General features: G+C 44.6%; 1 protein-coding gene across 1 annotated transcript; it reads left to right on the top strand.

Annotated features, from left to right (window-relative positions):
- Positions 1-61,627: 61,627 nt before the first annotated feature.
- LOC148542488 (heparan sulfate glucosamine 3-O-sulfotransferase 3A1-like) lies at positions 61,628-249,909 on the top strand. The gene is made up of 2 exons (XM_088468647.1): positions 61,628-62,227; positions 248,878-249,909. The coding sequence occupies exons 1-2, from the start codon at positions 61,680-61,682 to the stop codon at positions 249,497-249,499; spliced, it is 1,170 nt and encodes a 389-aa protein (XP_088324773.1). The 5' UTR covers positions 61,628-61,679; the 3' UTR covers positions 249,500-249,909.
- Positions 249,910-288,358: the final 38,449 nt, after the last annotated feature.

Raw genomic sequence — 288,358 nt, 5'->3', positions numbered from 1 at the left:
TTTGCACAGGACCGGCGCTAGTCTTCCAGCGCCGGTCCTGTGCTGCACGCCTGAGCCCGTTCCCTCCCCCTGAGCGCTTGCCCAATAGCGCCAGGAGGCGGGCTCAGGCTGTGCATAAAACACGCATCGCCGCCAGCGCTGGCGGCGATGCGTGTGTTAAACAGCAGCCAATGAGAGTCAGATAGACTCTCATTGACTGCTGCAGCACCCACTGCAAGAGCTGGACTTCCGTCCGGCTCCTGCAGTGGGTAATGGGACTGACGTCATGGCGTCATGACGTCAGTCCCATAATGCTGAGCGCGCCAGCCTGGGCGGACTGGTGGTCGGGAGCGGTGTCGCGGACAGGAGCAGCGTGGAATCAGATAAGTATATTTTTATATTTATTTATTTTTAAACCTATCTGCTCAACGGGGGAGGGGTTGGCTACTACTGGGGGGGACCTCTACTGGGGGTGCCTTTGGGAGGACCTATACTGGGGGGGGGCTACTCTACTGGGGACTACTACTTGGGGGGGGGACTACCACTGGGTGCATTCTAAAAGGGGCCTAGTATTACTAGAGGCACTGCACTCCGGGGACCACTACTGGGGGCAATAATAGGAAGGGCCACGACAGGGACCACTGGATAGGGGGGGGGGGGGTCACTACTGGGAGCCTGCATCAGGGGGACCACTACTGGGGGCACTGCATGGGAGGGGGGGACACTACTGCTGGGGGCACTATATAAGGGGCTTACTGCTAGGGGCACTGCGGGGACCACTACAGGGGGCACTAGATAGGGGGGATCACTACAGGGTGCCTGCATAAGGGGACCACTACTGGGAAAACTGCATGGGGGGGACTACTGCTGGGGGCACTATATAAAAGGGCACTGCATAAGGGGATACCGCTACTGGGCGCACTGCATTGTGGGGACTGCTACTGGGGGCACTGCATAAGGGGGAACACTACGTGGGGCACTGCATTTGGGGGGGGCACTACTGGGGGTACTGAGTAAGGGGAACTAATTGGGGGCTGTATAAGAGGGACCACTACTGGGGATACTGTATAAGGGGCACTACTATGGGCCTGCATGAGAGGGACCACAACTGCATACTGGGGGTACTGTATAGGGGGTACTACTGGGGTTAAGGTGCATATGGATAGGAATGTTCAGTTTGAAAATAAAGGGGTGTGTCATGTTGACACGCCCCATTTTTAAGTGACCACGCCCACTTTTTTGCCCATGGGGGGGGGGGGGGTTCCGTTTTCAAATTTGCCCTGGGCTCCAAATACCCTAGTTACGCCACTGGTAGTAATATCAAGTTGCTCCACAGCAGCAGCAGTTGTGAGACTGTTTTCTGACAAAACGCATGGGTTCTGGATTAGGACTCTGGAAAGATTTTCTGATTCTTGAACTGTCCACAGTAATGCTGGGCATACCCTGTGCAATTATCTGACCGATCCGCCTGATATTGGTGGATCGGTCAGATAATTGCACAGTATATGCGGGTGATCAATCCGAAAATATCAATCGGCCGGACATGCTGGATTGTCCAGTATGCCTGTTTGATCCAATATTTTCAAAGTGAAAGTCGGCCGTATTGGGCAGTATATGCCCAGCTGTGGCTGACCGACAGACATTTACCCTGTTCCTTCACAGAGAAGGAACGAGGAAATGTCTCCTCCCTTGGGGAGGAGTGCAGATATCATGGCCAATACATTGTGAGTTATCTCACAGTATATGGCCACAATATCAAGTGGTCATTTAAAATGCCTGTCGGTCTGACAGGCATTTTATCACAGTGTTTCTAAACCAGCAATAGGTATAGAAACACTGTTCTGCATTACATCATTCTTAAAGAGAACTTCCAGGACAATGTTCTTGCACCTTCCTACTGAATTATAGCACTGGTTTGAGCTTCATAATTGTCATTAATAATTGATTAATTCTTGCTACCACATTTCTGTGATTGAGAAATGAATCTCTGTAAACTGGGACAGCTGACATCAGGCAAAGAGTGGCAGGAGAAATAACACATTAATTACAGACCTAAAGTCACTGGAATTCATGAAGGTTTGAAAACAATGGCTCTATTGTGCTGACATTATAATTATGAGTAATTGTGTATGAATCTTTTCAATAAAATATGCTCAAACAGCAATTACGATATAACAACTGTTTACAATTAACATACTGCCTCAATTAGTCTAATGTCAGCCCCCCAGCTTCTTACTTTTACAGTAAATTAGTAGCAGTAGCATGTGTCTTAGGACCAATGATAATTAAATATCATAATATCATACAACATTATTTTCCTTTATAATACTCGTGTGTATGTGTATGTATATATATATACTGTATATATATATATATATATATATAGCAGGAGAAGCGGTTCGGCACGCAATGACAACGGGTTATGCTCAGCAACTTGCCCTGGTGCCCTCCATAAATACGGTACAGTACACTCCACAACAGCGGCACTCAAGGGACTGGTACAAAAAATAAGCAAGTACTGCTACCACAGCAGTCCCGTGGTAGCAGTACTTGCTTATTTTTTTTTATCAAAGCTACAAATTAAACATTATGTAGCTTTGATACTACAGATGAAATCTCTCAGGAGCAAAGTACATGTTGGGGGAACTGTCACAGGACTTTGTCATAGTATTATTCTTTAATATTTAAAAATGTTAACATTTATAGTTTACATGAAGGCATGCCCTTTCTGGGATGTAGTTAATATGCCGGCGGACGGGATGCTAGCCGCCGATATACCGCCGCCGGAATCCCAATGCCCGGCAAACTGCAGACGATGCCATCCCAAAGGAGATCAGGAAACCGGCGTGGGCATCCCGAATGCCGGAATCCAGTATTAAAATTTCCCCAGGGATGGGGGGGTTAGGTTTAGGCATCCCCGGGTGGAGAGGGGAAGAGTTAGGGTGCTTACCACCCCTGTCGGGATCTTCACTGATCGGGCTATTCAGCCGCCGGTATGTCGTACCCATCCCCCCTTTCTTATACCTTATAAGAATAAGGAGACTATTTATCAATTATTATTTGCAGGATATCCCCTGAATGTATGTATGAGGGACTGTAGCTTATATCAGAGATATTTGCTGCAGTCTCCCATATTCAATTGCACAAGCATCCCACATAGAAACCAATAGAGGCTGCCTTCTAGTCAAATTTACCAAGCTCTGAAATGCAATGCATTCCGGAGCTTGGTCCCGGTAGCTAACATGATCTGAAGATGACATTAGCCATTGTAGCCTACAGGCTATTTTCCGCAAGATATATTAGGATCGGCACTCTCAACTTGCGCGTGCGTGAACAGCACGGCTTCCAAAGGGACAGTCTCCTTTCGGATCCCAACTTTCAGCCCATGCCACTGATAATGCTGTCAGCCTAGCTAATGGAATGGCCATTAGGGGTTCATCAGCAGGTGAACGGGCTGCAATCATGGCGTACACACTGGTCGGCAAGGTTGCAGCCGGCTGCCATTTTGTGGCAGGCACCATCTTGTGGCAGAGCTTCAGCTTCACAAGGGTGTTAGCAGCTGTCAGACAGCCTCACTGATTATGGTAGTTTAGTAAGGGTTTCTCCCCTTCCTGCTGCCCAGTGTACCTCTGCTTTCTCAGCTTACTTAGCAGGTATCTAGTTAGCCGTTCCGTGAATGCTGCTGTTGGGCATCACAGAAGTGGCTCTTATTGGAGTGATGGCATGACTTCCACAGTTTCCACGCTAGTCACTGCTTTGACTGCCTGGTTTACCCATTGTACCCAGTGGAGAGGGTTTGAGTGCAGAGTCCAGTGTCAAATAGGTCGCTCCTATAGATTTTCAGATAGTTCAGAATCGCTTGCTCCCTATAACTATACAATTTGCACAGGATTTGGGGCAGGCTTTGCGCAAACAGGTTGATGAGCTGGATGATTTGAATACTGTTATACGTGGTGCTAGCTATATCCATTTGCCACAATGAATAAGGCTAGAAAAGCTTTAGCCGATGCAAGGAAGCAAGGGGGGATGGGTGAGGATAACTATAGGTCCTACCATAACTGGCTGAGTGGGATGTGCTGTCACGCTTGTGTTTGTTTGTGGAACCGGGGTCAGGTAGATGTCTGTTTGAGAAGTGGGAGGTGTCTATGCAAAGCTGTCAGGCCTGAGGAGACCTCTTGACATATGAATAGATGCTTCCCTGACCGGAAATCGAACCCGGGTATGGACAGAGAGATGCCGGATTGTACCCACTAGACCACCAGGGACGTCGGTGTTATTGATGGTATGCTGTATGTAGCAGAGAAAAGTGTAGCAGTAGATTTACCAGGCTGAACTGGGTTGTTACTTGATATTAATAAAAGCACTCTTGTACTTGGCTCTGTAGTCCAGGACACTTGAGTGGCAGATCTTGGCAGGAGTATTCACCTGGCTTGGACTAGGTTTCCTCTATAGTATGGGAGCACTCTGAGATGACAGGACCGGATACAGACCAAGCACCAGAATGGATGGTAGCTGTAGAGTAATATGGCACGGAACCAGGGAAGCAGGAATGGCTGATATACCTGAGCTGACAGGTGGATGCTTTGCACAGGTGTAGCACAGATTCAGCACACTGGAACAAGCTGGAATTACCTGTGCAACTTGAGATGCTGATTACACAGGAATAGAATGGCATAGAAAGTTACTGCAGCATGAACAAACAGAACTGCACCAGCAGGATAACAATGACTGTAAACAGAGCACAGTTCTTCACTCAATAGGGACTGAGCTAGACGGGTGTATACTTGCGCAGGTGCAGACCGAAATCAGCAACAGGAACAGGTTGGATATTATCTATGCAACTAGAGATGCGGGCTGCACAGGAGTAGAATGATATAGGAGTTAGTGCAGTAGACACAATCAGAACTGCACCAGCAGGATACAAATGAAAGCATCAGGAGCTCAGTAAGCTTCTCTCAGTAGGGACTGAGCTAGACATTGTACTGGCAATGACTGAGAGCCAGAGACTGGAATATATGCCCGGGGTTAGCCAGGATTGGATGAGCAATGTCAGATGATACCGACTGACTTAGGCTGATAGTGATTGGCCGTATCGCGATCAGGTGATCAGAACAGCAGTACTCCAGGGCTGGCTTGATGTGTGCTGTGGCCTAGCAGGCCGGAAACAATGGAGCCTGCGTCTCACAGGGATGATAGTGGATGCACAAACTTCGTTCAGGGAGCAAGCTGGCTGGTCACATGAGTGGTAAGTGACCCAGTGGCAAGGGTAACAAGCCCGGGATGTGACATGTACATCTTTTCGGCCTATTATATGGAGAAAAATTCAGAGGAGCACATGAACATGATTAGGTATTTCTATCTGATACATAGCTTGTTCCGTTTTGCAAAAGGTACTGTCTGGTGGGCATACAATGGAGAAAACAATATAGGCTCACCATTATGGACCTTAGTTGTAAGGACATAGCAAAGTGTGGCTGGTTGTAACTCAACCCCAAGCTGCAATGAGTGATCAGGCATTTCCACAGCGCCCGGTGGTGGGTAGGACCTCTGTGTAGGTGTTAGCGAAGGGTGCTTTGCTTTCTACAGTATAATGGATAATGTACTAATGGGTTTTGGTGTTGTTTCAACATATTTGCATCGATTGTAATGGTTCACACTTTATTAAGGATTGTGGATGTTTGTTGGGAGGGGATAGTGCCAACTCTGGAGCAAGGCTAATGCCCCCGGTGGCTCTAAGTAGAGCTCCAACCCCAGTTCAGGTGAATGACATGGATGCTTGTTTGTCCTGGTATCCTGATCAGAGGGCTGAAGAATTTGTGAGGAGCAATTTTATTAATGGTTTTCGTTGGTTCGATGGGTAGTGAATGTCTACAGGCACAAGAATTTGCTTTCCATGGTAAATCTAACAGACATTGTACAGGACAAGGAGTGGAAGTAGATTATTTTGGGGTGCATGATTGGACCTTTCAGGGTGATTCCTTTGCTTCACAATAGGAGTAGTTTACAAAAAGGTCCCGGGTACATATCGACTTATACAGCATTTATCTTATGCAGAGGGCTCTTTTATTAATGCTGCTATCCCGTCTGACTGTTGTTGTGATGGATACCAGTCGTTTGATGATGCTTTGGATATGGTATGGTTGTTTGGACCCAGGGCCCTCTTGGCTAAATTGGGTGTTGAATTGGCCTTCCATTTGTTGTCTTTGCACTCAGAATTGTTTTGTTATATGGGTTTCCAGTTAGATGATGATTTTATATGTATATGTGTTTGCTTATGGGCTGTCCTGTATTGTGCACATATTTCAGTTCCTTTTTACATTGGTGTATACACGTACACAGGTGAATTTGGGGTAGCCCACTACCTTGATGATTTCCTTTTGGTGGGACCTGCCAATATCCTCTAAGCTGTTCAAACATTGCTTGCACAGTACGGTGTTCCCAACGCTCTTGATAAGATGGAAGGGCAGGCTTAGGTTATCTTATCTGGGTATTGAAATTGATACTGTAGATGGCTGTTGTGGGCTTCCTTATGATAAGGTGGCAAAGTGTCTTTGCTTTGTCATCTGGTAAGGTCACTTTGTGCATGTCTTGTTTGTCCTAAGATGGAAGGAGCTACAGCTAGTGTTTGCAAGCCTCACCATTTTACACACTTTTCTGTGGAGATCTGGAGGGATCTCAGTGACAAACGCAGAATTTCTAGAGGGGGGTTTCCAAATGCTTGATTTTAGAGTGAGTGTGGCCAGTCCATGAAGAGGGTAAAATTAGCACTTATCCTTCTTTAATAAGCGTCATACAAAGTGTATTGTGTATAATAATCCCAGCATATACAGGACCAGAGATCACAGTGAGCCAGTAGATGCAGCAGTAGGGCCATCCTTCCTGAGCTGAATGGTTTTATTTTGGATGTGGGCACCATTCCAGAGTATTAGAGCAACTCCATGAGTCTGGGGGAGCAGCAGAGGGACGTAGCCCTGCCCTGGACATAAATGTACATATTGGGTTCTATAGCAGCACATCCCTAACAATGCATGTTTTAGAGACCTCCTAATTGGTGCACAGGTGTATTTATTACTGGCTGACACATGTTAAAAGATCCACAGGTGGTGCTGATTATTTCATTTGTGATACTGAGAAGAACATACAGCACTAGTAACATTCTATTATAGTACTATTTCTATTGTGGTCATTGTGTGGGCTGAGGAGGGCGGGTTTCCAGGCAGACGGAAACCCCCCCTGCGTTTGCCTATGGATCTTTTGGTTTGGGAGGAATTTTTTGTCACACTTTACCTGCGTTCACACTTGGTCTGTCCCCTCTGCAATTGTTCACAGATGCTGCTGAGTCTTTGTTTCGCCACTTATCTTGATAGGGTGTGGTGTGCCACTCCATGGTCCTATGACTGGATGCTAGATGGTTTAACGAGGAATCTTCTCCTCGGATTGTTTCCTATCATGGTCGCTTTGGTGTTGCGGGGTGATAGACTGAGAAAAGGGCGGATTATCTTCCCTTCCTGCAATTCAGTTTTTAGCACAAATTGTCTTTTGATACTTGCATTGCAATATTTATTTAGGGTGATGCACATTCCTGGCTTAGAGAATAGTATGCCTATGCATTGTCTAGGTTTGACTGGCATCCATTTGGTGCCTTGTGCTCTTCTTATGTCTGGCAGGATATCAAGCTGGCAGGGAGGGCTTAGGTCATCATGCAATTGCACCTGGCATTTTTTGGACTTATTGTCAATCCTGGAATTAATGGCAGTGGTTTCAGGACTGTGCAGACAAAAGAAGAAGAGTAGTTGTCAGGTGATTCTTTCACTTATAAGGGCGTTTGTGATGAAGTCTCTGACAAGCATTTCTTATTTCCTTCGATTATACAGTGCCCGTGACATTACTAAATCCTTTATCGTGTCCAAAACTTTGAATGGCTCCTACGGTTCCTGATTTTCGTCAGCCCATAGATGTAACTGTGCTTCCCAATTTCTGTAAGTAGTTTAGTCGATTTACTGTTCTGCATATGAAATATAGCTTTTTCGTTTATAGTTTGCCATGACTTTTCATGGGGCGTTTTGTGTGGGTGAGTTAGTGGACCAGACGAAGATGGCTCCGCCTTCTTTCCCTTTTTCAAATATTATGCTTATTGATCATTTATTATTGTGCATTATTCCACATTCCAAGACTGACCAAATTGGGTAGAGGTTGTTGGGTGTATTTACCAGCTTGCAATACTATTACCATCGGTACTGTGGTGCTTAATTATGTGGAATGCCGATCACGAAGATGGATCCCTGGACACGAAATACCAATTTGGTTGGGTCTTGAAGCATTGCATCTAGCTTATTGGCCTAGCTCCTGGGGGATTTTGCCACTCATCCAGAATTGGTGCTGTTACGTCAGCGGCCTTTGGTTTGTCGGTTTCCAAAATCATGGCAATAGGCCGTTGGAAATGTAATGTTTAGAATTTATACATTAGATTTTGTTAGCTCTTGAGTCCTAATTTGAGGATTAGACACTCGTCGCCTTTGGTGTGGGTCCATGAAGTATCTTGTTTTTCTCTGCCAGTGTTTGTTAACTTACTGCTTCATGCAACACTGGCAGGTTATGCCACTCCCCTCCTTCACATACACACACTGACTGTACATTTGACCCATTGTTGTTTTTCAGTTCATACTGTAGGTTTATGGTTGTTAGATTGCAGTTTGGTAGTAATGTTCTTCAAATCGTCGATTTTAGTGCTTTAATATGGTGACAACTTTGGTTTTAGGAAATCTTGTCTCGTAATAGTTATTCTTTGTGTCATTGGGAGGGTAGTTCAATTACTTTTTTTCTCCACCAATAGTTGCCTCTGTGTCATTATTTTAGATAAGTTTATGTTATCGTCAACTGTCGGGTTAGTGTAGGCTGACATCAGCCGCTATACAGTTCTAAAATCTGATGTTTGGAAATGTGAGTGTATTAATCACATTGGTAGAAAAGAAAAGCACTTTATTGAGTAAAGTGTGTCTATAATGTGATGGTCGTATGAAAGTACACCAAGGCATCTTGTGAAACTCAAGTCCTGTTACAGTGAGAAAAAGGTTCTGTGACACCCCAATGTAAGGAAATGTAAGGAAGCACCACCGTAGATGCGGTCTCTCCACATCTTGTCTGAGTTGAATATCTCTTCCTGCAAAATAAAATGTTTTTGGATGTTGACCCAATTTAGGGAACATGATTGCGCATAAGCTGCATTTAACAAGGAATGTCCTGATCTGCTCAGTTTAACCCTTCAGAAGATTCAACATTTTCTACACAGATGCCACCATCCTGACCCACAGATCTACAATATGCATTTTACGAATAAATGTATGATATGATAAGATAAAAAGCCTCTAATGACAATTACATCCATTGGTACAAGTGTTTTTTTTTACAAAAATAAATAAATAAAAACTGTCATGTTATTAAAGTGTATGTCAATTTGTTTGTCAAAGTGATACTGGAACTTACAATGACAACTTCCAACAGTATCCATAAGGAAGAGTACAGTGGCGGTGAATGAAACTGAGAAAAGATCAGACACCAAATAATACATTGGGTTTGATCACAATGTAAATTAAAAAAATGCAAAACAAAAGATAGGACTGGTGTTTTAAACTGTAAATTCACCCTCTATGACATCTCCTCTTACTTCTTACTTACTTATTCATGTGCCCACTATCTCCCAGATGTCCCTAAGTCTGTGCCAAGTCCCTGGAACCCAGAATTCTTGGCTGCCTTCCTGTGCCCAATGGGTCAGGGTCCTGGATTATTGAGCATGCATAACAGGTGTTATAGTGCTCTGATGCTGGAACCTGAGCGTGTGACCCTCACAGAGTGAAAAAGTTACTAATACACCTCTGCCAACTCTCTGTGCCCCCTCAGATCTCTCAGTACAGCTTCTTAATTGTCTCTTTGTACCTGATTATCAGAGTGTGACACAGGATCCAATTCAACACCAAGAGCTTATGTATCAGACAGGGTCTCCTATCACCAGCTGGCATTAAGTTTTGGGCAAAAATATATCAATGGCCAATACACTCAATTCTAAAGGACACTATATCAATTTGTTATTAGTTCCAATGCAAAGCAAAGAATGACAGAAAAATCAACAAAAACAAGTAATTATATGAAGTTATACACTTTTACATTACTGGACAGATGAATAAAAAAGTTGTAAGCTGATTGTTACATCAATGTAATGTTATTCATGTACATAGACTTACTACTGTCATATCCATATGTTATATGTCAATTATCATTCAGAAAAGAAATCTTTTTAGCAAGACCTCAACCACATAAATACATCTTGGACAATAAAGGTAACATAACAGTAGAAAATTAATTTAGAGTATGTATATACCCCATTTTTCCATCAAAGCCAAATAATTTATTATTTATTCTATTCTTGCCTACAGTACTTTTGAAAAAGCATTTCAGGGAGATTGTGAAAGCAGCACCTATTCGCATTGTGCAGGAGAGGATGTGTACTGCTTGAGGGGAGTATCATACAACTGACTTACAGGGAATATACGGTACAGACTTGAAACCTCACCTTATGCTGTTCCAGACACCCTACTAACCAGGAGCAAGGCCGAGGAACAGCGACGGTGCCACCCACAAAGCCTCTGCACTCAGGTCTGATTCAGAGATGTATGTTAATCTGATGATTAACATACATCTCCAATGCATGTGCAGAACGCTCACAGAACCCCCTCCCATGCTGCAGCGTCTGGGGGGTGGAGCGGGTCAGGGACGGGGCCAGGGTCTGCGTCAGTGGATGCGGATTCCTGGCCTCTTAAGTGATCAGCACCCAGTTAGGCTGCAGGAAGCTTCAGTGTATAATTATCAGTGTGTATCAGGTGTGTGATATTGGTGTGACCTGTGTATAGTTATAAGTGTGTATCAGTTGTGTGATATCAGTGTGACCTGTGTATAGTGATAAGTGTGTATCAGGTGTGTGATATTGGTGTGACCTGTGTATAGTTATAAGTAGGGATGTGCAGGCTCGGATTTACTCGGTTCTTATCGCCACTTTACCGCAAATTCGGATTTATTATATTGGCTATCCAAAACACATGATAGGCGATAGCCAATAAAATGCCGTTTAAGGATCCGAGTAAATCCGAGTAAAACCGAACCCGCTCACCCCTAGTTATAAGTGTGTATCAGTTGTGTGATATCAGTGTGACCTGTGTATAGTGATAAGTGTGTATCAGTTGTGTGATATCAGTGTGACCTGTGTATAGTGATAAGTGTGTATCAGTTGTGTGATATCAGTGTGACCTGTGTATAGTGATAAGTGTGTATCAGGTGTGTGATATCGGTGTGACCTGTGTATAGTGATCAATGTGTATCAGGTGTGCAATATCAGTGTGACCTGTATATAGTGATCAGTATGTATCAAGCAGTGCCGTAACTAGGGTTGTGCGACCGTTGCCACCGCACAAAGCGCAGGGTCTCTGTGGGCGGCACTGTCGCTACCCCATGGACCTGAACCCGCTTTTCTCACCTGCTTGCACAATCAATATTGTCGAACGCCAGCTGCGATGTATATTAAAAAAAAAGCAAACAGAGTACACCTGGCGCCAATCTTATTTTAAAACTCGATTTACGTTAAAAAACAGTAATTTATTTAATGCCGAATCTGCAGCTCTCTAATTAGGAGATCTACTCACAACCTCCTGATCTTACACATGAGAAAATATAGAGAAAAAGAAAGAAAGCGCTGAAAACAGCTAAATTAAATATAGATTTATTAACAAATTAATAACCTCTAAAATTACATGAATATTAATTAAATCAACATGTATTAAATGTCGGCCAGCAATTTTATAATCCAATGATTAATCATTTACCTCAATCAATTAGTGTATACCACATGTAATAAGTAGAACTAGCTGACTATTTGTTGAATGTAACATTTTATGGCAAAACCTTTCTTCTGCGATTTATATTATGTTAGCGGTGCGCCCGACTAATCACAACTCCACCTTCCGGCTCCCATTTGTAGCCACATTCGATCACAGCAGTTATCTGACTGCTGGTATAACTAGTGAGCACGGTGTATTTGCTGGCTATAGGGCTCTGCTCTGTATATGGCTGGGAAACTTCTGCCGTCAGCACTGCTAGATTCACTGAATTTCAGATAGCTTCTCCATACAAGCATTGGGAAGCTTATGTAACAAGTATTGCCATGGTACATGTATCTTCGCAATGCTTCTTCTGCTATTGCCATCTCTGGATGGCGATAGATAAAAAAATTAATCATTTTTTTTTTCAATAGTGAGTACTTTTAATATTATTTCAGATTTTGTCTATGTTCAGCTGTTTCACTCGAAAACACATGTGGCTATCCCCTCAGATTGACTCAGTAAAGGGGTTACTTATCACTTACTCCTCCTGACCTGCAAAGTTTTATTGATAAAGTTTTTTTGTATCGCTGTGATAAAGTCGAACAAAATAAAATCACCATTATAAATACTTGTTCTTTAATAGGCCACTCAGAGGTGTAGCGTGGATCCATGGTGCCCAGAGCAAGCACTTGTTACGGGCCCCCTCCCCCACACTGAACACACTTAACCACCCTTTACTGAGCACGCTTAACCCCCCATACTGGGCACACTTACTTCCCACTTCTACTGGGCACACTTACTTCCAACTCCTACTGGGAACACTCGCCCTTCACTGTGCATGTGTGCCAGGCACACTTACGCCCCATCCCCCATGTATGTGCTGCAGCCTACCCTTCCCCCCACTGTGGTATGCACATTGGAGAGGTACACCTTCTTTACTGGGCACACTCTGCCCAGTCCACCTCCACTGAGCATGCAGTAGACCCCAAACACCCATGTACCCACTGCCAGGGTATCACTACAAACACTTACCATGCATTCATCTCTCCCGGGGTCCTGCCAGCCTCACAGAACTGCTGCACAGTATGGACATCTGTTCTGTCCATTCTATTCTACTCTCCAGTCATCAGTCCAGCTGCTGCCTGCTACTCACACCGCAGTGATCCCGGAGGGTGACGTCAGGTCAGAAACCTAGCTGGCAGGGCGAGGCAGAACAGGGCAGAAGGGAGGAGGGACAAAGCCAGGGGGAAGGCGGAAAGGAGCAAAAAATGAAGGAATGGAGCAGAAGGGGGAGTGATGGAGCCCGGGAAATGGTGGAAAAGAGCAGGAAGGACGGAGTCAGGGGAAAGGCAGAACGGAGCAGGAGGAGGAGGGATGGAGCCAGGTGGAAATAGCCCACGGTGGTCAGTAGTGGCTGTGAGGGGCAGAGGCGTAACTAGGGAAGATGGCGTCCAGGGAAAATTAAAAAATGGAGCCCCATGAAAGCTGTTCTTTGAAACTATATATTTTTATTCAAATAAATAGTCCAAGGTAAAACACCTATATGACAGCAATGCACACCACATTCACACTGATGTTGAATGGAAATTTTAAGTGAACGGACGGGGACCTGGGGGCCACCTATGCGTCTAGTGGAAGACGAGGGAAGAGAAGTTGTGTGGCAAGTGGAGAGTGGGTAGAAAAAAAAGAGGTGTGGGATTGGGAGACAATGGGAGACATACACACAAATGGGGGACATAGAGATGCTCACATGGGGGACAGAGAGACAGATTCACATGACATACAGGTTGGTGACAGAAAGACTAACAAGGATGGCGACAGATACACAGGGAGAGCAGAGAAACAGACAGAGGATGGGACAAACATGGGGAGTGGGGTGATGTAATGATGTATATTAATCTGTTACAGATCACAGAGTGAGGGTGTAGAGCTTATAAGAGGCACCAACTATCTAATAGAATTTCAGAGTACAAGAATGTACCATATGAGAGGTGGTGCCATATTCTTGTTCAGATAACTTTGGATAACCTGTGAGTTCAGTGATATTATTAAAGTGTCAGAGCATGTCACTACAGTCTGCTGTCATTACATAAATGATATACCTGTGTAGCCGCCTTGTTCAAAACCATACCCTAGATCTGGCACTGCTAGTTAAAAAATAAGACCTCAGATCTGTGGAAGAGACCAAACACTCACCCCTCCTGTGGTCCCTTGTTGAGTCTCATCTCCCTTACAGACAATTCCTGCACTCTGATCAGTGGAAAGCTCGAGCCATCCAGCAATCAGTGTTTGGAAACTTCCCACCACTCTGATTGGTGAATGGCCAAAACCATCCACCAATCAAGATTCTAGCAGCCATTATCAGGGCCAGGGCTGTCATATCCTGTGACAGTGGTCACTGTCTGCACGATGTATAGAGGTGGCAATTTGACTGGCAACTTACCGCTCTCATCGTGGTTATAACACAATCGGGAGTGTCCAAAAACATCTTCTGTCTCCCAGCATGTATACACGCAGCCCCAAAAAACTAAAATTATACTGACCCGAGGGGCAGATGTCCCTTGCCCCCTGCCTAGTGCGCCTCACATGTTCTGGCCCCAACTGTCATCTTCGACCTGCACAGAACACTCACAAGAGGCGGTCCCGCCCCCAACACACATGACCACGGCACATTTCATACTGACTGGTCCATCCAATTAGGAAATAGTACACTATGCTTGGAGAACCAACTGCTCGTCTCAACCCTGTCCCCACCCTCCTCCTCCTGGCTACTACTAACCTGATCATCCGGCTATCAGTCTCCAACATGTTCTGCTGGAGATCTACCTGCTGCTCTGCTGGTGGGCACGTCATTGCTCCTGCTGCAATGCTGGTACCAAGATCATCATATCCATATGCCTGCCAAACGATGCCCTCGCACCAGAGCCCCCAATTCGCTGGTGCAAAGAGCATGTGCCCCGCCCTCATTACGCCACTGGTGAGGGGAAAAAAAATTTGACCCGAACGGCACCCCTGGCCGGAGCAGGTGCCTGGAGCACAAGTTCCACTGGCTCTGCCCTTGCTATGCCCCTGAGGCCACTATGTCTTTGTGTGTGGTCCAGTTATTGAAGAATGACTGTCAGCTTAAAGTGTTTATAGAGCACCTATTGCATATGAAATATTTCCAGATCTTCATTCCAACCAGTCTCACCCATATTTACTTGACACCATGCCCTCAACCTGCAAAACCACACCCAATTGTGGTAAAAACATAAAAAAGAAACTGGGGCACTCATAAACCCACACCAGCCAGCGGAGACTGTACCCGGAGTTAACTGGTATAGACTTCTGCACCAAGTCAGTGCTTTTACCGTGTTAATTTGCAGCATACATGCCTACTTTTGAAAAAGCATTTCAGGGAGACTGTGAAAGCAGCACCTATGAGTGGCGGTAAAGTAGATGTGTACTGCTTCATCTGATAGGAGAGCCATAGTACTGAGGGCCTGATTCAGAGCCGCTCGTAAGCGGCCGCTCGTTCGCTCCGAGCAATGTTCGCACATCTGCGCATGCGTATGGGTCGTAATGCGCATGCGCCAACCAGTCATTGCGTTCGGAAATCGAGCGCTCGCAGAATAGCGAGTGCCTGCTAATTTGAGTGACAGAATGAGGCGTTTGTGGGTGGTAACAGGGGAAGGTGCTTGAAAACGGGGAGTGGTGATCCGAACGCAGGCATGCCAAAAGGTCAAAACGGGCGTTTTAAAGGTGTGCATAATTAACAAAGCAGCGTCATCGACCACGTCACTCACTTGGTTGTTTCTTAGCCTGAACTGTTCGCATGATTGTGGTAGGAAAATCCTACCACAAGCACTGCGAGCAGTTCAGACGCCTTTCGATGTACTCTATTAATCAAATAAATAGCGGAGATGACGTAGGATGCAAGCGGCCAGGGGCGTCTTTACAAAATAGCGAGCGCATGTTTCGTTAGCTCGCTCAGACATAGAGGCGTCAACAGACCGCAAAGAGCGAGCGCTCAATTTAAATAGCCGGCCCCTTTTTCTGAAAGAGCGAGCGCAAATAGCGTCCGGCTCTGAATCAGGCCCTGACTTACCTCCTAATGTAAATGAGCCCCAAAACTGTTAGTAAGATCTACATGTTGATGAAAACACACTGATACTTTTCAGAAAATGCATGTAGCCATAGGGATCATTGGCCCTCATTCAGACCCACTCGCAAGCGGGCGCACGTACGTTAGGCGTACGTACAAAAATATTTAAATTCAATGGCTCGCTCGTATTTTCGTTCGCATCTAAAATTCCTCCCAAAACTCTGACGACCCCTCCTCTAACTAACGAGCGTACGAAATAGCGAGCGTACATCCCCGAAATGGCTTGAAAGGAACGCACGCACAAGTATAAACAGGAAGTGGCCTTGTCAGATGTCGATTACCTGCTCCTTTATTCTGCCTACCTCCATCAATCGTATCATGCCAATCAATGTATCAATTAGCTTAATTGTTTGTTTTTTTCAACACAATGCAAGAAACTTTACTCTTGTCCGTGTTTGTGTTTACCCGCAGAATACGTACGGATGAAACATTCGCTTTTATTGTTCAAAAAACATGTGAACCACAATTAAACAATTGTACTATTGCTGTGGATCCCCGCATATTTCCCTGGGTTCATTTCTTTATTTAAATTTGCTTACGCATGTCACTGCATCAAGCCTATCATAACTCTCCAGAGATTTCTGGCCCTGTCGAACACATGACTCATACACTAACCAATAAAATTGCTCCTGTTAATTTCCAAAATACATTAGCCAATCAGAAAATTTTTACACACTTTATCAAAAATGATTTTTAAGAAAAACACCATTGCCATCATGAGAGCCTCCGCATTCACCAGGCGCGAGCTGCTGGTGCTTACGGAGGTCATGGATCGCCGGATCACCAGCCAACCTCAACCCATCACCAACCGGCAGAAGCGCTCCGCGTATGCGGAGGCACGGTCCCGCCTGCGGTCCTTCGGCTCACGCCGCAACATCGGGCAGCTGGAGCGCAGGTGGTCCGACCTGCAACGGCGAACGCCCCGCTTGCTGGCATGCTTTCGCATGCAGATCCTGGCAAGTAAGTGTTATGTATTGTGGTTTTAATGTTTGTGTTTGTGGGGCAAACTGCGTGTGCATGTTTTCCTGTCTGTTCTATTTATTATTTGTACTCATATCTGCGTGTGCATGTTTTCCTGTCTGTTCTATTTATTATTTGTACTCATATCTGCGTGTGCATGTTTTCCTGTCTGTTCTATTTATTATTTGTACTCATATCTGCGTGTGCATGTTTTCCTTCTATTTCTGATTTATTCATTCTACTGCTATTTGGCTTATTTGTTGTTTTTTTTTTTTTTTAGTTTTGTTGCCCGGATTTGTCCATAAACTAACCGCAATTTCTTTGTCATATTTTAGGGGGACAGCCAAGACTCCGCCGTCACCGTCCGTCCAGACGGCGTTCCCGGCCACTATCCCCAACCCCCAGCCAACACTCCACCCCAAATCTTTCCCCTATTCCCCACTCCTCCCCATCCTTCCCAGACCCTCTCCCGGAAATGTCGGGCCTCCTTCCCCTCCGTCCCACTTCCCCCTCTCCTCCACCCACCCCTCTTCCAATTACCCCCTCCCCGGAGTCCATCATAACTCCTCCACATTCTTTGGGTAATGACGGATCCTCCGAGGAGGATCATGGAGGTATTTCCGGAGCTCCTGTTTTGTCTCCCGGTATGTTTTTTTTTTTTTTAAAGCACAAACTGTTTGTATGTAATCATGTGTCGTGCCTTTCTTCGTGTTTTTGTGGCTTGACTTTTGGTGATTTTGAAGGTTTGCCTTTACCTCTTCCTGGTGATTTCAACATACACATATCATACCTGTGGGAATTTGTACCTAGGCCTTGTATTTTTGCCAGCCCCCCCTTTTTTTTTTTTGGTTTGGGTTTAGGAGTGATTTGGTTGTGTTTTTTTTTTTTAATGTGGATTCCCTATTGTTGTATTAACCCACACACTTTTCTCACCCACAGAGGAACAGAGGCGTCGGCAAGAGGTGGCGGATTGTGTGGGGCAGATGCGCCAACATGTCATCGGCATTCTGGTGGCCCTCGACCGGCTGTCTGGCCTCCTTCGGCAGTAGTTTTTTTATTTTTGTTATATTTTCAAAATAAATTTATTAAGACAAATATACGTTGTGGCTCATTTTTAAAAACCAAAACCAAGATAGTTTAGCATGACATAAGTAGACTGTTCCTGCAAGGATTTCCCTTTTTTAAAAGTTAGATTGTGTTTTGTCTTTGTATGTCAAACAGACACAAGAAACACATAACAGTAACAATGTCATTTCCCTTTTTGGGTGTAGTGTCAATTACATATTTCTACATTTTCCAGGTTCCTAGTTGGTGCGCAAGCTGCTTAGGCCAATCTTACAAATCCCAAGGTTGGGCCAGGCTTCCTTTTGGTGTGGATTGGGAAGCTGAAAACATATTTCAGTTTAGCTCAACTGGCGTCAGTACTGGTTTACCCCTTAGTCAAATGTAACTTGTGTTAACCTGGTTACACTTGCTGTTAACGTCCCAAAAAAGGAAGACCATTTCACTCTCCAAACATTTATTCACAACATAACAGAGAAAACAAAGTGGTCACTCCCAAAAAAAGAACACAGTGATAAATTCAAATACAACACATACCAAGAAATAATTAAATAAAAACAAAAAATCAAGAACTGGTTGACGAAGGACCATGCCAACATGATTCCACAAACATGGCGTTGCGATATGGGTTCCAGAACATATGCCCAAAAGGACCAGATCCAGGTTTGGTAAGGGTAGCAGGAAGTAGTGAGCGTTGGAGTGCCAAAGATTATGTGAACAAACAGAAGATGGTGAGAAAAAAAAAAAAAAATTAGATGTTCGCAAACAAACACAAACACATTAGGTATAAACACTGGAGTTTTGTTCAAACTTACCTAAAAAATCTGGCCACCACATCATCGCGTATGGCCCCCCCACATACTGACCTTCGACCAACCTCGGGGGGGCCATCCCCAGGTAAGGCATCCTCTGGCTGCATTGGGACACCACTCCTTATGGCAATGTTGTGAAATATCCCACACAGGACCACAATTTTAGACACCATATCCGGCACATACATGAGCTCGCCACCAGAGCGGTGGAGGCATCTGAATCGGCCTTTTAAAAGGCCGATACAGCGCTCCACCACTTGCCTGGTGGCTGTAAGTGCGGAATTATATGCACTTTGTGGCCCTGGTGTGGGAGCCAAATAAGGAGTGAGCAGCCAGGACATGCAAGGGTATCCACTGTCTCCTGTGAACAAAAATAGACCACATCAGGAACACTGTGTATCAAGCTTAACATTGTTATGTACTAAAGGTCTCCACTTACCCAGAAGCCACGCATCACCAGCTTGTAGGTTGGTTAATTTCTGCCATATCCCTGATTGCCGGATGACGAAGGAGTCATGAGCACTTCTGGGTAATTTAGCATTCAGGGACAGGATCTGGAGGGAGGCATCACATACCACCATTACATTCAGGGAGTGATAGTGTTTACGGTTTCTAAATATTGCCTCCAGCCGTGCTGGAGGCTGAAGTGGTATGTGAGTACCATCCACAACCCCTATGATGTGTGGGAAGCCAGCTATTTGGTAAAAATTGGCCTTGGCCACACTAAGGGCACCCATATCCAAAGGCATTTTAATAAAATGATGGAGGTGCTTGAAAAGTGCCTCCATCACTGCCCTCAGGATCCGGGAAAAGGAGGATTGGGAGATGCCCGCCACTATTCCCACCGTTGTTTGAAATGATCCTGAGGCACAGAAATGTAACACCGCCATAAATTGCGTCAGTGGTGGTATTGCTGTTGGACTGTCAATTTGCCGCTCAAGATCACTTTCTATTAATGAGAGAGTGTCTATGATGATTTTGGGAGGTAGACGGTAGCGTCTTAAAACCTCATCATCGGGCATTCCAAAAAGGGTGACACGTGTTTGAAATATCTGGGGCCTTGCATGCCTACGATGCCTACGCCTGGGACGAGTTTGAGGTTGGTCGTCTTCCGGGAGCAGGGCCAGAACAATTCGCCCCAGATCTACCTGAAATTCAAAGTTTACAATGTAAGGCTTTTGAGCCACCCCAAAAGTAACAAAAAACAACTTAGCTTTCTGATACCATCCATAGCTGCTTACATGCCGGGGTATTGTCATGATACGTATAAACTGTAAAAAAGCCAAAAATGAGACATCAAAAATTTAGAGGGTGAATTTTTTTTTTTCAAATTGTTGCAAGCCAACACATAAAATAGGCGAAACACACATTTGGCCATCGATGAAAACGACATTGCACACCGTACGTCAAATAGGGTTCAAATGGACCCCAAAAATGGAAAAGGGAAAAGCAAAACTGGTTTACATGATGAATAAGCCGCCAAAAATGCGTTAATTAGTTCGCAAATGCAAGTCACTACACCAACAGTCTAAAATGCGTTAATTAGTTCGCAAATGCAAGTCACTACACCAACAGTCAAAAATGCGTTAATTAGTTCGCAAATGCAAGTCACTACACCAACAGTCAAAAATGCGGTAATTAATTCGCAAATGCAAGTCACTACACCAACAGTCAAAAATGCGGTAATTAGTTCGCAAATGCAAGTCACTACACCAACAGTCAAAAATGCGTTAATTAGTTCGCAAATGCAAGTCACTACACCAACAGTCAAAAATGCGGTAATTAGTTCGCAAATGCAAGTCACTACACCAACAGTCAAAAATGCGGTAATTAGTTCGCAAATGCAAGAAAAAAAATGGACTTACCCAACTCGAATATATAAGATTTCCAAAAAAAAGGTCTTTGGGTCCGAAAGCCAAAACAAACTAAAAAAGATGAAATTAGTGTTAAAAAAAAATAGCTAACCAAAAAACAGAAGTAGACACCAATTGGCCACAAATTAGACTGCACAAAACTTACCAAATCAGGAAAGGATGTGGAAAAAAGCAAAAAAATGCGAACGGAAAACCAAAACAACTGTAGCAAAACCAAACAAAAAACCAACTCTGCCAAATCCTCCAACCGCAAACAACCAAATCCAAACAACTTAACCGCCAACAATCCAACAACCCAACCTCGACTCCACACACACCAAGCCATAAATAGTGTTTATTTTCCCGCACAAATTAAGGATGAATCATAGGGACGCACAATCAATGATGCGGCCGCAAACAAAGGACGCATGTATAAATACGTCACGAAATCACATTGAATTTCTGGTTGATTTCATTCTGGAAGCAGAGACATGGCTTCAGACCAGGGAAACAATGGCCAAAAATCCGGCGGTAAGGCCTTCATGCATTTTGTCTCAATGATTATTTTAAAACAAATATATTGGGCAAGTTGTGAAGTGGCTAAATCTGCATATTTACCCAAATAGGTGAGGAGGATGACATGGAAGAGACTGCTGGCCCCAGTCAACCCGCCAAAGCTGCCAAAAAAAAAAGGCAGCCACATTTCACAAGCAAGGAGATGGAGGTTTTGATCCAGAAGTGCGTTGACATGCTGCCCCAGGCAGCCAGGAATATGAGCCAAAGCCAGAAGTGGAGAATGTGGGAGGAGGTCGACGTTGCTGTCAATAGGGTGGGTGATTATGTCCGTCAAGCCCGGGATGTCAAACGGCGGTAAGCAAACACTTTCCCATCCTATAAACAAACCCCATTGTAAAAAAAAGGATAATGGGTCCAATTTCATTCCACAGATGGGCAGACTTCAAATATCGTCTCAAGCAAAAACTTGCCGACAGGGCTAGGCATGCAAGGGGGACAGGTGGGGGTCCCACCCCTGTGTCATTGGAGTTGACAGACTTAGAAGAGCTGGCACAGGGGTGTGTGCAGGCTGTGGAGGTGTTTGGCGTGTCCAACATGGATACGGACATGCCAGACTTTGCGGCTCCTCATGTTGGCCAAGGTAAGTCTTGTGATGTCACCAACTCTGAAATGCTATTGTGCCAATATGTAGATTCTAATGTGAGTCTTTTCGCAATTTTCCTAACAGAGACAGAGGCGGATGAGTCTGCTCCAGAGGGGAGCCTTGGCCGCAGAATTTCTGCTGGCTCTGCAGGGGAGGAACCAGTACATCCGGCTGAGGACCCTGCAGAAGCCAGTCCAGGGCGTGCCCCCTCGCAGGCAGTGGGCCTCCTCACAGAACTCAATTTTAAATCGGATTGCCATACGGAGATTCTGCAGAGGATGGACGCCAGTCTGATACGGGTGGCTGAGGCCCTGGAGCAAAATGCTGCGGCCAACGTGACCATTGGTCAGGCCCTGGCGGAAAATACCAGGGCCAACATCCGCATCGCCGATGCCCTGGAGCAGCTCGTTCGCCAGCACATGGTGGAGCCGACCTCCCTTCCTGCCGGAACATCCGGATCCTACACCTCTGGCACAACATCAGCCAATCCTCCAAATGTGCCTAGCCCTGTGCCTAGTCCAGAGGCCACAACATCTGCCTCTGGACAGGCCAGCCCGATGGCATCCCGGACCCGGTCTGGCGCCCACCCTCACCCAGCCAAACGGGCGAGAAAACGGTGACAGCAATGGCGACTTTTCCCACACTCCTTCTGTGCTTGGCTCATATTCCTTTCTGGTCAAAACTTCCCTCTCCTTTCTTGTGAAATGTTTTTAAATTTTGTATTTACGCTTATGTTAGCAGTTATGGTTTTTTTTTTTTTTTTAACAAATATCTTTGCCACAAAAAAAGGCAACAAAATATTAGGCCAATTTGTTTGTGTTTAAACAATAAATTTAAAACAAAAAACTGAGATTGTATTGTGACATTATTGTACAAATGGGTTACATTTAATCCTGGCCCTAAAGGCAAAAACTGACCCTCTTAAAAAAAAAAAAAGGCCTCTTTAAGGAACGTTTAAAAAATCACATAGCGATGCAAATTCCACAGTAAACCAAAAAAAAGGGGAGCTAATTAAAACATGATGACATTATTGTTACAATAGGCCATAACCAACAAATTGTGGCCAAAATAAAACACCAAAAATGTACGCTAATTGATTGTGTAATCATGACATTAGCAGCTCTGATTTCCACCTGCGTATGCTTTTGTGCTATCCCAATAAACTGCTTTCCAAACACATACCAAGCCGGTTTTCAATCCAACACTAATTACTTTACTGACCAGCCGCGATTAATCGCAGCACCATCGTTGAGTCCCGGGACGGAGGAGAAGGCCATCGCCAATGTGGTCGAGTAATCCTGACCCTAAGCTGTGCGAGCATTTTGAAGGGAAAGCGGATGTTCCAGTAACGTATGAGACGGTCCGAACACATTTGACGTTCGCATCTGCTAATGTATGTACGCCCCAAAAACGCCTCGCCACGCCTGCGTTTTTTCATCTCCACCCCCGTCAACACCCAAAAACGCCCTGTTCTGTCAATCACATTTGACATGTCACTTCCTGTACGCTATTTTAGGAACGAGAGAAAAAAAACTCGCAATCTGCCGTACGCACATGCGCAGTGTAACACCGACGCATGCGCGGTTAGTCAACATCGGAACGCAACAAGCGTACTGTTGTTAACGTGCGGCTCTGAATGAGGGCCATTGTGCCTTATAACCAATGCAGGGAAATTATACTAATGATCCCATTTGAATGTATATATCTCAGCTGCATAATGGGGGCAAGGTGCAATCAGGGAGATTTCTAGACTCTTCATGGAGACAGGGAGATTGCTACTATTTCAGGGAGTCTCCCTGACAATCAGGGAGAGTTGGCAAGTATGGTTTGCAGGGGATGTAATCAGGACAGCCGACAGCCGGCTTCCCGAATGCTTTATCCCGGCGTGGGTTAAATGACAGGCGTCTATATCTAGACGCCTGTCATTTTCCCGACACCGGGAGACAGGCGGCCGGCATGCCAGGCGCCGTGAGCGGACAGCCGCGGGGAGGGGAGGGTTAGGTTTAGGGCACCCGGGGGGGACTTAGGGTTAGGCACCCCCCGGGAGGGTTAGGGGCAGGCTAGGGGGAGAGAAGGTTAGGGTTAGGCACCACTGGGGGGGGGGGACTTAGGGTTACCTTCCCTGGTACTCAGTACATGAGAATATACTTTCACACCCAGCAAACATCTGAATAAATCAAGCTTAAATTCAGTGGCGTTTTAAGAGAGGAGGAGGTCCGTGTGCAGACTCAGTACGGGCCCCAGCCTCTCTCTGGCGTTGCCGCGATGCAGACCGTGCAGTAGATTCTGGCTTAGAATGTTATATTATAATAAATTCTGTTATTTTAGTTTATATGACAGTGGTTAATGCATATGTATTGCTATAAGAACTATCCTCTGCCAAACAAGACAGCTAAATTATTGACTGAGTGTTGGCATTCCCCTGCCCAGCAACTGTATCTTTTGTAATTAATTTATGACTGCTATTTTTTATAAATATCTGCTAGATAGAAGCATTACGTGTTGTCCCTGTTCTGGTTTCTTGCAGAAGAGAACAACTTCCCTGGGGGTAGCTATCAGAGACACACCATGACCAGCCAAGCTGCTTAGTCGTTAGAGCATAGGGTAGATGGGGGCTGCCTTTCAGGTAGAGAAAGATCGCTTGATACTTTGTAGTTAGGCTCTTTCCCATCGCTGCAAGCATGGCAGATGTCTTGCATCAGAATCAACCTACTTTCAGTAAGCATACTGATCCACAAGAATTGTAGGGAGTGAGGACGAAGGAAGAAGTCCTTGGCTGTAGCCTATTAATCTGTCCAACAGATCAAGATACTACAGCCAGCCCTGATTTGTAGCTTCCACAATCTTTCTCTACCTGAAAGGCAGCCCTCATCTACGCTGTCCTTTAACGACTAAGCAGCTTGGCAGGGCGTGGGGTGTCTCTGATAGCTGATAGGGGGCGGAAACACTGGCACCTGAAGCTGCAACAGTGCCCGGAGTGTCTTCAAGCTGTAATTATGGCAGGGTGCCGCAGCGATGCTGGCTGCAGGGTGCCATTCCAGGCACCCTGCAGGTAAAAGCAGGGACCGTGGGGTGGTGATGGTGCCGCCCTCATAGCCCTGTGCACAACCTTAGTTACGGTCCTGCCTTGACACCTAGTTGGTATGGCAAAGAGTAAGACACTGACTGCAGGAAAAAGAAAATGCAGGTGCACACTCTCTGAGAACTAAGAACACTGATAGTGAAAATTATTTAGATAAACTTTACAATTAACATGGAGTATAAGGGCCCTATTTATCAATATTATTTTTACAAAGAAAATATGAAAAAGTGTGTTTTCTCACTTCTTTCACATTATTGTAGTATCACATAAAGGACTTTTAGAGTAGTTTTCATGAAAAACTACTCCAAGCCCTTCAATTTGCATATTTTTAGTAAGCAAATCACATTTCCCATACTTTAATGGGAAATGTGATTTGCTCAGATCTACTAAAAATAAATTGTGAAAAAATATCAGGGAAAGCCCTGTGATCACAGCGCCATCTTCAGATGTAGTTTTCCAGGCTTTACCATCTCCCCTCGGCCCCTGTGATTAGCTTTGTGGTCTAAATAGACTACAAGCTGACCATTTAAAAAAAATATATAGTTAAAAAATCCCTCAACATTTGCTCCAAGGACCAGTGACCAGTGCTCCTGAGTCCCTGAGGGCCTCACCGGAGCACCGATCACTGGGCAGGTAAGTGTAAGTTGAAAGAACAGGGGGTGGGAGCGGCTGCTGTCACGGGGGGGGGGGGTGGGGGTGATGTTGAGCCGGCGGCACATGCACAGTTACTTTCTCACTATTTTTTACCACTGTATTTTTTGTGAAAAATATAGTGAGGTGCGTGAAGTGTATTCACAGGGTCAGAGTTTTATTGCAACAGTCTTCATACATTCCTCTGATATTTCCTATAGTCGCAATGAAAATTTAGGCAAAAATGTAGGCGAAATTATCAATGCCGATTGTAGTAAATAGGGACCTAACTGAGGTTCTTAGAACATGTTTGCCCAAATATATTTGCTCATCCACCACGTCAAGGTGAACCCCATCAGATGGGTTCCTAACATCCCTAATACTAACACATTATATCAATTTATTAAGGACTTACCTAGAATAGTGCCCATGCTATGTACACAGCAATGCAGGAACCTGTTCTGAATAAAATCACCTAAGGGCAGGTGGGAGGTGTGCTCGTACAATGTAGAAGGAGTCCCAGACTTCAAGTATACATTATATACACACATATAGAGGGGGGGCTTGGACTGCACACCCTAATTTTAAACATAATAAGATGTGCTACCATGCTGAGACTTGTAGTGCCATGCAGGAAAAAAAATGCAGGTGCACGCACTAAGAATACTGATAGCACTTCCATAAAGAGTATAAGTGGTGACAAAAATCTATGTTATTGGGCTTGTTTAATAAAGAGGTCCCTTAAAGCTACTCTGCTGAGTAGGGGAGAAAACATCCAACTCACTACTCCCCTCACTGGACACGAGGTTGCTCCATGCAGTTGTTTTTCCTGTGGCTTCATCATTTCTCTGAAAGGGCTCTATTTACTACAATCCCCATTGGTAATGCAGATTGTAGTGTGATATTACCGAGTGAATTCGCATTGCGAATTCAGGCAATATGACAGGGATTTACTACAAATCCCTTGCAGGGACAGAGCTTGCGATAAAGCTCTGTCCCTGCTAATCCCCTTCGGAGCCATATCACGGTATTTTTGCAAAAAATACCGTGATTAAGTGCCCGCGCATGCGCCGACTGTTCGCCGCAGCTACCCCTCCTCCAGCGCTAAGCCCCGCCCCCGGTGCTAAGCCCCACCCCCGCAATCGCTGACCCCCCGCGACCCCCCCTTCCCCCCCGTGACCCTCCCTTAATAGCACTTACATGCATGCTCCAGGCCTCCGGTGATGATCTCCATTCCTCCGGTCAGGTGATCTCCCATACTGCACTGGGGCCCGATCACCTGATGACCGGTAATGTTGATAAATAGAGCCCTTGGAGAGATAAAGTGGACGGAGATAAAGTATGATATGGGGCTCTATTTATCAACATTATTTTTACTAAAATAATGTGAAAAAGGGTGTTTTCACACCCTTTTCACATTAATTTAGTATCACCTATCGTTATTACATGGCCATTGGAGTAGAATTCGTAAAATTCTACTCCAACCCCTAAGTATCACTTATTTTTAGTAAAGCAGATCGCATTTCCCATAATTGTAATGGGAAATGTGATCTGACCATAGTTACTAAAAATAAATGTGAAAAAAATACCGGGGAAAGCCCTGTGATAATAACGCCACCTGGAGGTGGCGTTATCCAGGGTCTCCCCCGGTTACCGGCCTCCTGCCCTGCTCCAATGGGGAGAGCAGAGCCGGGAGTCGGTCCCTTTAATCAGCTGTGTGGTCTAAACAGACCGCAAGCTGATTACTGTAAAAAAAAAGAAAAAAAAAATAGTAAAAAAAAAAATTACTTACCTGACTACAGGGACCGGTGATCGGGCCTCCGGTGATGACTCCCCTCCAGTCAGCTGGTCTCCCACAGTGCACTGCTGCCCGGTCATCAGGTGATCGGGCCCCAGTGCAGTATGGGAGATCACCTGACCGGAGGAATGGAGATCATCACCGGAGGCCTGGAGCATGCAGGTAAGTGCTATTAAGGGAGGGGGGGTCGCGGGGGGTCCGCGATCGCGGGCGCGGGGCTTAGCGCCGGGGGCGGGGCTTAGCGCGGGAGGGGGTAGCTGCGGCGAACGGTCGGTGCATGCGCGGGCACTTAATCACGGTATTTTTTGTGAAAATACCGTGATTAAGCTCCGAAGGGGATTAGCAGGGACAGAGCTTTATCGCAAGCTCTGTCCCTTCAAGGGATTTGTAGTAAATCCCTGTGATATTGCCTGGATTCGCAATGCAAATTCACTCGGTAATATCACACTACAATCTGCATTACCAATGCGGATTGTAGTAAATAGAGCCCATAGTGCTGTCTGAAAGCTGACATGCATGGAGGAACTACACCGCCTTTCATGCGCCATTTTAAAATGATGAGCCAGTAGATTTATACTTTATCAATATATATTAAGGTCAACGTCCCATTGCAGGGGTTAAGTAAACGGATCTGTGCAAATTCATAGACAGATTGTGAAGATTAGTAGATCCAACGCAGCCCAGAAACCTTTTTTTTTTTTTTTTTTTTGCTAATGCTCATAATAAGAAAAATGACTCCTGCCTCATAATCCCTCTCTGCGTTGGCTGCTGGAGAAGGATTGTAATTTAAGAAGCCCAGGCAATTAAAGCATTTTAATTAAATCTGCGGTAAGAGTTTCAGTTTAAATATATTTATGAAAGGATTGGGGGACAGTGAACTGTATAATTCCAATATCAGTGTGTTCTATCTAAAGTACAATTTTAAAGTTGAAAATTAAGTCCTACAGCATCCATGATAAGGGTTTAAATTCATGTACAAAAGTGTTTCATACAAATATTTTGTGGCTTTTCTTATGGTGGTTCATTGTGTAGAATGTACTTGAATGTGTAGACATTTTCAAAATTGTTTTGTGAAATATTTGCCTTTTTCTAGATTTGGGTGCCGAATTTCACATATTTCCCTTGGAAAATCTTTCAGTGGTTTGCACGGACTTTCACTATTTTTTTCCCCTACCGTTATTCCCCTTATCATACCCCAACCACACCACAAAGCAGACTGACTGACCATCGTCATCCCTGCTCTTTTTATAGACTATAAATTAGGCGTAATTCTGCAGAATGGTGAAGCAAGAGTACAACTCTTTGGAATGGAAATGAGGGGTCGTCGACTAATTAGGTGCAGACTGCAACTTGCCAATGTGAACTTCTTCCTAAAAGAAAAGGACTTTCCATGATGTACTAAAAAGATTGACCCTATGTGCTGTGCATAGCTTTGCAGGACCAAATGCTTGCAACAATGTTATTGTGCTGTAAAATTATTTAAATATTATTGTAAAAAAAGAATATATGCAGACTGCCACCACAGCAAAAGTAAATATTTTGCATGCATAGCAGAAACATATTAATTATCTCCCTGTATATCGGCCGCTGGTGACACATGCGCTGGCCAATGGCTACGCATGGGCAGTGTGTGCCAGGGACCTGAACCAGGAACCAGTGTGATATCTTTAAACTATCATATTGCTTCCAGCTCTTTGCCAGGATGGGCTCCTATTGGAGACTGCCCCCAGGCATGAGAAGCGTAGTAAAATTTGTATGAAAATATTAATTTTCACATTTCAAATTTACTCCTTAAAATATTTATCACATCCGCATTAAATATGTGGAGTGTAATAAATATGCCTTATAGGGTTTTATATAAGTCAGAAGCTGCCCCTCTTTCTCTGACAGGACAAATCACACAACGGTGCTGTATCACTACACCCCTCTCTTCACTAACCGATAACACACAGAGGCCCCCAACTAAGGCAAATACCAGCAGAATTTTTTGCTTAGTATCACTGATATACTAACGAAAAATTCACTGGTATTTACCAATACTTACCCCTCCGGCGAGGTCCCGCGAAATTCTCGTCCTTGGTTAGGTCTTCCGCTGGGCTGCTGTCAGCCTAACGCTGCCAGCGGCGGGGCTCCGGTGTTATGCGCATGCGCGACTGCCTGTCTGCACATGTGCATGACACGGAGACCCAGCAGTACCTGGAAGGCTTTTAGTGAGCGCTAAAGACTTTGGACCTCATTCAGAGTCGGTCGAAGCGGCCGCACGGTCGTACGCCACCGATGTTCGCTATACTGCGCATGCGTAAAGTTTGCAATGCGCGTGCGCAAACTAGCCGCTACGATCAGAAATTTCTCTCTCCTTGAACACAGCCAGGTCGGTAGTTTGAGTGACAGATTGAGGCGTTTGTGGGTGGTAACAGGGGAAGGTGCTTGAAAACGAGGGTTTGGAGATCCGAATGCAGGCGTGCCTAATTATGCGAACGGCGTTTATAGGAGTGCATACGGTTTTATGGGAGTGCATATTTAACAAAGTAGCATCATGGCACATGTGACATGGGAGGTTTTTACACTGACATGATCGTAGAGCTTAAGAGAGGGTATGGTCAACCTTAAGCTCTACGACCAGTTCCGATGGTTCCCGATGGTCTCGATTAATCCTTATATGCCCGGAGATGACGTGCAATGCGTACGAGAAGGGGGCGTATTTTTTGGAATTCCGGCCGCTTCCTCGCCTTGGTCGGCCAGCTACCGATCCGAACTTAGGGATGCAACTTGCGAGGGAATCATTTGCATATCCGGCCCCTTTTCCCGTACGACCGTGCGGCCGCTTCGACCGACTCTGAATGAGGTCCTTTATGCTTTGTTGGTGCAGCCTCTTCCTGTGCACATGTGACAGACATACACGTCCTTGACCCCAGCTCTACTGGGCGCTGGGTTTCTGAGCATTCCTGCTTTTATATTACCATAATAAGTATCCTTTAGAATCTGGACTATCCTGCCTAAGTTGGGACTGTTGGAAGGTATGGTTCATATTCAATAATATAAGCTTACATCATGTCAACCAGCAGTTAACCCCATGAGACGTTTAACACATAGCAAAACTGGGAGTATTATTATTATTATGGGCTCTATTTACTACAATCCGCATATTGAATGCGGATTGTAGTGTGATATTACCGAGTGAATTCGCATTGCGAATTCAGGCAATATCACAGGGATTTACTATAAATCCCTTGCAGGGACAGAGCTTGTGATAAAGCTCTGTCCCTGCGGATCCCATCCGCACTCTAGTCGCGGTATTTTCGGAAAAAATACAGCGACTAAGAGCCCGCGCATGCGCCGACCCATCGTCGCTGCTACCCCCCACCGATGCTAAGCCCCGCCCCTGCTATCGTGGACCCCCGTGACCTCCCCTCCCCCCCTGCGACCCCCCCTCCCTTCATTACACTTACGTGCATCCTCCTGGCCTCCGATGATTTTCTCCGGGCTTCCCGATCAGGTGATCTCCCATACTGCACTGGGACCCGATCACCTGATGACCGGGCCGCAGTGCACTATGGGAGACCAGCTGACCGGAGAGGGGCCATCACCGGAGGCCCGATCACCGGTCCCTGGATTCAGGTAAGTTAAAAAAAATGTTGCAATTTTTTTTTTCTTTTTTTTACAGCAATCAGCTTTTGGTCTGTTTAGACCACATAGCTGATTACTGGTACCGGCTCCCACCTCTGCTCTCCCCGTTAGAGCAGAGTGGGAGCCCGGTAACCGGGGGAGACCCTGGATAACGCCACCTCCTGTTGGCGTTATTATCACAGGGCTTCCCCGGTATTTTTTTACAATTTATTTTTAGTAACTCTGGTCGGATCACATTTCCCATTACAATTATGGGAAATGCGATCTGCTTTACTAAAAATAAGTGATACTAGGGGTTGGAGTAGAATTTTACTAATTCTACTCCAATTGCCCTGTAATAACTACAGGTGAAACTAAAATAATGTGAAAAGGGTGTGAAAACACCCTTTTTCACTTTATTTTAGTAAAAATAATGTTAATAAATAGAGCCCTATGTCCTTTATTGGTAGCACCTCCCTAAATGTGCAGGCTCTCCGATTGGTATTGCGGATTATACATGTATCTGTTTGGTAATGTATTATAAAATAATGTCTAATAGTGCCATCTCCTGATGAATCCACATTGCTCCTTCTTTCAAATATTTTTTATAGCGTCACAAAGAAATATTAATTGAGATATATAAAAGAAGGGCTTCTAGTAATTTTCAGTTTTAATTGCATTCCGTCATCTGTGTATTTAAATGTATATATTTTATGTCTCTGGACCAGCCATACATATTAATTGCATCTGTAGAAAAAGAATAAAGAGGGTGGCTTGTATTTGTGACCCGAGCCCTTCTATCTGTGTAAAATGCCAGTACAAGATGATGTGCTGTCTAGATGTAATGTTATCTATTCAGAGAAGGTTAATGGGAAGAGAATTAATCAGTGACCCATTATAAAAAATATCATTTTCTTCCCTGCAGTACAAAGTTACTGTGAAACAAGTGAGGGCCTGGTAAAAGTCACATTTAAAACTGCAATTAACCATTCTAAAGCTGAAATGTAATGTTTTCCTGCTGGCCTGGAAATAACATTTATTTAAACTAAAATAAATAAAAATGTCAGAATTTGAAAGATATTTTATTAGAACTTTACAATAAAATATTTAACAGAGCCGTCTGTTTACAACAATAAAAAAGCAACAAATATACATATACTCTGAGTGGCCAAATTATCATGACCACCAGGTTAGTACTTTGTTGGGCCAGCTTTTGACATTAATACAGTTTAATTACATTTAGGCTGGGATTCTACTCACTGTCCTAACGAATCAAAGGGCCTTGACACTCCCATGAAAACATGCCCGGCCAGCCTGAAGAGTCGTGATGATTCAAGAAGGGTCCATGCAATCATGCTGTCTCCATATCCTCACCCGGCCATCTGCATGGTGTAATTGAAAATGTGATTCGTCAGACCACACGACCCATTGCCAATCATTTACTGTCCAATTCCTGTGTTATTCAGCAAGCTGGAGTCATTTTACCCTATCTGCAGCAGATTATTATTATTATTATCCTTTAATTATATGGCGCCACAAGGGTTCCGCAGCGCCTTACAAAGTACATAGACAAATGAGCACACTAAAAAAATAGTTATTAACAGTACAAATAATGCAGGACAAATACATGATTTATAAACATTGCAGCATAACACTTAAATAAGCAGCATGCAGGGGCGTATCTTCGTATTGGCCGGGATGGCACTCACCAGGGGCGCCGGCCGTTGGGGGGGCGCCACCCGGCAGTGCCAGTCAGGGCCATAACTAGAGTGGTGCGCAGTGGCAGACTGGGCCGCTCTAGCGCCGAGCATTGCGGGCCACCTCCATAGATAGCAAAGGGCCCCAGTGTCCAGCTCACCTGCTGCGTTCCGAGTGACTGTCGGCGGCAGCCACGGTCACGTCACATGATCTTTGTCCTACAGGGCTACGGAAGCCCTGTAGGTACATAATTAATAGCAAGGCATTGGCAATCTGTGATACGGCCGCCCTGCCGCGCATAGGCGGCCGTATCACACTGGGGATGGCACGAGGAGGGATGCCTGGACTCACTAGCAAAGTGCTGGCTCCCCCCAGTGACAGGAGCCGGGTGCTGCATTACGTGCAGCACTCGGCTCCTAGCACAGTGAGGGAGCCGGCACTTCACACAGACTGGTGCCAGAGGCCAGCCTGCATCTCCCACGCCCCCTCTGTGAAAAAAATCCCCGGGTGTTCGGGACGTGCCGCTATACCACGCCCTCCCGCGAGGACACGCCCCCTGATTACCCGGCGCACGCAGTACAAGGCTACAATGGCCCACTGCACCGGGTGCACTGCAAAGACAGGTAGGGTCGCCACTTCCTGGATTCCAGCTTGCTTGAAGTGTCAGTGAGTTAAGTATATATATGAGGGTGCCACCCAGGAAGCCCCCCTCCTCTCAGATTCTTAGGTGCCCCTACTGCCCATTAATACCCCCTCGCCCCAAAAAAGTTAATCTTAGTGGTGGTATAACTGGTAGCCTCATTCTTCATATGAGGCTCCCATAATTAGTTATTTTAAAGTAAAGAAGTGGCCCTCCAGGGGGGGCGCCAGTCCCTTACTCTGCCAGGGGCTCTCGGACCCCTAGATACACCCCTGGCAGCATGGTGTCAGCAACCAAGGGTTAGGTGCTGTTGTAAATTAAAGTAGGAGTAAGTGAGGGAGAAGCACATGAGGGAAGAGGGCCCTGCTCGTGAGAGCTTACATTCTAAAGGGGAGGGGGCAGACAAATAGGGTGACACAGATGGGCTGGATTGTAAGGAAGGTACGTGGAGTAGTGGGTTAGGATGAGCTTTGAGGAAGATATCAATAGCATACGTACAGGCCCACACCATGTAATGTGTGCGTACTGTTTATTGAGTGTTCACCTAAATTTGGTCCTGGATTCAGATTATCCATAATTTGATGCACTGTTGCCTGTCTGTGGGACTGAACAAGTCTGCTTGCTCTCTGTTCCGCTCAAGCATCCAGTAGTCATTTACAACCACTGGCCTTGTGCTCAGACTCAGGGCCTAATTCAGAGCCGGACGCAATTAGCGCTCGCTCGTCCAGAAAATAAGGGTGGCTATTCAAATGAACCGTTCGCTGTTTGCGGTCTGTTCACGCCTCTAGGTCTGAACGAGCGAACAAAACTTGCGGTCGTTTTTTGGGAAACTACGCCCCCTGGCCGCTCGCATCCTACGTCATGTCCGCTATTTATTAGATTAATCGAGTACATCGAACAGGGTATGAACTGCTCGCTATTCTTGTGGTTGGTTTTTGCTACCACAATTTTGCGAGCAGTTCTGGCTATTAAATAACCCAGTGACGTGGTCAATGACGCTGCTGTTTTAATTATGCACACCCATAAAACGCCCGGTTTGACCTTTAAGCACGCCTGCGTTCTGATCTCCACTCCCCGTTTTCAAGCACCTTCCCCTGTTACCACCCACATACGCCTCTTTCTGTCTTGACTGGTTCGCGCATGTGTATTACGATCCGTACGCATGCGCAGTTGGGCAAACATCGCTCGGAGCGAACGAGCGGCCGCTTACGAGTGGCTCTGAATCAGGCCCTCAGTTTTTTGGCTGCCGATCCACTCTGTGTACACTTTAACAACTGCCGCCCTCAAACAATCCACCAGTGCAGCCGTTTTGCTAAAGCTCGCAACGCTGCTGCGAGCACTAACAATCATTCCCTATTCAAAGTATGTCAGCTCGCATCATTTATTATTTAATGTGTGATACGTGTCATTAGTCTCTGCATACCTGCATATGTTTCGTCTTTCTGTTCTTATACAGATTCAGATATCCTACATCAGCATTATCTGCGGAATAGCTATTTGCAAAATATTGCCTTGTGGTCATAATAATCTGGCTATTTAATGTAGATGCAAAATACCTCTATGTATAAAGTAGATAATGTGCAGCAGCACAGTTGGAGTTGTGGATGGGCTCACCGTCCAGAGGCCATAACTTCAATTCCCGATTAAGGAACTATCTCCGTGGAATCTGTGGGGCTGACTCTGAGTCTGATGCAATGCCGATATTCACAAAAAAATGTTTTTCAACCACGCATGCATCTAAGTCGCTAAAAAGTCACACAGCGCATGTGTACCATGGTGTCACAGGATCAATTGAGAATCACACCCTCAGAACTGCATTGGAAATTGGAAATGTATTGGGAGATCCTGAGTGGTCACTGGGAGGTGACTATTCAGACGCACGGAGGTGTACCATGTTACAAGTGTGTTATGGGAGTGTGGTGGGCGTGTCGCACAACTGGCTGTGAACTCAGATGATTAATGGCTTACATGGGTGGCCATACTGGCGAATATTCTGCACCTACACGGGTCTGGTGCAAGCTTCAATTGTGTGACCAAGCGAGATTGTACAGTAGCGTCTAAAGATGCTCAAAGTGAGTATTTCAGTCCTGTCACATTCAGGCACAAGGTAAAGGCTTATATATTTAGCATAAAGTCGCACACGTGACTGAGGCAAAAGAAGCACACACTGACGCCGCTGATCCTGACTCAGGGCCTGATTCAGCAAGGAACGCAGTTGCTTATATGCATGCAATCAGTCGATTAATTTGCACAGCGCATGCGTATGCATCGCAGTACATGAGCTAGGCGCTGCATTAGGAATTGCGTCTGCAGTGACTACGCAGACCCATGGCAGAGTGATTGAAAGGAAGTGCCGCTTGTGAGTGGTGATGGGGGGGGGGTTGGTAAGGCGAACACAGGCGTGCCAGTGCATTTCCAATTTCCAAGCCGTTGCAGGGGCATTCATGAATTATCCACTGCGATACCAGATGCTGCCTGAGGCATCACAGCGTGCGCAGAAGTAAGCAATTCCTGGGTAAGGTCTGGGCTTCTCTAACTGTCCGATGTTACTCGATGTTACCAATTGTTTCACTATGCTGGTCAAGTATACGGATGTGAGTAAGGGGAAGTGCGCGTCTTTATGTCAGGCTGTGTTCGCAAAGTGAATGCAAACAATTAAATATCACAGCTGATATTAGCAACGCAGTTGCGTGCATATAAGCAGAATAGTGATCCGCAGTAAATCAAGCCCCCAGAATCAACCCCTGTATGTTCTTCCTGCATTTGCATAGGTTTCTTCCAGGTGCTTCAGCCTCCTCCCACACCCCAAAAATATACTGGTAGCTTAATTAGCTGTGACAAAATAGGCATGGTCATCGAGGATTAACCTTCAAAGATCTCAATTGATGGTGCCGTCAGAGGATTAACCTTCAAAGATCGCAATTTATGGCCCCTCCAACAGGCTTGGGTCTGGGTAATGTGATAGGATTACCAGAGATGGCACTAATAAGCAGCAGATTCTGTGTGGGGCAGGAGAGATATGCCCACACAGAGTAGAAAGGGAGTGTGGGAGCTCACCTAATGGCTGCCCTTTGCACAGAGCCCTGGGAGGGCTGGAGCAGTCAGACAGTCCAGGCGAGATTGCAATTGGGGACCAGTGTGTGCTGGGAAGCCACTGGTGGCTGGGAAGCCTGGTTCAGACCTACAGGAGGTAGGGAGAACCCAAAAACTCCAAAGACTGTGTATGTTACTCTGCAGGGAGCAAAGTGGGAGACTGCAAGCAGGCCAGATTGTGAGGCTGTATCTATAAGCAGCTGTGGCAGACAAAGCCGGACATGAGCCTGAACGTGAGTTGGCTGGAACTTGTGAGAATACCTGTCAGAGACAGGACTGGGTCACGTTTGGGCTATGGAGTTCTTGTGCTGAGGGATTAGAATTCAAGGTCCCAGGTTGGGACTGGACCCGGAGGCGAGGGGCCTGGATGTATGTCCTCCTCATCCACAAGTACCGGATGTTGGTGAGACCTGACCAAAGGCGTGGAGTCTAACCTACTGGGAGGTGTTCACCAGTGACCCCTCCAAGTGGGATTTGGGTTTAAGCTGCACACAGTAAGCAGGTCATGCCCCTTTGGCCACGTATCTGACATAAGTGGGAAACAGAACACAATCCAGGCAAAGCACTGGAGAAAGGCACTAGGAGCCAGTACTTGGACAACGTACTGTGTATGCACACTGTTGATCCAGATGCAGAGCTGGTACAGAAGAATGGCACTTAGGAAATGTACTCGGATGACGTACTGAGTACACACACTGTGGTTCCAGACGCAGAACTGGCACAGGAAGATGACACTTAGGAGATTGTACTCGGATGACGTACTGAGTACACACACTGTGGCTCCAGACGCAGAACTGGCACAGGAAAATGACACTTAGGAGATTGTACTCAGATGAAGTACTGAGTACACACACTGAAGATAACACTAGGAATGAATCACTAGAAGAAAGGAGCGTGGAACCTGGAACGCTCCAACAGCAAGTATTCACTGGAACTTCCTGTTGTCCAGAGCCCAGCTAAATACCCTAAGGTAGCGGTCCATTGGAGGACAGTGTCAGCTGATGGCTACCATTGGGTGAAGGGCTAATCAGGTGATGTAGACTGTAATGGCTGCGTCCATGATGGTAACCGCAGAAACCAAGTCACAGAGCAACACGTGGATGTCCTAGCAAGTTCCAGGCATAATCCTCAGCATGTCACTTGCCACCGCACCTGGCGTCTGACAGCTCATGAGGTCAGGGGAAGCCAGCGGTGAGGTGAGTAACGGACGGTCCTACGCAGCGACCTGACACAGACTAGCTGCTGAAGGTTAGTCAGGGGTGAAGAAGTGAGTCAGTGCCATAAATGGGGGCAAGGCATTTATTATTTTCCTTTATATGCTGACAGTAAAGCACTTTTCTCTTATTTATAGCTTGAAAAGCTATGTGTGGACCCTGATTAAAGCACCTAACACTGCACCAATACTCCCCTCTACTGAGGCTAATTACCACAAGTCATTACAGTAAATAGTACCCGCTTCCTCTCCCCCACTCTCTTGGCACCCCTGGGACCAATCAGGGAAGGGGGGAGCGGGGTTAAGCTCTAAATAAATAATGTACCTTAATTAAAACATTTAGTAGATGCTCTTTTGTAACTATTAAAGTGTATGATGTTGTGAGAGGCTCTTCAGAATCAGAAATGGAAATTCTTGTAGAACTCAGATTTAAATTGATCCAAATCCTTAAAATGATGGAAACTAAAGGGACCCATATATCTAGCTAGTGTCAGCGCTATTCCTTGCCAATGCCAGGGTCAGAGGATCAGAGAAATATAACATGTTGGAAAATCTCAATTCCCTGATTCTGACCTGAAAATGGTCTGAATCTGCAAGTCAGGGATTTTTAACATACAGTCAGGTCCATAAATATTGGGACATTGACAGAATTTTCAGATTTTGGCCTCTATTCACCACCACAATGGTTTTGAAATGAAACAAACAAGATTTGCTTTAACTGCAGACTTTCAGATTTAATTTGAGGGTAATTACATCCAAATCGGGTGAACGGTGTAGGAATTACAACAGTTTCAATATGTGCCTCCCAGTTTTTAAGGGGTCAAAAGTAATGGGACTATCAACTCAAAAGCTATTTCATGGACAGGTGTGGGCTATTCCCTCGTTATTTCATTATCAATTAAGCAGGTAAAAGGTCTGGAGTTGATTCTAGGTGTGACATTTGCATTTGGAATCAGTTGCTGTCAACTCTCAATATGAGATCCAAAGAGCTGTCACTATCAGTGAAGCAAGCCATCATTAGGCTGAAAAATCAAAACAAACCCATCAGAGAGATAGCAAAAACATTAGGTGTGGCCAAATCAACTGTTTGGAACATTCTTAAAAAGAAAGAACGCATCGGAGAGCTCAGCAACACCAAAAGACCCGGAAGACCACGGAAAACAACTGTGGTGGATGACAAAAGAATTATTTCCTTGGTGAAGAAAAACCCCTTCACAACAGTTGGCCAAATCAAGAACACTCTCCAGGAGGTAGATGTATATGTGTCAAAGTCAACAATCAAGAGAAGACTTCACAAGAGTGAATATAGAGGGTTCACCACAAGATGCAAACCATTGGTGAGCCACAAAAACAGGAAGACCAGACTAGAGTTTGCCAAACAACATTTAAAAAAGCCATTACAGTTCTGGAACAACATCCTATTGACAGATGAGACAAAGATCAACTTGTACCAGAGTGATGGGAAGAGAAGAGAAGGAAAGGAACTGCTCATGCTCCAAAACATACCACCTCATCAGTGAAGCATGGTGGTGGTAGTGTCATGGCGTGGGCATGTATGGCTGCCAATGGAACTGGTTCCCTTGTATTTATTGATGATGTGACTGCTGACAAAAGCAGCAGAATGAATTCTGAAGTGTTTTCGGGCAATATTATATGCTCATATTCAGTCAAATGCTTCAGAACTCATTGGACAGTGCTTCACAGTGCAGATGGACAATGACCCGAAGCATACTGCAAAAGCAACCAAAGAGTTTTTTAAGGCTAAAAAGTGGAATGTTATGCAATGGCCAAGTCAATCCCCTGACCTGAATCCGATTGAGAATGCATTTCACTTGATGAAGACAAAACTGAAGGGAAAATGCCCCAAGAACAAGCAGGAACTGAAGACATTTGCAGTAGAGGCCTGGCAGAGCATCACCAGGGATGAAATCCAGCGTCTGGTGATGTCTATGCGTTCCAGACTTCAGGCTGTAATTGCCTGCAATGGATTTGCAACAAAGTATTAAAAAGTGAAAGTTAGATTTAGGATTGTTTAGTTTGTCCCATTACTTTTGGCCCCTTAAAAAGTGGGAGGCACATATAGAAACCATTGTAATTCCTACACCGTTCACCTGATTTGGATGTAATTACCCTCAAATTAAATCTGAAAGTCTGCAGTTAAATCACATCTTGTTTGTTTAATTTCAAAGCCATTGTGGTGGTGAATAGAGGACAAAATATGAAAATTCTGTCAATGTCCCAATATTTATGGACCTGACTGTACTAAGGACCTCATTCAGAGTCTCTCGCTAGATGCGATCGCTCGCCCCCAGCGTATGCAAATTTGTCAAAGTGACGCCGTGGGAAGCGATCGCTCGCCAAGGCATATGCACGCCCACACTGGGCCAAATGTAATAGGGTGAGAGTTTAGAAAATGTGAGAGTTTAGAAGTAAACTCTCACATTGGTTGAGTTTTATCTTCAAAATGGGAAAATATCTGAATGAGATTTTAAATCTTGAGAGTTTTTTAAGTCTAAAAAAACATGCAAGTTCACTCTGTTACTTTGTTTTTGGACTTTATTACATTGGCAAAGTTTAAAAAGTGTCAGAAACTCTCACTTTTCTAAACTCTCACCCTATTACATTTGGCCCCATGTCTTAGCGAGCGGCCAGTGTACACCCAATCACACAGGCAGAGCCGCCCACCAGCACATCATCTCCAGGAAGTGTATTAAAACATTGGTATATCGAGGACAATCGGAAGTGATCGCAGCGCTTGTGGTTGCCTTACCCTACCGCAAGCACTGCGAGGACTTCAGAGTAAAAACAGGCATGTGACGTGTACTATGACGCTGCGTGTTAATTATGCACGCCTCTAACACGGCGTTGAAACACTCAGGCACGCCTGCGTTCGCACCTCCACTCTCCCGTTATTAGTGTCCTGCCCCTGTTACCACCCACAAACGGCCTCTCCTGTCACTCATTTCACTGGGCTGTCTTTGCTGGGCGAGCGAGCGGCCTGCGATCGCACAGAGTAGTTTGCGTACGCGCAGAACGAAGCATGGGCATGCGCATATGCAAACCATCGGGCCACTTGCGAGCGCACAGCGCTAGCGAGAGACTCTGAATGAGGTCCTAAGTTTCCCCCATCCCCCGACGGATCGCCGATCAGCAATATTTTTGATTTCCGATCAGTGTGTTGGATCGGCAGAACGGGGAATTGGGCCGTAGATATATGACCCGCATTAGTGTAAGTATTTAAAAGTGTACTTTAGATGTAATAATGCACATTAGCAGTATAATTCCTTAAAATAGAGCATTATATGGTTTTCCTTCCATTCCCTTTCACTGCATACCCCAAACAAAGTGTTCCGTAAAATTATATATTATTATACAATTTTATTTTTATTATAATTGATTAAAAACAGTTATGTATATCATTGCTTTTAGTAAAGGTAGCGAACTTAAAGTTGATGAATAAAGCTGTTCATAGACAGCAAAACTAACAGAGACACTATAGAAACTATAAATATAAAAGTGTAGTTATTGTAATAAACATTTTCATGCTGTTTATAAAACAAATATTAAAACAGGCTTGAGACGAGACCCTTGTGGTAGGGTCTTGTTGCTGCAAACCCCAGAGAGTTTTCGGCTCTCACAGAGCTGAAATCTCTCCCACTGACATCACTCATGATGTCAGTGGGGCCGCCCCAAACGGAGGCGTTCACATGGGAACGCCACCGTTTGGGCAGCCACTCCCCCGGCCTGCCCACCAAAGGGGGCGTGCTGTCACTCAACATCGACAGCACGCCCCCTTTGGTACGAGACCCGGAGCGACGGTTTGCCTGACGCTATCCGGGTCTTGCGCATGCGCACAACGCAGCCGGCTCCGTCATGTGCATGCGCACTGGGCCACCATCGACCCGCTTGCGAGCGCATAGCGTTCACGAGCGGGTCTGAATCAGGCCCTCTGTCCACAGCCCTGCAGCTGCTGGGTACTAGGACCCAGTGGCTCTCTCCATGCAGGTCTAATCTCCAACACGTGCTACTGCACATGGCGGCTGCCCTTCGCTTCTTTCTCCTGTGGCGTCCTATGTGTTTGGAAGTGCCCCTGAGCTGCTCCTCTATACGGAGGACTAACAAGATCCCCAGAGAGACCTCTTTACTCTGTATCACCACAACTCTGGCTGGGGAGGCACACATGGAGATGAGAGCCTGTCTCACCCCCTACTCACTGTAACTCTCCCCTCACTACACTAAGCTTCAGTGCCCATTTATTCTCCTACCTGCATCACTGTGTATTCTCTTGCTGCTGCTAAAGAGCTCAGATCTCTAAACACATGACACATTCAAGGTGGCCATCAGTGTTCAAGGCACGCCCCCCATACTCAGTGGCATGCCTCTATTAGCTCTCTTTCTGTGCAGCTTACTACCCGTGGTGTGGCCCCGCCTCCAGCTCTTCAAGCAGTGTCTGACTATATAGAAGTGAGGCTGAGCTGTTGCTGCCTCATCTCTCGTCTCCTTGCAGTCCCAGGGAGCTCCACAAAGCTGGTGAGTGTTAACTATAAAAATGATTACAATAAACAAAGAATAAAGATGTTTTTAAGTTATATCTTTTTTGTTATAATCAATTTTATATCAAATCTCAGGAGTATGACAGGGGAGGCACTGCATCCCCTGCCTGCACATCCCTGTTCTCTACCTATTTCATTCTGGTTAATTAATCAACAACCTTGATTAAGATGTCTGTTGTGTGGACTCATCAATTCGCATACTGACTGCGCACTCATCATTCCAGCACCTCTGCATACTCTGCCAATAAAATGGAAGTGATTTACAAACCGCAAAATGACCAATGAACATGTAAAATCAGCTTTTTACATAGTGTACAGGCCAAACTATATAGATTTGCAGAACAAGATGATAGCAGTGGTGGAGAAGCAGTTTGCATCAACCAATGGGAGGAATTGAGTGAAGTAAGGTAAGTGCTCCTGAAAAATTGATCTCGTGGAGGTCATTGGGGAAGGGGGGGTTTTGGTGAGCCGGCGGCGCATGTGCGGACACCTCACTGTAATTTTTGCAGGACAGAGCTTTATCGCATCCTTGTTATGTATTCAAATATCGCATTGCAATATTGGGCGAATTTATCACAGCATCTGAGATGCGGATTGTGATAAATATGCCCCTTAAACATGTCTCTGGTAATAATTTGCTCTGTGCAGACACTAGTTTTTCACACATACAGTACTGTGCAAATGTTTTAGGCAGGTGTGGAAAAAATGCTGCAACGTTAATAGTTTATTTTTTAACCATTAACAAAATGCAAAGTGAATGAACAGAGAAATCTAAATCAAATCAATATTTGGTGTGACCTGCCTAAAACTTTTGCACAGTACTGTATGTCATACTTGTCTACTCTCCCTGATTGTCAGGGAGACTCCCTGAAATAGTAGCAATCTCCCTGACTCCCTGAAGAGTCTAGTAATCTCCCTGATTGCACCTTACCCCATTATGAAGCTGTTATATAGAAAAATACAGAAATATATACATTCAAATGGGATTATTAGTATAATTTCCCTGAATAGGTTATAAGGCACAATGGGCCTGATTCAGACTCGCTCGTGAGCACACAGTGCTCGCAAGCGAGTCGATGGTCCCCCCACTGTGCATGCACGAGACCCGGCCAGCGACGGGCGCTCTGTCGCTACGGGTCTCGCACCAAAGCGGGGCAGCTTTCGATTGTGATTGACAGCTTGCCCCGTTTTGGAGGTGGGCAGGGGGGGAGGCTGGCCAAATGGAGGCGTTCCCGAAGGAACGCCTGCCATTTTGGGGCGGCCCCACTGACATCACGAGTGATGTCAGTCGGTGAACTTTCGGCTCTATTAGCCGGAAGCTCACTGGGGCTTGCGGGAACAAGACCCTACCACAAGGGTCTCGTCGCAAGCCCCTATAGTCGCGATGGCAGTGACCATCGCGACCATCACCTGGCCACTCGCTAAAGCTGTGGGTGGTCATCGACAGCTTAGCGAGCGACCAGGAGGCTGTCTTTAAATAAAAACAGGGACGCCCTGATTCAGAGCGAGCGCTCTCAAAGAGTAGATTTTACTGACTGCTTTGGGGCTCATTTACATTTGGATGTCAGTATTATGACACACCTCTCAGATGTAGCAATACACGTCCACTTTACCACCGCTCATAGGGCCTGATTCAGAGCCGGAAGCTCTGACCAGAGCTCTCGCTCTGAATCAGGGCCCTCCTCCTTTAAAATGGAGCGTCCTCCTGGACGCTCGTATAGCTGTGGGTGACCACCCACAGCATATACAAGCGTCCAAAAAGATGGTCGCGATGGTCTTGACCATCGCGACCATCGGACTTGCGACAGAAACCCTGCGGTAGGGTTTCCCAGCCACAAGTCCTGGAGTGATTTTGGCTCTATCAGAGCCAAAATCACTCCCACTGACATCACTAGTGATGTCAGTGGGGCCGGCTTCAGACGGTAGGCGTTCCCATGGGAACGCCTCCGTCTGGCAGGCACGCCCCCGGCACGCCCACCAAAGGGGGCGTGCTGTCACTCACCATCGACAGCACGCCCCCTTTGGTGCGAGACCCGGAGCGGCAGCTTGGCTGTCGCAGTCCGGGTCTCGCGCATGCGCATGACGGAGCTCCCTCCGTCGTGCGCATGCGCAGTGGGGAACATCGACCCACTTGCGAGCGTACTGCCGCTTGCGAGTGGGTCTGAATGACCCCCATAGTTGCTGCTTTCACAGTTTCTCTGCAATGCTTTTTCAAAAGTAGGCATGTATGGTGTATGTCCAGTCCAGTTGCTTTAAACCAGAGTATTCAAAATGAGAATCTCAGCCAACATCTGATCAGGATCAGATATAACACATCTGATAGAAAATAACAGGCTAGCAGATGGCAGTCATCAGAACCAGTTATATGGGCAGCTTTATTCCAGTAACAGCATTAGGCACTTTTTATAGATAATGCCTAATAGTCAGTAATAAGATTTAAAAAAGACTATTAACAGATAACAAAATGCCACTTTATATCAAGGAACTCCACCTCCAGACATGATAGTAAAGACTCTATACACATAGGGCCAGATTCAGCACTGCTGATCGCAGATTTCTGATTATCGGGAATCTGCGCTTGCACAGGACCTGTTGTGCACATGTGCATAATGGGTCCTTTGTGATAGCACGCAGGCCCCCATATGCCTCTGCCTGACTGACAGGCAGAGGCATTTACAGGGCGGTGCGGGGACGGCCTGCGTTCCCGTAAACGGAGGTGTGTCGCACATGTTTTCCAGACGTGGCAGGGCCAGGATCTGCGTCCGTAGACGCAGATTCAGCCATGCATGCCGGCCACCATGCGTAAGCTGAGGTTTACTCTGGCCGGTGCCGTCCAACATCGCGACTGATGGTCGCGATGGTGATCCCTGGCTGCGATGCTGGGATTGCAGATGCAGCAGGAGGTGTCAGAAAACTGCTGCTGCATTTGCATTTTAGCAAGGACGGAATTGCAAAGCTGCTTGTGTGCGGCTTTCCAATTCTGTTCTCTGCTGAATCAGGTCCATAGTCAATAGTGCATAATAAATACATAACAAAAGGGTGGCAGTCAGAAAGTCGGCATATCAGAATGTCGATAAAATAATGTCGACATGATTTATATGTCACCATGTTCAGGATGTCAATATGCAATATTTTGACATTCAAAATGACGACACTGACATAAGGTCGACATTGCCCGAATATCAACATAGAAATTTAGGGTTAGTGTAAAGCTTGGGGTTATGTTTACATGTTAATTCCCATTGTCGACATTGTAACTATTGACATTCACAATGTTGCCTTTTTGGGAATGTCGATATTGTGAATGTTGACATTCTGAACATGTCGACATCCTGAATGTCGATATTTAGACCATGTTCAACATTATGATGTTGATATTCTGAATAATATACCACACCCAAAATAAGGCTATCTTACTAGAGAACCGGTTACCTTTTTCACCGCCACTCATGTTCTAAAGTGAAGGCTGTCCTACGCCAAGGGGACCACCAATAGTTTTAACAGTGGCTAGAAACGGCTTTTCTTAGCTGAGGCAGAGAAGGAACCAACTCACATATAGGGGGCGATTCAATTGTTTTTGGGCATTCATAAGTACTGGGCGCCTGTTGACCGGAATTCAATTGTTATGGGCACCCATTACTTATCACACTTGCACCGAGTATAGCTACGCAAAGCAGTTAAACCCATCTAAAGCCAATTCTGCTCATCACTTCAGAAGTGCACGGATATAAACAATGGGCACCAGCAGCACTTTCGCCCGATCGAAGCAACAATTGAATTGCTATGTTGGGCGCCCATTAGTTACAGCCACGCTAAAAACAACTGAATTCCTCCCCATAGGGAGCGACCAGGTATAAGGTATCAACATGGTGTAATCTTATAGAACACTATAGCCAGGGGCGTAACTAGGTATTTGAAGGTCCCATAGCAAAAGTTTATAAGGGCCCCTATGTACCACCCAATTGTGGAATATGTATACATGTAACTTTGGCATAAAAAATGGGCCCCCCTCAGCACTGGGCCTCATAGCATCTGCACCCCTTACACCTATGGTAGTTACGCCCATGACCATAACTCCATGCGCCATAGAGGTCTAGTTACAGAAAACCCTGATAATATGATAAATGTGGTTTTCTCCAAAAGATAATTGATATGGATATAGGTACCTGTATTATTAGAGCATGTGTTTACATATTTGTAACACTGAGGCGTCTGCACGGGTTGGGTATGAAATCCCGGCTGTCGGGATGCTGCTGTTCAGAATACAGACAGCCAGAATCTCGACACCCATAGGAACTAAAGGTAAGTATTTTCCCTACCCCTACCCTAACCCTCCCTCCCCGATGCCTAAATCTAGCCCCCCCTTCCTAGTACCTAAACCTAACCTCCCCCTGCCCGCACCCTAAACCTAAGACCCCCTTCTTGGTGCCTAAACCTAACCTAACCTCCCCGCACCTTAACACTAACTCTCCCTCCCCAGTGCCTAACCCTAACCCTCCCCCTAATGCCTAACCCTAACCCACGCTAGCTAACCCTAACCTCCCCCTAACACCCCGATACTCACCTTCAGGATGCCGACGGTTGGGATATTGGTTCCCGGGATCCCGACCTGTCGGGATTTCGGCGCTGGTATTTGGACCGTCGGCATCCCGCACACCGGGTTGCCGACTACATCCCGTCTGCACTGCATGTTAACACATACCATTCTCACCAATTTATTTTAAGTAAATGATTAAAACAGAAAAAAGCACAGACACACAAAAACATGTTCTGATAGACACTAATGCAGAGAGAAGGTGCCATAAAATGGACATGTCATCCCGACACCTGGGAATACTAGGGTTAAGAAGTGGTGAGAAAAAAAAAAGATTCACAGAGATGATAACTAAAAAGTGCATATTTTCCACCTTACAGATGATGCTGAAAAGTTTTTTTTTTTCTTCTGTATTCCATTCCTTGTTTCCGTAAGTGCAACCAACATTCATGTTGTTGGTTTTAAAACTTCGGGGAGATGTATTAACGGCGACATCGCCGATGCGGTACATCCCCCTTGACTTCGCGTACATACCGCAGTTCATTACCGCGGTATGTACCAAGGATTTCGCAAAGGACAGCTCTCTCGATGAGAGCTGTCCTTTGCGATGCTGCCGGGCAGAGGGACTTCCGGGTTGAACACCCAGAAGTCCTTCTACGAATGCGCAAAAGGACACGGGCCACGGGGGCTCATGGGAGGGATCCGATCGGATCCCTCGGAGCCCCGAGCGTCGCGTTAAGAAGCCCATAGGCTTCCATTTGGTAACGCCACCTGAAGGTGGCGTTACCTAGTGACGCGAAGCAGCAGAATGCAGCGCATTGTGGGGGATAAGGATTAACGGCAAAAATGCGATAAAACCCCCGAAAATTCAGTTTTCGGGGGTTTTACCGGATTCCCCATATGTATTAAGCAGCAGCTTCGCGTCGCTAGGTAACGCCACCTTCAGGTGGCGTTACCCAATAGAAGCCTATGGGCTTCTTAACGCGACGCTTGAGGCTGGGAGGGATCCCTCCCATGAGCCCCCGCGGCCCGCGTCCTTCTGCGCATGCGCAGAAGGACCTGTGTTTTCAACCCGGAAGTCCCTCTGCCCAGCAGCATTGCAAAGGACAGCTCTCATGGAGAGAGCTGTCCTTTGCGAAATCCTTGGTACATACCGCGGTAATGAACGGCGGTATGTACGCGAAGTCAAGGGGGATGTACTGCATCGGCGATGTCGCCGTTAATACATCTCCACCTCTGCTGCTTAATACATACGGGGAATGCAGTAAAACCCTCCAAAACTGCATTTTCGGGGGTTTTACTGCATTTTTGCTGTTAATACATCTCCCCCTTCCTTCCACATTCAGAAGATTTTTTGGGACCTTCAAAGTTATATTGTGTAGTGTAAAATAAATATAAACCTGACCATGAGATTAGAATAGGAAAGAGAGCAAACTTGTATTCAAATAGCATCACTGCTTCCCATGCAAACTAAAGTCAAATATTATTTGTATAGACAATCTGATCATGGCAGTGTTGTCAGAACTCAGATCATTTCACTAGAGCTTTGAATATTTAATACATATCCTGTGTATTCACACTGTAGTGTCCTGGGCTTACTCTATAATGAATTGTAGTACTTTATCTGAGAGTGCATGTGAGGGAGGCACATGGGAAAATGACAATAGTGACAAGCACAGAGAACAAAGTCAAAAGAAGGGAACATAAACACTAACACTATTACATCTAATGTTATGTGAACCTAATAATAGAATATCCTCAAATTGCTATTAAATCCAGTTTATATTGGATTTAAAAGTATTAGTGTCAGGAGAGATCCAAATCTGGGCTTTAACCTAAATGTTGCTTTGAGTTACTAGTAACATTCATTAATGCATGGTTCTCAAACTGTGGGTCGCCAGCCCAAAGCAGATCTCAGCATGGGGTCACGTTCCGAGTGCTGTGGGCAGACCAGTTCGAAGCATAGACAGTGACACAGCCCCCCCACTCCTCCCATCTCCTCACTGAATGTTGGGCATGATATCATCACATCCCGATGTTGATTTAGTGAAGAGACTCAGAGCACGCGGAGAGAGGAGACGCCAATGCTTATTTAGGGGCTAATTTATCAGTAACCACTTAGCTGACAATTTGTTTTTTCTAAAAAACCTCTCAGAAATTGTCATTTTTTTAATGAGTGAATTAGGTGAGGAACGTCTATTTCAACTTACCCAAAATGATTTAATTGAAAATAAATATATATTTTTTTATTGTGAAAAAAGTGAATTGACAATCAGGCGACTAGTTTGCTATATGTGTTAAACCACAAACGGTAAAAGATACAATGCAACACAAATGAGTTATTAATTTCAAGTGCAATGTTAGTCTGGTTATAACTCAAACCATATAGGAGGGTGTATTCCACGCTAAATAATAAATAAATTATATCAAGTCTATAGGTAACAAAGTGCTAGTGCAAAGTTAGGTATGATTAAAATTATGACAATTTATTAGTAAAAAACACACATAAAAAAATAAATGAATGTGACCATATAAAAATAATGACTGGCAGTAAAAAATAAATAAATAAAAACAAAGTAGAGGTAAGTTAATGTTTAAGCAGCTTATCTGGTTAGAAGAGAGGTAGTTCTCCACAGTGCATGAGGCAACCAACAGACCCAACGCGTTTCGTCTCTATGACTTCATCATATTTGTAAAAAAATAGTTTTTTTCAAACATCGGAACACCACCATCGGAACATGGGAAACATTGTGATCATTGCGACTTTTATTTTGACACAGGTTGCAGGCACCAGGTACACTAAGGGGGCGAGGGGGAGGTTAATTTATTTTTCCCTCCGGCTGCTAATGTCAGCAGCCGCTGGGTGGGGGGTCCTGCTTTGCTGACTGATCAGCAATGATCGTCAGGGGAGGGTGCAGGGAAGCAGAGGGAGCGGAAGGTCCCTCTGAGAGCAGCAGGTGCAGGAAGATTCTTTTCTCTTCCTGCCATCGCCCTCATGTTTATCTGACTGGTCGAAATTTTGCGACCAGATCAGATAAAAAACTGCCTGGTGTGGTCGGAATATTGCGACCATTATTATTATTACATTTTATTTATAGGGTGCCACAAGTGGCCGTACATACGTCAACAGTAGGACAGTACAGGGTACACAGAACATTATATTACAATACAGAAACCAAAATATAAACAGAGCACAAGTAACAATTAGCAACACAATTCTCCATACACAATACAGCTGGGAAGCTGAAGGCTGTCATTGAAGTGCTAGAGAAGAGGGCTGTGAGACAGTAGGGAAGAGGAACAATCTAGGGGAGACAGACAGATGACATGAGCATGAGTGTGGTGTAGATGGGGACCTAAGGGCAGGACGTAGGCAAGGTGGATATGGCTGGTGTGGAGAGCGACCTGGTGACACGGTTATGTGATGGAAGGGTTAACTTTCCCATGCAAGGCAAGTGGTTCAATATTTGCAGCTTATTACCAGAAAACACATTACCAGATATTGACCACCGAAGCCAACGCTATCTAAAGATGGCATTAGCCCATTGTACCCAATGAGCTACACATCACAAAACTTACTGGGAGAGGGTTCCATAGAAACCCTCCCCTGGCAATGGTGGCTGTACATGTACAGTCAGCGGGACTGCGCATGTGCATTAGCCCTGGCATCATTCCGGGAACATTGCAGGGACGGGCTCCTTGCAAGCGATCATGTGTGTTAATACCATGCCCAGATCGCATTGCAAATGTGATCATTATATGGGCCCCTTAGTGTGACTGTGGAGAGTCAGAGCGTGCGGAGAGGAACCGCTGGAGCTGATTGATCCATTGATCCTTGGTAATTATTAAATCTTGTTGATTGTCCAGTAGTAGTCTATTTGGAAGAGGGTCCTTTTTTGTGGGATGCAGTCAGGATACCGACGGGCGCTATCCCGCCCGTCGGTATACCAACACTAACATCCCGACATTGGACTAAAGATAGGCGTCGAAATCCTGATGCCTCTCCGTCTCCCTTTGTCTCTCGCTGTTACCCACTGTCTCCCTCTGTCACCCGCTGCCTTTTCCTGCCGCCCACTGCCTCTCCATGCCATCCTCTGCTTCTCCCTGTCACCTACTGCCTCCCCCTGACACCTTCTCCCTCCCACTACCTCCCCAGTCATCACTCTCTGCCTCCCAAGTAACCCACTGTCTCTCCTGTCACTCCTTGCCTCTCCCTGCCACCCACAAAGCCTACACAGGAGGTATAGACTTAATAGTCAAATAAATGTATAAAAAACACATGCAGGGACAGGGGCTCCGAAAACTCATCCCTGCGATGAGTAAAGTTAGAAGTGACTCACAAGTCACTTGACTCTCGAGTCACTTGACTCACTCTATGGTGCTGCAGAAAAGGGGGGATAGTGAGGGACTAGCTGGCAACTTTCAGATTGGGAGGTAACCACAGGCAAGTGGCCCTGGCTTTGCTACATGCCCAGGGAATAATGCTGGTGGTCTAGGGTGGTAATGAGGAAGGGTTGTCCCACTGTGATCTTACCTGCTCTGCCGACCTTGGCGGGGACAGGGTGGTACCCTCTGCGCCAGCCCTTCCCTGCAAGGGTCAGCACTGCTCTCAGCTTGCCAAGCGCTGGATCCTCACTTACCTCTAGGCAGTAGCTTGACTTTGCCGTCTACTTGACTCCCGGCGGACTTAACTTGAACAGCAAAGAGGCCGTTATAAAATATATGCCATCATAAAAATATATTGTATTGTCCTTTCATATATCTGTATGTATGTGCCTCCCCCTATATGTTCTGCATTCTGTTCCCTATATGTTCTGCCTCCCCTTCTCTGTATCCCACTCTGGTCCGCATTGTGCTTCATTTTCCCTATCCCGCACTGTGTTCCCCGTCCCTCATCTCACCCACACGTGCTCCCTCTTCCCTCATCTCACCGACAATGTGCCCCCCCCTTCCCTCATCTCACCCACACTGTGCCACCCCATGTCACCCACACTGTGCTCCCCCTTTCCTCATCTCACCCACACTATGCCCCCTCATGTCACCCACACTGTACTCTCCCGGCCCTCATCTCACCCACAACATGCTCCCCATCACTCATCCCACCCACACTGTGCTCCCCCCTTCCCTCATCTCACCCACACTGTACCCCCCTTCCCTCATCTCACCCACACTGTGCCCCCCTTCCCTGATCTCACCCACACTATACTCCCGCTTCCCTCATCTCACCAACACTGTGCCCCCCTTCCCTCATCTCACCCACACTGTGCCCCCCTTCCCTCATCTCACCCACACTGTACCCCTCTTCCCTCATCTCACCAACACTCTGCCCCCTCATCTCACTCACACTGTGCTCCCCCTTTCCTCATCTCACCCACACTGTGCCCCCCTTCCCTCATCTCCCCCACACTGCGCTCCCTCATCTCACCCACACTGTACCCCTCTTCCCTCATCTCACCCACTGTGCCCCCCTTCCCTCATCTCACCCACACCATACTCCCGCTTCCCTCATCTCACCAACACTGTGCCCCCTTCCCTCATCTCACCCACACTGTGCCCCCCTTCCCTCATCTCACCCACACCATACTCCCGCTTCCCTCATCTCACCCACACTGTGCCCCCTCATCTCACCCACACTGTGCTCCCCCTTTCCTCATCTCACCCACACTGTGCCCCCCGTCCCTCATCTCACCCACACTGTGCCCCCTCATCTCACCCACACTGTACCCCTCTTCCCTCATCTCACCCACTCTGTGCCCCCCTTCCCTCATCTCACCCACACCATACTCCCGCTTCCCTCATCTCACCAACACTGTGCCCCCCTTCCCTCATCTCACCCACACTGTGCCCCCCTTCCCTCATCTCACCAACACTCTGCCCCCTCATCTCACCCACACTGTGCTCCCCCTTTCCTCATCTCACCCACACTGTGCCCCCCTTCCCTCATCTCACCCACACTGTGCCCCCTCATCTCACCCACACTGTACCCCTCTTCCCTCATCTCACCCAGTCTGTGCCCCCCTTTCCTCATCTCACCCACACCATACTCCCGCTTCCCTCATCTCACCAACACTGTGCCCCCTTCCCTCATCTCACCCACACTGTGCCCCCCTTACCTCATCTCACCCACACTGTACCCCCCTTGCCTCATCTCACCCACACCATACTCCCGCTTCCCTCATCTCACCAACACTGTGCCCCCTCATGTCACCCACACTGTGCTCCCCCTTTCCCTCATCTCACCCACACTGTAGTCTTGCTTTCCCTTATCTCACCCACACTGTGCTCCCCCTTTCCTCATCTCACCCACACTGCTTCTTTCCAGTCCTGCTCCCTGGTAGTTGGCCTCTATGCATGCAGCTGCTGAGTGCTAGCTGTTACGCTGGCTGCCGGGGTCCCTGTACACCACACTGGCTGGGCTGGGGGCCGAGCTTCCTGATGACCCATCGGCTCTCTCAGCCAGTGATCAGAGGAGTCTGAGCAGACAGCTCAACTGGCCAGTGATCCTTGGATCACTGGCTTAAATATCCGAGGAGCCATTAGGCAGCCAGGCCCCACCCCCAACCCAGTACTGCATGCTTCTCGCCTTCTCCTCTAGGCCACGGCGGCAGATGCTAATGCCGGCCTGTTCATTATACACATTAGTGGGTTCTGCACTTAGGGGGGGGGGGGGGGCGGCCGCCCAAATGTGTCCAGCTGCGGCGTAGGTAGGCGGAGCGAGAGGGTGGCCTTGGGCTGACCGCTGTCACTAAGGGCTCTATTTATTAACATTATTTTTACTAAATTAAAGTGTAAAAGGGTGTTTTCACACCCTTTTCACATTATTTTAGTATCACCTGAAGTTACTAAAGGGCAATTGGAGTACAATTCGTAAATTTCTACTCCAAGCCCTAATTATCACTTATTTTTAGTAAGCAGATCGCATTTCCCATAATTGTAATGGGAAATGTGATCTGGCCAAAGTTACTAAAAATAAATCGTGAAAAAATACCGGGGAAAGCCCTGTGATAATAACGCCACTTGGAGGTGGCATTATCCAGGGTCTCCCCTGGTTACCGGACTCCTACTCTGCTCTAACGGGCAGAGCAGAGCTGGAGCCGGCTCCAGTGATCAGCTGTGTGGTCTAAACAGACCACACGCTGATCTCTGCTAAAAAAAAAATATAAAATAATAAAAATTAGTAAAAAAAAAACTTACCTGAGTCCAGGGACTGGTGATCGGGGCTCCGGGTGATGTCTCCCCTCCGGTCAGCTGGTCTCTCAGCCTGCACTGGTGCCCGGTCATCACCTGACCGGATCCCAGTGCAGGATGGGATGTCAGTTGACCGGAGCCATGGAGGACATCACCGGAGCACCGATCACTGCATGTGTGTAATTAAGGGAGGGGGTTTCGTTCACGGGGTGGTCCGCGATCACGGGGGCGGGGTTTAGCGACAGCCGGTCGGCTAATGCGTTGGCACTTGTCACGGTATTTTTTCCTAAAATACCGTGATGTGTGCGGAGGGGATTCGCAGGGACAGAGCTTTATCGCAAGCTCTGTTCCTGCAAGGGATTTTTAGTAAATCCCTGTGATATTGCCTGAATTCGCATTGTGAATTCAGGGCCTGATTCAGAGCCGTTCGTAAGCGGCCGCTCGTTCGCTCCGAGCGATGTTTGCCCAACTGCGCATGCGTACAGATCTTAATACGCATGCGCGAACCAGTCAGTGCGGCCGAAAATTGTTTGTTCGCTAAATAGCGATGCCTGCTATTTTGAGTGACAGGAGGAGGCGTATGTGGGTGGTAACAGGGGAAGGAGCTTGAAAACGGGGAGTGGAGATCCGAACGCAGGCGTGCTTAAAGATCAAAATGGGCGTTTTAAGGGTGTGCATAATTAATACAGCAGCATCATTGACCACGTCACTGGGTTATTTTATAGCCAGAACTGCTCGCAAAATTGTGGTAGCAAAAACCAACCACAAGAATAGCGAGCAGTTCATACCCTGGTCGATGTACTCGATTAATCTAATAAATAGCGAACATGACGTAGGATGCGAGCGGCCAGGGTGGCGTATTTTATCAAAAAACGACCGCAAGTTTTGCTCGCTCGTTCAGACCTAGAGGCGTGAACAGACCGCAAAGAGCGAACGGTTCATTTGAATAGCCACCCGTATTTTCTGAACGAGCGAGTGCAAATAGCGTCCGGCTCTGAATCAGGCCCTCAGTCGGTAATATCACACTACAATCTGCATTCAAAAATACACACACATACATTATTATTTATACATATATAAATACAGTCACAGATACTCATACACAGTCTCACACACACTTATACATACAAACATAAATACAGTCATAGTCATACACTTATACACACACATACATAAATACAGCCACAGCCACACACTTATACACACACATACATATATAAATACAGTCACAGACACTCATACACAGTCTCACACACACTTATACATACAAACATAAATACAGTCACAGCCATACACTTATACCCACACATACATAAATACAGTCACAGCCACACACTTATACACACACATACATATATAAATACAGTCACAGACACTCATACACAGTCTCACACACATTTATACATACAAACATAAATACAGTCACAGCCACATACTTATACACACACAGGCAGTCAGTTATACAAACACATACATACACACAATACAGTGCCCCCTCCCCCTCTCTCACCCTGCAGGGTACATTAGTACATTATTAGTCTGCAAGTAGCTCCTCCATCCCCTCCTCTCTTACATGCTGCTGGACTCAGTGGGCTGGCCTGACAGTGACAGTGCCATGTAGTCCTGCCCCGACTTCACCTCCCTTGGCTTCTACAGCTCGAGAAGTGCAGTGACAGCAGGGCTGGGCAGATAGGGGGGCCATGTCCCTTGACGTGTAAGGGGCGGGGCTGGACGCTGCTGTGCTGCACAGACAGCTGTGTCATACTGACACAGTCTGCCCAAGGGATCTTTGCTTGCACGCCACCTGCACCACGTAAAAGAATATTTTTTCGTTTAGGCGGCTCAGTGGCACCCTCCAGGGGCCGGCGCTCTAGGCAGCTGCTTAATGGTAGTGCTGGCCCTGTGGCCATGAGCCAATCACAACTCACAGACCAGCAGCCAATCAAAAGAAGTGGCGGTGGGCTTTTGAATTTGGCATCGGCCATGTTTGGTTTGCTGTCAGCGACAAATTCAAAAGGCTCTGGGGAATTTGGAGGTAAAGTAAACACCTTGAACTCTTTGTCATGTTCCTCAAACCATTTCTGAACAATTTTTGCGGTGAGGACAGGTGCATTATCCTCCTGAAAGAGGCCACTACCATCAGGGAATACTGTTGCCATGAAGGGGTGTACTTGGCCTCCAACAATGTTTGGTATCTGTCAAAGTAACATCCACATGAATGCCAGGACCCAAGGTTTCCTAGCAGAACATTGCCCAAAGCTTGCCTTCTTTCCATAGTGCATTCTCCTGCCATCTCAGCCTTAGTAAACAACAGACACGCATCCGGCCGTCCACATGATGTAAAAGAATATGTGACTCATCAGGTTAGGCCACCTTTTTCCATTGGTCCAATTCTGATGCTCATGTGCCCATTGTTGTTGCTTTCGGCGGTGGACAGGGGTCAGCATGGGCACATTGACCTGTCTGCGGCTAAGCAGCCCCATACACAGTGCCGGCAACAGAAATCTCGGGGCCCTGTACACTGATGTTTCTGGGGGCCCCACCTTCTCACCATCACCCGATCCCGCACGTCCCTCCCCTGCATGTGTGATATGTGAAGCATGAGAATGTTAACTGAAAGATATAACAGCCTTTACATAAGGTAAAAATACACTATGACTTACAGTACCACACTGTCTCTCTGTCACTAACTATGCATGCTGTAGTTCTTGTCTTCCGTCTCTTGCAAGGTCTTTCTTATGACAGTGCTGTGGATACCTCAGGGGTAGGAGGAATGGTGTCAGCAGCCAGCCATTCTCAGTCCTCAGCCCCTTATCACAATCCTCAGCCCAGAAGCACTCCATCACCTTCTTCCATCCACAGCCCCCATCACTTTCCTCTGCCCCCAGCCCGTGTGACCTTCTGCCCCCAGCTCCCAACACCTTCCTCTGCCCCCAGTCTGTCACCTTTTTCCCCCAGCACGTTCTACTGCCCCATCCTCACTGCAAAAATTGTTCAGAAATGGTTTGAGGAACATGACAAAGAGTTCAAGGTGTTTACTTTAACTCCAAATTCCCCAGAGCCTTTTGAATTTGTCGCTGACAGCAAACCAAACATGGCCGATGCCAAATTCAAAAGCCCACCGCCACTTCTTTTGATTTGCTGCTGGTCTGTGAGTTGTGATTGGCTCATGGCCACAGGGCTACTGGGTACACGCTATACAATACATCATATGATATATTGTTCTGACACGGACCCATTGTATACTGTGTATGCTCGATCAGTTGTTACTGGCGGTAGTTCATCGTATCGTACCATCTGCTCGTTCTGAACAACAGATGGGACAATGCAATAAACGATGCCATGCAGATATATGCAGCACGTAACGACAGTCATTGTACACCTGACCGTGAAGTGTGTATGGCACGTTCAGTGTACCGTTACTTCACAATGTTCTATCGTTGTGTCACACCATCGTATGGTGTGTACCCAGCTTAACTGCCATTGTAAGCAACTGCCACTCATCTGTCCTCTTTCCAACTGTCACTTTTTTGCACCCCTGGAGGATTTGGGGGGGCTGTAGTCTCTTGCTGCAGTTGAGCTCCCAGAGATACAGAGGTTCCACTTTTGGATTTTTTTCCCCACTTTTTCTAATTTGCAGCAGCCTGGCTCCTCTTTAGTAGGTACAGTATTATAAAAACCAGATAATAAAAATGAACAATAAGATATGTATCTTATATACAATATAAAAGGGCTAGCAGTGTGCAGTTGGTCAATAAAAGTCATGAAAGATAGGGACAACATAATACACAGGCAAATCCACATCAATAAAACCTGGAAATCAGATATAGCAACTACGATTTTGTGGGTGATTCTGAGTTGTACACTGATCACATCGCTGCTGCATCTATGGACGCAGCAGCAATGTGAAAATATACTAATGCCACAGGAGGCGTCTGATGAAAAAAGACGCCTTTTGCAGACATTGCACATCTGAGTGCTGTACCCAAAGATGCAGCATCAGATCACCACCGTGACCGTTGTAAGCCATCGCCAACCTGAGTAAGCCTAAGCATACACAGAATGACTGCTGGAACTCCTCTGCTGGGGCCAGAATATCTATGTTGGAAGACACAGACCCTGGCCTCGGCACGCCTAAAAAACTGGGTGACACGCCCCCATTTGGTAGAATGGACCCCGTGGCAACTCCCTCCATGCCCCCACACAATCAAACTGTGGCTTAGTGGGTACTGCATGCAATGACGCAGGATCCATTTTGCACATGCACAGTCACTGTTCAGGAATGCCTATTGGAACTGCATGGATCCCCATGCAATTCTGATCTGCAGCCCCTGGTGGTAAGCATTGGTACACATACATACCTCTGAATCACCCCCTATATAGCGAGAGGTAAATAGGAACACATGAATGTTATTCCCTTTCTTCTTCAGCTCTTTAAATAGCAACAGAAATTTTGTTGGAAAAAAAATTTAAACTATTAAATATGACTAAAATTACTTTCAGTTTGCCACTAAATGATTTTGGCTCACTAGACAACCTGGAGTCTGTTCTCTGTAGCAGAGACTCAGCTCACCGTTCTGTATCTTTGTGTCACACAGATATGTGGGATGGATTTGTAACTGCTGGGTGCTGTAACAAAACTAGGCCTGGCCATCAACTATCGATGGCTAACAACTATCGATAGTCTGATGCTATAGTGAGTATTTTCATCATCGATGGGGTCCCGGGAGCCCCGGATGGTTAGTGCCGCTTGCAGGCGCTGTCTGTGCATGAGCAGAACTAAACCATTGATGGTTGCTATACAACGGTTATAAACCAATCATTGAAGGCAGAGCCATCAATTGTCACCCCTAAACAAATAACTATCAGTATTAATATAAGGGTGCACTACTTGGTGAATTCCTGGGGGCACTGTATAAGAGGCACTACTGGGGGCACTGTATAAAGGGCACTACTGGGGGCACCATATAAGGGGGCACTGCATAAGGGGCACTACTGGGGACACTGTATAATGGTCACTACTGGGGGAACTCTATAAGGGGCACCACTGGGGGTACTGTATAAGGGGAACTACTGTGGGTACTGTATAAGGGGGCACTGCATAAGGGGCACTACTGGGGGCACTGTATAAGGGGCACTACTGGGGGCACTGCATAAAGGGGGGCGGCTTCATTTTTTAACTTGCCCTGGGCTTCAAATACCCCTGTTACGCCACTGACCAGTATATGTATCTGTGGTGCTACCCAATAGCTCATTAGCAATGTATCACAACAAAAAGGAAAGAAAGCTATTTATGGGTGCACACTCTATAATGCCCTAAATAAAGCATACTATTTACTAGGTATACATTAAAATATATACATTGACTAATTTATGCACGCCCATGAAACTGCGTTCAAATGGTCAGACATGCCTGCGTTTTTCTGACCACCCCCAAACACTCATTACCTGTCACTCACTTTGTGAGTGAATCCTCTGTGCGAATGTAATTGCAATGGAGCGTGCACATTGCAACTTATATGAATGGCAAATATTCGCTCGATCTGCATAAATATCGCCATTGTATCCGTCTCTGAATCAGGCCCTCAGTGCGGGACCCCTCCTTTCTGGCAACACAGTAGAGTGCAGAGCAACACCCTGGAGACTGCAGAGAGGTAAGTACAAATATATATCAGTGCAGGGTGTGCAGTGTGGCCCCCACCTGTACCCCAGGGGCCTGTGTGCAGACTCAGTGCATACCCCCTTGTCTCTCCGACGGTCCCACGGCGCTGCACTGGCAGTAGATTCTGGTTTAGTGCCAGAATCTACTGCGCATGCGCACATCTCTGGGAAAATGGTACCTGCGCTGTTTTCCCAGGGACAGTGGCACTGCACACTGCAAAGCAGCACTACATACATGTAAGTATAAGACTCTATGGGTGCAGGGTGTGTGGTGTGAGGCAGTGGAGTTTCTATAGAGGAGGGGGCCCGTGTGCAGTCTCCTACACAGGTCCCCTCCTCTCCACCTGGCGGCCGGCAGCGCATTGAGCTGTGCGAGGCCAGCGCCGGAGTTATAGACTCTGGGCACTAGAGTGTGCCCAGAGTCTATAGTGTCTGCACAGGTCCCCGGAAAAATGGCTGCGGCTGCCATTTTTCCTGCACTGCGCAAACTACGGGAAAATGGCCGCCATGGCCATTTTCCAGTCGTTTTACAGCGCCGGACCCCCGCACCGACGTGTGACTCCGGAGAGGTAAGTCATATTATGGGTGCAGAGTGTGCGGTGCGGGGGCCCCCTGGACACAGGGGCCCGTGTTCCCCGCACACCCTGCACCCATTATAGATATGCCCCTGGCGTGAGGCCCCCTGGATCCGTGTGCACCCTGCATCCATTATAGATACGCCCCTGCCTTGAGGGCAATTTTAGAACAGCATCATTCTGACAGCCTCATTTAGGTGAGATGTATCAAACATTCGAGGAAGTTAAGTGGAGACGTTACCCAGAGCCGTAACTAGACTTTTTGGTGCCCTGTGCCAGAAAGAGCATTGGCGCCCCCCTCATTTTTCAAAGGTACATAATGCACCCAAAAAAGGGGAATGGCCTCATGGGGAAGAGACAGGAGAGGCCAGGAGATGCTGGGAATGAAATAAGAGGAATCTATAAGTGAGAATGATAATAAATAGAAATGTGACAGGCCCAAACAGCGCCCCCTGACCTGTGGTGCCCTGTGCGATGGCACCGGCCGCACTACCCTAGCTACGGCCCTGAAGTTACCCATAGCAACCAATCAGCTCTAACTGTCATTTCATAGACAGTGCTAGATAAATGATAGCTATAATCTGATTGGTTACTATGGGTAACTTCACTTTACCTCTCTCTCTATGGTTTGATACATACCCCCTTAATTCGTAGGCACTGAAGTAATAGTAATAAAAAATACCTGTTAAATGGCTAAATAAAACAGTTTGCAAAGTTCAAATGAGAAAAGGAAATGGTAGAGAACAACATTACCAGTCTGATTATACAGTATTAAACACACACTAGCTAGAAGCTACGTCGTGGACATGAAGCTGTAGCCACGCCCACCGCTGTTTTGATTGGCCATGCCATGTTTCATTGATCTCAGTGCCAGCTTCCCATTGGTCGAGCTCTTTTCCATCGCAGTGTTGATGTCATTGAGAAGAGAAGTTTTGTATCTTGGTACCCACGTGTGAGGAGGAGCAGTCACTGTCAGTGACAGATAGAATGTGTATAGGGGAGGTGGAGAGGACCAGATCTGGGAGTTGGGGACAGTAAGTTACCCTGAGGATTTAGGGCAGCTTCAGCTAAAACCTTAAACCTCAAACCAAGAATTGCTGGCGCTGCAGCTACTTTTCATAATGTTCCTGTATAATGCTGTGTATCATACCAGATATACACAAGAGGGACATCGGCAGCATCAAACGGATACATTAATGACAATTAGGTGGAGATCTACAATCAACTGCTGGCTGTAAAGTACTGGATTGCAAATGAAGGTCTAATTTGCCTCAGTAATGCATTTTTGTTCCCCTCCAGCTTGCAGCCCTGAAAATATTTAAACATAACATCAATTGCCATTTGAATTAAATAGTGTAAGCAATCCTGTGCTGGGATTTCTGCTGTCCCACAGAACTTGCAATCAGTGTTTAGTGCCACAAAGGCTATGTGACTGCAAGAGACACAGCGGCTGAGCTACGTAGTAGCAGATGAAATCATGTGTATAGAGGTGGAAGAAACGGACTGTCCTGTCTGACAGCTGTGAATGCTATGGCATTGTGCTCGCTGATCACCTAACATGGCGAGCTCAGCATGCTTTGGGCGACCATGGCATACCTGATAGCCCTGCCTGAGCCCCTGTCCAGAAGCCTGTGCAAGAAATGTGCGCTGATGCTCTGCTCCCTGCTCATGTCCCTCTATGTGTTCTACTGCCTGGCTGACCGCTGCCAGAGCCTGCCAGGTCCCATTGCCGGGGCTACTGAGGACGAAGCTGGCTACCTGCTGGGCTCACACCTGGCTCTCTGGCGCTCCATGAATAGGAAGACACTACTACAGAGGATGAGAGAACACAAGATAGGCGTGCGGCAGGGGGCGCCGTGGAGTCGCCTGTTTCCCAGCACTGGGGGGGTGCCATACCCTGTGCGAACGGTGGGCAGAGAGTTGACGGAGGGGGGCAGCAGTACTCTCACCCCGCTTGGAGAAGGGAGTAAGAAGTTGCCCCAGGCTATACTTATCGGGGTGAAGAAAGGGGGCACCCGTGCTCTGCTGGAATTCCTGAGGGTGCATCCGGACATCAGGGCGGTGGGGGCTGAGCCCCACTTCTTTGATAGGAACTACGAGAAGGGCCTGGACTGGTACAGGTGAGTGGTGACAGCTGTGGGGATGTGCTATGCTGAGTCTCGGGTGCCCCTCTCTGGCCAACAATGAGAACTGGTCAGTGCAAGCAGTATACAGTACACACAGGTTTATCATCATCATATATCAATATTAGTGAGATTGGGTGTCCTCTATCGCAGCATGTGACTAACCAGCTGCTGTACAACAAGTCAGGTTGTTGGTGCAAGACGGGACTTGTAGTTCTACGACTACGAGAGCTGGAGAAGCTCAGGTTATCTAAAACCACTGGAGAAATGTCAGCATTATTATGAATTATACCTCATATTGAATACAGTGGCGTAAATTAATCCCAGATGCCTGGAGGCAAGTTTTAATTTGGTGCCCCCCTGTCACAGCTGCTGACACTGTAATGTAGCAATTTGCATGCAGATAGGCTATAGATAGACGAAGGCAGCAGCTGACATGGAGCTCTCCACTAGTGTATGGTGGTTTCTCGGGTGCCGGGAATGGGTGCCGTGTATTGGGCGGCCGTGATGGTACACTGGGTATATAATTACAGCCCTAAGTGGGGTGAATATGTTGTGGACAAGGGGCCCCTTCAGAGCTGGAGCCCGGCGGCAGGCTCCTCCATTGTCTCCCATAGTTCTGCCCCTGATTGAATATATGTGTTTCCTATATTGTACATTAAAAATAACTGTGTATTATTCACGTGTTTAAAATCTGTATACTATTGTATACTGTAAAATCTGTATACTCCCATGTGGTATTGTAGTATCCATTATATATTTGCTGTTAAATCATGACAGGTTAAGATACAGTACTATATGGTGGTGATAAAGAAATCAGGGTTTATGAGACACTGCATAAGTGTATGACGAGAGAGAGAGAGAGAGAGAGAGAGAGAGAGAGAGGTATGGGGGCTACGTTTGAGAGTAATAACTTTTTCAACTTTAATTACAAGGTGTGTGTATGTGGAAAGGTTAATATTATTAATTCGCCAGGATACCCAGCGTTGCCTGGGTTGAAGACTAGACCATGAAGTACACCTGCAGCCCTCATTTTCTTAAATTGTCCTCGCCTATAACCTGGATAGCTATTCAAATTAGGAGTAAATGACCGTGCAGGCAGGTGTATTTTCATACCGTTTGGAATGGCGTATAGCAGGAGAAGACTGACTTACAGAACAGAAATCAGTATAGCTTCCAAAATCACTTGAGTTTCTGATATTACTGCAGAAAAGAGGGGGTGATTCACATACAGATATGATATTGCAGCTGTTAACATGTTATGTGATAGCTGTAGTATGGTAATGCAGCAGTAGGCATCACTTCTCCTGCATGCATTACTGATCCAAGCAAGGACGCAGCATTGGATCGATCATCTGCGATCCCTTCGGCCGGCTGAGTGACCAAGGGGTCATGCAAGCCGGCCACCGCAGATGAGTAAAAGAGGCCAGGAAATCTCCGTCAGCCTCTCCCTCCGAACGGCAGCGACATGCCTCCTTTTTGGGAAACGGGGGCTGTTGCCGCCATCCCCCCCACGCCCGGAAACGACAGCAGACAGTTTGCTACCGGACTGCGTGCAGAATTGCAGATCCGTACTGCACACGCGCAGTACAAGTCAGGCACATGCGCAGTACAGGTCAGGCACATGCGCAGATTCCCAATAATTATAAATCTGTGTGATCCCTGTTACTGCATCCACAGCTATATCACCTTCTGAAATGATTCTGCAGACCAACATTGAAGACCATGTCTAGCAGGACTGCCATCGGGGGGGGGGATGCCGGGACTGGAGTCCCATTCTTGGACAGAAGGGGGCCTGCCGGAGTGGCACTGGGTGGCTGCGATCAATCTCCCCTGCTGCTTGTAATCTCCGTATGTTGAGCTTTGCCAGGATTAAAAATTGTGGATTGATTATGCTGTCTGCCACAGTCTGAATGTATTCAGTGCTGAGCTGCTCATGAGTCTGCCAGGCACTCTACTAAGAGCCCCAGGATGGCTGCTATAAGATGAGACAGTGAATGAAATGCTAATATTGCACAATGTTTAATGTCAAAGTTTATCAAGCAAACCCAGCGGGATGACTAACTCCGTATTTCATGTGATATAACACAGTACTTTGGAAGAGATGAGAGTGTGACATTGTGTGTATGGAGCAAACCCTCAGCCCAAGAACCTGTGTTTTTTAAGACTGTGTCGGTTTTATGGGATTGTGTAACAGTGTGTGGCCCTGACGAAGTTCAAACAATCCTGGTCAAACTACACCACCATGCCAAATTTGGTGGAACTAGGTACAAATACTCTGGCTGTGAATAAAGGACACACACACACACTTTCTTGCTTATATAGACACACACACACACTTTCTCGCTTATTATATAGATAATATTACTAATAATCATAATAATTACCTATTTAGTCATTATATGCAATTTTGTGAATTGATACTCTGTACCCCTTAACATACAAGTATGGCTATGTTGTTAATAATTGATGCACTACTTTAAACATTGTAATGCAAATAGATGCAGAATATAACTATTTAGCTGTTTTGATGTTGCTTTACAAGCTACAGTATACAGTTGCAATATAGTGAGATATTATCCCCACAGATTACCCACTTGTGTACTAAAGCAGAGAGTTAACAGGCAATTTTTAACCCATGAGATGGAAGTGCTATTTCCAATTTGCACAGTTGATCAATTCATATATGTCCTTGTGTTTTTGGAAAGGATTGCTGGTGATACATGTACTTTATCTTTAACCCTTAGTTATACCTGTAAGAGGTAATTGATTAGTATTAACTTTTAACATGCCTATACATGATGACAGGCCAGAGGCAGGTATATGCTTGAAGGGAAAATAATAAAGGAAACTGCAAACAACTATGGAGACATAATTTGAAAGTCAGGATAGACACACTAGAGTCCTGTTGTTTTTATCACCTCTGCGCTCGCTGAGATAAAAAAAATACAAAAATAAAGAGGAAGTGAGAAGTTCATATTTTTAGCAATCAACGTTAGTATATCACAGCCATAAAGTAGAAGAGCGGAATGCTTCAATCCTTTTGGATGAGTGATCAGAGTTTTTTTGTGTAAGCAGATCTCTATTATACAGCTTTCATAATGTCACAACTGCTTTGTATCAGCATTAAAAATCAGAGGCCTTACATTATTCAAAGTAACTCATCATCTGGGTGTTTAACAACCTTATTTTAGTAGCACTCCTCAAGTGTTATCACACAAAAATCAATCACGCAGGAATTTAATCTGTGTAGGCTCTTTTGACAACTTTGAAACAGAAATTGCCATAATTTCTTAGGAAGAGGGAGAAAATTGTGTGCAGGGAACTCGTTTTAAATCCGCTGTTTTAAAATGTAGCGGGTAATTATGGACAAACGTATTTTCTGATATATTACCCTAAGTTTCTCAGCTGAAATGACATTTCTTAAAAGCACTACTACCCCTCTGTATCAATTTTGTTTTTATGAACTTGAGAATATTTTTCCAGCCACCAACTGGAAACAAGAAATATAATTTGACATCGTTTAGAATGCTTCATGTTGTATTAAGCTACATTCGTTTAAAGAAATAAAAAAATAAGTGTTCTGAGTACCAGTCAGCATCAAGTATATAACAAACACACACATTATATATATATATATATATATATATATATATATATATATATATATATATATACAGGTTGAGTCTCCCATATCCGAATATTCAGAAATACGGAATATTCTGAAATACGGAATAATTTTGGCATGACTGAGATAATGAAACCTTTGATTATTGATGGTTCAATGCACACAAAGTTTGTTTAAGGCACAAATTGTTAAAAATATTGTATAAAATTACCTTCAGGCTGTGTGTATAAGGTGTATATGACACATAAATTAATTTCATTTCTGAACACAAACTTTGGTTGAGCCACAAAATTATTGAAAATATTGTATAAAATTACCTGCAGGCTGTGTGTATAAGGTGTATATAACACATAAATGCATTCTGTGTGCATATTGGGGTCCCATTCCCAAGATATTTCATTATGATATGCAAATATTCCAAATACGGAATATTCCGTTATCCAAAATACCCCTGGTCCCAAGCATTTTGGATATGGGAGACTCAACCTGTGTATATATATAAAAGTACAGTGTGCCGGTCGCTTAAACACAGGGTCGGCAGCTATTTTGTGGACACAATATTTTTGTGAATGCAGACTTTATTGGCCGGAAACCAGTGATATCATCAGCAATACATGAGGCACAATGTGGGAGCAGTCTTTTCAGTACTTATTTCATTTTCAACCTATTGTTTCACTGAAATTAATAACATTAAGCACATTAGTGAGGTATGAGGTACAAGCTTCACGTCTTATTGTTATCACTAGGTCTAAAATTGATAGTTTGATATATTGGTTCAGCCAACAAAATGATTGGTCCCTTGTAGACTCTACAACATAGGGGGGAATTCAATTAGCCCCGATAATTTGTTGCAGGTGAAAAACTTGACTTTTTCATGATTTTCTGCACTTCATCGTGATTTTTTTTACAGCCTGTTTTTTACATGCAAAAAATGTTCTCTAATCACATGAAAAAACATAGAATTACATAGATGTGTTTTCGTTGCTGGGTTCGCGAAAACGGGCTATTTATCATGGATTTGTTTTCGGAGCCTGCTGAGGTTCTGAAAAAAATTCCCTGATAATGGCTGGAGCCGGGCTAACTTTGAGGGTAATTGGATAGCCCCAGGTGACCAATTAACACACGGTAAATGACAGCGGCTAATTGAATTCCCTCATAGTCTGTGCAGTGGCTCTTCCTAAAAGGTGGTTATATTTATCAAATGGCAAAATGCAGTTTTGATGGAGAAATTTGATGCTTTCACTGGCGAAAACATTTCTCTTCCCTTTGCCCTGCACATTAATGGGATTTCTGCTCATGATATCCATGATGGGAAAACTTATTTCGCAAGCATTAAGGTGTTAAGGTGCATACACACACAACGTTTTTTTTGGACGATTATCGATATCGTTTATCGTTCAATCATTGAAAAATCGTTCCCTTTCTGAGTTAAAACGATGAACGATTATCGTTCATGCGCGTTCACGTTTGTAGTTTGTAGTTCAGTCAGACTGACCAACTCAACGATTTTCAGTAAGGGAATATGCAAAAAATCGTTTGCAGTTCAAAAAAATCGTTCATTACATTTAGTAAATGAACGATTTTAGTAAACGATTTTCGTTCATTTTTCCCTTGAAAAAATGAACGAAAATTGTTTACTAAAATCGTTCATTTACTAAATCGTTGTGTGTGTATGCAGCTTGACTTCCAGTTCTGGTAACACCATACTCAGATGGCATCAGTATCATCAGAATTATTTAAAAAAATATACCTTCATCTTGAAATAAAGGCCAAGATTTATCTACAAGTAATATTCTTGTTATCACTTGTTACTAATCTTAAATGGTGCTCCAACCAATCAGCTTCTAACTGTCTTTTATCAAACACATGACAGTTAGTAGCTGATTGGTTGGAGCACCATTTAAGATTAGTGATAACAAGAATATCACTCTTGATAAATTTGGGCCAAAGTATTTGTTCAATGCTATACTTGTTCAATTATTATTATTTACAAAAAACGTAATTAATTCTACGTCACTATAACTCAGCAGTGCTGCGCTGCTTCATCCTCTTGAACCACTGTTTTATAATCTCCCACTGATTGGCTCAAGTCAGTGAATGAGTCATCACATCAGCCAAATAAGAAAATACGGTGGTTCATCAGACAGCAGAGGTGCAGCGCTGGTGAGCTACAGTGACATCTGTGTAACTAAAATATACTAAGGAAATAAAGTGCTTTAGTTTCAATAAGTTTACAATAAGTTTAAAAACTACAATTAATTTAAGTTATCTATGATATCTTATGCTGTTGATATGTGGGTTGCTCTTTTACATTTCTCTAGTTTGCAACTGAAGGGCTGTTTAATTATACAAATATAATATATACAGAAAGTGAACATCCACTTACCTAATTTACAGTTAATATAATTTTTCCTTTCGGTTTCTTCTCTCTCTTCTGTTTCCTATCATGCTCTTTAATGGTCTGGCCAAGTCTGCTGATGCAGGATTAGACTTTGTCGTTTTGATCTCAGGCTGGGTTCTAACTGGCGTCTGCCTATGCTTTTTGATGGATATGATTAATGTAGCTCAGCACACAAACAATTGGTATAGGAGGGAGACAGGAACACACACCGTGAGACAGACTGGGAGACATTATTTGGCACACATACAAAATTGGAAAGAGTCACAGTAGCAAAATGGTAGAAATCATCATAGACACAAAAATGGGAAACATGGATACCTACAAATACAAAAGGGTTAACAGAGTCACTGATGTGGAAGAATGCAGAACAGCATATGAGGGGGTAGAGGGGCATATGGGTGAATATAAGGCACATGAGGGGGAGCTACACATACAAAATTGGAGTTAAATGGAAAAAACAATGGGGAGAGAAATTGTGGGGGATGGGGGCGCAGAGATACGCAGACCTAAAGTATTGGTTAGACAAATAAACATGGATGGAAAGGAAACAGGAGTGGACTGCTGGGGAAGAAGGTGTCAGGGCAGAAGGAACCATGTGTGACCAGGCTGGGTTTAGAGCAGAAGCCTGTGCTCACTAAAGGGAGATTTACCAAAACTTGGAGAGAGATAAGTCGAGATAGATAAAGTACCAGCCAATCAGCTCATAACTAATTTTTCAAACGCAGCCTATAAAATGACAGTTAGAAGCTGATTGGTTAATATGTTATCTCTCTCCACTTTATCTTTCTCAAAGCTTTGATAAATCTCCCCCTAACTCCTTTACTGGCTGGTCCTAGTCCAATATTGAGCACCATGTAGTCCCAGCTAGATCTGGGGATGTCAGTCAAATTGACTTATGTGCCGTGGGTAAATCAGGCCAACCAAATAAGAAAGCAGACAGAGTTATTCATATTACTGGCCTAATAAAAATGAGGTAGAGGTGGGGGTGTGCATGTAAACTAAAATGACCACACTCTGCCTCACTATGACAATAGGCAGTTCACAGTTCACAGCTGCAACCTTCCTTACATGCCCGGCTGTCATCGCCCAACTTGCCCCTGATCCTGCCCTCCAACTTGATCCCTTCCACCTGTTAAATGATTCAATTGCAGTTCAACTACTCATAAACCTCATTTGAGCCCGATATAGAGATGTACTAAGCCTTGGAGAGTGATAAAGTGTAGAGATAAACTACCAGCCAATCAGCTCCTAACTGTCACTTTCCAGGATGTGTTTGAAAAATTGCAGTTAGAAGCTGATTGGTTGGTACTCAATCTCTCTCCAATTTATCTCTCTCCAAGGCTTAGTAAATCTTCCCCTTAAAGTTTGACATATTTTGTGCCTGAACGTACTCTTGATAATGATGTTGCTAAATGTGGACTTATGTACAGTATGCATGTTGAATAACATATACCTCAAAATAAATCCTACTCAAAACACAGTGGCATTTTAACGTCAGGTGGACAAATGCGTATGCCTACAACCAGCAACAGTGTGAGGATACAGCTTGATAGCGTTAGCAAGTCACATTATTCTATTGTACTGTACATATTAGTATGTAATTAAGCATCATATACTTAAGATAATAATGTATTGACAGTGTAAATTTTTTTCATATTAAATGTAATGAAATATAAACATCCCTACATCCATTGTTTACTACTGTATAAATCCACTGGGAATCTTATTTATTTAGGTTAGTGCTTATTGAATATAATGATATAAATAAATGACTAAAAAGCACAGAAGAGACATAAGGATAAAGCAGTGTATTTAGTAAATGTCACCGGAGAGCATTTACAAGACAGCAAATTAAAATTTTCTGTAGTAGGGGACCCTCTTAATTCGCAAGCAGTCTGCCAGAGACAACATGGCTTTGGTGTCTTTGACAGTTGTTGGGACTGACTTGTTTCTTCTCTGTATGATGTTACGATCAGACACCCAGGTTCTTGTCTAAACATGGAAAAGTCTCCACATAAACGATTTCTCGGACATTCATGGCTGGAAGATGGCCAGTGAATTGTTTAAACAAAGATATGTGTGCTCTGTGCTGAGAAGAATTAATAGTTTGTGTCAAACAATCATAAAATCAGTTGACCAGAAGGCCAGGTTCAACACCCAGTTAACTATTATTAGTAACAATGGTAGATGTCATTCAATAGGAATGGTATAGCTGAAAAACTGTATTTGCATGAAGAAAAAAAACATGACTGACATTTATGAAATCTGATTCACATGTAGCTGTGCTAAAAATCTGCCGTAGTTTTCATAAATGTCCTATGTATCCTTAAACCTAAAAGCATATTTTACTTTTAATTTTTAGGGACCCCTTAGCAATCTCTTGCCATTAACCCTTTCTACTGCCCATGTAGACTCTACAGCCTAGCACCTGCATAGACGTTCAGTGAGCAGTGAAACGTTCATGTGACAAGTGTAGACAGTTATCCATTGTCCACCTATACACCTGACACATTGTATCTCACAACTGAGATACATGGGATAAGCAATCCTAATGATTGCTAGCCTCATGATCTATAATGGCATCCCAGTAAAAGTCAAGAAGCAGTGGTGATATGTACAAATATTTGGTCTAAAGTTTGAAATAAAATAGAGGGTATACACCAATCAGCCATAACATTAAAATCACCTGCCTAATATTATATAGGTCCCCCTTGTGCTACTAAAACAGCTCAGCTATGGATTCCACAATACCTCTGAAGGTGCCCTGTGGTGTCAGGCACCAAGACATTAGCAGCAGATCCTTTAAGTCATGAAAGTTGCGAGGTTGGGCCTCTATAGTTCAGACTTGTTTTTTCCAGGACATCCAACAGATACTTGATCGGATTGATACCTGGGGAATTTGGAGTACAAGTCAGCACCAAGAACTCTTTGTCATGTTCCTCAAACCATTCCTGAAAAGTTTTTGCAGTGTGGCAGGGCACATTATCCTGCTGAAGGAGGCCACTGCCATCAGGGAATTCTGTTGCCATGAAGGGGTGTACTTGGTCTGCACCAATGTTTACAGGTGGTATGTGTCAAAGTAACATCCGCATGAATGCCAGGAACCAAGTTTCCCCAACAGAGCATCACACTGCCTCCGCTGGCTTGCCTTCTTCCCATAGTGCATCCTGGTGTCATTTCTTCCCCAAGTAAATGACACACATGCACCCAGCCGTCCACATGATGTAAAATAATACATGATTCACCAGACCAGGTCATCTTCTTCCATTGCTCCATGGTTCAGTTCTGAAGCTCATGTTCCCATTGTTTGTGCTTTCAGCTGTGGACAGGGGTCAGTATGGGCACTCTGACCATGCCGTGGCTATGCAACCCCATACGCAGCAAGCTAGCTGCAATGCACTGTGTGTTCTGTCACCTTTCTATTATAGCCAGCACTAACTTTTTCAGCAACTTGTGTTACAGTAGCCCTTCTGTGGAGCAGGACCAGACGGGCTAGCTGTCATTCCCCACACGCATCAATGTGCCCTGTCGCCTGTTCACCAATTGTCCTTCCTTGGACCACTTTTGGTAGGGACTATACACTGCAAAGTGGGTATACCCAGTGGCGGTTCTAGGGGCGGGCAAGAAGGGCTAGTGCCCGGGCGCGGCGGTTTGAGGGCGCATCCGCAGTCACCCCGCAGGCGCCGTCTAGTTAGTCGATGCCCACCTGCTATTGCCCGCCGCAGCGCTGCCAAAAAATCTCAAGATCCCTCGTCCCCCAGTCCCTCCCAGTTCCCTACCACTGCATCAGAATGCTGGGTTTGACGACGTCACGACGTGTGACATAGTTGCGGCCGTGCCGTCGCGGTGACTTACCACCAATAGCATTCTGAGACTGGGAGTGAGCGGCCGCAGGGGTGAGAGCAGCGGCCGAGCAGCAGTTTGGAGCCCGATCAGCATGCAGAATCCTCAGCCTGGAGGTGAGCACTGAGTCACTAGAGTGGAGAGGGATAGGGGAAGAGGGGGGCATTACTGAGTGTGGCAGCCCTTTAGCAATCAGCAATAGAGCTGCGATGACACCACACTCCTTGCAGCTATCACCTATGCCTGCCTCCGGGAGTCCCTGCAGCACATATTAATGTGTAAAGGGCATTACTGGGTGGCATATTAATGTGTAATGGGCATTACTGAGTGGCATATTAATGTGTGATGGGCATTACTGAGTGGCATAATAATGTGTAAGGGGCATTACTGAGTGGCATATTCATGTGTAATGGGCATTACTGAGTGGCATATTCATGTGTAATGGGCATTACTGAGTGGCATATTCATGTGTGATGGGCATTACTGAGTGGCATATTAATGTGTAATGGGCATTACTGAGTGGCATATTAATGTGTGATGGGCATTACTGAGTGGCATAATAATGTGTAATGGGCATTACTGAGTGGCATATTCATGTGTAATGGGCATTACTGAGTGGCATATTAATGTGTACTGGGCATTACTGGGTGGCATATTAATGTGTGATGGGCATTACTGAGTGGCATATTAATGTGTAAGGGGCATTACTGAGTGGCATGTTAATGTGTAAGGGGCATTACTGAGTGGCATATTAATGTGTAATGGGCATTACTGAATGGCATATTAAAGTGTAAGGGGCATTACTGAGTGGCATATTAATGTGTAAAGGGCATTACTGTGTTGCATAAGCTGTAAGGGACATTACTGCATGGCATAATGTGTTAGGGGCCTTATGTGTCATAAGAGGCATTACTGCGTGGCATAATTTGTATAAGGAGTACTACTGTGTGGCATAACGTGAATGGACTGTACTGCTGTTCCCAATCCCTCCCGGTCTTCCAGATTGCCGGTGGTGGCGTCGCCGCGCATGGCATTTTGGGAGCAGCCACAGAAGACAATAGCACAGCAGCACACTGCGGCAGCACGTTCACTTTCTGCTGGGCATGTCCCCTACACTGATGAACAGGGGGCGTGACATGAAGCCACACCCCCTTTTCAAACAACACGGCTAGGTTTTTTTTTTTTTTTTGGGAAGGGGGGCACCAAAGGGAACTTTTGCCCTGAGCTCCACAAAGTCTAGAACCGGCCCTGGGTATACCCCAAAAGACTTGCCATTTTGGAGATACTCTGACCCAATCGTCTAGCCATCACAATTTCGCTGCTCAGATCTATTACGTTTGCCCATTTTTCTGGCTTACAGCACATCAATTTCAATAACTGAGTGTACACTTGCTTTCAAATATATCTCACCCCTTGACAGGTGCCATTGTAGCCATAAAATCAATGTTATTCACGTCACCTGTTAGTGGTTTTAATGTTATGGCTGATTGTTGTATTTGTCTGTAACATTATAGCTATTTAGATTGAATTACTTCCCGGTAATGTTGCTAAGGGAGGGATCCTAAAGAGATGTTTTATTTGATCAATAATAGATAATAATAGGAGACTGTGCTGATTAGTTTGATATGCGACAGTTGTATATCTGTATGGAACTGAATCTGAAGCTGTATGTGAAATGCTACGATGCAGTGGCTTTTTTCCATGGTAAGTTCCATTGTGCTTCGTATACAGACTCGGTTGCACACAGATATACACAGTGCCAGTACTAGGTTTCTCGTCACCCAGTGCCATCCTGGGCTGCACTGTCGCCTCTTCCCTTCCCCGCTCCCAGAGCTTATACCAATTACGCCAGTGGGTAAGTGGGGGACGGGGTTCTCCCGGACACGGCGAGGTTGATGTCCTGGGGCCCTTGTGGGGATGCAAGGACAGAACATGCCTCGAGCCAGCCTTGCATATACAAGTGTCACATATAAATGTAATCAGTACATTCTCCTGGTGTGTCCTAGCTGCATCACATTGTGACCAAGATGCATTTTCTGGCGAAAAAGTTGTGAAAAATATGCCTGGTGCTAGCAGAGATGTACGGGACCTGGCGCGCTAAGAGGGGCTGTTTGACGTGACTGCAAGAATTTATGAGGGCACATCTGTTATCATGCAACCACCACTACAGGTTGCCACTACTCAGTCGCTATGAGCTTCCCATAGAATTTCTGATTTCCAGCTTACTTGTGCTCTCATAACAATTATGGGATGTAGCTGACATCCCGGCAGTCGGGATGTCGGCGCTCAGAATACTGGCACGAGGATTCTTGACAGCAGTCGGAAACCTGGCGCCAGGATCCCGACTGCCTGTATCCCGATGGTTAGTATTAGGGTTAGGGGGAGGGTTAGGTTTAGGGGTCAGGGTTAGGCCTCGGGGTGGGGGGAAGGTTAGGGTTAGGCTGCGGGTGGGTTAGGGTTAGGCTGCAGGGAATGTGAGTTAGGGGGAGGGTTAGTGATATGGTCAGGCAACTTACCTTTGGGCGTCGGGATTCTGACTGTCAGGATTGCCGGCATCCCATATCCAACCCTGGAAGTATTACTGATCATGCAGAGCCAGGGCTGTTAAGATCAGTGACGGGCCTTGGTACTGGGAGGGGGCGTGGCCAAGTTGACATGTTGCCACGTGACCTCTAAAATTTTTGTTTTTATAATTATAATGCGTACTCTGGGAAGAGGGGCGTCTTTGTCCCCCTCAGCCACACTTGCAGGGTGAGAGAGGAAGCTGCTGCTCAGTGGAAGCAGCCTCCCTGGACCTTCCACAGCCCAGCACACAGCAGTGTGTGCTGGGCTGTGGAGGGAGACTGCTGCCACTGAGCAGCAGCAATCTCCTCTCCCTGCCCAATATGCCGGCCCGGGCCCAGGCAAGTAGTACCCGTTCACCTGCTCCTCTCGGCGCCCCTGTGCAGAGCCTGCAGTGCCAGAGCTGGAAAGTGGTTATAAGGTATAGCTGGTCGCTAATGTATGGGATAATACAATTTGTGCTGTCAGGTATAAGGATATTAGATGTCGCCAAGGAGTTCTGTGGCCATATATATATTTATGAGACTGTGGGTCAGGTGCTTTTGTATAGGCCATGTTTCTAAAATCTGCAAAAAAACAAAGAAGTATTTTTAACAGGAGCTTATACATATATTAATATTTGTGTATAATATTAAAAATTACTGTTCTACAAAGGAGAATGTGATAGGTTGAGATACCTAATTTGTTTACAATATTATTTAAAGGGATTACATAAGTATTACATTTATACCATTTGTTTACCTCTTAGAATATGAAAAGATAAAATGATCCAAGGGTTATATAAGGTACAAATTACCGTATGCATCTGTGAACGTGCTATTTGCATTGCTACGGTTTGGTAACATATTTTTTTTATGCCAGTATTCAAGCTGTCTGCACGAATACAAAATATCACAAGTGTGACATGGCCACTAGTGAAAGGTCAAAGAACTGCTGTTAGCTCACAACCTTCATCTACATTCCTTGCAGCAGCTGTGTCCGGCTGTGTGTCTGACTCTCACCAGCCTTTCCCAGCTTAAACGTGGCTGAAGCCCGCTCCACTTCACAGAGAGCATGAGAAGAAATCTGAGAGGTTGTGGGGATGCCAGATATTGTCACTGTTGTGTGCTCAGATACAAAAATCTGCTGTGGAACCAAAGCTCCGCCAACGTCATGGAAGCTTTGCAAATTCCGACTAGTCTATTGGTGATCTCTGTGCTATGAAATAGTCACCACCTCCTTTGTATTTTAGCGGGGCAGGAATTAAATATCTAACTAATATCAGGTTCTTCTGAAACGTGTGTTTTAGTCTTGGCTGACCGACACCAGATTTTAATCCATTTTTGATTGTTCACAGGTGGATTAACAGAGATCAGCGAGTCAGTCACCTGTATGCAATCATTATTGTAGTTAAAGTTGACATGGTTATAGAATTTAAATATGAAACAGATAATGTCTCCCCTCCCATGCAAAAAACAAAAGCCCAAGTTGCATAGAATATATCAAACAGTATTGATAAAAACAGCAAACTGCAACTTTATAACTATGTTCAACTTCTTATTTTTTTGGTTAACTTCTATTTTGCTGTATACAGGTTGAGTCTCTGATATCCAAAATCCTTGGGACCATGGGTATTTTGGATATCGGAATATACATACCATAACAAAATTTCTTGAGAATGGGACCCAAATCTAAACACAGAATGCATTTATGTTTTATATACACCTTATACACATAGCCTACAGGTCATTTTATACAATATTTCCAATAATTTTGTGGCTCAAACAAAGTTTGTGTACATACATGAAATTCATTTATGTTTCATATACACCTTATGCATAAAGCCTGAAGGTAATTTTATACAATAGTTTTAATAATTTTATACCTTAAACAGAGTTTGTGACCATTGAACCATCAAAAAGCAAAGGTTTCACTATCTCAGTGATGCTCAAAATATTCCGTATTTCACAATATTCCGTATTTCGGAATATTTGGATATGGGAGACTAAACCTGTACTTGCATTCGATTTTCCATAGTCTGTATATGTATTATAAACTGATGTTACCATCACTGTTAAATGAGTAAGACCGTTTTATGACACAAGTCGATTTTTGGTAATTACAAATATGCAATTAAATGACACCTTTTAGAGATGTGTGCAGCTTTGATTTACATGTATACGCCTTCCAGGAAGATTATATTTACACGTCCAATAATCATGGTGTCATTTTCTGTCTTGATGGTGATGACAGCTGCACTTTAAAATGGACGTAGCTATATGCTAGACAACTAGTTGTACGTATGGTAAGATTTATAAAAAAACATATCCATCTACAATTTTGCAGCCTTTTTTTTTTTTAACCTTATCTTCTATCTCATCCTGCAAGTCCCAAGAGCATCTTAAACTGAACTAATGCAGAACAGTATCATCATTGACTCGGAATGTAGTTAAAAGCCAGCAGATGGGAACCCGGCCGTAGACATACCGACACAGGAATGCCGACCGCCGGCAAAATGCTAACACCGCTATCCTGAATGAGATCAGGATAGTGGCGTCGGCATCCCAACTGCTGGAATCCCTAACATCCGGACGCCGGGTAAGTATCACTGTCCCCGGGGACAAGGGGGGTTAGGTTTAGGCACCCCCTGGGGGGAGATTAGGGCTAGACATCCCCCAGGGAGGGTTAGGGTTAGGCCACGGGGAGGGGAAGTGAGGGTTAGGCACCCCCAGAGGGGAGGTTAGGGTCATGCACCCCCCCCGGGAGGGTTAGCTTTAGGGTGCGGAAAGAGGGGGTTAGGGTTAGGCTCCACCGGGGTGAGGTTAGGGTTAGACGGGTTAGTGTTAGGGGGAGTAGAGGTTAGAGTACTTACTGCCCCTGTCGGGATCTTCAGTTATTGGGATGCCGCTGTCAGGATTGAGTCGCCGGTATTTCATACCAAACCCATAGACTCTGGCTCTACTTTCAACAGCACTCTCATCATTGAGCAGATCCTGATAATTTCCCTTATGCGTCATTTCTAAAATACATTTCTTTCTAATATACCATGCCACCAAGGTCCTAGTTTGTGCACTCTTCATCTCACTGGCATTCTCATCTACAGACTGTCCCCACTGAAGTCCATTATGAGTCACCACCTCCTCACATCCTCATCTCTAGAATGTCATCCCACGTTGTACTAGAGTGTCCCCCAGCTTTTTAAACTGTAATTGGTCACTGAAAACTCGAACTTTAAAAAAAGCTTATGTTGACTCTTAGTTTGCCATAATGCTCACACTTTCCATTAGCCACAACCTGCTTGTCCACACCTTGTGTCTGAGTTGAAAGTAAATCCATTTGTGGCCCGCAAAGTGTCACTTCTGTAAATTTGACTGCACTGCGAATGCGGTTGTGATACAAAAGGTCAACAAAAAAAAGGTAGGCACTAATTTGGCCGACACCAAAAGGTCGACATGGAAAAAGCTCGACATGAAAAAAGTTAGACAGTACAGAAGGTCAACAGGTTAAAAAGGTCAACAAGGAAATGGTAGACACAGAAATGGTTGACACATTTTTTAATTTTTCTAACCCTAATCTTCACCCTAACCCTCCCCATGGTGCCTAATCCTAACCATCCCTTCTAGTGCCTAACCCAAACGTCGGGGTAAGTGTCTAACCCTAACCGTCCCTCCTAGAACTTAACTCTAACCCTCTCATAAGGGACTAACCCCCAAAAATAACAAAAAAACATTTGATGACCATTTCTGTGTCGCCTATTTCCATGTTGACCTTTAGAACCTGCCGACCTTCTGTATTGTCGACCTTTTGTCATGTCGACATTCTGGTGTTGACCAAATCATTGTCAACCTTTTCATAGTCGACCATTTGTATGGAACCCACGTATACTCACCATTCTGTATTTAGAGTAGAGCGTCTCTTAGAATCGTGGAACCTTGTGCTTGAAGAGGCGTTCACTTGTACAGTACATTCAGTACACTAAGGACTAGATATGCAAATCAACCATGCCTCTTATAGATGGGTCTGAATTTGACTCAGATGTTTCCATAGGCATAGGTATAGTGCATATACACACAAGGGTTCATTTTTTGTTATAAACCAGTTAACATACCAGTATGTTTTTGGAGTGTGGGAGGAAATTGGAGCCCCTGGAAGGGATGTGTTCTGCATCCCGGCAGTCGGAATGCCGAATCTTAAAATGCTGGCGCTGGAATACAGACGGCGGTCATAGTCCCGGCGCCAGCATCCCGACCGTTGGGATGCCAAGGGTAAGTAGCGGGGTTGGGGGAAGGGTTAGGGTTATGCAGGGCCAGATTAACAATAGGGCGGTTGGAGCTACAGCTCCAGGCCTCCAAATAAAAATAGGCCCATCATCATGACAGCATGATGTTGACTGACCATCTACTGTCCACACGGTCAGCCATAAATCATTAGTAAAATTGTATTTCTATTTAACTCACAAAATAAAGCAATTTTTTTCTTTTACATATTTACGGATGACATTGGTGTTGAGATTATAGAGGGTGTATATGCCCATGTGGCTCTGGCCACACCACACAGCACTGGTCATACATCATCTACTTCCTATAATATGCCCTTTATCATTTTCAGCTCCAGGCCCATGTGGCCCTCAATCCGGCCCTGGGGTTAGGTTTAGGCACTAAGGGGGGAGGTTTAGGGTCGGGGCGGTGGAGGTTAGGTTCAGGCACTGGGGGGGGAGGTTAGGGTTAGGCACCAAAGAGGGTGGGTTAGGGTAGGGATAGGGGAAGGGTTAGCATACCGACCAACAAGTGAGGTTATGTTAACCCTGTTGGTATTTCATACAGTTCCACCTGGAAGAAACCATGCAAACATGGGTAGAACATAAAGCTCCACAGAAATAGTGCCTTGGTCTTGAATGACCCATGGTTTTTGCTAAATAATAATAATAATAATGTTATTACTAATTAATAATATTAATGTTATTAATAATAACACTATGGGAGTGTGGTAATCCGGAACTAATTCCTTGTATATTTATGTATTTATGTATACTTGGCCAATAAAGTTTATTGATTGATGTATATTTATCATTTATATTATTTTTGATGGTAAGGTGCACTGTATTCACAGTGCTGGACAGTGGAGAAAACAGCAAACATAAAATAGGCTTATACAAAGTAGACAAAATAGGTTCAGGCATGAAAAATAGTTGGGAGGGCCAGTGGCGGACCTAACAAGTGATGTGCCCAGGTGCAAAAATATGCAAAATCCATTTTATTATTTTATTTAATGCCATTGTCATTGATAGATACCTGACAGTGGCATTGTATAAAAATAATAAAATGGATTTTGGAATACACTATTTTATTATGTTATTATTACAGCAAGAGGGTGACTGGCGGTACTCACAGTGTTATTGAAATCAGTAACCACATGGACCTAATATGGAACATATGGGTTCATGTTGACCTTGATTTCATTAACACCATTAGTGCTGCCAGTCACCCTCTTGCTGGTTATTATAGTACCTAACGCTTTGGAGGGCATATGGGAAATTCATCTACAATACGGTAAAGAGTGCCAATCGTGTGTTTGCTATTATTTATATTTGTTATATATATTTATATATTATTCTATTTATTAGAGATGTGCGCAGACCCCCGTGTTTTGGTTTTGGTTCTATCTCATCGTTGTGTTTTGGTTTTGGCAAGAGCAGCCTCAAGTGTTTTTATTTTGGATCTGGATTTTTTAAAAACAATTGATAAAAACAGCTAAAATCAAGTTAGGACATGTTTTTGTTCCTATAGCATTATTAACTTTAACATTAATTCCCAGTCAAATTTGACCACCTCACAGCTCACAATATTGTTTTCATCCAGGGTGCCACCGTGCACACTTTGGCTTGGGACACTTGCAGGGGTGCCTCAGGTTTGTGGTCCAGCACCAAATCAAATTCTTTATGGTCAGTGTAATGTAAATATGTGGGCAAACAGAAGCCGTGTCCACCACCACATAACTGACCCTAAGGATGACAGGTCAGCACAATTTACTTCACTTTACTACTTCACTACATTTTTTTCTAAATTTTTTCAATAACAAACTTTTGGCTTAGGGGTGCCGTGAAAACAATTACTCTAGGGAGCCGTGATTCAAAGAAGTTTGGGAACCACAGGACTAAACTAAGCAACAGCAATGGGCGGCACAGACACGTGGCAGTTCAACTTTAAATATTGCACATCTAGTGTTTGTGGTTACTAAATCAGGATTATTATTTGCACTGTTCCATCTAAAATGAGTGACATAGCTAATGTAATTTTCTATGAAGTAACCTGCAAATTGTGAACACATTGATTATTTATTAGACCTTTCATTCTTTAGACCATCCAGTTCCTAACTCTGAGAGCCCTGTACAGTTGGTCATGTTTGACCCTTTGCATCTGCCTTTTGGAACAGTGTAGACAGCTGTACAATATTTCTGTAATCAGTCTGTGCATTTTTCAGACCAAATTGCCTTAGCACTGTCACAGTATATATTAAAAAGGAAAGAATATCAATGTTACGTTCACTACTTTGTTTTGTTTGTTTTATTTCTCTTTGATCAGGGGAGAAAAGCCTACGTTGTATTGGAATTGGTGGGAATTTTAATTATCTGCATTATTTCTATAATATATTATTTTTGTTTGTGCTTGGTCGCCTTTAACCGTTTCACCTACTTTTGTAGAAATTAAGGATCAGAGCTACTCATTATAAAGGTAATACCTTTCAGCCCTGATCTGTCCTGCTGTCCCTATACACTAGCATGGAGACCTAAAATCATCAAGCTCCGAAAATATAATTTTCGGGGCTTGACTGCGGGAACATTTCCCATCTTCAGATGGCGTTTGCTCCTGCATTCCTTCTCCTTCCCTATGGGAAGGAGTCCTGGTTTGCGAAGAGGGATCCCTCCGCACCTGTCCGGCTCCTTTCGCCGGACGCCGGGGCTCTGTGTTCTGTGGGAAGCCCAGTTCATGCTGGCGCATTAGCAATGCTGAGTCAGACCCGACAGTGCTAAGCTTCACTGCTACAAAACTGGGTGTGAAGGACATCACGGAGACACCTGATTTTCGGATCAGCTTCTCAGCAACGGAGCAATGTTGAATTGCCCCAGAGAATTTGTATCCACTACTGCTACTCGCAGCGAGTTGGAAACTTAATTATCGGTGGCCATCTGGTTGCCGATAATTAGCATGATGTATGGACCCCAGAATGTGCACCAAACCACAGTTACCAATCTGTGATTAGCTTTTATCTGTGTAGTGGAAATTAGGTAAGAAGATATTGGGACTGATTCTAATTAGTATGCAGTGATGTGCAGTCAGTACTTAAATATACTCCACAGTTTTTACTATAAAATGTAAAATGTAAAGAAAATGTAAAGAAAATATAAATATCTTCTTTGTATTATTCTAATCAGTTTATAGTCAAAACTCTGGAGTAAAAAGTGTATGGCAGGTGAGGCACTGCCTCCCCTGTCTACCGTTTCCGCACATCCTTGATCAAAACACACCAGATTTCCAGCACTATATACTGCTGCACCTTTGTATAATGCCTACATGAATCCTCGGGTTCATATATGTATCTGTAAATCTAGCTGTGATACTAGCCAGTGCCTCCCCAGTCATTTACCTCACCGCACGTCACTGGTGGTATGTATTCACAGTTGCTGTACCACCAGCCTCCTCACTATATTATGCTAACACGAGGATCTGGCTGTGTATACTAAAAACCTGTGGAACTGCATGTGGAAGCCTATCCCGCCCACTGTTCTTGCATGCCGTCGTCATTAGTGTCCGGTCTTACACCAGCCCCATGCTGGGTGCAATACATCCGTCTTAAACAGACGTCCCATCCCTGTCTGCACACTGTGAGTGAGAACCAAAGTTGTTCGACATGCCCATGAGATGGATCAGTTCCGTGCAATCGCATGGTCACCCAAAAACACCCATTTCACGTATAGCACGGTCTGCCGACAGATGGATCAATCCGTACACACTAGCGAACTCTTGACCTCATTCAGAGTCTCTCGCAAGCGGCCGCTCGCTCGCTCTGAGCCTCACTCTGAGCGATGGTCGTACAACTGCGCATGCGTATTATTCGCAGGGCGTGTACACAAACTAACGGCTGCGATGTAGAAGCGAGCACTCGTAGTACACAGACATGTCACTACTTTGAGTGACAGATTGCGCCGTTTGTGGGTGGTAACAGGGAAAGGTGCTTGTCAACGGGGGAGTGGATGTGCAAACGCAGGCGTGCCCGACCGTCAGAATGGAGTTTAATGGGAGTGCATAATTAGCAAAGTAGCGTCATTGAACATGTGACTTGTGTTGTTTTTATACCCTGACTGATCGCAGTGCATGCGGGAGGGTAAGGTCTACCTCGAGCGCTGCGAGCAGCTCCGATGGCTCCCGATGTTCTCGATTAATCCTTCTTTGCCCGGAAATGACGTGTGTTGCGAGTGGCAAGGAGGCGTTCTTAATCACTTGCGAGCGCAAAATTCCGTAGCTCGCTAAGACATAGAGGCGGCCTCACACCGCAAAGAGCGACCGCATGATTTGCATATCCGACCCCTTATTTCCAGTGAGCAACCGCATCTAGCGAGAGAACCTGAATGAGGTCCTCTGTCTGTGTGCTTTCATCTGATTTAGCATGTGCACAGTATGCTGTAATGTAGTAATTCTGTCTGTATTGCGATTTATGTCTGACTCAGAATCTGTCCTTTTATACATAACTTAATAATGTAGCTGTCTATCCAATACAGTAGTATAAAGGTGCGTATCCACTAGGAGATAGTGGAACGACAGTGCGATTACAACATTGTAATCACAGTAACGTTCCTCTTCCCCTGCAGTGCCTACACTGAACAATATGTCGTTCAGTGTAGGCACCCTCCCTCATCCCTGAACATGGCCAATCTGTCGTTATCATCAGATTGACCAGCATGTTCTGGCGATGATTGATGTCGAAAACGACCAGCGGGAGCGCGCATTGCTGGTCGTCTTCAACATTTTCATGCCCGATTTATGAACGATTAATGACCGATTGAACGATAACGATGTTGTTATCATCCAATTGCTCATTTTAATTGCCTAGTGGATACGCGGCTTAAGACATCTCCTATACTTGGCAGTTACTAAAGACAGCACGATTGGTATGTTTTGTCCACAGTTATGCTGATGACGGTCAGAATGTTGTGTCGAGTGCAGAATACTGACACGGGAGTAATATTATTTAAAGCATTTTACTGTGTCGGCATTAGAACTGTAAACATGATGATAAGGCGCTCAACTATATGCTGACAACATTTTGACTGTCGACTACATAACTGTTGACCATTTAACTACCTCCAATAACAACATTCTCCAAATGTCTTTACATTGGTAATGTAGGCTGGCAAAGTACAATATCATGCATCTTAGCAGAAGGCAGCAGTGATGTGAGCTGTGTAAATATAACCAGACCTGAATAAAACAAATGTGTGCCTGGTGTATTAAGATTGGGGCAGCTGATGACATCTGGAGGCAACCCAAGTGAAGACCAGATGGCTTGAGAAGCATGAGCAAGTAGAGCAAGAAATATAAACTGAAGCTCAAATGTACATAACAAAGGAGTCAGTCTCCCGCAGGAAATAGGAATAGGACAATACTTGGATCATCATTCAGACTGCACTGTCCAGATAAGATAGACTCGCTGAGCCCTCCTTACTTTGTGGGCGCTAAAATGAGCCAGGTATGTGTAACTTAGCTGATAATGGTTGTACTAATCCAGACGCAAAAATAGAGGCTAGACATTTTCTTTTGGGTAATTTAGATACATCATCGGATGGCTCATGATCATTTGCTAAAATTGTTGAAAAAGAAATTTCCGCCAAATACTGTAATCACTTTTTAAAAACCAATAAATGATAGTACCTTTAGCTGAGACAAATATTTTTACTGTTTAATGTCAAGATGTAACTAGAAATATCTGAGGTTGGTAACGCCGGTATGCATGACGATCCCTGAAAAGGAGCGCTGTGTCGGTAAGAGCGGCCCTTTTCGGTGGAGGGGCTTCCGGTTCTATGACCCAGAAGCCCCTCCGGCGTCCTTCTGTGCATGCGCAGAAGGAAGCGCGTGCCGCGGGGGGTGGTGGGAGGGATCTGATTGGATCCCTCTATCAGGACTCTGCGGAGAAAATCCTCGCACTCCGGGGCTTGGTGCATATGAGAAATTCTGCCAAACCCGCATTTTTGGGGTTTGACCGCATTTTTCTCATTGATGCCTCCCGCCCTATATATTTAGTTATTTTATCATAGTAATAACAGATTGATTAATGATAATGAACCAAGCAATAAGCGTAATGCTAGTTTTTAATTATAGAAATATGTAATACATTCCCAACTACACAACTAAAGTGGGGGAAGTAGTGACAGTGGTAGGAGTTGATGGTAGCTGACACCAGGCCAATTCAGCGACCAAACATACAGGTAAATTGGTTGCTTTAGGTATATTGGTATGGTTTGCCATCTGTAGCTGAATACATAAACAAATTTCTCCTTTAATCATAAAATATTGAGGCCTAAATTCAAATCTTGAGCTTACATATTTTTTACCTGGTAAATCTTCTGACCTACGGCGTGCCACATCAAACTGTTACATGTGCCAGGTCTGGTACACATGCTGGGGTTGAGGTCCCTTGCATTATATTGATGTGCAATAGACAAATGCTTATTTGCTTAAATTATTGCCTAAAATATTTTCTTTTCTGGAAACCAGCCATATCAACTAACTCATAAATATCTCATGGAATATTTCCCAAGTTCGTTAAGAGCTATTTCTGGAACTTACAGTTTCATATAGCCGTATAGCCATTACGTAAACTTAGATTAAGCAATTGAGCAATGACCTGTTCTTATCACTAACTAACCACAATTACCATTCAGTAATTTATCTACTGTTACATCCAGAATGAGTACTGTACACATTTTTCTATGTTAATAATGACACCCCCATGTTTGTATGTAATGGTGTTTTTACCCTCTCTATGGGCCATCTTTTACCTGCAGTATATCTATTCTGGATATATTAAATGAATCTAACAGAGAAATGTTCTTGTAAATTGCAATACCCAAAATGGGGCTAATGATGGAATTATTAGTACTATAATGAAATATTTTATAATCCCCAGCTGCTAAAAATCAACAATTTGTCATACAGGTAGTATAGCAACAAATAAAACATTTGTTTTAGCTACAACATTATCTTTCTCACCTTAGAACGTTTTTAGAACTTCACAATGATTTGAAAAACTAATATAGAAATAAAAAAGGTAAATATGAACCTTTCACATACAGTTTTCACACCCTTTTCACATTATTTTAGTATCACATACATTTATTAAAGGGCACTTAGAGTAGTTTTCATGAAAAACTACTTTATGCCATTTATTTCACATATTTTTAGTATGCAGATACTTGTAATGGGAAATGTGATCTGCCAAAGATTTACTAAAAATAAATAGTAAAAAAATAAGTGGGAAAGCCCTGTGATAATAACACCACCTTCAGATGGTGTTATCAGGGCTTTGCCCCCGGTTCCACGACTCCTGCTCCGCTCTAACAGGCAGAGCAGAGGTGGGAGCCAGCCCCTTTGATCAGCTGTGTGGTCTAAATAGACCACAAGCTACTGGAAAAGAAAATAGTTTAAAAGAATACTTACCTGATTCCTGGGACTGGAGATTGGTGCTCCGGCGATGTCCTCTGGGGCTCCGGTTAGTTGGTCTCCGGCCTTCTGCACTGTGACCCTGGTCAGCATAGAGCCGCTGACTGGGGTCATAGTGCAGGAGCTGGGAGACCAGCTGACCGGAACCCCAGAGGAGGACTTCACCAGAGCACCGATCACTGAGGTGAGTGCAAGTAAACGGGTTGGCTGTGGGGTGTAGCGCAGGGGGGGTTGGTGAGTCGACGGTACATCCCCCCTGATTCCGCGTACATGCCGCAGTTAATTACCGCGGTATGTACAAAGGATTTCGCGAAAGGACAGCTCTCTCGATAAGAGCTATCCTTTACTATGCTGCCAGTCAGCAGGACTTCCGGGTTGAACACCCAGAAGTCCTTCTGCGCATGTGCAGAATGCTGCGGGCCTCGGGGGCTCATGGGAGGGATCCGATCGGATCCCTCCCAGCCAGGAGCGTCGCGTTTCGAAGCCCATAGGCTTCTGTTGGGTAACGCCACCTGAAGGTGGCGTTACCTAGCGACCCGAAGTGCATTCTGCTGCTTAGTACATACGGGGAATGCGGTAAAACCCCCGAAGACTGCATTTTCGGGGGTTTTACCGCATTTTTGCCGTTAGTACATCTCCCCCCTACAGTGAGAAGACTGTGGAGGGGATATGCAGGGACAGCTTTATCGCAATCTCTGTCCTTGTAAGGGATTTTTGATAAAGTCCTGTGGTATTTCCTAAATTCACAATGTGAATTTAGGTGAAAATATGACACTACAACCGCATTTGAAATGCGGATTGTACTAAATAGCGCCCTAATCCTCACCAAGGCCCCTATGTACTACAATCCGCATGTGGTTGTAGTGTGATAATTGGGAATTTAGGAACAGTCACACGAATGTATTAACATTCTCAAGCAGGGACAGAGCTTGTGAGAAAGCTCTGTCCCTGCGAATCATCACTGCACACTTCTCACTGTATTTTTCGCAAAAAATACAGTGAGAATGCCTCCGGGCATGCGCCGACACCGACTAGCGATACCACCCACCCACTTCTTTATATGAAGGAAGTGTTACCACCTTTATATAAAAGCAGGACCTGTGTAAGTTTAGTCTGGAAGATTCAACATTTTGATAACTCTTTGCCAAGAGAAAAATACATCTACAGTGATCTCAGAGAAGCAGTTGTTGATATATATCAGTCTGGAAATGGTAATGAGGGCAATTTCAAGTTTATTCTACAGTGAGACAGGTCAGTTAGAAATAGTGGATGTAGTTTATAGACCGGCTAACTAAATGCCACCGGTCTATATCCCGACAGCAGAAGCCCGGCAAGGGCCTCAAGATAGGCGTCAAAATACCGCCTATCTTAATCCCGACGCCGGAATGTCGAAGGACGCCGGACCGATCACGGTAAGTCCGGCCATCCTTAGCACTTAGCTGTGGGGGCAGGGGGGGGGGGGTGGTGGTTAGGTTTAGGTAATCCCGAGAAGACTTAGGGTTAGGCACACCCCCGGGAAGGGCTAGCGTTAGGCTAGGAGAAGGGGGGGTTAGGGTTAGGCACCACTGGGGGGGAGGTTAGGGTTAGGCACCCCCCAGGAGCGTTAAATTTAGGGTGCAGGGGGGGTTAGGTTTAGGCAACCCCGGGGGGACTTAGGGTTAAGTACCACCCTGGGAGTTTTAGGGTTAGGCACTACTAAAGGAGGGTTAGGGTACATGCTCCGTTGGGATTCTCCTCTGTCGGGCTTCAGGTGTCTGCATTTCATCCCGGCGGCTCAATAGGGATTTCATACCCAACCTAGAAATAGAGAATATTGAAAACAATAGTAAATCTTCCCAGGGATGGGTGTACCAAAGAGCTTGCAGGTAAAAAGACTGAACAAGTATGACTTTAATGGAAGGGTAGCATGTAGAAAGCTCCTTCTCACCACAAAAGAACAGCATAGTACAACTTACAGTGTCAAAGTTTAATCTGAACAAAACTCAAGACTTCGGAATCGTATGTATGTACAGACAAGATAAAAGTGGAGTCTTTGGTCTTCATGCAAAAACACAACCAAACACACAAAGTATTACCATAAAATCCTCATGTCATCTGTCAAGCTGAATGGCATTGGACTGATGCTATGTGGTGTTTAGCAGTAATCAGTAAGATTTACTGCCGGCTGCATGGCCGGGTTTCGGGCTCCCGGCGTACAGGTCTAATGACAGGCATCAGGAATTCAACGCCTGTCATTTGTACCTTGCCAGGATTAGGCAGTCGGGAAGCCACCGGTCAGGATTTCGTCTGTCGGCTTCCCGACTGCTTCCCGTTTAGCAGTCACAGGACCTAGACACCTCATAAGCATTGTTTAAGGTAATCAACCCTGAGCGCTACATAGAATAGAGAATAACTTTTTACAATAGATTATGTACCATATACTTTCCTGATGTTTCTGATGTTTGAATTTTGCAGTATTGATGTAGTTTCAACATGAAAAGGAAATTGAAAGGGATAACAGTGTATTATTCTATGGACAACAATGTCAGTATAAATGTCTGTATGTACCTTAGCAAATGTTAAAGCTAGAGGGTATGACAATCAATATTTCTTAAAGTAAAAACAGGAACAAATAAAACAATATAATCTTATATAGAGCAAATATCAAGTAAAATACACAAAATGAAGCTCATGTAGAGGAGACCCATAACCAATAATTAGCTCTTATAGTGCAGATAATAAACAGCTCAGATTGGAGCCATATTAACAATGTGCAGTAAAAGGTTCAGATGGAGCAATATGTAAATGACCAGTAGGCCCTGTATCAGATGGATATAAAAGTCCAGCATTGGTGTGAACTCAGAGCGATCCCGGCAGCACTCTGCCTGTCTAACTACAAATTCTCCTCTGGGACAGCCTTAGGAAGAAGAGCTTATGCTGGAAACGTGTTGGCGCTGCTGCATGGTGTTACCTACCAGCCCATCCAATAGGAGCCTTTTCAGTAAAGGTGGGTACACACCTGACAGATACTGTATATCTGCAGATGGAGTGATCTGCAGTTATATCTGTAGATGATGGTCAATCATACACACCTACCATAGAAAATCCCTCCCTATCCCCATACCACCCTGCCATTGGTATGTGTCAGATTTATGCAAATATGCATATGTGTGCTGCTATTTTCTGGGCATGCGCACAGCCAATTTGTTTATAATATACGGAAACTGGTATAAGACAAACTCAGAATCAGGCCAATGGTGTGACCTCCCCCTTACATGACTTGCTATTGTTTCCTCTTTACTATGTCCATTAATTCAGTTCTGATTGGTTAGTAATCACTCTGGCACTATAAATAGGAAATCTTGTGAGAGGCAGGTCACACTCCTGATGTAATTACACAAAATGTGTTGGAAATCCTCCCTCCGCTGTTTTGTCTTCATCTGGTTCATTGTAGTCAGATCTGTCCAGCCATGTGCATGTCATCACTGGTCCAGATTTGGAAACGTCTGATTGCCGCTTGATTATTGTTTATACACTAGATAAGCTTGTCAATATTTTCTATCCTGTAGGAATCTTTATTGAAATAGACTAAATAGATCTTGCACATGTGTGGCCCATTTATCTTTACTTAGGATTGGTTACATTGAAGCCATATTATATGATTGTACAACTAGTTAACTCCTCTGAAACACTATGTTGAATACAGATATTGTACAACTAGATAACTCCTCTGAAACACTATGTTGAATACAGATATTGTACAACTAGATAACTCCTCTGAAACACTATGTTGAATACAGATATTGTACAACTAGATAACTCCTCTGAAACACTATGTTGAATACAGATATTGTACAACTAGATAACTCCTCTGAAACACTATGTTGAATACAGGGTATGCAGTCGGGACCTAATCCCGACAGCCGGATTCCCGACTGCTTAATCCCGGCAAGGGTTAAATGACAGGCATCTAAATTTAGACACCTGTCATTTTACAGATGCTGGGAGACCGGCGCCCAGCATCCCAAACAAAGGGATGCTGGGCGCCGAGCGCGGATAGCTGCGCGGGGGGGGAGGGTTAGGTTTAGGGTTCCCGGGGGGGACTTAGGGTTAGGCACCCCTCCAGGAGGTTAGGTTTAGGCTAGGGGAAGGGAGAGTTAAGGTTAGGCACCCACAGGGGGGACTTAGGGTTAGGCAACCCCCCGTGGACTTAGGGTCAGGTGGCGGGGAAGGGGGGGTTAGTTTTAGGCACTTAGAGGGGGGATTAGGGTTAGGCACTGGGGGAAGGTTAGGTTTAGGCACCCCTAAGGGAGGGTTAGGGGGGGAATTAGGTTAGTCAATACTTACCTCAGGGATGATCGGGATTTTCACCCATGTCGGGTAGCCGCTGCCAGGATTCCAACAGCCGGAAATGCATCCGGGGGTAAATCATACCGATTCCGAATACAGATATTTAGATAAGCCTATTACTACTAATTAAACATATGTAGAATGACTTATATGTCCCTTTATATGATTGTTCAAAATGCTACACCCTGGGTGCTCTTTATTTTAACAGGTGGTTTGAACAGAACAGAGGGGGCAGGGAGTGGAGGGTGGAATGGGGTGTGGGGGGATGGGAAGGAGCAGTGGAGACTAGTATATATAAAAATTATATTAAAATTTTGTTCTTTATTTTAATAAAAATGTGTATTAGACTTAGAGTAAATGTACTAAAGGTTGGTTTTGTGCTTTGGTCAATTTTGCAAACTAACCAAAATTGCAAATTTACTGAAGGCAAAACCAACCTAAAACCCGACTTTATAGAAGAATACTTTAGAACATTGGACTAACTTTTACATAGTCTACTATAGAGACTGGAGTTTTACTAATGGTCGGTTTTAATACCGACCAAAACCCGACAGCAAAATGACAGAAAACTTGCCCAAACAATAGACCTGTCTGTGACAGGTGAGTTTGGGAGAAGCACTGCACAAATTACTATGATCTGTACAGGCTTTTTAGGTAATGACCCGTTTGAAGCTAATTTACAGTATGGCAGGGGGACCCCAAGCTATGTGTCTCCCTGTTATAGCATAAGCCCCCAAGTGCTGGTTAATGGAAAATCATGGGAACCCCTTGTTTTGTTTTTTTTTACCCCATTTTTAAGTACCAGGCCAGGCTCAGAGGTGCAGGACTGGTTATGGTTTAGGGGGGCCCACACATTTTTGTTTTGAACTTTTAACTATTTCTGTCCTTTTACATCTAAGAAGTCTGCAAAGATCACATTGATGTGCAGTGCTTCTGTTTGGACAGGTTTGCCATTGTATTTCCACTTCTATTTACCGTCGGTTTTGGACTGAAAGATCAAAACCGACAGCATTTAAAGTTGCAAAAACTGGATCACATCAACGTGGGGGTTTCATTTGAAGCTTAAAGCCGACCGATGATAAATATCTGGTGTCTATGCTTCTAAATGAAGGCAATAAAGGTTTCGGAACTGACTTTTAGTAAATTTACTAATTAGTATGCTCATCTGTTTAGAGTGGCATCAAGACCATTATTCCCAGTGCAACCTTTTTGTGGTTTCTAAGTTTACATTGAAGAGGCAAGGACATATACTGTATCCCTCACTATTGCTCCAGGATTCAACATGTTAACTGTTACTATTATTGTTTTTAAGCATTCACCTCAGCGCCTATTTTTATATGGTCATTTTTAGGAGCTTATGGAGTCCTGTTTCTAATAGTGAGTCAGCCCCTTTTCGGTATTGGAATTTGAGACTTTTGCCCCAATTGGAACTATGGGGGTCATTCAGACCCGGTCGTTAGCGCCGATGCGCTCGGACCGGGTCGATGTCCCCCCATAGAGCAAGCGCACAACGGCACCAGCACCGTCGTGCGCATGCGTGAGACCCGCTACGACCGACAGCGCCGGTCGTAGTGGGTCTCGATCCAAAGGGGGCAAGCTGTCGATGTTGATTGACAGCTCGCCCCGTTTGGAAGGCGGGCCGGGGGGGTGGCAGCCCAAACGGAGGCGTTCCCATGGGAACGCCTACCGTTTGGGGGCGGCCCCACTGACATCACTTGTGATGTCAGTGGAGAGCTTCCGGCTCAGACAGAGCCAGAAGCTCTCCGGGGCTTACGACAAGGGAGACCCTACCCTAGGGTCTCATCGTAAGCCCCGATGGTCGCGATGGTCTCTGACCATCGCGACCATCACTGGAGCGGTCGTTAGAGCTGTGGGTGTTAACCCACAGCCTAACGACCGCAACAGAGGCGGCCGGTCAGAATGCAAGTGGCCGCCCAGTTTCTGAGCGACCGCTTGCATCCTCCGACCGCCTCTAAATGAGGCCCTATATGTGGGTGTAGATATTTTTTCTTTATTTCTAGTCATTGAGTAAATAAACACTATTCAAATAAAGCGAAATATTTGGGGTTGGGTAAAATTGTCTCTTAGCCACATGAACTCGTATAAAATAAAATAAAATGTAATACTGTAAAAAGGAAGATGGTTTCTCAATATATTAAGACAAATGTGGAGGAAATAGCAGTGTATTTCAATAAAACAAGGTTAAAGAGCACACACTGGCGCAAACAAGCTGCCAAAGTATAGAAACCGATGTTCCCACCAAGAACAATGAATGAGTAAGCAAAATATATAAAGTGGTTATACACAAAGGCCCTCATTCAGACCCACTCGCAAGCGGGCGCACGTACGTTAGGCGTACGTACAAAAATATTTAAATTCAATGGCTCGCTCGTATTTTCGTTCGCATCTAAAATCCTCCCTAAACTCCGGCGACCCCTCCTCTAACTAACGAGCGTGCGAAATAGCGAGCGCACATCCCCGAAATGGCTTGAAGGGAACGCACGCACAAGTGAAACCGGAAGTGGCCTTGTCAGATGTCGATTACCTGCTCCTTTATTCTGCCTACCTCCCTCAATCGTATCATGCCAATCAATGTATCAATTAGCTTAATTGTTTTTTTTTTTTCAACACAATGCAAGAAACTTTACTCTTGTCCGTGTTTGTGTTTACCCGCAGAATACGTACGGATGGAACATTCGCTTTTATTGTTCAAAAAACATGTGAACCACAATTAAACAATTGTTCTATTGCTGTGGATCCCCGCATATTTTCCGGGGTTCATTTCTTTATTTAAATTTGCAAACGCATGTCACTGCATCAAGCCTATCATAACTCTCCAGAGATTTGTGGCCCTGTTGAACACATGACTCATACACTAACCAATAAAATTGCTCCTGTTAATTTCCAAAATACATTAGCCAATCAGAAATTTTGGCCACACTTTATCAAAAATGTTTTGTATGAAAAACTCCATTGCCATCATGAGAGCCTCCACATTCACCAGGCGCGAGCTGCTGGTGCTTACGGAGGTGATGGATAGGCGGATCACCAGCCAGCCTCCACCCATCACCAACCGGCAGAAGCGCTCCGCGTATGCGGAGGCACGGTCCCGACTGCGGTCGATGGGTTCACGCCGCAACATCGGGCAGCTTGAGCGCAGGTGGTCAGACCTGCAACGGCGAACGCCCCGCTTGCTGGCATGCTTTCGCATGCAGATCGTTGAAAGTAAGTGTTATGTATTGTGGTTTCCATGTTTGTGTTTGTGGGGCAAACTGCGTGTGCATGTTTTCCTGTCTGTCCTATTAATTATTTGTCCTCATATCTGCGTGTGCATGTTTTCCTGTCTGTCCTATTAATTATTTGTCCTCATATCTGCGTGTGCATGTTTTCCTGTCTGTCCTATTTATTATTTGTCCTCATATCAGCGTGTGCTTGTTTTCCCTCTATTTCTGTTTTTTTCATTCTACTCCTTTTTGCATGTTTTTTGTTGCTGGTTTTTTTTTTTTAATTTGGGCCCCGGATTTGCCCAGAAACTAACCTCAATTTGTTTGACATATTTTAGGAGGACAGCCAAGACTACGCCGTCACCGTCCGGCCAGACGGCGTTCCCGGCCACTATCCCCAACCCCCAGCCAACACTCCACCCCAAATATTTCCCCTATACCCCACTCCTCCCCAGCCTTCCCAGACCCTCTCCCGGAACTGTCGGGCCTCCTTCCCCTCCGTCCCACTTCCCCCTCTCCTCCACCCACCCCTCTTCCAATTACCCCCTCCCCGGAGTCCATCATTACCCCTCCCCGTTCTTTGGGGAATGAAGGCTCCTCCGAGGAGGAACATGGAGGGACTTCCGGAGCTCCCGTTTTGGCTCCCGGTATGTTTTTATTTCTCATTTTTTTTAACCACAAACTGTTTGTATGTAATCATGTGTCATGCCTTTATTCGTGCTTGTTTGGTTTACTTTTGGTGATTTAGCAGTTTGCCTTTACCTCTTCCTGCTGATTTCAACATACACATATCACACCTGTGTGAATTTGTACATAGGCCTTGTATTTTTGCCAGCACCCCCTTTTTGTTTTGGTTTTTTTTTTTTCGGTTTAGGAGTGATTTCGTTGTGATTTTGTTTTTTTAATGTGGATTCCCTATTGTTTTATTAATCCACACACTTTTCTCACCCACAGAGAAACAGAGGCGTCATCAAGAGGTGGAGGATTGTGTTGGCCAGATGCGGCAACATGTAATTGGCCTTCTTGTGGCCCTTGACTGGCTGTCTGGCATCCTTCGCCAGTAGTTTTTTTTGTTTTTTTTCGTTTTGTAAATAAATTTTGTAGTTCTAATATACGTTCTGGCTCATTCTTTTTTTCTAAAACACAAATAGTTTTCCCTGACATAAGTAGACTGTTCCTGCACGGATTTCCATTTTTTAAAAGTTAGATTGTATTTTGTATTTGTATGTTAAACAGCCACAAGAAACACATAACAGTAACAATGTCATTTCCCTTTTTGGGTGTAGTGTCAATTAGATATTTCGCCATTTTACAGGTTCCTAGTTGGTGTGCAAGCTGCTTAGGCCAATCTTCAAAATCCAAAGGTTTGGACAGGCTTCCTTTTGGTGTGGGTTGGGAACCTGCAAACATATTTCAGTTTACATCAACTGGTGTCAGTACTGGATTACCCCTTAGTCAATTGTAAGGTGTGTTAACCTGGTTCCACTTGCTGTTAACGTCCAAAAAAAGGAAGACCATTTCACTCTCCAAACATTTATTCACAACATAAATGAGAAATCAAAGTGGTCAGTCCCAAAACAAAAAAACAGTGATAATCTCAAATACAACACATACAAATAAAATATTTAATTAAAAAAAACAATCAAGAACTGGTTGACGAAGGACCATGCCAACATGATTCCACAAACATGGCGTTGCGATATGGGTTCCAGAATATATGGACAAAATCACCAGATCCAGGTTTGGTAAGGGTAGCAGGAAGTAGTGAGCGTTGGAGTGGCAAAGATTATGTGAACAAACAGAAGATGGTGAAAAAATAAAAATAAATTAGATGTTCGCAAACAAACACAAACACATTAGGTATAAACACTGTAGTTTGGGTCAAACTTACCTAAAAAATCTGGCCACCACATCATCGCGTATGGCCCCCCCACATACTGACCTCCGACCAACCTCGGGGGGGCCATCCTCAGGTAAGGCATCCTCTGGCTGCATTGGGACACCACTCCTTATGGCGATGTTGTGAAATATCCCACACAGGACCACAATTTTAGACACCATATCCGGCAAATACATGAGCTCGCCACCAGAGCGGTGGAGGCATCTGAATCGGCCTTTTAAAAGGCCGATACAGCGCTCCACCACTTGCCTGGTGGCTGTAAGTGCGGAATTATACTCACTTTGTGGGCCTGGTGTGGGAGCCAAATAAGGAGTGAGCAGCCAGGACATGCAAGGGTATCCACTGTCTCCTGTGAAAAATAAGAGACAACATCAGGAACACTGTGTATCAAGCTTAACATTGTTATGTACTAAAGGTCTCCACTTACCCAGAAGCCACGCATCACCAGCTTGTAGGTTGGTTAATTTCTGCCATATCCCTGATTGCCGGATGACGAAGGAGTCATGTGCACTTCCTGGTAACTTAGCATTCAGGGACAGGATCTGGAGGGAGGCATCACATACCACCATTACATTCAGGGAGTGATAGTGTTTCCTGTTTTGAAATATTGCCTCCAGCCGTGCTGGAGGCTGAAGTGGTATGTGAGTACCATCCACAACCCCTATGATGTGTGGGAAGCCAGCTATTTGGTAAAAATTGGCCTTGGCCACACTAAGGGCACCCATATCCAAAGGCATTTGAATAAAATGATGGAGGTGCTTGAAAAGTGCCTCCATCACTGCCCTCAGGATCCGGGAAAAGGAGGATTGGGAGATGCCCGCCACTATTCCCACCGTTGTTTGAAACGATCCTGAGGCACAGAAATGTAACACCGCCATAAATTGCGTCAGTGGTGGTATTGCTGTTGGACTGTCAATTTGCCGCTCAAGATCACTTTCTATTAATGAGAGAGTGTCTATGATGATTTTGGGAGGTAGACGGTAGCGTCTTAAAACCTCATCATCGGGCATTCCAAAAAGGGTGACACGTGTTCGAAATATCTGGGGCCTTGCATGCCTACGATGCCTACGCCTGGGATGAGATTGAGGTTGGTCGGCTTCCGGGAGCATGGCCAGAACAATCCTCCCCAGATCAACCTGAAATTCCAAAATTTAAAAGTAAGGCTTTTGACCCACCCCCAAACTATATTAAAACAACTTAGCTTGATGATACCATCCATTGCTGCTTACATGCCGGGGTATTGTCATGATACGTCCAAACTGAAAATAAACAACAAAATTACTTGACACATTTCACTCTGTGCATTTTTGTGGATACATTTTGTGCTAGACCAAAGTTCAAATATGCCAAACACCCATTTAGCAAAACCGCAAAGCGACATTTAACACAGTACATCAAAACGGGTCGAAATGTTGGCTCAAAAAGCGAAAGCTAAACCATCAAAAAGTTAGAATGATTATTAAGCTGTTTAAAATGCGCTAATTAGTTCGCTAATACAAGTCACAAGAGTAACTACTAAAAATGCGCTAATTAGTTCGCTAATACAAGCCACAAGAGTAACTACTAAAAATGTGCTAATTAGTTCGCTAATACAAGTCACAAGAGTAACTACTAAAAATGCGCTAATTAGTTCGCTAATACAAGTCACAAGAGTAACTACTAAAAATGTGCTAATTAGTTCGCTAATACAAGTCACAAGAGTAACTACTAAAAATGCGCTAATTAGTTCGCTAATACAAGTCACAAGAGTAACTACTAAAAATGCGCTAATTAGTTCGCTAATACAAGATAAAAAATGGACTTACCAAGAGCAAATATCTAAGATGCAAAATCAAAAGGTCTTTGGGGTCGAAAATAAACAAAATCTAAAATAGAATAAATTAGGTATCCAAAAATTACAAAATATACGAAACACAATGAAACAACAATTGAACAAAAGTTAGACTTCACAAAACTTACCAAATCAACAAACGAGGTCCCAAAAATATAAACCAACAAAGATAACGGAAAAAAAAACGCAAATCTAACCAACAAACGATTCTCCAACCTCCAACTCCTTTCTACACAATCAATAAACTCCAGCCAAGTTAACCTCCAACAATCCAAAAACGCCACCTCGACTTGAGACACACCAAGCCATAAATAGTGTTTCGTTTCCCGCACAAATTAAGGAGGGATCATAGGGCCGCACAATCAATGATGCGGCCGCAAAATAAGGACGCATGTATAAATACGTCACGAAAACACATTCAAATTCTGGTGTATTTCTTGTTTGGACCGCAGACATGGCGACAGACCAGGGAAAAAATGCCCAAGAGTCAGGCGGTAAGTCTTTCATGCATTTTCTATCAACGATTAATTTGAAACATAAGATGAGGCAAGTTGTGATTTTGTGAATTCTGTAAATTTACACAAATAGGTGAGGAGGATGACATGGAAGAGGCTGCTGGGCCCAGTATTCCGGCCAAAGCGGCCAAAAAAAAAAGGCAGCCACATTTCACAAGAAAGGAGATGGAGGTTTTGATCCAGAAGTGTGTGGACATCCTGCCACAGGCAGACAGGAATATGAGTCTAAGCCAGAAGTGGAGAATGTGGGAAGAGGTAGCCGTTGCTGTCAATACGGTGGGTGATTATGTCCGTCTAGCCCGGGATGTCAAACGGCGGTAAGTAAACCCTTGCCCCCCCTAAAAACAAACCCCATTTTAAACCAAAGGATAATGGCTTCCATTTTTCCCCACAGATGGGGCGACTTCAAATATCGCCTAAAGCAAAAACTCGCGGACAGGGCTAGGCATGCAAGGGGGACAGGTGGGGGTCCCACCCCTGTGTCATTGGAGTTGACGGATTTAGAAGAGCTGGCACAGGGGTGTGTGCAGCCTGTGGAGGTGTTTGGCGTGTCCAACATGGATACGGACATGCCAGACTTTGCGGCTCCTCATGTTGGCCCAGGTAAGTATTGTGATGTCACCAACTCTGAAATGCTATTGTGCCAATATGTAGATTCTAATGTGAGTCTTTTCTCATTTTTCCAACAGAGACACAGGCGGATGAGTCTGCTCCAGAGGGAAGCCTTGGCCGCAGAATTTCTGCTGGCTCTGCAGGGGAGGAACCAGTACATCCGGCTGAGGACCCTGCAGAAGCCAGTCCAGGGCGTGCCCCCTCGCAGGCAGTGGGCCTCCTCACAGAACTCAATGTCAAATCGGATTTCCATACGGAGATTCTGCAGAGGATGGACGCCAGTCTGCTACGGGTGGCTGAGGCCCTGGAGCAAAATGCTGCGGCCAACGTGACCATTGGTCAGGCCCTGGCGGAAAATACCAGGGCCAACATCCGCATCGCCGATGCCCTGGAGCAGCTCGTTCGCCAGCACATGGTGGAGCCGACCTCCCTTCCTGCCGGAACATCTGGATCCTCCACCTCTGGCACAACATCAGCCAATCCTCCAAATGTGCCTAGCCCTGTGCCTAGTCCAGAGGCCACAACATCTGCCTCTGGACAGGCCAGCCCGATGGCATCCCGGACCCGGTCTGGCGCCCACCCTCCCCCATCCAAACGGGCGAAAGAACGGTGACAGCAATGGCGACTTTTCCCACACTCCTTCTGTGCTTGGCTCATATTCCTTTCTGGTCAAAACTTCCCTCTCCTTTCTTGTGAAATGTTTTTAAGTTATTTTTGTACGTTTATGTAATCAGTTATTGTTTTTTTTTTTTTGATAAAAAGTATCTTTGGCAGAAAAACAAAAAAAAAATATTAGGCCAATTGGTTTGTGTTTAAACAATAAATTTATAAAAAAAATCTGACATTCTATTGTGACATTATTGGACAAATGGGTTACATTTAATCCTGGCCCTAAAGGCAAAAAAGGACACCAAAAACCATTTCATTTGTATAAAATTGCACATTAAAAAAAAAAAAGGGGAGCTAATTAAAACATGATGACATTATTGTCACAATAGGCCATAAACAACAAATTGAGGCCAAAAAAAACCCCCAAAAATGTACGCCAATTGATTGTGTAATCCTGACATTAGCAGGTATGATTTCCACCTGCGTACGGTTTTGTGCTATCCCAATAAACTGCTTTCCAAACACATACCAAGCCGGTTTTCAATACAACACTAATTGCTTTTGTGACCACCCGCGATTAATCGCTGCAACATCGTGGAGTCCCGGGACGGAGGAGAAGGCCATCGCCAATGTGGTCGAGTAATCCAGACCCTAAACTGTGCGAGCATTTTGAAGGGAAAGAGGATGTTCCAGTGACGTATGTGACGGTCCGAACACATTTGACGTTCGCATCTGCTAATGTATGTACGCCCCAAAAACGCCTCGCCACGCCTGCGTTTTTCCATCTCCACCCCCGTCAACACCCAAAAACGCCCTGTTCTGTCAATCACATTTGACATGTCACTTCCTGTACGCTATTTTAGGAACGACAGATAAAAAGCTCGCAAACTGCCGTACGCACATGCGCAGTGTAACACCGACGCATGCGTGGTTAGTCAACATCGGAACGCAACGAGCGTACTGCTGTTTGCGAGTGGCTCTGAATGAGGGCCAAAGGCGCTAACACAATCAAAAATAAATAAAATGAAACAAAAAACAAAATATAATAAATCACAAAATGTTTTTTAAAGTCTTTCTCATATATTCCTCCGTTGATTCATTTTTCTTGGATTATTTCTAATATTGTAGTTCAAGTCCCATATTCCTCCAAAGTACAGTATATAAAAGGGAGACAAAAGAAAACCGCAATATGGTGTAGTAATTTTCGATTTAATAGATCGATAAAATTTCAGACAAAGTATTTCCTATAATGATTTCCACATAAAACAGAAATGGTAAACACTATAAGCACTATTTGGGATCACCCAGGGTGCAAATAATATCCAAACAAATAAGATTGGAACCGTACCGTGTATGGCACCAGATATGGTGCTTTCAAGAGGACATAAACGGGAGACCTCCGGACAATCGCCCTAGTCCCTTTCAGCTTCTGGTATGGCCAGCCAGACACAGTTCCAGTTTTCCAAATGTTATTTCAAGTCTTTTTTTTTCCATATTTTATCTCCTTCTTGAGCAGCTGTTCAGGAGGCATGCCTGAAAGAGGAGTTAAGTGCCTCTCTCCCCTCGTCCATGAACCAAAATCATCCTCCACCACTTATGAGTTGGTGGAGTTCAGCTCTGGCCTGTTTGTTAGAAGTTCTGCTTAGAGATGAGCGGTTCGGATTCTGTGGAATCCAAACCGCTCCGAACATAAGGGATCCGAGTCCACCCGAACCCTGTTCGGGTGTTCCCCGCCTGACTCGGATCCCCGTTCGGGGCCGAACAGTGGTCTCCTGATGTCGGATTCTCTCGAGAGAATCCGACGTCAGGGCTCCTCTAGTGTAGGGCAGATCGCTGTGATAGCGGTCTGCCATACACAGACACAAACACACAGCCGCCAGCGGCAGCTGTGTGTTTGTAATAGCAGCCAATGAGAGTCAGGCAGACTCTCATTGGCTGCTGCACGGAGGGAGCCGGTTGGAGCTCACTCATGAGCTCTGTCTTCCGGTTCCCTCCGCGCGTAATAGAGCAGCAGAGCAGGACGGACGGCGGCAGGAGCGGGGATTCAGGTAAGTTTTTTTTTCTTTTTTTATTTGTGTGTTTTTAAGGGGGCGCTAGTGGGGGGCATGCCAATGGGGGCACTGCTACTGGGGGGCATACTACTGGGGGGCATGCTAATGGGGGCACTACTACTGGGGGGCATACTCCTGGGGGGCATACTACTGGGTGCATGCTAATGGGGGCACTGCTACTGGGGGCATACTACTGGGGCGCATGCTAATGGGGGCACTGCTACTGGGGGGCATAATACTGGGGGGCATGCTAATGGGGGCCCTGCTACTGGCTGGCATGCTAATGGGGGCACTACTGTGGGACATACTACTGGGCGCATGCTACTGGGGGGCACTGCTACTGGGGGGCATACTACTGCAGGGCATAATACTGGGGACACTGCTACTGGGGGCACTACTACTGGGGGCACTGCTACTGGGGGGCACTACTAGGGGCACTGCTACTGGGGGGAATGCTAATGGGGGCACTACTGGGGGGCATACTACCTGGGGGCATACTAATGGGGGCACTGCTAATGGGGGGCATACTAATGGGGGCACTGCTACTGGGGGCATACTAATGGGGGCACTGTTACTGGGGAGAATGCTAATGGGGGCCATACTACAGGGGGGCATACTACTACTGGGGGCACTGCATAGCGGGCCCTACTACTAAGGGGACTGCATAGGGGGCACCACTACTGGGGGCATTGTGTAAGGGACACCACTGCTGGGGGCATTGTATAAGTGGCACTACTACTCTGAGCATTGTGTATAAGGGTCACTACTGTGGGCATTGTGTAAAAGGGTCACTACTGTGGGCATTGTGTAAAAGGGACACTACTGTGTGTCGTAACATAGATAAGAGACACTACTTTATGGTGTTATGTGAATCAGGAACACTATGGGCTGATTCAGAGCCGGACGCTCTTTCAGAGCGCTCGCTCTGAATCAGTGCCCTCCCTCTCTTTTTTTAGAGCGGCCTACTGGCCGCTCGCATAGCTGTGGGTTACCACCCACAGCTATAGCGAGCGGCCAAAAAGATGGTCGCGATGGTCAAGACCATCGCGACCATCGGGCTTGCGACGAGACCCTTGTGGTAAGGTCTCGTCTCCCGCAAGCCCTGGAGTGCTTTTGGCTCTACAAGAACGCCTCCGTCTGGCCAGCCACGCCCCAGGCTCGCCCACCAAAGGGGGCGTGCTGTCACTCACCATCGACAGCACGCCCCCTTTGTAGGGAGACCTATAGCGACGGCTTGCCCGTCGCTATCCGGGTCTCGCGCATGCGCACGACGGTGCCGGGTCCGTCATGCGCATGCGCACTGGCCCAACATCGACCCGCTTGCGAGCGCTCAGCGCTCGCGAGCGGGTCTGAATCAGGCCCAATGTGCGGTGTAATGTGAATAAGATTGTGCACTGTGACTCCTAGGGCGGTAGCCCACTTTATAAACAAGTACTGTGATTCTGCTGGCCGTACCCCACTGGGTAGGTGCACTACTTTTAATTTCTGCCACTGCTGTGTGGCAATGTGTTATTGATGTGCTTTAAACTGTGGTGTCTGTGACGCTGCTTTGTCGCTTGGTAACCAGTCAGCTCACTCCAACCTTTGGCCAATAATGGTGAAAACTATAATTTAAACTGTGAGGTGGTCTAAACTGACTGTAAATTACTGGAAATTAAGGTTATTGAGGTTAATAATACTCTAGGAAGAAAAAAAAGCCCAATTTATGTGATTTTAGCTTTTTTTGTTATTTTTGTAAAAAAATCCAAATCCAGATCCAAAGTCAGTCACGACAGTTTGGCAAATCCAAATCCGGATGACGAATTAGAACCAAATCCAAATCCTGCAAAAATGGTCCGGCGCACATCCCTAGTTCTGCTTTATATGTAAAAACAAAATTTACATATGGTGTTTCTCTGCTAAAAGAATAGTATGAACCCAAAAGTTTGCACGCAGAACCGGTTTAATTTGTCAAAAGAATCTACTAAATAAACACCCCCCACAGATTATGGTGATATAGAGATTAATTATGCAGAAAAAAATATATATCTATATTTATAAGGATTGGTGTGAGCCGCACTCAAGAGACTTTCAAACTCTTTTTTTCATTACCAACAGGTCATATTTATTCAGACGTTTCAGTCTCCCACCAAAGATTTTCCACAGGGACCACAAAGTCCCTGAGGAAAATCTCCAGTGGGAGATTGATTCTGCGGGTACGCTGTGGTCTACCTGTAGAAGGCACCGGGGAAAGTATCTTATGCTTACATCTTTTAGTAGTTGGAGTGCCGGTCAATAGCTGGAATTTATATATATATATATATATATATATATATATATATAAATATTTATATAGATAGTAATATACACGTTATATTATACACACACTTGGTCCACTTGTATATTTTGAAAATAGATGATTTGTCACCTTTTATTTTTTGGAAGTACTGTGCTTATTTTGAAATCAGTCCAGGGCTCCACAACTTTAATAGACACTACAAATCTGCATTTCTTGTAAAGAACTGAAGGGGAAAGTGGGCTAAGAAGAGACAGTTATGTATCAGGGGTTGCTGATTTTGCTGTGCTTTTGTACAGAGACCTTTCTATCTTTGTTTGAAGGTTTAGCTCCTCAGTTTGCATTGCTAAGGTATCTTCAGAGGTCACATTCTTAGAAACACAACTCATCTATTTTGTCCTGCATCGAAGTGCACCTAATCCATCCTGTCCTTCTCAGTGCTGTTTAACCTGTTGTAGAACTCGCAAATGTTCAGTATTAATTGGGAGCTAAAGCCAGAAGAATGTACAATACATATCATGTTATAGAATAAAGTGATAAATGTCGCCTAATCTCTGTTTGGTTATCAGAACAGATTGGAATAATTGGAAATTAATTTTAGACCATCCGGTTCCCAAAGGTGGCTGCCAAGTTAGCGAAAATAAATGATTATTTCACTTTACAACTTCAAGTTTTTTCAGGATATGGATGAATGAACAGGTTAAGCTTGATTTAGAGTTACCCTGTTTGCAGGTGAGCAAATATCTGTCTGCAGTCCCATTTTTGTATTTTCAGTTACACATGAGGGCTCCGCAGAATTAACTATTCCCTACCTCAAATATTGTTTAACCATCTATGACGCAAGCAGAATCCAATTTAAATTGTCTTCTATAATCTCTCCTTTTACCCCTATTGGGGACATTTGCGATTCATTCTTCCTCATTTCATGGATGCAAGCTGGGAGTTAGGGATTTTCTTATGTCCATTCCTCCAATAGACAATTTGAAACATGCAAACCCTTTTGAATAATTATGCCTACTGAATTTGATACATAGAGGTATGAGCTTTGTGATTTATCATTTTCTTTATTGAGACTGTCCAAGGCTCGGTATTGCCATGAAGGCCACCCCCTAATGAATCTGCTGGGAAGAGCTGAATGAGGTTATAGCCACCAGATCAACATCAACGCAGATAAAACTAACCGCTTATAAGCTATATGTAGGTGATTTCAATGCAACAATATATATGACAGGATGCTCTACCATAAGGTGCCAGCTAAGTACCAGTGAGAAGGACTAGGGAGTGAGTCCTACATAAGAATGGGGAAATAGTGAAAGATACAGCGACAGGCGTCTCTGATAATTAAAGTGCAAGTGCAATAAATATATAATAAAAACAATTTATTGCAAGTTTATACAGACATAGTGGCAAAGACAAACATTAAGAAGACAATATGAACGCACAGAATGAGTAAAAATATATAGATATGAAATTGATCCTTTAAAAGTGTCTAATTGTTTCAGAGTTTGGTAAAAAGGACCTTATTAAAATAAAAGAGCAACAAAAGAATACTTATTAGCCATGTGCTTATTTAGAAATACAATGCATAAAAAAATCTCAACACTGTGGTGTTGAATAAAGTGCAAACAGTCAGTAGTATATATTGCACAACCCCAATAATATATATTAAAAGCCGATTGATACGTGCGGAGAATCAAGTTTATAACCAGCAACTGATTTAAAAATGCTTATCTTAGCAGCTCATAGAGGCAAGAGTACAGCTGTAACTCATCTCCGTTACACAGTGCCGATATTTCCGGCATTGTGGAGCACGGGGTGAGGTCATGATGGCGTGATTCAGTGAGAATCACATCATCAGCCTTACCACTGCGGGTGTTTGAGGATGCATTGCGGGGGGACCAGGAGCGGTACCCGATTTTCGGGAGGCTCTCGGCCAAATCGGGAGAGTAGTCATGTATGAGGTAAATATAATAGTAGAATATATGGTACACTAGACAGTATTGCTTACAGTATTTAAGAAAAAATATTGCAGTATTTTGGGCAGACAATAAGACTTGAGTAAAGCCTTATTGTCTTTCTGTAGTGTTCAAGTAACAGTAAAAGCGTTTAAGCGACACTGGAGATTTATAATTGTTGGTTCTGTTTTATATATATATATATAAAACAGAATATATATATATATATATATATATATATATATATATATATTCCAAACAAAAAGGGCACTCACCAGTCCAATAGAAACAAATGTGGGAATTTAGACCAGATCAATTTTTCGTTTTTTCAGCGAACCCTTCTCAAGACGTACGCATCATATGCACCATAGGAGTAGAAATGAAGCAAAACACATTGCCAGTATTTGTAGACACCAATCACATAATATCAGATGCACATGAACATGCTGTGTTTGGGTGGTACCACTTGCCGTAGCATGATGTCAGTTATCTGTGCACTTGCCACTCCATCGGCCATACCAGACTCCAGCACATGGACAGGTTTTGCACCATCTATAAAATTATATACATATATATATATATATATATATATATATATATATATATATATATATAGCAATGAGAGATCAGCGGCACTCGAAGTCTGTCAAAAAGGTTTTAATTAGGGATGTGCAGGCTCGGTTTTACTCGGATTTACTCGGTTCTTATCGCCACTTTACCGCAAATTCGGATTTATTATATTGGCTATCCAAAACACATGATAGGCGATAGCCAATAAAATGCCGTTTAAAGATCCGAGTAAATCCGAGTAAAACCGAACCCGCTCACCCCTAGTTTTAATGTGATCCTTTCACAAAGCACCAACGTTTCGGGGGTCACACGCCCCTTTGTAAAGGTAGATAGACTCTATCTACCTTGACAAAGGGGCGTGTGAGCCCCGAAACGTTGGTGCTTTGTGAAAGGATCACATTAATACCTTTTTGACAGACTTCGAGTGCCGCTGATCTCCCATTGTTATATCTCATTATGACTGCTGGCACAGGAGCACTACAACAGTATTTTAGCAGAGTGCCAGTCTGCTGTCTCTCTCTCTTTCTCTCTCTCTCTCTCTCTCTCTCTATATATATATATATGTGTGTATTTATATGTGTATATACATATATATAGGCACACACACACACACACACACACACGTATGTATATATATATCTATCTTAGAGACACGTACTCACTCACATGCTCGCATATATACACTAGTGAGTCAAACATGACTGCCTGCCTAATATCCTGTTGATCCTTCGTGTGCCTCCAAAACAGCTCCGACCTGCCAATGTATGGACTCTACAAGACCTCCGAAGGTGTCCTGTGGCGTCTAATGGCAGGACATTTCTAGTAGATCCTTTAACTCCAACACATTGCACAGATGCCTGATTGCATTGAGCTCTGGAGATTTTGGAGGCCAGGGCAACAATTTCAACTCTTCATCATGTTCCTCAAATCATTCTCAAACAATCTGTGCAGTGTGACAGGGTGCAGTATCCTGCTGAAAAGGCCTTGTCCATCCCACAATACCGTTGCCATGAAATGATGTCCCTGGTTCTGTTTAGGTAGGTGGTACATGTCAAATGACATGTCGAATGTCCGGATCCAGGGTTTCCCAGCAGAACATTGCAGAAAGTATACCAATCCCTTCACCAGTTTATTTATTTCCCACAATGCATCCTGGTGCTGTCTCTTCTTTAGTTAAATGATGCACATGTACCCAACAATCCACATGATGAAGCAGAAAACTGGATTCAGCATCAGAGCAGGTGACTTTCTTCCATTGACCCAAGGTCCAGTTCCGCTATACAAATGCCCATTTTAGGCACTTTTGATGGTGGACAGGGGTCAGCATGTGCACTCAGCTACATCGCCCTAGCCCTAGGATTCAATGCACTGTGTGTCGAGACACATTATACCCATCATTGTCGTTAACATCTTCTGCAAGGTGTACCACAGTAGCCCTTCTGTACCATCTAATATATCCCTGACCTTAACATTTGCCATTGGTACAAGATAGTCAGCGTCATTTGCTTAATATGGGAGTGGTCATAATGTTTTTGCTCTTGGTTGTATATAATTATACGTACGTATAAATATAGATGTGTCCTCATAAATCTAGCCTCAATACTCCATGCGACTTGAGACGCCTGGCATTGATTGAGCCGCCAGGTCCTGGGTGACTCTGCTAGAGTAAAGTGTCTTTTTGCCCGAAAATGCGTGTTAGTCGCAATCTGATGTGATTAAGACGCACAAGGGGGTTGTACTGATTCATTTCATATGTGACAATTGTAAATCTGTGTGTAATTTAGGGGTAAATTCAAGTAGACGCAATAAAGCGAAAACTTAACATCGGAGATGTTTTCGCACAATTCGCGTGTTTTGGTGCAATGTTTTTCGCACTATCCTATTACAAAAGATGGGAAAACATATTTGCACGAAATCTGTTCATGGAGTAACCATCAAAAAGTACAGGTGAGTTTGGGGAAATCTGCCCTAATAAAAGTATTTTGGTTTCTTAAATTGTGTCAAATGGCTGTTATATGCATATTTGTATAAGTGTGGAAAAATTATAAAAAGCTATGTTTTTTGGACAAAATAAATAAAGCAGTTAAATGATGGGTAAAATGGGTGCAAGTATATTTTTGAGTCCAAAAAGTGCACTTAAATTTTTCTTAATATATCTGGTGCAGCCACCTGCAATGTTTAAAACACTTGTCCCATCCATACAGCCTCCCAAAATACCTCACCCAGTACTTTAAACCCATTTTCCACTACTTTTAATTTTTTCACCCCAAAATTGACATGTCATTATTGGCCAAATTAAGCTAATTAAAAACATTACCTAATTTATCATTAGGAGGGGTGTCCAATGGGTTCTGATGTAAGTCTCCACATTTCTAAGCAAAATAGGGATTTTGCACAACTTTTCACCTGAGATGGTGAAAACAGTTAGCCGGTTTTTGTCTATGGAGAATTCGCACATGCGAAAACTTAGACAATAGGATTGCACAATAAGCATTTTTGTGCGCAAGGTTTGCACGTGCGAAAACTTTTCGCCAAACCAAGGCTTTTCGCGGCTAATTGAATTCGGCCCTAAGTCTGTAAATGAAGCACATCGGAAGTTGGTGTGGATAAAAGCTGTGGCCGCTGCATCGTAGCACTACGTATATAGTTTCGGACTCAGTCGTACACAGATATACAAGTGTCACATATCAAATTAATCAGTGCAGTTTTCTGGTGTGTCTTAGCTGCATCATATTGCGACTAAGACAAATTTTCAGATGAAAAATACACCAACAAGATGCTCAGTGCTAAGAGGCACCTGGTGCGCCAAGAGGGGCCGTTTGGCATGACTGCAACAACAATGTATGAATACAGACCTGTACCGTGAATGAAGAGTTAGAAGGAAAGGTGGTAAAACATGGCTTTTTCCAGTCATAGTCAATATCAGTTTATAAGCTGCAGTGAATAATCAACATACAGTGATTCTCCAATGTTGGCAGGTGTGTACCAAAGGTGATAGACTACATGCTGTTTTACCTGACACCTGTGGGAATGTAGTGAGGGGATAATCTGCAGCTTTGACTGGAAAGTTAAAGGTGGGGCGAAGCTGGTCTGAGCCATGATGAATGGCAAGTGAGCAAACACTGGGCTGAGTACCTTTGTAGGCCAAGACATGGTCTCTGGTAATCGGTAGCCTATCATTAGCCTTTGTTCTTCATAATTTTAGCGTAATCGTAATGAGGACGCGTTATTAAACTCAAAGCTAAACCGTACCTGGGTATCACCCTCGGAGGGGGTGACACCAGTATGCCAGCTCCTCTGCAGTGACAGGAGCCCTGTGCTGCAGTGTGACTTTCTCCTGCATCACCCGGCTCCTGTCATAGAAGAGGAGACGACAGTGCAGACTGCCCAGTGTCGATACTGCCCCTGGAGTGATGTTATCGGGATCCACCATGAGGTCACGCCCTTTTTATTTAGGTGACACCTCTGTCACTGGGATCTCCCAGAGAGAGAGGTAAGTATGTACTAAAAAACATTAGCTAAAACTACTGTTGGCTTCTAGTTGTAGGTCCCTACTCTTTTCATTTGATTTTTTTTCATACTTAATCTCACATGAGAAAATGGAAGCCATGAAATGATGAATTTGAAAATGCTCTGCACTGATTGGTTACTTTTAACATACAAAATAAGATTAAAGAATAATAACTTGTAGCATTGCTATTAACATGACCGTTGATTTACCCAATCCAAGGCACTGGAACAAATGGAACATCTGAGCAATGAAGTACAAGCAGAACACTCTGCATTACACTACATATTATATTTTTAGAGTTTTTTTTTTTTTTTTTTGTATAAACTTTAATTACTGAAAATGGTAAAAAAAAAAAAGTACAACAAAATAGCCATCAGATGACCTAAAGCATGAGAAGGCAAAACACTGTAAACGATTAGTTTTTAGAGGTTGTATTTAATTGGAAGATGCAAAGTGATTTTTTACACGATGGCCTTGCACCATACAAATGCACTAAAACATATACGTGCCATTCCCTCTAATGGTGGGTACACACTGGGCGATATTACTGAGCGACTGCACGATTACGACATCGTAATCGTGCAATCGCTCAGTAATCGTGCACTGTTATGTCGGAAACGACCAGCGATGCGCACTCCCGCTGGTCGTTTCCGACATTGTCCATCGCCTGAACATGCAGCACAATCTGACGATGTCGTCAGGTTGCTGCATGTTCGGGAATGGGGGAAGAGAGCCCGGCGCTGAAAGATATAGTTAATGATATCGTTCAGCGGGTGTGCTCAATGTCATGAACGATATTGAGCACACCATGCCGGGGACACACTAGACGATATCGCTCACTAACTATAGCACACATACGGTATTCCAAATACAATGGCCCTAAGCACTGCACTAAAACTATATAACACTACATATACAGTATAATGGCCCTGCACACTACATTAAAATACAGCCCACATTTTCATATAAAATGGTCCTAAACACTGCACTGAAATACATATAAGTCTCCCTATATAGACTAGAGGTCCTAAACACTGCAATAAAGCACACACAGCAATTTTCCTACACACTGCGCTAATGAGTCTATTTATCAAGATGCACCGATAACAAAGATTTTCTATCTTTATTGATGCAATTTACTGATAAAATATAATTGTGGCAGATCATTGATACTTCCAGGGGATGCTGGCTGGCAGTGGTAAGAAGAGTCACCGTTTTGCCAGCAAGTTCTACATGCATCTGATCAGACATGCGCTTAACTTACGCCACACAAAAAAAATGTTTTAATAAACATATTATTAATCAATACGTAATGGGGTCAATTCAGTTAGCTGCCACAGCATGGAAACTATCCCCCATTATGCCCCAGTTTCACCCTGAAATTGTGGATTTTTAAAGTTAGCCCAATGCTGCTAGTACAGTAGGTGGCCTGAGATGGAGATAAGAGGATTCTGACAGCACTTGTACACTGGAGTTCCTAATGAAATAGGCTTCCTATGCTTCTCCGGCTCTATAACACAGAAAGTTCTTATATTTCTCAAATTATAGTCACCTTTAGCACACCACACACTATATCCGAAGGTCCTACACACGGCACTAAATCATACATGCCTACTCTACCGTAGAGTCTGACAGGCTCATGAATTTTGGGGGTTTCCTCCCAGACTCCGATAAGAACAGAGGGCCTAATTCAGAGTCGCTCGCTAAATGCGATCGTTCGCACGATGTGTATGCAAATTGCGTAGACAGTGCTACCGCACAGCAATGCACTAGCACGCCCATTATTTCTTAGAGAGCGATCACATAGTGTATGTAGACACCCACCAGCCTGTTTTAAGACGCCCACTTGTGCACGTCATGTCCAGGAAGTGTATTCAAACATCAGTAAATCGGATGCTATCGTAGCACTTGAGGTTGACTATACCCTACCGTAAGCACTGCGAGCACTTCAGTGTAAAAACAAGCCAGGTGAAATGTACTATGATGCTGTCTTTTAATTATGCACACCTCTAATACGCTGATGAGATGCTCAGGCACGCCTGCGTTTGCACCTCCACTCCCCCATTTTTAATGGCCAGATCCTGTTACCACCTACAAACGACTTCTCCTGTCACTCACTCTGCTGGGCTGTCTATGTGCAGCGAGCGAATGCATTGTGAACTTTCACTAAGGTATGCACATGTGCACTGCAATGCATATGCATACGCACAATGCATACACACAACATACCATCGGCAGCAGCGAGAGTATGCATCTTAGCGAGCGGGTCTGAATGAGCTCCAGAGTACATTTCTATAACCTGCTCCACACTCATTCTACTAAAGCTAACATCATACTACCTGAACCGTATATTGCTCCCAAAATACTACAGTCTACTAAAATACATACTACAATACATAAACAGTGTATTACTCCCAAAATACTATTATACACATTATACTAAAATACATACTACAATACATAAACAGTATTACTCCCAAAATACTATTATACACATTATACTAAAATACATACTACAATACCTAAACAGTGTATCATTCTCAAAACACTACACGACACTCTATTAAAAAACATACTAATCTCCCTAAATAGTATATTACTCTCACAATACTTCTCTGTACTCATTCTACTAAAACAGCCCTAAAACACACACTAAACACCATACAGTGTACTACTAAATACTAAATTCAGAAGCCAAATGTGGGTTTCTGTTTGCTCTTAATTTTACTTATTTTACACTAGCAAACACTTAAAAAAATAAAAAAAAACCCCCAAGATATTGATTCTTCTCATCCCATATATCTCAAAAGCCATTATGTTGAATCTAGATATCAAAACCGATCCCAGACATTACAGCACCCACAACTACTTGTGATCCCTGAGAACATCCTGGGATTTAGTGTCACTATAAAGCCACCAGCATGAAATAATAGAAACCCAATCCTGACATGGAGCTCATGCAGAGACTCCACAACATCCATGTGTTTCCTGAGGTCGGCACATGGATTTATAGTAATACTCAGTAGTGTTGTCTCCTGAGCAGCAGAGGGAAATATTACTGACTCCATGATTCAAGCTGAGTTCAGTATCAGATATCCATGAAAATCACCAAAACGTGCAAGTTTACGGTTGACTGTTATTATTTCCAAAGTGACCATGTATATAATCTATCATCCTATATAATACACACATTAAGAAAAATGTCTATTCATCTTGTAAATATCTAATGGTACTTACTGCTTCATAGTTAGGAGGAATTTTATATCATTTTTATTTAAACAAATGCAAATAATTATAAATTTGTGAGAATTTGTGTAGCAAGGTGCCTGATGTGCAGGTATATTAAAGAAGGAAAGAGAATCAAGGTAGTTTGGTGCATTTGTTAGAGGATGATGTACAATAAGTAAATAATGTACATCCAATATCTCTTTTACAAATGTGCTGCTTGTCTATGCTCTCTTAATAGTAATGTTTAAATGCTGGAAATCATGTGTGAGCAGTACATCCCTCCTTACTGTATGTACCAAAACATACAGTTCCCGACAGGTTTTGCCTGTCACACATTACAATCTGATGAGGTAGGTTCAGAGTTTAATTCTTTCAGATCTGTTGTTATATGAAAAACATGGATTTCAATCTACACATATAACAGTTATGTCTCGTATATACACTTCACGTCCATTGCTTCGTTAGGTAACGTCTGATTCTCTCACATCCCTTCCTGACTCCCTGTCAGTCAGTTACATAAACTTCCTTTAGAACTGTTTTCGCAAGTAATTACATTCCACTTCGTGAAGGAATTCTGGGGCTTCTCCACAGACAAATACAGGCAGAATGTCTGGCTATGTAATAGAAATTGATATCTCACTGTCCTGCTGGTTTAATACTCCCAACTCCACTCTCCAGAGGCAGCTTTTGCCTCTCCTGAGTCAAGTCAAAAAACATAAGGTCTTCAGTTGGGAGGGTGGGGGGATTTTCTGTGTAAACTAATCAGTATTATATTTCTAATCCTATGATTTAAACTAAGCTGGCATTTAATCTCTCGGGGATCGGTGAAGTTATTTTATCTAACTGGATCAGCCTCCCTGTTTAATGAATCTATTATTCCCTTGAGATGGAGTTTGGAAACTGGAAAGTTATAGTATTAGAATGATGCAGAGGTTATTAGTAAAATTAGAACCCGCTTTTACGACCAGGGTGAAGTCACATACACTGTTCTGAATTTATTAATGACAGCAAACAGACACAGTGTGATATCGGAATTGTATGGCCACAGCAGTTTTATATATTCAAATAAACACAAGCTTTATAAAACAAAAATACTCGTAACACAAATATAACAGAGCAAAAACAGTAAAGCTGAAGCTTCCTAAAAATATTACGGCTTTATACACAGATATAAACCAAACTATCTTTTTAAAGACACATATTTGAAGGCTACAATATTTATGGCACTCTGCAATGACCCTCACTAGAACAGTATTGGGTAGAGGTAACCATTCACCATCAGTAGGGAACGGGCCATAGAGGTAACCACCCACCACTAGTGAGGGCTGTGCCCTAGAAGTAACCACCCACTACTAGTGAGGACTAAGCCCTAGAGGTAGCTACCCACCACTGGTGAGGACTGAGCACTAGAGTAAACACTCACCACTGGTGAGGACTGAGCACTAGAGGAAATATTCACCACTGGTGATGTCTGAGCACTAGAGGAAACCACTCACTACTGGTAAGGACTGAGAACGAGAGGAACCACTCACCACTGGTGAGGAATGACCACTAGAGGAAACCTCTCACCACTGGTGAGGACTGAGTATTAAAGGAAACATTCACCACTGGTGAGGACTAAGAACTAGAGGAAACACCCACCACTGGTGTGAACTGAGCACTAGAGGTAACCACTCACAACTGGTGAGGACTGAGAACTGGAGAGAACACTCACCACTAGTAAGAACTGAACCTTAGAAGTAACCACCCACTACTAGTGAGGGCTGAGCCCTAAAAGAAACCATTTACTACTAGTGAGGACTAAACCCTAGAGGTAGCCATCCACCACTGTTGAAGACTGAGCACTAGAGGAAACACACCACTGGTGAGAACTGAGCACTAGAGGAAACACTCACCACTGGTGAGGTCTGAGCACCAGAGGAAGCTACTCACCACTGGTGAGGACTGAGTAGTAGAGGATACATTCACCACTCTTGACTACTGAGAACTATAGGTATCCACACACCACTTATGAGGACTGAGAAATTGAGGTAACCACCCACTACTAGTGAGGAATAAGCCCTAGAGGTAGCCACCCACCACTGGTGAGGACTGAGCACTAGAGGAAACACTCGCCACTAGTGAGGGCTGAGCCCTAGAAGAAACCACCCACTATTAGTGAGGACTAAGCCCTAGAGGTAGCCACCCTCCACTGTTGAGGACTGAGCACTATAGGTATCCACACACCAGTAATGAGGACTGAGTACTAGAGGAAACATTCACCACTGGTGAGGACTAAGAACAAGAACACCACTGGTGTGAACTGAGCACTAGAGGAAACCACTCACCACTGGTGAGTACTGAGAACTAGAGGAAATATTCACCCTTGGTGAGGACTGAGAACTATAGGTATCCACATACCACTAATGAGGACTGAACAACAGAGGTAACCACACACAACTCATGACTAATCCCTAGAGGTAGCCACCCACTACTGATAAGGACTGAGCACTAGGGAAAACACATCACTACTGTTGAAGACTGAGCACTAGAGGTACTTTTCAGCAGCAGAGAGCTCTGAGCCATAGAGTTAACTACCCACCACTACTGAGGACAGAACCCTAGAGGTACTTATCTACTATATGTAGGAACAGAGCTGTAGTAGAGGTAACCATCTAACATCAGTATGGACTGAGGGCCTGATTCATCACGGAACTGCAACAGCGTACGCAGATTGGTCGATGGTGCGTACTGCGCATGCATATGCATCGCAGTGTGCATGCGTGAGTTAGCATTGCGATCACTCAGAAAGAAAGCCATCGGAGATTGAGTGACGGGAGGTTAGCATTTGGGAGTGATGATGTGGGAGTGGTCGGAGAAACGCAGGCGTGCCAGTCCGTTTGAACACCGTTGCATGGGCATGCATAAATCAGCTACTACGATGGCATATGTTGCTTGAGTACTCACTGTGTGAGACTAAATTAGCAATTTAGAGTGCTGGTAAGGACTGAGAACTAGAGGATTTTTGCTTCAGAGCAGCAAAAATCACTGATAAAATGGCGGTGGCCATTGTCCCAGTAACTCTGCGCATGCGCAGTACTGCTGTCCTCGGGAAAACGGCGCAGGCGCCATTTTCTTGAAGACCCGTGCATGCGCAGTAGATTCTGGCACTTAACCGCAATCTAATGCACCCACGGCCGCTGCGGCACCACCGGAGAGAGAAGGGGGCTCGCACTGAGTCTGCACACAGTCCCCCTCATCTCTTAAAATGCCCCTGCTTGCTAGAATTGTCTGGACATCTGTTATTTCAATATGGTGGTACCCTTGGACTGGAGGAGCGGGAACTGCTGGGCAGCATGCCAGGCCTGAAGCATGGGACTGAAGCTGTACAGGTGAGTGAGGCAACAATCTGGATGGCAGCAGGGAGCAGCGCTGAATCTGATGTCAGGTTCCTTGGGGAGAATGCGTGACACACTCACTTCACATGCCTCGTTCTGGTCCTACCAACTAGGCTCCTGCAAAGGGATGTATGAGTGAACTCTCCTATAAGGTACAGTGGAGCATATATCATTGACGAGTGGTGTGGTCAATGGCTGGGGAAGCATACATGTATAAAAACTGTTTTTATATCAAGATTCTGGAGCATGACAGGGAGCATAATGGGGAGGGAGTATGACAAGGGAGATCTGCCTACCCTGACCGCACGTCCCTGATTATATATATACAAAGAATAATACATACATTATTTTATATATTAACATTGATTATCTCGTTACAATGACAACTATCAAGGAGTGGGATACATTATGCAGCAAGAGGATACTCAGTTCTTGACGTTGATGTGTTGGAAGCATGAAAAATGGGCAAGTGTAAGGATCTGAGTGACTTTGACAAGTGTTGCCAGTATGCATTGGTTAGTACCTACCAAAGTGGTCCAAGGAAGGACAACCAGTGTTCTGATGACACCCAAGGCTCAGTGATGCACGTGGGGAGCGAAGGCTAGCCCATTGGGTTCTGTCCCACAGAAGAGCTACTGTAGCGCAAATTGCTTAAAAAGTTAGTGCTGGCTATGAGAGGAAGATAACACACTACACAGTGCACCACAGCTTGTGTATGGGGCTGCAAAGCCGCAGACCGATCAGACTGCCCATGCTGACCCCTGTACATCGCCGAAAGCACTACAATGGGCACGTTAGCATCAGAGCTGGAACATGTAGCAATGGAAGAAGCTGGCCTGGTCTGATGAATCATGTTTTCTTTTACATCATGTGGACAGCCAGGTGCGTGTGCATTGTTTACCTGAGGAAGAGATGGCACCAGGATGTATTATGGGGAGAAGGCAAGCCGGCAGAGGTAGGGTGATGCTCTGGGCAATGTTCTGCTGGGAAACCTTGTGACCTGCCATTCATGTGGCTGTTACTTTGTTGCAGACCAAGTACAACACTTCATGGCAACAGTATTCCCTGATGACAGGCCATTTCAGCAGGATAATACACCCTGCCACACTGCAAAAAGTGTCCAGGTATGGTGTGAGGAAAATAACAGAGTTCAAGGTGTTGACTTGGACTAGAGAGAGAGAGAGATAACTTAGGTTAACTTAGGAGCTTGATATGATTTTACAGAGTGCAAGGGACTGTGAGTTACTGACTCTAGCTATGCCTTTTGCAGTGTCAGAATCCTATTTATCTGTTCACTTCCTTCTACACTTAAGCTGGGTACACAGTACACACTATATGATATAACGGACCGACTTGGATCGTATAGTTTGTACACATCCTATAGTGTGTACGTCTGATCCATCGTTAACGGCGGTCATTTATGGCATCGTCCCATCTGCTTTTCTGCACCGCAGATGGGACGATGCAATAAACGACCCGGTGTTACATGCAGCATGTAACCACACATCACACCGGGTCGTGCATCGGTACATCACATCACACCGTCACTGGGTACACACATCATACTGTGTGTACCCAGCTAAGTAGAAGAAATATCTCCCCACTCTCATGCGGAGGTGTCAGTAACTAAGTTAATGGACAGGTCTTTATTTGACTCAATAGTAAATTCAAATGCCTCTTTTGCACTGAAAAAAATTCTGTAATTATTAGAGCTGTAAGTTTGTTCACCTTTTTTGCTTTTAGTCTAAAATAATTGTAGCACCAGAAATGACAGGCTTGCTACCCAAGATCTGGTCATATTCTCCAGCAACTGACAACTTAACATTCATCAAAGTGTGCCACGAGAATGTAAGAGAACTATATTATAATTGGAGCAGGGTTTCATCATAAATAATGACTTATTCAACGTAACTTTTAGTGGTCTTTCGAGCAGTGCTGTAAAACTGTCCATCCGGTGTGACCCCCTGAAAATCATTAGTTTTGCGAGTGTAGGCCACATGTAAAGTGTTACTGATGTAGATAAATCTCTTTTGTAGCAATATGTCACTGGAATTGTATTGAAATTTAGCAAATGATGCATTTGGAATCTTATCTGTTATATTAACTGATAACAAACCAGCTGAATTTATATTTCCTTTGTTTATGACACTGGATAACATTTATCTCTGTCAATGCATGTTATACTGTAGGCTGTTGTACTGCATCCTCTACTACACACATCATAGTGTGACCCCCAGTAAATCGCTGCTGTTTTGTGAGTCTAGGCTACATGTAAAGTGTTACCGGTGTAGATGAATCTCCTTTGTAGTAACGCATCACTGGAATTGTATTTACATTTAGCAAATTATGCATTTGGAATATTATCTGATATATTAACTGATAACAAACCAGCTGAATTTCTATTTCCTACTGTTGTACTGCATCCTGTACTACAGACATCACATACCCTGAGCCCTGACTTATGACAAGCGTGTTAAGATATACAGTAACTGTAGAAGCTGTGAAACCCTGCAGGTGAGTTGATAAAAAAAAAAAAAAAAAAGAGTACAAAAAAAACAACAAAACACTTGCAAACATGAATTTAACAGCTACAAAAAAAGAGGTGTCTGGGAGCAGATACCTTGTGTCATTCTATGATGTGTGTGTTCATTAAATCCTTCCAACCAGGCTTCATTACTTGCCTCCTATCTGGCGCCATTAAGATATCATGTCCATTTTGCAACATCCACGCTGGCAGTTCAATTATGTCTGGATACCAGTCACTCTTTTATTCATGGGCCTATCTCTGGGAGGCCTGTCACACATCCCACCTTATAAAACCTCAATGATAACGTTCTGTGGCAGAGGAATACTAATGCCCCCGGCGCGTCCCCGCTTGACAAATACATATGCCTGTTATTAACCAAGTGATCATTCCAATCCATTAACACCACATACATCAAAGGCCTTCAAAACATATTATTACTCCCATTCATCTTTTCATAAACAATTATCTGACAGGGTCCGGGAGAATTAATGTTCAGCTGGGAATGTAACCGCCTTGTCTTAGAGTCACATATAGAGCGATAGATAGGACGGCAGGTTAGTTAACCCCTTCAGTGGTTTATTATTGGGAGAGGAGAAAGCAGTTTCTTTGATACTTCCACTTTATGAGCCTCTCCTTGTTGTGTTAAGACTTCATATTTAGCTGATAGCATCACTGACACTGTGGGGCTGGTTAAATCCTGAGTGATATGAGGTCATGATGCGTGGCTGCGCACATAGTAGGGAAACTACGGTAGGGCGACATCACTCATCAGTGAGGCAAAGTGAGCGATGTTGCAGTTGCGATGTGTCGCTGTTACAAGAGTTCCCATGGCACAATGCTCATAACACCATACTTGCCTACTCTCCCAATTTGGTCGGGAGCCTCCCTAAAATCCAGTGCCGCTCCTGGCCTGCTGCCGACCCCTCCTGCCCCCCCCCCAGCGATTACATGAGAATCTCCGGCAGCGGGGGGGGCCTGTGACGCGATTCACGCCAAATTGCATCATATTGGCTCCGCCCCTTGCTTCACAATGCCGGGATTATCGGCATTGTATAGTGGGGGCGGGACCAAAATTATGCAATCGTGTGGTCATGCCCCTCACTCCACCCACAACTGCCGGCCCCTCCCGGAAGGGGCAGCCAGAATGTCGGCATCTGCATAACACTGGGCATGGAATTTATCCCTCTGACTTCATGATCATGTTAGAATGATTTTGATAGTGTAAATACATGTGGGGACACATATCTGAAAGGGGTGTAAGACGTGATTGTTACTGGGCCCAACACTTTCAACATTCTTGCTTTTCAGACATTGAAAAGATGCATTTTTGGACAGGGGGTGATGGGGTTGGCATGCATGACACTGACAAATTAGTAGATGGTTTGGATGGATTGGATTGTCGCCCGTCCTGATTTTTCAGACAGTAAGATTGGGAGTCATACCTTTATGCATACCTCTGAACTGTCCTAGTTTTGGAGGAAATCTCCAGTATTTGGACCATACTTGCCTACTTTTGAAAAAACATTTCAGGGAAATTGTGAAAGCAACACCTATGGGCGCATGGTAAAGTGGACGTGTACTGCTACATCTGAGATGTGAGCTATAAAACTGACTTATATCCAAATGTTAGCAAGTGCCAAAGCAGTTAGCAAGATCTCTTTGTTACTGTAAACACACTGATACTTTTCAGGGCTTGCTCATGTATTGTGCTTTACAAGGGGTTCCATATAAGTGGCCACAAGAAACCTTATATGAAAATGCTTGTAGCCATAGGGATCATTGGGCCTGATTCAGAGCCGGTCGCTATTTGCAGTCGTTCGTTCAAAAAAAAGGGGTGGCTATTCAAATGAACCGTTCGCTCTTTGCGGTCTGTTTACGCCTCTAGGTCTGAACGAGCGAACAAAACTTGCTGTCGTTTTTTGGGAAACTACGCCCCCTGGCCGCTCGCATCCTACGTCATGTCTGCTATTTATTAGATTAATCGAGTACATCGACCAGGGTATGAACTGCTCGCTATTCTTGTGGTTGGTTTTTGCTACCACAATTTTGCAAGCAGTTCTGGCTATAAAATAACCCGGTGACGTGCTCAATGACGCTGTTGTTTTAATTATGCACACCCATAAAACGCCCGTTTTAACCTTTAAGCACGCCTGCGATCGGATCTCCACTCCCCGTTTTCAAGCACCTTCCCCTGTTACCACCCACATACGCCTCTTTCTGTCACTCAAATTATCCGGCATTCGCTATTTTGCGAGCACATGAATTTTGACTGCAATGACTGGTTCGCGCATGCGTATAACGATCCGTACGCATGCGCAGTTGGGCAAACATCGCTCGGAGCGAACGAGCGGCCGCTTACGAGCGGCTCTGAATCAGGCCCATTGTTCCTTATAACCAATGCAAGGAAATGGCAATGATTTTTTCCCCCAAGTATATAACAGCTACATAATGGGGGTAAGGTGCAATCAGGGAGATTACTAGACTCTTCAGGTAGTTAGGGAGATTGCTACTATTTCAGGGAGTCTCCCTGACAATGAAGGAGAGCTGGCAAGTATGATTGGACCCAAATCGCCCTGTCTCTGCTTACTCCTAAAAATGTGTCCTTTATGTGTAGGTCTGTGTGGATAAACTTCTCAATTAAGTCCAAAAAGTGTCTGCTTTCTCAGAAGCATTGCTCCTTCTGTCTATTCATCCCCCCTATTGTCTAGCATGGAGCCAGTATATGTATTGCTGTACCCTTGAGTGCGGGAGGAAGCCTAATGTGACACGTCAGTTTACTGTACATTGATGGAATTTATATTTCACACTAAGGGGTCTATTTACTAAGCTGTGTTAGGAGATAAAGTGAACAGTGATAAGGTACCAGCCAATCAGCTCCTAACTGCCAAGTCACAGGCTATGTTTGAAAAATGACAGCTAAGAGCTGTTTGCCTGGTACCTTATCTCCGTTCACTTTATCTCCTAACAAAGTTTAGTTAATAGACCCAGTAGTGCCAGATTCAGCATGGACGCAATTGCGATCGCAGCTGTGTAAATTCACGCAATGAAGCTGCAAAAATATGCTAATGTCTGCCACTGCTCAGTCTGCATAAAGACACCCACTGCTGCTTTCTCATATCCGTAATACCTCGCCGTCCTGTGTATACATCGGTATCATCGGAGAACATCGGTCCGTCACGCACAATTACAGCACGAGTCCCGCCAGTGACGCATTTCGGATTCCTCCTTTATCAAGCAGCGGATAGTGTGTCTGTGATCAAGGCGATAAAGGAGGAATCCGAAACGCGTTGCTGGCGAGACTCGTGGATGGAATAGATGTCGGTACCTGTGTGAGCGGTGTCCAGCCAAGGAGATAGGAGTTCCTGAGACTCCTGCCTTTTATGTGCTTGTCTGAAATCTCTCAGACCATCTTATCATCTGGTAGGCGTTCATTCCTAAACGAGCTGCAGTATCTGTTCTATTGAGGACTTTGTTTTTAATATTTTGGTCCTGTTATATTTTTTGTGTGATACTTTTAATAAATTATTTTGAAGCAGTATTACGCTATGTACCCGTATTTTTTCTGTTTTGGTACATGATATATCATCTGGAGATCGTATGCTGGACCTGTAATAAAGATTATTTGAAAGGACATAAAAGAGTGCTAACACATGGGAGTGATATGGTTTTTAGAACTTGTGATTTATAGGCAAATTCTCTACATGACCCCATATTATTTAATTTACCAGGGATGCAGTTTTTAAACCTAGTTACCAACTTTTTGTTCTTTAAGGAAATGTTTGTGTGAGTGGGATAGCTCTGTGAAGTCACAGGTGGGTGGAAATTAATGATGTTACTTATGTCATCAGGCCAAAATGGGCACAGCATATGACATGTATCATGCCAGGTTCCTATAACTGCTTCCCAGTCTGGCATGGCTTCAGATAGATTACCATTGTGGCTTTGCATAATGTTTGGCTTAATGAAAGGCATGCACAGAAGTAAGTTGATGCATTTTTGTGTACCTACAAACAATTCAATCTCTGCCAGATCTCACTTTGCGTGAAATGGGCTGAAACTGGGTAACAACTAGGCGTCAAACTAGGCGTCAAAACGCAAGAGATCTGTCTCGTGGAGATGCCACCGGAATGTCATAGGCATGGAGTCAAAGCTCAGTGCGAGTTGTGCGTATGGAGAATGGAAGCCTGTTTCTTACTGATCTCCGGCACCTAACATGTGACTGGGGCAAGTGCTCATAATGATGACGATTGCGACTGTTGGCGTAAAAACAGTGGATGGCCAAGCATCGGATTCGGCATTAGCTCTATGGCGTCTCGCATTAGCATAAGGTAGTAAATTAGGCTTTCGCAGCTTCACGCAAAAACAGCCACTTATGTTTGTTTTTTCTTTGGTTTTTTTTTACTATTTTTGTAATATTTTATTATTTTGTTTTTTACTTATGACACAGCAGGCACATTTGCCTATGCACTAACCTGGCACAGTTTTAAGCTCAGTCCTACCACTGCCAGGTGATTATTGGTGAAACTGAGTTTTAATGGCAAATAGCTGTGATAGAAAATCTACTTATTGTCACTATTTGATAAATAGAAGAATTTTTTTTTAAGGTAGAACAGCTCCTCTTTTAAAGAGCACTTAAATAGAGTAAAGGCAGCAATTTTGTGCGTTGAACCAATATTCATAAGTACGCAAGCCTATCAATTCACTAAATACCAGTGACTCATGAATACTGGCCTAAAATACCTCAGCTCTGTCAGTGGCTATGAATTTTTGGGCTGCTCTGTTATGAATATTGAGTCAACACACAAAGGGCCTGATTAAGAGGCGCACGCTATTTGCGATTATTACCGAATATTATCGTGACCATCTGCATTGCGAGGAGACCCTTGTGGTAGGGTCTCAGCACTCGCAATGCCAAGTGGACTTCCAGCTCTAATAGAGCCGGAAGTACACTACTGACATCACGTGTGATATCAGTAGGGCCGCCCAGAAACGGCAAACGTTCCTTCGGGATTTCCTCCGTTTGCTCAGCCACCCCCTTACTCGCCTACAAAACGGGGCGAGTTGTCGATCAACATCGACAGCCGCCCTGTTTTGCTGCGAGCTCCAGAGCGAGTGGGCCACCATCGACCTGCTTGAGAGCGCTATGCGCTCGCGATCGGGTCTGAATCAGGCCCAAAGACTGATGCAGAGTGAGCACTACACTTGTTTGCATAGAACAGTGGTTCTCAACTTTTTTAATCTGGGTACCCCCTTTGCGTAATTTGTATCCCCAACATTTGCAAAGTAAAACATTTGTAATTAATATGAAAATAATACTGTTAGATAAAATGTTTAGACGCTGCTATATACAAAAATAACAGGCAGAAAAAAAATGTAAAGTCGCTATTTTGGGGTGCAAATGTGGGGAAACCACTCTTCACTCTTTGGACAGCCCCCTGAAGGATAACTGCGTAAAAAAAACAAAAACAAAGTGAGGAACACCCCAAAAAAGCATTTTGATAATGGGGGCGCAAAAGTACAAAGTGGGCGTACAAACATAAAAAGTAGCGAAATACACTTTTGGGGGGTCTGCAAGTATGGGTGAGGTGTTTTTATGATTGCAGGTGCTTTTTTACATTTCTTGATACTTCACTTTAACAACTTTTAAATATGCTTGCACCCATTTTCAGGTACCCCAATTTTGTCAGGACTACTTATTTTCTCCAAAACAAACTGCATAATGCTATTCTTCACCACTTGTGCAAAGACGCGAATTAGTGGCAATTGTGCAAACGTAAGTACCCCAAACAGTAGTGTTAGGGCTAATCGGGCACTACTACAATGATTCCCAAAGTTTCAGCATCTTTTTGGGGGTTTAAGGAAGTTTTCCCCGATTCTGACACCACTTTTCGCCTGTTATGACTTTGCGTGTCTCCGTTTTCGCGTCTTTTGGAAATGAATAGGGCGAATCGCGGTTACGCACGCGATAACTTTCCGCGGCTAAAATATGCGATGTAGGCGAAAGGTCCGGCATGCGAAACTTTATTGCGTACGCAAAACTAATTGAATACGGGCCTTTATTGTACAAATAGACCAATGTTTCAAGACCTCTATGGGGGCGGGATGTACTAAATGGAAATACGGTAAAAACACAGTTTCCGGAGTTTTACCGCATTTTTCGTATGTATCAGCTGGCCGCCGGGTCTCCAGTGCGGAGGGTAACGCCAGCTTTTGCTGGCGTTATCCTATAGAAGCCTCTGGGCTTCTACCGCATTGTGCTGCTATGAGGGATCCGATTGGATCCCTCCCAGCATGCCCGCGGTCGCCACGTCACTCTGCCCATGTGCTGATGGACTTCCGGGGTATAAACCCAGAAGTCCACGGCACCAAGCACATCGCAAACGCTCTTAATCGGAAGAGCTGTCCTTTGCGCTACTGATAGCATATACTAGTAGAAATGAGATCAGTAGGAATGCGAGGCTTGGCGGGATGTACTTCGCTATGTTAGTACATCCCGTTGGATCTTTTCCTCAGCACCCTATTGAAATGACCCAGAGAGATCTTAAATTGTTAGTGTATTTGTATAATATAATTGAAAAGTGAAAAATCTTAGGCGTTCCGTCTGTTCTTTCTGTGGGGAGTTTTCACCCCATCATAGTACTTACAATCACAAACAATGGTCTTTCTATCTGGCAGGCCTGAACCTGCTCCCCAGACAGTGAGAAACTGACCCACTTTGTAATAGCCTCTCACAGGTGGTCTGGCAATCAAGGTTGCTAATTAGCTGTTTACCAGACAGAATCTAGGAACTTCCTCATGTTTTTGTCACAATATAAACATATAAAAAATATATATAGATGAAATATGCAATGCTTTCACTCAGAGGAACAATCACGTGTATCATACAGGGTTCCTTCCATGAACTGTAGCAAATGCTGGAGGATAGATACAAGGGGAATCAGTATGATTTACCACCGGACGCATGTCCGGCGGTTGGAATCCCGACACCAGCATCCCGGCAGCAGTGGAAATCCCGATCGTCCTCAGGTAAGTATTAGATACCCTAATTCCCTCCCCTAACCCTCCCTTAGGGGTGCCTAACCCTAACCCCCCCCCAGTAACTAACCCTAATCCCCCCTCTAAGTGCCTAACCCTAACCCCCACTTCCCCTAGCCTAAACTTAACCTCCCGGGGGGGTGCCTATCCCTAAGTCCCCACCGGGAACCCTAAACCTAACCCCCCCCCGCGCGTGGCTCTCCGCACCCGGCGTACCTTCGATCGGGATACCGGGCGTTGGGCTCCCGGCATATGACAGTCGGGAAGCTGGCTGTCGGAATTAGGTCCGCTGGCTTCCCGACTGCATACCGATACAAGGCTAGGCACCTGATTTAGACTTGGGAATAGAGTAAGAAAGAGCAAGTAACTGCATCTTGGTAAAACCATGTTGCACTGCAGGTGGGGCAGATGTAACGTGCAAAGATTTAGATGTGGGAGGGGTGTGTCCAAACTGACATCTGAACTGCAGTGTAAAAATAAAGCTGTCCAGGATTTGTGGGCTACATGTAAAAGCCGCCAGTATTTACCACACAAGCAAAAAAAAAATTGCATTTGCACCCCTTGTGTTGCTACATGGTTTGTCCAGGTGCACAGTTACTTGACCTGTCTTACTCTATTCCCAAATCTGAATCAGGTCCTAGGTCTGGATGAAAAACAGAGCTCAGTAGAACATCGTGTTATGTTCAATGTTTTCTGATGAAAGCGTGTAATAAATGGTAGCGAAGCGTTGAACATATTGTGATGTTGTAGTGAGCTCTGTTATTTCATTCATAGTGCCACTGGGATGGATCCAGTGCGATCGCCTCCCTTCAACTTTCCTCTAACACTTCTTACCTACCCACTACAGCTAGCCATACACACTCACATCATGCAGGGAGAGAGAGGAGGCATGCTGTTGCAACACACGCAGACCAGCAACCAGACACATATACGTCTGAGAAAGCAGTATCATTTGCACTGATGATAATGCCGGTTGCTAGCACTGATGAACCGTTTGTGTTTGGTTGCTTGTGAATGCACCACAGATGCTGACAGATGCTTTCTTCATTGCTCAAGCATATATTGTGCCTTTGTGTGCATGTTTTAGCAATTTTTTTATTTTTTTGTTCTGAGATGGAGAATTGTTACTGCTATATTTCTGGGGTTTGTTAAGTTTTTCAGATTTGATGACTAATAGTGAATGCATATACAGTACAGTATATCGTACGTAAAACAAATTATTAAAACACGGTCTTGAGTGTACGTGATGTATATGCTGCTCAAGATGTTTATGGCTCAGCAAATGAACGTAAATATAATACTTATGCGTGCGTTTATTTTTTAAAGTAGCAATTAAGTGCTTTATCTGACCAACTCTGTGTCAGCCACAAAATTTCAGCCGCCACTGTGTGTATGTGACAGATGCTCTTTAATCAGTTTTGGTTGTTTTATTTAATGATTTCTGCCATGTTGTTTGCGTAATTGTTCCAGATTTTTTTCATTACCCATGTGGTAATAAACATCCTTTACTGATTGTGTCCTCTTTATCCTATATTATTTGTGTCCTTTATATCCTATATTGATTCTGTTCCCTTCATCTTATATTGATTGTGTCCCCTTGATCATATATTGATTGTGTCCCCTTCATCCTATATTAATTGTGTTCCTTTTATCCTAATTTGATTGTGTCCCCTTTATCTAATCTTGATTTGTCCACTTTATCCTAAATTGTTTGTGTCCCCTTTATCCAATATTAATTATGTTTCCTTGATCTTATATTGATTGTCTCTCTTATCTAATATTGATTGTGTCCCCTCTATCCTATCTTGATTGTGTTCCCTTTATCCTATATTGATTGTGTCCCTTTTATCCTATATTTATTCTGTCCCCTTTATCCTATATTTATTCTGTCCCCTTTATCCTATATTGATTGTGTCCCTTTTATCCTATATTGATTGTGTCCCCTTTATCATATATTGATTGTGGCCCTTTTATCCTATATTGATTGTGTCCCTTATTCTGTCCCCTTTATCCTATATTGATTGTGTCCCTTTTATCCTATATTGATTGTGTCCCCTTTATCATATATTGATTGTGTCCCCTTTATCCTATATTGATTGTGTCCCCTTTATCATATATTGATTGTGTCCCTTTTATCCTATATTGATTGTGTTCCCTTTTATCCTACATTGATTGTGTTCCCATTATCCTATATTGATTGTGTCTCCTTTATCCTATATTGATTGTGTCCCCTTTATCCGATATTGATTGTGTTCCCTTTTTTTCATATGTTGCTTGTGTTCCCTATATCCTATATTGATTGTGTACCATTTATCCTATATTGATTGTGTTCCTTTTACAACCTTCAAATACTAAGTTTTATACCAGGTATCCATACTTCGTATTAGAACCTAAATTGTAAGTTATTATGTTCAGATATTTTTATATTAAATCCTCTATATGTATATAACACAATGAACAAAAAATTTATTTTTTTTTCTTCCTATTTCTGTCACTTCTTACTGTACTGAAGTGCAAACGAACAAAAACTGTAAAATGTCCCTGTAATTCTTTGCACATTTGGTTTGATAAATAGCTTGACATAACCGTACGGGAAGCCATATATTTTACTGCTCAGCCGAGGTGAAAAACTCCTATTCATCACGCAAGTGGAAAGGTGAAATATATTACCCAATAAAAAGGATCACTTCCCCAGTTTAATTTGAGACTCAACTTTCCTCTTGCTTTGAAAGCCCTCTATCAGTAAGATAACAGCGACTGGAGTAATGGCAGTGGCACAAGAGAGGGCTGAAGCCTTATCTCTTTGTGAGATGAGTTCTAGGTGGTGTGCTGTGAATTTCACATTATTTTAGTATCGAACGGGTCAAGACAGAATCCAGTATGCAGAGGTGCTGTGGGTTATCCCTGTTAGGGTATTGGGTCAGGTGATATTTCAAGCAAAGGTTAAGAGTGATGATGCTCTGATATCTCTCATAGGACATTCATTAACCCCAAATATAATTTGCCTTGTATAAAAACCTCCATATAATAAAAATTTCAAATATATATATAAAAGCTTCCATGCATTTACAGATGTTTGTCATTGTATTTAGAAATGCTACAGTATACAACTAAGATTAAACTATTGTTCTCTGTTGTTCTTTTTATCCACTTCAGTGCTAAGAATGAGTCTGCCTGGTCCTCAGTATGTGCCTGATTCAGATCCGCAAGCAATGTTTACGCAGATTGAGCGATTCTTAGCTATTGCGCATGTGTGTAAGCAGCACTGTGCATGTGCAGTGATTGAATTGCAATCACTTATGCACAGAGGATTCACTCGCAAAGTGAGTGACAGATAGTCAGGGTTTGGGGAGGTAACGAGGGGTGGTTAGAAAAAGACAGGCATGTCTGACTGTATAAACACTGTTTTCAAGGCGTGCATAAATTAGTCACTGCGTTCTTGCGCAGGAAAGTACTCTGTCTGGAGAACTGCTATGTCTGCGACAGCTTAGACTTACTCGGAAGACTGATGACCACCGGATCTGGGTTGGATGTTTCCGGTTTTGTGTGTGAGCAGCAGATGTGAGATGCGTCCGGTGGGCGTCTCTAAGTACTGGACAGTGAGTGGCTCATTAGCATATTTTTGCAATTGCAATCCGTGAGAGATCCCAGCTGTTATGGCATTTTAATCCAAATCTGAACCAGGCCCTATGTACTGTACATCAGAAAGGCTGAGGACAATTCCCACTTTTCCTAAGCACTGGAGCACTGCAGTTAAGTTGTAAACCTACTTAACAGTTCACCACCGGTAAATAGTACCTGTGGGAACCAGATGGGGCAGACTTGTCTACTCTCCCAGGACTGCCAGGAGCCTCCAGCACTCCGCAAGAGTAGGCAAGTCCCGTTGAATGGTCGAAGGGCCCTCCTGCACCCCCCGGCACCCACACGTTAAAGTGATGACGTGATTCACGCTGAATTGCATCAATGTAGCCCCTCCCCCTGCTTTATAATGTTGGTTATATTGGCATGCCCCCACTCCGCCCACTGAAGCCACCCCCACCCTCCCTTCTGCACCGACCTGGCAGCCCCCACCCGGAAGGGGCTGCCAGAAAGATAAGTATGTATGGGGGGGGTACATTACTGATGACATTGTGCCTGGAGCGGGGCTCTCTACATAACCAAAAAAACAGCTTGTTTTAATACGTAATAAAGCAGTTTTTCCTGTCTGGAGCCTCTGCTATCTATAGGCTTTGTGATAGGTGGACAGAAACTGGTATTTGTACTGACGCTATCCTTGTTAAATAGTTATTTACTGGGGAAGCTATCGGCGGAAGTGCCTAGCGAAGGGCATGTCATGTCCCTACGCCATATTTAGGGTTTTTCTCCTTATAATAATTAGACCCTGATGTTAATGATGACTGCACGGCATGTGGTAGTCATGTTTAGAGGAGCAGATGTAGGAAGACACAGACTGAGAGGTAGGACTGGCACAGAGACGTAATATCACTATGCAGGATTATTGTGGTGCTAAACGTATCTCTATAATAAAACATAGTTCATATACATCATAGTGGATGATAACTACTTTGTGATGTTTTGCAGGTGGTTTTTATGAAGAACAAAATCACCATCAAGAGAATTGCCATTAATGGCAGAATAACATTGTCAAGAATGTAGTTCCTACTACAGCTGTTGCTCCTTGACATGGGCGCCAGATGCTATTGAATGGGTTAAAGGCACGAGACCCTCCAGTCAGTGTCCAATTTGCACTTAAGAGATTAAACGCTGAGTTACAGAGAAAAAACATCCCTTAGAAAAGATAAATTCATATTTCTGTAAGCAGACAGGAGGAAGCAGAGGGGGACATACTAATAGGAATTTGATTTTGATTGATACACCTTAGTGGAAATTTCTAAGGAGAAATCTATGGCCGAGACAGAGCTGACGGAAGGGCATGGGATTCTGGGGCTGTAGCCAAGTGGTGTATGTTGTTTTTTAGATGATATAAGTCTGCATTGTGCCTTGGGATGTTTAAAAAGCGCAAAATGGATTCCATATGAAACTGGTAAAAGGAAGCTTTGTGTGGATCAGAATAATCATATGCTTTTCCTGCTGCTACACCGCATGGGCATGACAGTATAATCTTAGCTATATAATAACAGATTTTATTTATGATGTTAATGTATAGGACAGGGGGTTACATAACTCTATATATACATGTTATTGTCTCCTAGATCTGGACATTATCAATCTTGATAATGGTGTTGGAGATGTATGGTCAGATGGGAATTAAAGTGTATCTGTCATATAGCTATGCAAAAAAATCTAATAGTAATAGTACAGTCTGAGTAAAAAGATATATTCAATGTAGTTAGTAACATACCTACTGTATTCTTGAGAAGGTCAGCTGTAAAACTGTTCCTCTTCCTTATAAATCATTATACTGTACATCATATACATTCTTGGGCATTATTTAAAAGGTGTGTTAGTGTGGATTGACGATCCAATAAATATCTTAAGGCCCTAAACATTTAATAACTAATGTGCTGCAACCGGACAGAGGACCTTATTCAGAGGCGGCCGTACGGTCTACGACCGCACGGCCGCCTCGATGTTTGGCCAGTGCGCATGCGCACGACAGCGCCGGTCGTAGCGGGTCTCTTTCCAAAGGGGGCGAGCTGTTGATGTTGAGTGACAGCTCGCCCCGTTTGGAAGGCGGGCCGGGGGGTGGCAGCCCAAACGGAGGCGTTCCCATGGGAGCCTGTAGCTCTCCGGGGCTTACGACAAGTGAGACCCTACCCTAGGGTCTCGTCGTAAGCCCCGATGGTCGCGATGGTCTCTGACCATCGCGACCATCACCCGAGCGGTCGTTAGAGCTGTGGGTGTAAACCAACGGCCTAACGACCGAAACAGAGGCGGGCGGTCAGGATGCAAGCGGCCGCCAGGTTTCTGAGCGACCGCTTGCATCCTCCAACCGCCTCTGAATGAGGGCCAGAGTCTCCAGTGCAATTAGAATGATCCAGTCAATACCTGCTCAGTCAATGCCTAACTTTATGCAGATATTTAAAGAGGTGAAGAGGAACTTTACTGCTGTAACACATATTAAATGTCTATAATGGTCATTCTATACTTTATACCTCCCAACATTTGGCAGTCCAGAATATGGCATCATGGCCGAGATGGCCACGCTAGTGATCCATAGTGGCCTACACTCCCGGGTCTTGCGGAAGAGTCCTGTTTCAAGCTTTGATGTCTCTCTCCCCTGCATTCTGTATCAAATCCCCTATATTCTTTGGATTCTTCACTGCAGCCTGGGGACCACCAATGAATTTTGGGCAAAGATAGTGATTTGCTGTAGTGACTATAACTGCTGTCCAGGCTCATCAGCTTCTGCTGTTGATTCTCAACAAATCCCTGTTGGACCACCAGCAGAATGGAACACAATTTTCCTGACTGCTGTGATTACCAGTGTCTTCCTATAGCGTCTGCTGCTGTTCCTAGTGTGTGTGAGCTGTGGCTGACAGTGAGAATGTTTTATTAGTAATCTTTAGTTAAACAAACAAAAAGGACAATACAACAAAAAGTTTAAAATCTGGTTTTTTTTTACCAAGAGATGATGATTAAAGTAAGTCTGTAATTTATTATCATATGTGGTAAACCAACAGTATTTACAGTAGGCAAAATATAGGTTCAAAAGTAGTTGCATAGAGATCACTTTTATCATGCATATTGCGCTGAATGAGAAGATAATAAATATCACAGTGAATAGTTGAAAACAAGAAATCTAGTATTGCAGGCAGCAATGTTAATATCAATACTTGCAAGATTTTCCAAAATATATTAGTAATGTTATATAGAATTATCTTGCAACAAGCATTTACGGACATATACATTCATATGTAACACGCCCAGTGTTCCCCTCAGGTTGATTTCTGCAGGGGCATCGCCTGGCAGAAACAGGCTGCCGTCTGGCATTTCCCCCCGCTTCTATGCACGGCATCCCCTGTCACCCTCAACGTGTCCTTGTTGACCCGGGACTTGCTGTGTCTGTACAGTGAGCGGCTGTACAGCAGGGGAGTGGCTTTAACACTGTGTGTGACTCACACATACCTTGCAGCGCCGCTCACCTGTAAGTGATTCCCGCCGGAAGTTCTGTTGTTCTCAGGGCTGAAGGCTGGATGGCACTTAACTACTGCTGCTCCTTGTTGCTGCTGGATAGCTCTCCTGTCCCCCGGTCTGGACTCCGGTCTCAGTCCCTCTGTGCCTCTCCTTCCCTCCTCCTCAAATTACTGCTCCTGGCTCCCGCCGGAGTGTGGGCTGCCGCTGGGTGGAACACCGGTCCCTGCTCCCAACCACATCTCCCTCTGTACCTCTCCTTCCTTGCTCCTGAAACACGTCTATGCAGCTCTACTGACTGGTTACAGAAGCATATGGTGAGCAATACATCCAGGGTGCTCACGTGTGTGTGTTTTCCAGTGGAGACCTATGTTTGTATGTATTCCAATGGGGGCTTGTGTGTGTGTTTTTTATGTGAATCATATGGAGGGGAATTCAATGTGCATAATGTGTAAGGGGCATTACTGTGTGGAATAATGTATAAGAGACACTACTACAGCATGACAATGTGTTATAAGGGGCACTACTATTGTGTGGCGTAATGTGTATAAGGGGTACTACGGTGAGGTACACTACACTGATGAAAAAGGTCATACCCTTTTTCTCAGCGCTCGCATAATTGTGAAGGCCCCCACCCGGCTACTTCTTGATGCTGCCTGGCTGGAAAAATGTTCTGGGGAGAACACTGACGCCCTTTGGGTGGAGCATGACACACCCCCTCAATGGCGTGCAGTGCATTATACTACCAACTAGAATCTCCCTAAAACTAGTTTTTAAAAGTAGGCAAGTATGATGTGATCTGCAAATATTTTGTGACACCTTCAGGCTTGGTGGTTTTTGCTGTGCTTTGTGTTGTACATCAGCAGCTCCTCTGTTGTGACTTACGGCAGGTTGCAAACACTCTGGGGCTATAGTCTCTGCTCTTTTGGCCTCGCCCACCCAGCTGACAGCCCGGCAGCCAATGAGATTGTGTCAGGCCTGGCTGGAGCTTCCCAGCTTCTGGGCAATATGGAGGTAATTGATTTGTTTTTACACCCTTTTTGGCTATATATACTGGCTTCTGTATTTAGTGTTTGCATAGGCCTCTGAGGAAGACTGACGGATATTAGTTGAAACGTCCATTGGACATCTGTCCTTGCCTGTATCATGATGTTATACTGAACAAAGCCTTGCATTATCTACTGAAACTGTGAGCGCTTTGTCTGTGAGGGATAACGTAAGTGTTGCTGTACTTTTGCTTATGGATCATGCACCATTGTTATTACACTGCTGTGAGTGCTGTCTCGGACTGTATATATATGTGGGCATTACTACAAGGAGCAGTATTAATGTGGCCAATGTATAGGGGCACTACTACAAAGGGCACTACTACTGTGGGTAATGTATTAGGGGCACTACTATTGTGTGGCATAATGTACATAAGGGGTACTACGGTGTACACTACACTAAGTGGCCACACACCCTTTTATATAAGGGTGTATAAGGGGTACTACGGTGTACACTTTTAAGTGGCCACAAACCCTTTTCTGACACGTGCATAAGTACATCCTTAGATTTTCCATACCCCCACTTCAAAATGCCCACTTCAACCACTGTACCGGGGTTTAAATCTTCAAGTTATCAAGTTTTATAATGTGCTGTAGTCCAAATCTATCCAGTGGAAGTCCCAGAACAGGCTCCTTGGGTCAAAGTTCTGCCCGTTGCACTCCACCATGAGGTCCACCAGGGACCCCAACCACTACATTAGGTATCACAGACCAATTGCCATCCCTCTGTGAGGTTTTCATCCATATCTATCCAGTGGAAGGCCCAGAATAGTCTCCTCGGGTCAAAGTTCTGCCCAGCGAACACCAACGAGAGGTCCAACCAGACCTCAACCCCCTAGTATGTCTTCTGGGATCCAATATTACCCCTCTGTGAAGTTTTCATCCAAATTATGTGATGTCATCCAAATTCATCCAGTGGAACACCCAGGTTCTGCTCAGCACACTCAGCAGTGTGTTGTCTGACCGGGACCCCAGCCACTCCATTTGGCCCAGAACAGGCTCCTCGGGTCAAAGTTATGCCCAGCACCTTGACTCACATTGTATCAATTTCAACGATCTAGTACTACCTCTAATAGATGGTGGAATATGGTCTATTATACAATATTTTAGTGAAGATATGGAATGGGAGGTATTAGCAAAGTGCCTGGCAACAGGCTGCTAACTGTTGCCAGTATTATTTGCAGCTCTAATAGCTGATCTGTGAGCCACCATGTGTTCTTTAAAAGACCTCTTGGTTTTACCAATATATGATAAGCCAAAGGGTATACAAATTGGTAGACTACGAAGCTAGATACAGGAAAGTTTATGACGAATAGAATTCCCATGTCCGAATGGGGGTGATAGAAACTATCATCAGGGATAAAATAGCGGCAAGTAGTGCATGTGAATCTGAAACATCCTAATTTACATGTAATGGACATCTCCGCCTCGGGATCAAGGCTGGAAAATATCCATTTTAACTCCCCCCCTTGGACCCAACCCCACCCGATGCCCTTGTGGTACCCCCTTCCTTCACAACACCCCTTAACCCCCTCTCATGGCACCCCCCCTTTGTGGCATCCCATGACCTCCCACTTCCCATTTCCCACCATGTTCAGGTGAAAATACCTTCCATGCACAGCTTGGCCAGGGTGGGAGCTCTGAGTGGATCTTCTCTCTTCATCTTCATGAAGGTAAGTCACTCACATGTTACAGTTATGTTTTATGGGCATATTTATTATAAACATTTTGTGAGAAACTGTTTTTTGGGGGAAGCCTGCAAAATGTTAGTATCCCCTGAATGTATTTCCCTGTTTCCAATCGCAATAGCTATTTTATTGGGAAGCAGTCGGGAAGCCGATGGACGAAATCCCGACCGCCAGCTTCCCGACTGTCTAATCCCAGCAAGTGTCTAATGACAGGCGTCGAAATCCTGACACCTGTCATTAGACCTATGCCAGGAGCCCGACACCCGGCTTACCAATCAAAGGTAAGCCAGGCGCCAGGTGCGCACAGCTGCGGGGGGAGGAGAGGGTTAGGTTAGGGTCCCTGGGGGGGACTTAGGGTTAGGCACCCCTCCGGGAGGTTAGGGTTAGGCTAGGGGAAGGGGGGTTATGGTTAGACACCCTTGGGTGGGAGGTTGGGGGGTGTTAGGGTTAGGCACCCCTAAGGGAGGGTTAGGGTTAGGGGGGGAGGTTAGGTTAGTAAATAGAAAATATACTTACCTGTTGGGATCTTCACTGCTGGGTTCCGCTGTCTGGATTTGAACTGCCGGTCATGCGGCCGGTGGTAAATCATACTGATTCCATTTCGTTAGCCACTGTAACATATGGGCTACATGTGGCACAATTTACCGGGATAGAGATCCTCCGGATCCCTCCTGTCACAAGTCTCGGACGGATTATTGATGCGACCCGTATTTTGGGAGTTGGCTAGACCTATGCCTGAGGCGTGGAGTCTAATGTGCTGGCGGTATTCACCAGGGACTCTCGCAAGAAGGTATGGACTTGGCTGCGTCCGACACACAGGTCTCGGCCCTCAGGATAGGTTCCCTTATACGGGTGCTGCCAAACTCTGGATGGAGCGGAGAAGACGTATTGCTTAGTCGACAGGCCGGGTCAGAACCAAACGGACTAGACGGTACCAGGGAGCAGGTGAAAACAGGTCACAGGGATTAGCCGAAGTCAAAACCAGATATCAGATGCAGTACCAAGGGTTAGGCGAATTCAGGGTCACAAACAAAAGCCAAGGTCAGAAACAGGTAATGGAACAACACAGGAACGCTGGAGTATGGTAAATGAGCCTATACTCTGGCACTGGAGCATTCCCACAGACTTCCTTATATAGGCAGGGCTACCCCAGTCACTTCCTGTGACATCACTAAGGGCGTGTGTATGGCCCTTTAAATTTAACACAGGTAGGCACGCGCGCCCGTAGGCAGCCATGGCCGCCTGCATCAGACTGAGGAGGGAGAGACAGAGACTAGCGGGGGATGCCTGTGACGCACTCCTGGCTGCCCCTCCGCAGACGCAGACCAGCGCCGTCGGACCCGGTAAGCGGGTGCCGGAGTCCGGCACGCTGTGACACATCCCCAGTAATAGCCACTCATGCATGCGCTATCTAATTACAGCGCAAGCGCAGTAGGGCCCTGATTCAGAGCCGCTCGCTAGATGCAATCGCTTGTATCCAGCGTATGCAAATTTTTCAAAGTGACGGCATGGGAAGCGATCGCTCGCCAAGGCATAAGCACATCCACTTTGGCTGTGCGAGCGATCGCTTTGTGTATGCAGACACCCACCCGTTGAGACGCCCACTAGCGCATGTCATCTCCAGGAAGTGTATTAAAACATTGGTACATCGACACCATCGGTAGCGATCGCAGCGCTTGTGGTTGCCTTACCCTGCCTCAAGCACTGCGAGGACTTCAGTGTAAAGAACGGGCATGTGACGTGTACTATGACGGTGCCTGTTAAGTATGCTCGCCTTAAAAACGGTATTGAAACACCGAGGCATGCCTGCGTTCGCACCTCCACACCCCCGTTATTAGTGTCCTGCCCCTGTTACCACCCAAAACGACCTCTCCTGTCACTCATTTCACTGGGCTGTCTTTGCTGGGCGAACGAGCGGGCTGCAATCGCACAGAGTAGTTTGCGCACGCGCAGAACGAAGCGTGCACGTTCGCAAACCATCGGGCCGCTTGCGAGCGCACAGCGCTAGTGAGCGGGTCTGAATGAGGTCCTAGGTATGCAGCATAAAGCATGATGGCTGATTCTGGCCACTTTACACATCTCAGGGTCGAGTTCTCTCATAGCACCTGTCCCTGGATGTGATTTTTAATACATCTGGGTGGAAATTACTTTTTTATTGTTGTGAATAGCGGCAATAAAACATTTCTATTTATCGGGTCTTAAACCCAATAAATAAATAGGCACTTTATTGTTGTCATTTTATACTTATACTAATAAATTATTATCTGCATTTGATGTATAGGAGCGTTGTCCATCCCCATAGTGTCCTCCATGTTATTTTTTAAATATGCATGGGTATGTGTGTGTGTGTGTATGTATATATATATATATATATATATATATAGGTAGTTTATATCTGAACTCACATCATCACAGAGACCAGGTAGTAAACGGGGGTGCTCCTCCTCAGGTCCAAGGCCAGATCAATCATATATCCCACCAGTCCCCCAGCACTACACCTCCTCCTTTCCCGGGTCATCCCTCCCCTTCCATTTTACCTACACTAACATCCTTCGCTCCTGTATCTGGAGAGGAAGTCATGGCCCTTATCCAGTCCTCCCCCCCTTCCACCTCCCCCCTTGACCCTATCCCTTCACGTCTCCTCCGCTACCTCTCTCCCTGTGCCTGTTCCCATCTTGCCCACCTCCTCAATCTCTCCCTCTCATCTGGCACTGTCCCTTCTGCATTCAAACATGCCCTTGTCTCCCCCATTCTTAAAAAACCTACTCTTGATCCTAACACTCTCGCCAACTACCGACCCATCTCTCTCCTCCCTTTTGCATCCAAACTCCTTGAGCGTATTGTTTACAACTGCCTTACCAGCTTTCTTTCCTCCCGCTCCCTCCTTGACCCTTTTCAGTCTGGCTTTCATTCTCTCCACTCCACAGAAACTCAACGACCTCCTTGCTGCCAAATCCAAAGGCCACTACTCTCTACTCATTCTCCTTGACCTTTCTTCTGCTTTTGACACTGTGGACCACCCTCTCCTGCTGCAAATACTTCTCTGTTTCCTCTCATGGCCTATCTTCCCCCCCCACATCCTGTCACAGTAGGTGTTCCCCAAGGTTCTGTTCTTGGACCACTCCTTTTCTCCCTCTATACATCCTCTCTAGGTGAACTCATCAGCTCTTTTGACCTCCATTATCATCTCTATGCTGACGACACTCAGATCTACCTTTCCTCCCCTGACATCTCTCCCTCTCTCCTCACTCGTATCTCCAACTGTCTTTCTGCTATATCTTTCTGGATGTCCCAGCGATTTCTTAAACTTAATATGTCTAAGACTGAGATGATCATCTTCCCACCCTCCCACATAACCTCACCTCCCACTATTTCTTTATCAATTGATGGCACAACTATCTCCTCTAGCCCCAAAGTGCGCTGTCTTGGAGTTATCCTGGACTCCTCCCTCTCCTTTAAACCACATATCCAGAACCTCTCACAGTCCTGTCATTTCCATCTTAAAAATATTTCCAGGATCAGACCCTTTCTCACCCAGGATGCTACTAAGACCTTAATACACTCACTGGTCATCTCAAGATTGGATTACTGTAACCTTCTCCTATCTGGCCTCCCCAAATCCCATCTCGCTCCTCTCCAGTCTATCCTTAATGCTGCTGCACGGCTTATCTTCCTCTCCAAACGCTCTACATCTGCCTCCCCTCTCCTTCAAGCCCTCCACTGGCTTCCCCTTCAGAGCCCAATTCAAGGTTCTCACACTCACTTGCAAAGCCCTCACACACTCCTCTTCCATTTACATCTCTGACCTCATCTCCCTTCACTTTCCTGTCTGCCCTCTTCGTTCAACAAATGCACACCGCCTCGCATGCCAACTGATTACTTCCTCCCACTCCCGCCTCCAAGACTTTGCCGTGCCATTCCCCACCTCTGGAACTCTCTCCCTCTCCCCATCAGACTCTCCACCTCTCTACAATCCTTCAAACGGGCTCAAGACCCACTACTTCATCAATGCTTTCCAGCTCTCATCCTAACTTGCTACTACATGCTCCCTCCTCCCTGTATTCCCCATCTGTATCATGCCCATCTGTCTGCCCCTCCCCTTGAGAAGCTCTTGCGAGCAGGGCCCTCTACCCTCTTGTGCTTCTCCTTACTATATGTTCATCTAGTTCTTACTCACCACTAGGACACCTAACACTTAGTGCCTATGCTTTGCTGCTTATGTGGGTGTTATGGCCACCTATGTATCAATGTATATTATCCATGTCCTTGTCCTTCATTGTATTGTATTTTACTGTAAGTCACTTTTTGGTTATGTACCTTGTAAGGCGCTGCGGAACACTTGTGGCTCCATATAAATAAACAATAATAATAATAATAATATTAATAATAAAATATACTTCAATACCACACACAATAGGAAGTGGAATGAGGGCACTCACCATATATAGGAAAGTCAGCTTGTTTAATTGAACCAGCAAGTCAATGTTTCATGGTTGCTACATAGGCAAAATTACCGACGTTTCGGTCTACACAGAGATCATTTTCAAGGTACAGCAATCCAAAGATAATAGAGCAGCATAGGTCCAAACGGGCCACCAATAACAGGAACCAACTCAGCACATCATGTAATACACAGTGCAGTCTCCCAGGGCCCCGTTATATAGCACTCACACACGTGGACAATAAACAATTAAGACAAATAATTGGCCAGCCACTTACACAAATGCAGAGGATCATCCAGCAAAAAGCACCAGGTAATTATGGCGTGTGGTAGGCGTGATGGACCAATCAAGGTGCCAGCCGTCCAAACCGCATATCGCCAGTCATGCGGCGCAGCATGGTGACGCTCCATCACTGGCGCGCTCAGCATGACACGCACGTTGCATCATTCAGTAATGCGCGCCTCACCCTGCTGATCACACAAGGCTGTGCGCGCACCATAGACGCATAACCTTAGCAACGCGGCTGATAACCACATTGGCAGTGGGCTAATCAAAGCAAAAGGCCAGTATAATGTTAATAATCAAGCACTGCTACCACAGAAGCCAATGTTTCAGTTTAACTTTTATCAAGAACTGAATCGTTGGACTGCTGTGGTAGCAGTGCTTAATTATTCCTTTATACCAGTCCCACGAGTGCCGCCTGTTTTGGAGAGTATTACATTGGATTTCTGGATGGCACCAGGGCAAGCTGCTATTTGCTTATTGTTGAATGCCGAACTGCTTCCTTTGTGTATATATATATGTTATTAAATAAACCAATGCCATTAGGGAAAGATGTAACTGTTTCCCACCAACACCCACAAGTACATAACAGATAAATGTTTCACTGAGCGTTTCACAGGAGAGTAGTGTTCTTTGAACCAGTTGTAGCTTCTGGCTTCCTCCTAAGATATGTACACTGGATAGATGTTTTCTGACCAAAAATTGATTGTACACCCCCACGCAAGCGAAATGCATACCATGCATACCATTGCGCACAAGTTCCAATGGCCACTAATGTGGCGGTTTCGACAAGAACACTTCGTAGGGAGGCCCATGCACTTGCAGTTCTACCAAAACAACAAATGTTTTGATAGAATGCCACCTCTCATGTTTCCAGGGCGACGCTGGACTGGTATACAGAAAATTCAGTAACACGGATGGACTGGCCAGCTCAGAGTCCAAATCTTAACACCATTGAGAACCTCTGGGATGAATTGGAGCGACGGGTGCGTTCTAGACTGCCTCGACTTTCTTCAGTGTCACATTTGTTCACTGTACTTAAGGCGGAATGGCAAAACATAGCTGCTGTCCAGGAACTTATGGACAGTTTGCCAAGAAGGGTGTCTGCAATAATCACTGCACGTGGTGGACCTACAAAGTACTGACGTCAATAAAATCTTGCTGATCTATTTGCTGTCAGTGTCTAATTACTTTTGTCTACATAGTGTATGTAGGGGTGCCAAAATTAAATTATATCTTGCCCCCGCCAACCTTAAAACGCTGTGGCACCCTTGCCTGACTGCAGGGGCGCCAAGAGGGGGGGGAGCGGGTACAGATTACCCGGGCCCGGGCTTCCTGAGGGGCTCGGCGGGGGCCCGGGTCCGCCGCCGCCCACCCTCCCTCACAGCAGCCCAGCACACAGCGTGTGCTGAGCTGCAGTTGGAGACTGCTCGTGGCTGCTGAGCAGCAGCCACAGCAGTCTCCTATGCCTGCTCGCTCCCCCCCTGGCTTTGCGCGGGCGCCAGGAAGGGGGCGTGGCCATGCCTCCCCACAATTAGGCCACGCCCCCTATTACCGTGGCCCGCCTTGGCTCTTGGCGGCCCTGCCTGACTGCTAATATGTCCTAGATAATACAACCTAGCCTATAAAAAAATGGTGTGAAAATGTGGTAGTGTTTCTGGATGTTTGTGACATTATTGTATATTTATATAGTGCCACCACATTCCACAGCAAGGACCCAAATAGCCATGTTCCACTGGCTTCGGTTTTGAACTGGTGTCTTCTCCATAGAATGAAACTAGTAATATATTGACTTTCCTTTTCTTCTATTAAAAGTACATAGATAAAACAATATATTTATACAATATTGTATTTATATTTAAATTACATATTTTATGGTGAATAGCTGACGTAATTAACATACACTGGTGTAATTATAGCTATAATAGCTGGTACAACAGCTTTTTTGGGCTGGTCTTAAACTGCATATTTATTTAGGCAACAATGAGATCTGGGAGCAAATGGAGATAAACGGCAAAAAAATTAAATGTATCTACAGTATATACAGTTTAGACAATCAATATTGTAAAGATGTAATAAGTGAATGGTGGTGTTGGACTTCGTAGGTGGAAAATAATTCTGATATTGTCAGAATTAAACATGAGCGCAACAATACGTTTGTTTCCTTGCTTTCTCTTGCTTTATGTTGTTTTGTGGGATAGGTGTGTCATCACTCTACTGTATTAGTGCTGATAGATGGAGATTTACTTTAAAGTTGCAGTATTCTATTAAAAAACATGGAGTTGTTTAAAATGATGCTTACTAAGTTTTGAATTAAAATACAATTTTGAATAAGAGCTTGAAAAATTGAAAAGTGTATTGACATGCTAATTTTCAAATGACTGTATATGAAATAAGTTTGCTCACCTTTTTTTATAATCCTTATAAACTACATTATTACTGTATTAAGGTGCTAGTTTTTGGTTTCAAGATTAGCAACAGCATATAATTATTTCTAGCAATTACTTTTTTTATATATCTCAATCAATAGAGAAGCCGTTGTTTTGACCCAATGGAAGCAGCTATGTCAATGGCTGAAAAATAATTATTATTAATGTAAGCTATCGGTTATGTCATTGCTTATGGGGTATATGTTTATTTATTTGGTGCCTATGTAAGGTCACTGGTTCCAAGACAAATGGTAGATTAAATTCCTATTATCGTGGCAATGCCAGGGAGGCTGAAAGTTTTGGGGACAGCAAAATTAAGGTAATTAATAAAAAAAAAAATTAATTTTCTTGATTAAAACATAAATGTATGTTATCTATATTGTTGGCAGATTTGCAGTTTAAAGGGCACAACCCATATGCAAATGTTATTGCTGCCTCAGATAGCAGAATAGTTAAGCATACTCCTAATTGCAGTCTCATTCATTCCGGTTCAAGCCTCCCACTGTGAATAGTTGTCAGCTGAATTTGATATGATTGACATTTCCTACCTGTTCTAAATGGTGGGAGGATGTTCTCGTCTTCCTAACCTCAGTCACTGGGCTCATCTATGAACGTATTTATATAAGACAGTAGTTTTTGTGTATCCAACAGTTACTAAGAACTCACTGTGATGTCACTGCTTCTAGATTCATGTCATTCAGATGGAAACTGAACTATTCACATCATTATTTAAAGAGCACCTATCACCTACACCAGTGGTTCCCAAACTGTGCGCCGTGGCACCCTGTGGTGCCTTGGGACACTTGCAGAGGTACATCAGGTTGGTGGTCCAGCACTAAATCAAATTATTTATGGTTAATGTAGTGTAAATATGTGCACAAACAGAAGCGCAAACCTGTCCACCACCACATAACAGAACCTAAGGATGACAGGTCAGCACAATTTACTTCACTGTACTACATTTTTTCTGAACTTCTCAATAACAAACTTAACCTAAGGGGTACTGTGAAAACAATGCTGATACTCTAGGGTGCCGTGATTCAAAAAAGTTTGGGAACCACTGACCTACACACTATGGAAGACTGTTTAGGCTGAACCAATATTCATGTTAATACAATAGGACTTAATAAAAAATAAATGATGGCATTGAATAAATTAGTTTAAATTTCTATTTGTTACATTGGAACTATGCAGCAAATTCTACCTTGGCATTTGACAGAGTGATAAAATGTACAGTATTTGTTATTGCACTAGGAACTAGCAGTATCACTGGGGCACTCTTCTCATCATTTAAACATGAAAATGCTGGACAAACAAAGCCCCATCTATGGCTTTCCTGAGCCCTGCCCATTATCAGCCACACCGTATTCACCCAACCACACCACTCCTAATTTTTGGTAGTCTTTGTCCCTTTCAAGGGTGGAAAATTTGGGCATTCCATCAAAATCAGGATTATTGAGAGATGTCCTGGAGCATGAGGTGTAGTGTGAACATTGGTTTAACTCATAATAAGGATTCCAGCATTGTGTGTGTCATGAGTACACTGTATTAATATGGTTTAATGTTACTTATATTGTGGCCTATAGAAACAAACAATCAGAGTCAACCATTTTTCTGCTACATGAGAGGAGTCATAATTTAAGATAACTTCTAAATTGTTTGTTATATGTCACAGCACCTTTGTGGAAAATTACTTTCAATGGAATTTTTTGCATTTTTTTTAAATCATTGTCAGGTCATTAGCCTTTAGAAGCCAGATACATGAAAGTGGAGCTTACAGAGAAAGCAGGCCTTTTTTTTTTTTTTAAATAAAAAACACATTATACATCAAAAAGAGACACAAATAAAATAATCAATTATAATAATTTTGTTGATGAATAATTTACTAGTAAACACCATGAAAGAATAGATAGATATTGTGGGTATGTGTTTATTTCCAGCGGATTAAAGTGGTGGTGACTTAAACGTTGATGGGTATTTTTATGCCAACAGTCTAGTCCAGTTTGAGACATCTGTCACACTCCAGTCCTGAGCCTTGCACAGAGTTGTCAGTTTCACAGTATAGCTCTATTCACTGGCTGAAAGATTTATCCAGTTATGTATTTTCTCCTCTATTGTTTTCGTGTCTCCAGCACTGAGTTTCGAGGACATCGCCTCCCTGTCTCTCTTGTTAACGAGCTATGTTTACATGACAGATGGTTTAGGCTGGCTCCAAACTGAATCCTCTGAACTTTTTGCTTTTAAATCTTCTACGGATTTCAAACGTCTGGCATAGTGTCATCTAATTTTTCTAAAGTCAACTTTGGATGTCCTTTTGTGGTGAGAAATGAAATGGCAATGTTAAAAAAGTGAGATTTTAAAGAATAAATACTAAAAAACATTTTAAATGGCATTTTTTAATCCTTTTTTGGATCATGTGGCTGGGATGTGGGGCAGTGATGTTTGTACCAACCAACTGTCTTATTTCTCTCAGCATAGTTTAGTTTCTAGCTGTGAAAGGTGGTGGAGCCTACCAGCATCTGGGTGGAGCTGTGGACATTAGGAGATTCAGTTGGGTTGATCATGGAGTAGGTTGATTGGGGAGTGATTTGACTATTGGCTTATGCTGCATACACACGTAAAGATTTTCTAACCAACCATCCAACTAGTTGATTGGTTGGAATGAAAATCTGTACGTGTGTATCCACCTTTAGGTAGATTTGAAATGTGTGATTTTTTTTCCATGTAGAATGCTTTGGAATATGGTTGTATAATATTTGCATATGGTGATGTTAAAGATTATATAGAGAGCTGTCATTGTTTTTCTTTTAATGCCCTCACAGGATTAAACGTTGCATTACCACTTTGGGAGGAATTCAATTAGTTGCGATAAGCCACTTTTCAATGAAAAAGAGCTTACCATGCAAATTTGTACTTATCGCGCAATCCTATTAGCCTCAATTTTTTGCGGGTGCGAATTCTCAATTCTATTTGCTGTGAAAAGTTTTCACCACCAGCTTAGTAGGTGAAATGTGGTGCAAAACTCCTAATTTTGGCTTTAAATGTTGAGAATTTGTTCAGAACCACTAGACACCCCCATTAATGACTAATTAGGCAAAAATAAGTTTTGAATTAACTTAATTTAGCCAATAATGACATGTGATTTTGGGGATGAAAAAGTACAAATATCTGGAAATGGGTTGGGGGAGCTATATGAGTGGGACAGGTGTTTTTAAGATTGCAGGTGGGTTTTAGAGGTGTATTTTGATGGATTTCTAAAAGTGTCTTTAAATGACACAAATACTTATAGGAATTTTAATGCAACCCAATTTAAGTACAGGTAGTACATTTATTTTGCCAAAAAACACTTGCTTTCTATCATTATTTCACTGTTTTAAAACATGCATATAACAGCCATTTGACACACTTTAAGAACCCCAAATACTTATGGCCACTAATACACTTTTTTATTGTTATATTCGTAAGCTTGCGAGCAGGGCCTTCTTACCTCTGTCTGTCTTTTATTACCCAGTTTTGTTTTATTACTGTTTGTTCCCAATTGCAAAGAACAACAGAATATGCTGGCGCTATATAAGTGACTGTTAATAAATAAATAAAAAATATTATTGCCATATTCTGGGAGCTTTACAGGTGTTACTTAACTGTTTGCGAACTCAGACTAGATATGTGCATGGACCCTTGTGTTTTGGATTTGTCCAAACCAGCCTCAAGTGTTTTGGTTGGCATTCAGATTTAGTTTTGGATTTCTTGAAAATTGTTAAAAACAGCTAAAATCATGTAATTTTAACCCGTTTTTGTTACTACTAAAGGATGGAAGTTTAATAAACTATATGACGTCATAGAATGTTTTCATTCATCAAGAATTAGATCAGAGGCCCGAGGCCAGAACAGGTAAATGGAGGTACAGGTTGAGTCTCCCATATCCAAAATGCTCGGGACCAGGGGTATTTTGGATATCGGATTATTCCGTATTTTGGAATATTTGCATACTATAATGAAATATTTTGGGTATAGGACCCAAAACTAAACACAGAATGCATTTATGTTCTATATACACCTTATACACACAGCCTGCAGCTCATTTTATACAATATTTTTTATAATTTTGAGCATCAAAAATAGTTTGTGTACATACATGAAATTCATTTATGTTTCATATACACCTTATACACACAACCTGAAGGTTATTGTATACTGTATTTTAATGAAATTGTGCTTTAAAATAAGTTTGTGTACATTGAACCATCAGAAAGCAAAGGTTTCACACCTCAGGCATACTAAAAATATTCCGTAATTCGGAATATTCCGTATTTCGGAATATTTGGATATGGGAGACTCAACCTGTATAGTATTTTAATATTATGCAGTGAAAGCCAGGTAAAGCATGTCACTGATGGATTGATTTGATTGATTAATGATTAGTGGTGTGCATCATTAAGAACAGAAAAGCAGTTATCACTAAAGTATATACTGTTACTGTATAATAATAAAGAAAATACCTAGGCCTTGCAAACATGTAATATTGAAGAAACTAGGTAAAGCATATAATTTCTGGCTTGATTTGATTGATTATTGGTTTGATTAGTGGCATAGTGCACCATTAAGATTGTAGAAGCAGTTATAATTATGAATAATTATCATAGAGAAAGAGACCTGGACCTTGAAAACCTGAAGACCGTCAACAATGCCCTGATAAAGTACAGCCCAGAAGAGTACAATGAAACGAAAAGTGGTGCATGATGGAATTGTCCTTGGGCCCCCCCAACCACCCTTATGTTGTATAGTAACAATGACTAGCACAGTTTAACAACCTAAACAATTTAGCAACAAGGACTGCCACTTTGTGGCTGAAGTGCTTGGTTTATTTGGAACCCCACAAAAGACCACATCTTTGTGGTTTGGTTAAACCAATCTACCAATGGGCTTAAGGCGGCTAACAGTATTGTTTTTCATAGTCACATTTGGAACATGTCATACTCATCATCATCCTCATCTTCACCCTCTTCACTGTGGTTACTATCATCATCCTCATCACACAATATTAGCTCCTGGAATCCAACATTACAGAAGAAGTTTCTGTTTGTTGTAATTGGTGATACCAGAGTTCCTCGTAGAATTTGTAATTCATTTTAATGAACATCAGTTTTCCACATTTTTTTTAAAGTAAACTCCTACGGTAATCACTCACAAGGTTCCTGGCTGTGCGAAAAAAAACCTTTCCGAGTACACACTAGAGGGTGGGCAGCTTAAGTACACCAAAGCAAGTTTGTACAAGGGGCTTCAAATTGCCTTTTTTTCCTCCCAATAAGGGACTGTGTGACGTGCTAATTTGTACATTGTCATTAAAATAATCCTCCACCATTTTATTGATGCTTATTGTATCTGATTGAGTCATGGTAGAGGTGTCAATAGTTCTAGGCAATTATTTTAAGCCTAACCAGATAGATGTCATAATGTTGTTTCACTCTGGTGTGCTGAGTTGATTGATCATCACCAGAAGGTCTCTTGGAAAATGTCAGTTTTTTCCTGGCAGTAGCAGCAGGAGAATCTGAAACAGGGGACATCATCGTGTCATTATGTTAATGTGCCACTCAAGCTGACAACCTGGTTGCAAGGAGCTCTTTGCATCTCTGAAGATCTGGGCAATTTGGAAATAAATATGCTGCATATGACTTAAAAAAGGGTATTGCCTACTCTGGGCGCTACTCGGATGCAACCATTGGGAAGCAGATAAAATAAGAGGGTTTCAGAGTTTAGACATGAAACAAATACATTTATTCAATAAAATATGAAATAAAACATGAATAAAAAGTGAATCACAAAGACATTGGGACACAGATGAGTCCAAATGGTAAAATGCAGTAATCATGGGTCACAATCCCGTGGGGCACACGATATATGAGTACAAATAATCCAATTATTTTACAATACAATGTTCAATAATCGAGGGGATTACCAAGCGGTTGTCCGCATAGGGTTGGAGTTCCCAGCATAAAAAATATACTTGGTAGGTGCAATACTAGCAGTGTATAGAGCTGTCAATAATAGATTCATATGTTTCAAGACGTATAGTCTCTTCCTCGAGAGCAGCCTTGAGGAAGAGACTATACATCTCGAAACGCATCAGAGACCTGCACCTGTGTCATCTTCTGGACCCCAAGCTAACCTACAAGATTTCCTCCCCGTTTGGGGTTAAGCTATCGGAGCCACTGCAGGGCAACCCGGGTATCCTGCAGCTAACACCCGCTGGCTCCCCACTTCTCCTCGGGTAGGATTTTCCTAACATATGAATCTATTATTTTATCTGCTTCCCAATGGTTGCATCCGAGTAGCACCCAGAGTAGGCAATACCCCTTTTCTTCAATCAATCTATCGGTTTTTCACTAGGAAAAACCACTTACCTACCAGGCTCGCTTACACTCAGTAGTGCCCAGGTTCACATGTACACCTTGTTTTGCATAAGACTTCAACCTATGATCTAACATGGTTGTTAGAATGTAATGATCCAATGTCAAGATGTTGCAAACCCTTGTGTCCTGGCGAAGCAAAAAAATAACTTGATCTACATGTCCAGCATACATAGCAAAATTACTTTTCATCTCTTCTTTCAGCTTCTCTAGCTGCTTTTCCATCAGTTTAATTAGGGAATTGCCTGACATGCTGGCAGTGTGTGAACTCACTTCATTGTTTACAATTACAAATGCTTTCAGTAGCTTGCATAAAACCGAGAGGTTTCCCCACTGTTCTGGATTAAGGTAACATGTCGCCCCTTACCCTATCTCATTATATGAAATGTACGCTTGGATGGCTTTTTGCTGTTCCTCCAGTCGCTGAAGCATATAGAGAGTGTGGTTACTGCCTCTTGCTTCAGTTGGTGGCATGACAAATGGAACTTTTCTTACAGTCACTGCAATCTTCTTCATGCGGTTGCTAATTGCTGAAATTGCCCTGAAATATTTTGGGCCACAATCAGCAGCTCCTGCATGCTCCTATAATTTTTAAAGGAATTCTGAACCACCAAGTTTATTGTGTGTGCCAAAGATGGTACGTGTTGAAATTCACCCACTCATAATGCTCATACAATGTTGCTTGCATTATCAGAAATAACAAATCCTGAGGAGAGTCTTAAGGTGCCTATCCACTTGTAGATGCGGGGACAATGGCACGATAATGACATCGTAATCGTGCCGTTGTCTCCCGCGGGGTGAAGTGCATACACATCAATCATCCCCAAACATGGCCAACCTGACGATGGTCGTCAGGTTGACAGTCATATTCGAGCGATGATAGATGTCTCTGGTCGTTTTAGACTTTAAAATACCTGATTTGCAGTCGATACCTGAGCGATTGCACGATTACAATGTCGTAATCTTGCAATCGTTCAGTATTATCAGCAAGTGGATGGGCACCATTAGTAAGGTAATGCATTTTGCTATAACATCTGGGTTTTCCAACAGATTGGCACCGTTATGCCTCTTAGTGAAGCCAGTGATACATAAAGTAGCCTGCCTGGGAATGAGCTAGCGTTGTGAGTTAGATACTGCTGTTGACTGCAATGCACTGTTACAAGTCGCCAGAGGGACTTGTCACTCTCCGGAACTCCAGTGACCACATCCACAACACTCACCTGCCATGTGGGAACTGCATCATCAGTTGCTAGGTGATCTGGATGCCGGACAATGCTAAGAGTTCTGTGAACACGGGATGATAGCTCTGATTGGTTCTCTTCCTGTTTTTTACCTGACAGCGTCCTCATGGCTTTACCGGCTATAGCGTCTCAGTACGTGCGCTCTCGGTTCCTGTTCTTGGATTTTGTTCCTGCATCATTCCAAGCCAAACCCCGGTCATCAGGCTGCATCTAATCCCCCGGCTCAAGTAGCCGCATCAAGACTAACCAAGCCGCACCTCTGTCATCAGGCCACATCTAAACCTTCGGTCCGAGTAGCCACATCACTGCTAACCAAGCCGCATCTCCGTCATCAGGCCGTATCTAAACCTCCGGTTCGAGTAGCTGCATCACAGCTGACCAAGCTGCATCTCGGTCATCAGGCCGCATCTAAAACCCCCAGCTCAAGTAACCGCACCACAGCTAATCAAGTCGCACCTTGACATTCAGCCACATCAATTCTACCAGCTACTAAGCTGCATCAATTTCACAGGCTATACCAGTCACATAAATTCTACCAGCTACTAATCTGCATCAATTCCACAGGCTATACCAGCCACATCAATTTTACCAACTACTAAGCTGCATCAATTCCACAGGCTACACCAGCCACATCAATTCTACCAGCTACTAAGCTGCATCGATTCCATAGGCTACACCAGCTATATCAATTCTACCATCTACTAAGCTGCATCAATTCCACAGGCTATATCAGCCACCTCACTACCAAAAGTGCCACATTGGCCGCATCCATACCACCAGTGTTACATTGGCCGCATCTATACCACTATTGCTACATTAGCCACATCTATACCACCAGTGCTACGTTTGCCGCATCTATACCACCAGTGCTACATTTGCCGAATCTATACCACCAGTGCTGCACCAGCTGCATCTCAGCAACCAGCTTTCGTGGTGCCATATTCTACTCTGTTAGTCCTGGTAGATCTGTGTAAACCCCTACTACTTTGAGTTTAAGTCCAGGTGGCCGCCTAAGTACCAGTGAACGTTCCTAGTTCTAAGGGAACAACGGGTGACTGTTAGTGGCAGAAGACCTCATCTGTTGAGTTCTGGGGGTTTACACAGGGTATTCTGGGGACACCGTAACATGCACCCACCTAGTGGGCTGTCACAGTCATGTAATCTTTAGTTTGACCACTACTGATTGTCCACATATCTGTAGTTAAGTGGATAGTTAGTAGGGCATTTTGTAGGCAAAGAATAACTCTTTATTTCCCTTCCCGGTACAGTTGAGGAATTGCTGTTCTCATAAGTTAAAATCGATATGGAATTTGGTAGCGGGGAAACACGACCTATACTTGTCATGTTTCAGATGCATTGATGGCAGATATTGTACGCAGATCTAATACTAACATAGCTGTTATGGCTTCTGTGATCTACCGTGCAACAGTATGGCGGCTGTCATATTTGGTTCCTCTTGCAAATGCTTATTTCACAGTAGATGATACTGTTATTATTTTACAGTTTTTTTTCAGATTTTGATAAATAATTTGCATGAATTAGCTGCAAATGATGTAACAGCTAGATGGTTAACGTCCCTACCTCTACCTACTTTGGCACCACAGATAGTGCAAATGCCTTGACAAATGTTGTTAGGATTTTGAAAAAAAAAATGATTCCACAAAAGCAGTGGATTTTTTGGTCTTCTGCCCAGGCATGACAATATCTTTCTTCTTCTCATCATCACTCGCAAGAACTGCCACTGGTGGCCAATTTACTTTGACAGACACAACATCCTCCACCTAAATTTTATCAACTTCTTATTGTCCAACACATTCATTCTCAACATTCTCATTAATATCAGATACACAAATACCCCCCTCATCCTGTTGTTGTCCACAGTAGCATCCAGAATTTCCATGTCTAAACCATCACCATCTTTACTTTTTGTACTATTCATCCTCACATTTGCAGAGGGTTAAGAAATGGTTAAAGGAGGCTTCTTAAGCATTACAGTGTCAGAATCATAAACGTCAGACTCAGACATAGCTATCGTGGACACCCTTAGGCTCTCCCCAGGGATTTGTGAAGTTTGTGAACACACAGTTTGTTCTGCAGCCTTAGTTAGTCAGTTAGTTTCGCATCGGCGATAAAGTTCCGCCTGCCTGACATTTTAACGCCTTTGCGTGTATTGGATGCGAAAACTTTTCGAGCATGCTCCTGATTTACTCCGTATTCAATTGCCAAACAGGCGAAAACGGGACCCGACGAATGTGAAACAGGCGAAAAGTGCAGGTTGAATTAGGGGAATCACTCTGTAGCCCTGAAAAAGATGGTCTGACTGCGGAAATCATTATGGTAGTTTAGTATTAGCCCTAATTGAACTAGTTAGGGTACTTAAATGGTGGTAATTGCTTGCTATTAGCGTATAGGTAAAAGTGGTGAAGAATGGCATAAAGCAGTGTTTTTTGGTGCAAATCAGTAGTTCCATCAAATATGGGGTGCTTGAAAATGGGTACTAGCATATTTTAATGTCTCTACAGTGAAGTTTTTAGAAAAATGTTATTTCTCCGTCATTGCACCTGCAAACCCCAAAACACTTAGGCCCTCATTCAGAGCCGTACGCTCTGAGCAGAGCGCACGCTCTGAATGAGGGCCGGGCTCCATGAAAATGGAGCGTCCTCCTGGACGCTCGTATAGCTGTGGGTCACCACCCACAGGCTATACGAGCGTGCATTGTGATGGCCGCGATGGTCGTGACCATCGCGACCATCGAAATTGCGAGCCGGAGCCTGCGGTTGAGGTTTTCAACCGCAAGCTCCGGAGTGATTTTGGCTCTATCAGAGCCAAAATCACTCCCACTGACATCACTAGTGATGTCATTGGGCCGGCTTTTGACGGGAGGCGTTCCCGTGGGAACGCCCCCGTCAGGGAGGCACGCCCCCGGCATGCCCACCAAAGGGGGCGTGCTGTCAATCAACATTGACAGCACGCCCCCTTTGATCGGACACAACGAGCGAAGGACTTTCCTTCGCTCGTCGCGTCTGGCGCATACGCACGACGGAGCTCCCTCCGTCGTGCGCATGCTCAGTCCATAACATCGACCCACTTGCGAGTGGACAGCCGCTCGCGAGTGGGTCTGAATCAGGCCCTTAGCCCCTTCTTAGAGCACCCCCAGAAGCTTATTTTGCTAGTTTTTGAAGTTGTCCCCCCACTTTTTTCATTTTCGCCCCAAAGTTCGAATGCATTTTTTGGGGTGTTCCTGTAATTTTTTATTTCTTTTTTTGGATGAATTGTCCTTTGGGGGGGGGTGTACCAAGGGCCCTGAGTGGTTTCCAAACATCTGCACCCCAAAATATAGATTTTTGCACTTCTCTTCTCCTGTTATTCTGTGGAGAAAAAGTATTGCCTGTTTCAGTGCATTGACTTTTTTGCATAGGCGAAAACAGACTGGAATTGAATACGGAGATACATTTTCTGGTGTTGACTGCGAGGTTACAGAAGATGTCTGACTGTGTTTGACCCTGACTTTCGCAATAGGCCTTTTCCTGCATGAAACAGCAGTAGCAGGACCAACACTCGCAAAGAAAGGGCATGGTCTGAGCCCTTTCTTGCCACTGTGTGTTGTATATGGCATTTTGAATTTGATTTGGCAGTAAATTTTCCTCTAATATTTATAGGTAATGCTTTCTTAACCATTGTGAAATACTGTTTAGATTTGAGGTGCATTTCTGTACACCTTCTTTCCCCTTGACCACCTTTAGTAGATGTTGAAGAAGTACTATGATTGGCAGCAGCCGCAGCACTAGTACTGGGTTGCTCCTGCTCTTCTATACAGTAAATTGATCCATTATTGTTTTGTTTTTTTAAAACCAGGACAGGAGTAAAGGCTTCCATACATCAGAGATTGATTGCAGCAATCGTGCAATTTGCAATCGATTGTGTATAAAAATCTGTCCCTTTTTCAATCGATTGTGGCATCTCTGCAATCAGCAATCGATTGAAAAAGGAAAAGATTTTTATACACAATCGATTGCAAATTGCACGATTGCTGCAATCAATCTCTGATGTATGGGGGCCTTTAGGCTACTGTTGTTGAACTTAACTGCCACAACACCAAATGAACTTACAATGAGATAGGGAAAGGAAGGACGACTGTTAACTTTTCCATGCGGTTTTATTAACAGAATTGAGAAATTTGTTGACACCAGCAAAAATATGATTTTTTATCATTAGATTTCATCTAATGATTCTAGGGTGCAACCATGGATATCTCTAAAACATGAACTGTTGGGATGCCTTGAGGACCACTTTTGGGATCCTCTATATTGTACAAATAAATAAAACCCTGTGTCCACTCCTAATAGGACCCTGATGGTGTGCTAATGGCGTTTATTTTGCTTTAACTAACTCCAGCCTCCAGCCCCTTCTCACATGCTCTCCTTCCGCTCTCCATTGTGAAATGGCACCCGATTACAAAGGAGGGACTGTTATATGGAATCCAAAACAGGCGAGATTCGAGGAAACATAATTTTCCAGGGCAAATATGTTATGCCTTGTTCTGGAATCTGAGTGTGGTGGGAAGACCTGAGCCAGGACTTAGAAACAATTGGATCCCCTAAGTTCTGGGGGTGTTCGGGTTATGCAAAAAACAAACTGCACATCTCTACCTCAGACACCTAATTGCTTGCATTAGAGGCCATACGCTAATGGAGAACCTAGCAAGGGGCTGGTGCAAAGCGGCCGGTGGTTGCATCTAAATACGCACCAAGCGGGATTTTGCTTTTAAAGAAGCACAAAGTGGATGTCTTAGTCCTTGCACGTTCAGACGCTTAATTCTACACCAGGGAAGGGCTTATACTAGCATTACATTAACATAAGGTCGCTAAATTGTTTGCAGCAGAGTGTTTAACTCTGAATCAGCCCCATAATTTGCAAACACTTGTTTCAAACATAGGACCTCATTCAGAGTCGGTCGAAGCGGCCGCACGGTCGTACGGGAAAAGGGGCCGGATATTCAAATGATTCCCTCGCAAGTTGCGTCCCTAAGTTCGGATCGGTAGCTGGCCGACCACGGGGAGGAAGCGGCCGGAATTCAAAAAAATACGCCCCCTTCTCGTACGCATTGCACATAATCTCCGGGCATATAAGGATTAATCGAGATCATCGGGAACCATCGAAACTGGTCGTAGAGCTTAAGGTTGACCATACCCTCTCTTAAGCTCTACGATCATGTCAGTGCAAAAACCTCCCATGTCACATGTGCCATGACGCTACTTTGTTAATTATGCACTCCCATAAACCGTATGCACTCCCATAAAACGCTGTTCGCATAACGCACGCCTGCGTTCGGATCTCCACTCCCCCGTTTTCAAGCACCTTCCCCTGTTACCACCCACAAACGCCTCATTCTGTCACTCAAACTACTGACCTGGCTGTGTTCAAGGAGAGAGAAATTTCTGATCGTAGTGGCTAGTTTGCGCACGCGCATTGCGAACTTTACGCATGCGCAGTATAGCGAACATCGGTGGTGTACGACCGTGCGGCCGCTTCGACCGACTCTGAATGAGGTCCATAGTTCTATGGGGTCTATTTACTAAGCCTTGGATGGAGATAAAGTGAACGTTAATAAAGTCAATAACCAGCTAATCAGCTCCTAACTGCCATTTCATAGGCTGTGATTGAAAAATGACAGGAGCTGATTGGCTGGTGCTTTATCTCCGTTCACTTTATTTCCATTCAAGGTTTAGTACATAGGGGTCTATTCATGTACGGTAGCAGAGAAAAGCCCTGTTTTGCAGTAAACAGAGCTTTTCTCTGCTTAGTGCTATTTACAGAGCGGGTTTCTGTGGAGAAGTTCATAAATTCCCCAGCAGCACCCCCGTTCCATAGATGAATCACATTACTTTACTTTTGTGTGGTGAGTGCAATTCATAGAAGAACGGGAAGCTCAGATTTCCCTTCCTCTGCAGTGTACAGATTCACCATCTCAGGATGGCATAATCTGTACTGACAGATGAAAAGAGCAGGGAAGTTGAATACTTCCCTGCTCTCTGCTGGCACCCGGTGCTGGCTCCGCCTCCTTTCCTAGACTAGTCTAGTAAAGGGGGTGGAGTAAGGACCGGGTGACGGACATAAAAAAATTCACACAGGAGGACCTGCTTCCCGGCGCTCTGCAGAGGATCGCAAGGAGAAGAATGGACCACTGGAGTCCTCGTTTTTGGATCGCAGCTCAAGAGAGGTAAAGGCCGGTACACACTAGATGATGTGTACCGACCTTCTTAGTGACAGGACCCGGAAGGATGCTGGCATCAGCAAGTGCATACACACTTGCCGATGCCTGCAGCGACAAAGCGACAGCGTGGGGCTATGCTGCATTCGGCAGCATGGCCCCGACGGGCGATGTCAAAAAGTTGGAAGGTATGCAGTGTTAAAAGAGGAGTGCGTTGCTGCACAGACTCCAGTCTTCCTGTTCTCAGGGAGGCTTCATTCCCTTTCCCAAGATGGTCACAGAGCTCACTATTGAAAATGTGCAGGGGCCATCTTGTCTTTACTGTGTAGACTGATATGGTGGAAGAGATAATTCTCTTTCTTAGCTCCTATGAAAGACCTGGTTAATTACTTGCATAAAAAAGCTGTTCCTGCATCCCTGCAATGCTACCCGTTTGCAGCATACACTCATTGATTGTATCAGAACACACTGTATAGGACCCCGCTCCGCCCCATTACTAGTGTACATGTAACAGTGAGTATGGTCAGGGCCATAACTAGGGTTGTGCGAGTGGTGCCGTCGCACAAAGCCATGTGGGCGGCTCCACCACTGCCCCATGATCCCTGCATCTGGCTAGCGGGGTTCCTGGAACAGCACCCTGCAGCCAGAATTTCTGCTGCAGTGACGCCCAGAGTGTCCTTAGGACGCTTTAGATGTTTTTCTCCGCTGCCCTTACAGTGCCCATTGCTGCCATGCTCAGTGATGGTGGCCCCACCTCCTCTGCATGATGTCATGCACTCAGGTGGCATAGCCATCACAGGGCACCGGGTCACTCAGTTACAGCACTGAGTTCAGCTGTAGCTGCAATCTCTCAGTAAACCACTAGGTTTAACAAAGTAACGCATAGTTTGAGTCATCTGTTGGTGTGTGCCTATATGACTCTGCAATATCAACATCTGCACACACATCATTTCCAACACCCAGTGCCTAGATATTTATCTTGCCTATTAGCCGTTTTAAGGAGAAAGAGAAAGAGTTGTTCAATCAGCGATCAACTCTCTATATTTCCTTTGAATAATAACAAAGAGTTGCAAGTGGCACTCCTAAACATAAAGCTGAATATTATTTTGTATGTATAATAGGATGAAGAATTCTAAATATCACCAACAATAGTGCATCAAAAGCGCACAATACTGTAGGTGATTCTCTGTGCAGGAAACTGTTAGCCCTTTGCCCTGACCTTTGCTTGGATACTGACCTTGTCCATAAGGTGACTATCCTGATCTCCTCCTTAATGCTGGCTTTGCCTCTTTGCCACCTGGCTTGACCTCTGCCTGGATGCTAACCTTGCAGCCACTAAGGGGACCCAGAAGTGAGGAAGCCCAATAATCGTTATCCATTGGTCCTCTCTTGGCTCTTTTGAGCATGTTTGGGAGCCTAAGTATGCATGAGTAACCCTAAATGGAGCTTCACTGTTCATGGACCAGCCTCCACTGAAGCTCATAAATGTAGAGTGTACTATCATAGGATGCCAACTTCACAACTAATCAGTTCATCAAATCTCTGCTAGAGTTGCTCAACTGAACTGTAAGTTCTATTATGTTAAAGTGGAAATGTCTAAGACAGCAACAGCTGAATTGTTTAAGGTTGTCCACTTGCACAAAGTGAGGCCCATCAAGTAATGGTTTCCAGGTTTGGCATGGAACAACTTGACTGGCCCTGATGTAAACTCCATCAAATACCTTTGGGATGAATTGGAACACAGACTGTGATCCAATCTTTATAATCCAAGATGAGTGCTCAACCTCACTAATGCTCTTGGGGCTGAATGGATGAGAAGATGAATATATTCTGTTAATAATTCCTGTACACGTACTTTGACCATGTAATTTAAGTGACATGTGCCTTCCTCATGAACAGCATTAGTGTAAATTCTTAGGTTGAGTAAAGCCAGGTATGTGATGTTGGATAGGTATACAATAATGTGACTACATTTTCTATGTAGAAAGGACTTGCACTTTTTTTCCTTTAACGTATTATCTACTTTGTAAATCTGTTCATCCTGCAAACGTTTTGACTCAATAATACAATGTCTAAACAATTATCAACAATGCAAGAAAGCTGATGGTGTTTAGAGCTGTTAAGCTTATATAAACTGGGAAGATTTTCTTGTTAAAAGGAGAAAATCAATAGGAAGCTTAGCTAATGGTATGGAAGGTCTTCTACTTGTCGATAGCACTTAAGAACTGACAGTATCTGTGACATGCACAGATACACTTCCCGTCAGTGTCCTCTTTTTTTGTTTGCTCTTTTTCCATTTTGTCTGCCTTTTAGGAGTCTCCTAAAGACCACCAATGTAGCCATTTTTGTAACTCCTGCAGTGCTGATACTGTAAGATGTACACGATGTGTAGGCAGTTAGAACTAATGACTTGTTTGGGCTTTTTGTTTTTGCATTTCTAAAAGCAAGAGCATCACACACTAAAAATTTAAGAGGTCAATCAAAATGGTGTCTGTAATTAGTATAAGTAAAGATGGTTCAGTTTCCCCCCATTACGCTTTTAAGAGATCTCGCAGAGCTGGGCAACAAACTGTGGATCAAGCTGTGATGGAAGGAATGTAACTAAGGTTCACAACCACTACTTCCTTCCCCCACAGTGAGAGCATAGGACTGGACATTTGCCATAGTCAGCCCTTTCCGTATACTAAAAAAATCTTTACATTTTTATTATTATTATTACAACTGTATTTGGCTAAAAGTAATCAGATATAAATAGATGTCTTGACCCTGCCCTGGTCATGTCTTCCTCAACTTCTTATGCAGCTATATCAAACACTTCTCAAACCCATGTTTCAACCATGCATTGGACTCTAATATTCAACATTCAATAAATAAACAGAATGCCTTGAGAACTGAAACCAGGCATGCTAGAAGTGTATCTGGCATTTGCCAATAGTTTCCGAAAACCAATCTTTGAAAGAAGAAATTATGGAAACTGGCTTGATGTGACATGCTATTCATCTGTTCGTAACAAAGCACACTATTCACCAGCAGTATGGGAAAAATAGTGTAAATTTTCTAGGGATGTGCAGGCTCGGATAGGTTCGAGTTTGCACGTGGAGTTCGGATTTTTCCCTCCAAAAAAACGGAACTCAGAACGAGGCAAAACGTCATCTTACATGGACGAACATCATCATTCCTGGTCTTTTGTCCAGGAATGATGATGTTCGTCCATGTAAGATGACGTTTTGCCTCGTTCTGAGTTCCGTTTTTTTGGAGGGAAAAATCCGAACTCCACGTGCAAACTCGAACCTATCCGAGCCTGCACATCCCTAAAATTTTCCCATATACAAATAGAACTGGACAAAAGGTCACCGAATCTTTGCCAGCAATTACAGGTCTTGGCACCCAATTAGACTGAATAAATTGTTCCTTATGCTGTTGTATACGGTACATGACCTGTTACGGGTAGTCTTAGAATGATAATGTTCCATTTTATCCCAGACGAATCCATTTAATCTGATTTGTAAGCTGTAGCATTCATGTACGTGATGGTATGAGATTTAATTATGTTAATAATGCAAAATAGAGGAGACAGAAAATCCCATTATTGGGATAAAGCATTAGACATAAAATGAAAAAAGTAGAGCTTTTAGAAACCGCAGACAAACATCGGAGAGGCTGAACCTGGAAGGTTTATGTGACCTGTCAGATTGAATCTTAGCCTGTATTCATGCTGGCCTTGGGGAACTTATATATTGTTTATTAGCTTTGAAACGATAAAATTCTTCCTATAATTTTGTCACTGTGACCTGTGAGATGGGATTTGACAGCATTTGAGGGATAAACCTAATTTTATCATAGAGATGTAAATAAGCAAAACAATGGGCTCCATGTACCAAGGGGAGATAAGGGGTCAAAACGAGCAACACAGAGAAAATCCCTGTACATAATGCATCTCTATATGAACTAAAGGGATTTCTCTGTCTTCTTTACATAAAGCAGCACAGCAGAAGTGTTGCTCATGTGTACAACTCATTCAAGACGCGCAGTGCGTATCCGCGGACACTGCCGAGGTGGTGAGGTTATGTTCACCCTCTTCACTACAATAACAGATGGAGCTGGAGCCGCTTTTTCTCCACAGTAAGTGGCGTATTAGTACTTGGTGCCCAATGTTTTTATATACGGCCATATTTATTAATCAGTTCTGCCCTTAAATGATGCGGAAACTGCTGTTTCCACACATTTAAAGACAGATTTAAGTATCCTTTAAATGTACCAATTAGGAAAAGAGGAGATATCGGTGAAATCTCCTGCTTCACATCCGCCAAACTCCGCAGTAGACAGTATTTAACAAGATCATGCCTGCGTGGGCTAACGCCATCTACATTTGGAGAAAAAAATAATACTACTTACTGCGATATGCGGCGATAAGGATAGATACTTGATATTCAGGGACTGGCTGCACATTTTAATAAATATGCCTATTAAAATAATACATATATATTCTATGTTACTTTAACTATCATGATCTCTCTCAAAGTTGGCATACCTGCAAATTGCCTTGATTTTTGTTACCTAAGGGAGAGTGATCTCATCAAAAATGGGTATGATGTCACCAAACAAAGGAGCTCATTCAGACCTGGACGCTAAGCTGCGCTCTCTCGCTGCTGTCAGGGGCCGGGTATGCAATTTCCGCGATCACGCTGTCTGGTGTAAGGACGCCCTCTATGCTTTAGAGAGCAACGGTAGTGAGCACACGCCGCAATATAAAGACGCCCGCCTTTCTTTCATAGCACACGTCATCTCCAGGAATTAATCGGTGACATCGAGAGCCATCGGAGATACACGCAGCACTTGAGATAGACCCTACCCCACCGCAAGCACTGCGATCAGTGCAGACTGAAATACAATCAAGTGACGTGTACAATGACGCTTCTTTGCTAATTATGCACACCCATAATACTCAATTTTGACGCCCAGACACGCCTGCGTTCGCAGCACCACTCCCCCTTTCACAAGCACCTTCCCCTGTTACCACCCACAAACGGCGCTATCTGTCACTCAAAGTAGCATCCAGTCTGTGTACTACGAGCGCACTATTCCCGGCCGCAGTGACTGGTTTGCGTATGCGTACTTTGACGCATACGCATGCGCAAATGTGCGATAATCGCCCATAGCGTGCATTCGCAGCTTAGTGAACGGGTCTGAATCGGGCCCAAAGTGTAGTTTTTCACAGTAGAGTGTGATATTGGTAGATCAGGTATGTGACCAAATTTGTCTTTTGTATATTGGCAATTATTCATAGATAACACTGTCCTGCAAATGCAGACATTACTCCATAGTAATGTAGATTCTCTTCTTTCTCAATCTTCTGGTTATTACACTTACTAAATAGTGGGAGTTGTACCCATAGGTAAGTGACCATTACTCCAAACTAGGGGTGAGCGGGTTCGGATTTCTGAAATCCGAACCCCCCCGAGCCCCCCCGATCCGAGTCAGGCTCGACTTTTCCCGCCTGACTCGGATCTGAAATCGAGGCAAAACGTCATCATCCCGCCTTCCGAGTCTCGCGGGTTTTGGATCCTATATAAGGTACCCGCGTCGGCGCCATTTTCTCACTCGGCTGTGGACAGTGAAGAGGGAGGGTGGGAGTTAGGGCTGTGTAGTGTAGTGTAGTGTAGTGCTGCTGTTGTCCACTACTTCAAAGTCCATAAGGGCTGGCTGTGTTGTGCTGTGCTGCTGTTGTTAATAGGGGCTGTGTCCACTACTTCAAAGTCCATAGGGGCTGGCTGGACTGTGTTGTGCAGTCAGTTCTCCATAGGGGCTGTGTCCACTCCAAAGTCCTGTGCAGTGTCCCAGTCCTAAAGGGGTGCTGTAGTGTTGTCCAGGGGGTGCTCTGTCCATCAGGGGTGCTCCCCCCAGGTGCTAAAAAAATAATATATTTTCTGTGTTTGTGAATTGTGTGCGCAGTAGCCGCACGTGCATCAACAAAGTAGTGCCAAGCGTGCGCCTGTGTCATAAGTAAAGGGCCGGCTGGCTTGACCGTTAAAGGGTGCTGTAACCCCCGAAAGTACACTCCAGTCCAAACCAAAAAAAAAATTATTTTCTGTTTGTGAATTGTGTGCGCAGTAGCCGCACGTGCATCAACAAAGTAGTGCCAAGCGTGTGCCTGTGTCATAAGTAAAGGGCCGGCTGGCTTGACCGTTAAAGGGTGCTGTAACCCCCAAAGTACACTCCAGTCCAAACCAAAAAAAAATTATTTTCTGTGTTTGTGAATTGTGTGCGCAGTAGCCGCACGTGCATCAACAAAGTAGTGCCAAGCGTGCGCCTGTGTCATAAGTAAAGGGCCGGCTGGCTTGACCGTTAAAGGGTGCTGTAACCCCCGAAAGTACACTCCAGTCCAAACCAAAAAAAAAATTATTTTCTGTGTTTGTGAATTGTGTGCGCAGTAGCCGCACGTGCATCAACAAAGTAGTGCCAAGCGTACGCCTGTGTCATAAGTAAAGGGCCGGCTGGCTTGACCGTTAAAGGGTGCTGTAACCCCCGAAAGTACACTCCAGTCCAAACCAAAAAAAAAATAATTTTCTGTGTTTGTGAATTGTGTACGCAGTAGCCGCACGTGCATCAACAAAGTAGTGCCAAGCGTGCGCCTGTGTCATAAGTAAAGGGCCGGCTGGCTTGACCGTTAAAGGGTGCTGTAACCCCCAAAGTACACTCCAGTCCAAACCAAAAAAAAAAATATTTTCTGTGTTTGTGAATTGTGTGCGCAGTAGCCGCACGTGCATCAACAAAGTAGTGCCAAGCGTGCGCCTGTGTCATAAGTAAAGGGCCGGCTGGCTTGACCGTTAAAGGGTGCTGTAACCCCCGAAAGTACACTCCAGTCCAAACCAAAAAAAAATTATTTTCTGTGTTTGTGAATTGTGTGCGCAGTAGCCGCACGTGCATCAACAAAGTAGTGCCAAGCGTGCGCCTGTGTCATAAGTAAAGGGCCGGCTGGCTTGACCGTTAAAGGGTGCTGTAACCCCCGAAAGTACACTCCAGTCCAAACCAAAAAAAAAAATATTTTCTGTGTTTGTGAATTGTGTGCGCAGTAGCCGCACGTGCATCAACAAAGTAGTGCCAAGCGTGCGCCTGTGTCATAAGTAAAGGGCCGGCTGGCTTGACCGTTAAAGGGTGCTGTAACCCCCAAAGTACACTCCAAACCAAAAAAAAAATAATTTTCTGTGTTTGTGAATTGTGTGCGCAGTAGCCGCACGTGCATCAACAAAGGAGCAGCGCCAAGCGTGCGCCTGTGTCCCATAAGTAAAGAGCCGGCTGGCTCATTTCTTAAAGGCTGGTGTAACCCACAAAGTGCACTACTCTCCAGCAAAAATAAAAAAATATTTTCTGTGTTTAGCCGCACGTATATATCAAATCGATATAACATAAATGGAGGACCAAACTTTCTCCGATAAAAATAAAATAGAGAAAGATCAAGAACCACTTCCTCCTAGTGCTGAAGCTGCTGCCACTAGTCATGACATAGACGATAACATGCCATCAACGTCGTCTGCCAAAGCCGATGCCCAATGTCATAGTAGAGGGCACATACAATCCCAAATGACAAAGTTCAGGAAAATGACCTTGAAAAAAACATTTAAATCATCTGAAGAGAAACGTAAACTTGCCAATATGCCATTTACGACACGGAGTGGCAAGGAATGGCTAAGGTCGATCCCTAGTATGTTCATGACTAGTGGTTCAGCTTCACATGACGATGGAAGCCCTCCTCCCACTAAAAAAATCAAAAGAGTTAAGCTGGCAAAAGCACAGCGAAGAACTGTGCTTTCTAAGAAGATATCACAAATCCCCAAGGAGAGGGCAAGTGTGGTGGTGGTTGCGATGCCTGACCTTCCCAGCACTGGACGGGAAGAGGTGGCTCTTTCCACCATTTGCACGCCCCCTGCAAGTGCTGAAAGGAGCACCCATAGTCCACTTGCTGATAAGCAAATTGAAGATGTCACTGTTGAAGTACAACAGGATGAGGATACTGGTGTAGCTGGCGCTGAGGAGGAAGTTGGCGAGGAGGATTCTGATGGTGATGTGGTTTGTTTAAATCAGGCTCCGGGGGAGACAGTTGTTGTCCGTGGGATGAAAAAGCCCATCACGGTCATGCCTGGGCAGTAGACCAAACATTCCACCTCTTTGGTCTGGCAATATTTCTATCCAAATCCGGACAACAACTGTCTTGCCATATGTACCATATGTAAAGGTGAAATAAGTAGGGGTAGGGACGTCAACCACCTAGGAACATCCTCCCTTATACGGCACCTGCAGCGCGTTCATAAAAAGTTACTGTCAAGTTCAGAAACTTTGGCTAAGACCGTAAGCAGTCCAGGGACACCTAAATCCCGTTGTCCTGTTGTATCCAAGCGCCTGCAAACCACACCGTCAACTCCCTCCTCGTCAATTTCCTCCTTAGTCAGGATCGGAAGTAGTCCTGCAGGCCATGTCACTGGCATGACTGACTCTCCTATCCGGGATTCCTCCGGAGGATCCTGCATTGCTACGCCTACTGCTGCCGCTGCTGCTGTTGCTGCTGCTGGGAGTCGTTCATCATCCCAGAGAGGAAGTAGGAACACCACTACTTTTACTAAACAATTGACGCTCCAACAGTCCTTAGCGAGGAGGATGAAGTACGACAGCAGTCATCCTGAAGCAAAACGTATAACTGAGGCCTTGACTGCTATGTTGGTGTTAGACGTGCGTCCGGTATCCGCCATTAGTGCAGTGGGATTTAGACAATTGATGGAGGTAGTGTGTCCCCGGTTCCAAATCCCGTCTAGATTCCACTTCACTAGGCAGGCGATACCGAGACTGTACAGAAACGTCAGAAAAAGTGTCCTCAGTGTCCTGAAAAATGCCGTTGTACACAATGTCCACTTAACCACGGACATGTGGACAAGTGGAACAGGGCAGACTAAGGACTATATGACTGTGACAGCCCACTGGGTAGATGTATCACCTTACGCAGCAACAGCAGCAGCGTCACCAGTAGCAGCATCTCAGAAACGCCAGCTCGTTACAAGGCAGGCTACGCTGTGTATCACCGGTTTCAGTAAGAGGCACACCGCCGACAACCTCTTAGAGAAACTGAGGGAAATCATCGCCCAGTGGCTTACCCCACTTAGACTCTCCTGGGGATTTGTGATATCTGACAACGCCACCAATATTGTGCGGGCATTACATCTGGGCAAATTCCAGCACGTCCCATGTTTTGCTCACACAATAAACTTGGTGGTGCAGAATTTTCTGAAAAGCGACAGGGGCGTGCAGGAGACGCTTTGGGTGGCCCGAAAAATTTCTGGCCACTTTCGCCATTCAGCGACTGCGTGCCGAAGACTGGAGCGCCAGCAAACACTCTTGAACCTGCCCCGCCATCACCTGAAGCAAGAGGTTGTGACGCGGTGGAACTCAACCCTCTATATGCTTCAGAGGATGGAGGAGCAGTAAAAGGCCATACAAGCCTATACATCCACCTATGACATAGGCAAAGGAGGGGGTATGCACCTGACTCAAGCGCAGTGGAGAATGATTTCCGTGTTGTGCAAGGTTCTCCAGCCCTTCGAACTTTCCACACGTGAAGTCAGTTCAGACACTGCCAGCTTGAGTCAGGTCATTCCCCTCATCAGGCTTTTGCAGAAGCAGCTGGAGAAAGTGAAGGAGGAGCTAAGATGGAGCGATTCCGCTCGGCATGTGGGACTTGTGGATGAAGCCCTTCATTCGCTTTGCCAGGATTCCAGGGTGGTCAATCTGTTGAAATCAGACCACTACATTTTGGCCACCGTGCTCGATCCTAGGTTTAAAGCCTATGTGGTGTCTCTCTTTCCGGCCGACACAAGCCTGCAGAGGTGCAAAGACCTGCTGGTGAACACACTGTCAGCTGAAGCGGAACGTGACACGTCAACGGCTCCTTCTTCATTTTCTCCCGCAACTGGGGCTGCCAGGAAAAAACTTAGGTATCCTAAGCAACCCGCTGGCGGTGATGCAGGGCAGGCAGGACCAAGTTTGGACATCTGGTCCGGACTGAAGGACCTGGCAACAATTTCTGACATGTCTACTGTCACTGCATATGATACTGTCACCATTGACAGAATGGTGGAGGATTACATCGGTGACAGCATCCAAGTAGGCATGTCAGACAGTCCATACCTGTACTGGCAGGAAAAAGAGGAAATTTGGAGGCCCCTGTACAAACTGGCTCTATTTTACCTGAGTTGCCCCCCCTCCAGTGTGTACTCCGAAAGAGTGTTTAGTGCAGCCGGGAACCTTGTCAGCGAAAGGCGTAGGAGGTTGCTTCCACAGAATGTGGAGAAGATGATGTTCATCAAAATGAATTATCAGCTCTTCCAGGGAGACCAGCCTCCAGAAGGTACAGAGGGACCTGTGGTGGTGGATTCAAGTGGGGACGAGTTAATACTTTGTGAGGATGAGGATGTACACACTGAAGAGGGTGAGGAATCGGTGGATGAGGAGGATGAGGATGACATCTTGCCTCCGTAGAGCCAGTTTGTGCAGGGACACATTAATTGCCAGCTTGTTTTGTGGGGGCCCAAATGAACCAATCATTTCAGCCACAGTTGTGTGGCAGACCCTGGCGCTGAAATGATTGGTTTGTTAAAGTGTGCATGTCCTGTTTATACAACATAAGGGTGGGTGGGAGGGCCCAAGGACAATTCCATCTTGCACCTCTTTTTTTTCTTTGCATTATGTACAGTTTGGGGCCTAGTTTTTCAAACTGCCATCCTGTCTGCCACTGCAGTTTCACGCCTAGATGGGTCACGTGTTTGTGCCGCCCACTCGTGTTGCTTAGCATAGTCATCCAGCTACCTCGGTGCAACCTTTTGGACATAAAAACACTATTGTGAGGTGTTCAGAATAGACTGGAAATGAGTGGAAATTAAGGTTATTGAGGTTAACAATAGCATAGGAGCAGAAAAACCTACAAATTCTGTGATTTTAGCTGTTTTTATGCTTTTTTTCAAAAAAATACAGATCCATAACACAAAACCCAGAACCCAAAACACGGAAGGGTGGTTTTGGCAAAACCAATCCAGATCCAAAACACGAAGAAAGATCCAGATCCAAAACCAAAACACAAAACACGAAAAGTGGCCGGTGCACACCCCTACTCCAAACCTGATTAATTTGGAGAGACTGTCAGTCTTTATCCCAACCCCAATATCATGATGTGGATCAAGTATTTACACGCCTAGGCAAATACATTATGCTTAAATAAAGTATTGTTTATTATCAGATGGATCATCCAAAGGGCTAGAACTCTTTTATAAATAATTCAGCATTATACTTTGCAGAGCAATAAATAACTCAAAGCAGCATTACATAAAATAAAGAGCATACTTTATGAATCACTCTGGATGTACAGTTGTCAGCCTTAGTTCAGGAAGCAGCTGTCAACCTCCAAATATCACCCTATTTTTGATCAGAACACACAATAAAATATATCTGTGGAGGTATGCAATAGAAGTGGTGCTTCTTTGCTCCAAGATGCTTGATCCAGACAGTCAAGCAGAAGCTGCAATATCCATCCAGTTCTGCCAATGTCCCACCATCCCAGGCTCCCCAGGTTTCAACTTTAAAAATCCTCAGATTTCCACCATGTGGGCTGCTGTTGGTACCAACATCTCTAATTGATATTTGTAGCCATTAGCTTCTTGATTTTGCATGATAGGACAACTCCCTGCTTCTCATACTTCTGGACCCCTTGCTGAGTATGGTGCCCATACCATAGCCACCAACTACTTTTTACAAATCATAGTTGACAGGTCTGAGTGGATATATCTTCCTAGTGTTACCACTTGGTGTATACACACTTTCAGAGCTCCAGTGTTTGGTTTGAAGTGACTGCTGTAGCACAAAATTCCATGTTCTAGAGTTGTAGTGGTCTGTGCTTGGCAGTCTCTATAATAAAATGCGTTTTATAAGGGTATGGGTATCCAGCGCTCTTGGTCTTATCTCAAGGTCGTCCAAAGCTGCTCCACTTGTAGAGGTATCCCAACCTCTAATTAATACAATGAGTAGAGATAGTAGTGGTGCGCTTTGGGGCAATCTTAGTGTGTGCTGACTAAGGGATGTGACCATATAATTATGAAAAACCTATATGTTCCTAATGTTCCAAATGGTTAAAAAACGTCCCGACTGAATCTGTAGGTTGGGTGTTCTTAAATGTCCAATGTCCACAAACGCATACGTTTCTTGTATGTAAAGAATCGTGTTAATGGTCCCAAAAGTTTTTATAGTCTTAATGGGTTAACCCCGTATTATCTGTAAGGATGGGTGATCTTTATGGCGGTACTTGACCGTAATAAGCACCTCCTTGCCCTTCTCTCCACCTCAAATACAACACATGGGCACAGTATCAGGGACTTGGTGAACACTATGTTGCAGGTAGGTAAGGAAAACTGTTACTTACCCCATGCGGTGTGCAGATCCTGCTGGTTCTCCCAGTCCCGGTGCTTGTACAGATGGTGAGAAAGGTTTGCTGATGAATGTGTGGCAAGGTGGTGCTGCGGTGTCATAAATGGGGGCAGCACAGATGGTGTAATGGTAGTATTACTGCCTCACAGCACTGAGGTCGTTGGTTCGATACCCACTACGGCCCTAACTGTGTGGAGTTGTATATTCTCCCTGTGCTTGCATGGGTTTCCTCCGGGTACTCCGGTTTCCTCCCACACTCCAAAAATATACTGGTAGGTTAATTGGTTCCTAACAAAATTACCCCTAGTGTGTGTATGTGCATGTGCATGTGGTAGGGAATATAGATTGTAAGCTCCACTGGGGCAGGGACTGATGTGAATGGCCGAATATTCTCTGTAAAAGTGCTGCGGAATATGTATGCGCTATATAAATAACTGGTAATAATAATATACTCCAACTGTAGTCTAATAAGCATTTATTGCTGCAATGCACTGAACACTATGACTCAAAAGAGTCTGGGTAGTTTAAAACAACATCCTATTACAGGATATAGATAGTCTAAAAAAGTTCCAAATTGTGCTGCTAGCACATATAATCTCCTGCTGGATACCTATCACTGAGGGGGCGTGTCTCAACGTGTTTCATCCAATAGCTGGACTTTGTCAAGGGTGCCCACCCTTTGCAGTGTGTCCTTTATATAGGGTGTCTCATTATGCTGTATTGGGCGCCGGTGTGAGTGCTGTCCGCGGAATGTTGTGCTTGAAAATATTGCCCATGGCAGCATGGTTATAGTGCTAGATCATAGAGATGAGCGCAACAGGACACTGGATGTTTTGTAGATGTGCAAAGTTCTGGTGGTACAATTTTTATTTTCACTTGTGCTTCACTATTAGGAGTAATTATACTTGACTACACTCCAGGAAGCTGTCAGAGGCTCCCGATTTTACCGCTAGCCCCCCCGCACCCTCTAAAGAGTAGACAGATCTCCTGCATACCGCTCACTCTCTAGTGAAGTGAGCAGCATGGGAAGATTTTACAGGGAATTAGCGTGTCCGTGGAGAGGGGCTAAAATGATAGGAATTACGACATTTAGACCTGCCCCCTTCTCAAGAACCCAAGAATCTTGGACTTTCCTGGAAAGGGGTGGAACCTGATGACGTCTACAGTCCGGCCTGCACCCTGAACCTGCCTGCAGTATCTCCTCTCCGGGCTGCTCCCAGAGAGGAGTTGTCAAAAGTCAGTAAGTATGGGAGTAATTCCATTCCAAAGCATACAGCATCAAAACCTCAAACATAAAATGCACACTCAAAAAAGGTGCATTCTGCTTAGTTTGCAAAGGTGGCCATATCACAAGATGTGAGCAGTTGGCAAGTGTAGCATATGTACCTGGTTATTAGCATGACAGAACACTTGTATATATACACATGGTTTACTCCAGGAGATGTGGCTTTACAGTGGTAGTAGCAATGCAAAAATTACACAATTCATACACAATATTGTCTGGCTATATCTGGACGGTTATTAATAAATAATAAAGTTGCCTTTACCATGCAAAAAGCAATTAAACCAGATGCAAATATAAAGTATTAGCAAGGTTTAAATTAATATAAACATCTGTTGCCTTCCCTTTAAAAGATCATATGGGAATCTGCTTTCTGCTGTGGATTGACTGTAAATATCAATGTATCAATGTAAATAAATTGCAGCAGTCAGCTACTTATTGTAATAGTATCAGTGGAGGAATGCAAATGAACTCAGGGCCTGATTCAGCAAGGATCGCAACTGCGATTACGCACACAATTGGCCAATTGTTGCGTTCTGCGATCGCAGTGACTACACAGACCCATCGCAGAGTGATTAACAGGAAGTGCAGTTTGTGGGAGGTGACGGAGGGGTGGTCGGCGAAATGCAGACATGCCAGAGCGTTTGAACGCCGTTGCAGGGGTGTACATAAATTATCCACTGCGATGCCATACGCAGCTCGAGTTCTCACTGCTTGTGACGAGGTTAGCAATTCCTGAGTAAGGTCAGAACTTGTGCAATTGTGTGTGAGGCTGCGATGGTACTCGATGTTACCGAAGGTTTCACAGTATTGCTAAATATTACGGATGTGTGTAAGGAAAGGTGGGCGTCCTTATGTTGCGCTGCGACGGCATAACGTTCGCAATGGATTAGCATATCATTGCAGTGTGACTGCATGCGGAATTGCAGTTGTGATCCGTAATGAATCAGGCCCTCAGGCAATCAACGTCCTACAAGTGATTCTTCTATTGTCAGGCACATCTAGTCAGCATTGGACATATTATTTTGTTCATGTCCTTACTGTGCTTTGCTGATGATTACATGTCCTCTCCCACCTCTATAAAGTCCCTCAAAAACTCATGGAGTTGTAAGTGCAGAATGGCTCCCAATCGTCATAGAGATGGGTGCGTTTGAATTGTTGATGTGTATACATATACACAATATAGGGAGGAAGAGCACACATTGTGTTTACGTCTGGTATAGCTGGGGTGGGTCTGGATACTTTAAAGACCAACTTCTGCATGTTAAACATGCTAAATATTGTGGCCAAGTGGGGAGCAAAGTAAATACTTTGTGGAACAGTTTGTACATTTCGCTCCTCTGTACTGGACTGTATTATAGAAAGCAGACTAAATATCATGCCTCAGTGTGGTACTACTAGACCACTGACAATCAGCAGCTCGCTGTACACCCATCGTGTAGGTCACTGGAGCTTCTTTCCAGCTGCTGATGATTTAATTAAGTCCCATTTGATGGAGACTTTCTGAGCACTTAGCAAAGATCATCAGTATGTGCAGACTCCACAGGAATCTTTACACTGTGACAGACAGGGCCTTGAACCTGCTCCATTGCTAGTCTGCCTGAAGCAGAAATAAGATGGGGAATAATGCATTAGTGAATCGAGGTCTGGTTAATGACATAAGCCTAATTAATTGGGCTGGTGAATATGAGGTTGGAGTACCAGATGTAAATAGTATTGCACTGACATATCTGATTGCCAGGTCTATAAAGTACAGTACACATTGTCTTTCATCATTATTGCTATCATTATTTAAATCCATAGTGAAAACTTCTAAAGAGGAATGGACCATCCTGAAAAATTACTATGATATACAGTAACAACTAATCTGTACAGTTGATTAAAATTAGACAGACACCAGGAGACTCCTAATTTTTTGGGTAGGCCCATGAACCATTGGAAGAGTGGGTGGATCTCCCGCATTCTGGGCCTGATTCAGAGACGGACGCTCTGAACGAGCGCTCGCTCTGAATCAGGGCGTTTTTTTTTGGGGCCTCCTGGCCGCTCGCATAGCTGTGGGTGACCACCCACAGCTATTGCGAGCGGCCAGGATGATGGTCGCGATGGTCAAGACCATCGCTACCATCGGGTTTGTGACGAGACCCTTGTGGTAGGGTCTCGTGGCCGCAAGCCCCAGAGAGCTTCTGGTGATGTCAGTGGGGCCGCCCCCAAACGGCCTCCGTTTGGCCAGCCACCCCCCTTACCTTCCTATCAAATGGGGCGAGCTGTCAATCACCATCGACAGCTCGCCCCCTGTGGTGCGAGACCCAGAGCGACGGAGCACCCGTCGCTAGCTGGGGTCTCGCGCATGCGCACAACGGAGCCGGCTCCGTCGTGAGCATGCCCAGTAGGCAAACATCGACCCGGTTGCGAGCGCTCAGTGCTTGCGACCGCGTCTGAATTAGGTCCACTGTCCATTTCCTAGGGTATTATTCTCCCCATCCTAGGGCAGGATGGGGAGAATATTATCGGGAATTGCTAGTCAGTAGGGAGGAGGCAGGGTCAAAAGGGCCTAATAATGTAAAGCGCCAGGCCCCATCCCCTGAGAGAACATCTGCATCTCCTCTCCCGGCTTCTCCCAGAGAAGAGAAATGAAAAGTCAGCAGCTATGATGTAGCCATCAGTGTGATGGAAAGCAGTGAACATTTTCTTGCAGCACACATGCTCCTTATTCTTCTCCCCACTGTTTCCTCAGTGGTCAGTACAGGGCCGGTGCAAGGATTCTTGGCGCCCTAGGTAAAATTGTAGCCTACCGCCTTTACTCCTTCTAATACCCATTTTCCAGTTCATCACACGGCTGCAGTCCAAATGCACTGGTGTGTGATGCAGAATGCTGTTCAGACTCCCAACTATTTTTGCAGTCTAGACAAAGTCCACGATCAGGTAGGTTAGAGTCATTCCCTCCTACCTGTTCTTACAGCTTTTATTACATGCCAGTGTCTTATAAAAAAAATTTGTTTAAATTTGCAAACTGAAAATTAATATTTTCATGCAAATTTACTATTTGTCTCCTGCCAGGAGACGGGCTCTGATAAGAGATTGTCCTGGCGAAGAGCTGGCAGCAATATGATCCCTCTCTGGAAGAATTTGCGACTCCTGGGGATTGCCTTAACCTATAAGGGCCAAGCTGCAGAATGCGAGCAGAAATCCCTCTCCCTCCCAGCCACACTGGAGAAGAGTCAGATGGACTCATGAGATGATAATGGCATCAACATGCATGACCAGTAACTCAGCAGAGGTGGTCAGAGCAGTGTTAGGAAAGCACATCGGAAGCCCAGCATCGAAAGGATGCCAGGATTCTGACATCAGATCTAGCAATGAGATTGCTACTTGTCATTGCAACACAATCATTCGACTATATAACCAAGGATGGTTTTACTATGCGCATGCGCAGAAGCAGACAGTGCTTCGCGCATGTGCACAATAGCTGAGTTGAGGACACCACTTCCGGCTGCCCGCAGTTGCACAAAAGCAGCCAGCCATAGGATAGGCATCACAAAGCTGCACCCAATGACTGGCAACCATCAAAAACCCACAATTCAATAGGAAAGGTACTTTCATCGGATTGAGAACATCGATGGTTGCTAACCATCGACTTCCAATGTCAATCCCTAATCCAGAGCAGCAGCAGCAGAGATCGGGGTGACAGTCTATGGATGTGCCTAAGGAGTGTGTGTGCTGCAGAGACCGCCACTGTGCTGGATGGAGGGGTGAATGACACACCCCAGTACACGGTCCTTCTCCAAGTTTTTACACTTACCGTAAACCCCGCTCCAGTGCCTGCAGCCGTCCGTCCCCGGTGCCCGCTCCTCGAAACTATGGGAGTGACGTCATGATGTCACTCCCATAGTGCACTGCGGGACCCGGAAGACAGAGCTCAGGAGTGAGCACCGTCCTCCGGCACGGGGGAGCGCGCGGGAGCAGGGGGTGGAAGGGGTAGAGAAGGAGCCGGGTGCCCGCTGGTAACACAATCTCAGCGGGCACCTGGCAAATTGGGGGAGGGGGGGGTGATCGAAAGACCGGGTACCCTCTAGTGGCCAGCGCCCCTAGGAAGCTGCCTAAGCTTGCCTAGTGGAAGTGCCGGCCCTGAGGGAAATGATACTAATGATCCCATTTGAATGTATATCTCTGTTTTATTTTAATATAACAGCTTCATAATGGGGGTAAGGTGTAATCATGGAGATTGATAGACTCTTCAGGGAGTCAGGGAGATTGTTACTATTTCAGGGAGTCTCCCTGACAATGAGGGAGAGTTGGCAAGTATACTTTACACACATCCATAATGTTTAGCAGAATAGCGAAACCATTGGTACAATCGGGTACCATCGCAGCCTCACGCACACTTGTACAAGCCCTGACCTTACTCAGAAATTTCTAACAACCACGCACGCAGCGAGACCTCACACTGTGTATGGCATCACAGTGGATAATTTATGCACGCCCCTGCAACGTCGTGCAAGCGCACTGGCACGCTTGCGTTTCCCCGACTACCCTTCCATCACCACCCACAAATGGTGCTTCCTGTCAATCACTCTGCGAGGGGTCTGCATAGCCTCTGCGATCGCAGTCCTGATTACAATAGATAGTCCGCGAACTGCGATGCATGCGCAGAACGCAACAATCGTCCGATTGTGTGCGTATTAGCAACTGCGATCCTTGCTGACTCAGGCCCAGTTTACACTGTCCATTCTTATGTACTGTCTGCTTTTCGGCACTTGTCCTATGTAAGACAGCCCTGAAGGAGACAGGAACACAGGTAGAATTGATTGAATGTGTCAGCAAAAACCCTATCGCCACAGATTGAGGGAGGCCCTGTAACCATTCCTTCCAATAAGGGACATTAACATCAGTTCTGCTCTGGGGAGCTAATGAGACAGTGATGCCAGTATTTGATATCTCGGCTCACTGGTGCATTATAACAAAGTAATGTGCAGCCATTTTTATTCAAGTCAGATGTGCCATTATCGTTCTCGATGCAAGGGAGGTGGAAAATGCTGAAACTGCAATAGGTACTTCCAATATAAAGACCTGATTATTATAGTCACATCTTCTTATTAGAGGAATATTAGCATTTTATATATATATCTATATATATATATATATATATTTATTTATATATATCCAGATTAGGAAACAAAGGCCCTCATTCAGAGCCACTCGCTAGCGGCAGTACGCTCGTTCCGAGCGATGTTCGCACATCTGCGCATGCGTACGGATCGTTATACGCATGCGCGAACCAGTCAGTGCAGCCGAAATTCATGTGCTCGCAAAATAGCGAATGCCTGATAATTTGAGTGACAGGATGAGGCGTATGTGGGTGGTAACAGGGGAAGGTGCTTGAAAACGGGGAGTGGAAATTAGAACGCAGGCGTGCTTAAAGGTCAAAACGGGCGTTTTATGGGTGTGCATATTTAAAACAGCAGCGTCATTGACCACGTCACTGGGTTTTTTTTAAGCCAGAACTGTTCGCAAAATTGTGGTAGCAAAAACCAACCACAAGAATAGCGAGCAGTTCATACGCTGGTCGATGTACTCGATTAATCTAATAAATAGCGGACATGACGTATGGTGCGAGCGGCCAGGGCGCGTTTTTAACAAATAAACGAGCGTATGTTTTGCTCGCTCGTTCAGACTTAGAGGTGTGAACAGACTGCAATTTGCGAACGGATCATTTGAATAGCCACCCCTTGTTTTTGAACGAACGACCGCAAATAGCGAACGGCTCTGAATCAGGCCCAAAGTAGTGTATATTTAAAAAATTCATTCAACTTATCGTTTTGGGATTTAAATTGACAGTCAGGGTATTACATATTGTGTGCAAAATTGACGGAGAGGGTATGACTAAAGGCCTGATTCACTACGGATCACAACTGCGAATGCAATAACAATTACGCTTGCAGTTCAACTGCAATAGCATGCTAATTCATTGCGATCACTATGCCGTCGCAGCCCTACAAAGGAACGCCCACCTTACCTTACACACATCCGTAATGTTTAGCAAGTCTGTGAAACCATCGGCACAATCGAGTGCCATCGCAGCCTCACGCACACTTGCACAAGCTTTGATCTTACTCAGAAATTGGGGGGGGCTGGGCTGCACATCCTATATTAAACATAATAAGAGGTGCTACCATCAGGGGCATATTTATATGGGTGCACGGTGTGCTGAGCACACGGGCCTCCGGGTCCAGGGGGGGTCCCGCACTGCACACCCTGCACCCATATATTTTAATACTTACCTCTCCGTGTTCCCGCGTCAGATGCCTCAGCGATGCACAAAACGCCAGAAAATGGCCATTTGGCCATTTTCCCGGCACTTTGCGCATGCGCAGTAGGAAATCACCGGGAAAATTGCCACCGCTCCATTTCCCCAGTGGTCTGCACATGCGCAGTTGACACCGGGCACACTCTAGTGCCAGAGTCTACCGCTGCTGTTAGTTTGCTGACAGCAGCCAGGGAGAGAGGAGGGGGCCCCGTACAGGACTGAACATGGGCCCCCTCCTCTCTTGATACGCTGCTGGCTACCATGCTGAGACCTGTAGTTCTAATACATAAAAAAGGGGAAAATGCAGATGCACACTCTAAGCACTAAGGGGCCTATTCATCAACACTAAAATAACGTTTTTAAGGACATTTTCCTTAAATAACGTTATTTTTGTATTCATGTAGCCACTTAGCACAGGAGATATCACAGATATCTCCTTGCTAAGTTCCCCTGCGTTAATTTCCACACTCCCCATACATTAGTATGGGGATGTGGAAATTGTGGTATTCATCAAATTCAAAAAATTATCAATTTTCGGAATTTGATGCAGTTACTATTCGCCACTGTGAGGTGGCGAACAGCAGAATCGACTTACCTGTATCCGCGAGTGCAGGTCCCCCGACAAGTCCCTCCGGCGCTCTGCTCCGTCCTCAGGCTCCGGAGGCTGGTCGGACATGTGTGCTCCCCAGCAGAGCACAGGAAAGTTTAGAAAAAGAAAAAAATATATTTTTTCTTTTTCTAATCTATCATGTGGTCTGCTGGGAAACCACATGACAGACCAGCAGGACGGAGCCGGAGGCTGCTGCGCAGACAGGTAAGTCGGGGGGGGAAGTTGAGCGGAGGGGGGAGGAGGGTGGGGGGAGGTCGGGGGGGTACACAAACTTAACGCATCTGTAGGCAGTGCTGCGCATGCGCTGGTTTTACAGATGTAACAGCGCATGCGCAGCACTGTTTCCAGATGCGATAAGGTAGTGTAGGCAGGGAAAAGTATCTATTTCCCGAAAAGCTGTCATCGCAAAAATGACAGCTTTTCGGAATAGATACTTATGGAGAGGTGGAATGATGAATTCCACCTATAATTAGCTAGAACTCCATGAGAGTTCTAAAGCTAATTATCTCCAGAGAATTTTTAGGTTTAATGAATAGGCCCCTAAGAATACTGATTATCAAAATATATATAATAAACTGTAACAATTAACATGGTTTTATAATAAGGTTCTTGGTATATATTTGGCCAAAGATGTTTGCCCACCTACCACATCAAGGTGAAATTGCTAACTTCATTGCATGCCATCAGGCCTCTGGCTGCATAGGGCATCGCAGTGGATAATTTATGCACGCCCCTGCAACGGCCTTTAAACGCACTGGCGCACACACACCCCCCCCCGTCACCACCCACAAATGGCACTTCCATTTGTGGGCTGGATGCAGAAGGGTTGCCTACTCTCCGGGAGCTGGGCGAAGTCCCCCAAATGTGGAAGTCTCCTGAAACTTCCAGAAGAGTAGGTAACTATGGGCCTGATTCAGAGCCGGTCGCTATTTGCGCTCGCTCGTCCAGAAAATAGGGATGGCTATTCAAATGAACCGTTCGCTGTTTGCGGTCTGTTCACGCCTCTAGGTCTGAACGAGCGAACAAAACTTGCGGTCGTTTTTTGGGAAACTACGCCCCCTGGCCGCTCGCATCCTACGTCATGTCCGCTATTTATTAGATTAATCGAGTACATCGAACAGGGTATGAGCTGCTCGCTATTCTTGTGGTTGGTTTTTGCTACCACAACTTTGCGAGCAGTTCTGGCTAAAAAAAAACCCAGTGACGTGGTCAATGACGCTGCTGTTTTAAATATGCACACCCATAAAACGCCCGTTTTGACCTTTAAGCACGCCTGCGTTCGGATCTCCACTCCCCGTTTTCAAGCACCTTCCCCTGTTAACCCCCACATACGCCTCATCCTGTCACTCAAATTAGCAGGCATTCGCTATTTTGCGAGCACATGAATTTCGGCCGCACTGACTGGTTCGCGCATACGTATATTGATCCGTACGCATGCGCAGTTTGGCAAACATCGCTCGGAGCGAACGAGCTGCCGCTTACGAGTGGCTCTGAATCAGGCCCAATGTATCTAAGCCTGGCACCAACCACTGTGTTATCTAATCGATGTCATTACATGATATTACAATGCAGAGAATATCGGGGCGGGTACTCAGTGGGCTGGGCTGCGTTGACACGATTTAGAGAGAATTGCATTATTGCCACCCCGGACTGCCCACTTTCACGACGGCTGTGGGGAGGGTGGGAGGTTTTTTCCACAGGTGGCATAGAAAAGAACACTTGCCCTCTCTTGCAGGAAGGGCCCCGGGAGGGCCACCTAAGTTTCGGGAGCCTCCCGACCATTGCGGGAGAGTCAGCAAGAATGGTCTGTTCTGCTCTGCTTATTCTTGTGGCTTGCAGTCTGGCAGCATAAACGTTTCTCTAGATGAGTACTTCAGTACAAATAGAAGTTTATGAGAATTCCACTGAAGGCTCTTGATAGTAAGAGTTTTGTTAAGCATACTTCCCAACTGTCCTAATTTTTCAGGTACCATCCCACCGATGGCCCAGTGCCCTGCGGGGGAAAAATGTTGGGAGGGCATTTTCTCTTACCTCTGCGCATCCATTCAAGGAGTGCAGCCACACAGTCTATATAGCAGGTTAGTCAGTGACAAAGGGGGAGATGTATCAAACCTTGGAGAGAGATAAAGTGGAAAGAGATAAAGTACTAACCAATCAGTTTCTGTTATTTTACAGGCTATGCTAGAAAAATTAGAGTTTGAAGCTGGTTTATTGGTACTTTATCTCTCTCCAAAGTTTGATACATCTCCCCCAGAGTGAGCACAGTACAGTAGAGTAGCACAGTATGTATCCAAAAAGGAGGCATGGCCTATGATAAAAGGGCGTGGTCTTGCCAGACATGCTAAGCTGTACCTCGGAAACTGCCTGCACTGCCGGCTCCTCCTCTGTGACAGGGGCCGAGAATGTCACACTGCAGCACCCTGCTCCTGTCACTGAGAAGGAGCCGACAGTTTGGTGTCATCCCCTCCCTGATTGCACCATACCCCCATTATGTGGTTGTTATATACTTGGGAAAAAAAGAAATCAGAGATATATACTGTACATTTAAATGGTATAATCTGTGCCATTTCCCTGCATTGCTTATAAGACACAATGATACCTATGGTTATATGCATTTATATACAGTTTCTTTTGGGCACTTATGGAACCCCTTGTAAAACACATAAACCTTCTATCGGATGAGGTGTTGTCATGTGTGCAAACCACTTATCATACTAACATAAAATAAAGACACTGAGACGTGGATTTGGCAGATAACTTGATGGCGATTTATTGGAGCAATAATAATTATTATTTATTTAAGGATGTATGGTGGCAAAGAAAGGACGGCCAGAAATCAGCCAGATCTGCTATGCCCACACACAAACAACAAAAGGCATAGCAGGCGTAGATCACCCAGAGTGCATACACATAACCATGTAACTCATATCATCAACAAAAGGTAACGCTCACCCCCATCTTGACTTCCCACCCGTTTAGGTGGTGATACTGCCCCCCGTTAGGTTGGTACAGCCAACTACCAGTCAACGAAGGGAGCGCCCTTAAATCATAATTGCACCCGGACTGGCGACCTGCCGTTCTTTCCCGCCACCCAAAACCAAACCCACAACATACCAAAATTTATAGGGGAGGGAGGGTGGGGAATCTGGAACAAAGAGGCTTTGGCCCACACTTTTATCCCACTATATAATGTTCCTGTTACAAACCCGCCCCTGCTTGCCATAGGCTAACTCCCACAAGTAATTTGCATACATGCCTGCCCCCATCCTAGAGGTTTAAAACACCTCTTTTCTTATGCAATCTTTCGGTTTCTCTAAACCTTCTATCGGATGAGGTGTTGTCATGTGTGCAAACCACTTATCATACTAACATAAAATAAAGACACTGAGACGTGGATTTGGCAGATAACTTGATGGCGATTTATTGGAGCAATAATAATTATTATTTATTTAAGGATGTATGGTGGCAAAGAAAGGACGGCCAGAAATCAGCCAGATCTGCTATGCCCACACACAAACAACAAAAGGCATAGCAGGCGTAGATCGCCCAGAGTGCATACACATAACCATGTAACTCATATCATCAACAAAAGGTAACGCTCACCCCCATCTTGACTTCCCACCCGTTTAGGTGGTGATACTGCCCCCCGTTAGGTTGGTACAGCCAACTACCAGTCAACGAAGGGAGCGCCCTTAAATCATAATTGCACCCGGACTGGCGACCTGCCGTTCTTTCCCGCCACAGCAAGGTTCAGCTTATAGAACCGCCGCACCGCCACCATACCAAGTACTACCCCAATAACGCCAACTCCTCAAAAAGATCCCCAATAAACAATGACACACCCTCCTCTGTTAAATGAACTCCATCAGATCTATACATATAACTAAATCGAAATTGAATATTATTATGGTAAATGAAACGGCCATAATTGGCCATCACAAATTTGGCAACTGCGAAATTAAGTTTCTTCCTAGCTTCGTCATTAGCAGGAAAACTCCTAACCCCACGCCAGACCTGTCGAGGTACAATGCAAGACCAAATTAATTTACACAAGGGCCAGGCCGATAGCACCCTCGCCAAATCGTTGACAATATCAACTCGTAATTCTACAGTGGACCTCTGCCCTAAGTCGTTGCCTCCTAAATAAGCCACCAAAATATGTGGCCTACCAAAAAGCCTTGCATACTCTAACAGTTTAGGACAAAAGGAATGCCATCTCATACCTCTGGAACCTATCCAACGGACCCTAGCTGAATATTCAAAAATTGGAGCTTGATCTGAACTCAAACCTAGCAGCCCAGAAAATATATGAGTGGCCTATAACCCAAATGTCCTGCGTGTCAAAGAGCAATCCTAAAGGTGGAGGAAAGCAGTAAATAAAAAATTAGTAATTGTCATAAAACAATAAAATTTTATGGTGTATTAGTGGGATCTGATAGAACATAAGTGAGTATCTGCCAAAAAGAAAAATTTTCTATTGGTCGCCGACTTTACTATTTGAAGTGGCTGAGACAAACAGAAGACACAAAGGGGAAGAATGGGTGGGGGGGAATTGGGAAAAAACAGGTGAACTCGGCAAGAGGTAAAATAAAAACCTGCTGAGGGATGGACTATGGCCTAATTAAATGATTGAGAATAGCCGAATTGAATCCGTCAGTTCAGGTAAAAATTGTAAAATCCCTCAAGACTCCCATTGCCAGCAATGGCGAGTAGCTAATCCCGAGTAGGACGGACAGGGGTAACAGACAAGACAGGACAGTACATGAGACAAGACAAAAACCAGGCAAGCATAAAATATAAACGTAACCGGAACAGACTGTGAAATGACTTTAAACAAAGGGCCTTCATGCCTAGGTCGAATGTAACCTTTATAACTATCCGATTTCCAATGTCCTAGGGCCTTAATTTCTGATGCCGAGAAACCCGCAGCTGCCGCCGAAGTTGCGGCTCCGATCAGAAACGAGTGTGTACCAAAATCTTGAGGCGGGAGGCCTAAAACTGATACACACCTCTTCAAAAACCAACCAAACTGGTATTTGGTAAGCGGAGTCCTGTCCATATGCATGAGTCATGAACCAGGAACATCCGGCCGCAATAACTCATACCGCATAGCTAGTGCCACGGGGCAGATCTGTTCGTCCCTAGATGGACCCAACGATATCCACCTACCCCTACCAGTCTGGTCGGTCTTCGACTGCCGAATCCTACAGAGAACAGACCTCTCACTGACCAGGATATCCGAGAGGAGCATGGCGGCATCAACCCATTTGGATGATGCCACCAGCTCCGATACCCTCAAGGTGCCGTGAAAAGCCTCCGAAAACACCACTTGAATCAGGACCGCCTCATACGCAGTAAGAGCCACTCCGAGAACCGCCCCTAATACTGCCGGAAGCAGATGAGCGTCCACAGGTCTCCTACGGTCAGCTACTGGCCGGGAGACCCGTGCCAAACCCTTTAAAGCCTTCACTATCAGAAAACTTTTAGTAAAGTCAGGTTGGCCCTTCAATTTACAATAAAATGCAATGCCCCCCAAAGAGCGCGCAACAGAAGCCCTGGATCTGCCAGCCAAACGGAGACTCCAAATAAAAGAAAGCATCGAACGATGCTGACTCTTACCTGCCTGTTTGCTGCTACGGGAATAATCTTCCCATTCATTCCATGTCTGCCGATATGCTCGCAACGTGGAGGGGGCTAAAGACTGTTCTGCTTAGCCCTCCATGCCGGCTCGATCACCTGCCAAACATAAGAGGGGCAAAGCACAACGTCAGCACCAGGGGCCACAGATCGGGACCTAGCCCACTGGAAACGTGATAACGCATCGTCTATCTCATTCTCCACCCCAGGAATGTGTCTTGCCTTAAACATGATGTTACAGCGCAAACATGTGAGCACAGCTGCGCTAGCAAGCGCAAAACCAGCAGGGAAGCCGCATGTTGCTGATTGTATCGCATGGACCATGCCCAGGTTGTCACACCTGATAATGATGCTGCGATTGCGTAACCATTCCCCCCAGATTTCCAAGGAAACCATTATGGGAAAGAGTTTGAGAAGGAGTAAGTCCTTAGTCAAACCCTTTCCCACCCATTCTTCCAGCCAACGGCCAACGCACCAGGAGCCATCAAGGTAACATCCGAACCCCGTGGTGCCTGCTGCGTCGGTGAACAGCTGCAGCTGCAAATTGTCAGCGGCTGGAGACATCCACAACCGAACGCCATTAAAATCCCGAAGAAACGAGACCCAGACAGAGAGGTCCTGCTTAATCTCTGAGGATAAACGTAGCAAATGTCTCGGTTAGTGACACCAGCCGTGGCCCTTTCCAATTTACGTGAAAAAGCTCTGCCCATTGGAATTACTTTACAGGCCCAGGAGGGATTGCGCCTGCCGCAGGGTAATTCCACTGGAAGCCGTGCATTCCGCTATGGCATTACTTGACAGGCTTATCGAGAGGAATGCGACAAGAACCCACCGAGGTACAGATCTCGATACCCAGGAATGACAAGGGGAAGGGCCCTCCGTTTTGTCCACAGCAACGGGAACTCCAAATGAAAAAACAGCGCTCGTAAAGAAAACAAAAGATAACTGCATCTGCCTGAACCGGAAGTCATCGAGATAGTGGGCTATTCCATGACTACCGCAAAAATTAAATAAATAAATTCCGCGCACCAGTGTAGGAAGGTGCTAAAATGCTCGAAAAACGCACAGGACACAGAACACCCCATAGGCAAGCATTTGTCTATGCAATATCCGTTGTCCAAGCTAAAAACCCATAAACTGGAATGACTCTGGGTGCAAAGGAAGTAGACGAAAAGCTGACTCAACATCTATCTTAGCCATCAGTGCGCCCGGACCATATCACCTAATGACGTCCAAAGCATCGTCAAAAGACTGGTACACCACCGAGGAAACCTCAACTGGTATGGCATAATTTACTGACGAGCCTGGCGGATAAGACAGATGTTGCATGAGCCCTTATTTTCCTGGAATTTTCTTGGGAACCACTCCCACCGGGGAATTCACAAGATCCCTAATGGGGGGTTCTGCAAAAGGCCCAGCAATGCGCCTGCGCTAACCTCGCCAGCCACTTTTTCCCTAAGAATGTGAGGCAATTCAAAGGCAGACTTCAAATTTCTAGGCGGATATGTGTCGACATCCCTGCAAATAGGTAAACGAAAACCAAAACTGAAGCCTTTTAACGAAAATTCTGCGTCCTGCAGAACCGGGTACCAACTCAACCATTTTGCTATCGCTGTGACACGGACAGGGGATGGAACTTTACTTAGCACTTGCCTTTTGCTGGCTGTGCAGGCTGCTGCTGGGCACCCCCCTTGAAACACTTGGCAACTGGGTGATTGCCACCACATCGCAAGCAGAGGTGACGAAAACGACATTTTAATGTGGAATTATTAAAGGCGAAGCATTTTCCCCAGACGCCTGCTGTTAGCCCTGACGAACTGAACTAGCTGCTTTGCATGCGTTGTACCCCTCATAGGCAGGACGCGAAGGCTGCGTGACCTCCAGCAATGTATATTTGTCGAAGTAGGAGCATAGCTGAGAATGGAGCTTCCCGGTGATAGCTGCTTGGGGCAGTGATTGCAATAATAAGCTGTGCACCCTGTAGAAATTCACTGTAGCACATGTATTCTGTCTATTTTGTAAGTTAAATGCTCAGAATACAGTATATAATACAATCTCCTCTATTGGCTGATAATAATGATTCAAAGGAGATAAAAGCTAGATCTTAGGTGCTATAGATAAATAAAGCAGAGTCAAAGCCATTACCCCTTACTGTCATATAACGCATCACTAAAGCATTCCATTCCCCCAATGATACCTCAATGCCCAGCATAATACTGACACTGTTTGCTGCAACTGTTTTCTACCATTAAGAGGGCATAATCAGCACTTAGACCATCTATAAAATACATCATACGAATGTACTGAATGATATAATTCTGGCATATACAGGACCAGCAAACACAGTAAGTAATTATATGTAGAAGTAGGGCCATCCTGTCTGAGCTGAATCTTTTTATTTCATGTGCCGGCTCCTTTACAGATCATATGAGCAAGTTGGGGAATCTGGGAGAGGGCAGAAAAAGAAACCATGCACTGTCCTGGACACAGATGCACAGATTGGTCCCCCTATGTACTGGATGGTGTATTATCCAGTATTAATAATTGATCCAATAGGTGATCCATATCAGTGCACCCCGTACAGTGCATGTTTTCCAGATCTAGTTGGTGCACAACAATATTCATTACTGGCTTTTTAACTTTTTCTACTGGCTGACACATTTAAAAGATCAACAGGGACTGTAGTGCTAGTTATTTCATTTGTGACACTGAGGGGATCCTAAAAAACATGCAACTTTAGTATTATATGCTATTTCTATTGTAGTCATCATGGTGTGGGCTGAGGGGGGGTTCAGGTAAGGCACTCATAAACCCCTCCTGCATTTGCCTATGGTGCTGGCCATTGCAGCCACAAAGATAATATTGACCAGGGGCATTAAGGACTAAAGGGAAGCACCCCTCCCCCGCACTGGCACACCTTCCACAAAGCTGCTGCAGCCTGAGGGGGGATAGAACTATCAATAGGGGAACCACACCTGCAGCTCCTAATAACATGGGGACACTGTGGAGCCAGGGACCAGGGTCTGGGGAGGCTCATTACTAGGCAGGACATAGCTACACCCACCCCCAGCAGAACAAGAAATCAGAAAAGACACTGATTGAGGACAGAAAAGAAAAGTAAAAGCAATGATATGAAGTAAATGAAAAGAGACTAAATACAATAAGGAAAAGGAGGAGAGAAGAAGGAGAAGCACTAAGAGAGTTTTATTAAGGAAAATGACAACTGACAAAATGCACTTCCCTGTCCTGGAGGAATCTGGAACAAAGAGGCTTTGGCCCACACTTTTATCCCACTATATAATGTTCCTGTTACAAACCCGCCCCTGCTTGCCATAGGCTAACTCCCACAAGTAATTTGCATACATGCCTGCCCCCATCCTAGAGGTTTAAAACACCTCTTTTCTTATGCAATCTTTCGGTTTCTCATACAGGAGCAACTCCTGAAAAGTATCAGTGTGTTTTCATCAACAAATAGATCTTACTAACTGCTTCGGGGCTCGCTTGCATTTGGATGTAAATCAATGATATGACACACCTCTCAGATGTAGCAGTACACATCTACTTTACTGCCGCGCTCATAGGTGGTGTTTTTACAATCTCCCTGAAATGCTTTTTCAAAAGTAGGCAAGTGTGCCCCATAGTGATGCCTCTGGTGTCAATCACTGGTTGTCTTACTGCTTTTCAGTGATTGCACATTCAGGCGCTGGGTGGTGCACCAGAGGAAGGCTGATACTAGCATTTGCATATTAGCTGCGACTCCGGCAACAGACACAGCAGCTTGCACCTCTATTCGGGCCCAGAATGAGCACTATGCAGTCACACTTATCTATGTAGCAGGTCAACAGTTTCTTTTCCCTGCTTCAAATTAATTGGCTGTACTAGAACAAATCAACCAATCAGATTCTACTTATCAATTACCTAGCGCCTTCTAGTAGAAATAAAATCTAGAATCTGATTGGTTGCTATGGGCAACAACTCCAATTCTAAAAAGCTGCACTTTAGTAAATATACCCCATAGTGTGATAGGACAAGCTTTGTATAAAGGCATAATACAGAAAGCTATAAATGAAGAGGGTGACATTAAAAGATTTTAGCTTGGAGATGTAAAAATAAAGTTTTAGGGACCTAATTAAGAAAAAGCGCAGCCAAGCCCCGAAAGCAACATTCTTATTGCTACATATGGTGGCTGCACATGGACAATAGTAAATGTTTGCAGTCTCTATAGAAAGCTATGGGGAGTACTTTTGCAAATGTTAAGAGGGGGACCTCCTTGGTAAATTACCCTAATACTAAAATATTGGGCAACAAATGAAAACAAATATTTTGGAGGTTTGACATCATTCTTTTGTATGATAAGTAGGCCCCTTACACAAAATAGAAAAAAACATTTTATGCTGAAATGTGATAAAGTAAGCCTTAAGCTAGGCTACTTGGTCCAATAATCTCAAAGTGTGTAAGCAGCATCAGGGGCATACTTATAATGGGTGCAGAGTGTGCGGTGCACACGGGCCCCTGGGTCCAGGGGGGCCCGCACCTAACACCTTGCACCCATATTATACTTATCTCTTTGGAGTCCCACGTCGGCGCCTGTGTCAGCGCTGTAAAAACATCTGGAAAATGGCCGTGGCGCATTCGTTTTTGCACATGCGCAGTATAGGGAAAATGGCTGCGGCGCCCATTTTCCCAGCGACCTGAGCATGTGCTATAGACTCTGAGCACACTCTAGTGCCCAGAGTCTTATCAGTGCTGGCCACCGAACTGAGAGGAGGGGGCCCGTGACGGAGACTGCACATGGGCCCCCTCCTCTCTAGAAACGCCCCTGAGCAGCATCCAGGGTAGATTATTGTGTCAAACACGGTTGGATCGGATGATTGGATTTGACCTGCTGCACAACATTTGTTGAAAATGATGAGCCAATATTGTGCACATTTTGTAATGTGTATTCTTGATCATTTGTCCGATATTTCTGCCCATATTTCATATATAAACCTCAACTTTACTCAAGCTTTAAAAAAGACAATCATTCAGGTGAAAACAATAAATCACTGATGTGTAAACTAGAAATCGGATGTTCTCAAGAATGTTTCATCACTGAGAAAATCATACTGTTGGTCAGATCGTGAGTGAAATCGTTCAGATGTGTATGTAGCTTTACATTGAGATTTTGACAACAAACAAATGAAGACAGTATTGGGGGGAAAAACACAAAACTTTTAAAGGGCAAGCACAGCCATCATTTGACTTTAACAGACCAAGGCCAGTGTATCACTGAGCTAAATAATATCCATGAAAGTGTGAAAAGTTTATACTAATCTAACAAATATGTCCACAATGCTGTATTTCTCTCCTCTGCAGCAGGTTGTTACGTTAGAAGGGAGGAGCTTCTGTAACTGAGCAGGCAGGGAATGACTGACGGTTTGGTCATTTTTAGTAATGTTCAGTAACTCACTTTGTAACTTTTTTTTACCTGTATCAGATCTGAAGACACTGTCCTAAAAATATTGAAGGGACTTAATTTGTTTCCAATGGAGTGAGGGCATTATTCATGTCTACAAAGCTGCAGTGGACAGTCAGAGTAACACTGAACACTGTACAGCACACTAAAGTGCCAAAAGTCATGGGAGAGCAGTATGGTAGGTGGTGTTACTGTACTGTGTCGTCTTGGAAATGCTCAGACCTGCATCAATTGTAATCCGATATCTCATGAGTCAGTTTGAACACTAGTTAAACTGCTCATGGCAAGGCAATGTGAATTATCGGAGTTCAAGAGGTGCATGATAGTGGGTGCCCAACAAATAGTGGGTGCCCAACAGTTGGGACATTCCATTTACGAAGTTGTGCGGACATTCAACATTTCTTCATCTACATGAAAGGCATTATCACTCACCTGGCTGACCATTTAATAATCGTGACCAGCGGCATCTGGCCAGAATTGTCTGTGGTAACAGACAAGCGACACTGGCTCGAATCACACCCACTTTCAATGCAGATTGTTCCAGATCCATATCTAGGAGGACAGTGAAGCGTTCTTTATCTTCCATGGGATATGGGAGCAGAAGACCCACCTGAGTGCCGCCATTAACACTACGACACTGGACACAGTGCCTCACCTGGGCTTGCGATGTCGCTAACTGGACCTTGTTGGACTGGCAACATGTGACGTGGTCCGATCAGTTCCAGTTGTTTTGGGCTGATGGTATGATTCTGGTGCGGCACAGACCCCATGAGGCCATGGACCCCAGTTGTCAACAAGGCACCGTGCAGGCTGGTGGTAGTTCCATAATGGTGTGGGGTGTGTTCACGTGGCATGGGTTGTGTCCGTTGGTAAGCCTGAACACGTCATTGACTGGTAACCGCTATGTTGTGACAGATTCAAAATAAACCTTCTGTGGCCGATCACCTAGCCTGAGCTCTTTATGTGTGTCAGAACTCCTTGGACAGAGTACTCTGGAGAGAAAATCAACACATGACCAGCAGTTTCTGTGTTCTAAGATTTCTCTGGCTATATAAGCATAGTAATCTCACATTGCAACATAAACAGTTGTCCCAGTACATCTCAGCATAAGCATTCATTGTTAGTTTTCATTATATTATTATCTATACTTGAGTGAGTGTAGGACATATTGTTAGGGAGTCAAGGAAGAAAGCATGGGAGCAGACATACATTATTATCTTCGGTGCATTCCAATCTCTCTAGTTTATGAAGGTCACTAGAACTTGTCTCTAACTGAATTCAGAATACATTTATGGATAACTCTTAAAAGCATACACCATCCTATTACAAAATGGAGTCTCATGTGGATAGCTTAATATCAACTTTCTCAGTTGCATTGCTTGATAACCGTTTGCAGTACTTTATGGATCCCCACAACAATGGAATATTACAGCAGGATTATGCACTGTGTCATCTGTCCCAAGTTGTCTAGAATTGGTTTGAGGAGCATTATGGAAGGCTCGTTCATTTGACATCAACCCAATCGAGCATTTATGGGACGTGGTGGAGAGGTCCATTTGCACCCAAGATCCTTAATCTACAAATATCATGGAGCTGTGAGAAGGTATCCAGATGACATGGGTCAACATCTCTCCAGAGGTCTTCCGTCCACTTGTGGAATCGATGCCACATCGAGTTGCTGCACTTTTCCGGGCTAGAATGGGTCCTACACGATACTAGGCATCTATCCGATGACTTTTGGCACTTCAGTGTATTTTACTGTCTCCAGTTCATATCTGGATATTTAAATTTGAGGGTTTAGTTAAAAAAAAAAAAAAAAAGACTACTTTTAACCCTACAAATTCATATCAATTCCAAATACCAGAAAGACTAAATTTGCTGGATATTCTGAGAATATCAGGAAACAAAGATTGAATAAAAAATGGCACCGCCAAAATAAAAATAATTAAACATATGTCCAGGATTTAAGCGGAGACTGAGCATTAAAACAAATTGCTTCTGTAATTTAAGGTCAGAGAGAACTCCAGCTGAAGACTTTACAACAACTCAATTACAAGCACTAAATATCCCATTCTGTGCTGTTGTTACAGCAGTTTAGTAACATTTTAAAGTCCTCCCTGGGCAGCAATAAAATAGCGAAAGTATAATCTCTTTATATTGCTGATATTAAATATAGCACTGGCTCCTACTCATGATTTAGGTCTTTACTAAGCAAAATGCCTTCATTAAAACACCAATAGTGCTGTTAAGAGAGTCTCCTCTCTTATCTTATTGAGGCAAACTGCAGGGAGCAGTAGGTGATTTAAGTCTGGGAGGCCAGGGCTGCACAAGTTGGTTAATGAACGACAAAAGAGGTCCCTTGACTGCCTGCTTTGCAAGGGCAAAATATCTGACCATAAAAACCTACATCCTTTTATTTTAATAATTTACATAAATACTGCAGGCCACTCCTAATAGGGACTAATCTGCACTACCAACTTGCTACTACGTGGCACGTTAGACTTCCCTACTTTACTGTGACCATGTGATGAATAAGATGCTGCATTTTGTTGTCAATAGTATTTAATTTATTAGGAAAGAATATTGTAATATGGGGTCCAGAGCTTAGGGGCGCCCCATCTTCCTTGTCAAAGTTACATGTGTTATATACATTTTTCACCATTGGGTGGTACATAGGGGCCCTTACCAACTGTTGCTATGGGGCCTTCAAATACCTAGTTACAGGACTGGGCCTTAAAATACCTGCGTGGAATGTCCCAATTTTTCAGTGCTGACTAATTCTTAATATAATTTCCCTTATCGGGCTTGTTAGTTGCAATTATTATCATTTAGAAATATCTAAAATGCACATTATGTAATTGTGAAAAGATTGGGATTGTACTGCTTCAATGTCCATCAATGTAGTATTACATGCATAGATGTACAGGCTCTGCAATGTTTTGTAAATTGTTTCCATCTACACATATGGGGAGATCTAATTGATTTTTGGGCGCCTGTTAGTGATGGGCATCTGTCAGAGCTATTCTATTGCTCCAATCTCGCACCATCCTGTGGTGGTGAACAGAAATGTGCGGAAAGTCGGCCATTTGGGCGCCCAATAGTTTAGACAGGTTCAGCTGCTTTACACAGTTAAACCCGTTGGATTTGGGTGTGATAAGCAAATGGGCACCGGCGGCACTCGTACCCGCCAGTTGAATAGATCCATTGGTTGCCCATTACTTTTGGACACGCATAAAACAATTGAATCTCCCCTATAGGTCCATGTGATTTACTTCAGGGTGGCTGGGGGCAGTGCACTTCAGTGGGCTTACTGATAGGAAGTCTGGTGTGCAAAGTTACATAAGGTCTATCACTTATGTGCAAACCTTTATTTCAAATAAAGATATATTTCAGATAAGTGTAAAACTATTATCTGCTGCGTTTCTTTACAAATGTATTTTCTGTAGAAGTTGGTCACTTTTATGAGCTTTACAAATACAGAGGGAAGAAGAGGATTAAGACGGAATGGGAAGCCCGACAGGAGGAGATCCCGACGCCGGCTAATAAGTATCCTAACCCTCCCCTCTCCCCCCCCCTAACCCTCACTTAGGGGTGCCTAACCCTAAGACCTCCCGGGGGTGCCTAAACCTAACCCTCCCTTCCCGCATCCTAAACCTAACCCTCCCAGGGGGGTGCCTAATCCTAACCTCCCCCCAGTGGCACCTAACCTTAACCCCCCTTTTCTTAGCCTAACCCTCCGTGGAGGGTGCCTAACCCTAAGTCCCCCCGGGGGTGCCTAAACTTAACCATTCCCCCCGCGGCTAACGCCTAAGACACCCCGGACTTACCTTGTTCGGGATGGCATCTGTCAGGATTCCGGCATCGGGATTAAGATAGGCATCAGTATTTCAACGGCCATCTTAAGTCACATGTCGGGCTTGAACCGTCGGCATTTAGACCGCCGGCATCTCATCCGGCGGTCTGATAACTACAGTACATCCCGATTTAGACACTCCATACAGATCCAGGGAGAGTCCAGGTGTATTCCTGCTGGCAGCTATATGTCCTATTTGCCATTCTGGTGTCTTTCCACTGAATTTCCTGTTGCTCCAATCACATTACAAAATATGGTGAGGAGTCCCTGGAGGACATTTCAGATCTTGGATTTATTTTTAGGGAATCCTACAACTTTTGGTGTTTGCTGCATGTGTGAGTAACCTGCCTAATACTGCACTACATGAAGTCCAGAGCTACTGTATTTGCCCTTGGGACAGTCTGTTTGCAAAAGTCACTGCCTTGCATCGTAGCTAGGGTAGTGCGGCCGGTGCCATCGCACAGGGCACCACATGGCAGGGGGCACTGTTTGGGCATGTCAAATTTTTGTTTATTATCACTCTTGCTTGTAGCTTCCTCTTATTTCATCCCCAGCATCTCCTGGCCTCTCCTATCTTCTCCCTGGCCCTTCCCCATGAAGCCATGGCCCTTTTTTGGGTGCATTATGGGCCTGATTCAGAGCCGCTCGTAAGCGGCCGCTCGTTCTCTCCGAGCAATGTTCGCACATCTGCGCATGCGTATGGGTCCTAATGCGCATGCGCCAACCAGTCAGTGCGGTCGGAAATTGAGCGCTCGCAAAATAGCAAGTGCCTGCTAATTTGAGTGACAGGATGAGGCGTTTTTGGTAACAGGGGAAGGTGCTTGAAAACGGGGAGTGGAGATCCGAACGCAGGCGTGCCAAACGGTCAAAACGGGCGTTTTAAGGGTGTGCATAATTAACAAAGCAGCGTCATCGACCACGTCACTTGGTTGTTTCTTAGCCTGAACTGTTCGCATGATTGCAGTAGGAAAATCCAACCACAAGTACTGCGAGCAGTTCATACACCTTTCGATGTACTCGATTAATCAAATAAATAGCGGAGATGACGTAGGATGCGAGCGGCTAGGGGGCGTCAATTTAAATAGCCGGTCCCTTTTTCTGAACGAGCGAGCGCAAATAGCGTCCGGCTCTAAATCAGGCCCAATGTCCCTTTGAAAAATGAGGGGGGCACCAATGCTCTTTCTGGCACAGGGCACCAAAAAGTCTAGTTACGGCTCTGCATACCCTCACATGTTTAGTAGTGATTACTATGACCAATCCACATGTTTTTAATACATCTATCTGTAGAGAAACATGTATTCTTACCAGGTATGGGACATTGAAAAAACATTGGTAGTACTGATGTTTTTAACATTGTTTAGTACTAAAAATCAGTCCAGGAACACCAAAGGTTTCCGAAATTAACTGATGTTTGTACTTGTTTGAAGTAAACTAGAAACTTAAAACAGATTAGAAATAAAGGGCATGATTCAGAGGCGCACATAGTGTCGATGCCGCATGCGAGCAGCCGATGTTTTCAGTCTGCGCATGCGTCTGAGTCGAAGTAGACATTCGTCCTGATGGTTACCGCTCCAAGCAGCAAAAAAAAAAAACATGGGGATGGCTAGCCAGTCACGGGCGTATCATGTTCCATGACTGCGTTTAAACACGCATTAGCTCTTGCTCTGGTGCCCATGTTCAGAGGGAGATGCTGCATCTCCATAGGACTGGCACAATCTCTGATGGTACGTCTTAATAAGCACAATGACAAAGTAGTGCTACAGCCGGTGGGAGACTCAGCAGGAAGACCATCGGCATTAGCATAAAGACATGGAAGAGGCTATGACCATAAGATGCAGTGGCAGCTGCAACTGCATCCGCCTCTGAATCAGGTCCAATGCCTCCTGTAACATATACATACACTTGACTTGTGAACTATCACTAATTGTGTGATTTATGTACACCTTATCATTCTCCCTTTAATCTGACCATTACAACTAGCTTCATATAGTTCAAATTACACAGTTTCCTATGCAGGAGCAAATAGTTAAATGTGTTAGGTGTCCGAGGGCCTGCCGCTGCATCTTTGACCGCAGCAGCTGTGCAAAAATATGCTAATGCTGCAGGAAGCGCCTGAGGACAAAAGATGCTTACTGCTGGCATCGCAAATCCGAGTGCTGCGTCCAAAGACGCAGCATCAAATCACCATCACAACCATCGTTCGTGGCGTCGGCCATCTGAGTAATTTCCTGAGTGTAGTAGCTGAAGGTGCACATATTTCCTGTATGTATAGTCTTAGATGCGGGAGCCACTCAAACGAACCTGCCTGGTCCTGCCCCCCCATCCCCAATAAATCGGTAGAACATCAGGAACTTGTATTGGTGAGAAAACATTTGATCCTCGCCATCACTATTGACTAAACTAAACACACATTTAGTTTACTGTGGCACCACCTTTTTCTGTACAATGCCTCGATTTGAGGATTCAAATGACAGCACCACTGTCTCCCGAGGGATGCTGCGTCACCAAATCCACATCTGTTGATGCAAGTGAGAGGCTGCTGGAGGAAGAACACAAGAGGAGCGAGGTTAGAGGCTTGTGAAAGGGACACGGGGAGGTGAGTTGCTGGCGGGGATGGCATAATATGTAAGGGGCATTACTGTGTGGCATAATGTTATAAGGGGCATTATTGTGTGGCATAATGTTCTAAGTGGCATTACTTTGAGGAATAATGCTCTAAGGGGCATTATTGTGTGGCATAATGTTCTAAGCGGCATTACTCTGAGGAATAATGCTCTAAGGGGCATTTCTGTGTAGCATAATGTGTAAGGGGCACTACTACTGGGTGGCATGATTTGTAAAGGGCATTACTGTGTGGCATAATGTGTAAGGGACATTACTGTGTAGCATAATGTGTTATAAGGGATGCCACTACTGTGCGGCATAATGTGTATAAGGAGTACTACTGTGCTACATAATGTGCATGAGAAGTACTACTGTGTAGCCTGATGTGAATGGGCTCTGTGTGGTGTTACGAGAATAAGAGGCACTACTTTGTGACTTAACGTGAGTAAGGGACTCTACTGTGCGGTGTAATGTGGCGAAGGGGCACTACTGTGCGGTGTAATGTGACATGGGCTCTACTGTTTGGCATAATTTGAATTGGGGGCACTCTTGTGTGGCCACATCCCTACCTAGCGAGACAACGCCTGTTTTATTCGGCGCACGCTATCCCTGCTTCAATTATGGTTGGGGTCACCAATGATCTTTATGCACACAGGGCACCAATATGTGTAGTTGTGGCTCTGCTTTGATGTGCACAGGTGTGTCCTACTCTGTGTTCAGCACCCCTGCCCTAAAAATATTTTACAGTGAAGACTATTTAATCCTCTACAACTACTAAGCTAGGGCTTGGTCAATTGAGAAAATGCCTGCCCTTTTCTTTGTGTGTGACCTACATCAATGAAGTGCCAGTTTTACCTAAATGAACCAACCAAATATCTGACTATGGCACATGTTTTAATCCACTGCAGGATGAATTTTTTTGTGTGTATTTTATTAGAGAGAATTGTGTACACTTATTATGTTGTTCTAATATTAATTATATTTGTAAGAGCATGGACTAAGAAGTGGGAGGAGTCAGGAATAGCATGGAGAGGCATCTATGCCAGGAGCCAGATCCTGATGCGAGGTGGGCCTGTGTGCTGTAAATGCCAGGGTCTATTTTTAGTCCCAGTCCGGCCCGTTCTCTCAGCATTATGGAAGAAAAGCAACCCAAAATCCAAGAGACCATCTTGACATTCCAGAAGAATTGACTACATCAGACAAAGATAGGGGCTATCATCCTTACTAGCATATTTCAGCATTTTCTAAAGTATCAACCAAGTAGAGATATTCTTGAAGACTGCATTGTTTGTCTTAGCCTGAAACAGCTTGTGTGTTACTCCTAATACATAACATTCGTACCATCATCACTGCATTAATGACTGAAAGTTACCGGGCTTTTATCCTAAGATATGTGCAAAGTAGCTCATCTCCCCTTTTCCCTTTGCTTGTGTGTGTTCCTCTAAGTGGTTTTTAGGGAGTGAGGTAGGGGTTTCCATAGTCAACTCCTGATGAACCCTCCAAGGACCTACAACCTGAAAAGTGAGAAGAAAACTTGGAAAAGCTGAGACGAATCTAATTATGAGGTCTAACACTCATAAGGTGCATGGAGGTACATAAGGATATAAAGGTCCCTTTATCCCCTTAAAAAATCACAAAATATATTTTCTATTTTCATGTTTATTTCCATCTAAATATCTCTCATCAACATTCTATTTCCTTCTACTCCATATTCTTTATTTGTTTCTATTGATGTCTCAAAGAAAATGCGATTTAGATTTTCAGATATAAGAGTGATTTATGGGGGTGACATTTGGTGTTATCGTATATTTAAATAGCATAATTATCCCAAATATTTTGAAAAGGAGATTTATTACTTCTACAAAAGGGACCCCTCTCTGGGGTAATGAAGACTGTTAATGAATTTCTCTTTAAATCAGTTAATGGATTATCAGAAGGTAATTTAACTCCTGTACGGTACCCAAAGCATAAGTTCAGTGCAGTAAAAAAAGATTTAATCCTTTCCTGCTAATGCATGGGGTTTATCGCTGCTGACTTAAAAATAAGGCATCTTTTGTATTTCGCTGTTCAGTCGGTGAAAGGCAGAGAGACTCAGTTCAACAAGAAGTCTGCCAATTCTTGTATTCAAATCCATCTCCTCACACAGTCCCTGCTCGCTAGTTGGAAAAGAAATTGAGATCTTTTGAAGTTCCTTAAGGGTACAGTAAATGCGGCTATTCAACACTCTTCCCACCCACTAAGATTCTTGGAAGCCATTCTCACACGACCATAACTAGACTGTTATACACAACCCAGGGATCAACAGCAAAACAGCCAAAGAACCAATCCTTGACTACTGCAGGCATCTTTATTTGGACACAGAGAAAACTGTCCAGGTGGTCATTAGACATTTTGAAAAATGCTTAGAAGCAATTAATAGAGTTTATTTTAACACTCCCACTCTTTTCTTTCTCTATCAGACGGATTTTGGCAGTCCGTGTTACAAGTTAAATGAGCGTTGAGTTTAATCTGTACTATCATTTAGGGGTAATGGCTAAAAGTGAAGTGTTTTGTGCGAGTGTGTCCAGTAGTTTTGTAGCAGTGAAATACAGATTTAATTAAGTCGTGGCTAGTAAACAGTGAGAAGCAGTTGAAGACGGGAAGGTTTATTGTTAAGCACAATAATACAGACAATGCAAATTAGTATTTCAGTTTACTTTAATATTTTTTGGTTTTCTGTTCCCAGATAAATGGGTGATTTATAGTCACCCCTCGCTTCACTGGCCCTGCCCTTGTTAATGTGTCTGCCGATCCCCACTGTGCAATTCTTCATAGCACATATACTGGTCTGTCAGTCTGACTCTGCTTATTCTGGCGGAGAAGAAGCTCCGTCCTAGCATGTAACCTGCTGCAAGAGAGTAAGAGACAGCACAGTGTACTGTATATGTTTTGTTCAAGGAGCATTCCACCCAAAAGTGAGAACTTGGAGCCTGATTCAGCGCAGGACCCATTCTGCGCATGTGCAGAACAGGTTCTGCGTGATCACACACATGCTCCTGTATGCCTCTGCCTGATTGATAGGCAGAGGTGATTACGGGGCAGTGCGGGGATGGCCGCCATTTCCGGAAACGGGGGTGTGCCGTACCCATTTTCCGGGAGTGGCAAGGCCAGATTCTGCATCCATGGATGCAGATTCCTAGCCTCGCATGCCAGCCAGCTTGCATACAAAAGCTCGATTAGAGACAGCAGAGAAATGTATATGCAATACTTCTCAATATATAAAACTGAGGTCATATACCCAGTTTGTTATTAGGATAGAATATTTCATCTCAAAACTGGTAGATGGAAAAAGTTGGAAACACAATAATCTCCTGGTAATATTTCTTCTCAATAGTCTGTTTGATATGAAAGCTTTTTTAGACTGCAATAAATTTTAAACTTACTTTGTACTGTATATTGATATGATTGGGATTTTCTGTTGAGCCAGTAATTGCTAAATTGTCAGTAATTTTATTCTAATCTATTCTTACAAAAAATATATCTCATAAAACTTATTCTACTTTTTATTTATTGGGTTGAAAGTTCTTCTTCACACTTTACTGCAATAATCCTATCTGCACTATGGTAACTTTAGCCAGGCTCTATCGTATTAACATTCCCAAATTTGCATTCTCACTGTAATCAGTTACATTGACATTTTCATAGCAGACCTATGACCAGTCTGCACTGAAGGCATTTGGAAAAGAACTGGTGTGTCTAAAGGGGCACATCTACTAGCAGATAGTGGAGCGACAGTACGATTACAACATTGTAATTGTACCAGTGGCGTAAATTCATCCCAGTCGCCCGGAGACAAGTTATAATTTTGTGCCCCCGTCACAGCCGCTGACACTGTAATGTAGCAATTTGCATGCAGACAGGCTATAGATAGGCAGCAGCTGATGGTCTGACATGGAGCTCTCCATAGTGTATGGTGGCTTCTCAGGTGCCGGGAAGGGGTGTCATGTATTGGGCGGCCATGACGGTACACTCCGGGTACATTATTACAGCCCTAAGTGGGGTGAATATGTTGTGGACAATGGTGGAGGTGCCCCTTCAGAGCTGGAGCCCGGCGGTAAGCGCCTCCATTGTCTCCCATAGTTCTGCCCCTGAATCATACAGTCGTTCCTCTTCCCCTCCAGTGCCTACACTGAACGACATGTCGCTCAGTGTAGGCACCCTCCCTCATCCCCGAACATGGTCAATCTGTCGTTATCGGCAGATTTACCAGCATGTTCTGGCGATGATTGATGTCGGAAATGACCAGCGAGAGTGCGCATTGCTGGTCGTTTCCGACATTAAAGTGCACGATTTGTGCACGATTAATGAGCGATTGAACAATAAGGATGTCGTTATCGTTCAATCGCTCATTAATATCGCCTAGTGGATGTGCGCCTTAAGATTGTTATTAACAGATTTTGGTATAATTAATAGCTCAGTCACACTGCGCATGCATCACAAATGGTTTCCGATGGCGGTCGCTGTTAGTATTCAGATACAGTTGTACTAGCTCCGACGGCTTAGTACCGAAGGACATTCTGACCAACCATAGTGTTGCTCAGAAGGTTGATGGCCTGAGCGATGTGCGACCGATGGTGCGTCTTTGTACACAAGTGGTAGATTAGAGACGCTGCCAGTGGGTGTCTATGTACAGATTTAATCTGCGGCATTAGCATATAGTCGCAGTACTGCAGCGTACAAAGATGCTGTTGCGAATGAAATAGTGTCCATGTCTGAATCAGACCTCAATCAATGCTGCTTCCCCTCTCAGGCCAGCATGTGAATGCAGCAGCCACCAATGGTGGTAGTCCATCACCCTCATGCATTAAATGACAAAAACATTGACCCCTAAACATTGATGGTTGACTAACATCAACATCGATGGACAACCCCATTTTTAGTCTAGTCTTACCTTTTTTCCAGAAAGAAAATTAATCTTGTGTTTTTAAAAGAATCAAATTATATAATTCTAATCAACTGCAATGAGCACAGTGTACAATATATATATATATATATATATAATATATATATATATATATATATATATATATCTTTTGCTCCAGCTATTTATAAAACAGCAAGATGATCCCACCTTCCCTCCTTCCCTCCTGGCATAGGTTTACTTTTCTTTGCCCACAGCCTATGTTTTCAGTGCAGCTGCGTATACTCTCCCCCTGTCCATAGCACACAATGGGGCTGATTCTGAGATTGACACGGGTGGGTGATGCTCCATTTTTTTGCTGCAACTGCGTCTTTACGCTAATGCCGCAACCAATTCTGTTCAGACTGAGATGTTCACTTGCAGTGGGGCTAATCTGTGTCGGTGCGTCTATAGACACACCATCGCTGTCATAGATGCAGTCAGCGACACTCCCGCATCCACCTAACCACCTCCCAGGAACGCCCAATGAAATCCACGGCTCTTGCGTCCAAATTCGTTCCGCATCTCCTGGCGGTAACCATTGGGACGCATGCCCAGTGTGACTCAGACACACTTGCCCTCTCTACAATTCCAGGACTTTATTATAGAAAGAAGCGTGGTGCAGTGTGAAAGATGCATCACCTCCAACGTATCACAAGTTGGGTGACTGACTGCATGCATAGAATAGTGGCAGTACAGGGATTGTCCGCCTTTTCTTGCCCCCTCTTTGCATGCACTATTAGTCATGGCACCCTAGGGTCACCAACAACCCCTGTGCTGACCAATTTATGCAACATAACAGTCCTGCCCTGTACAGGTTACAATTTGTCTTGCTTATAAAGTGCCAAAACTGTTATTTTTTACTTTTCTAACAATGAAATTCTTTGGCAGATTTAGGGTGTGTCCCATGTCCCACAGACTCATTTCTATTTGGTCCCTAAACTTGGCATTCCATAAATGATTTCTATTTTATGTGAAATCGGTTCAGATTGCACAGATTACATGCAAAACAAAACGGCCTCATTATTGACAAAAGTCCTGGCTGCCTTTCCTGCACATTACTGTTATTACAATAGTAGACATGAAGACAGTACACGTACATTCTAAAATCATGTTTCCTAAGCATTGTCCTGTTGCCTTTGATTGTCACTTATACCCCTTTTCCACCTAAGTTCCGGGTCTGACCCGGATTTGGAACAAAGTTCCTATCCGGATCAGACCCGAAATTTTGCTCCCGCTCACACCGGAGTTTGGTTTGCATAGACCCGGCTTTCCCGGCGTGAAAGTGGACTCTTGGAGATGACGTCATCTCCAAGCGCCACTGAAGCCGGACCAATTGGCCGGCTAGCAGCGCACTCCAGGTCATCGTGACTCGGAGTGCGCTGTTCTCACAGCAGGGTTTCACGGGCTAGGCCCGTGTCAAACCCTGCTAGTTACCTTGGTTGGATTGCCGGGTCACTCGACCCGGCGATCCAACCCTCTCCCCTTTTAAACCAGCGAGCTGCCCGGGTTAACCCTTCAAAAACCCGGGTTTTAGCTCCGGTGTAAAAGGGGTATTAGTTTATAAAAAGAAAATACAGAGCTCAGTACAGAGCTGCTTATACTTTTGTCTTGATACAAACCGTTTCGAGCCCTGTAATAAGGACTTGTAAAATACAGCATTATCCCACCGTGTCAGAAATGAGTCTGGCATAAATCAAAATAATAACATCTCTGTTTTGCGGACTCCCTTCCCCCCTTTTTCAGTCTCTTCCTTTAATGATATGCTTCATCTGTCTGGTCTCTGCAGAACACATTTGTGTTATCTGACTGTCCCACATATGCAAAGGCCCGATAATTCTGTATTAAAACAAAATAATTTTTAACCTTCAGTCATCCTCAGTGAGAGGTGTCACTGAACTTTAATGTTATATGTGATTAGATCATTTATAAGGTCTGTGTCAGAGCACACACTGATGTAGATGATAGTGTTATTTACATCCAGCCTAGCCTTGTATAACCTCTCTGATCATTCTTTTACTGCCAGGAAAGAAGGCAGGGACCACTGACAGAGGTCTTCCTACAAGAGAATGGAAAAGTGTTTCCCCAAAAATAATTGCCACTCTCAGATATAGGATGTAGATCATTCTCATGCAATATACACTACTAGAAAAAAATTACATTTATTCAACACTTAACACTTCAACACATTTAAGGGGCCTAGGGGCCTATTCATTAAACCTAAAAATTCTCTAGAGATAATTAGGTTTAGAACTCGCATGGAGTTCTACCTAATTATAGGTGGGAATCATCATTCCACCTCTCCATTAAGTATCTATTCCGAAAAGCTGTCATTTTTGCGATGACAGCTTTTCGGGAAATAGATACTTTTCCCTGCCTACACCTACCTTATCGTATCTGGAAGCAGTGCTGCGCATGCGCTGTTACATCTGTAAAACCAGCGCATGCGCAGCACTACCTACAGATGCGTTAAGTTTGTGTACCCCCCTCCCCCCACCCACCCCCCTCCCGCCTCCGCTCACCTCCCCCCCCCAACTTCCCTGTCCACGCAGCAGCCTCCGGCTCCATCCTGCTGGTCTGTCATGTGGTTTCCCAGCAGACCACATGACAGATTAGAAAAAAAAAAAACTTTTTTTTTTTTTCTAAACTTTCTTGTGCTCTGCTGGGGAGCACACATGTCCGACCAGCCTCCGGAGCCTGAGGACGGAGCAGAGCGCCGGAGGGACTCGTAGGGGGACCTGCACACGCGGATACAGGTAAGTCGATTCTGCTATTCGCCACCTCACAGTGGCGAATAGTAACTGCATCAAATTCCGAAAATTATGAATTTTCGGAATTTGATGAATACCACAATTTCCACATCCCCATACTAATGTATGGGGAGTGTGGAAATTAACGCAGGGGAACTTAGCAAGGACATATCTGTGATATCTCCTGTGCTAAGTCTGTTCATGAATACCAAAATAACGTTATTTAAGGAAAATGTCCTTAAAAACGTTATTTTAGTGTTGATGAATAGGCCCCCTAATCATGAACACTAATGGGGATGCCACAGATTACAGAATACCTAATATTCAGCAAACTAAGTTTCTGGAGTTTGTATGCAGGTACCTACGCCATCTTCCTATGAGAAGGAATACTGGGCCTGATTCAGACTCGGTCGCAAGCGCTGAGTGCTCGCAACCAGGTCAATGGTGGCCCAGAGCGCATGCACACAACGGAGCAGGCTCCGTCGGGCGCATACGCGAGACCCGGATAGCGATGGGAAATCTGTCGCTCCGGGTCTCGTACCAAAGGGGGCGTGCTGTCGATGTTGAGTGACAGCACGCCCCCTTTGGTGGGCGGGCCGGGGGAGTGGCTGCACAAACGGAGGCGTTCCCATGTGAACGCCTCCGTTTGGGGCTGGCCCAATTGATGTCAGTGGGAGAGATTTCGGCTTTGTTAGAGCCGAAATCTCTCTGGGGCTTGCGGCAACGAAACCCTACCACAAGGGTCTCGTCGCAAGCCCGATGGTCGCGATGGTCTTGACCATCGTGGCCATCTTCCTGGCTGCTCGCTATAGCTGTGGGTGGTCACCCACAGCTATGCGAGCGGCCAGGAGGCATTTCTAAAAAAAAAAAAAAGACCGGCCCTGATTCAGAGCGAGTGCTCTGTCAGAGCGACCGGCTCTGAATCAGGGCCACTGAGTTGCCCGTTCCATCCCACTGTGTGTGCATGCGGGAACTCTGGTCACACATGTGCACTAATACTACCAGGTCAGACCAGGCAGTGTAAAGTTACGCCACTACTAATTAACGTTGCAACTACAGCTGTTAGGGATTGTGGGGACATCTGCTGGTTTTCGAAGCAATTCTGAATTACTCATGTAGTTACATATTCACCGCAGCAACTTGCAGGGAGTTGGATATTAAATTCTCGGGGGCCCCCAATAATGAACAGGCCCCTAAATACATTATCTTAGAGTATGCTTTTGAGGTGTGAGTGAGATATTTTCTTTTTGTCCCGTTAGCTGGTGATTTAAAAGTAAAAATGACTTACACTACACAATATATGGAGGCGAACTCCATGCTTACCTACTTTTGAAAAAGCATTTCAGGGAGATTGTGAAAGCAGCACCTATGAGAACGGCGGTAAAGTGGACATGTATAGCTACAACTGAGAGGCGTGCCATAATACTGACTTACGTCCAAATGTAAATGAGCCCCAAAGCAGTTAGTAAGATCTACGTGTTGATGAAAACACACTGATACTTTTCAGAAAATGCATTTAGCCATAGGGATCATTGTGCCTTATAATCAATGCCGGGACATGATACTAATGATCCCATTTGAATGTAGATATCTCTGGTTTTTCTTCTATATAACAGCCTCATAATGGGTGTGTGGTACAATCAGGGAGATTGGTAGACTCTTCAGGGAGTCTGGGAGATTGCTACTATTTCAGGGATTCTCCCTGACATCAGGGAGAGTTGGCAAGTATGACTCTATTCACAGCCTTAAGTTGGCTGAGTGACTGTCAGGTGTGTCAGTCAGGTTTGAAAACCAACTGAATAATCCTTTCAGCTTTCAATCAATTTCAGCCTGTGGACGATTTCAATACTGAATAAGTATCACAGCCATTGGCGTATCTATAATGGGTGCAGGGTGTATGATGCACACAGGCCCCTGGGTCCAGAGGGGTCCACAGCACACATCCTGCAACCATGTTTAATACTTACGTCTGCGAAATCTTGCGTCGGCGCTGCAGTAGCTGAGCAAATCACTGGGAAAATGGCACGGTGGCCATTTTCCTGGAGATTTGTGCATGCACAGTAGAGGTGTCTCCAGGACTATGGCGAGGGCGCCATGTTACTGGAGACCTGCGCATACGTAGTAGACTCTGGCACAATGCCTGAGCCTGCTACACCACAGAGAGGAGGGGGCCCGCATGGACTATTTTGCATACAGGCATCCTCCTCTCTTAAGCTGCACCTGATCAAATCCATACTTGTACCTGTTGTGTTTTTGCCATCTCACAGATTAAAACAATATATAGTATAACCGAAAACCCAAATCTCAAAGCCCAAAGATGGGCACATCTTTTTTTTTTAATTTGCATCTATAAGAGATTTAAAAAATAAATAAATAAATGTATCACATGAAAAGGACTTCCAGTAATAAATAGGACCTATGTTTTACTCAGATACTAAAACGCTGCAATATACACACAGCACTACAAACCCAGAGATCTGTCAGGTCGCGTCATTTTGGCAACTCCCCCTCTTCATAGACCCAACCTTGCCCTTTCTCCTATTTGCCTGATGACGGTTTTCAAATAAACCGAAACGTTGCAGAAGTGTGACTATTTGTATTACTGTACTACAAGTCCCTGAGTGCCTCCCTTACATTTGGAATATTGATTTACTTTGGTTGCTGCACCTGGGCCAGTTTTCTCCAAACTGTTTGTGCATATGTATATATATATTATATATATATATATATATATACATATATATATATTTGGAATATATATGAGTGTATATATATATATATAATATATATATATATATATATATGTGACACCCATGAAACGGACACCCCTAGGACTGTGAGGGGTTAATACCACTTTGGGCAAGGAAGGAGTTAATGCATGTCTCCCCAGCACGTGTGAAGCAAGGGGACAGCTGGTGCTGATTGGATGAGCCTGTCCTGTCTCTCAAGTGGGGGGTGTGGTCAGGTGCCCGCGAAGAAGATGGTGAAATATAGAGGGCATGCCAGGTGCTGAGGAGAGGTGTGGCGTGCAGCACGAGGACAGCGGGCAGAGACCGCCAAGCTGCAAAGCTCTAGTGGAGTGTGGAGCAGCCGAGCCGGGAGCGTGGACGCCGGGGACCCGTGGAAGATAGACCGGGTCAGGTGAGCCACAGCAACGAAGAGCAGCACACCATTAAGGCGTCCAGCGCAGCAGCAAGAGCCGCTCGTGGAGGTACACAGCCACAGTGGCAACACGCAGTACAGGGTAATCATCCCCCCTGCCCCATACCACAGCAGCAGCCATCATAGGGTAACTTCAAAGCACCCTCATTTCAGTTATACTACTTATAAGAGAAGTCGCTGTCCTATTGTGATTTATAACTTTTTCTGCCAACCACAAGATGGCCGCAGGCCAACAGCAACAATTGCTTTGAGTTGCCATGCTGCCAACCACAAGATGGCCATCGATTTACTGCAGTATAGACATACAGCTCCAGCAGTGGAAAAGTTACATAGCCTTGCACCAGAGGTAGCTACAGGAGTGGTGAGTGGAAGATTGATTGCACCACAGGCAGAGCTGCACTGACACTCAGTAGTACTGGACTTTCTCATACCTTGTTGCAAATAGCAGAACCTCAGTGTTACTTTCACTTTCAGTATATAGGAGTTATCTGCTTCACTGACCAAGCTCACCAATATTTACCCTGCATGTTTTCCGGATCACACCAAGACTGTCCTATTTCACAGCACAGTGATTCTTTGATACTTGAAAGCTGGAATACACTACTGAAAGGAGATAATATAGCCCTTCAACCTGGAATAGAACTGCGGGACACTTTACAGTAACAGTTGTTTAGGAATATTGAATAACCTGATTGCCTGAGAATTGAATGTGCTTATAGAGAGAAAAGTGGAATTAACATTCAGTGACTGAATTGCTGTACTGTGTACAGGACTTCCATATACACATTGGCGATTCTTCCCTCCCAGATTTAATACTAACAAATGCTACACTAAGTGGGACTAGTACCATGGTCAACTTATACTGATCTATAAGAGCTCCACCAGCTGCAGCAGCGAAGACGGGTAGGAATACAGTGTTTTGTGTTTAAGGTCATCTGGACATTGAAACTGTTAGTTTAGTACTGACATCATTGCTGAATTGTTTTCTTGTAGTGTGCAACCGTTTGAGATAAGAATGTATGCTCAATACTGAATTCAACTGTGAATAGTAACGTAAAAGTTGCCTTACATTGTATGGTCATACTGCCGAAGTATTATTACACCAATCCGTATGGTGCCGTGCAAATGCTATTGTTTTTATGTGTAATCTCATTATTGATGTTTTTTCCCACTGATGCAATCCAAAGGCTGCCTCATTGAGTGAGGTGTGTTATTTATGCAAGTGCCCTGCCGACTCTAATAAACCTGTGTTCACAAAATAAAAACCACAAGCTGCCTCGTCACCCCTTCATGTGCTTCCATTACTCTCACCTCTCCGTAAGTCGAGTGAAGATTGAACCACAACACACAAGGTAAACTCTTTACTTACCACGTAAAGTCAAGGTTACCACAACTGGCGTCACGAACAGGATTAACGGAGTCCAAAGTGAGAAGGTTGGAAGTATAGAAGAGCCATGTCGACCGATCCACCAACCCAGGCAGTACCGCCTGCTGGCGCAGGAGCACCGATCAACCCACCTGTGGCACAGATCAATTCTATCACGCTCCCCTATTACTTCGGAGCCTCGTGGCTCCCCACGTATTCTGGTGAGGACCATGGCACAGAAGGAAGCACTCTCACCGAGTTAAAAAGGAAGATGACCTCTATGTTCCGTTTGTACCCGCTAAGTGATCAGCAGCAGGTCGAGATACTCATTGGGCAATTGAAGAATTCGGCACTCAGGGAAGTGACGTCCTTGCCCGCCAGAGAAAAACAGAACGTAGAACAAGTCCTTAAACGACTAGCGACCACTTTTGATGCCCGTACCTTATCCACCTTGAAAATGAGGTTATATGCATGTAAACAAAAACCTGGGGAGAGTCTGCGTGACTACGCCCTCACCCTGCAGGAGGCCTTGAGGGCAATCCAGGCTGTCGATCTGGAAGAAGTCAGGAACCCGGATGAGACCTTGGTCACCCAATTGATAGAGGGAGCTAACAGAGAAGAAACACGAGTTCAACTGCGACTACTGCGACTACAATTTCCGACGCATACTTTCTTAGACTTTAAAGAAGCGGCTATCAAAATGTTGGGCACGGTCGAAGAGCATAATACGGAATTCCCAGAATTACCAAGTCAGTCCTACTCGGCAGAAGCTGGCTTACGGAATGCATGTCAGGCACCCAAAGAAACCAACCCCGCCTCCCATGGGCTGCAGCTGCCATCCCCTGACCCAATACAACTGTTGAGGAAACAGATGGAAGAAATGACATTGGGAATGGCAGAGATACGTAGGGAGGTGCATAGCCTAGCTCAATCCCAACCGGCGGATTATGAAGAGCCGCGGTGGCGGCCGAGAAGACAAAGGGCTGATGACTGGTGGGAACCACCCCGGGGACAAGGGAGAAGATCAACAGATCGGTTTGATGCTCAAGGCCGTCCCATCTGCAGGCGGTGCCAGAAGGCAGGTCATGTGGAGAGACACTGCAGGCAAGAGGAGATGTTAAACTGCAACACCCCGAGGGTGGGGGTCAAGCCTCGGGGAGAACAGGAAGTGTAGACCCGAATCCTGAAGAGTGGTGGCCCCGGTATGTCGGGACATGTCCGACAATCCCAATTGTCATAAATGGCGTGGAAGTTTTGGCCATGTTAGACACAGGATCCCAAATCACCACCATACAGCTACCTGCTTTTCAACGCTATTGGAAGGAGGGGCAGTTGCTGATGCCACCTCCCTCATGGCTGCAACTAATTGCTAGTAACGGACTGGGGATCTCCTGCGTGGGGTACTGGGAGGCTAATATGCAGATCGGAGAAACCCTTCTTCCACTACAGGGATGTCTGATCACTGAGAGCAGTGAAGCTAAAGTAGCACCGGTGATTCTAGGAATGAACGTCTTACAGCAATGTCCGGAGGAGCTATTGGCCACACTAAGGAGTGAATTGTCTCAGTTGGTCACCGGGGAGCGAAGAATCATACAGAAGACTATCAGGGTGCTTCAAGGTCACCAGAGGTTCGCCCATAATGAGGGAGAGATTGGAAAGGTTAGACTAATGGATAGTACGCCCATCAAATTGCAACCCAATTCAGAGACCATCCTCTGGGGCAAGGCACGATGCGGACCAGCTGGCAGAAGCTATGAGGCCTTAATTGAACCCTGTTTAACGTCCGCTCGCCAGGAGGCGGTAGTAGCCAGTACCCTAGTCACTGTGAAGAACGGACGAGTCCCAGTGCGGATCTTAAATCCCCATAATTACGCAATCAAGTTGTATCGACGCCAGCCACTGGCCCGATTATTGTGGACCTCATTTCAAGATGTCGTATATCCATCCTTACAAGCTAATCAGTGTCAAGTAACCACGGAGAGTAGTACAGCTGACGAGCAGGAAGATGAATGGTGGGCAGAGATTCAGGTAGGGGATGGCAGTACACCGAGAGACCATAAGGCCATAATCCTCTAGGTTGTGAAGAATAATGCTGAGACTTTCAGCCATAGCCCTACGGATCTGGGTATCGTGAAGGAGATACACCATCGTATCCTGACAGGGGATGCCCCACCCATAAAGGAGCGGCATCGCCCATTGGCACCAGCGCTATGTCAGCCCGTACGGCAACTGTTGGAGGACATGAAGAGCAATGGCATCATCAGAGAGAGTCACAGCCCATGGGCAGCCCCATTGGTGTTAGTTCGCAAAAAGGATGGCCAGCTAAGATTCTGTGTAGACTACAGGAAGCTGAATGCTATCACACATAAGGATGCCTATCCTCTACCCCGAATTGAGGAGTCTCTGACGGCGCTTAAATCTGCCAAATATTTCTCAACCCTAGATTTGACCAGCGGCTACTGGCAGGTTCAGATGAAGGAAGAGGACAAGGAGAAGACTGCCTTCGTCACACCAATGGGGCTCTATGAATTCAACCGTATGCCATTTGGCTTATGCAATGCTCCCGCCACCCTCCAACGCGTGATGGAGCATTGTTTAGGCCATAGGAATTTCGATGTGGTTCTCCTATATTTGGATGACATTATCATCTTTTCGAAAACCTACTCTGACCATCTGCAACACTTACGGGAGGTTTTCCAACAGCTGACTAGATTCGGTCTGAAGCTGAAGCCATCCAAGTGCCACCTGCTCAAGCCCCGAGTTCAGTACTTAGGTCACATTGTAAGCCCTGAGGGTGTGACCCCGGACCCCGAAAAGGTGAAAGCGGTATTGGAATGCCCATCCTGCTGACAGTCAAAGATGTCCGACGGTTCCTTGGATTTGTAGGATATTATCGACGGTTTGTGAAGAACTTTGCCAAAGTCACCGCCCCTCTATTAGAAATTCTACGAGGGATCCCTAAGGATAAGTATAACAAACGAATTCCCATAGAGTGGACGACTGAACGACAGGCAGCCTTCGACCTGCTGAAGAAAGTCTTGACAGAGGCCCCTGTGCTGGACTACCCAGATTACAACCACCCGTTCCGGCTGTACACGGATGCCAGCAAGCAAGGGTTGGGAGCTGTACTTGCCCAAGTTCAGGAAAATCAAGAGCGTGTGATCGCTTACGCTAGTCGCAGTCTACGTCCCACCGAACGGAACGACGCCAATTACAGCGCCTACAAACTCGAGTTTCTTGCCTTGGTGTGGGCAGTGACAGAAAAATTCAGAGACTATCTAGCGGCAACACCGTTTGTAGCTTATACGGACTGTAACCCACTGGCTCATCAAGCCACCACCCCTCTTGGAGCTTTGGAACAAAGGTGGTCCTCCAGACTGGCCAACTACCAGTTCAAAGTAGTATACAGAAGTGGGCGAAGTAACGCGAATGCCGATGCACTCTCCCGGCTACAGACGGGCGAAAGTGAATTGGAAGGAATAGACAGGTGGGAGCTGATTGAAACTCCCAACTTCAGTTTGAAAAGAAGAGCACCGGAACAGAATGCTATGGTTCCCATCCCTGCGAGAGTGCAGGAAGTTCAGGGCGTGGAGATGGAAGGAGATTGGACTGTCTGGCAGGACGCAAGCCCAACCTTAAAAAGGGTGAAACAGTTGCTGGCCTCTCGTCAGGGGTTGACCCGAATTCAGAGACAAGCTGCAACCCCAGACCTAATCCAATTGTGGCGGCAAAAGGACCGTTTGATGTTGCGAAGAGGCCTATTGCTACGACAGAGCACAGATCCAAAGACACATCTGTTGATTGAGCAGTTGGTGGTGCCCCCTGCGAAAATCGATCTTATCCTACGGGCCTATCATGATCACTCTGGCCATTTCGGCTGTCAAAAGACCGAGACGACCCTATGTCGAAGATTTTACTGGGGGAATATGCGTCAGGATGTGGAAGACTGGTGCAAATCTTGCGACATATGCACAGCACGTAGACCGGCTCCATCAGAAGAGAAAGCACCGCTGCACCCCATTGTTACCCGACAACCACTAGAACTCGTAACTATCGACCATGTGAAGCTAGAACCAAGTAGCAATGGATATCAATATGCTGTAACCATAATTGACCATTACACCAAGTTTGCCGTTGTACTGCCAGTTCGGGATCTCACGGCAAAGACGACAGCAGAAATCGTCTGGCAAGCATTTGTACGGCCCTACGGGTACCCTGCTAGTATTCTGACGGATCAGGGGCCTGCGTTTGAAGCCCTACTCTTCCAAGAACTATGCCAGTTGTACGGGTGTGTGAAATTACGCACTACAGCATACCATCCTCAGGGCAACGGGGCCTGCGAAAGGATGAACCAAACTGTGATAAATTTACTCCGAGCTGTACCCCTTCCACAAAGACGTGAGTGGCCCACTCTGCTAGCAGAACTGATCTTTGTCTACAACAACACTGTGCACAGCTCCACAGGATACACGCCATATTATCTGCTTTTTGGACGATCTGGGAAACTACCCGCTGACGTTCACTTAGGCCTGGCTTCGGATGATGCCACAGATTCTTGCTTCCAAGGGGATTGGGTCGTAGAACACCAGCGTAGATTACAGACTGCTCGAGCTCTTGTGGACCAACGTATGGATGCTATCCGTGATCGACAAAAGGATCGATATGATGCGACCGCACATGCCAGACCATTAACCGTAGGAGATGTCGTGCTAAGGCGAAATAATCGGCGGCACAGCAAATTGGATTCGCAATGGGAGCCTGATCCATATGTAGTTACCGGCATTCCCAACGCTGAAATAGCCATGTACCAGATTGATAAGGTAGAAGGTGGTCAACCGAAAGTTGTACATCGGGATCAACTCAAATTGTGCCCTAACCCTCACAGAGCTCCAGAATTGCTACCTGATTCTCCACCATCACACCCAGCCCGAGATCAGTTGTCGATGCTAAATGACCCATTGAGTCTTGTCCTGAGTATGTATTGGCCTGTCGTGGCCGGTTCCCCGACCCCAGAAATGAGGCAATCGCCTGTGGTTGAGGAAGTCATTGCAGATGTCCCTGAAATTGGTGGTGAGACGCTCGACCAGGAGCACCCAAGGAATACTGCCCACGCGTTACAGACAATAGAGAGGTCGGTAGAGGCACCTTTAGTACTGTTTATATTTTCCTGATTGCACTAATCTGTTTGACATTGATATTTTGTATTTATGTGTACATTTGTGCTAGTGTGATAGTTAATGGTTAGGCGTAGTCAGGATCATGATCTATTCATCCTATGTTCATTGATGCCCAGGATTTGTGACTTACAGATGCCAATACTCTGTTATTTGGGAATTATCCTTTGTTCTGTTTCCCTTTATTATTGGAGCAAGCGTGAGGACACGCATCATTTCAGTATGGAGGGATGTGACACCCATGAAACGGACACCCCTAGGACTGTGAGGGGTTAATACCACTTTGGGCAAGGAAGGAGTTAATACATGTCTCCCCAGCACGTGTGAAGCAAGGGGACAGCTGGTGCTGATTGGATGAGCCTGTCCTGTCTCTCAAGCGGGGGGTGTGGTCAGGTGCCCGCGAAGAAGATGGTGAAATATAGAGGGCATGCCAGGAGCTGAGGAGAAGTGTGGCGTGCAGCACGAGGACAGCGGGCAGAGACCGCCAAGCTGCAAAGCTCTAGTGGAGTGTGGAGCAGCCGAGCCGGGAGCGTGGACACCGGGGACCCGCGGAAGATAGACCGGGTCAGGTGAGCCACAGCAACGAAGAGCAGCACACCATTATGGCGTCCAGCGCAGCAGCAAGAGCCGCTCGTGGAGGTACACAGCCACAGTGGCAACACGCAGTACAGGGTAATCATCCCCCCTGCCCATACAACACCAGCAGCAGCCATCATAGGGTAACTTCAAAGCACCCTCATTTCAGTTATACTACTTATAAGAGAAGTCGCTGTCCTATTGTGATTTATAACTTTTTCTGCCAACCACAAGATGGCCGCAGGCCAACAGCAACAATTGCTTTGAGTTGCCATGCTGCCAACCACAAGATGGCCACCGATTTACTGCAGTATAGACATACAGCTCCAGCAGTGGAAAAGTTACATAGCCTTGCACCAGAGGTAGCTACAGGAGTGGTGAGTGGAAGATTGATTGCACCACAGGCAGAGCTGCACTGACACTCAGTAGTACTGGACTTTCTCATACCTTGTTGCAAATAGCAGAACCTCAGTGTTACTTTCACTTTCAGTATATAGGAGTTATCTGCTTCACTGACCAAGCTCACCAATATTTACCCTGCATGTTTTCCGGATCACACCAAGACTGTCCTATTTCACAGCACAGTGATTCTTTGATACTTGAAAGCTGGAATACACTACTGAAAGGAGATAATATAGCCCTTCAACCTGGGATAGAACTGCGGGACACTTTACAGTAACAGTTGTTTAGGAATATTGAATAACCTGATTGCCTGAGAATTGAATGTGCTTATAGAGAGAAAAGTGGAATTAACATTCAGTGACTGAATTGCTGTACTGTGTACAGGACTTCCATATACACATTGGCGATTCTTCCCTCCCAGATTTAATACTAACAAATGCTACACTAAGTGGGACTAGTACCATGGTCAACTTAAACTGATCTAGAAGAGCTCCACCAGCTGCAGCAGCGAAGACGGGTAGGAATACAGTGTTTTGTGTTTAAGGTCATCTGGACATTGAAACTGTTAGTTTAGTACTGACATCATTGCTGAATTGTTTTCTTGTAGTGTGCAACCGTTTGAGATAAGAATGTATGCTCAATACTGAATTCAACTGTGAATAGTAACGTAAAAGTTGCCTTACATTGTATGGTCATACTGCCGAAGTATTATTACACCAATCCGTATGGTGCCGTGCAAATGCCATTGTTTTTATGTGTAATCTCATTATTGATGTTTTTTCCCACTGATGCAATCCAAAGGCTGCCTCATTGAGTGAGGTGTGTTATTTATGCAAGTGCCCTGCCGACTCTCTAATAAACCTGTGTTCACAAAATAAAAACCACAAGCTGCCTCGTCACCCCTTCATGTGCTTCCATTACTCTCACCTCTCCGTAAGTCGAGTGAAGATTGAACCACAACACACAAGGTAAACTCTTTACTTACCACGTAAAGTCAAGGTTACCACATATATACATATATATATACGATTCTGTGACATGACACATGAGTTCTAGTCCCACAAAACTGTTTGTATGGAGTGGCCGCAACTTCATCACAAATGACAGAGAATTTATTGCGACTGGGAGACTATCCCTGAAAATGATTAACGTGTGGGCCAGCAAATAACTAAACAAGACTAATACTTGGCTGGCATCAGTCAGGACATCTGTATGTCTGTACACATTCGGATGAAATGAAAATAGGCCAGCAGATGTGTGTATGGGAAGTGCAGAAGAGCCTCACATGGACTTGCGATGTCATCCATATTGCATAAATCAAATAGAATTACTGGAGAAAATATAGAGACAAGTTCTTTTTACAAGTGGAGGTCAGTGTACTGAGGCTTCACTGGAAATAGATTCACTACAACTTTGGAATCTGATGAATTATTACCACTTTGTTTCTGTAACTCTGAGTTGCATATATCTCAAAGCAATTTTGAATGAAAGTTGTAGAAAAAAAAGACGCTTAAGAATACAATATATGACTATGCAAGTACATATTTTATTATTTCATTTCAAAGTGATGTTAAAAAAATAGCACACACTAGTTGCACACAGTGGACCTTATTCAGAGTTGAACGCAGAAGTTCGCAAATAGCGTAAGAAGATGTAGAACTGGGTGGCCTGATTTGAATTTGAAACAGGGGCTTGAATTGACCCTTTAGAATGAAATATTTGGTAGTTTTATTATTTATTTATAATTAAAGTCCAGAGGATAAAAAAAAAGAAAAGAAAGACAAAAATTCATAATTAGAAAATATTATACAATCAACTAAGTTAGTCATCTTACTATAATACACAACAGATAGTTTAAATATACCTGTAAAATAACATCTGTGTAAACTGTGAGCTCTGATATCCTTGCTTATAAACAGTGAGTTCTGATGTCATCACTTAAGAGTTCAATATATTGCATAATGCACATCCCGTCTGTGCTGCCCCACAAGGGCGCTAGGACCACAATCTGATATCGAAAACCCTGCCCAGAGGCTGGAGTTATTGGTATATAAGCTCAGGGGGTGGGAGGGGGGAGGGAAGGGGCGGAGGGGGAGGGCAGTAGGAGTGTAGCACAGTACGGCGCTGGGTGCCGAGAAACCTTGCGCCGGCCCTGACAGATGCAGAAGTTACTTGAGCTTTCCTTGACTTTATAAAAACACTGGTACTATATATGGTCACAGAACTCCTCTGTGACTTTAAGTATACTTAGAATTTACATCAGGGGATTTGCTAACCCAATATAATATATTGGGGCAGATGTATGAAGCTCTCAAAAGTGATAAAGTGGAGAGTGATAAACGACCAACCAATCAGCTCCCAACTGTCATGTTACAGGCTGTATTTGAAAAATGACAGATGGGAGCTGATTGGTTGGTCGTTTATCACTCTGCACTTTATCACTTCCCAGAGCTTCATACATCTGCCCCATTCTCTTATATAATTGATCTTTTGTATTACGTAGTGTGTTTTCTGTTTTTAAGCTGAAAAATGTTATATCATAGAACTAAGGACATCTCACTTATACAGAAAGACATCATTATGGAGGTCTAAGTATTGTCTACCCCTCCCCATACGCTGATGTCATTTAAAGAAGGTTAATGGTGAGGACTGGCACTGTGCCGTAGCTGCAAACTCCCCTAATCCCAACAAGTGTCAGATTCAGTAATTGATTGATCAAATATAAGCTTTGCTAATGCTTTAAATGTCCCATCTGTTCTCAGGGTCCTGCACACATGAAGACACTAGCATATTACTACTTCCAATTAGCTGGAGCAATTTCACAATTAGACAATTGATTTAACGATGGATTATGTCAGGTTGTGAAGACTGAGCTGTGTTCTTGAAGGCTGGTAGAGAAGAAAAACAATTCTTAGTCGCGAAGTGATTAAAGGGGAAATGCTTTGTTAAAAATAGTCTGCTGACTAATAGTTATATGTATGCTGGAATTATTTATAGGAAGGACAAACTCCTTTATACATTATGTCTTCAGGAGTAGTGCACACACGATGTCACAAAGAGCATCGATTACAAACGTATGATAATGTTCTGTGCCCATTTTCCCTTATTGATTTTCCCATTACACTAACCTAGTCTGAATGAATTAACTTCTGTTACATATATATATTTTACATATATTAATGAATTTTCCCTAGTTTACTGTACTTATAAAATCAGCTCGTAAAAACATGAGCAGAACATTATCACATGGTCATGATAGATCCCTGTTGCAGTATTGCCCATGACCAGGGAAAAATAGGTTCAGGAACTGTGGGCGGAGATACTGGGGGTTGAGCAATAGAAACACCGTTTTATATATATATATATATATATATATATATATATATGTATAAATATCAGGGCCGTAACTAGGGTAGTGCGACCTGTGCCATGGCAGAGCAGCAAAACTGCTGTATAACGCCAGAGCTGCAATGTCGGTATCCTTCCAGAATATCCCTGACAACCCTATGAAGGTCTCTATAAGATGAGCAGGAACCAGGGCGGTAAGGGCACCACAGGGCAGGGGCGCTGTTGGAGCCTGTCAATTTTCCTGTTTATTATCATTCTCACTTGTAGCTTCCTCTTCTTTTATCTCCAGCATCTCCCGGCTGCCCCAAGAGTACCCCTATCTCTTCCCCGGTCCTTCCCCATGAGGCCATGGCCCTTTTTCAGGTGCCTATTTAAAAAATGGGGGGGAGCCAATGCTCTCTCTGGCACAGGGCACCAAAAGGTCTAGTTACGGCTCTGAAAAATATATATTATATATACACATATATATATAGTATTTAGAAAAGAAGGCACTCAATAGGGACTTTAAAATAAAATTTATCTTATGGAAAATACAGTTTGGCCCTGGACATTAGGTCACAGTTAATGAGAGATTCAGGAACTGAGGGGGTCATTCAGACCCGCTCGCGAGCACAGCACGCTCGCAAGCGGGTCGATGTTACTCCAATGCGCATGCGCACAACGGAGGGAGCCGGCCCCACTGACATCAGTAATGATGTCAGTGGGAGTGATTTTGGCTCTGATAGAGCCAAAATCACTCCTGGGCTTGCGGCAGCGAGACCCTACCGCAGGGTCTTGTCGCAAGCCCGATGGTCGCGATGGTCAAAGACCATCGCGACCATCTTTTTGGGCGCTCGTATATGCTGTGGGTGGTCACCCACAGCTATGCAAGCGGCCAGGAGGCCGCTCCATTTTCAGGTAGGAGGGCACTGATTCAGAGCGAGCGCTCTGGTCAGAGCGTTCAGCTCTGAATCAGGCCCTGAGTTCCTGCTTGTTCTGCTGAAAAAATAGCAACATTGAATTCTGAATGAAATAAAAAAATATCTTAAGAGCCAGTGACAGATTATAATGTAATTTGGGGGTGTTATAACGTATAGGGATGGTAATCGACCATTGATGATTAGCAACCATCAATAGCTTGCTACCGATGGCTGATGGTTTTGCCAACGATGGTGGTGGTCCGATGGTTCTTCCCATGACCAACAGCAAGGATGCTCACAAATGGTTCTCACTCTATGCCATCAATGGAAACTACTGATGGCACCATCAATGGAGGACATTCAGGGCTGGATTACAGCTTGTGATGGCCCCAGGGCAATTAAGTTGTGGGGGCGACATCAATAAAATTGCCACGGCCTCACACAGTGACTTCTATGCCCCTTACCTTTTATCTGGTCTCTCTACTGACCTGCAAAGTCGCAGCATACTACATCATGTCCGCGACACTGCTGGGAACCGACTGCCGTCGGGATAGCTGACATGATCTAGTACACTGCCAGGGGCAAATGCAGGATTTTGAGTGGGGCGTTAGAGACAGAGAGAGAAGGAGGGAGGGAGAGACAAGGGGCAGGATGCATCAAAGGTAGAAATGTGGTCAAACCCCCAAAATGCAGGTTTAACCGCATTTCTCATATGTACCAAGCCTTGGAATGCAATGCGAAGATGGCGTTTCCCTATTCTATGGGGAGAGTGCTGTGAGAGGGATCCAATTGGATCCCTCCCAGCACCCCCCGCGGCTCGTGTATCCTGCACATGCCTCCCTCCAGCGCAAAAGGCCACTTTCACCGAGAGAGCGGTCCTTTGCAGTGTTAGTCATGCATACCGGTGTAGCTAAAGCCGGCATGCATGTGAAAAGCTGCTGAATGCGTTTCGTCATGCATCCCACCCAAGGAGGGAGACAGAAAGGGAGAAGGGGGGGAGGAGAAAGGGAGAGAGAGGAAGGGAGTGAGACATGGAGGGGGAGAGAGGTAAGGGAGAGGGAGGAAGGGACAAAGGGAGAGAGGGAGGGGAGAGAGAAGTGGAGATAGAGAAGTCATGAGGGAGAGAGAGGAAGGGACAGAGGCCCTGATTCAGAGCTGGACAGAGCGCTCGCTCTGAATCAGGGCGTCTTTTTTTTTTTATAGAGCGGCCTCCTGGCCACTCGCATTGCTGTGGGTTGCCACCCACAGCTAATGCGAGCGGCCAGGATGATGGTCGCGATGGTCAAGACCATCGCGACCATCGGGCTTGCGATGAGACCCTTGTGGTAGGGTCTCGTGGCCGCAAGCCCCAGAGAACTTTCGGCTCTAACAGAGCCGAAAGCTCTCCCACTGACATCACTTGTGATGTCAGTGGGGCCGCCCCCAGACGGTAGGTGTTCTAATGGGAACGCCTCCGTCTGGGCAGCCACCCTCCCCGGCCAGCCCACCAAAGGGGGCGTGCTGTCACTCAACATCGACAGCACGCCCCCTTTGGTGCGAGACCCGGAGCGACGGATTGCCCGTCTCTATCCGGGTCTCGCACATGCACATGATGGAGCCGGCTCTGTCGTGCGCATGCGCTCTGGGCCACCATCGACCCGGTTGCAAGCGCTCAGCGCTTGCGACTGGGTCTGAATCAGGCCCAGAGAGCACGCAGTCATACACACACTAACCTGTTTTGCAGACTTGCAGCAGCAGCATCAGGCCTGCTTCTGATATGGGCGGGCAATTCTCTGCATTAGACTCCGCCCCCTACCCATACCCACACGAATCACGGCATTATATTAGCAAGGGGCGGTGCTTCTATCATCAGCCACGGTCCATCAGTGACTGTGCTGTCACTGATGTTGGGACTTGGAGCCGGGCAGAGGGCATGCTTGCCACAATGTGGGGGCCCCTAATATGTGGGGGCCCTTGGATGACCACCCTGTCCACCCCCCCCCAATAATCCGGCACTGAGGCCATTAATGGTAAAACCTAATCACCATACCTAAACTTGCTAGGTGTGGTGATTAGGGTTCACCATTGATGGCCTTCACCATTGATGGCCTTCCTCTCGAAACTTAGTAATACAAGTATGACTTTGCAGTGCTGCATTTGAATAGAAAAATATAGTGAAGTTTGCTGCATATCCTAGTAAATTGGGGAGATGGTTTTGCCATTTATCATAGTTTTGCATCAGAAGAAATTACAAATTGCAGTGATGCAATCTTTGAGTTCTACTTTAGCTTCATCATTACATGGAATGCCATTCGGCACTGCATTTTTAACTTTGTACATTACGAAATTTAGTCTGATTGGAGCTGCTTTGTGGTGTGATTGGGGTTGGACTGAAAACAAGGCCAAATATGTAAATGTATGAGAAGAATATTCTGTATAAAAGATTTTGGAATTTGTGCTCTTCTCTACTTAAATACAAACCACCCAGACCATGGTGTTACTAACAACATAGAAAGCGGGTCGATGGTGGCCCAGTGCGCACGTGCAGCGTGCGCAACGTGCGTGCGGGAGCCCGGTAGCGAGTGAGTCCTTCACTCGCTCCGGAGCTCACAGCAAAACTGGGTGGCTGTCGATGTTGATCGACAGCTCGCCACGTTTTGTAGGTGGGTAGGGGGGGTGGCTGAACAAACGAAGGTGTTCCCGAAGGAACGCCTGCCGTTTGTGGGCGGCCCTACAGACATCACTCGTGATGTCAGTATTGGACTTCTGGCATTGCGAGTGCTGAGACCCTACATGCATTCCAAGCACCCTGCTAGCCAAAACCAAGGGCTATGGGGCAATAACGGTGTCATCCATAGGGTCCTGTGCTCTGTGTGACGGCTAAGCTCACACACCCCTATTTAATGCCCTGCATACTTGTGCACAGGTGGTATAATCAAACTGACTGAGATACTAATTAAGTAACCTGTTCTTAAGCATTGATATTCTTAAAACATAGGGGCCTATTACTCATCGAAGGCTGTATGGCCTCCGATGATGAAGTTTTGAACTAACTACTTAAGTATCCAACTCCCAGCGGGGGAAAAGTGACACCGGAGCAATTCATCATTGCTTTGGTGAGGGAACAACTGCTCCGAAAAGCAGTTGTCCCCGTGGTTACCTGCTCCCCGTCTTCCCGGGCTACGCATGCATGACCTTGGGTCATGCATGTGCAAAGCTGCCGGGGAGCTAGTGAGGAGGCGGCGGAGGGATCCACTTGGATGCCTATTCACATCCCCAGAACTCCTTCCCATAGGAAGGAGCCGGGATCCGAGAGCAAGCGCCTTCTGAAGATGGCGCTTGTTCTCGGCAGCAAACTCCGAAAACTTTCAGTTTTTGGAATTTGCTGAATACCATCAGCAAAACCCCTCATGATGAATGGCCCGGACCCCTCATGATGCGTTTCCGCATGGTTACTGGGCCATTTTTCGTTTGATGAATAGGCCCCATAGACTGTTAAGATGCCTTCAGGACTAAGGGCCTCATTCAGAGGCGGTCGGAGGATGCAAGCGGTCGCTCAGAAACTGGGCGGCCGCTTGCATCCTGACCGCCCGCCTCTGTTGCGGTTGTTAGGTTGTGGATTAACACCCACAGCTCTAACGACCGCTTCGGTGACCGCTTCAGAGACCGTCGCGACCATCGGGGCTTACGACGAGACCCTAGGGTAGGGTCTCCCTTGTCGTAAGCCCCGGAGAGCTTCTGGCTCTGTCTGAGCCGGAAGCTCTCCACTGACATCACTAGTGATGTCAGTGGGGCCTCCCCCAAATGGTAGGCGTTCCCATGGGAACGCCTCTGTTTGGGCTGCCACCCCCCCGGCCCGCCTTCCAAACAGGGCGAGCTGTCAATCAACATCGACAGCTCGCCCCCTTTGGATCGAGACCCGCTACGACCGGTGCTGTCGGTCGTAGCGGGTCTCACGCATGCGCACGACGGCGCCGTCGTGCGCATGCTCTGTGGGGGGCCATCGACCCGGTCCGAGTGCATCGGCGCTAACGACCGGGTCTGAATGACCCCCTAAATGTGGAAACCTCTGGCTCAATGGATCACTGTGTATTATGGTCATTGTGGCCAGGACTGAGATCTTTAATATGCAAGTTTGGGAATGGTGTCAGAGAGAATGATGGTGTCAGGCAGTGCAGAAGATTTAATCAGATGCTTCAGTGTACACCAGTAGTGCTGGAAATGTTATTAATGTGTTGCTTAGCAAACACTGTTATGTTGTGACTCATAATAATGACATTTCATTATAAAATGTGTAAACGAGTCTTCAAACTCCCTAGCTGCTGATGACAGATTGTGATCTTAACGTAGGAATATAACTAATAACCTTAATACTTAGACACCTGAGACAAAGGATTGGCGTGAAAATGGTCACTTTATAATTCAACCAGTGTGGTAGCAAATGAAAGAACAGATAGCTGTCAGTATTGTCACCTGACCGATGTAACTGACTTCAACAAGCATTGCATGGGGCCAACTGGCCCAGTCACATCAACAAATCCAGGCCTCCAACTCCCTTACACATACTAGACCCAGTACAGGGAAAGCAGGCTAAACCTTGCATTGAAAGAAAGCACACTTAAACAACCAACTGCAGGCCTTCAAACTGTCCTTCCTATGACACATGCTAAAGGGGAGGGGGCTGACTGCAGTAGGGTGATATCAGTCTACACACTAAACGACTTTATGAACAATTTGGCTGATGCTGATGCATCGGAATGACAAATCGTTCATATTGTCCAGTGTGTATGCACTATGGCATGACGGTGCACGCTCCAGCGCGTTGTCAGTGACATCGTCTGTTGGCCCTGCATGCCGAATGCAGCATGGCCCCTGCTGATGTTTCATCGCTGCAGGCATTGGCAAGTGTGTATGCACTTGCCGATGCCGGCACCCCCGCCGGGTCCCGAAGCTAGCGACATCTCGCTGGGTACACATCATTTAGTGTGTACCCAGCTTAACCGTGCATTGAACAGGAGTGCACATGAACAAAACAACTGCAGCAAATTGGCCACTGAACTGAACAACAAGCCAACAACAAAAGGGTAGGAGGGTGTGAATAGCCAGAAAATGAGGCCTCAGAACCCCATCATTCTGTATAAAGCCTTCACCACACCCTAATGCCACCTACCACTACACCGCATAGCATAACCTTCTTGTCAAACAATACTACACCAGCCACCTCCATCTACAATTCCAACCCACATTAGTTCTAAATTTTGCTTCTGCCTTGGAATTTTATAGTCAGTCTTAAGGTGCACATCCACTAGGTAATATTAATGAGCGATTGAATGATAACGACATTGTTATCGTTCAATCTCTCATTTATCGTGCACAAATCGTGCACTATAATGTCAAAAACGACCAGCGATGCGCGCTCCTGCTGGTCGTTTCCTGAACATGCCGGTCAATCTGCCGATAATGACTGGTTGACCATGTTCAGGGATGAGGGAGGGTGCCTATACTGAATCACATATCGTTCGGTGTAGGCACTGCAGGGGAGAAGGAACGACTGTACGATTACAATGTTGTAATCGTACTGTCGTTCCACTATCTGCTAGTGGATGTGCCCCTTTACAATCATTCTTCTGTTATACAATTGTTTAAAATTTGGAGAGAAATGTTTAATTAATTGCAATAATTACATCCTAAAAGGCTAAAAATTATCTCCCAATGTAAATCAGTGTGCTGAAAACAGAACCCATTTTATTTTCTTTCTGTTGAATATTAACATTCATTGAAATCAGGGCCATGTTAAACTATGGCGGGCCCCTAGGCTTTGAGGTATTTCAGGCCCCCTCCGGCACTTCAATCTTTCACCCCACTACAGCTAACAGCATGGCTCTGGTACAGTAGGTACTAAACCGCAGTACTATATCCATTTGAGGGTCTCCTGAAGAATTCTATATACAATTTTTATAAAATATTTTTACTGTGCAAGGAGAACTTTTCAGAAAAGCACATTTTGAAGGGATGATTGTTTAATACTGTAATATTTTGAAATGAATACAATTTTAATTATTTATTAAAGAAATATAGAATTTATGGATAATTGTTTTAATAGAAGATACATTTTGTTTCACTGCAATAAGGAAACGGTTAATTTTCTTATTAATAGAGGTTATATAAGAGAATCAATTAATTGTAATTTATGTGAGGGTATTAATATGTAAAAAAGAAAAGAAAATAGGAGGTGAAACAAAATTCTTATATATTTGTTCTATTAGGACATGTACAAGTTCTACATCAATTATACAAAATTAAATTTATAAATCAATGAATATTGAACTATAAGACTTAATATTGATGTTGTACTTATATATCTAATTAATACACAAAGGAGGAGTAAAGGAGGGGGCGTGGCCTAATTGTGGGAAGTGTGGCCACGCCCCCTTGACAAAAAATAAAAATAAAAATGTCACTTTTGCGGAGCTGCACGTTGGGGAGGGGGGCACTGTAAGCCCCCCAGCCCGGCACTAAGCGGGGGGCGCGATCAGTGTGATCGCTCCCCCCCACAGCCATACGAGCAGTCTCGCACTGCAGCCCAGCACAAGCTGTGTGCTGAGCTGCTGGAAGGGAGGGAGGGGCGACGCCGGGCCCCTCTAGCAAACCTGGGCCCGGGTAAACTGTACCCGCTCCCCCCCTCTCGGCGCCCATGTATGTATTGATAAAGTATAGTAAATTTTAAAATTCTTTTCACATTGAGCAGTCACACACTGGGAATGGGATGTGAAAGATGTCCCTTGCTGGAGGGGGTGGGGCAGGGGTCCTTCCCGTATGGTGTGCACACCATACGTCTCCCTCACCCTGAAAGTGGTTGTCAGGGTTCTGGATGTACTTACCAGTAAACTGCAGCGTCCGTCTTGGTGTGTGCAGTTCCATCCCTTTGGCTCCACCTCTAGACTGGGGTATCCTTGCTCTGTACTCTGAGGTGGTTGTCTAGTGGACAGCCGGAATTCCCGCAAGTCCTGCTGAATCTCCTGTCCCTGTGTGTGCTGAGGTCTGGAGGAAAGAGAACTTCCTCCAGGGAGTGGCGGTGACAGCAGCTGTGATGGCGACGGTCAAGTGTCCTTTAATGGAGGGGTGTCAACCCTGACGCTAGTGTGCTATTGGTCCCTCCCCACCATTGTTTCAAAACAAACCTCAACTGACTTGTGCCTTGCAACTTCTCCCTAGTCAGCCTTTTGAAATGGTAACAAATAGGAAAGTTTGTCATAGGGATCAGTGTTCACTGTGTGTTTTACTTTTTCTCTATTTTAGGTATAGTTTACCCACAATGAATGTACTGTGGAAACACGAAGATATGTGAATGCAGCCTACCATATTGTGATGCCCTTTGGAGGAGTAGAAGGCCACATGTGTAGTCTCAAAAACAGGTGTTCCCACTCGTATCTCCTTTTTTGATAATGTGTGTGGCAGTCAATATAATGGGTAATTTGTCTGTATGTACACAGTTTAACATGTTAGGAAAAAATCTGAAGTTTCATTTGTTTGTATATAATTGGCCAAAAATATGGGCCTGCCCACCACCGTCCAGGTCACCTCTTGTCGGGCAAGTCCCTAACACTTTGGGGTTCACGTCTGAGGCGTCACACTAGTGTTAGGGACTTGCCCAACAAGAGGTGACCTTGGCCAAATATATGCTAACAACCTCTTACAGTATATGATATTTAATTGTAATATATATTTCAATTTTGAGTAGTAATAATTGTATAGTGCATCTGCATCCATTTATTCTATGTTTAGAACTATAAATCTCAGCAAGATAGCACCTCTCATTACAAGCAGTTAGGGTGTGCAATCTAGAGCGACTACCCTTGTATATTTAATATTATGGCTATATATGTACACTTGAAGTTTGAGATTGCCTCAGTCTAGATTGGCACCCCTCCCCCACCTCCCTCTAACTGTTTTTAAGCAAGAAACTAGCATTATATAGTTCCAGTTCTTTTTTATTTGGGGGGGGGGAGTGTTGGGGTGTGGGTGTCTTAACGTTGTTTCAGAGGCGTGCATAATTAAGAGGCAGCGTCATAGTACACGTCACTTGGTTGTATTTCACACTGAATCACTAGCAATGCTTATGGTCAGCCATAAGCGCAGAGTTTGCTTCCGATGGTACTCAGTGTACCGATGGTTGCATACACTTCCTGGAGATGACGTGCACAAGTGGGCGTCTTAAGGCAGGCTTCTGGGCGTCTGCATACACAATGTGATCGCATGCTAAGACATAGTGGGCGTGCTAATGCCTTGCTGTGCTATTGCTTGCGTTGCCGAAATTGCATACGCATCTAACTCGCGAATGCATCTAGCGAGCGGGTCTGAATCAGGTCCTGAGTACCTGCCGTTACACACCTGACAATGCGGACCCCATGCAGCGGGATACGTCAGGGGTCGACATATTGGGCGATTGTGCACCGGATCGTCTAGTGTGTACAGGACACCCGATATGACGGCCTGTCGGCAAGGGGGGTTCGCCGGTCGCATCGCTGCGTACACACGCCGTCTGGTGTGTACGCGCCTTTAGAGATGCCTAAATGTCAATTTGTATTTTTGTCTTCATAAACGGACTCTGACATAGCCATGCTTTTCTCCCTAAGCTTTTGTGTACCTTTCCTGCCATGTACAAGAGACAGCATGAGGATGACTTGTCATTGTGTCACTTCATACAGGCAACTTGTTTAGCATTGCAAGGTCTCATATTGGCTTCATGTAATATAATATTTTCACAAGACATCCCAAATTTAGCCTTAGGGGGCAGGAAAAAATGGCCAGGGTCAGCAGGGAAATCCAACACCTTCACCAACTTTGACTGCTGTGATATTCCGCTGGCTATAGCGCAGCTTGCTCTGGATGGTGCCCCCATTCCTCCATCATTATTTTTATTCAGGCATCAATAATCTGCCAACATTAGCAGTTATTATGCAGCAGCCATCAATAAGATTTTGATAATGTGTCTTTCTTGTGCAATCACTTTCCTAAATTGCTTCTCACCAATCATTATTTTGTATTTGTGTGCTTAATTTGATCAGCTGTTGCTCTGCATCACTCGTATGGCCAGGCACCCCCAGCTGTGGTATAATGAATTAATCCCTGTGTAGAAAGACGTCAGGGTGAGTGGAGTTGTCAAAATGAAGCAAACATTATCCTTAATTTACACTGACTGGCAGTCAAAGGGCTAAGAGATTAATGAAGTCTACTATCACATTGCAGATTGTTCAGGACTCTGTATCCTGTGGCTGATGTCATGTGGCAGTCTGTGCACAAGTGTAAAGTAATGATTTCAAGACATAAGGTTTTGTGTGCTTGGATGGGGAACATTGACAAAGAACACAAACACATATTGGACCTCATTCAGAGACGGTCGCAAGCGCCGATGCGCTCGCAACCGACTCAATGGTTAGTCCTGCGCACGTGCAGCGGCCGCACTGCGCGTGCGCAAGCCTCGTTACCAAAGGGGCGGCTGGCGATGTTGATCGACAGCTCGCCCCGTTTGGTAGGCGGGCCGGGGGGGTGGCAGCACAAACGGAGGCGTTCCCATGCGAACGCCTACCGTTTTGTGGGCGGCCGCCGTGACATCATCAATGATGACAGTGGGGAGCTTCCTGCTCAAACAGAGCAGGAAGCTCCCTGGGGCTTATGAGTGCCGAGACCCAACCTTAGGGTCTCGTCGTAAGCCCCGATAGTCGCGATGGTGTTCACCATAGCGACCATCAACCTGGTCGGTCGTTAAGCTGTGGGTGGTAATCCACAGCTTACCTAACGACCAGGAGGCTGCACTTCAAAAATGAAGCCGCCGCCCTCATTCAGAACAAGCGCTCGCTTCTTGCGACCGCCTCTGAATGAGGGCCATATTCACTAGAAAATGTTTTCGTATTATTGATAACACTCTCTCCTATAATAATTTATTACATTTATTAAAAGTCAGAGATCTGTGGACAATATAAAGGACCCTGTGTCGGCTGCTTTGTGCCTTTATGTATTCTCAAAACTACTTGGTGGCTTATAATATCCTTATAATATTACCATTTACAGTAGGGAGTGTATATATAACATCTATCGTTCTGTATATATAAGTATCTTTCTGCCTTCTTCAGTTCCATCAAAAGTACATTTGGGGTTAAAACACCCATAACCTTAACTCAGGCTTGCCTACCCTCCCGATTTGGCCGGGAGCCTCCTGATTTTCGGGTGCCGCTCCCGGCCCCCCGGAAAGGCAGGCAAGCCTCCCGGAAGCTTGTGACCCTCCCCACCTCCCCCCTGAAAAAAACGGAAACCCCCGCAGTGGGGGGCCCGGTGACGCAATCCGCGCAGAATTGCGTCATCGTGGCCCCGCCCCCTGCTTCACAATGCTGAAAATAACAGCATTGTGAAGAGGGGGCGGAGTCACGATGACGTGATCGTGCGTCCCCGCCCCCATCCCCGCCCCCAGTATGCCACCAAATGGCCGCCCCCACCCCGGCTCCAATGGCCGGCCCCGCCCCCTGCTATTAGCCGACAATCAGCTCCCTCCCGGAAGGCTGGAGCTGATTGTCGGCAAGTATGCGGCTTAACTTCAAAACTGGGTCTCCTTACACTTCTCTAGTGTTATTGAATTATTTTATTTATTAATTAGTAGTAAATTTATTTAGCACACACTTATAAAGAGGTGGGTTGGAAACTTAAATTGGCCATGGAAAGTTTTTTGAAAGTGGCCCCATGTAGGTGAAATTAAATTAAATGTAGGCTGGGCCAAATACAAAAGTAGGTGGGATAAGCAAGCAATTAGCCCTAGCTAAAGGTGGTAATCACGGTCATTGCAACATGGCAGTCAGAATCACAGCAACTGCAGGACAAGTCTTTTAAGGTAGATGGAACTAACACCAGTAGGTGAAGAAGAATTGTACTGGTAGGGCGAGCAAACACATAAGCAGTGTGAGCACACCAGGGTGTGGAATACACACATTAGTTAAGTAATCAGTGCCACTTAATATAGAAGCAGAGGGTTCCTAGGATTAGAATAGAAGTGATAATAATTGAGTCTGGAAAGTCCTGCCTGTTGGATTCGCTGGAGCAGGGCCGGATTAAGACTTGTGGGGGCCCCAACCAATCAAATTGACGCTAAATCGCCTGTTGCCATTCCTATGCCACTGCATGATAGCATGACACATGGCAGGTGGCATTTGTAAGGAGTTTTGGGGCAGTAGAACATCTGGCAGGGAGGGTGATCTCTGGGCAGCCAGCTGCAACTTGCAATGCATCCTTCTACTGGAGGTGCTGTCTCTGGCCTGGCTTTCACAGAGGAGCAGCAAGCAGCCTGGGCTGGTAGAGCAGGGAGCCAGGCAAGAGAGCAGAGCGCCGAGGAGCACATCCACTCCGCCTGAGGGAAAGCCGAACTGGATCAGGGACTGGAAGGTAAGTAGGGGAAGGGTCCGACTTTGCAGCCAGCTGTGCTTGCAGAAGCCAGACGGGCAAGGGAGGTGGCAGAGTGGGCCGGGTAGGGGCAACATGTGGGGGCCCCCAGTGTTTGGGGGCCCCTGGACGACCGCCCCGTTCGCCCTGCCTATAATCCGGCCCTGCGCTGGAGCGATGGGCATTTGTTCCGACATCACAACGAATGCCGTGAACAGTGACTGTGCGTCCACACTGGATGACTTGAATGAACGACGGAACGATCACTGTTACTTCATTCATTAACAATGCACTGGCCGCTAGTGATATCGCTAGGTTTGATGTGCAGCGCATCAAAGCTGGTGACCATCTCTAGCGACCGCGGGAGCGCCCAATCATGCATACACACTGAGCGATGTAGGCGATATGTTGTTACGAAACAGCATATTGTCCTGACATCGCTTCAGTGTGTTCCCAGTTTAAGCATGTTTATTGTAGTCAAATTCACTGTCAAACACCCACTGTTGCAAAATTTTCCCTAGCAGTATAAAAAAAAATCACATTGTTTTTACCTACCATTTTAGTTACCGATAGGTAAAGGCAGCATCCCAGTGACTGCCATAAGGTACAGAAAGCATTCTAGTGACCATTATACAATACTGAGGGCCAGGGCCGCCATCAGTGGGGACTGCCGGGACTGAAGTCCCGAGCCCGGACACAGTCAGAACGGGAGGGGGCCCGCGCCGGCTCCTACCCAGTACCGCCCGCTCCTACCACCAGTGCATAGCCCACACTACCTCCAAGAGTTAAAAGGGGGTGGGGTGTTGCTACCGTCTGCCGGCCCGCACCTGCTGCTACCTGAGAGCTCGCTCCCCCCTCCGATGGACAGATTCAATTCCCCACTTCAGTATTGCAATGGGGGCGGAGCCAATGCGATAAGCCCCGCCGCGAATCGCGTCATCACAGAGGGGGCGGTGCCTCATGATGCAAGGTGCCCGTCCCCTTTACCAAACTGCTGTTGCTTCAGCAATGTAAGTTATAAGTATGTATTTGTTTTAGCGTGTGTATGTATGTGTCAGTATGTGTTAGTGTGTATGTGCTAGTGTGTATATATGTGTTGGTGTGTATGTATGTGTCTGTATGTTAGTGTGTACATATGTGTATGCAGCAGCATGTTATTGTATATGTGTATGTATGTGTTAGTGTGTATGTATCTGCTAGTGTGCATATATGTGTGTGTATGTGATAGTGTGTGTATATATGTGTATGTATGTTAGTGTGCATATATTTGTTAGTGTGTTTACTGTATATGTATTAGTGTGTGTACACTGTATATGTGTTAGTTTGTATGTGTTAATGTGGGGATGTAGTCGGCATCCCGGCGTGTGGGATGCTGATGGTCTTATTACCGGCGTCAAAATCCTGACAGGACGGGATCCAGGCACCAGTATCCCGACCGTCGGCATCCTGAAGGTAAGTATCGGGGTGTAGAGGGAGGTTAGCATTAGGTATTGGGGTAAGGCACTAGGGGGAGGGATAGGCATCAGGGTAGGAGGGTTAGGATTAGGGTGCAGGGAGGGGGAGGTTAGGTTTAGGCACTAGGGGAAGGTTAGGTTTAGGCATCGGGGAGGGGGAGGTTAGCGTTAGGCATTGCGGTGGGTTGGTTAGGTTTAGGGTAGGGGTTATAAAACTACTTACCATAGCGTCGTATGTGTGTCGGATTCAGGCTGTCGGGATGGCGCTGTTGGTATTGCGACCAGCGGCATCCCGACAGCTGGGATTTCATACCCAACCCTTTAATGTGTATATATGTGTGTTATATATAATATATACATGTTTGCTATATACTTTATATATTATATATGTGTGTATATAAATATATATATATATATATATATATATATATATTAGGGGTGTGCACCGGCCACTTTTCGTGTTTTGTGTTTTGGTTTTGGATCTGGATCTTTCTTCGTGTTTTGGATCTGGATTGGTTTTGCCAAAACCACCCTTCCGTGTTTTGGGTTCTGGGTTTTGTGTTTTGGATCTGTATTTTTTTGAAAAAAAGCATAAAAACAGCTAAAATCACAGAATTTGTGGGTTTTTCTGCTCCTATGCTATTATTAACCTCAATAACCTTAATTTCCACTCATTTCCAGTCTATTCTGAACACCTCACACCTCACAATAGTGTTTTTATGTCCAAAAGGTTGCACCGAGTTAGCTGGATGACTATGCTAAGAGATACGAGTGGACGGCACAAACACGTGGTCCATCTAGGAGTGACTCTGCAGTGGCAGACAGGATGGCAGTTTGAAAAACTAGGCCCCAAACTATACATAATGCAAAGAAAAAAAAGAGGTGCAAGATGGAATTGTCCTTTGGCCCTCCCACCCACCCTTATGTTGTATAAACAGGACATGCACACTTTAACAAACCAAACATTTCAGCGCCAGGGTCTGCCATACGACTGTGGCTGAAATGATTGGTTCGTTTGGGCCCCCACAAAACAAGCTGGCAATTAATCTGTCCCTGCACAAACTGGCTCTACGGAGGCAAGATGTCGTCCTCATCCTCCTCATCCACCGATTCCTCACCCTCTTCAGTGTTGTGTACATCCTCATCCTCACAGAGTATTAATTCGTCCCCGCTGGAATCCACAACCACAGGTCCCTCTGTACCTTCTGGAGGCTGGTCTCCCTGGAAGAGTTGATAATTCATTTTATGAACATCATCTTCTCCACATTTTGTGGAAGCAACCTCCTACGCCTTTCGCTGACAAGGTTCCCGGCTGCACTAAACACTCTTTCGGAGTACACACTGGAGGGGGGGCAACTCAGGTAAAATAGAGCCAGTTTGTACAGGGACCTCCAAATTGCTTCTTTTTCCTGCCAGTACAGGTACGGACTGTCTGACATGCCTACTTGGATGCTGTCACCGATGTAATCCTTTAACAGACAGACGCACGCTTGTCGCTGCTGCTTTGAGGATGCAAGTGCGGCTACAGCCCACACAATTCACAAAGACAGAAAAGAGAAGAATATTTTTATTGTTTGTGTAGCACACTTTGAGGGTGTCACCACCCTTTAACAGACAGACGCACGCTTGTTGCTGCTGCTTTGAGGATGCAAGTGCAGCTACAGCCCACACAATTCACAAAGACAGAAAAAAAAAGAAGAATATTTTTATTGTTTGTGTAGCACACTTTGAGGGTGTCACCACCCTTTAACAGACAGACGCACGCTTGTCGCTGCTGCTTTGAGGATGCAAGTACGGCTACAGCCCACACAATTCACAAAGACTGAAAAAAGAAGAAGAATATTTTTATTGTTTGTGTAGCACACTTTGAGGGTGTCACCACCCTTTAACAGATAGACGCACGCTTGTCGCTGCTGCTTTGAGGAGAGTATCATATGCAGTGACAGTAGACTTGTCAGAAATTGATGGCACGTCCTTCAGTCCGGACCAGATGTCCAAACCAGCCCTTGACTTATGACACAGGCGCACGCTTGGCGCTGCTACTATGTTGATGCACGTGCGGCTACATCGCACACAAGTCACAAACACATTAAAAAAATAGTTTTTTATTTTTTGGAGCACTTTGAGGGTTACACCACCCTTTAACAGACAGACGCACGCTTGTCGCTGCTGCTTTGAGGATGCAAGTGCGTCTACAGCCCACACAATTCACAAAGACAGAAAAAAGAAGAAGAATATTTTTATTGTTTGTGTAGCACACTTTGAGGATGTCACCACCCTTTAACAGACAGACGCTTGTCGCTGCTGCTTTGAGGATGCAAGTGCGCTACAGCCCACACAATTCACAAAGACAGAAAAAAAAAGAATATTTTTATTGTTTGTGTAGCACACTTTGAGGGTGTCACCACCCTTTAACAGACAGACGCACGCTTGTCGCTGCTGCTTTGAGGATGCAGGTGCGGCTACAGCCCACACATTTCACAAAGACAGAAAAAAAAAGAACAATATTTTTATTGTTTGTGTAGCGCTCTTTGAGGGTTACACCACCCTTTAGCAGACAGACGCACGTTTGTCGCTGCTGCTTTAAGGATGCAGGTGTGGCTACAGCCTACACATTTCACAAAGACAGAAAAAGAAAGAAGAATATTTTTATTGTTTGTGGAGCGCACTTTGAGGGTTACACCACCCTTTAACAGACAGATGCACGCTTGTCGCTGCTGCTTTGAGGATGCAAGTGCGGCTACAGCCCACACAATTCACAACGACAGAAAAACAAGAAGAATATTTTTATTGTTTGTGTAGCACACTTTGAGTTTGTCACCACCCTTTAACAGACAGACGCACGCTTGTCGCTGCTGCTTTAAGGATGCAGGTACGGCTACAGCCCCCACATTTCACAAAGACAGAAAAAAAGAAGTATATTTTTATTGTTTGTGTAGCACACTTTGAGGGTGTCACCACCCTTTAACAGACAGACGCATGCTTGTCGCTGCTGCTTTAAGGATGCAGGTGCGGCTACAGCTCACACATTTCACAAAGACAGAAAAAAGAAGAAGAATATTTTTATTGTTTGTGTAGCACACTTTGAGGGTGTCACCACCCTTTAACAGACAGACGCACGCTTGTCGCTGCTGCTTTGAGGATGCAGGTGGAATCTAGACGGGATTTGGAACCGGGGACACACTACCTCCATCAATTGTCTAAATCCCACTGCACTAATGGCGGATACCGGACGCACGTCTAACACCAACATAGCAGTCAAGGCCTCAGTTATACGTTTTGCTTCAGGATGACTGCTGTCGTACTTCATCCTCATCGCTAGGGACTGTTGGAGGGTCAATTGTTTAGTAAAAGTAGTGATGTTCCTACTTCCTCTCTGGGATGATGAACAACTCCCAGCAGCAGCAACAGCACTAGGAGAAAGTGGTTCTTGATCTTTCCCTATTTTATTTTTATCGGAGAAAGTTTGGTCCTCCATTTATGTTATATTGATATATACGTGCGGCTAAAGCGCACACAAACACAGAAAATATTTTTTTATTTTTGCTGGAGAGTAGTGCACTTTGTGGGTTACACCACCCTTTAAGAAATGAGCCAGCCTGCTCTTTACTTATGGGACACAGGCGCACGCTTGGCGCTGCTCCTTTGTTGATGCACGTGCAGCCACAGTGGACACAAGTCACAAACACAGAAATAATTTTTTTTTTGGTTTGGACTGGAGTGTACTTTCGGGGGTTACAGCACCCTTTAACGGTCAAGCCAGCCGGCCCTTTACTTATGACACAGGCGCACGCTTGGCACTACTTTGTTGATGCACGTGCGGCTTCTGCGCACACAATTCACAAACACAGAAAATATTTTTTTTTTGGTTTGGACTGGAGTGTACTTTGGGGGTTACAGCACCCTTTAACGGTCAAGCCAGCCGGCCCTTTACTTATGACACAGGCACACGCTTGGCACTACTTTGCTGATGCACGTGCGGCTACTGCGCACACAATTCACAAACACAGAAAATATTATTTTTTTTGGTTTGGACTGGAGTGTACTTTGGGGGTTACAGCACCCTTTAACGGTCAAGCCAGCCGGCCCTTTACTTATGACACAGGCGCACGCTTGGCACTACTTTGTTGATGCACGTGCGGCTACTGCGCACACAATTCACAAACACAGAAAAAATATTTTGTTATTTGGTTTGGAGTGTACTTTGGGGGTTACAGCACCCTTTAACGGTCAAGCCAGCCGGCCCTTTACTTATGACACAGGCGCACGCTTGGCACTACTTTGTTGATGCACGTGCGGCTACTGCGCACACAATACACAAACACAGAAAAAATATTTTGTTATTTGGTTTGGAGTGTACTTTGGGGGATACAGCACCCTTTAACGGTCAAGCCAGCCGGCCCTTTACTTATGACACAGGCGCACGCTTGGCACTACTTTGTTGATGCACGTGCGGCTACTGCGCACACAATTCACAAACACAGAAAATAATTTTTTTTTTGGTTTGGACTGGAGTGTACTTTGGGGGTTACAGCACCCTTTAACGGTCAAGCCAGCCGGCCCTTTACTTATGACACAGGCACACGCTTGGCACTACTTTGTTGATGCACGTGCGGCTACTGCGCACACAATTCACAAACACAGAAAATAATTTTTTTTTTGGTTTGGACTGGAGTGTACTTTGGGGGTTACAGCACCCTTTAACGGTCAAGCCAGCCGGCCCTTTACTTATGACACAGGCGCACGCTTGGCACTACTTTGTTGATGCACGTGCGGCTACTGCGCACACAATTCACAAACACACAAAAAATATTATTTTTTTTGCACTTGGGGGGAGCACTCCTGATGGACAGAGCACCCCCTGGACAACACTACAGCACCCCTTTAGGACTGGGACACTGCACAGGACTTTGGAGTGGACACAGCCCCTATGGAGAACTGACTGCACAACACTGTCCAGCCAGCCCCTATGGACTTTGAAGTAGTGGACACAGCCCCTATTAACAACAGCAGCACAGTACAACACAGCCAGCCCCTATGGACTTTTGAAGTAGTGGACAACAGCAGCGCAGCACAGCACAACACTACTCTGCACTACACTACACAGCCCAGCCAGCCCTAACTCCCACCCTCCCTCTTCACTGTCCACAGCCGAGTGAGAAAATGGCGCCGACGCGGGTACCTTATATAGGTTCCAAAACCCGCGAGACTCGGAAGGCGGGATGATGACGTTTTGCCTCGATTTCAGATCCGAGTCAGGCGGGAAAAGTCGAGCCTGACTCGGATCTGCCTCGGATCGGGGCGAGTTTTGGATCCTATATAAGGTACCCGTGTCGGCGCCATTTTCTTACTCGGCTGTGGACAGTGAAGAGGGAGGGTGGGAGTTAGGGCTGGCTGGGCTGTGTAGTGTAGTGCAGTGTAGTGTTGTGCTGTGCTGTGCTGCTGTTGTCCATAGGGGCTGTGTCCACTACTTCAAAGTCCATAGGGGCTGGCTGGACTGTGTTGTGCAGTCCGTTGTCCATAGGGGCTGTGTCCACTCCAAAGTCCTGTGCAGTGTCCCTGTCCTAAAGGGGTACTGTAGTGTTGTCCACGGGGTGCACTGTCCCTTCGGCGGTGCTCCCCCCAAGTGCAAAAAAATATATATTTTTTCTGTGTTTGTGAATTGTGTGCACTGTGGCTGCACATGCATCAACAAAGGAGCAGCGCCAAGCGTGCGCCTGTGTCCCATAAGTAAAAGGCCGGCTGGCTTGTCCGTTAAAGGGTGCTGTAACCCCCAAAGGGCACTCCAAACAAAATAAAAAAAAATATTTTTTTGTGCTTGTGAATTGTGTGCGCAGTAGCCGCACGTGCATCAACAAAGTAGTGCCAAGCGTGCACCTGTGTCCCATAAATAAAGGGCCGGCTGGATTGACCGCTAAAGGGTGCTGTAACCCCCAAAGGGCACTCCAAACAAAATAAAAAAATATATTTTTTTGTGTTTGTGAATTGTGTGCGCAGTAGCCGCACGTGCATCAACAAAGTAGTGCCAAGCGTGCGCCTGTATCCCATAAATAAAGGGCCGGCTGGATTGACCGCTAAAGGGTGCTGTAACCCCCAAAGGGCACTCCAAACAAAATAAAAAAATATTTTTTTTGTGTTTGTGAATTGTGTGCGCAGTAGCCGCACGTGCATCAACAAAATAGTGCCAAGCGTGCGCCTGTGTCCCATAAATAAAGGGCCGGCTGGATTGACCGCTAAAGGGTGCTGTAACCCCCAAAGGGCACTCCAAACCAAATAAAATAATATTTTTTTTTGTGTTTGTGAATTGGGTGTGCAGTAGCCGCACGTTCATCAACAAAGTAGTGCCAAGCGTGCGCCTGTATCCCATAAATAAACGGCCGGCTGGATTGAAAGCTAAAGGGTGCTGTAACCCCCAAAGGGCACTCCAAGCAAAATAAAAAAATATTTTCTGTGTTTGTGAATTGTGTGGGCTGTAGCTGCACGTGCATCAACAAAGGAGCAGCGCCAAGTGTGCGCCTGTGTCCCATAAGTAAAGGGCCGGCTGGGTCATTTCCTAAAGGGTGGTGTAACCCACAAAGTGCACTAGTCTCCAACAAAAATAAAAAATTATTTTCTGTGTTTGTGTGCGCCTTAGCCGCACGTATATATCAATATAACATAAATGGAGGACCAAACTTTCTCCGATAAAAATAAAATAGGGAAAGATCAAGAACCACTTCCTCCTAGTGCTGAAGCTGCTGCCACTAGTCATGACATAGACGATAACATGCCATCAACGTCGTCTGCCAAGGCCGATGCCCAATGTCATAGTAGAGGGCACATACAACCCCAAATGACAAAGTTCAGGAAAATGACCTTGAAAAAAACATTTAAATCATCTGAAGAGAAACGTAAACTTGCCAATATGTCATTTACGACACGGAGTGGCAAGGAATGGCTAAGGTCTTTCCCTATGTTCATGACTAGTGGTTCAGCTTCACATGACGATGGAAGCCCTCCCCCCACTAAAAAAATCAAACGAGTTAAGCTGGCAAAAGCACAGCGAAGAACTGTGCGTTATAAGAAGATATCACAAATCCCCAAGGAGAGTCCAAGTGTGGTGGTGGTTGCAATGCCTAACCTTCCCAGCACTGGACGGGAAGAGGTGGCTCTTTCCACCATTTGCACGCCCCCTGCAAGTGCTGAAAGGAGCACCCGCAGTCCACTTGCTGATATGCAAATTGAAGATGTCACTGTTGAAGTACAACAGGATGAGGATACTGGTGTAGCTGGCGCTGAGGAGGAAGTTGGCGAGGAGGATTCTGATGGTGATGTGGTTTGTTTAAATCAGGCTCCGGGGGAGACAGTTGTCCGTGGGATGAAAAAGCCCATCACGGTCATGCCTGGGCAGAAGACCAAACATTCCACCTCTTTGGTCTGGCAATATTTCTATCCAAATCCGGAAAACAACTGTCTTGCCATATGTACCATATGTAAAGGTGAAATAAGTAGGGGTAGGGACGTTAACCACCTAGGAACATCCTCCCTTATACGGCACCTGCAGCGCGTTAATAAAAAGTTACTGTCAAGATCAGAAACTTTGGCTAAGACCGTAAGCAGTCCAGGGACACCTAAATCCCATTGTCCTGTTGTATCCAACGCCTGCAAACCACACCGTCAACTCCTTCCTCATCAATTTTCTCCTCAGGATCGGAAGTAGTCCTGCAGGCCATGTCACTGGCATGACTGACTCTCCTATCTGGGATTCCTCCGGAGGATCCTGCATTGCTACGCCTCCTGCTGCTGTTGCTGCTGCTGGGAGTCGTTCATCATCCCAGAGAGGAAGTAGGAACACCACTACTTTTACTAAACAATTGACCCTCCAACAGTCCTTAGCGAGGAGGATGAAGTACGACAGCAGTCATCCTGAAGCAAAACGTATAACTGAGGCCTTGACTGCTATGTTGGTGTTAGCCGTGCATCCGGTATCCGCCATTAGTGCAGTGGGATTTAGACAATGGATGGAAGTAGTGTGTCCCCGGTTCCAAATCCCGTCTAGATTCCACTTCACTAGGCAGGCGATACCGAGACTGTACAGAAACGTCAGAAAAAGTGTCCTCAGTGTCCTGAAAAATGCAGTTGTACCCAATGTCCACTTAACAACGGACATGTGGACAAGTGGAACAGGGCAGACTAAGGACTATATGACTGTGACAGCCCACTGGGTAGATGTGTCACCTTACGCAGCAACAGCAGAAGTGTCACCAGTAGCAGCATCTCAGAAACGCCAGCTCGTTCCAAGGCAGGCTACGCTGTGTATCACCGGTTTCAGTAAGAGGCACACCGCCGACAGCCTCTCAGAGAAACTGAGGGAAATCATCGCCCAGTGGCTTACCCCACTTAGACTCTACTGGGGATTTGTGATATCTGACAACGCCACCAATATTGTGCGGGCATTACATCTGGGCAAATTCCAGCACGTCCCATGTTTTGCTCACACAATAAACTTGGTGGTGCAGAATTTTCTGAAAAGCGACAGGGGCGTGCAGGAGACGCTTTGGGTGGCCCAAAAAATTTCTGCCCACTTTCGCCATTCAGCGACTGTGTGTCGAGGACAGGAGCGCCAACAAACACTCTTGAACCTGCCACGCCATCACCTGAAACAAGAGGTTGTGACGCGGTGGAACTCAACCCTCTATATGCTTCAGAGGATGGAGGAGCAGCAAAAGGCCATTCAAGCCTATACATCCACCTATGACATAGGCAAAGGAGGGGGTATGCACCTGACTCAAGCGCAGTGGAGAATGATTTCCGTGTTGTGCAAGGTTCTCCAGCCATTCGAACTTGCCACACGTGAAGTCAGTTCAGACACTGCCAGCTTGAGTCAGGTCATTCCCCTCATCAGGCTTTTGCAGAAGCAGCTGGAGAAAGTGAAGGAGGAGCTAAGATGGAGCGATTCCGCTCGGCATGTGGGACTTGTGGATGAAGCCCTTCATTCGCTTTGCCAGGATTCCAGGGTGGTCAATCTGTTGAAATCAGACCACTACATTTTGGCCACCGTGCTCGATCCTAGGTTTAAAGCCTATGTGGTGTCTCTCTTTCCGGCCGACACAAGCCTGCAGAGGTGCAAAGACCTGCTGGTGAAAACACTGTCAGCTGAAGCGGAACGTGACACGTCAACAGCTCCTTCTTCATTTTCTCCCGCAACTGGGGCTGCCAGGAAAAAACTTAGGTATCCTAAGCAACCCGCTGGCGGTGACGCAGGGCAGGCAGGACCAAGTTTGGACATCTGGTCCGGACTGAAGGACCAGGCAACAATTTCTGACATGTCTACTGTCACTGCATATGATACTGTCACCATTGACAGAATGGTGGAGGATTACATTGGTGACAGCATCCAAGTAGGCATGTCAGACAGTCCGTACCTGTACTGGCAGGAAAAAGAGGCAATTTGGAGGCCCCTGTACAGACTGGCTCTATTTTACCTGAGTTGCCCCCCCTCCAGTGTGTACTCCGAAAGAGTGTTTAGTGCAGCCGGGAACCTTGTCAGCGAAAGGCGTAGGAGGTTGCTTCCACAAAATGTGGAGAAGATGATGTTCATAAAAATGAATTATCAACTCTTCCAGGGAGACCAGCCTCCAGAACGTACAGAGAGACCTGTGGTGGTGGATTCCAGCGGGGACGAGTTAATTCTCTGTGAGGATGAGGATGTACACAACACTGAAGAGGGTGAGGAATCGGTGGATGAGGAGTATGAGGACGACATCTTGCCTCCGTAGAGCCAGTTTGTGCAGGGACAGATTAATTGCCAGCTTGTTTTGTGGGGGTCCAAACGAACCAATCATTTCAGCCACAGTCGTGTGGCAGACCCTGGCGCTGAAATGATTGGTTTGTTAAAGTGTGCATGTCCTGTTTATACAACATAAGGGTGGGTGGGAGGGCCAAAGGACAATTTCATCTTGCACCTCTTTTTTTTCTTTGCATTATGTATAGTTTGGGGCCTAGTTTTTCAAACTGCCATCCTGTCTGCCACTGCAGAGTCACTCCTAGATGGACCACGTGTTTGTGCCGCCCACTCGTATTGCTTAGCATAGTCATCCAGCTACCTCGATGCAACCTTTTGGACAAAAAAACACTATTGTGAGGTGTTCAGAATAGACTGGAAATGAGTGGAAATTAAGGTTATTGAGGTTAATAATAGCATAGGAGCAGAAAAACCCACAAATTCTGTGATTTTAGCTGTTTTTATGCTTTTTTAAAAAAAATACAGATCCAAAACCCAGAACCCAAAACACGGAAGGGTGGTTTTGGCAAAACCAATCCAGATCCAAAACACGAAGAAAGATCCAGATCCAAAACCAAAACACGAAAAGTGGCCGGTGCACACCCCTAGTGTATATATATAATTAGAAACCCCCCCCCCAGAAAATCCATAGTTTGCCCCTGCTCTTGTTCAATAATGTTTTATTTTCCTTTGGAGTCGGCACGTGTGCCTTCATGACATCACGCCACGCCGCTGGAAGGAAGAGGTCAGAGGATAAGACCCAGCCAGATCTGGAGGAGAACAAACCAGAAGAAAGGAGCATTCTTCAAGGCGATAAGGTAAGTCATGATTAGTGAGATGTAGCAGGGGGAGGGGGGGCTCTGCCTATTTTGTCAGTCCCAGGCCCCACAATTTCTGATGGCAGCCCTGCAGAGAGCATTCCATTCACCACCATAAGATACATTGGGCATCCCAGTGACTGCCATATAGTACATTTGAGCATCCCAGTCACTGCCATACAGTACAGGGTACATGGTGGATATATGTTATGAAAGCTATGGCTGTACTATTGCGCATTTCTCTGAGATCTGATTTGACCCTCATGTCTGGGCCTCTGCTGGGGGTGTGCAGCATACCAATGGCTGGTAGGTGACAGTTGCATGTCCGCCCCCCTACTCAATACTAGCTCTGGTATTGTAGAGGGAGGAGTGTCGAGGGGCAGGCAGCGACAGGCGTTGGAGAGTGAAAGAAGATTGGGGTAGACGGGAAGGACAGCAGCATTGGGTTGATTATCTGCTCACTGCGAATCGTGAAGCATATCAGGAAACCATGGAATCCAGAGGGAACTCATGCAAACATGGGAAGAATATCTTAATTCCAACATGTCACTGCTTCCACCTCTTTAGACCAGAAAAGAGGAAGGCAACAGTTGAGAGACAACACTGCATGTGAGAGTTGCTGCTCTGCCGCGTGACTATCCAGTATCACCTTCCTCCTGCACATCACCACGCGCCACTTTCCGATTGGTTTACAGTACATGGAGCTGTGATCTTCAGGAGGTTATGTAGTGCCTAATTGTACAGTGAGCTTACTGTTCATGCTCTACTGAGGAAAAGTTATGGATTTTTATAATTGTTTATAAAAATACAGGTAAACACCGTATAAATGAAACCCTATTAGCAGATACTTTCATGTAAATAATAAATAACTTGTTTAGCTCCCCTTGTATATGTTGTTACAAGAGATGTGCTCGGACCCCCATGTTTTCATTTTGGCAAAACCACCCTGAAATGTTATGATTTTGGTTTTGGCAAGAAAACCCTCAAATGTTATGGTTTTGGCAAAACAACCCTCAAATGTTATGGTTTTGGCAAAACCATCCTCAAATGTTTTGATTCGGTTTCTTTTGAATTTCTTTAAAAATGATAAAAAAAGCTAAAGTCATGTCATTTGGACTTGTTTACATGAAATCCAAATCCCAATATCCATTTTTTAGATCTGAGATCTGAGTTTATGGCCAGACCCGAGCTGGGACTTGGTTCTCTCTGAACCCCAAAAGTGATCCGAGCCCGGTACTATGCAACTCAGAAGCCCAAAGTTTGGGTGTGTGCTGTTTTCAGCAAAACTGAACCACTCATCTCTAGTTGTTACAGTTACAGTTTTATTTTCTGTACCTATTTTCCAGGAGTTTAAAATAAATTCCAGACACAGTTTCCTGCTGGTTAGGTACATCTAAACTGACAACACATGATATACCATCATGATACGTTTATTGGACTAAGGGCCGTATTCAATTTGAGGCAAAAAGTCAGTTTCCGCGTGTTTTTGGCAAAAAACTTTTCGCCGATGATGTCATTTTCGCCTGTTTGGCTTTTACCCCGTATTCAATTTGAAAGACTTTCCACCTAGGTCGAAAAGTTTCGCCTATGAATGGGAGGCGGAAAAAAGTGCAGAATTCGGGTTTTGGGGTGCAACGTTCCGGGAACTCCCCTGCAGCTTTAAGACTGTCCTCCAAAGGTAAACTGTATAAAAAAATGTAAAAAACACCTAAGGACACCCTAAAAAATTACTTTGAAAAAGGGGGTGAAAAAAAAAATATTGGGGGTACAAACTTAAAATCTAGCGAACTTGACTCTGTCGGGGTGCCCAAGTATGCCCCAAGTGTTTTTTTATTGCAGGTGTTTGCGGCAGGTGGATTTTTCATGATTTTTTCAACTTCACTTTAGCAACTTTTAAATATGCTGAGCCCCATTTTCATGTACCCCAAATTTGCTGGGATAACTTATTTTCAGGTTAAAAATCTCGTAAATACTGTTCTGCATCACGTATAGAAAAACGCTATTTAGCAGCTATTGAGCCCGTTTAAAAACATCACATACCTTCAGCAAGCCAAATCGGGGGGTACCATAGGGAACCCCCATGTCAGAGCATCTTTTGGGAGGTGTCAGGGTGATTTCCCCCAAAATGACAGTACTTTCCGACTGTTCAAGTTTCGCCGGGTCCCAATTTCGCGTACATCCATATTGAATACGGGGTAAAGCCGGTACGGCCGCGATACTTTTCCGTCTACAAAATAGACGAAGTAGGCGGAAAGTCCGGGCCGCGAAAAAGTATCGCGGCTCAGCTCAAATTAAATACAGCTCATAATCTGTAATCATTTTGCTTTCATTCTAAATAATTACCCTAAAAATTCCAGACTATATAAATAGAAAGTGAACCTTGCAGAATGGAACAGCAGCAATATTGGTCAGTATTAAAAAAAGGGACTGCTAGGAACATTAATTTCTAGGGACTAATCTTTATAACCAGGAACTGTCGCTAGAAATCGACATACTGGACTGTTACTCATTCTTGGGAATGACCCGGTTGAGAAGATAATCTTTCAAGAATTATGCTAGGACGTGTCCTAACGGTCCATGTTGAATACTATGGCTCTTTAGAAATCAGCTGTGTCTTTGGTTTTGTAACTGTAAATCCCAGCATGCCTTGCCATCCAGTAGGTGAGTGAACTGGTATAGACAGTACAGTAGGTGGGTGGCCAGAGGAATCATGTATTGAATATTGAGGAGGGATTATAAGCTTTTATGAAGTCTTAAGGGCTCGTTTGAAGGTGTGAATGTGAGAGAGAGTGAGGTCCAGAACAATCAGACATTGCAGGAGGAATTTTGGATGCAGAATTGAGAGAGGTGACCAGACCCAAGGTAAATAGGCTTTCATTGGATGAACAAAGAGGGCAGAAGGGAGTGCGAACAAAAATGAGGTTGAAGATGTACAGTAGGAGGGTGTGGAATGATAGAAGGCTTTATATGTGTGGGTGAGGAGTTTAAACTTTACTCTGTCATGAATGAGGAGCCAGGGAAGCAGTTGGCAGAGATGAGGTCGAAATACAGTAGTGTGTCACGAGAGGTACAGTAACTGAGATGGGCATTATTAAGTATATATTAAAGTGGGCAAAGGTGAGTGAGAGGAAGGCTAGATTGGAGGAGGTGGTATACGTTTAGGAAGCCGGCGGACAGAATGCCGACCGCCGGCTTCCAGACAATTTAATCCCGGTGAGGGACGAATGGCAGGCGTCTAAATCTAGACGCCTGTCATTTTACCAACGCTGGGAGACTGGCACCCGGCATCCTGATCGAGCAGATGCCGGGCGCCATAGTGGACATCCGCGGGGAGGGGGTGAGGGTTAGGTTTAGGGCTCCCGGAGGGGGACTTAGGGTTAGGCACCCCCCCGGGAGGTTAGGGTTAGTCTAGGGGGAGGGAGGGGGAGGGTTAGGCACCCCCCGGGGGTAGGTTAGGGTTAGGCACCCCACCGGGGGACTTAGGTTTAGGCGGCGGGGAAGGGGGGGGTTAGTTTTAGGCACTTAGAGGGGGGATTAGGGTTAGGCACAGGGGGGGAGGTTAGGATTAGGCACCCTAAAGGAGGGATAGGGGGAAAAATAGGTTAGTTTATACTTACCTAGGGACGATCGGGATTTCCTCCTCTGTCGGCCAGCTGCTGTCGGGATTTGAACCGACGACCAGGGGTCCAGCAGTAATTCATACCGATTCCAGAACGTTGCAGTAGTTCAGACGGGAAATTACAAGATTTGGTGGCATTTATGGTGAGAATGGGTCTGATTATTGAGTTCTTGCAAAAGTGGAAGCGTCAAGATTGTGAGACTAAATGTGAGGATTGAAGGAGGGGGAGGCACTGAGGGATGATGTCCAGACAGCAGACTTTGGGGTCAGGGGAGACAAGAGTGTTGATAACAGTTGAGGAGAACTGAATAGAGGATACAAGTTAACTTTAATTCTATCCATGTCTCTAGAACCATCCCCTCATATTTTAAAAATGAAAATATATTTAAAATTTTTTACTGATATCTCTTGGTACTCTGTAGTTTTAGTTGGGGCCAGCTAGTGTCATCTTTACTCAGAGGAGTCAGAGCCCATTAATGTTTTTAAAGGTCCCTGATGTAATTGTATATTTACATCTGTGTGGTGGTAATATTTGCTAATATGCTAATAGTACCATTTTGTTTTGTTTTTTAGTAATCAGGTCCTGCTGTGCATTTTAATGAACTTTAATATAAAAGAAAAATAAAATATCAAGTTAGGGTATTTTAAGAGTTTCTAAATTTAAAGGAGTATCCTGTTAATGTTAGTCCATGTGGCAACTACATAAATTGTACCACTGGAGACTTTCTATTCTCACTGTATATTTATACAGTGTAGTTTGTGGACTATGGTAGGAAAGGATTAATATATACCATGGACATGTGTATAAGAACATTTATGCATCCATACATCTACATTTTCTATTTGTCCCATGATACTTCTATATCTGAAATATTGCACTTGCCCTGACATCAAGGGTGTACACTACATTCAAAAGTTTGGGGTCACTTAGAAATTTCCTTATTTTTGAAAGAAAAGCACTGTTTTTTTCAATGAAGATAACATTAAATTAATAAGAAATACACTCTATACATTGTTAATGTGGTAAATGACTATACTAGCTGCAAACGTCTGGTGTATAGAGGCCCATTTCCTGCAACCATCACTCCAGTGTTCTAATGGTACATTGTGTTTGCTAAGCGCATTAGAAGACTATTGGATGATTAGAAAACCCTTGAAAACCCTTGTGCAATTATGTTAGCAAAGCTGAAAACAGGTTTGCTTGTTAGACAAGCTATAAAACTGTCCTTCCTTTGAGCTAGTTGAGTATCTGGAGCATCACATTTGTGGGTTCGATTATGCTTTCCAAATGGCCAGAAAAAGAGAACTTTCATGTGAAACTCGACAGTCTATTCTTGTTCTTAGAAATGAAGTCTATTTCATTGCCAAGAAACTGAACAGTTCCTACAAAGGTGTGTACTACTCCCTTTAGAGAACAGCACAAACAGGCTCTAACCAGAGTAGAAAGAGAAGTGGGAGGCCCCGGTGCACAACTGTGCAAGAAGACAATTACATTAAAGTCTCTAGTTTGAGAAATAGACTCCTCACAAGTCCTCAGCTGGCAGCTTCATTAAATGGTACCCGCAAAACACCAGTGTCAACGTTTACAGTGAAGAGGCGACTCTGGGATGCTGGCCTTCTAGGCAGAGTGGCCAAGAAAAAGCCATATCTGAGACTGGCCAATAAAAGGAAAAGATTAATATGGGCAAAAGAACACAGACATTGGACAGAGGAAGATTGGAGAAAAGTGTTATGGACAGACGAATCGATGTTTGAGGTGTTTGGACCACACAGAAGAACATTTGTGAGACGCAGAACAAGTGAAAAGATGCTGGAAGAGTGCCTGACGCCATCTGTCAAGCATGGTGGAGGTAATGTGATGGTCTGGGGCTGCTTTGGTGCTGGTAAAGTGGGAGATTTGTACAAGGTAAAAGGGATTTTGAATAAGGAAGGCTATCACTCCATTTTGCAACGCCATGCCATACACCTGTGGACAGCGCTTGGTTGGAGCCAATTTCCTCCTCCAACAGGACAATGACCCAAAGCACACCTTCAAATTATGCAAGAACTATTTAGGGAAGAAGCAGGCAGCTGGTATTCTGTCTGTAATGGAGTGGCCAGTGCAGTCACCAGATCTCAACCCCATTGAGCTGTTGTGGGAGCAGCTTGACCGTATGGTACCCAAGTGCCGATCAAGCCAATCTAACTTGTGGGAGGTGCTTCAGGAAGCGTGGGGTGAAATTTCTTCAGATTACCTCAACAAATTAACAGCTAGAATGCCAAAGGTCTGCAATGCTGTAATTGCTGCAAAAGGAGCATTCTTTGACAAAAGCAAAGTTTGAAGGACAAAATTATAATTTCAAATAAAATCATTATTTCTAACCTTGCCAATGTCTTGACTATATGTTCTATTCATTTTGCAACTCATTTGATAAATAAAAATCAGTTTTTATGTAAAACACAAAATTGTCTGGGTGACCCCAAACTTTTGAACAGTAGTGTATATGGTGAGAAATACTGATTTATTATAATGAATTTGGTCTGAATATGTTATATTGAACCTAAGATGAAGATATTTCTCTGTACTCTTGAGCTTGGCGTAAAGATTAAGTAAAGGTCCTGTCACTTGAGAGCTTAAAGCGTCCTTCATCCTCTATTGGATATATGTAAAGCTATTTTGAAGATGAATCTGTATTATTAATTAAACTTATAACATTGACATAAATGTATCTTTATTTAAATCCTATCTACAGTATAGGTTTTCCTCCCTCATGTTAACATAGCCATGTTCCTGCACTAGGCTACTGTTGCTTTTCAGATTTTCTTAAATGTTCAGAAGAAATTTTATTTATTCAAGAAATGTTTTGAATTTGTTTTATATGGGATGTGGTCACTATCCCAGCACATGGGATGTAAAAATCCTGGCGCCGGCATCCCGACCTCTGGCATCCTGAAGGTAAGTAGCGGGGTTTGGGGGAGGGTTAAGGTTAGGCAATAGGAGGAGGGTTAGGGTTAGGCACTAAAGGGGGAGGGTTAGGCTTTGGGTGCGGGGAGGGGGAGTTTAGGTTTAGGCACTAAGGGGGGATGTTAGGTTTAGGCACCGGTGAGGGATGGTTAGGATACCTACCGTCAGGTGACGGTATCCTTCCTAATTCTGTCGGGATGCCAGCGACGGGATTTTGACTGACAGGATCCAGAGCGCCGGCATCCTGTACCCAACTCGTTTCATACTTATAGTCATCCATTCAGGTAAAGTTTCACAAAATAAACCCAAGACATATGAAAACATCAGTTAAGGTAATAAAGAAAAAGTGATGGGAAAAAAGGGACCAATAGGATGAATGGGTCCTTCTCTGCCATGGGTATTTTTTACATGAGAGCTCAAAACATCTTGAGAGAACAGTAGTTAGGTGATGAATATAATGTACTGTATATTACATAACTATTGTCTTTTTTCTACTTTCCAAGAAACTTCTCTCAGGAGAAACCTGACACCAACTACAGTCACTATTACCAACTGTACATTATTATTATTATTATTATTACCAGTTATTTATATAGCGCACACATATTCCGCAACGCTGTACAGAGAATAGTTGACCATTCACATCAGTCCCTGCCCCAGTGGAGCTTACAATCTATGTTCCCTATCACATGATCACACACATACACACTCGGGTTAATTTTATGTTTGGAGCCAATTAACCTACCAGTATATTTTTGGAGTGTGGGAGGAAACCGGAGTACCCGGAGGAAACCCACGCAAGCACAGGGAGAATATACAAACTCCACACAGTTAAGGCCGTGGTGGGAATTGTACATTATTCTCATGGTCTTAAGAATCCACTTCCAATAGTAAATAAGCACAAAAGATGGCAGAAGTTAGTGTAATAATTTAACATGGTTGAACTACGCCCTGCCAGGAGATACTTAAGCAGATGAGTTCTGACCAAAGAGGGCATTGTTTGATTAGATGTGTGGCAATCATTTGATGTATGCATGCACTCGTGTGATACTCTCTTTGATCATAAATTTCCCTCCTTCAACGCCTCATGGAAATGGTTTCCAAAGCCTTTAAGTGAATGACACTTGTTAGTGAAAATCTTAATTTATGCACAAAACAATGTACATTTCTATTTTCTCACGTTTATGGATATTCTTCAAAAGATTACAATATTTTGTATTGTTTGCAATGAATTGTTAGAAATACCTTACTCTATTTTATTACATTGTATTGTTTTGCTAATTTATTTGATTATTGTTATGTACAGGGAATTGATGCCGAGGACACTAGATGGCCAGATCACCATGGAAAAGACTCCCAGCTACTTTGTGACCAAGGAAGCACCAGCCCGTATCTCAGCCATGTCGAAGGACGCCAAGCTGATTGTGGTGGTAAGGAACCCAGTAACGCGGGTGATATCGGATTACACCCAGACTTTGTCCAAGCGGCCTGACATCCCTACATTTGAGAGACTGACATTTAAAAACAGGACTACTGGTCTTATTGACATCTCATGGAGTGCCATCCAGATTGGCATCTATGCCAAGCATTTGGAGAACTGGCTCCAGTATTTCCCCATGAACCAGATCCTTTTTGTGAGTGGAGAAAGACTGATCACAGATCCCGCTGGAGAACTGGAGATCGTTCAGGATTTCCTGGGGCTTAAAAGGATCATTACTGATAAACACTTTTATTTCAACAAGACTAAGGGCTTTCCATGTTTGAAAAAGGCAGAGGGGAGCAGCAAGCCCCATTGTTTGGGGAAAACCAAGGGCAGGACTCACCCCAACATAGACCTGGAAGTTTTACGAAGACTGCAGGATTTCTACACGCCATTTAATATGAAGTTCTACCAAATGACTGGGCATGACTTTGGATGGGACAACTAAAAAGATATATAATATATAGTATATGTATATATTTTTACACACAATTGTAAAACTAAGCTATAGATTACATCTCAAAAATAATATATAGCAACCATGTTACATCAAACCTTTTATAATATTATTTTTTTCCCCAAACAGTTACGAGGTTATGATACAAACAATATACACCTAACATATGTTAAATATGTGTATATAAATATAAATATGTCCTGAACACTAAGGCACTTTCTGAAAACAGTTCATGATTGTTTGATTTAGTATCATTATTTGTGGCTGTTTATAATTAAGGGACCTTTAGTTTTAATAATAGCACATTTACTTTACTGTAGTTGTTGAACTATTCAAGGTCTATAGTAAAAATGTCCACATAAATATATATTGTTTTTAAATTGAAATTAACTTTTTTTTTCTAAGCCAGTTTCCTCCACAGAAAAGCTGATTTTGAATACTATCTGATGCCCAAGGAGGTGACCTCTACCCAGGGGAGAGGCTTGCGTAGAGAAGAAACTGTATTTTCAGTGAAGCTCTTATTTATTTATTTTTTTATATTTAATCAGATAATAAATAAAATAAATTAATATGATAAGCATATTGGGCCTCATTCAGAAGCGGTCGGAGGATGCAAGCGGTCGCTCAGAAACTGGGCGGCCGCTTGCATCCTGACCGCCCGCCTCTGTTTCGGTCGTTAGGCTGTGGGTTTACACCCACAGCTCTAACGTCCGCTAGGGTGATGGTCGCGATGGTCATTGACCATCGCGACCATCGGGGCTTACGACGAGACCCTAGGGTAGGGTCTCACTTGTCGTAAGCCCCGGAGAGCTTCTGGCACTGTCAGAGCCGGAAGCTCTCCTCTGACATCACTAGTGATGTCAGTGGGGCCTCCCCCAAACGGTAGGCGTTCCCATGGGAACGCCTCCGTTTGGGCTGCCACTCCCCCGGCCCACCTTCCAAATGGGGCGAGCTGTCAATCAACATCGACAGCTCGCCCCCTTTGGAAAGAGACCCGCTACGACCGGCGCTGTCGGTCGTAGCGGGTCTCACGCATGCGCACGAAAGAGCCGGCTCCCTCGTGCGCATGCGCACTTCACAAACATCGAGGCGGCCGTTCGGTCGCCTCTGAATGAAGGCCATTGTGCTTAACTGGATGTTAAGCCAGCTGTTTTTGTCACTTCTGCTTTGCCGTCCACACAAGAGGAAAGTGCCATGATAACACTCTGTTAAAACTATGGAGAATAGAATGAACCTAACTTTGGGACTCCCAATTTTACACAATACTTTTAGATGTATTGCCGTTTTTCTGATGCTCTTTGGCTAGTATTTTGGGACGCGAGCACGGAAAATTCCCACAAAACAAGATGTGTATGGGCAGCTGTAGCTGCTGTGCCTGACAATGTCACCCCCCCTCTTAGGCCCCATCTCTCTCTGTCCCACACACTTGTTATGTTTCTGTTTATCCCCCTCCCCTATCTTACATATTTTCCCTCTGTCTCTCTCCCTTTTTCCTTGTCTCTAGACCTCATACAGAGGCGGTCATTAGTTGCAAGCCGTCGCACTGAATCAGGGTTAACACCCACAGCTCTAGCGACCGACATGGGTGATGGTCGCGATGGTCAAGACCATCGTGACCATCGGGGCTTATGACCAGACCCTAAGGTTGGGTCTGGGCACTTGTAAGCCCCAGGGAGCTTCCTGCTCTGATCGAGCAGGAAGCTCCCTACTGACATCAGCAATGATGTCAGTGGGTCCGCCCCCAAACGGCAAGCGTTCCGGCGGGATCGCCTCCGTTTGGGCAGGCACGCCCCCTGCCCGCCTCCCAAACGGGGCGAGCTGTCACTCACCATCGACAGCTCGCCCTGTCTGCTGCGAGACGCCTAGCGATGGAGCGTCTGTCGCTACCCGGGTCTCGCGCATGCGCACGACGGAGCCGACTCTGTCGTGCGCATGCCCAGTGGGGCAACATCGAGTCGGTTGCGAGCGCTCAGCGCTTGCGACCGACTCTGAATGACCCCCTCTGTCCTTCTCTTTTCCTATTTCCCCGTTCTTTCCCCTGTCTCTTTCTCTCTGTCTTTACATCCGTCTTCCTCTCTCCACCTCTTTCGTCTCTTATGCTGGGTACACATTGGCCGACATATCGGCCGATATATCATGGGCACGTCCGTCAGTGTGTACCAGCGATATGTCTATGAATGACAATTGTTAAACTTCACACTTGGCAAGCAGCATGGCTATAGTGTTATGTTATGCTGGGTGCACACTTGACAATATGTCGTCTGATCCCGCGGATCGGAGCGACATATATCGGGTACATAGTCTTGTGTGTACCCATGATATGCGTGCTTCCGCGGATGTTTACCGTCATCACCCATTGGCCCTACTGCAGGGCCGACTGAGAATGTCGCTAACAATGTCATGCTGCAGAATAACACTTCCCTCTCCCCCATCGGATCCGGCATCACCAAGTGTGTATGCACTTGCCACATGCCGGATCCTATCGCCGGCGATGTTGCTTTGGGTACACATCGTCTAATGTGTACCCAGCTATAGATCTCACGAAAATACTTTTCTCTGCCAGACAGGGAACATTTGTTGTCTATTACATTTAAAGTGTATCCATCGCTTACCCAAAGTGCAGGCAGACATTTTTTGGGCTAAACCAATATTCATAAGAAAGCAGCCTGTGAATTCAGTGCTATTCCGTGTAATTTCATTAGTTCCTAGGCAATTCCCAGACTGAATATTGGTAGACCCCGCTGTATGTACTGTAGGCTTCAAGTGCACTTTACAAAATTTCAGGAACTCTCAGTATTTAAAGACCCGATTCTCCTTGAGTTGTTTACACCACGTTTTTGAATTAAACCTTTCAAACCTGTAATTTAATTACATTTCTAAAGGAATGAACACATCTTTTTCCGCTAAATTACCTTGAAATAATTTTTTCACTCCTCTTCAAGACTGTTTTCCACAATTATTTTATTTTAATTACTCATGCAATAAATGACACATTTTATTTACAAAGGAAAATGCTTCTTTTTTGCTATTTAATGTTAAGCTTCTGCAGTTCTACAGCTTGTTAACATGATAAATTATTTACAGCCTTAACGGTAACCACTGTTACAAAACAATCTCTAAATGGTAAATGGCCAACAACACAAAATTTACCAGGAAATACTAAAAGATCTTAATATGTATAGTTTGGAGCCAGTTGCGGATCTAGACTCTTCTTTTAGGGGGGGCGGTTTACCGTTTAGCACCGACTCCTCCCCTTCCAATTAATACCTTGCCAGCCAATAATGTGAGCTGCAAGGAGGAAAGATGGACCTGTGACTGAGTTTGTGCACTCAGCATATGCACACACAGATAGCCACATATATACATACAGCCACATATGCACACACACAGGTAGCCACATATATACATGCAGCCACATATGCACACACACAGATAGCCAGATATATACATACAGCCACATATGCACACACACACAGATAGCCACATATATACACACAGCCACATATGCACACACAGATAGCCACATATCTACATACAGCCACATATGCACACACACAGGTAGCCACATATATACATACAGCCACATATATACACACAGGTAGCCACATATATACATTCAGCCACATATGCACACACACAGATAGCCACATATATACATACAGCCACATATGCACACACACAGATAGCCACATATATACATACAGCCACATATGCACACACACAGATAGCCACATATATACATACAGCCACATATGCACACACACAGATAGCCACATATATACATACAGCCACATATGCACACACACAGATAGCCACATATATACATACAGCCACATATGCACACACACACAGATAGCCACATATATACACACAACCACATATGCACACACACAGATAGCCACATATATACATACAGCTACATATGCACACACACACAGATAGCCACATATATACATACAGCCACATATGCACACACACACAGATAGCCACATATATACATACAGCCACATATGCACACACACACACACACACACACACACACACACACACACACACACACACACACAGATAGCCACATATATACATACAGCTACATATGCACACACACAGATAGCCCCATATATACATACAGCTACATATGCACACACACAGATAGCCACATATATACACACAGCCACATATGCACACACACACATAGCCACATATATACATACAGCCACATATGCACACACACACACACACACACACACACACAGATAGCCACATATATACATACAGCTACATATGCACACACACAGATAGCCCCATATATACATACAGCTACATATGCACACACACAGATAGCCACATATATACACACAGCCACATATGCACACACACACATAGCCACATATATACATACAGCCACATATGCACACACACAGGTAGCCACATATATACATACAGCCACATATGCACACACACAGGTAGCCACATATATACATACAGCCACATATGCACACACACACAGATAGCCACATATTTACACACAGCCACATATGCACACACACGCAGATAGCCACATATATACACACAACCACATATGCACACGCAGAGATAACCACATATATACACACAGCCACATATGCACACAGATAGCCACATATGCACACACATACAGATAGCCACATATATACACACAGCCACATATGGACACAAACACAGATAGCCACATAAATACATACAGCCACATATGCACACACACAGATAGCCACATATATACACACAGCCACATATGCACACACACACACACACATAGCCACATATATACATACAGCCACATATGCACACACACACAGATAGCCACATATATACATACAGCCACATATGCACACACACACAGATAGCCACATATTTACACACAGCCCCATATGCACACACACACAGATAGCCACATATATACACACAGCCACATATGCACACACGCAGATAGCCACATATATACACACAACCACATATGCACACGCAGAGATAACCACATATATACACACAGCCACATATGCACACAGATAACCACATATGCACACACACACAGATAGCCACATATTTACACACAGCCACATATGGACACAAACACAGATAGCCACATAAATACATACAGCCACATATGCACACACACAGATAGCCACATATATACACACAGCCACATATGCACACGCACACACACACACACACACAGATAGCCACATATATGCACACAGCCACATATATTTACACACACTGAAATATTAGGAACTTATGTGCTCTCCTGTAATGTACCTTGTACTGGTTGTGGCTAGATCCCCTTCCATGCTACCATGGTACTTCTTCCCGATGGGGGATGCTCCTCTGGAAAATTGCCACCGCTCCTCATCACGTGCACATGATAAAGCCAGGGGACCTGCTACTACTCTATCGCCCTCTAGTGCCTGGCCCTGGATCTCCACCCCCTCATGCCTGCAGCAACGTGACGTGGCCAGCTGTTGGATGCTAGGGAGTGGGACGCGGAGCTCTGTTCTACGGCAGCGGGATCTGTGCTGCTCTGTCTGCTAGGGGGGGGGGCGATCGCCTCAACCGCCCCCCCTCCCTCCCTGGATCCGCCAGTGTTTGGAGCATAGAAGGGAAAGATTGGACATTTTAGAATCTTTCCAATACATATATGTATACCAAGGGTTTTAACAAGGTACAGGAGGGAAACAATCTTCAAAGTAAGAGAAATATTAGAACACTAGGACATGCACTGAAACTAAAGGGAGGTAGGTTCAAAAGAAATTTGAGGAAAACTTACTTCAAGGAAAGGGGAGTGGACTAATGGAATATCTTCCCATCAGAGGTGGTAGAAGCTAAAACGGTAAAGTAATTTAAATATGCTTGGGATAGGCACAAGAATATCCTTACAAATAACTAAGGATCAAATAGGGTTGAGGTTACCAAAAGGTTAAAAAAGGGCAGACTAGATGGGCCAAGTGGTTCTTATCTTCCGTCAAATTCTGTGTTTCTAAGTAATCTCCTTCCCTCCAATGTTTTTGTTATTAATGAACAGATCCTTACTAATCGATCCCTGATCAGCACTGGCTGTAAATGAAATAGAAGGGGGCAGCAAATGATTTTTACTCTTCTCTGCCTAACAATGAATGGACACCCGCATTTCCAAAATGCATTTTCAATATTAGAATATGAGATACCACTATAGTACTGCACAATACTTTATTTACTGTATAGTGCTATCAAATATAGCACATAATATTTAGCATTGAGGCAGGGACAGCAACTTGGAAACACGAGTGCCCAGATCCCGCTCCCAAATTAACTCATAGGACTTGTAGAGAGACAAAACCAAAGCAAGCAAAAAGTTTTTAGTGGGAATTACTACAGTCTACGGTGAGGGAAGAATCTAAGGGGTAAACTTACTAAGAATTGTGTCTGGCCCGAGTTTCAACACGCTCAGCATCCCAGGGACATGGAAGAGTTTTGTCAGCTGAAAGACTCAAATTTACCAAGAAACGTGTTTTGCTGAATCATGTTTTCCGATAGTGTATGAGATCGTGTTTTCTTCCCATGTTCCCTGTGTCTGACTGTAGCCAAACACACCCAGACATGCAGCCTGTGCAGATCAGTGAAATTCTTGTAGGCTATTGTGTGTGTTTAGTGTAAAAAACGAATGTACAAAAACAGAAAAAAAACAGCATGTGGTCCCCCTTCCCAAGCATAACTAGCAACAGGCTTTTTGAGCCGTTCCTGGTTCAGGAAATACGGAAGGAGAATGGTATGGGGATTCCCCCTATGTCAATAGACCAGCACCAGACTCCAGAGCTGGTCCTGGTTGAGGAAATACTCAGAGAAAAAGGGTTCCCCTGTATTTCCATCAACCAGAACCAGGCTCTTACTAGTGAGGTTGTAATGCCAGGGGACATGCTTCACGTGGTCCCCTGGCCACAGCATTCATCACCCCACACTAGTCAGCCCAGGCCGATGACCCATGGGGCAGTGAGGCCCCCCATTAAAGGGGTCTCCACTTTCCAGGGTACCTGGGGATATCACCCATATCCATGGCCTGTGGATGCAGGGTTGATAAGTGTAAGGCACAGATTTAAACTAATGTTGTCTTTTACAGTAGAACTACAGGTCCCAGCAAGCCTCCTCTGCATGCCTTGTGAAACTACAAGTACCAGCATGCGAGGCATTAAGGGCCCACTGATGCCTCTAGTCCTCCTGTAAAATAAATATTAAATACATGATTTAATTACACATGCACTCACTCATGCACCCCACACTAGTCATCCCAGGCTGGGGATCCCTGGGGAGGTGGCAATACCACAATAAAGGGTAGGACTGAAGCCCATGGCTATCCCCCGCATCCCTGGCCAGTGGATGCAGGTTTGATAAGTGCAAAGAACAAATTTTAACTAATATTGTATTTTACAGTGGGACTACAGGTACCAGCAAGCCTCCCCTGCATGCTGGGTTCAGTATTAGTATTCCATGACTTGTGGCTCAACTGCACTTCATAACAGTATGGTGAAAGAAAGTTCATAGAATAAACCTCAGTCTACCTATATCCTAGGGTGGCTGTTAGCATGGGCCAGAACTGCTTGGGTGAGGTGGATATCCAAGTAGTACTTGTGAAACTGGGCAATTGAAAGCCTCCACCTTTAACATATCTACATAAGATCCGGAGATGTACCCTAGATCTAAAAGCCCAGATGGATTTACAAGAAGAATGCTGGAAGTGTGCTTGGAGCTGGGACACAATACAAACAGGAAGAGTCTGGAAAGATAGAGGAAATCAGGGAGAATATTAATTTTCATTGACATTTATACGCCAAATACAAGATACAAAATGACCATTCAAGTTTTCCAATTCCCTCCCTATAGTATTCATTAGGGCTGTTCTCTATTTGTGGCTTGTGTGCAACTCTCTCATCCCCTGTTCACTGTCTTTGTGACACACAGGGCACAGCAGAAGTTGCAACACACCTTTTCATACTACAGTGCATTACTCTTTCCCTCCCTGAGGATTATATAGTCTTGTATCTCCATTGAGGATTACTTCTTAATTATTTGAGATATATTTTATATTATCCATGGAACATATGTCCATTACTGACAATGTGGTGCGGTCATTTTACTTAAGTGTTTTTTTAACTGCACACTTTTTTCACACATTTGTTATATTTTGCCACTCGTGTACACTATTTAATCATATTTTAAGTAGATAAATTGTATGCCTTCCTAATTTAGCATATGTAGCATATTTATATTAATAGTTACATATTAAATATATACTATTATACTAATCATAAGCGTGCCCTCAACACAGTGAGTTCTCTTGGTCCTTTCTAATATGTATTTATTGCCTAGAACTGGAAGAACCCCCCCTGTCAATAGCATCACTTAAGAGCTTTCTTTATCTGGCACATAGCCTCTATTGAGAAAATAACATATTATCTCCTTGACAGAGATCATATCTTTGGGCAAATCTGGTATCCCTGGATCTTTAAGGAAAGCCAAAACCAATCACTCCATAAGCCAAGCAATAGGAAGTATGGTCCCTGTCCTGCATACTCTGATATACTTGGCATTCCCATAACTGGTTATTGTTGTTCCTTAACCCAGAACCTGCACTTCTCATGAAATACTTATAATGATTCCTTCCACCCAGTGCTCGAAGTGTGCCAATATGTAACGGTACGACATACCGGCACTTCAAGCACTAACCTTTTGTTTTTTAATTTTCCGGATGCAGGAGTAGGGAACCCGCTGTGACCTCCCTGACGATCGGATCATCATTGATGATCCACAGCACTGACAGTCATCACACTGACAGCTGTCAGCGCTGCCACCTCTCCGGGATTGCCTCGGACAGTGCAAACTGTCAATAGCAATCCCACTGTCATCTGCACTGTCAGCCGCTGCCTGGCGCCGCTGGGGAGGTGAGCTGGCGAGTGCTGCCGGCAGGAGGAGGGGACCAGTGGCCAGTCTCTCTGCCACTGGCCAGACTGCGGGTCAGTGGCGTTGCCGGTTTACAAGGGGGGTGTGGACACACCAGGGTGTCACCCGCCCAGGGGTGACACCAAGGTGCAGCCTCCCTCTCAGTGACAGGGGCCAAGTGCTGCACTGTAGTATTATGTGCAGCACTCGGCTCCTGACACTGTGAGGGAGCCGGCACACTACACAGCCCGCACCTCCTGGCTCCTGCACCCACGGTAATAAACATTAGAGCATGGTTTTCGGGCCTCGAGACCACGCCCACCTGTGTGGCCACACCCCTTGTCCACGACGCCACACCCTTACAGCGTCCCTCCCCTCACCGGGCGACACGGTGGGGAGGGATGTCACTGCTGCAGGTGTACCTGTCCTGCACTGTTACCGGCCGCTGCCTCCTCCATCCGGTGTCACCGGCATACGCAGCCACAGGAACCAAACATGCATCAGTTGCACAGTGCACACAGACAGACGCTGCTGCCTAGACTCTGCCCCACAGCACTGCTGACCTTCTACACTGTACTTAGGTAAGTGCAAATGGTGTCAGTGTTACTGCTTTGTTCTGTCACTTATCACCTTCCTTATGTGACACCCCTGAGGGGTATCACACTTATACTGGTCCTATGTATTTCAATCTGCGCCCTATAATTACTACCCACAGGCCTTCACCCTCTGCCTCTATCTGTCCCCCTCTGCCTTGCACTCTTTGCCTCTCCGTCACCCTCTGCCCTTCACTCTCAGCCTCTCTCTGTCACCCTCTGCCCTTCACTCTTTGCCTTTCTCTATCATCCTCTGCCTCTTCCGTTCACTCTCTCCCTGTCAATCACTGCCTGACACACCCCTTGTGATGTGTGCGAATGCTCATTTTTTCTGCACGCCCTCGACTCGTATCACTGCTGACGCGTCGTTTCTGGGTGCACCACTGCCACGACTTCTACATTTGCCATACCCCCACTTCAAAATTCCCACTTCGACAACTGCTTCCACCTCCACCCCTTCTACCTTCCCTAACCCCAGTTAGTCACTATTACCATTGTAATTTGGTACTATTTCGTTATGTTCCTTACTAATGATGATAAATGGTGGTCTTCTGTGTTTTAATTCTCACTGATGCAAAGGATTTGAAAATCATTTATTCTGTTTAGCTGCAAAGGGGTTAAACCAACATCAGAATGGCATTCCGGGTCCTTGTTCTGCAACATCCAACAACAGTTTAGTGCTGAACAGAGCTCAGTGTAATAAAGATCCATTAGTCTGCTGATCACACTGCTGACAGTAAATTGTTTTAATGTGCAAAAATTGTTGGTGTCTTATTACAAGAAAAGCTGATGTGATTTGCTTTTAGCAAAGTGAAGTTCTTAGCAAATCCATAAAATAGGACAAGCGAAACCCACAGGTATTAAGACGATGGTACGGTGATTTAGAACAGTGATTGTCTTGTACACAAATAAATTGCTAAAGGAAATTCTAAAGGAAGCTGTTTTGCCGATGGGAAAGTTTAAAAGTTTTCAGCAGTGTTTCTTTTGTATTGAGAAAACACTTTAATGCTAATGACCACTGGAAATTGTTACAAGAAAAGTACTATTGAAATTCAGTGTAATTTCATGTTCTTTAAATAATGTGTCTTTCCACGTTATTTTTATAGTGTTGTTGCAATCATATACATATAGAATGAATGAAGCATGGCTGCATTTGGCAGCCATTAAAATCAACTTCACAGTTATTTGATAAGGAAATAATTTTAGAACAGGGATGTATTGGTCCTTCATTTTTGGAATTTAATACATACAGGGACATATTTTTCAAGCATGTTTTCACAAAAGCCATGCAGAAAACAGGCATTTCTGCATTATTTCATGAATTTTAGTATTACAACAATGGTTTTATGTTATATCTCCTGGGTTCCGTAAACCCCTCACCCATTCCTCTCTCATATTCATCCCTGACCTCATCTCCCTTCACACTCCCTCCCTCTTTGCTCAACAAATGCACGCCATCTCTCCTGCCTACCTCTGGAACTCTCTCCCTCTCCTTATCAGACTTATCAGACTCTCCGCCCACCCACTATTTAATCAAATCCTTCCAGCTCTCATCCTAACCCGCTGCTACATGCCCCTTCCTCTCTGTCTACCCCATCTGTATCATGCCTGTTAGTCTGCCCCTCCCCATTAGAATGTAAGCTCTCACTAGCAGGGCCCTCTACCCTCTTGTGCTTCTCCTTACTCATTCTTTAATCTACTCCCCACTATGGCACCTATCACTTGGTTGCTTACGCCCTGTTGCTTATTTGAGTTTTATGATCACTAATGCAGCAATGTATATAAACCTTGTCCTTGTCCTGCATTGTATTGTACTGCAAACACTGATTTCTTGTTCCTTTATATATGTACTATGTAAGGCACTGCAGAACACTTGTGGCACCATACAGATAAAGGATAATAATAATAATAACAACAGGAATACCGCTGTTCCCATGTCCTTTATGGCAATAGTGAAGTTTCAAATTAATCAGGTTCTGAAAAGCATATTTTTCTGAACTTAATTTTTAAATGTAGCTCCATCTGAAGATGGTGTCAGAAGTCCTGGTGAGTAGCCTGCACATTTTCCAAGCATATGACAGGCCATGATTCACAGATGATGAGTCCGAATTAGCTAATCTTTGGGACTGATAAACTTCAGGCGATTTTCTGCAAGTTTACAATTTAAGACTTACCATCAACTGGGAATTTACCATTTCTGAAAATGCCCTCAACTACTCTGGGGGTCTACCTACAGATCTAGAGGAGGTCTCTTTTGATGCAGAACCTCTTAAAGTTCCTCTGACAATTTGTGCCTGGCCAGTAACCACACCAGGAAGGCAACCAGATAGGTGCACATTGTATACTGGGTTTGTCAACAGTTGCTTCCCTATAGATGGGCTACCCTACATGTCTCTAGCTATTACCTTGTAAAGTAATTTTACATCTAGGTTGACATATTCTACAGCTCAGGTAGAAGGGTTCCAGGGACTCAAATATGTTCTGCAGACTCATGGTTGGTTTAAGTGTGGGTACAGCAATTTGCAGATCCCTAGCTCCATCAATATGAGAAATGCTTATGTGTAATTTGCTGATCTCATCATGAAACACTGTGATATTTAGTGGCACATTTTGATGATACAATAGATAATAAATAGGCCCCATTATGAGTTTGGAAATAGGAGCAATTTTTGAGATAAACTGGTAAGCTTTAAGAAATTGTGTGAGATAAAAGTGATAGAAACAGGACATTGTTATATAATACAATATACACATAGGCAAAGTAGGCATTTTCCTATATATGTAGGAGTCAAACAAATAGGTGGATTGCCACAAAATTAAATATGGCATGCCTCTGTTGTACAACATGCATACTAAAGCTGGCCACACACTAGACTAACTAACATCCAACCAGCCAACCAGTTGATTGGTTGGAATGAAAATCTGGTAACGTATGGGAGTAAATGATGATCAGCAATTTGCTCCTAAATGCCAGAAAACAGATGAAAATGATCGTCAGACAAGTATGTTAAATGTTTGAACTAAACAATTTGTTCAAACAACAGTTTTTGTTAATTTTCCGGCATTTGGGAGCAACTTGCTGATTGTCTTTCACTTTCATTCCTTACCAGATTTTCATTCCAACCAATCAACAAGTTGGCTGGTTGGATGTAAGTTGGTCTAGTGTGTTGCCAGCTTTGGTGTTATCTTGTCAGACACAAGGTACAGCCTAGAAAAAAAAAATTCTCCCAGCACACTACAATGGACAAGCAAAAGAGATTTACATCCTACATGATAATAGAGATCTCAGTAATGTACATTTTCAAACATACGGTAGCCACCAGCCCATAATAGCACCACTTTTGGGAATACTTTTATGTATTACTAAATGGAGTCAACTCACCTTGAGAGAGAAAGGAGGGGGGGGGGCTATTTTGCAGGTGGAATTAACCAAAACATCATTCCTGAAGCTCTTTTGAAAAATGACATCAAAAAAGGCATTCCAGTACCTGGCTCTCAGCCTGGAGCGTCAGGATTTGAGGTGGCAGACAGGTGTGGATTGGCGGCAGTCCACAAACTAGTTGCAGATCGGCAGTCATGAAGAAACAGCTGTGGCATTTAGAATTTGGAGCTGGCTGTGAGCCAATAGCAGCTTGCAGACCAGCAGCCAATCAGGAGTGGCCGCTGTGGTTCTCTACCCTCTCCTTTTCCTGTGACAGGATTGTGCCCAAGCCAACACTGGAGGAAGAACCTATGAACAAAATCAGGTGCCTGCAGCACTGGAGAAGAACAGAGGGTTAGGCAAAGATCTGCAAGATTAGACCAGTCTAACCGGTCTGGACAACGTTTTTTTAAAAGGTTTAAAATGGAATTTGCTAATAACCCTTTGTGAGATTAAGGATTGTTAAATATTTACTACCAGCTAACCTTTTACAAGCTCATCCACCTGTGACATCAGGTAGGTGTTTAACTTGGAGAAGATGTTCTACTGCATAAAGTTGCAAAAACATGTTACCATTAGGATTCGTAACTACCACAATTGGACTATTCCACCCACTGGTGGACTGCTCAATCATGCCAAGCTGGATCATGTTCTCCACTACTTTCCTAACTGACGCTCACCTAGCCTCAGGGTTAAGATTTTTGTATTACCACTTCCCCCATAAGGGTGACAATGTCATGTTTAACTAAATTAGTACACCCAGGATTGGGGAAGAAAACATCCCTATTCCGTTGTACCATTTCCTCTGTTAATGTTCTTTCCCCCTGTAGACAAGGCAGGTTCTGTGGGGACTACTATGCCTGACTGCCTGACAACTCTGGGACCTGCCAAGGTTTCAGAAGATTGATGTGGTACATCTGTTCTTTTCTCCATCCCAGTTGATGGACCTCATAATTGACAGCACCAACAGCCTCCACTACCTCATAGTGGCATTGCCATCGGGCAAAGACCTGACTTTCCTGGGTGGCACTAGGACTGAGACCTTAATCCCAGGACTGAAAGTCCAGACCACAGCAATGGCATCATAACTTTTTTTCTGCCGTACTTGGGCCTCTCTTAAGTGTTTGGCATACTACAGGCCCTATCTTCCTAGTGTGTCATACATCTGGGCCACAAATTAAACCACAGTTGGTTCTCTGGGTCCCTGCTGTCCCACCCTTCTTTTAACACAGCCAAGACACCCCATGGCTGCCACCGAACAACAGCTCAAAAGGATTAAACCCTGTTGAAGCTTGGGGTACCTATCGGATGGCAATAACAAGTAGGGAATTAGGGTTTTATAATATTTCCTCTCCTGTGCAATGGCCTTCCTAACCATATGTTTCAGGATACAGTTAAATTGCTCCACCAGGCCGTCTGTTTGCAGATGGTACACGGAGGTACAGAGCAAACGTGTATGTGTTGCTTTTAAGAATAGCGGTACATGAACTTGAGGCACCATTAATTGTTTTTTACTGTAAAGTCCCCACTCTATACAGCAAATCATTTTTAACAATAAAATATGGCATACCTCCTTATGGCTGGTCGCCTTGTGCTACACCATTTACCTAAGTTTCCTCTTTTAAAGGCATTTTCTAAGGTAGAGTCATTAAGCTGGTTACTAGAAAGGTACTGTAAGCTAAACAGACTTGGAAATGTAGTCCAGTCCTTGTCCTTTCTTGGGCCTGGAATGGATTCGCTTATGAGGGACTGTCCAACTTTTCCAGATGGCATGACCTTTGTGCTGCCTTACTCGTGGCCAGCAAAGCAGCATTCTAAAATGGCAGCTAAGCAAAATCGAAGTTGATACCCTGGTGTTTTCTAGGCAAATCCATTAAGACCGGCGAGTCGGCCGTTAATTTAGTTGCCAATGCGTCCGGCCAGACTGGCTCACAGAGAACCTCCTTGAATAGTGGGAAGTTGCGACTCAAAATAAGTGGGTATGGTAATTTAGGTGCTATACCTGCCACGACCAACATATTGTAATCTTTAAGGCTGGTTGACAAAAAGCTTCTCTTATACTCCTCAGTTGTTCCATGGATGCAGAGGACTTTCACCTTGGGCAGTCTATTAGTTAAGGTCACCGGTAAAACAAGTAAGTAAGTTCACTGCTGGAGTCCACCAACACCAGGACATTTTTTTTGATGAGTTAGGTTACCCAGAACTTCTTGGGGTGGCACTTGTAGTGTAACAGCTTAGGTAAACTGGCCCGACCTGGGCCAGAGAGCAGTCCATAGGTTAATGTATCACAGTGTATTCCTCCCGAAAGTGACCTGGTTCTCTACAATCAATGCACTTTAGTTTAGTCCCTTTTGTGGTCAGGTCTTTATCAACAAGAGCTTTTATAGGGTGATATCCAGACAAAGCCCGGTTGCTTGAACAATTGCTAAAAAGCACCAAACCTATCTACCAGTGTAGCAAGCTCCTTGTAAGATTGGGGTTCCGACTACATCACCCATCCTTTGCAGTCCTCGTTCCAGGCCCTGGATATAGTGATCAATTGCCAAAAATTCTATGATCCAAGAGGGCAAGTTCACCTCTGGACCTAGCCATATCTAAATTATTTTAGACAGCTCGGCCAACTGTGTCCTGACTGGCTAATCTTTGGCATAGCACCATTCTTGCAAGCGCTGGGCTCAGTCCGGCCCAAAAATCCCATTAAAGGCCAATATCTCGGTTTTCAAGTACTGGTAAACAGATGCCTCATTCTCACCCAGGTCTATAAAAGTTGGCTGGGCTTCGCCTGATAGGTAAGGCATCAGTTTCTCAGCCCAGACCTCCAGAGGCAACTTAGCCTTTTTGCTACTCTCTAAAAAGTTACGTCATCATTGGCTGGTGAAATTTTTTGGAGCAATGGGCCTTCTGATGTGTCACAGTAATGTCTCACCTGGGCTAACTCCTCCCATAAGAGTCTGGTGTTTTCCTCCTGAGCCTCTGTGACCCATAGCACCTGGGCCTGTTGCTCTTGCTGCACAGCACCACATTCACGAGTGCTCTCAATATTTCTTCCATGTTGGTTTCTAGGTAAGTCAAGAAGTGGATACGGGCTTCCATTGGCATCTCACTTCTGAGACCACTTGTGACAGTGACACCATACAGTTTTTCTGGTTCAATCCACAGTTTATTTGTCAGAATGACACGGAGCCCAACAATCCCAGAGAGGAGATAAAATAGGCAATTATGGCTGTATGTGGTGATTTGAAATGCAGAGTTTTTTCAGTCGCTTTTGATAGATTTGACAGTTTGGAAATTGACAGAAAAATTACTGTAAAAACAGCAATCTTTCATTGCAATATTAAAGTGAATGAAAAATTATACATATTTTCTACTACCAACTAGCCAGAATGCTCAGGAGACTCCTGAATTTTAGGGAGCTCTCCCAAATGCAAGAAACACTAGACCAGACTCCCAGATCCTCCCCTGAGAAATTTGCCCCACACCCTACTGAATAATGCCATGAATGTCTTTGGCATGATGAAAACCAATTCCATAACAGGACTAGGAGGCAATACTAATATTAGAACAGAACTTAATCTAAACATAAGATTATCTTCTCTTTACAGGTTTTATTAAAACATTTATTAGTTTAAAATTATATGTACAAAAATGTTTTCTCTTTACATTTTATTATTTTATCCCTGATAGTTTTATAGAAGTTTTCCCAACACATTAATTTTGCCCTTTTCCTGGAAGAAAAAAATCCCTCTGTGGGTGTTATTTTTATGGATTAACCACATATTGAAGTACTTGTATGTAATTGGCATCAACTGTAAATGGCTGACCAATAAGACTGACCAATTAAAGCGTTGGATTCCTGTTTTGGAGTTGTTCTGGAGACAGTGGAGGTAACTAACATTCCAGGAATGTCACAACTTCTTCATTTCACCTTAACCACAGTGCATCATCCAGTCCAAATCATCTGTAGACATGGACTGTGCTCAGTGGCCACAGGAGGAAATATTTATTTCACTGTCAGTACTGAAGGAACTGTCAGCAAGACATATCAGAGTACGTTTTAATGATCTCTTCACAGAACAAAATCCAAAAGGGTAAAAGCTTTTTCACAGATCCTGGCTTGAAATAAATGTATTCTGCTTCAGTGGGCGAACACGTGAGATGTTATGACAGCAAGTATCTCAGCATTAAACATATCAACTATTTAAAAAAATTGCTCAGGTGTTGGAAATGATTATAATGCATTGTGGAGGTGCATTTTTGGACATTTTTTGTGCTTGCATTGCATGACAGCAGGGCTATTGACAATGCAGTCTGTAGAGACTGGGAGGTAAATTTACGAAGGGTCAATTGTAATCGATTAAAATTCAATCTAAATTGATCAACATTGTTTGTTTCAGGAGCTAAATCACACATTTACTAACACATTTTTTATATTGCTTTTTAAGTGTTAGTAAATGTGCGATTTAGCTCCGAAACACAACATAATCTTGATCGATTTAGATTGATTTTTAATCAATTAAAATTTTATTAAAATTGATCTTTAGGAAACTTACCCCTTAGTGTTTCCAATAGATACAAGTACTAACCAATTACAGAAACTGGACTTATACAGCAACTGGTTGTAATTTTTAATACAGAGTGAACCAGATAAGAACTTTGAGAAGAGGATTGAGTATGGGTTGCCGGCAGTCAGGATCCCGGCGGTGACACTGGGATCCTGACAGGGTTAACATACCGACACCCCCTCTCCCTACCCTAACCCTCCCTTCCTGGTGCCTAACCCTAACCTCCCCCCTAGCACCTGAACCTAACCTCCCCTCCCCGCACTCTAAACCTAACCCTTCCCCTAGTGCCTAACTTAAGCCTCCCAGTTAGTGCCTAACCACCCTCCCCCTAGTGCCTAACCCAAACCCCACACCCTAACCTCCGATACTTACCTTCGGGATGCCGACAGTCGGTATTCTGGAACCGGGATCCCGACTGATGTCGGGATTTAGGAGCCCGTATTTAGACCGTCGCATCCCATCAGCCCAGATGCTGACTACATCTCCTTTAAGGCATAGCCAATGTAGTACATGTGGTGGCTCGTGTAGAATTGTACCCACTCCTTATTTTCAAACACAAACTTCAGCATTATTTTACTGCATATGCGCAGAAATAGAATGTGGAAAAGTGTGTTGAGTGTAATCTAGAAATGCACCTAGAAAAGTTATTTATCAATATCTGTGACTATGTAATTTTATTCTACATTCCAGTTATATTGAACTATAGTACAAAATGTTCTTTGGGGATCTTGAAACAAGTAAATAAATTAAATAATTAATACATTGAATTAATAATTAAAATGGACCCTTAGTAAATTTACCCCCCCAGTCTCTATATTCTTTCTAGTCAACAGGAATTCTGTCCTGCTGTCATGTAATGCAAGCATAATTACTACAGGTCATTTACGTCTGTCCAAAAATACACCCCCACAATGCATTATACATCATTCCCAAAACGAAAGCTTTTTTCTTTAAATACTTGCTGTGTATAATGCTGAGATAGCTGCCCCCATCCCCCACACACACATACAAAATTCAGCAATGAAATAGTTATTCATGGTTTTATGATCGGCACAAACCAATGATAAAATATGTTTTATATATTATACAAATGGTTTTGTGAACATTTTTTAAAAACAAAATAGTTTAGGACAAAAAGCAATGCAAAGTCGCACAAAACATACACAGTCTGTCACAAAATGGTTAAAGTGTCTCCATTTGGCTCCAGAGGGAGCTAATTCTCTTTTGTCTTTTCCCTTTGTTCCTTGTTAAGTGATTATCTCTCTGATCGCTGGGCCTTTCTTGGCGTTACTCACCCACCTTCTTATGACAACCATATGTACTGAATATGTCGGCCATCAACAGACTGAGATCTCTATCACTTTGCCACAGGACTGAATTACAAAGGGCAAATCTGAGGAAAGGTTTCAATGTGTGTTCAATTCTGGCTCCATAAAACAAGTATTGTTAGCAGCAAGAAAAATATACAAATGCTTGGAACAGGCATTAGTTCTGATGTGTAATAATCCCATAATGGAGCAATACTGTAATATAGTTTTAATGTTCCTTCATTTCTCATAACTATCCTCTTTTGTCTATTAGCATGTATTATGTTTGCCATTGTGCGGATTGTGTTCCATATGGTGCTGAGTGTGGATTGTGATCAGTCTGGGTAAATAGACCATGATTAGGAACTTATGAGAGTACATTACGAGCTGCGCTGTCCTCTCTACTAAATTAACAACTGATGAATTTTCAGAGCTGAATCAGTAGCCTCAAGGCTGGAAAAATAAAAATTCAGCAGCTAAAATTCTTTTGGCTTAAATTAACCACTGTTACATCATAATGGATGAAAAGGAGACACCCTGAATTTTCTGCCATCAATTGAACTGTGCAGCTCTGAGACCTGCTGGAGCTCAGTAGGAGGCCTGACCTCCGACATACGCTATTGCGCATGCGCGTCCTGTTGGTGCATGTGTCCTCCCAGCGTTTCATGTTAATGGACGTGCCCTTAACTCCCGTTACTACTACAGAGACTTACAGAGCCCGCAGAGTACCGAAAAACACTATATCCCCACCGTCACTACAGTGGGGCATAGCACCACTAACCACCAAGGTGTTTGTGATCATATCACGCAGGGCACTAGAATGCCCAGCAATACGCTTGCGATCCAAGCTGCTCAAAATACTTATTATACCTGTAAATCCCTAAGTCTCTATGCTACATGTTGTTTCTACCTGTTAAACCTAAGACCTGGTTAAGCTGTTCCACAGGTGGATTAGCCACCAACAATAATCTGCAACATGCTTATCACCATTATACACACTGGCAAGTGCATTGTTTTCCAACTGGACAAATATAACAACACCCAGTGTGCTGTACCCAGGCAAGTCTTCCACTGTGACATACTGCTAACATGCTACAGATGCACTCCAGCAATGAGTTAATAGGTTGTGGACTCCAGCATCCAACCCCTGCGGCACAATACTCTGCTAATACATATACCATGCTATTTACATGCCAGTCTTGCATGTATATTATTTAATTATTATTATTATTACTACCAGTTATTTATATAGCGCCTGTATATTACACAGCACTTAACAGAATACGCCTCTAAATTATAATAATTTAGTCATTCACATTAGCTCCTGCACCATTGGAGTTTATAGTCTATATCCCCTATTACATGCACATAAGTACATACTAGGGCTAATGTCAGAATCTAATTAACCTATCAGTATGTGTTGGATTGTGGGACGAAACCATTGCGCCATCCATGCTGTGCATTATGGGTTTGAACCACCAGGACAGCTTGACTTTGGTGGTGTCAGTTATTATTTATTTACTGGGCTCTTTTCCGCCTCACTCCCTAGGCCATGCAGAGTGCTGGTAAGTTGTTAAAAAAAAAAAATGGAAAGAAATGCACTGCCCCCCTCATGGACCTGTTTCTAAAGAGTTCATGGGGAACCTTATATAGCAATAGCACGTGTGCCCACCATTGGAGTCAGTTTTATTTTAATTGAAAATATATTTTTTATTTTACAAATCCACAGTTTACAAGCCACGATCGTGAAATTTTACATACGAGCGTATTAAAACACGGCGGAGGCAACTAAAAAATTGTTAAATCAAAATAAATTACTGTTTAAATTAATGAAAAAACACAATTTTTGCATAGTATTCGCCCTCTACAGGTCAGGTACGGAATTACAAAAGGATTTAGCTTATCTACTATTTTTTTTTCTATCTTCTCTACTAAATCAAAATTAATTACTGTTAATTTTTAATTAATTAAAAAACACAATTTTTGCATAGCATTCGACCTCTACAGGTCAGGTACGGAATTAGAAAAGGATTTAGCTTATCTACTATTTTTTCTTTTCTATCTTCTCTACTATATAAAAGTGAAAATTTGTCCTTCTGTACTTCTGTCATTCTATACAAATCCACAGTTTACAAGTGAAGATCGTGACATTTTACATACGGGTGTATTAAATCACGGTGGAGGCAACAAAAACATTTTTCAATGGAAATTATTTACTGTTCACTTTTAATTAATTAAAAAACACAATTTTTGCTGGACGCTCATTGTGGGACCTCACGGCATATGGGTAGGGCCTCGGAGCAAGCATTTTGTGTTGTCATGTTTTGTCATGATCTTAATGTTTATTATCGAAGAGAGCTTTAGCAGGCTTTGCCAGCATTCTCAGCTCTCTGACTATACCAAATTACGCAACAACATTCACTTCTTTCTTCCAACTGTGTCAAAAAGATGACTTTGCAAGGACCCTGCTGTACTGTGAGCTGCCAAAATATTACACATGGAATGCTTCTCGAAAAGTTTTTCTGTGCAGAAAACAGGGAGTCGCTGTAGATGGTCATCCTGGTATCAGAGCAACAGAAGCTCTTGGCCGTGTTTACACTGTACATCCTACAAATTTTGAATGCTTCTGTCTCCGAAGTTTGCTTTACACCGTTATAGGTCCAACTTCCTTCGAAGACCTTAGGACTGTTGATGGGGAAGTTTGTCACCCTTTTCATGAGGCCTGCCTAAGGAGAGGTTGGTTGAAGGATGATGTGTAAACAAACATTCTTAAAATCCCGGGCAATGTCGGGTACTCCAGCTATTTATACTATTTCTGTCCTTCTGTCTTTCTATACAAATCCACAGTTTACAAGCCATGATCGTAAAATTTTACATACGAGCATATTAAAACACGGCCGAGGCAACTAAAAAAATGTGAAATTGAAATGAATTACTGTTAATTTTGAATTAATTGAAAACCACAATTTTTGCTGTACGCTCATTGTGGGGCCTCATGGCATATGGGTAGGGCCTCGGAGCGAGCGTTTTGTGTTGTCATGTTTTGTCATTATCTTAATGCCTTAATGTTTATTATCGAAGAGAGCTTTAGCAGGCTTTCCCAGCATTCTCAGCTGTCTGCCTATACCAAATTACGCAACAACATTGACTTCTTTCTTCAAACTGTGTCAAAATGATGACTTTGCAAGGACCCTGCGGTACTGTGAGCTGACAAAATATTACGCATGGAATGCTTCTCGAAAAGTTTTTATGCACAGAAACAGGGAGTCGCTGTAGATGGTCATCCTGGTATCAGAGCAACAGAAGGTCTTGGCCATGTTTACACTGTATACCCGACACATTTTGAATGCATCTATCTCCGAAGTTTTACTTTACACCGTTAAAGTTCCTACTTCCTTTGAAGACCTTAGGACTGTTGATGGGGAAGTTTGTCACACTTTTCGTGAGGCCTGCTTAAGGACAGGTTTGTTGGAGGATGGCGTGTAAACAAACATTCTTAAATTCGGGCAACGCCCAGTACTCCAGCTAGTTTTAAGATAAATACAATATTTGTGGGAACATGATTATGTAGGAGACAAATAGAGACATCCATCAATAACTGCTGCCCATATGCCTTAATAGGTAGAGCAATTAGTGTTCATTATGGGGAGGGTGGCATGTGAGCAAGACTAATGGGAGTTTTGGAGTGCATGCGAGATATGACCATATGGTGCATTTTGTGTACATTGGAGGATTGGGTAGAATTAATATTAGTTATTATCATTTATGTGCTAGGCACCACAAGGTGCCATAAAATGAGTAAATACAATGCATAACAGTGAGTACAAAGTATAAATATAAAGCATAACAGTGAGTACAAAGCATAACTACAATGCATAACAGTGAGTACAAAGCATAATTACAATGCATAACAGTGAGTACAAAGCACAAATATAAAGCATAAAAGTGAGTACAAAGCATAAATACAATACATAACAGTGAGCACAAAGCATAAATACAATGCACAACAAAGAGTACAAAGTATCAATACAATGCAAGCATAAATATGATGCATAATACTGAATACAAAGCATAAATACAATGCATAACAGCGAATACAAATTATAAATATGATGCATAACACTGAGTACAAAACATAAAGATAATTAAAAACACCAGTGGCTTCCCTACCTGTTGATGCCCCCGTTGCGGGGTAGGGGTGGGCAGCTTAGCGGTGACAGAAGGGAGGGGCATTATGGGAGAAATATTGGAGGCAGGCATGGGAGGAAATGACCAGAGTAGAGGTGAGGTGGCAGTTGGAGGAGGAGCAGATGGGGCGGGATGGAGTGTGGACAAAGATGAGGTTGGAGATATAGGTGGGAAGGAGTGATTAAGGGCTTTATATGTAAAGGAGTTTCAATTGGATTCTGAAAGGGATAGGCATCCAGTGAAGGACATACCAGAGGTGAAAGGCAGAAGCTGAGCAGCAAGAGAGGAAAATGAGATGGCTGCAGTGTTAATAATAGATTGAAGTGGAGAGAGGTGGCATATAGGGAGAACAGAGAGGAGAAGGTTACCATAGTCAAGGCAGGAGATGCTGAGTGAATGCAAAAAAGTTTGTGTGGCATCTGTAGTGAGGAAAAATGCCAAATGCTAGTGATGTTACAGAAATGGAAGCAGCAGAGAGATGAAAGATGGCCTAAATGTGGGGAGAGAAGGAATCTAACATGACAGTGAGGCAACAGACTTAAGGGACAGAGGGCCTGATTCAGCAAGGGAGAGAACGCATGCACTCGACCAATGTTTTCTTACTGCGTATGCATATGCATCGCACTGTGCGTGCGCAAACTAGCCAGTGCGATTGTTTAAGAGTATGCAGACTACATGCAGTGTGTACGCAAACCCTTCCGATATTGATTGACAGGAAGTGCCATTTGTGGGTGGTGATGGGGGGTGGTTGGGGGAATGCAGGCGTGCCTGTGCGTTGGGACGCCGTTATAGGGGCGTGCATAATTAAGGCAGTGTGGCGGCATACGCAGCCAGACAACTCGATGCACGCAGGAAGTGGCCAAAACCCTGCGCTAAGTCAGGTCATTCTCTTGTGTGCACCTGGGTCCGATGGTTCTCGATGTTACCGATGTTTGCGCTATCCTGCGTACTGATTGAGCATTGAGTATAGGGAAGTGGGTGGCATTGTGTAGTGCTGGGCGTCTGCATCTTATGCTGCGGTTGCCATGTGTATGCATTGATTAGCATATACACACAGCATACGAGTGTGTGTGCGTTCTCTCCCTTGCGTCCCTTGCTGTATCAGGCCCAGAGAGGGCCGAGTCAAATTAAGAGTGCAGTCTCCATCCAGGCCACTTCTTTTCTAGCCGGTAGTGCAAGTCAGTGGACTCTGGTGCTGTGCCAGAGTCTGTTGCGCATGCACAGGTCCATGGGAAAATGGCACGGTGGCCATTTTTCCAGAAAGTTTTGGGAAAGTAGCTCCGGCGCCATATTCCCAGTGACTCCAGGGAGGTAAGTATCGAAGAAACATGGGTGAAGGATGTGTTGTATTGGCCCCCCTGGACCCTGTGTGCACCGCACACCCTGCACCCATTAGAGATATGCCACTGAGAGAGGATGATGTTATTAATAGAGGGAAAGAGTGATGGTGAAAGGATCCTGGAAAGAGGAAAAACAATTATTTTTGGCTTAGCTAAATTAAGCTTCATAAAGAGCTGGGACATCCTGGATGAGATGGCAGAAGGCAGTAAGAGACACTCAGGGAGAAAGGCCAGAGAGGAGAGGTAGATTTGAGTGTCATCAGCATAGTCATGGTATTAGAGGCCAAAGGAGCTGATGAGATTTCCAAGGGAGGAGGTGGAAAGAGGGGACCAAAGATGGACCCACGGGGGGCACCTACAGGTAGAGGAAATGAGAGAGTGGGGGGAGAAGGAGCTATTAGAGAAATAGGAGGTATTTAGGGACATTTGGTCTTTTTTGCATTCAACACATTTTGTTTTATCATTTGTGGGGCTAGCCAGATTGTAAAGGAGAAATAAGGAACAGGACAAGATAGAGGAGGTGTGTTTGTGACTAAATGTATTGTTTTAACTTATTATTAACATTAATGTACAGACCATTTCAAGAGTAGAGGGACACAGATGGATCAGGTTTCCCATCATAAAAAAGTGAACATTACAGTTTTATTCTTTAGAAACTTTTGTAACATTTCAATTTATATTAAGGAATGTGATATGATAAAACAGCTGGCACCAGAAACATTGTTCTTTGTGCCTACATGTCTCTTCCATTGTGACCAGCAGCAGGAACACAGAATAATGTTGGAAAATTGTGCATTGGTTTCTGGTGTTAGGGGATTACCCATGGATCACACTGTCACTTGGTTAAACAGCAGATATTGGGCTCAATTTGCCAATCCCTTGTATAAGTTTATCTAAATGAGCCCTTACAAAGTAAGCATCTTTTAGTAAAATATGTGTTTTCTTAATGTATTTGTGCACAAAAAGTCTTAAACCCCCATCTCTATGCAGATTGAGTCGCACCTTATGCTTTTTAGTCCTTACACTTAGAGGGGAAGAACAGAGGATGCAGAGGGCATGCAAGCATAGGCTGACTATAATAAGGGCCAGACCACAGCACAGACACATATGCACATGTCAGATGTATGATATGGCTGCAGGTAGCTAATTTGGCTGCAGAGGGCATTGTGAGATGTGGCGGGGGAGGACATGATGTAGAGACAAAGCATATTCTCTGTATTGTGTGGTGTCACAATTATGGGCTCTGTATTTGTCACAAGGATGCTCTTTGTATTGTGTGGCATTTCCGCTCTCAGTACTTTGTGACGTGCTCTCCATAGATGTTGTAAATTGATTATAGCTGTAGTATATTTTTAATATATTATATATTGGCTATATATAAGCACGCCACTTTAAACAAACCACACCCAAACAGTTTTTTTCAAGATGTATATATCTATTGCTGGCACATTAATAGAATAGCCTGGGCCTCCTTCTTTTGTTTGTCCCCTAAGCAATCTACCAGCCCTTCCACACTCCCTTTCAATGGAGGCAAGCCAGGCCAGAGACAAGACCAGCATCCTGTGTGAGTAGCCATGTGCTGCAAAAAAACAAGGAAGACTGGAAGAGTGAAGACAAAAGAAGATATTATTATAAGGTAAGAAAAAAACAGAGTGAGAGTGGGGCAGTGATGGAGAGGAGCATACTAATTCATTAGCATAATATTTAGCCCTTTTTATTTTTGGGCACAGTTACGAGGAGGAGAATATAAGGGGCACAGACGTTATGAGGAGGGTATTAATATAAGGGACACAGTTACAGTATTAGTAGGGCTGCAGCCACACGCTGCATACATGTCTGTTACACATCCCCAGTCTGCCAGTCTCTCAACCGCAGCAGTCATGTACAGTACATGTAGTTTCCTCCCGGCCATGCTGCTAAGCTGCTGATTGGTGGAAGGATCTGGCCATCCACCAATCACAGTGATGGGATGTCTCCACACACTGATTGGTGGATGGCTGGAGTATCCACCAACCAGAGTGTAGGAGTCTGCAAGAACAAACAAAGAGGGACAGAGAAGGCAGCAGGTAGGGTGAGTAACTTGGTTGGGTCACCCCACAGTCAGAGGTCTAATTTTCATTTTTTATTTAAAAATGAGGAGGGCGAACAAGGATGGTTTCAGAACTGGAGCTTGCTTTGAATTAGAGAGGTGGCCTGCAGATTTTATGGGGGTAGTTTACTACAAAACTTTATTTATTACATATTTACACACACATATAATTTTTTTTATTACAGTTTTTATTATTAGAAAAGCCGGGGCCACTTGTTTGTATTTGCCCCCCAGCTGAAAGTTGCCAGCCAGCCCCTTGGAGGAGGGGTACCAGGAGAGAGAGAGAGAGGGGAAAAGGTGCAAGGGCAGGCAGAGAGCAAGGGTGACGGGTTATTAGTACCTTATCCTTGCCAAAGTAAAGATAATTTTAATTTATTGGCCATGTGACTGCTGCTTGTTCTAAGAGAGGCAGAGTGGGGGGAGCAATATTCTAATGTATGGCAGATATTTTAAGGACATAATAATAATATTAATAATAAAGTTATCTCTACTGTGTCAAGGATAATGTACTAATGTAGCAGGTGATCAAATAAACAATAATGTCTTCTTGTTTGTATTTATATTAGTTAAATGAAGACACAGGTTTATTCATATATTTATATAATTTTTTTTATTTTATCGTTGTTTGCTGGTGCCAATATAAATCAGCAATATTCGTCAGTAGAGTCATTCACAAATATTGATAATACGGTACTCATTATTGTAATTGTTTTAATGTGAGGGGGGAGGGGTTGTAAAGAATATCAATAACATAATAAAATGAAAAGTAATAGCCAGTAAGGGGCTTATGTATTAGTTATCACATCAGTGACATGCTTATTAACAATCCTTTTTGTGCTGTATATTTTAATTTGTGATAAAAATTATTCCACTATGTAGGGTTGTCACCTAGTCCCTTTAATAAAGGACACATATGAATTACACAGATTCTGTGGTTGACTGACTTCAGGTCTCCATCTCACCTGGTTTTAACTAGCCACAGAACCTGTGTAATTCATTTGTGTCCTTTATTAAAGGGACTATCACGACCACGCACTGGGAACCTTGGTAGGAGGACTGTTAGTCGGGGTTCTAGGGTGTGGAGTGACAGCAGGTGAGGAGGAAGTAGGTATGTCTTCCTCCTCAGCTAGATCTGAGTGTTGGCGAGAACTGACCAAAGGTGCAGAGTCTAACCCACTGGTAGTTTTCACCAGTGACCCCTCCAATTGGGATTTGGGCTTCGCGGCACCCAGCGTGCAGGTCGCGGCCCTCTGGTCAGGTACCTGGTAGCTATCAATGAGACAAGGTGGCAGGTTGAAAAGAATAACTACTTACACTGGAGATTACACTGGAGGATGACATGTGGAGAATACACTGGAAGGGTCATGTAGAGAATAGACTGGAGAGTGTCAAGTAGAGGACACACTGGAGGATAACACGTAGAGTATACGCTGGAGAATAACTCATAGGGGTAAATTTACTAAGAATCAAGTTTGGGAGAGTTTTTTTTTTTTTTTTTAACTCAATTAGCTTCACCTAAACAAAGCTCCTGAGACTCTCAAATTTACAAAGAAGGGAGTTTAGCTGAGAGTGAGATGGCCGATGGTGAAGCAGAAAGAAATTTCTCTGCTGAGTAGCAGGGTTTGCAGGAGATTTCTCCCCCGAGTAGCAGGTTTTGCAGGAGATGACTCACTCGAGATTGCAATGTCTTCTCTCTGGAAAACTTTCCCGAACAAGCAGCCTGCACATATCAGTGAGATATGTGTAAGCTGTTTGTGTTGTACCTGTACAAAAAATGGGTTAAAAGTGGTTCCAAAAAAATAACATAGGGGCGGCCGTCCATTTTGGGTCTGGTGCTGGTTTTAAATATAGGGGGGACCCTACGCAAGTTTTTCCCCTGTATATTTAAAATCAGGACTGTCCCTGCAGCCTGATGTTGCTGTCTAAATTACGGGGGAACCATACACATTTTGTTCCCCGTAATCTTAGAAACCAGGACAGGCTGGCAAGCCTGGGGCTGGTTAAGCTTTAGGGGGGGGGGGGGGGCCCTATGTAATTTTTTGGGATATTTTAATTTATTTTCTATATTTACAGGCAGAAATATACATGGATCACAGTGATCTGTGTATGTTTCTGTCAAACTCTCAGATCACAGGCAGGTGTATTTTTTTCACAAGTTTTTAAAGGAGAGTTTGCCCATCTCTTGAGAGTTTAGAAACTCTCTGCTTGGTAAATTCCAGAATCCTATCTTCACCAGTGAAAAGGTTTTCAAGTTTTGCCAATGGTGAATTGAAGAGAGATTGCTAACTCTCCAGTATTTTCCCATAGCAAAGGAGATCTCTCTCCCAAGTTTGACATTAGTAAATTTGAGAGTGGGAAAAAATGGCCAAACTGTCCCGAGTTTGCAAACTCTCCCAAACTCTCAGCTTAGTAAATTTACCCCATAGAGGATACACTGGAGAATGACACGTAGAGGATACACTGGAATATATCTCAGAAGAGTTTCACACACAGGCTAGCACAAATGTGCTCCACAGGAGATACAGGTGCAGGGTAAGCACTTGGGATTTACACTGGAGATCCAGACGCACTTGAATGTCACTGGAGATCCAACACCGGATTGGTAAACATGTGAGTGTCACTGGAGATCCAGAAGCAGGATTGGGTAAACACTTGAGTGTCACTGGTGATCCAGAGGCAGGATAAGTATTGAAGGAGATAACTGGAGATCAGTACAGAGACTGATAATGTAACACTGGGAATCAGTATGAGGACTGAAATATGTAACACTAGGAATCAGCGTGTGAGCTGAAATATATAACACTAGGGGGTATATTTATTAAAGTGAGAGTTTTTAGAAGTGAGTTTTAAAAGAGATATTGGCCATAGCAATCAATCACTTTTGTAAATTTACCCCTAGAATCAGCATGACAGCTGAAATAAGTAAAGCTAGAAATCAGCATGAGAGCTGAAATAAGTAACACTAGAAATCAGAGTGTGAGCTGAAATAAGTAACACTAGAAATCAGCATGAGAGCTGAAATTGCACACTGGAGAGCCTGACGTAGAGTAGCACCAGAGAATATCTCAGTATGGAGCCTGGAGCAATGTAATAACCACTGTCACTGGAATTGTGAAGCAAAGTTGTATAGGCGACTTCCTGTTTCCTGGAGTCCTGCTTTATACCCTTAGGTAGCTGTCCATTGGAGGAGAGAGTCAGCTGAGAGCTGGCAAGGCTACCATTGGATGAGGGACAAGTCAGGTGATACAGACCAACATGGCTGCACCCATGACCACCACCACGGGAACCAGGATGCAAGCATGGAAGTCCTAGCAGACCCCAGGAAGAATACTCAGCACGCCTCCCACCGCTGCACCTGGTGTCAGACTGCCTGGGAGATCAAGGATGCCACTGCCGCTGTGAGTAGCAGCCGATCCCAGTCCTCATCCTGACAGGGACCAGGTGGAAACCCTACCACTATGTATTAAGTGTAACTCACAGGAACAGCAGTATTGATAACTGCTGTCCATGCAGGTTATCTCCTCTGCATTTTGGAGGAGTTTATTTTATTTTTAAACACTTGTTAAATAGGCCCTTAAAAGGGGATACATTCAATATACCACCAAAGGGCATTCCGGCTGACTGAATACCGGTGCCAGAAACCTGACACCTGTCAGAATCCCGGCACTGACATCCCGACCGCTGGCATCCTGAAGGTCTGTAGCAGGGTTAGGTGGTGGGTTAGGCACTAGGGGGAGTGTTAGGGTTAGGCACTAAGGGGGGAGGGTTAGGTTTAGGGTGTGGGAAGGGGGGGTTAGGTGTAGGCACTTTGGGAGGGAAGTTAGGATTAGGCACCAGGGAGGGGCTGTTAGGGGATGCGAGAGGGTTAGGATACCTGTCGGGATGCTGGCATCGGGATATTGACCACCAGGATCCCGAGCACCGGCATCCCTTACCCATCCCCCATATATATATATACATATATTTTGGGGGGCTTTAGGATGCGCCACCACAATGTCTTTATGCTTGTTGAATTAACACTTCAATAACCTGGATGGATATGTTTCTTGGAAATGTTTTCTGAAGATGGAGGATTTCAGGGGATTCCTTCTTTAGAATTCTATAGTCAGACCCTCACACCAGAGTTCACCCAAAAGACAGAATCAATTCCTGTGTATATCTTTTGAAATGATTTTATTCATAAAAGTTTTACAAGGATCTTACATAGCAAATGCAGAGTGATTTAGGTGGGCCAGTTGTTGTTAAACTTGATGTGTGAGCTCATATACACCAGGTGTGCCCACCTTTCACTATTGCATTAACCACCCAATGCATTTCGTTGAATTATCGACTTCCTCAGGGGTGTTCAATGTTTAGACTAACATCTCCAAAAGGGTGTCAATCATTCTACTTGGGTGTTGTTATTTCAACAAGCATAAATATATTGTAGTGTCACATCCTAAAGACCCCCAAATTCTATTAAAACTGCATTGCTGTTGTGTTAATTTATCCATTTGTTTGGTCAGTTGCTGGAGCCTGGATCCTTGTTAGCTACTGTGACAAAATAGATAATGAGGACAATGCTAATAGAAGAGTGAGTCAATATATATAAAAAAATCCTAATTTAATAAAAAACATATATAAACATCATACTGAAAATACAGTATATAGTATATTATAAATATAATATAAATGTAATGAAAAAAATGCCCTGGAACAAACATTCTCATTATCTATTTCTACATCAATGTTTTTTTGTTTGCTGCACATCCTACCTACGTGGGCTGCTAACTAATACGTAATTAGTTTTATATTGGTCTCTTGGTTGAATAAGCACAAATGATGCCTATTTTTATATGTTGGACATTGCTGTTATTATTAACCTTTCTGTTTATGGCACCACAAGGGTTCCGCAGCACCTTACAAATTAGCAAAACAAGAAAACAGTGACTCATAGTACAACGCAATGTAGGACTAGGACATGGTTTATAAACAATGCTGCATCTGCGTTCACAACACTCAAATAAGCAGCAGGGCATAAGCAACCAAGTGTTAGGTGCCCTTGTGGGGAGTTAGGAGTAGATGATAATATCAGTAAGGTGAAGGAGAAGCACATGATGCTGCTCATAAGGTGCTTTGGACCCTTTGTGTCATCCTATACATAACATTTAACAATACAATAAATACTGTATGAAGAGAGAGGTCAATTTATTAAATCACAGCATTAAAGCCAGAATTTTTTCTTATAGCTACGGTACAAACCATGCTCCCAAAGAAACCACCAGGTGCTGAATTTAGAAATCAGATGCGAGGAAGAGAAGAGGACGCACGCAAGCGTACGGTATCTCAACATTGTCAGATATGACTCGCAAAGTCAGGTAGCAATGATGTTACAGGAACCTCTGGTGGGGAGTTACCACGGCCAGAGATTTTTCATTTAAAAGAAGAGGTTCAGGAAGAGCATGATACAACCATTGTAATTGCTGACGTGGATCATAATATAGAAATTGACACTAATGGAACAACTATTAATAAAGAGCCTGAACTGTCTGGACTTAATTTTAAAGATCCACATGCATGGCCTCACATAACAGATAAAGTCAGGTGCTAGTTAGTAAAACATGGTCCAGAGCAACAGAAAGATTCAAATTTCACCCACTCGACCACTAGTGACGGAAAGGCGATTTAGTCGTGATTGGTTCTATATAACTCAACCTAATGGTGAAATAGTAGAGCGATCATGGCTAATATATTCTGAGATGCAGAGAGCTGTCTTTTGTTTTCCCTCATAAAGTCTTTTCTGATTGGAGGCATTTGACTCCCAGAATAGGAGAACATGAAAACTCCCCTGATCATCTTCAGAATTAGTTAAATTGGAGAACTTTAGAGATGCATCTAAAGATTAGTCATGGAGTTGACCATGAACTTCAAACTGCAATCGCTTCAGAAAACAGAAGTGGCCAACAGTTTTATCCCATAATTCTTCATGCCATTATTTTCTTTGCCACAAACAATTTAGCTCCTCGTGCTTCATGTGAAACATTTGGCTAACCCAACTCGGGATTATTCCTTAGCTTCCTCTATGCCATTAGTCAATACAATTCTGATTTAGCAGCTCATATTAAAAAAACATATGAAAGGCAGTGTTAACTATTTTTCACGAACAATCCAAAATGAATGCATTCACCTTCTTGGAAACACAGTGAGACAAGAAATAATAGAATAAAAGAGGAAAAATATTATTCTATTTTCTTTGACTGCACTCCAGACACTGCACACAAGGAACAACTGTGTGAAGTTATCAGGTATGTTAGGATTTCAGATGAACAATGCAGGGTACAAGAGAGTTTTATAGACTTCTTTGAAACAACAGAGAAAACTGACAGTGGTCTTGCTGCTGAAATAGAACAGAAGCTTTGCAAGTAATTTTCGTGGACAGGGTTATGACAACGGAGCAAATATGGCAGGAAAATATAATGGTGTGCAAGCAAGACTGAACCAAGTGAACAATCTGACTAGATTTGTTCCATGTGCTGCACATTCGCTCAATCTAGTAGGAGTTCATGCAGCCCATTCTTCTGTGGAAATGGTGGCATTCTTTGCAACTGTTCAAAAAATGTTTACTTTTTTTGTGAGTTCAACATCTAGATGGGACATGATGACCAGTATCCTCAAAATCACCCTCAAAGGTCATAGTAACACCAGATGGTCACAAAAGCACGTGGTGTAAAGTCATTAAGTACCCAATTGCCAGGGGTTCTTGAGGCACTGCACCAAGTATGTGATACTATATGTCTAGAAACAAAATTCACATCTGAGAACCTGATACCACAAATTGATTTTAAATTTATTTCCCTTCTTATTATGTGTTTTAAAATATAAAAAAATATTGACTCTCAATCAAGCATTGCAAAAGAAGGGATTATCAATTGACCAAGCTGCAAAATTGATAGGTGGACTCCTGAAACAACTACGATAAAAGATGCAGGCATTATTTCTCAGTCAGTGGATCTTCCTCAAGAATTTCCTATGAAGAGGCAAAGCAAGAGAAGGAGACTTGACAATAATGAAGCTCCAGATGAAGGTTTCAATATGAGCACTGTGCAGGTCTTCCAAAGACTATTCTTTGAAGTAATTGATACTTTGATTGTGCAACTGAAGTGGCGTAATGAAACCCTAATGGAAATCTCTACTGATTTTGAGTTATTATTATTATTATCATTTATTTATATGGCGCCACAAATGTTCCACAGCGCCTTACAAAGTACATAAACAAGTTGTAGACAAGCGACTTACAGAACAATACAATACAGGACCAGGACATGGATAATATATATTGCTACATTAGAGACCATAACACCCAGATAAGCAACAGAGCATAAGCAACCAAGTGTTAGGTGCCCTAGTGGTGAGTAAGAAGTAGATGAAACTAAAGTAGGGAGAAGCACAAGAGGGTAGAGGGCCCTGCTCGTAAGAGCTTACATTCTAAAAGGGAGGGGAAGACAAACAGGGGTGACACAGATGGGGTAGATGGGGAGAAAGGAGCATGTATCAGGGAGTTAGAATGATAGCTGGAAGGCTTTGATGAAATAGTGGGTCTTGAGAGCCCGTTTGAAGGATCGCAAAGAGGTGGAGAGTCTGATGGGGAGTGGGAGAGAGTTCCAGAGGTGGGGAACAGTGCGGGCAAAATCTTGGAGGAGGGAGTGGGAGGAAGTAATCAGCTGGCATGAAAGGCGGCGTGCATTAGTTGAACGAAGAGAGCGGAGAGGAGAGTGAAGGGAGATGAGATCAGAGATGTATATGGGGGAAGATTGGGTGAGGGCTTTGTAAGCGAGCGTGAAAACCTTAAATTGGGTTCTTAAAGGGAAGGGGAGCCAGTGGAGGGCTTGTAGGAGAGGGGAAGCAGATGTAGAGCATTTGGAGAGGAAGATAAGCAGTGCAGCAGCATTAAGGATAGACTGGAGAGGAGAGAGATGGGATTTGGGGAGGCCAGATAGGAGGAGGTTACAGTAGTCCAATATGGAGATGACCAGTGAGTGTATGAGGGTTTTTGTAGCATCCTGGGTGAGATAGGGTCTGATCTTAGAAATATTTTTGAGATGGAAACGACAGGACTGTGAGAGGTACTGGATATGTGGTTTGAAGGAGAGGGATGAGTCCAGGATAACTCCAAGACAGCGCACCTTGGGACTAGATGAGATAGTAATTCCATCAATTGATAAAGAAATAGTGGGAAGTGAGGTTATGTGGGAGGGTGGGAAGATGATCAGCTCTGTCTTAGACATATTAAGTTTAAGAAATCGCTGGAACATTCAGGAAGAGATAGCACTGAGACAGTTGGAGATACGAGTCAGAAGAGAGGGGGAGAGATCAGGGGAGGAAAGGTAGATTTGAGTATCATCAGCATAGAGATGATAATGGAGGTCAAAAGAGCTGATGAGTTCACCTAGAGAGGAAGTATAGAGGGAGAATAGGAGAGGTCCAAAAACAGAACACCTACTGTAAAAGGCTGTGGCAGGGAAGAGGAGTCATGAGAGGAAACTGCAAAAGATTGGTCAGAGAGGTAGGACGACAGTCAGGAGAGGGCAGTGTCACATAGACTAAGGGAGTGAAGGATATGCAGCAGGAGAGGGTGGTCCACAGTGTCAAAAGCAGCAGAGAGATCAAGGAGAATGAGAAGAGAGCAGTAGCCCTTGGATTTGGCAACAAGGAGGTCGTTGCTGACTTTCGTGAGGGCAGTTTCAGTAGAGTGGAGAGAACAGAAGCCGGACTGAAAAGGGTCAAGGAGGGAGTGGGAGGAAAGAAAAGCGGTAAGGCGTTTGTAGAAAATCCGCTCAAGGAGTTTGGAGGCAAAATGGAGGAGAGAGATGGGTTGGTAGTTAGAAAGAAGGTTAGGATCAAGGGTAGGTTTTTTAAGAATGGGGGAGACAAGGGCATGCTTGAATACAGAAGGAACAGTGCCTGATGAGAGGGAGGTTAATGAGGTGGGCAAGATGGGAGCAAGCAGAAAGAGAGAGGAAGCAGAGGAGGCGGGAGGGGATAGGATCAAGGGGGGAGGTGGAAGGGGGGGAGGACCGGATGAGGGCCATAACTTCCTCTCCAGATATAGGGGAGAAGGATGTTAAAGTTGGTAAAGTTGATTGGGAGGGGTGATCTGGGAAAGGAGGAGGTGGAGAGCTGGGGGACTGGTTGGATATTATGTCCTGACGTATGGAATCAATTTTAGATGTAAAGTAGGTAGCAAAGTCAAGGGCAGAGACCAAGGAGGGGATGGGCGAAGGAGGGAGTTGAAAGTGGTGAAGAGACGCTGGGGATTAGAGGACTGAGAGGAGATGAGGATCTTGAATTATGACTGTTTAGAGAGGGAGAGAGCAGCACTATAGGATGAGAGCATAAATTTGAAATGGGGAAAATCTGCCTTAGAGCGTGATCTTCTTCACTGTCCTTACTCAAACATGCCACTAGATAACATGAAGACTTGGCAATAAAGTACTCTAGTATTCTCAATGCATCAGACATTGTGACAGAGATAGGGAATCGGTATGAATGACCGCCAGACCTATGGCCAGCGTTTCATATATTGACAGCAGAACACAGGCAGAGGGAATCCCGACAGGTAAGTAGACTAACCTATCCCTAACCCTCTCCCCCCCTAACCCTCCCATAGGGGTGTCTAACCTAACCCTCCCTGGGGGGTGCCTAACCCTAACCTCCCCCCAGGGGTGCCTAACCCTAACCCCCCCTTCCCCTAGCCTAACCCTCCCGGGGGTACCTGACCCTAAGTCCCCCCCGGGAGCCCCTAACCCTCCCCCTTTCCACGTCCGGCTTACCTTCATTTGGTATGCTGGCCTTCGGGCTCCCAGGGAAGGGATGACAGGCATCGAGATTTCGACGCCTGTCATTAGACCCCTGCTGGGATTGCACAGTCCGGAACCCAGTGGCCGACATTTAGACTATCGGCTTCCTGACTGCAACCCCAGAGATAGAGAGTTTTACATTTCAAGCATTTCCATCCTCCCAGATTGTAGCAAAGCAACAGCAGAGGAAATTTTCAACCTTATACATGCATGTCTGGAGATTAAGTTGGCATACCCTACTATCGAAACAGCTCTGAGAATCTTCCTGAGTATTCCTGTGACCAGGGGCTGGCTGGCAACTTTTAGCCTGGGGGGCAAATGCATGCAGGCGGCCCTGGCAGAGGAGTAGCGTGTAGCTAGGGTGCCCGAAGAACGTGCGTGCTATGGTGCCGCCCCCCCTCAAGTGTTTCAGGGAGGAGGCGGGTCCATATGGGATTAATGTAAGGTAAAAATAAAGATTAGGGGCAGCCCCCTGTCGTAGTGCCCATATGCAGTGCTCCCGTGTGCAACAGGAGATAACACCCTTATGCAGGCCTCCAGTAGTGCCCCCAGTAGTGATCCCCCCCCTATGCAGTGCCCCTTGTGCCCCCAGTAGTGGTCCCCCCTGTTCAGTGCCCCTTGTGCCCCCAGTAGTAAGCCCCTTATATAGTGCCCCCAATAGTGGTACCCCCTATGCAGTGCCCCCAGTAGCAGTCCACCCCCCCATGCAGTGCCCCCAAAAGTGGTAACCCTTATGCAATGTCCCTTAAATAGTGGCCCCAGTTGTAGTCTCCCCCCTATGCAGTACCCCCAGTATTGCCCTTTATATAGAGCCCCCAGCAGTGGTCCCTCGCAGTGCCCCCAGTGGTAGTCCCCTCCCCCTATGTAGTGCCCCTAGTAGTAGTCCCCTCCCCCCTATGCAGTGCCCCTAGTAGTAGTCCCCTCCCCTTGTAGTGCCCCCAGTAGTAGTAGTAGTCCCCCCTTGTAGTTCCCCCAGTAGTAGTAGTCCCCCCCTTGTAGTGTCCCCAGTAGTAGTAGCCCCCCCCCTTGTAGTGCCCCCAGTAGTAATCCACCCCCCTGGTAGTGCCCCCAGTAGTAATCCCCCCCTGGTAGTGCCACCATAGATATCCCCCCCCTGGTAGTGCCCCCATAGTAATCCCCCCCCCTGGTAGTGCCCCCATAGTAACCCCCCCTTGGTAGTGCCCCCAGTAGCCCCCCCCCCAGTAGAGAGAGAGAATTAATAAAAAAAACACTTACCTGAAACTCCCGCTCCTGGTCCCGACGCTTCCACCGGCTCCTCTGGCCGCTTTGCATTATGGGAGAGACGTCGTCATGACGACGGCTCTACCATTACCCACTGCGGGAGCCGGAAGATGGCTCCCGCAGTGGGAGCAGCGGCAGCCAATGAGAGTCTGACAGACTCTCAGCGGCTGCTGATTACAGCAAACACACAGCTGCCGGCTCCGGCGGCTGTGTGTTTGTGCTGTGTAGCGCTGACTGGACTCCGTCCGGTCAGCGCTACACACGCGGTGCAGTCTGTGTCACAGTGACACAGACTGCACCGGCCCGCATGACGCTGCGGCCCGGGGGGCACATGGCACCCTGCCCCCCGGCCCAGCCCGCCACTGCCTGTGACAGTAGCATCTTGTGAACGGAGCTTCAGTGAACTAAAATTAGTGAAAAACTACTTTGAGGTCTTCAATTGTATAACAGCAGTTTTCAAATTTGCCCATTCTTTTCATTGTACACAAAGTTACAAGTTCTATTAACTTTGATGCTGTGATAAATGAGTTTGTAAGTATAAAGGCTCGGAGGGCACCTCTATAAAGTGTTCTTTGCTAACTAAAGGTGCAAACAGATAATTCAATTGTTTAGTATGTGTGCTATTGTGATTAAAGCATATTTTTGTACAGGTTTTGCCACTGCTTTGATTTTATTATTATTAATATGCTGTTACTATTTTCAATTATATTAAATTATATTTAAATAGTCACATTTGCACCCTTTCCATTGTGAAAAAAAAATGTTTACAGACACTACCCACTGTTAACTATCTATTTCTACATCAATATTTTTTTGTTTGCTGCACATCCTACCTACGTGGGCTGCTAACTAATACGTAATTAGTTTTATATTGGTCTCTTGGTTGAATAAGCACAAATGATGCCTATTTTTATATGTTGGACATTGCTGTTATTATTAACCTTTCTGTTTATGGCACCACAAGGGTTCCGCAGCACCTTACAAATTAGCAAAACAAGAAAACAGTGACTCATAGTACAACACAATGTAGGACTAGGACATGGTTTATAAACAATGCTGCATCTGCGTTCACAACACTCAAATAAGCAGCAGGGCATAAGCAACCAAGTGTTAGGTGCCCTTGTGGGGAGTTAGGAGTAGATGATAATATCAGTAAGGTGAAGGAGAAGCACATGATGCTGCTCATAAGGTGCTTTGGACCCTTTGTGTCATCCTATACATAACATTTAACAATACAATAAATACTGTATGAAGAGAGAGGTCAATTTATTAAATCACAGCATTAAAGCCAGAATTTTTTCTTATAGCTACGGTACAAACCAT

This window comes from Taudactylus pleione, unplaced genomic scaffold (genome assembly GCF_031769625.1).
Source record: "Taudactylus pleione unplaced genomic scaffold, aTauple2 ptg000012l, whole genome shotgun sequence".
Taxonomy (NCBI): domain Eukaryota; kingdom Metazoa; phylum Chordata; class Amphibia; order Anura; family Myobatrachidae; genus Taudactylus; species Taudactylus pleione.
This window is presented reverse-complemented; position numbering and strand designations above follow the sequence as displayed.

Bases quoted from the DNA above. Each gene is read 5' to 3' on its own strand.
- LOC148542488 (XM_088468647.1), top strand. From the start codon at position 61,680: ATGCTTTGGGCGACCATGGCATACCTGATAGCCCTGCCTGAGCCCCTG. The intron at 62,228-248,877 runs GTGAGTGGTGAC...TGTTATGTACAG, and splicing joins AAGGGCCTGGACTGGTACAG to GGAATTGATGCCGAGGACAC.